The sequence below is a fragment of the Rhinolophus hipposideros genome (genome assembly GCF_964194185.1).
Source record: "Rhinolophus hipposideros genome assembly, chromosome: 10".
NCBI classification, from domain to species: Eukaryota; Metazoa; Chordata; class Mammalia; order Chiroptera; family Rhinolophidae; genus Rhinolophus; species Rhinolophus hipposideros.
Window position 1 is genome coordinate 21,889,971 of NC_138056.1, and position 288,358 is coordinate 22,178,328.

At 42.8% G+C, this 288,358-nt stretch overlaps 2 protein-coding genes across 19 annotated transcripts; one reads left to right on the top strand and one right to left on the bottom strand.

Moving 5' to 3' along the window:
• The first annotated feature begins 9,206 nt into the window (after positions 1-9,206).
• Positions 9,207-140,508, top strand: SLC1A2 (solute carrier family 1 member 2). The gene is made up of 11 exons (XM_081063279.1): positions 9,207-9,869; positions 91,704-91,843; positions 93,663-93,815; positions 95,624-95,874; positions 100,431-100,599; positions 104,505-104,631; positions 112,652-112,885; positions 117,635-117,829; positions 121,561-121,695; positions 134,851-135,082; positions 139,084-140,508. The coding sequence occupies exons 1-11, from the start codon at positions 9,853-9,855 to the stop codon at positions 139,153-139,155; spliced, it is 1,725 nt and encodes a 574-aa protein (XP_080919405.1). The 5' UTR covers positions 9,207-9,852; the 3' UTR covers positions 139,156-140,508.
• A 30,620-nt stretch (positions 140,509-171,128) lies between these two features.
• On the bottom strand, positions 171,129-257,754 carry CD44 (CD44 molecule (IN blood group)). 18 transcript variants are annotated; one of them, XM_081061815.1, is made up of 16 exons: positions 257,071-257,269; positions 222,158-222,323; positions 218,411-218,544; positions 212,594-212,665; positions 210,143-210,382; positions 202,374-202,469; positions 199,713-199,826; positions 199,139-199,255; positions 194,107-194,235; positions 191,090-191,191; positions 189,279-189,368; positions 188,241-188,432; positions 185,003-185,068; positions 179,879-179,947; positions 177,655-177,733; positions 171,129-172,040 (listed from the first exon to the last, which is right to left on the bottom strand). In XM_081061815.1, the coding sequence occupies exons 1-16, from the start codon at positions 257,135-257,137 to the stop codon at positions 171,836-171,838; spliced, it is 1,938 nt and encodes a 645-aa protein (XP_080917941.1). In that variant the 5' UTR covers positions 257,138-257,269; the 3' UTR covers positions 171,129-171,835. The 18 variants fall into 18 exon arrangements, with proteins under 18 accessions (XP_080917941.1, XP_080917940.1, XP_080917930.1 ...); XM_081061814.1 differs by having other exon boundaries at positions 202,374-202,493; XM_081061804.1 differs by having other exon boundaries at positions 202,374-202,523.
• Between the last annotated feature and the right edge of the window lie 30,604 nt (positions 257,755-288,358).

Below are 288,358 nucleotides of genomic sequence, written 5' to 3' on the forward strand. Positions count from 1 at the left end.
AGGGGTGACGGATTTAATCTGGAAGGGGTAAATGGTTTGCCTCCCTGAGGAAGTGAGGGCCGAATTGAGAAGGAGTTGGTGTCTAGATAGAGGGTGGGGAGGGAGGAAGAGCATTCCAGAGAGAAGAACATGTGTAAAGATGTTGAAAGGAGGGCTCCGGGCATATTTGAGGAATGGCCAGGGCTACGCTGTACATATCAAACCCCTTGTACTCCTACAGGTGCACCAGGAATCACTAGTAAGGTCATCAAAGTGTCAGGTATAGCCTTTGGCTTTGACTTTGGATCTTTGTTGTCCTTAAAACCTGGACATGAATGAAGACCTTGAGTCTCATCACGCTGACACAATGGCAAGTGATTCTAACAGAGAACTTTCTTAAGATGAGTTAAAAGAAGAAAGCTGACAGCCAATTCAAGATGCAAAGAAGCGAGACACTTGTGTCTCTTATTTTTTTCTCCTTTCGTATCCTGTGAAATTTTTGGGTGAAATGCTTTGGGTCCCTAGGGCTTGGGGTAGTTTATCTTTTCAGAGCTATTGGAAAGACGAGAACATTTTGGAGTGGTTTGGTAGCAATTTGCGGCCTCTTTGCTTTTCTTGGCAGCAGGACCTGCTTTCCCTGGCAGGGCTCTGCCCGGATGTGCTGCTGACGCCCAGCATTTTAAGAAGCAGCCTCAAAGGCTGAGTTTGTTCTGGCTCACTTCACGTTTGTATTCCAATTCACCAAGTGGCTTGTGGACTAGGTCTGATGGAGAACTTTGTCAACAACAAGGAAAAAAAAAAAGGTAAAAACAAGGAATAGCTTTCTCAGGTGAAAATAATATTAGAAAATAAATTCTCAGGAAAAAACCAGTTTATGTTCTTGAACTTATGAATTCTAGGAAAAGGTAATTCCAAACAGAAGAGAAAAAAAAAGAACATTATTAATCCTTATTTGGAAAGGGGAACAGGGTGTTACAAATGAAGTAGCTAGGTGCTAATAAATGAAACCTCCACGTGAATTGGGATTCTTCTAATTTACTGTCATTAGGCAAAGGCATAATTCAGCCTTTGACTAAAAAAAAAAAAAGAAAAGAAAAGAAAAGAAAAATTTCTGAATCTATAATCTCAATTTCGAGCTAAATTACCTGGAGGATCTCTCTCCCTCTTCCTCTTAGTAAAGATTAAATAATAAGAAAAATCCTTTTGTGATTTGGTACAAAACCTCTCTCAGAATTACAGAGGAAAAATTGATAAAGAAGTGTATAGAGAAACTCAAATAAAAATCACATCACTGGATTTTCTGAGGTCACAAGAGCCTAGCTTGGGCCCTTGATGTGGTCCTTTAGCCAAATCATTTAGTATTTGACCACAATGAGCTGGTGTCAAGCAAAGGAATCCCCCCCACAAAAAAAAATATTTTCTCTCCATCCTATTGCCCATCATAAAGATATCACTACTGAATAATGTCTCAGCAGAACAAAAGGAAAGGAAAGATGCGTAATTGGCATTGTTTGCTATGATTAGAAGAAACTGGGTGTAGAAATTAAAATACCAGCAATCACTCTCAAAAAAGATTTCCACTTTATACAGGATCAAGCTACTAAAAAAGAGACAGTCACTCTAATTCAAAATGTTATAGTTTTCACGGGGTGGGCATGAAGATTTTGCACCACCCCTCCCATTTAGCCTCAAGTCATCCCGTAGTAGAAGACACTGACATACAGCAATGATATACCCAGAACTCACAGTTCATCTTTTTCCATTGTGTCCTTTCCTCTTTCATCTGTACTAAGTAAATGGAATGAATTCACACTCTTACCATTAGAATTCATCCTGCAACGAATGCAGCCCACAAATGTTCTAGTCTTCCCGAGCTCTCTACTTAATGAGACAGTGTCTGCCTGAAGAATGGGTTATATTTAGACCAAGTTCTCAGTCTGAATTGAGATTTCTATGAAGTAACATCTCTTTTCTCATCAGCGTAGAGAGGGAGATAAAAATAGAGCTTCCTTGCTTCTCTTTTGCTCATGTGTATTAACAAGAAAAGAGTGAATGAACTCGACTTGTATCTTCCTGCTCCAAACACCTGAGAGTGGATGGTTCCCTTTATTCTCTGTTCAGTGACCACAATCGGACCAACAGAGCTATAAGCTGGCATCTGCAGCTGTACTGTGTTGTTGGGTACAAAGCGTTACCACTACGATCATTTTTGAGTGATGAGAGCAGCGGCAGCCAAGATGCAGACATAGTAAAGATGATAGTTATCATCTTGTGTGCCAACTGGGTTACGTGACATTGCCTCATCTAGTTCTCATCTGAGCCCAACGCATGGGGTCATTAACATCCCCATCGATGCCCAGAGGGTTAAGTGACTTACTCATGGTCATTCAAAATGGAAAGAGGCAATAATGAACTCAATTTGAAACTTACTGCCCCAAAGATGGTTGAGATGGATGGTTCCAGGTCAGTCTAATTCTGAAGACCATGTTGTAACTTCCACTGCAGCCACTTACCATTCTTAGTACAATGACCTGGGGCTGCCACTGTGAAAATTTTCTTCCCACCAGTTACCACCCTAAACCCCCTTCCCTTTCTAAAACCTTTTCATTTCCAATTTCATTTTAGGCTTCTCCGGTCTCTCTCTCTCAGATGCCTTTGGCTTCAGGGCCAATGCTGTTGAGAATAGTGTCTTTCCTCTGAAATACGAACATTACACAGTAATTTTCATTCATGATTTTAATTCATCCTAAAAGTAGCTCACATTTTTTAAAAAAATTAGCATACTCATTAAAAAAATTAGCATACTCATATTAATTGGATGAAAGGGCCACAACATCTCACCTGTTTTACTTATAGTTTTAAAAACTTTATAGTTTTAATGTGTGGGCCAACATTTTCAAATGTTGGCAGACAGATCCACAGACACAGCTTATGATTCCTTGGTTATTTAGGAGGGTCTGGGACAGGCATTTAATGTGTTCACACTGTGTGGTAGGCCCTGTGAGGTCTGCTTTACAACACAGCAGCTACAGCTGCAAGACTGGTTTGCATTTTGCAGATGAGGAAGTTTAGCCTCGAAAGGATTGGGTGGCCCACCCAATGCCATGTGCTGGGGAGCTGGGATTTGAACACAGTCCTGCTCAACTCCAAAGCCCAGTTGTAGCAGTATCAGAACAGCTACATGGAAACTGAAAGGACACATGTATTCACGGGGCGGTTCTGGCTTTGCAAAGAACCACAGGTGTGAACGTTCCACCTAATGAGCTGGCGGTGGATGGTTTTCTCATTCCTCAGTGCTGCAGAGCAGCAATAACCTTGAAGACAAGGCAGATAAAACGGTCATTGCATTCTGGGGGAAAGAGTCAAATTCATATTTCTCAGACATTACTAAATGACAGTCGCTTTTGGAGAGGGTAACCCCGGGATCACTTTGCTGCTATTTCTCTCTCTAGGTCACTTTCTTCTGATAAACTTTGAGCAGTGAGACGTTTCTCCTCTGTTGTCATCATGAGGGGGAATGGGCTTACTTAACAGCCTTTTATGGGAAAATAGTGTAGGACTTTTTTCCCCCTTTTCTATATTAGAAATCTCCTCCCCCCACTTCCCCTACATGGAGATGCAATAACCAATCTGAAGCAATCTGAAGGAGAACCAAGACAGGGAATGAATTCCTTAGACGAGTACAATGGGAAAAGGGAGAGTCTTTATCTCTTCTTTGATCCAGCTAAGCTCCTATAATGATTGGAGAAGGACATTGAGAATTATAGAATTTTGAACTAGTACATTTGAGACCTCTGGTGACTTCTTCCGTGGTCTAAATATACCATCTCCTAAACGCGAGCAAATTGTCTGGCTGAGTCCCCTCTGCTAGAGATGCTCTCTAGTGGAGAGGGTCCTGCATATCATGGCGGCAACCTGTTCCAATAATGATGACATCATATTCTATAGGTTGCATAGCAGAGAAGTTAAAGCAAGAAGACTTTAACCTCTCTGAGGAAGACTTTGTATCAATGGGCTTTCCTGCCCTCCACCTTCCAGCTTTGGCCAATACGAAGCCCCAGAAGGAAGAGAAGAAAAGGAGGGAAGTTGGGTTGAGTTATTTATTTCCAAGCCCCCTTCCAGCAGGTTGCTGTGGCAACAAAGGTCTCAGTTCCTGTCAGATGGTCTTTTCCATATAGACTCCCCTCTAGATTTTAGTAACCTCCCGTTATTTAGGCTTGGAGTAGGCACTGTTACCAGGCAAGGGGGTCTCCACTCTTCCTAGAGTTTCCTTAGACCCTTCCCATACGTTTCTAAATAGTCCTTTATTAAACTTTGCATAATTTACTTAATTTGAATTTGCCATCTTTTTCTAACTGGGACCTTGACTGATACACCATTCAGTATCTGTGAAACATTGGGTATATTTCTTAACCTCACTTGGCCTCAGTTTTCTCCTCTGTAAAATGGGAGTAATATATCTCCTGTAGACGGTCATCTTAAGACTCAACCAAGGTTATACATATTAAGGTACTTTGAACACACGGTAAGAACTCAGTAAATGTTAGGTTAATATTGCAATTACCACTGGCAATATTACCAATGAATATTACCAATATTCAATTACCAATGAAGCCTCAGCCTAAACACTACTTTAATTCAACTATGGTAAGTCACCTCTCATAATTTGAATTAGGCTTTAATTCGATGATCAAGAAAGCAAAGACAAGAAAAGAAACCCCTTATGGTAAAAATTCACTTTGAATGTCTCTTAAGTCACCTATCAGAGTACAGTAGAATTAATTTTTTGTATTTAGTCCTGCAGAGTAGTTCTTATTCACACTAAGTTTGAGAACTGGGGGGGCTAGACTGACAAAAGGTAAATTTATACGCAAATGTCAGAGAATCTTTCCCTACTGCTTCTGCCATAACCATGAGGAGACTCCCTAGAGGAGACTGAGAGATGCTAGATGGTTCAGAAGTATCCCTGCTAGCTGGTAGGGTTAACCTTTTGCTGTTCTCATATCAGAGTTCCATCAACTTACTGCTTACCTAGGAGACCTGAAGTTTGTGATGAGGATAAAAAGGAGTTAATGAGGTGAGGTCATACTTTAGGTGGCTTTAGGAGAGGCTAAGTTCACAAATGAACTCAGTGGTAAATTAAATTAGGTGCACGATGAACCTTTATTGAATACTGGTGTGCCAGGTTCAGAGCTAAGCATTTCCCACATATTATCCCATTTAGTCTCACCACCACTCTGAGGTGGCCATTATTATGTTTTCTGGGTTCTCTATGAGGAAGCTGAGAACCTGAAGTGCCCAGCCTAAGGTAGCACAGAGGCTAACACACACATTGGGGCAGTGTTTAATGGTGGCCTGCCTGACCCAGAGCTGAGTGGGGATCCAGCCCTGAGGCAGTGCAGTGTAGTTTTAGTGGCTTTACCCTCCACGTTCTGGTGTATACAACCTAAGAAGAAAGTTCTGTTTTTATACTCTTTCACATTAGCTGTCCAGAATAACAAGTGTTTGCTTGGATAAACTTTTTAATTCCTTGTATTTTACAAGTGGAGGATCGGCGTTGTAACATTCTTCCTTGGTTTTGTCTTTCCAAAGGCTAAAGCTGCCGATTTGCTCCAGCTACTTCTGGGGGCTCTCTTTCTGGACCACTCTCCATCTTGTTGAACCCTCCCTCTCTAGTCCAATGGTTCCTGACACTGGCTGCAGAGTAGAATCAGCCACCTGGGAAAGTTTTTAAAAATACCCAAGTCAGAGCCCCACCTCAGACTGATGGAACTGGAATCTCTGGAAGGTGGCCTGAGCACTGTTATTTGCTAACAAGCTCTCTCTGTATATCTCAGCGGGCAGCCAGTGTTGAAAAGCACTACTCCAGTTCACTGTAAAAGGAAAAATTGGTGGGAATGTTGGCCCGGCCCCTCTGGGGTGAGCAACGAGAATCAGTTCCTTTTAGCTAATGAAGATTATCCAGTATTATCTGTGATATAGCCCAAGTGATTTACTAGGCCTTGTCTCCAAGAGCAGCTGAATGCATCTCTCTCAAGCATAGGATGGGAGGTCAAAGTTCTCAGATCTAATCACGGAGAAGGTGGCGAAGTGACATCACTACTCCCATGTAATCTGGCCACGTTGGACAATTCACCTGAATTCTCTTAGGTCCTGAACACTGAAAACATAATTGAGTGATTTTTTTTAAATTTATTTTTATTGAGATATAATTGACATACGACATTGTATACATTTGAGGTATCCAATATGTCAGTTTGATACAATTATATACTACAAAATGATTACCACCATAGCTTTAGCTAACACCTCTATCATGTTACATAATTATCATTTCTTTTTTGTGGAGAGAGCAATTAATATCTAGTCTCTTAACAACTTTGAAGTTTATACTACATTATTGTTGTCCATAATAACTAGGTTGTTATAAGTTTGTACCCTTAAATACCATCTTCCCAATTTCCCCACCCCCCTGCCCCTGGTAACCACCATTCTACTCTGTTTTTATGAGCTCAGCTTTTTTAGATTCCACATCTAAATGATATCATACAGTATTTGACTTATCTCACTTAGCATAATGCCCTAAGAGTATTTTTTAATTGGATGACTTAAAAAGTGAAAACAACTCCATTCCTTTTTCTCTTTCCTTTTACTTACCTGTGCTTCTGTACTACCAGGTGCTTTGCCCTTGGCAATGAGTTCTACTGATTGGTACCCCTGAGCCTGTGTTTGGATCCTGAGGGATTGTGATGGAAGAGTTCCGTCATAATCATCTTAAAGGGGGTTGTGCTAGCACTGCTGGGATCACTAATATCTAGGCCTGGGAAAGATTCCCGTGGCTTTGTTCAGCTGCCACCTCAGCAGAAGGGGAAATCAAATCCGTAACTGTAAAGAGAAAATGCACTTAAAAGGCATATACCTACCCTTGGTAGGACCAAAGAGAAGGCAGGGTCAAGCCTAACATCAAGGGGCAAGGAGGTAGTTTTTCACCTACCGATGATTATTATTTTTTTATTTTTTATTTTTTGGCTTCAACAATGAAATTTTATTCTCTCACATTCTGGAGGCTGGAAGTCCAAGATCAAGGTGTCAGCAGGTTTGGTTTCTCCTCTGGTCTCCTTGGGTTATAGACGACCACCTTTCCGCCATATCCTCATATGGTTTTTCCTCCTACAAATTATTTTTAAATCCATGTAGCAGATTGTGTACATTTAATACAGGTTTATATATTAATTTAATAAGTAAATTTTAAGAAAGAAAATGCAAAACTTGAGGGGTTGTGAGAATCCTAGGATGAATAAGACATAGATCCAGCTAACCTAACAGGGCAGACAGCAAAGAGAGAGGAAAGGGGAGAAATGGGGGAAGATGTTTGGACTCAGAGTTTGGAAAGGGGAGAGTTGAGCAGACATTTATTTTTGTTTAACTTCCATTTATTTCTTTTCTCTTTTCCTTGTTATTTCTCTCATCTGTCTACTCACTTGGATATTGTGCTCAAGAAACAATCCTCCAAGGACCCTTAGATTTAACTGAACATTTTTTGAGGGTTTCCTGGGTTCCAAACTCTAGTTTAAGAGCTCTGCATATCTTTTGCATTTCATTTCCTTCTCCTAGCACTGCAAGGGTGAGGCTGTCATTCCCATTTTGAAGACAGGAGGAAAAGAAGTAGAGGAATGTGCCCCAGGTAACTCCCTTGGAAGATGGCGAAGAATTCAAGCCCTCAGATACTAGCGCCTGGCATTTAACCACTAAGCTGTCCTGCTGGGACTCCAACTCCCCAGGCACTGTCCCCAGGAGGAGCTCCTCCAGTTGCGACCTGGCCAGACGCATTCCGCAATCCGTCTTCTGACCAGGTACAACGGTGGGACTAAGGCGTGCCTCCTCCTGGAAAGATGACTGGGAAGACACCATCAGTTCTGAGACCCCGCCTGGAGGAGCCCAGCAGGCTCCAGGCAACAGGCTTGCACCACCATCTCTCTCAACAGCGCGAGCCTGTTTAATTCTCACCGCAGCTCTGTAAAGCATTTTTAACATTACTTATTTTTTCAGTTACAGGTAATATTCAATATTATTTTATGTTTATTTCAGGTAGTGGTTAGACATTTATATAATTTATGCAATGATCCCCCAGATTAGTCCAGTACCCACCTGGCACTGTACATAGTTGTTGCAACATTATTGCCTATATTCCCTATGCTGTACTTTACATCCCTATGACTATTTTGTAACTACTAATTTGTATTTCTTAATCCCTTCACCTTTTCCACCCACCTCCCCTCTGGCAACCATCTGTTTGTTCTCTCTCTGTGAGTTTGTTTCTCTTTTGTTTGTTCGTTTATTTTGTTTTTGATCCCCTTTCCCAGGCGGGGAAAGTGAGGGTTTCACTCCCCCTCGGTCTCAAGGTCCGCAGGTGACGGAGCTGTAGGTGTCTGCTCTCTCCCTAAAATAATAAAATCTTCACAGATATTATTATTATGCAAAGCCGCAGGGAAGGTTTGGCCTCCCCCTTGCCAGAGCCCATCTGTCTGGGCGCGCCGCCCCCGGGGCTTGGAAGACAACTGGGAGCGGAGCGAATAGGTGGTGACGGGTCCCCTTCCACTAACCTGGGCCACCTCTCCAGCGTCTTGCCCGCCAGGGCCCCGGAGGCAGCTATCCCTTGGCTTAAAAAAACTACGGGCTTCCAGCACCCCTCCCGCCGCCCCAAGGGAACTGCATTAATATTAATTCTGATGAATAATTGAAGACCAGAGATTTATTCGGGCCGGCGGGGGAGGGCGGGCAGCTGGGCTGCATTTCGGCCACGCCACCCGCGTGCTTCCGTCGCTTGTGTTCCTCGGGGCCCAGTACCGGGACGTGGGAGGGTGGGGGTCGGTGTGCTGCCTGTGAGGGTGATCTTGGGAGTGTGAGCCGGCGCTGGTGTGCCGAGGAGTGAGGCGGGGACCCAGTGGCATCCCGAGTCTCCCCGCCAGAGCCCGCGCTTCGCCCCGCGCGGGGTGACCCGGGGCCACGAGGGCTTGAGGGGAAACAATAGCGACTCCAAAACTCCTGGGCTCCTGCCACCGGCTGCCCCGGCCTTCCCGGGCGACCAGCCGGGCCTCTTTTCTTATGTGGCTAATTTATGGAGAGAGACTGGGTGGGGGGGGGGGGAGGGATGCCTGAGGAGGGACCGCGTTTCCAGATTCGGGGGGTGGGGTGAGGAGGCGCCAGTTAAAGGAGCCTCTAGAGGCAGCCGCGCGGGTGATGTCAGCTCCGGACGAAAATAGAGAGGGATCGCCCGCAAATCCCCAGCTCCCGCGGGGCTAAACCTTGCAATCCCTCCCGGGCCGGCGCCCCGCCAGGGCGCAGAGCGGCCTCCACCCCTCCCCCGCGGACACACACCCGCACACGCGCGCACGCTCGCACACACTCTTCGTCCGGCCCTGCCACCACCCTCCGCGCCCGCGCTCCGCCACTCGCAGCACCTGCGAGCCCCGCAACAAACACAGGTGGCGGCGGCGCGCGGTTCCTGCGAGCCCTCCCGCGGCTCCTGCGAGCCCTCCCGCGGCTCCTGCGAGCCCTCCCGCGGCGCGGGGGCGGCGCTCGCTCCGCGAAGCCACCCTCCTCGCCCCCAGAGCTCCCGCCAAGCGCCAGCGGGGAGAGCGGAAGGGAGCGCGGCACCGCGCGGAGGAGAGCGGAGACGCGGCTTAGCGCCAGCAGGAGCCGCCTGCGCCCGCTACGCTAAAGGGCTTACCCTCCGGGGGGGTGAAAGGGCGGGGAGAAGCGCCCCCTTAAATACCACGCTCGGCCTCACTCGCGTGCTCACCCCCGCGCCTGCTCACTCCCTCGCCCGCCGCTGCCGGATTGTGCCGAAGAGGAGGGGGCGTTCCCCACACCATGGCATCCACGGATGGGTGAGGGGGCTTTTCTCTGTCCACGCAGGAAAGCGGGGGGCGCGCGCGGGGTGGTGGCCCCCTAGCCGGGGTGGGGACAGAGAGACAGGGGCGCCGGGTTTCGGAGACGGTGGCGGAGTGGTGGCTGGGGATGGGATGGTGGCGAGGAGATGGATTTTCTTTCGCGAAGCTTGCCGCTTAACCCTTTGAAGATGCGAGCGATGGGGGATTGTTTTATTTTGTTAACAGGGTACAATGGGGGTGGAAAAGTGTGGCGAAAAAAATTCTCTTGAGGTTACTTTTGAGATTTAAAAAACAATAAGGGATTGGGCACGGTGTGAGCTGCAGACGTGGCCCGGAAAGCAGCGCTTGGAGCGCCGCGCAGGCTGCAAGGTGGGGACCCGCTGGGATGAATGAGCCCGGACCCGGGCGGGGCGGGGCGGGGCGAGGACCAGCGCGCGCGGCCTTGAATCTCAGATTTGCAGAGTCGCCGAGTAGATGCCCTGCTTGCTCTGAACGCTCCTTGTCCCCGGATAGCGGAATCTCCCTGGCCAGCTCTAAGGAAGAGTGGAAGAGATTTGGGTGCTTCCCGGGAAGAGGCGGGAAAATAAGTGGAAAATAAGGCACAGGAGTCCCCAGACTCCAGCGGGGAAGCGTTGGCTTCCCCATTCTTCCCGGGGCTGTGGAGTCCTCTCCTGCCTCCCGAGGTTGCAGTTGGATGGACACTGTTCTCAGCGATAAATAAGGACAGCTGTCTTTAGCAAGAGGGCCATGGGTCTGTAAGGGGCAAAAGGATCCCCCCCCAAGAGTCAGACCTCAAAGGAAAGGTCCAGAACAACGTCCCTGGACCAGGATCTCCCAGGAAACTTTTCCAGCTCAGTGGGGCCCGAGTAGGGGAATAAAAGGACTAGTTGGGAAGCTCAGCCCATTGGTTAATTCCCAAAATTGCACGAAACACTTGCAAGCAAGCACTGGATCCATGTTATGTGGAAAGTGAATATCAGCAGCATCTCTGGGCAGAATAGAGCCCTTGATGCTGGTACTTTCCATAGTTTGTCTTTAAAAATTTGACCAACTCCATGGCTTGTTTGGGGGGAATGAGTCTCCCAAGTAGGAGTGAAGAACTGGCTCCAAAATCAGATCTCTCTAGATTCCAACTTCCAACCAACCAAGGGGTGATATTTCTAAAACCGTCTCTGTGTTTAGGAGAAGAATCCATCCTTTTTCTGCCCCTTTCTGGAGTCCTTTCAAAACGGTCTGGCATCTTGTGGTAGCATATTTCTTCTCTTTTTTCATCCTGACAATTCAGCAATGTGGAGCTTTTTGATTATTATTTCTCCAAAAAGATGCTCCAGAAAGACATTATTTACAAGGAGTATGGTATGTTGTGCTAAAACAGAGCTCTAGAATTAAATATAAGAGCCCATATGGCTCAACCTCAGTGCCTTCCCCTATTTAATTAAACAGTCTTTCATATTAGAAAAGATATTAAGGCATTTCTGGTTGCCTTCAGGGCCCATCTAGATTTAGTCCTGCTTGCAAAGGCTGGGTGAGAAAACATCTGTGAAAGACAAGGGTGATGACAGTCTGTCAAATCCTGCTTCGAATTCACTCCTTATTTTGATGACCAGATAGTGAAGAGACAGGTTAAGCAACCCCTAAATTAAGTGTGTTTATCTCACCTTTGTCCTAAATGAGAGTCGCCAAATGATTTGACATTAAAAATAGAGCAGAAGCGATTTTCAGTATTTTTAAAAGACTTACATTCAATTACTACCGTATTAGTGCACTGTGGATAATTAAGAAAAGATTCGGCAAGGGAACTTGTATTTAGGAGATGAAGGAGTTGAGAAAAAGGCTGGGAAATAAATAAATAAATGTAGAAAGACCTAAGACCCATTATCATTTCAGAGTGGTAACTGATAGGCAGGTGACATTGTCAGAAACCCTGGTCTTTACTTCTTCACTTCTTCTCATTGATCTCTTCTTCTGATGCAGTCACTGAGTAATTGTTGGGTAGACCTCACATGCCAGGCTCTCTGAGGGGGTGCAAAGACATTAAGGGTCTGGCTTTTAGAAGGCTGGCTCCTGTCAAGTACTTTGATTAGCAAATTGTTTCTATGGTTTGGTGAGATTCTCTTTCCTCTTCTGATGTCTTGGGTTAATGTATGTCATAAAGGGAAGTTTACGGAGAATTCTCAGGTTGGTCTCCTTTGTTCACCGCTGCCTCCTTATAATGTAGAAATTGTTTTCTTGAAACATACATTGCTAAGAAGGAAGCAAAAATGGCAATAGAGTTATTACGTGCTTTCAATGTATGTATTTTCAGTTCAACTCTGTTTGACCCAGAATGTTTGGGGAATGGGATTGTATGATAATTATTTGGTAATATACTTACGGTCAACAACATGTCGATTACCAATTTTCAAAGACTTATTAGAGGGAATAGTGACATCTTACATGTGTTTAGCACTCCACTTTCAAAGGTCATTTGTGTACCACATCACATTTGATTTTTTTCAGTAACCATGAAGAAGGTAGTACAATGCAAATGGACTTTAAGAATAAATGTCATAGAATGTAATGTCATCTTTCCAGGAAGATTCCAGGACTTGGCAGAACTTTGAGGTTATCATCTGGAAATATTGGTTATCACTGAAGATGATAGGCATGTCTGGTACAGAAAATTACCGGCTTTCTCTCAAAACTTTGGCATGCACACCCTGCAAAATGCCTTTTGGACTATATTCTTGATATCAGCCTGTGCATTTGGTCTTTGCAAAGCATATTCAAACACAATGTGGTATTTGATGCTTCTGATTATTTGGAATTGTCATTATGAGCATCAAGTAGGTGCTGGACTCTGGTAGTTGCCAGGCCCTGAGAGGTATTTTCTTGCAAATCAAGGTCTAATTTGATAGTTGAGCATTCTTTTTTTCTGAATCTGCTGACATGGCTAGAATTACGGATGTAGGTCCCTGACCCAAACTGGAAAGAGATTATAAGTAGTTGGTGGCAGATAGGCTAGTGTTCATTACTGACGGAGTTATACAGTGGAGTGCCCAGATGCTGTAGAGGCAGGCATTTTAGAAATATGTTTTTGGGAGTGGGAGATGGCTAGGTCACCATGTATGTCAGGGACCCAAGGCGACCTGTCTTCCGATCAGCTCCCAGGAGCAAGGGGTCAGGGTGTGAGCCAAGCATGATGGCTTGGGTTTCAGTCTGGCTTAGAAAGCAAGTGAAACAGAAAACTGCTGACAAGAGAAAAACCCTGGCAAAGGAGATCTCTGGATTTATTATTTCAAGCAAACAAAAGCAAAACATAATGATTGCCTTCTCCCTCCTCCTGGGAATGAGGTTTAGGTTAGTTGGAAGAAGAGCTGATAGGGTGGGCTTATTGCAAAGGGAGTGGAAGATATGGGGGATGGGCTCCAGAGGGGTTAGCATATTGCATGCCTCAGGGTTGGCTGCAGGTTTCATTTCTCATTTTCTCATTTTCAAGAATATAAAAATCAGCCTCCTTGGGTAAAATAGCTATTAGTGGAATATGAGAAAGCCATTTCATGTTGACTAAGACAGCCTCTTGTGAGTGATTGAAAGCTTAATTCTGAAGAAATAATTTCCAAATCCAAATGAAGCTTGTGAAGTAGAAAAGCCATGATGTTAAAAACCAAGACAGGTCTGTGCATCAAGTCTCAGTGGCCGCTTCTTATCCTCTTTTAAGCAACACAAGTAAGATGCTGTCTCCTTTGGTCAGATTGAAGGGAATTGTCAGACAAGGAAAAGAGGTGGTTTTTCGGCTACACGAACAAGCAGTATTTAACAGTGAAGTGTGAGATTTCCAGGTCAGCAAGCCGTGAATCCTACAGATCCAGGTTTGCAAAACCTTTTCACAGTTTGGAGCACAACACAGGCTGATTTCCGTGAAAATCTCCCCTCCCCACCTTTCTCCATTGCTATATCACACAATGCCCAGTGTCTGGTTTTACCCCCTTTTCAAGGTAAATTAAATTGTTTTCCAAACTGATTTTGATCCCCATGGGACTGGCTTGCCTCAGAATCAGCTGAATCTACTCTTCATTTCGGTCACCTGATACAATTATTTTAATCAGATAAGACACCGATAATTTAAAATCTCCTAAGCAAGAGGAGACAGAAGAATCATTCTCAAGATAGCATTTTAGTTTGCTTTGCAAGTACTTGGGTCCTCGAAGTCTGAAAAATCTAACAAATGCTGTATTCCGCCTTGCTTGCAGATTTCTCTTCTGTGCCCTTAACAGCTTGTTGGGGGCAAGCAGGATATTTCATAGCAAGGGTTTCAGAATCCAGATTAAGGCAAATCTCTTTACTTAACCAGGATCCTGTGCTTGCTCTCTCCTCCCTCTGCTGGCCCCTCACCCCTCAACACACCCAGCACCAAGTCTTTGGAATAAATTAATTAAAGGACTGTTTAAAAATATCTCTCTGCTCCATCTCCACGTGCTCCATCATTGACTGGAGGCAGATGGGCTGCAGATTTGTCAGTAGGATAGAAAAGGACTAGCCTCTCATTATAAATCTGTCTGGTTGGCTTCAAACAATGGCAGAAAAGACAATGGGCCAGCTGTATCAAAGAAGAATGAAGAAAAGGATAGATCTGTACACTTTTGCAAAGAATAGTTCTCTGTTGTTTTTTTTTTAACTTTTGTTTTTCAATGATGTTGATATGTATTTACTTATCTTTCATTTATGTTTTTATTGAATTTCTCACTTAGACTAGCAGATGCGATGGGTGTCTGTCTGCTGAACTTCCGTCTGGTGTTTTTGGCAATCTCGGCAGCTGCTTTGGATTATAGGCTCATTGAGCAAGGACAGGCCTTTAAAAATGGAATGAAGGGAATGAACTCCATTTTGGCGGCTGGACTTGATCTGTCAATCCTGGCTCCCTATAGGATAGACGATGGTACATGTTAAAGACCTTGAAATGAAGTCCCTGGGGACAAGGAGAGAGACAATTTTCCCCACACCCACACACCCTTGTATATGAGAGGCTTCATTTAAATTGCCAAGAATACTTTTTTTCTGTTACATTTGGTCAAGAGGGCCATCTGTCACTCGCTGTTTGTCATCTGGCACGGGACTTTCCGTCACGTGCTCTTGCCATCCCAGGTTCCCAGCCACTGTGCTGTGTGGGTCACAGAGCTGGTGGCAGAGTTGGAGGTGGGTCTGAGACGTGTTTGCCTCCCAAGCTCTGCTCTTCCCATAGCACTAGACACGAGGCATTGGATGCCTGTGGACTGGATGTGGCCCATAAGCATGTATGTTTTGGCTCACACAGAATTTTGAAAATGTTTGAATTATTTGCTTATGGTTAAAATATTTCACCCCCAAAAAGAAAAATCCTGATTTTGGCTTCCCTCAAAAATTGGCACATCTGATGACAAAGGACCTGCCCTTTGGTCTTGGTACTATTTATTGAGTAATTACAGCCCAGCATTGTTTTAAACACTTAGCCTGTATTAATTAATTTAACCCCCACAACAGTGTGATACACAGGGTCTGTTATCATTCCTATTTTACAGGCATGGAAACTGAGGCACAGATAGATTAAGTAACTTGCCCAAGATTTCATAGCCAGTGAGTGGCAAAGACAGACCTTAAACCCAGGCAGCCTGGCTCTAGGACTCATGCCCTAATCACTAGGCCGGTCACACTGCTTAGTTCCACAGGTCTGGGGTCAGCTAGAGCTGAGGAGGGGCTGCCCCCAACACAGGACATGTGCCTTCCAAGTTGGGCATAGTCATTTCTGAGACCACTCACTCATGGAACCTGCCTGAAGCCTAACTTCTTTATGGCAGCCATTGAGAAAATGAGAGCTCTGGCTTCATCCTCGTAGGATATGCCACTGCCTTGTGGCTATGGATTGGAGGAATTCTTCAAAGTCCCATTTCTGTGCCATGCAAGGTAATTCCAGCTACTTTTGCTTTTTAGCCTCCTAACCACTACCTTCATATTGTTTCCTGGAACTTTGCTCTGCGTTGTTAATGAAGCGTTCTCTTGTAATTATTCGTTGTCTGGCCAGTAGTAGTGCCCTATCCAGACACGGTGCTTTGAAACAGCCCAGGACAGGACATGGGCCCCATGCTTTGGAATATAGAGCTTTGGGCGTGCAATTCTTAGTGGCAAATGTAGCTGAACATTTAGCGGGCCCTGGAATTTATCCTTTCTTAGGTGATTTTCAAGTGTCGCTGTTCAGGGTTGTGACTTACACATTTTCCTAAAACAGCTACTAACTCTTCCCCTTTAGGATCGGGGCTGATGTTGTTGTTGTTGTGTTTTTTTGCAACACATGCAAAAATGATGAGGAGGGATGCCTTTTAAACTGAGGCATTCGTCTTTCAGATGCATTTGTGTATGAATTTTTAAGAGTGGCACAGTTTGCTGATCACCCAATAGGTGGCAGTGTATGTCAGCCCTTTGTCCAGACTGGTGGTTTGACTCCCTTTGGAAACCCCTGAGCTCTTAGGGAATCCCAATACCCGGAGCATTCCATTGTCTTTTGATTAAAAAAAGTGTCTCCATCAAATATGTCATTTGGTATTCATCAGATGATTGTCATGTATCAACAGTGTTCAGAGATAACACCATAAACACATATAAATGGAACCATTCACTTGAGATATTCCAAGTCTGTGTGACTATACATATTTGATTTCATTAAATCCTTGGAAAACTTCAATGACATATGCTTATTTTATAGATGCAGAAACGGAAGCTTCAGGAAATTTTGATTTTATGCTATTATTGGGTGCCTTGCTTTTTTTGTCATCGAATTCTACTGCGTTTTATATTATCCACATTTTGCTATTAATGCACATTTCCTTGAAATTTCACAAGCTGTCTCTTTGTTTATTTGTTTCTTTGTTTTGGTTCCAGTGGGTGTCTCCCATCATTTTGGTGATTGGAAGGAAGCAAGATAGCCAAGTTTCCCTGCCAAAAAAGATGATAAAGAATTTAAGAGGCAATGCACAAAGACAGCAATGATTATAGACAGAAGTTAACTTATCTTTAAGTGGAGACGTGATATTCAAAAGAAAATGCCATCAAAAGAAACAAACAAGAAAAAGGTGGACGTTTAGGCAAGTGAGAACATGGTCAGACCAGCCTAGCATAAAAGCAGAGAATTTCAAATAGAAGCAGTTGCAGTGCAGGAAGGAAGATAAGGTAAAAGAAAACAGATAAGACAAGAAAAGCATTCTTCTCTATCAAGTGTCAGGCAAAAGCCAACTGCTGCAGACCAAACTGTATTTTTGTTTTTATTTAAGTCTTTACTTAAAAGGACAGTTGTGATCTGATAACCAGCTTTGTTAGGAGAGTGGATGGAAGTCAACATGAACAAAGCACAATTAGATAAACTTGTCTAGGAGTGAAATGGATGGATATCAGCTGACAACACTCATCTCAGACACTCTAAAGGGACTAATGGTTCCCCAAGGGACCGGTTCAGTTGTTTTTTATATTTAGACACAGCATATGGTCTAGAAAAAGTGTCAAAAATAAATATGGGACTAATTTCTAAGCATAGAGAGTAATGGAATCATAGACTGGATCTATTCCCCTAGTGTTTTTCTGGGATTCAAAGTCATCCATCAGCAGACATTAGTAAAATCATCACAGGAGAGAAGTGCTGATGGGATCATTGATTTTTCGATCATGATTAATTGCTACCATTTCCAATGAAGGACTAATCATTTGTAGGAGCTTATCTATTATATTAGTCTGAGAATATTCAAATTTGGATTGTTTTCATGACACAGACAGGGTCCAGTGGGTTTGAGGCATTGTTGGTGGCTGGTCCTGGGAAACACTGAGATGGAGATGTGTGCGTGAAGCTTACTGAGGGGAGCTCTCAGCATTAATCCCCGTGGAAGGGAGAAGGAAGCAGAGTGGGCAGAAGGAGAAGTGGAAGCAGTCAGCCCATGTCACAGGAAGCTGTGGTACAGGAATGGCTCTTTAGAATGGTCCAGAACTGAGGAAAGAGGTCTGGCCTTTCTACCACTTCCTCGACCAACCCCTGGATGTGGGCTGTGATGGGGCAGTGGGCATGGCCCTGGGTGAGTAGAGGGCAAGGCTTTGGAGGGAGGCCTAGTTGGTCAGCGCTGTTCATTTATCCATACTCCCTGCATCTGGGGGAATGAATGGCTCAGTCCCTCCGGTGGGGAGATGGGGTCTGGGCAGCATGCTACAGCGTCTATCATTGACTCCAAATTCAAATGTGTGAGAGATAATAAAATGATAGGTGTGATTGCCGTCAAGCTGAATATCCAGGCCTCTACAGCTGTCATCTGCACTAAAATACTATGCCTTAAAATGAACGTGTAATAGAAAAGAAGGGAGGGGGAAATGGATTCTGGTGGGCACGGATGGGGAGAATTAGTAGGCATCACCTTCCTCGGTTTTAGCTGTGACCCACACAGCCCCCAAGGACAAGTGACAGAAGCCCCTCTCTTCACTCCAGACCTTTCAAAGGCATATGTTCCAGCGGGAAGATGGTTATCGGAAATTTCTGACTTAGAAAGGGAAATCAACTTGAATTAATGGAAGGGGCCAGAAGAAGCAACCGATAAATATATTTGGGAAGCAGAGTATAGCTGCTGTTGATTTCCTCAGTGTTCACAGCAGCTCTTTCTATATTCCTACCAATGTTATTTCCCATGGCGTTCTTACCTTGGGAAAGGGTGGGCGGTGAACTGGATAACTCCTTTCTGGAATATCCACTGCATTGTTCTGTTGATTCAAGAAGTCATGTGTTCTGTCAGCCTCGTGTGTTGACATTTTTCTGTTCTATTCCCTCGGGAAATATCAAGCTATGTTCAGAGATGAAAGAACACATTTGTACATAACCCAAGGCCTCGTTGATTGTACCTCTGTGGGTATTTTCTCACAGTAGTTGACTTTTCTTTCTGAGACCAAGATATCTATGATCAATGTGTTTGTGTTTTTATTAGCACAACAGCTTAATATAGACGGTAAAACAAGCCAACATTGAAACTCGCCTTTCTTTCCTTTTCTTACCTGTTTTTCAGTTAACAAATTTGTTATTTACTATGGCAGATAAGATACTGTGCATGTTTCCAGTATTTGGGTAAAGACGACACTGGTTGTATTCAATCTACATTTAGAAAATGCATTTTGCACATAGAATGTAACTATCAGCCAAGTAAAGGGGTATGAAGGATTCGCTATCCACTGTGAAATAAATTATTTTTAACAAAAAATTTTAACTTTTTGTTTTTTGGATCAGTGGTTATTTTCTCATAACAAAAAACATGGCATTATTAAAAGACTAACCCCCCCAAAACCCAACTAAATATTAAAGAATGGCATAAAGTAAAGAAATAAAAGACTGCCTCCCACCCCAAACCCATTCTCTAGAAATACTCATTTTTTTGGTTTATCCTTTGAGGCATTTTTCTACGCCCATGTAAACATCCTATTCTTAATGTGCAAATTATATCATCCTATACAGACAATTCTACAACTTGCTTTTCAATTGATACCTCTATTTATATATACATGTATTATATGTATCGAATAACAGTCCATATAATAATTGATTTAACCAGTCTCTGACTGACAGGCATTTAGGGTATCTCCAAGTTTTTTTTTTTTTTTTTTTTTTTTTAAAGATTTTATTGGGGAAGGGGAACAGGACTTTATTGGGGAACAGTGTGTACTTCCAGGACTTTTTCTTTTTTTTCCCAAGTCAAGTTGTTGCCTTTTCAGTCTTAATTGTGGAGGGTGCCGATCAGCTTCAAGTTGTTGTCCTTTCAATCTTAGTTGTGGAGGGCGCAGCTCAGCTCCAGGTCCAGGTCCAGTTGCCGTTTCTAGTTGCAGGGGGCGCAGCCCACCATCCCTTGCGGGAGTCAAACCAGCAACCTTGTGGTTGAGAGCCCACTGGCCCACGTGGGAATCGAACCGGCAGCCTTTGGAGTTAGGAGCACGGAGCTCTAACCACCTGAGCCACCGGGCCGGCCCCTCCAAGTTTTTGTTATTATAAAAATGTTGGGTATTGGAATATGAATTGCGGGTGGTGGTGGATGAGACCAGTTATGACTTAGGTGGCAGCAGTGATTCAGGTGGGAGATAATAGCCCAAATTAGGGCATAGGAATATATTAATATATGCATTACCAGATTCCAAAGATATTTAGAAGGACTCAGTGACCAAATGCATATAGTGGGTGAGAAGGAGGGTGGCATAAAGTTATCTCTTGGTTTCTGGCCTAAGTAAATGGAGGTGGGGGAGAGTGCAGAAAAGGAATTCAGGAGACAGATGGCAATTTTGAAAGAGAAGGTAATGAATTTGGTTTAGCATACTGGGTTAGAATTTTTTGGTGAGGTATCAGGTAGAGATGGTCACTGAGCATTTAAATACCAGGTACATGAGAGCCTGGGGCCTTTACGAAGTGGTATTTATGATCACAGAAGTAAATGAGATCACCCAGACAGATCATGAAGCTAGGAAAAATTGGGGGCTGAGGGAAGAAACCTCAGGAGCTTTAATGTCTGTAGATGGACAGAAGGAAGTGCTTCAGGGTGCACAGGATGCTGAGAAGTAAGGAGGGGAGTCAGGAGTGGGTGACAGTGCCGCATGCTATAGCAAAGTTAAATAATGTAAAAAGTGGTCATTGAATTAATCGATTTCAAGGTGTATGTCAGAGCCTGGTGAGCTCAGTGGTGGCTACTGTCACCATGCTGGTGTGGGTTGAGAATGGGTGGAGAAAAAAATAAATGTAATTTTTTTTTTTTTTTCCCAGAGTGGCAATTCAGGGGAGGATGGGAACATGAAAGTAGATTCAGGGAGAGCAGATTTACATTTTGGCTTGTTTGTTTTCGTTTTAGGGTGGGTGTGATGTAAGCACGTCCATATGCTAAGGGAAAGGTTCCACTATTGATGGTGAGGTCTTGAATACTCTTTGTGGAAGAAGCTGATGAAAGAATTAGAACCATTGCTTGCTTTGGAGGTTCCTGCAGGGCAGGTTGGGGCAGGGCGGCTCTGGGAGTACTTGGCCAAAGCTTCCCACAGTCTTCCTGTTTGATCTCATAGCATAGGGAAGGACAACTCAGAACAGGGAGGGAAACAAAGGCACCTGCAAGATCCACGCAGTCCACCAGGGTGACCTGTAGAGTGACAGATGGGGCCACCAACTCCTTCTGTAGCTTCATTAGTCAGCCAGCTAGAGTTGGATAGATGTCAGTAGTGGTTGCTGTTTTTTTGATCGGGGTGAGGGGTGGGAATCTACCTTCCACAAGCCTTTTCTGAGTCTTCTAGATGGAATGCTTCTCTTTCTCCCTCTAACGCTTCGTTCGCACTCTCATCTAGCTTGTGACACTTCCTTTTGCCTCTTCATTCTCTTTGGATCACTCCCTGGGCATTTATTTATATACCACATGTATACCGATAGCTCCCAAATGGATATTTCTGTCTCAGCTCTTTTCTCCAAGCTCCAGATTCATATGTCCTACCACCTAATTGCCCTCTCCCTATGTATGACATATTGACATCTCAAAATCACCATGGGGACAGTGGAACTCTTGCTATTTTTTCCCTGCAGACTCATCCCTACTTCCTTGCAAGTATCTCTCATCTCAGTAAGTGGCACTACCATCCATCTAGACATTCAGAGACAGAAATGTAGGTATTACTCCTTTTTTTGTTTCTCTTTTATCAGCCCCAACCCACAAGCTTTCTCAGTTTATCCAATCTCCAAAATGTCCCTTAAGTCTGGTCTTTCCATTGTTATGACCATCATGTCAGCCCAGTCAATTGTCATCGCTCTACTGGCAGCCACGTAACCTCCTAACTTTCAATTCCTTCGATACCCCTTGGTCTTGCCCACCTTCGGACCTATCTCATTCCCTTTGTCTGGACCACTTTTAACCCTCCACGCACTGCCATTCTTCAGACAGCTCGCATCCTCTTATCCTAGAACACCCTTTAGTTCTCAGCTGAAACGCTATTTCCCAGAGAGGTCTCTCATCTCTCCACCAGAAATGGGTCTCCTTAATCTTATCGAATCCTCTTGTTTTCTTCCTTCATGGCATCAGTTACAGTTTTTAAGTATTTTCTTTATTTATCCTCTTGTTGGTATCTCCCTCCATCAGGGATGTAAGCACGCTGAGGGCTGGTTCATCATGACGTCCCACTAGACCCTAACACTGGGCACCCAATAGGTATTTCTTGACTGGACACTCATCTACCTCAGCCTGGGGACATAGAGAAGGCTCTCACAAGACGTGACATTTGAACTGGGCCTCGTCCAGGAAGTTTGTCCCCATTACACTCTGTTCAGACCTGCCTTACAGTACTTCCTTATAACAGAGTGTGCTAAGTGCTTTCTTGTTTGTCTGCTTACAAGGCTGGTATCTCTGAGGATCAGGACTACATTAATTTCTTTGTGTCCCAACTTGTCATTATCACAATGCATTTTAGTGGAATTGTCTACCTTGGGAAAGAGACATGCAAGGGCATAGAGAGCAGAAGGGGATGGTTTTAACTGGGCCAAAGTTGAGAAATCCTGTCCTTTGGTTTGTTGGAATACATCCTCTTTTTAGGGCGCTGGTGGTCAGTTGAACTTCTCTGTGCAGGAATCAGTAACCAGCCTTTTGACCACGAAAGGTTGATGGGATTCAGGTAGGTTACAAGAATAATTAGCTGGGCAGCAGCTCATCTTGTGAAGCCGAAAATGTATTTGTCCTAATGAGTCATGTTCCCATGCTGCTGTCTGGGGAAGATTACAGACTCTAGGGCTGCTGTTATTTTAAAATACAATGAAGTTTAATCAGATGAGACTTTTTGAGCCCACTCTCCATTCTCCACCTCCCACCCCCATCTTTTCCAGGACTTTCTGCCTCTCATAATGATATCATTCTATTTATTTTCCTTGTTCCTTGTGAAGGAAAGCAAGGAGAAGTTAGCATGAAGTTGATATTCGAATACAAAGAAGGATTTCTTAAATCAAAGATGATATTTAAATTGCATCAATGTATAAAATCCAAAGCTCAACAGTTCAACTGCTTGTAAAACTGACTTAGAAAAAGGAAAGTGCTCGGAAACTGAAAGCATTGTTGTCAAATTGATGCTTTTTTTAACTTTTGAAGAGATTCTGAATGTATTTAATCATTCCAAGCAGAGTTCTCTTCTCTGGGTTCCTATTGTGATCAGAAAAAAGAGCCATGCCATAAAAAAGAATGAAATCTTACCATTTTCAACAACATGATGGACCAAGAGGGTTTTATGATAAGTGAAAAAAGATAGACAGAAAATGACAAACACCATATAATTTCATTTATATGTGGAATCTAAAAAAACAAAATAAATGAATAAACAAAACAGAGACAAAGTCATGGATACAGAGGACAAATTGATGGTTTACTACATGGGAGGGGCTTTCGGGGAGTTGGGTGGAAAAGGTGAAGGGATTAAGAAGTACAAATTGGCAATTACAAAAGGGTCACAGGGATGTAAAGTACAGCATAGAGAATATAGTCAATAATATTGTAATAAAAATGCATGATGTCATGTGGTTGCACGACTTATCAGAGGGATCACTTTGTAAGTCACATAAATATCTAAGCACTATGCTATACACCTGAAACTAATATAAAATAATATTGAATGTCAATTGTAATTGAAAAACAAAAAAGAAAAGAAAAGAAAAAAGAGCCATGGACCTAGAAGTAATAAATCTTGTAGTTGGTATGAGTGTTTTCTGATAACCTAAATAAAAATGTTCGGTATTTCTATATTTCCTGAAATGAGGCTCTTTTCTGGAGTTTTCTGGTGGCAGGACATGTTGAGCGGTATTTGTCGTGTGCTGGTGGGACAAGAGAATAAAAACTCTGCCCTGTGTCTTCCTTCTTGACTCTCATTGAGAACTCTGTGATTGGATGAAGGGCCAGTTTGTGGAACCCCCTTCCTGAGCCTTATGGTAGGTCTGAAGCTGAAACCACCCTCATCATCCTTACGGCAGATGCTAGATTCCTCCTAGATTCAGAGCCAGGATATTTAAACTGCTGTTTTTCAGGTGAAAGTAGAATCCAAGTAGAGGAACTGTGTCTTCTAGTTTCCTCTGATATAGAAGTCATTGTTAGTTGGGAGAACCAAGCATACACAGATCGTGTTTTTACTTTAATTGCTTTATCTCTCCCTTGGAAGACTCTCAATGCGTTTCCAGGAAAGTAAACTCCAGTTCTTCACACACACATCCACCCCTGGTGTGTGAGCAATCAGGAATTTGTTCAGCAATCAGAAAGACCAAACCAGTTTTTCCAGAAGGGGGCACTGTAGAGTCTCACAGCCTTGGCAGCAGGGCAAGGGTGATTTTCCTGCTCTTCTGAAGCAGGAGCCAGAGGGCGAATTGCCTCTTTCCCAGGCCAGCTAAAGCTGTTGCCTTGGTTTTTAAGACGGGGATCTCGACCCAATTGATTATTTCTATTCCAAGTAACCTGGAGTTACTAAGTCAACGAGGGGACCAGAGTTCTCTGGAGCCCAAGGCTATACCTGGGACAATCCGGCTAAGGTAGAGAGTTGACAGCAATTGCCATTTACCACCTTGGTCCCTGTCCTCATCCTCCTGGCTTCTCCTTGAGAGTCTTCAACGGGGTTCGAACAAGATTTGCTGGTTCCAGAGCTCGGGTATGTCCAAACTGATTTTCTCTGGTTTATTGACAGACTTTTTAAGGTGAAAGGGCAATGATGGGGAAGAAAAAGAGAGAGGCCTTTGAAGAGAGAGAAAAAGACGCGTGGGTATTGAAAAGTACATTTTGGAAGGGTTGGAAAGGCCCCAGAGTAAACAACATAAGAATGGAAGCATGAAAACAGATATCCCTCTTTACAAGATGTCTAACCAGCCACCCTAGAAGTCTAGCCTGTGCTCCCACCTAGTTGGAAGCAGGCAACAAAATTAAAAGAGGCATGAAAAATGCTATGTTTTTGTTATAGGCACGCTCCCTTGGGAGGTGGCCGTAAGTCCCACAGGGACTTCTCCATGTGTCCATATGTTTGTCTAAAGAGGGCTTTCCTCTTCACCTTTGAGCTAAGCTGCTGAGATAAATATAGTTCTGTGTTTTCAAGGAGCAGGAAATCACAATTCCACACAGCTATGTTTTTCAAGTCTCGTTAAGGAGAATTTTAAATTAACCTTTGAATGTCTCATATATTCACAGGGTATTTGTCAAATAAATAAATGAAAGCAGTTAAAAAGCTCCCTGGATGAATTCCGTACCACAAGAATTTCTGATTCCTCCTTCAAGAGAATCTTAGATTGTTTGAGTATAAATATGGGAACACAGGGAACCAGGACCAGCTTCAGGGCTCTGGCTCAGAAGTGCCCTGTCCTTAGTTTAATGCCCTGCAGTTGCCATCTTGAAATTCTTAATAATAAGGGGCCTTGTGTTTTCATTTTGCGCTGTGCTCCACAAATCATGTGGCTAGTCCTTCAGGGAAGCCACACATTTGTAGGCCTATATGAAATAATATTAATGGTGACAGTGAACATGATAAAGATGATAACCTTGAGACTATCTGATCTCTTGCAGTGCACTAGAATATTCCAATAATGAGATGCTTTGCATAAAGTAGCTTCTGGGAGCCAGTGTTGCAGAGTGGTTAAAAGAATGTGTTTTATATTCAGAAAGACCTAAGCAAAATTTCCCGTTCCGTCACTTACTAGCAGTATAACTTCAGGCAGTTAATTAGCCTCTCTGGGACTCAGTTTATTTAGTAAATAAAAATGGACAATATCACCCACCTGATAGGGTTTTGGAAAAGATTAAGGCAGGACTATGTGAAGTGCTCAGCACAGTACCTGGGACTTGGAGAACACCCTGTAAAGGTAACTGTTGTTCTTTTTCTTGGAATAGCATGACTGTATTACTTTCAGATTGGGTTATCCAGTAGTCTCCTGACCTTGCCAATTAAGTTGCTAACACTTGGTGTGTACCCACAGGTATGTTTGCCGATTCTTTCTCATAGAGCCACAGGTGATAAGATTAGAAAGTAGGTCCCAGGCTTCTTTGATCTTATGAGTTGTAGGAGCAAAGGTTTGTTAGATTTTTCTCTTAGGTTCTTTTAACCCTGGAATTATTTTTACTCACTGCATTTCTTGCTTGAAATGCATGGTGTTTTTTCCCCACTGTGTCTGCAATTCTTTGACACCACTTGGGTGTCCTACAATTCAATTCAATTCTAACACTGTCTATCTGGAATTAGAGTCAGATACCATAAATTAAGGGCTCAGTTCCACGAGACAACCCCCACTTTAGTTGCCAGTTGTACTTCTGACTGACAGGCTATACATTCAGGGGCTATACATACAGGCTATACATACAGTTCCCTCCTTGGGTTTCATAATTCACTAGAAGAACTCACAGAACTCAGGGAAACACGTTACTTACGTTTCCCGGTTTATTAGAAAGGGTACAACTCAGGAAAACCCAATGGAAGAGATTCATCAGGAAAAGTATTGAGGGCAGAGGCACGGTGCCCTCTCTGGGCACCACCCTCCCAGCACGTTGAAGTGTTCACCAACCCAGAAGCTCCCAAAGCCATCGTTTAGGGGGTTCTGTGGAGGTTTCTTTACATAGGCGTGATTAAATCACTGGCCATGGCTTATTAACTCAATGTCTAGCTCCTCTCCCCTCCCCAGAGGTCAAGGGGTGGGGCTGAAAGTTCCGACTCTCTAATCTTGCCTTGATTTTTTTGGTGACAGCCCCCATCATGAAGCAATCAAGGGTCAGCTCCCCCAGCCACCAGTCATCTCATTAACTTACAAAAAATACCTGCCACTCTGGAGAGTTCAATGGTTTTGGGAACTGTATGCCTTCCAGGAACCAGGGACAAAGACCAAATATTTGTTTTTATTATGTCCCCACCCTATAACATCAGGGTCTCTCCAAGCAAGAAGGGTCCTGCTCAAGCTCATTCATCTGTTCTGGAACCGTGTAAAGAAAAGACAGATTGTTTCAGGAGGTGCTGGGCCGAGGGAGAGAGGGCAGAAGGGGTATTCAGACATGGGTCAGATGGCCACCAGGCAGGGGCACCATGGAGGGCAGCCAAGGCTGGGAAGGAGGGAGTGTTGTTTCCTCTAATGACGAGGACCTATAATTTCCTCTCTGTGAAGTTATCCCCATCAACCCCAACAACTGTGGTTCAACATTTCCAACACTTAAACCACCTTAAAGCATCTCAGTGGGTGTTTGATTAGTAACCCCATTGGAGATGGCCAGGAACTTGTGACCGGATATAGAGCTTTACCAGGTGAGCTGGTCTATGGGGTAAAGGGAACCTGTGTGTGCTGTTGATAAGAATGCTTGTAACTTCCAAATAAAACATAAAGAATAATGTACAGCTGGGCACTGAAAGATTTAGATATGATTATTTTAAGGGAAGTCAAATAGTTAGAAAGACTGCGTTTTTTTTCTTTTCTTTTTAATGTTATTTCTGTTAAATTTTCATGGGACTCTGATCAATTTCAGGGATGTACTATATGATTTGTGACAGGAGTAAGCCATGTTAAGGCACCATTCCGGAAGGGTGGAGAGTTTATTTTATAACAAAGCTGTTCATTTTACATGAAAATCCATACTGGTTAGACACAAACAAGATTTTTTTAAAAATTTATTGGGGTGACAATTGTTAATGAAATTACATAATTGCAGGTGTACAATTCTGTATTACATCATCTATAAATCCCATTGTGTGTTCACCACCCAGAGTCAGTTCTCCTTCCATCACCATGTATTTGATCCCCCTTACCCTCATCTCCCTCCCCCCACCCCCTTACCCTCTGGTAACCACTAAACTATTACAAACAAGATTTTTTAAAAAACCCATAACACCTATTATCTCACTAAGCAGAGATAAATATCTCTAACATTGGTATATGTCATTTTGAACTTATGCGTATATACTTGTCAATGCATTTTTAATAATAATGGAAGCATAACCTCCAGATTCTCCTATAAACTAATTTTTCCTATAAAATAATTTTTATACAAAATTATAATTTTTTGACCTGGCAATGTGTTATGAACATCTGTTAATAAGTAAATCTATAACTTTGTTTAGTGGCTATGGTTTTATTTTGTGAGTGTATCATAACTTTTAAAACCAATCTCCTATTGTCAGATATTTATTTATTTTATTATCATTATTATTTTTTAAATTTATTACTTTCAGGTGTACAAGACAAGGTAATACTTAGACGTTCATCATTTATATCCCTCACACTGTGAACCTCCTCTTCCCATCCACTATCCCTCCGTCCCATTGTCAGATATTTAGCTTGTTTCTAATTTTTCGCTATTACAACCATCTTTGTATATATCCACCTGTGCAAACCTGTCTCCCTACTTCCTTAGAGTAGAAATGAAATCACTGGGTCAAATGGTGTATGCATTTATCACTTGGACACATATTTCCCAATTGTGCAGCCTCAGGGGGCAGGAGATGGGAAGGAACAATGCAGTTGTCTTTTTGAGTGTACCTCACTGCAGTGTCTATTAATTGTAGTTGTAATACAGAATGGCTCTGGGGTTAACTTTAATTCCTGGCTAAAACCCGAGCCAGGTTTAGGCTAAGAAATGTCTTTCTCCTAAACGTGGTTAAAAAAATATTTTTTCCCCTGTATTGGCTCTTTATATCTTACTTATCATCTTTCATAAGGACATACTAAAGGTCCATGTGGATGAGGTTCTTTCCAGGCTGGTAGGAACAAATTGAACTGAAAATTTTTATTTTGTAACTTGCAGGCTGATGCAGATCAACTCGTATTAAATGAAGTCTCTTCCTCGAACTGGGTAGTGACCCAGGCATGGGAAGACTCTGTAGGACAAGTGTAGTATCCTACCTTCCCGTTCAGGAGGCTCTGAATGGGCTCTCTCTAAAATGCAAGACAGTCTCATGTCACGTGTTTCACAGCCCCGTGGAGCTGAGCAGGAGGCTAAGCTTCTGTGCTTAGAGTAAGACTACCTTTATTTAGCTCTCTTAAGATTAGCCAACTCACAACACCCCTCTGAGACAGATAGGCAGTCACATTGCTTTCTATTACCTTATAAACTGTGGACCCCAAATCTCTATTTGAGCAGGCTTTACTTAACAAACCATGAAGTTGCGGTAGGGTTAATATCCTTTGGAATAGACTATTCACCATGGATAGCACTTCAAGTTTGTGCTGTGTTTCCTTGGCCAAACTCACATCTTGTTTTTGTTCTATCCCCTTCAAAAGTGGGAGTTATCAATGCATATGGAAGTTGGAAATGAATGCTGAGTAGGCTTCTATGTCATGTTAAGGATAATAGATGTTTCTGCTTGTTGTTATTGTGGACTCAGAATGTTCTGGAACGTTTGGTCCTGTCCCCTCATTGTGCTGAGGCCTACAGGCAAAGCAGGTTGAGAGATCTGGGTTTTGGTCCTTGCTCCGCCATTGGCTTCTGGACCATAAATCTATCCATTATATCTCATAATATGCTCTGTGAGTTTTAAAGACTGGGAGAAAGAAGAAAACAAGGTTCTTCCACATAAAGTCAAAGACTGTGGGTCAGGCGTATTCTGAGCTTTTCCTCTTCCTGCCCAGCATGTGAGCTTTAGAAGACATGTTGCCCGCTTTACCTGTGTTCTTCCCTTCATCTTGGGCCTCTACTCTGTGTATGCTGGCTCTTCTGGGGTTTCTGGCAGATGCCACTCCCTCGGGAAGTCTTGATGGCGCTGTGAAGTGGGGAAAGCGGAGATTCCCTTAGCTGCCCTGTCCCTTAACTCCCCAGAGCCTCTCACATGGGAGTGGGTTGTGAATATACGGTCTTTGTCTTAGATAGGGGAATAGCTAGAGGACATAATGGATTTTTAAGAAGGTAAGCCTAAGAATCACTATTCTCAGGTCTTCAGAGTAAAAATAATCCTCAACTTTTGACAGGAGGTCTCCTGAGAGATTCACTCTTTCCTGGTGCTGGCTCAGATAGAGCGCTCCTCCTTTCGTTCTCCATTCTCCACCAGGCAAATCACCACCGCTGTTTGGAGACACCCACCGCTGCCCACAGGGAACCCGGTGTTGTCCTTGGATCCCCGTGGCCTGCCCTTCTCCAAGACAGCCCATAATTGTTCACCGTGGGGTGTTCCTGAAGTCGGAGTTAATGACCATAAATGGCACAGCCAGAGAGCATTAGCAGGGAGGACTCTCCCCGGCCCCTGTGAGGGCTCACCTCCTCCTGGCTCTCTGGGATCCTTTGAATGATGACAGGCCACAGCCCACGCTTGGGGTGTACTGGCTCCCCTGGACAACAGTGGTCTTCAGGGGCGGTGCACTCTCCATACCTACCTCCCAAAGAGAAATGACCTTTTTCAAGGCCACATACCCTGCAGCCATATCCTCTATTACCACAGACAGCATGTTATGTTCAGTGACTTTAGGGTGCAACAGAAATGGGACTCAGTACTGTGCCTCTCCAAGTCCCAGGGCCATATGGCCCTGACCACTTCCACTAACTAAAACAGAATCTATAGGTTTGGATTTTCCTGGAATTCCATCCCATTTCTGGCTGGAGGAACAGTGACCTTCCAACGGAAAAAGAAGAATGGAAGGTGAGAAAGTAGAATGAACTTTCCAGGGAAAAGAAGACGGGATTGGCCCACCGGGCTGTTCTGGCTTTTTCTGCTGAGTCACTCAGTCATTTTCTACAGACCAAAAGGTCCACGTTCCTTTGACTGAAGTTAAGGAATTTTTGTGTTTAATCAGGAGAGTTAAGTTAGCTGTTTACACGTTCACATATTTGGAAAGTGGCCTTTCGCTTCAGCAGGCTCCAGCTGCTGTGTCTGCTCGCCCCATCCAAGGGTGTGGACATTGCACTATGGCAGGTCTCAGTGATGCCTGAGCAACGAGGTGGAGGCTTTGGGGACCCAACTGATGTGTCTCTGGTCCCTCCACACCTGGCTGAGGGCATGTTCAAGGGTACAGCATAGACCTCAGGACTTAAGTGTGACATTGGGATCAAAGCAGGACACCACCACTGCCTGTAGCTGGGGGTTTGGTGGAAGTATCCCGCCCTGGGGGCTTTATACAAAACAGAGGACTTTACCTTTAGAAACAAGTTAGACCCAGGGATTGAAGTTGGGGTTTGTTTAGGGTCCGGGCTGGAGTTGGTGAGAGAAAGGAAGTGAACTTGCAAATTGCTGAAGGAGGAAGGGCTCCACTGAACAAAGAAGTCTTCTTTTATGGGGGGACTGGAGAATGCTCAGTCATGGTTACAAAGGAGTCTCAAGGGCTGTGGGACCTCTTTAGCCATTCCCATGAGAAGAAAGCCACGGGAAGGAAGAGGAAATATGTGAAAGAAACATACACGATAATAAAAGGGAGTCTCTATTCTCTCCCATCTTTGAAAACCAGACATTGTAGGCAAATGAACCTTATAATAATGCCTTTTAAATATCCACATACCATTTTAAGATGTATGTTTTATTCATATTTATGATGATTTTCGTTTGGTTATTTTGGGTGCTCGGCCTGCTCACCAGTCACTAAATGGAATGCTCAAAGTTCAGAGGAAAAGTGGTTGGTGACTTTTTTTAGATTTGTGAAACCTCCCTCACATTTTTATCTGACTGCCTCTTTCTGGTTACCAAATCCTAATTTGATTAAAGGCTTAGCAGTGGACACCAGTTTTGGAATTATTTTTTGCCATGTCTGCAGGACAATAAGGCAGCAGAAAGAACAGAAGCATGGGCTGTGATGCCATGTGTCACCTGCAGCCATCTCACATTGAAGTGACCAGGGAAGGGACTCCTATATTACCGTGTTTCCCCGAAAATAAGACCTAGCTGGATAATTAGCTCTAATGCATCTTTTGGAGCATTTTTAACATAAGACCAGGTCTTAATATAAGGCTGGGTCTTATATAATATAATAATAATAATAATAATAATAATAATAATAACAACATAATACTGGGTCTTATATTAATTTTTGCTCCAAAAGATTCATTAGAGCTGATGGTCCGGCTAGGTCTTATTTTCGGGGAAACACGGTAACTGTGGGGCAGAGGCCAGATCAGGGGCTTGGTTGGCTTCTGCCTTCAACACGGTGGCTTTAGAAATCAGGGTGTCTCCTCGAATATCACACAGACCCCAGCTTAATTGGCAGTAGAATATGGTGCCATCCATTGATTTAAAAGATGCTTATGGAGTGGCTGATCCTCTGCTAGGTGTTAAGATGCCCTCTGTGAGTCAGAGACAGCCATCTGGTGGAGGCCGGCAGGCTGGTGCCTAAAGGTAATGCATCTTGGTCTTCTGCTACCTGCTATCGGGTCGTGGCCAAAACCTTAGTACAGGACACCTGACACCAAGGAGAGGCTAGAGATGCTTGAATCTAGGACCAGCTACTCTCTGGATGAGTAACTTGGCTTTTGGGAGCTTCAGTTTCCTCTTCTAAGGCTACTATGATGTCGAGATAATAGCATCTACCTTGCAGGGCTGTAATGAAGGTTATCTGTCATTTGACCACTGTTGGAACTAATAGGTACTCTTAAAAAAGTGGTTGTTTCAAAACATTACCATGTCAACACAGTGTACTCATATCCCTCTGGAACACCTACAACTGAGCCTTCAAGATGTAGAAAACCTTCAGAGTATGTTAATGCTACATTTACACACCCCCTTCCAAGCACACAGTGTATCTCGCTGCTGCTGAATCCTGAGCCCCTGAAGATGCCAAGCCTGGGTGGATGCTATGCAGGACTCAGGACGTGGCCTCCAGGTGGCTTTCCCAAGACCCTCCACTGCCCCTGGGAAAAGAGTCGGGGAACCCTGGAAGCCTGCATTTAGATAGTTTAAGTGTTGGGAGCTCGAGCCCTCTCACTTGTCTTGGCTGGCAAGCAGAAGTAGGAATAACCAACTCAATAGCCATAAATAGTCTTTGGCCCTGGGAATACCTAATAGTCTGTATGGGATTGCCCAGCAGGATCCTTGCCCCAAAGCAACTGAGGGAGGCTTTCTGCCCCTGCGGCTGATGACTTCCACACCCTGGACGCCGGGGGGCGCTGCAGCCCCACTTTTCCTCAAAGATGACCCGAGGCCCTCCCCAGGCTTCCTGATTGAGTGAGCTCTGCAAGTTTCCTTTGTACTTGCTAGGTTTCAAATTCTCTGTGCCTTCCTATGTAGAAATCTGTAGGAAGCCGGCAGTGCCCTTGAAAAACAAAACAAAACGTGCATGAGTTTTTCAACTAGGTAACATTTGCAAGCAATACATTTTCATTGTAACAAACACTTAAAAGTACATATAGGCAAAAAGAATTCCACACACCCATTAACAGTAGTGCTCAACACACACACACACACACACACACACACACACACACACACACACGAAATAGGACAGTTACGTGATTTTATGTACCAAAATAGGGCATCACTCTGCAAACTATTTTATTTACTTTTTCACTTAATGATAGCCTCAGTACATTTTTCAGTCTTCCCCACTTATTATTTTTTTTTTCAAAGGTGACTGGGTATATGGGACAATCAAATCTGAGGTTTGAAGCCCTAAGTTAAGGCATTAGGGTTGAAAATGGAAAACAAGGCATCTTAATGAAAAATTGTAATTGAAGTGAAGCGTAAAATGATTACCTTTTGGTCACTAAAAGAGCAGTGACCCCCTTAAATTCCCTGAAGAGAAGCTTTCTTTCTCAAACCTGTCCCCATTTCCTTCTGGACTGGTTGACAGTCAGATGGGCTAGTTGGTTCCCTCAGCTACAAAGATGGAATTTAGTGCTGCATCTAAGTAGGAAGGGGGCTTGTTTGGGGCAGGGGCAGGTATATGTAAGGTAGAAATGATAGCACAGGCTTTGTCGTCAGATTGGCACAGGTTCAAATCCCAGCTCTGGTACTTGCTGCCAGGCTGGGTAACCTTGGGTCAATTACTTAATCGCTCAGAGCCTCATTTGTAAAATTTGGTAATAAAACTCCTCTTGCAGGAATGCCAGGAGAATCAAGTCAAGTAATATACAACCTGGCACGATGGCTGACAGATAATAAGCACCCACTGCTCTATCAGGGATCCACAACCTTTTTCTGCAAAGGCTCCGATGGTAAATATTTTAGGCTTTACCGGCCATTTATTCCGTGTTATAACTACCCAACAATGCATAAATGAGGGAGGGTGGATGGGTTCCCGTAAGAGTTCATTTACGAAAGCAGATCGCAGGGTAGATTTGAACCCCGGGCAGTAGTTTGCTGACCCTGCTGAAGGTCAGTGCTTTCCCATAGAAGTATAATGTGAACCACGTATGTAATGTTAGATTTTCTTGTAGCCACAGGAAAAAAGTAAAGAGAAACAGGTGAAATTAGTTTGGGCAATATATTCAGTGTGTAATCAGTATGAAGAGTCATTAATGAGGTATTTTACTTTTATTTGGGGTACCATTTTTAACACTCTGCTGTGTCTTTTAAACGGGTGGCACCTCTCATTTCATACCAGTCACAGTTCAAGTGCTCAGTACCTGTACTAACCTGTACTAAACAGAACACCTGTGGATAGTGCTGGTCGCAACCATGTAGTGGGTCAAGAAATCCATTTAATAGAACAAACTCAAATTTTAAAAATGGAATAGAGGAGGGTAGAAACTGTGAGAGTACATTGCGTATAGAACCTGGGTTGTTTTCTGTGTGCATGCACGTGTGTGTGTTTGCGTGTGTGTGTGTGTGGGGGGGGGGGGTGGGTGTCGTGCAGGGCGGCTTGCGGGGTCTCTGCTGTCGCTCCCCACACAAGAACACAGGATATGGTGAGGCCAAAAAGGAACACCCATGGAGCCATAGTTAGGGGAGTCATACCACTATATTTTCGCAGGCGGCTGGGTTGGAGACACAGGAGGCAGGAGCCACACGATCTGCAACCCGCCATCCACTTGTCTCTGCCAAACAATCTCACTTGCTAGCAATCCGCTTCTCTGCAATCCACACTCTGCTGCTTGCTAGCTCAGCCACCATCTTCTTGCTAGCCACCATTTTCTGCTAGCGTAGCCACGGCAGTTACATTAGTGGCCAATGGCTCACTGGTTACAGCTGACGGCCAACTAGCCACAGCTGATGGCCAGTCAATCACAGTTGATGGCCATTTACTACCTGAGCCAGCAACTTTGCACGTGAGGCTGAGAGCCTGGAAACTGCACTCCTGGCTCTGTCCCCACAGTGAGTATACTGGGGTCGTGATGAGAAACATAAGACATATTTCTTCTTGTGGGTTGTTGTGAAACATGTTTGTAATTCACCGCTTTACATACTCGAGTCAAGCTTTTCATTTCTTTTTTTAATTAGGCTGGCTGAGGTGTTTCACTTCTTCCTTGTTCAGGCTGTGCTATAGCTGTGCCAAAGGTCTCTATGGGTCACCTGAAACCAGCCAAACCAGTTACTAAATGTCATGCTGACCATTTAAAAAATACACATCAAAATCCCCAACTTTAAACTTTGCTATCTCAGTATTTAGTTTCAAAGAATCCTCGTTTGACAGAGAGCAAGCTGAAACCCAGAAAGGGGAAATGTGTAATCAAGACTCAAAACCTCAGTGGTGGTTTGGGATAGGAATGAGGAAGGCCACGGGCCCAGAGTGAGAACAGCTCCTTCATCATCTGCTGGGGCTCCACCTGTGCACTTGAAAGGGAGACTGGGTCAACGCCTCACCCAGTGATTTAAGTGTTACGAGTCATTTGTTGGGGTTTCTGAATATATGAAACAGAAGTTAAAGAGATGTTGCTTAAAAGTATTTTATTCTCTTCTTGATTCTTTCATTGATTCTTCCACCAATTTTTCTGAACATCCAAAAGCAATGATGTTCAGAAAATAAATGAAGATTCAGGCTCTGGATTCAAACAGCTCACAAAGCTGAGGGGAAGTTATCTCTCTGTAAAAATATGCCTAAGATTATTCAAAGTGAAGTGGAGAAGAGCTTGTTGTGTCTGGTTTATAATCCCCATAAAATATGAAAATAAGGAACTGATAAAACTCACCCCACCACACACACACACTTTTTAGCTATGTAATTGAAAGGCACTTTAAATAATTTTTAGTAAAAATTCTTCAAAGTCTGTTTTCTTGAAACAAATTCTGGGTAAACCCCACTCCCTAATTAGATTCAGTTTTCTTTCTTTCCCACGGGATTGATATGTGGAAATATTAGGTTGGTACAAAAGTAACTGTGGTTTAAAAGGTTAAAAATAATTGCAAAAACTGAAATTACATTTGCACCAACGTAATAACACAGATTCAGGCTGACTTGGGTACAAATCTTGCCTACTTCACTTCTAGGCTGTGGAATTTACGCCATCATCTCAGACTCAGTTTCCTCATCTGTAAAATGGGGGTAATAAGTTTGGCTTCATAAAGTGGCAAAGATTAGATGGGGGAAATATGTTAAGAGAAAAAAGTTTGAGGGTGGAAAAATGCTTTTATATGTGAATTTGTGATATGAATCAGTTTTCATAATAATATAGAGAATTGAGTGTAGAAATTATGTATTTTTTTCACTTCCTCCTTCTTCCAGAAGGGAGCAGTATAAAGCCAAGAAATGCATTTTGTTTCCCTTATTTTAATGTCCTGATATTTAATGATTTACAGACCTATTTTAAAGCTATCGTTTCTCCACCCATTCACATTTCACTCTCACACATAGACAGTTTCTGTCAGGAATTCCATGTTCATGAAAAATGGCCACATTTTCTGGAGACTTTTATTTTTAAAAAAACAAATAAGGACTTTTGTTGCCATGGCAGCCAACAATCTCCTGTCAGTTATTCAGAAGTGAATTATTAGTGAGTTTTGTCCAGAACATGGTCAGTAAACACACCCATTGTCCTCAAGAGGATGGTAATGTGGCCCTGATAGCAAGAGCAGTCACAGCGCTGCCAAGTGGGGGATGTGCTTGCCTTCTCATCCTGTCCATGGGAAAGACTTGAATGAGCCAGCTATTTGCATGGAATCCTATTCAGTGGCCAGAGACTCTATTTTCCTGGCATTTTGGGGTTGTGTAAAAGGCTGGGCCTCTCTCACTTTTCCAGAAGCAGGATGCTTAAACTGTCACTTTCTTTTATTCCCAGAAAGATTTGACCCATTCCTGCTCAGATAATCCTTCCCACAAATTAAGGCCGCCATCTATGGCAGTTGGTTGACCAGGAATAACTTGATGTACCAATTCCATGAGAGAAAACAAGACAGTCAGAAAGGGCATGTTAGCAACTTATTGAGATATAAATGGCTGCCCTCATTTTTATTTAAAAATAAGAAGCACTGCATGTGAGCTGTAGATTAGCTCCTTAGACAAGTTAATTTTAAGATAACTTCACCTTTCTGAGCCTCAGTTTCCACATATGGAAAATGGTTCAATAATAGAACAAAATATTTTAGGGGTAGTTGTGCGAATAAATGCATAGAAAGTTTATGGAGAAGTTCCTGGCCCAGGGTACGTTAGCTGTGATAATTAAAATGGTTGATCTCTAGGTCATGGATCAGTATTTCTCTAATGTTGCCCATCTCCTGAAATCTCTTGGGATATTCAAAATACAACCTTTTAAAACTGACTTTTTCATTTTCAAAAATAAAAGCTGAGTGTTTTCTTTCAAAAGAAAATGCTTAAGATGCCACCCAAATAATAAAAGATTGGTGTCTTTTCCTCAATGTTGAGTTTAGGGTTACACTGACATCTCTCAATTTCATTGCAATGGTGTTTGAGGCTGTCCAAGTCTGACAGTGTCTAGAAAACATATGCATTTTAAGAGACATATTCTTTTTCTGACACAGGAAAAGAGTGAGGCATGAGAGAAGGCAAGATGGGCCTAAGAATTTAGGTTTTCCATTGAAGAGAAACACCTAGTGGTGTGAGAGAAATACAGCAAGAAATATGGTTACGGGCCAGGGAAAATACAAAAATTTAAAGGCTGATTTTGCTCCTTGCTTTCTGTCTCCTCTGTCTAAATTCTTCTAATTCTGATGAGACAAATTCCTGTAGGGCCAAGATTTATATATATAATAAAAAATATAAATATATACATATATATATATCTATATCAGTGAGATATATATATCAGTGAGTTAGCTGGTTGAAAGGTGCTAAGGAGAATCCAGAGAACCAGAGAGCAATGAAACTGAGCTCTGTGTCTTTGAAGGAATACACCTTAGAGAAAGATCAAGTAAGATGGGCTGGCCTGGCACATTGTGGAATTGGTGTTCTGAGATAACTCACAGGTCCCAAGCAGTGTATCTTTAAGATATTATGAAAAGACCATTTTATTGCCAACTGTGCTCTTCTGCAGGATTTTCTGCCTGGGAAGAATGGGAGGAAAGCACTTCAAAACCTTTAGGCTTTAGGAACAAAACAGACTAGCTGTTTGGAACCAAACAGACCTTGGCGAAATTACTTGACCTTTCTGCACTTCAGTTTGCTCATCTGGGGGGAAAAAAAAGGAGGTAATATTTTCCTTGCAAGGTTGTGATGAGGCTGCAATAAGAAACCCTCTGTGATGTACTTGTCATATTATAGGCTCTCAACACCTGTTATTCCCCCGTCTAGGTATTGAAAAAGCTGCCCATTTCCCTAATTCATAAATAGGAGGGTATGAATGGTGTGGTCTGGGAGATTTACTGGGCTTTTTAAGTTACAACTATTTTTAGATATTTCTATTTCACTCTCTGATTAGTTCACTCTGAGACCCAGATATAGAATGACCTTGTCAGTCATTCAGCATGTGGGTAAATTTATCATACTTCTTTAATTTATCCTCCAATAAACTATATATTTCTGGGAAATTTAATCAACTGCCTCTCTATGAATTGTACCATATTCATAGAATTGTACTCTATGAATTGTAACCATAGGTAGATGCTTACCTATTAAGTACACAGTGGTGTACTTAGCAACTGTAGGCTTCCTGGACCTGGCACCTCACGACCTCTCTAGGCTATTTTTTTTCATATGTAAAATAAGAGGATGACAATTAGGTTTCTAAAATCCTTTTCCTTACCCAAATTCTAGAATTCAAATTCTCAGTTCTTTGTGTAATTGTCCAAAGCACAAGCAGATAAGTGGCCAGACTTCTGTGATGATATTTTTCTTCCCCAAAGCTGGTGACTTTTCTGAAGATTCAGAAGTTGGGACACTGGTAAATATGTCACAGTGGCAAGTGGATAGGTAACTCAGCAAACAAGTAAGCTTCAACGGTGAATCCATGTTCTCTAATCCACGGGGTCTAACGCTGAAAGTGTCTGGGACTCATTTAGGATTCTTGGATCTAGTATGTACCTGTCATTTTGAATTATGGCCATATGCTGTGCAGATGGCCTCTGGGTAGGTCTTTCTTATTTGACAAGGAGGAAGGTCATACTCACTTATCTGTACAGTGTTTTTCAAAGACTCTGTGGGATTGAAAGGATGAGGTCAGAACTCAGAAAACCAGGAGCAAGCCACATGAATGAGAATAGTCATCTTCCATATTCCACGTGGGATCTGAGGTCATTCAGAGTTTGGCAAATTAATGTGTTCATAAATTTTTCAGTTAAAATGTTTATAATATTATGGCATCATTAAAAAAAAATTATTCCAACTCTAACCAAATTTGTTGATTAGTCATCCAACCACTGGTCTAAATTGCATTTGACAAGAGTGCGTCTATTATTATTTTGTTTCTTATTCTTTGATTCCATGAGATATCTATACCTAACAATTCCATACTCTCCCCTTTTGTTTGCACTTGAGTACGTTTCTCTTTCAAGCAACTGAAAACGCCCTGACTAGGACAGTGGAGGAAGATGGTAGGCCACTGCCAAACGTTATTATTCAGTGACAATGGTGTCCCAACTGTCGCCTTTCTCCTGTTAACACTCAGGGCTCCAAACATGCCACTAGAACAACTGCTGCTCCTTCAGCACTAAGAAGCCCATGGAGAGGGACTGCAGGGAGATGTCATGCAATATATAGCGTAAGTGAGATGGTGCATTATCATCATCTTCATCTTTGATATCAGTCAGCAGAGGGGATTGTGTGATAAGAGGTCAGTATTTACACACAGTTTCAGAAAATGGAAACCATCAGGGGAGCTGTGCTTTTCTGAGAAAGAACAAATTAAAGCGTGCAATGTGACATCTATGAGAAATAAATGTTACACTTTATTTTTCCTGAAGTACAAAGTAGCACTGGAATTTCCCACCTGCTCTCTAAGACAAGTGAGGGCAGTTTGGGGGCCTAAGCTGAAGGGGCTGGTATCCTCTGCAGCAGCAGGGTGGGTGTGAGTGGATAGGCTCATGGCTGATACTTCAACATTCCTCAGGTGTTTAAAAAAATACCAGGTCTGACAATTAAGTTCCAGAACTTTCTGGCAACGCTGTTGCTAACCTTTTTTGATATCAGAGGGATTATTCATTATGAATCTGTACCAACTGGACAAACAGTTAACCAAGTTTACTATTTGGAAGTGCTGAAAAGGCTGCATGAAAAAGTTAGATGACCTGAACTTTTCACCAATAATTCATGGCTCTTGCATCACGACAATGCACCAGCTCACACGGCACTGTCTGTGAGGGAGTTTTTAGCCAGTAAACAAATAACTGTATTGGAACACCCTCCCTAATCATCTGATCTGGCCCCCAATGACTTCTTTCTTTACCTGAGGATAAAGGAAATATTGAAAGGAAAACATTTTGATGACATTCAGGACATCAAGGGTAATACAATGACAGCTCTGATGGCCATTCTAGAAAAAGTTCCAAAATTTCTTTGAAGGGTGAAGTAGGCACTGGCATCGGTGCACAGCTTCCCAAGGGGAGCACTTCGAAGGTGACCATAGTGATATTCAGCTATGAGGTGTGTAGCACTTATTTTAGGATGAGTTCATGAACTTAATGTTCAGACCTCGTATCTTTAGAGATAGCTCTGTATTAAGATTCTTTTGGGTACTCTTGGTAGAATCCCAAATGAAAGGGAGAAAAGAGGGGTACTTTATTGGCTAAGATAACTGGGCTGTCTAGGGAGTTAGTAGGCTGCAGACAAAGCAGGACCAAAGGCTCAGAAGCCATTATTGAGATCCCTTTCCTCTCCCCATCTCTTGGCAGGGCTTTCCTTGGCTGTCTTGTTTCAGCAACAATGGCTTCTGTCAGGTTAAGGCTTACAGCATCCTCACAATTATGATCTCAGCAATAAAAAGTACCGCTTTTCTGATGTTTCCAGGAAAAGGCCCAGGAAGCAGTCTCATTCACTGGACTTCATTCACCTCTCTTTCTGGTCTGACCATTGTAGGAAGGTCTGATTATCTAGGTCTGGAGCCCACGTTTCACTTCTATGGACCAGAGGGAAAGAGGGTGGCTCCCCAAAGAAATGCTGGGAAGATGAAAAGAAAGAAAAGAATGGAAAAGTAAAGAAGGAAGGAAGAGAGAGAGGGAGGGAGCGAGGGAGAAAGCAAGGAGGAAGAAGGAAGAAAAAAGAAATAGCTATGGCCACTACAGACTCGTAAAAGCCTCATAATTAGGTGACTTGCACTTACGGTCTGCAATGCTTAATTCCCGTTAGTTTATCAAGGACTTTTTTCTTCTCCCTTGTCCACCTTAAGTGAGGGCGGCCTCACATATGTGTGATTTTTAAGTCAAGTGTTGCTATGCATCACAACCAGCCGTTGTGAATCCTGCTTCTTTAAGCTCAAGGTGTCATTAGCAGCATAAGTCACCTGTGCAGCTCAACGTCTCCCTGTAGATTCTAAAAATACCTAGAGCACTGACAACAAACAGCAAGGCACAGACGCTGACAGATCCCCGCTCTCCAAACTGCCTTAGCACTGTCACAGTTAAGAAAGCAACGGACTCACTGAGCTCTTTTCTTTCTTTCTTTCTTTTGTGTTTTTGGTTTTGGCTCGTCTATACCACTATTGATGCAGAGGAGAAAAAGGGGGTTCTTGATGGAGCAGAACTGACTGGAAGAAAGGGAAAGAGAGAAAGAAAGCAAACTTGTACACACTGTCTTTAGAGCTCGCTCTCGACCTGAACTATGATCTGTGAAGAGATCAGACCAGTCCAGGGAGCAGCAGAGGTTAGCTGGGATGTGAAATAAAACTCTTTTAACAAGCGGTCACCTAGAATAACTCAAATATGTATCCATGAAGAGACTCGAGGACCATATTCGGAGAAGGTTAGTGCTCACAAATGACCAGGGCCATCCCTGGGGTTTTTCGAAGGCAAAGCAAACACCAATCCCCTTTGCATGGAATTCTGAGGTGGACGTGAAGCACTCAGGGAATTGAGGTTCCCTTGTTTCAAGGAGGTGTCCCATGTGATGGGGCCGAGGAGCTCAGGATATTGTGTCACGTGCCCTGCGTTTGGGGTTTAGGAACCTGCCGGGTGTTGGTTTACTTATCAAACAAGTGGTTTTTTTGAAACCTGGCCATGGGATTAAATGATAAAATCGGATGGATTCTGAAGCTCTGTGAGTCATTACTGATCTGACCTTCTGTAGCTTGCCTGTGAGAGTCAGATGTCTCCTTAACAAGATAAGGAACCTGAACCCAATGTACGCATGTGAGTAAAGTCTCTTGCTGTTGGTGCTTAACTGGAATCCATTAGATGTCACTCGTGGTGATCATGGAAAGGAGGGAAAAAAGTAAAAAACCACCACAGTGGTTTTGTTACCAACTCTATGGCTGTGTGGACTACATGGAACCTCTGCTTTAGCTGTTGGGAATGACCACCTGAAGAATAGATTGCTCGGGAGTTGCTTTCAGAGCAAACACCTTTCAGTTGGCCAGTTTAGGGCAGGATTCTGGGATTTCAATTAAAACATGAAGTCTTGTCGAGTAAGCATGAGTAAGTTCTTGGGACAGAATGTACTCAGCATTGTTTCCATCCATACGTGAGTGGAGGAAGCGTATGTACCCGGGACATATGCTTCTCATTGGAAAATGCGATCAAATGTCTCTCTGTAGACTGGTTCTCATGGAAAGTCCCTGGCATCTCCTCAAGCCTCAAGGAAAAGCCTCTAAGCTCCCAAATTGCTAGGTGGTCTCTCCCAAGGCACGTGTCAGAGGCAGGGGCACCTCTCTCTTTGTGGGTGGGAGTTTGCTCAGTCAGGATTTCAGGCCTGCCTTCTTTTAAAAATCTGCATTCCTTCTTTAAAGTGAATTGCCTAGATATGGCAAAGGATTTGAATAGTTTTGTGAATCTGGGCACTCATAACCATTTTAGTAATAACAATAGCAGCAGCAGCAGCGACAGCTAACATTTCTGTAGCATTTCCGATATGCCAGACATTCTTGTGTGTGTCACAAATTTTAATGCATTTAACCCACAGACAGTGGGGTTTCAGATTTCTCCCTCCATCTTCTCCTTCTTCCAGAGCTAAAATTAGCCAGATTGTCTATGCACCCTTACCAAGATGGCCAGGTAACTGCCAACTTTTTAACTGCCTCCATACAGACTTGACTTTTAATAGAGTTCAATAGAAGAGCACCGCAGGTTATAGGTATTGTTTGGACACCCTCTTGTCTTTTGCATGCTTTTGTTTTGTGAGCAGGAAGTTCAAAGCACACCATTTATCAATCTAATCGAGACATTCAGTTACAAAGACCCATTTTATTCCCCCTGCTCTTCTTGTTTCTGACACATCGGAAAGTTTCTTATTTTATGCTAAGTAGTTAAATTTCATGAAGAAGCAGGGCAGTGGACTTCTAGAGTTGCTCATAAAGACAAAAATCACTGATGGGAATGGAAAGAGTGAGCTCTTTCGGAGATAAAGATTTCAACAGATCAGTCCAAGTTTGTGACAGTGTTAAACGACTTTCAGATCAGTCTGCCTGGATGTTCTTTTTTTGGCTTTTCCTCTGCATTCTGTGAAAGCTGTGTAATATGCAGCAGTGAGCTGCTCTAAGATTGCTGTCTTCCCAGGAGGCAGGGTCTCCCGAGTGTCTTGTGAATCATCACCTAAACAACATTTCAGCATAATCAATCCCTAAAGTAATACTACTCAAGGGCATCGGTCTACCTCCACTGGAGACTGCGTTTTAGAGTCTGGGGGCTCTGTCTTTTCCTAAATCCACTGACTGCTCTTTCGTTCAGAATGTGGAATCCCAAACTGTGGGATGTGCTTTATGGGTGGAAGACAGTGGTATTGCTGATTTTATTACCAAGTGTGAAACCAATAAACTGGGCTGGGATTTAGGGGAGCTTGTCTGGTTGAGTGTAGCTTTATTTTTATGGCTGAAACTACCAAAGGAACATTCAAATGTAATGCTGGTTCCATTTGCCTTGTGCAAGTGTTTTCACTTAGAAATGCCCATTGTGTGAACGGGACCATGATACTGGATTTCTTAAAAAAAAAAAAAAAAAGAGAGAGAGAGAGAGAAAGAAAAACCCACATTGGAATGAAGAAAAGGGATATTTGAAATTTTCTAAATAATTTAGATCACAGGGTTCTCCAAAATAGGTGATTTAGGCCAAAAACACACAAACAAAAATAAGCAAAACAAACAAGTGAAACAGACAAACAAAAACTACTCTAAGTTGTTTAGCGTCTGAATTAGCTGGATTTAATCAATGTGAAAGCAAAAATCAACCAAATAATGGCAAATCTGCATGAATATGCCTATGCAGGCCTACCTTTGAACGTTACTGTTTCAGGGGTTGTTCAGAGGAGGTTCATTTCTTCTTACCTGCTTGATGACTTTTTTTCACCTTGTGATTTTCCTTGGGAGTAGAATGAATGGAGAGAGCACGGGCTTTGGCCATCAGGCAGATCTGGGCTTGAATTCTGGCGCGGCCACTCCACTATCTGGTTCCTTCATATTCCTGAGCCTTGGTTACCTTATTTGAGTGTGGAGTTGATAACCACTCCCCGTTTGTAATGACCAAGTGTAATGATCAAGAACATCTAGTACATAGTGAGTGTTATGTGACGTTCATCTGGTTCGCTCTGTATCCCACTCTCTGTGTTGAAGACAAACCAGAGGAGGAGCTGATAAGAGACAGCCTGTCTAATATTGGTTGACATAAGAAAGTCAACAGAGAAGAGATGGCTAAAGTCTCTCAAGACACACGGTTTTCTTGCTCTATCCCAATTCTACTTGCTCTGTGACCTTGCTCTTTGACCTTGGGGAGTTACTTTGCCTCTCTGACCTTCTATTTCCTAATCTGTGAAATGGGAATAATAATAATGATTCCTTCCTCCTAGGGTCGTGGTGAGGATTGAATGAGCTAATGCAGGCAGAGTGTTTACCTCAGTGCCTTGCACGTACTCAGGGGGACCCATGCCTCTGTGTCTCCTTTACCCCTCTGGCTGCCAGCCGTGCTGACCCCCGTGAAGACGCGTGCATCTCCCTGGCTTGCCCATCACTCCATATGTACCAAATCTGCTTCATTTCTGGAAGCTCACTCTTGCCTATAAAGTGGTCCTTTAACTTCCCAGTCATCAAGTCCTTTTCTGGGTAGCAGCCATCAACGTGTGGGGGTCGGTTAGATTTGTTGAATAGCAACACTGAGGATGTAAGTCAAAGAAAAGGAAAGATGGCAGTCACATCCTGAAGCGTGACACGTGTAAGTAATTTGTTCTTGTAAAGCAGATCCAGATTTCTAAATCTAAGCATTGCCAGCTTTTCTTGTTGTTGTTATTTAGAATTTAAAACAGATTTAATATCAAATCAAGATGAGTGCTTGCTTGTTCACATACATAGGTGGAAATGATATCATTTCATTACAATTATAAAGATCAACACACCAGTTCATAAAGTGAGCATGTCAGTGGCTTTGATCTTTTTGCCATTTGTATGTTTTTGTATTTTTCAACATTTAATACATTTTTTTAATTTTTAGGTCATTTTAAACTTAAAGAAGAATTGTAAAAATAATAAAGGTGGCTTCCTCATACCCCTCACTCAGCTTCCTAGAATGGTTACATCTTACATAACCATAGAACTCTGATTAAAACTAAGAAATTAACCTTGCTCCAATGCAATTAACGTAGAACCCCCTTGGATTTCCCCAGTTTTTCCACGAAGGTCCTCTCTCTGTTTTAGGATCCAATCCAGGATCTCACGTTGCATTTCCTCCTCATGTCTCCATGTCTCCTATCTGTGACAGTTTGTCAGTCTTTCCTGGTCTTTTACGACCTTGACACTCTTGAAGAGGACTGATCAGTTATTTTATAGAATGCCCCTCACTTTAGGATTATCTCACATTTTCTCCATTTCTAGCTTTTTAGTTGTATATTTTACTGCCAGCGATCTACTGATAAGTAGAGGTTTTAAGGCCCAATATCTTACCTGGTTATTTCAGCCTGGCTGGGTATTTTTAGATCCTGGAGGTTAAGAGTGTGGACTCTGGAGCAGACAGCGTGGGTCCTGTTCCTGGCTCTGTTAGTTGCTTGCTTTGTGACCTTGTGAATGTAACTTGACCTCTCTGTGCCTTAATGTTCTTGTCTACAAAATGGGGATAATGCAGAACAGATTTCTTAGGGTTGTGGTATAGATTAAGTGAGTGAAAGCATGAAGAAGAGTGCCTCGCATGTCGTAATCACACAATATGTTTTAGCTGTTACTATTGCTGTGTCCTCCACAGCTCTCTCCTCTCCCACCTCCCTGAAATCTGTATCCTGCTGTCATTTCTCAGGTCTGCAAGTACAGATGTGGTTCTGACTACAATGATGACTTTACAGCAAAGCCCGGGGGTTCTGGACATGGTCTTTGTGTCCCCTCTAGAAAACCCATTTCAACTGGAGGGTTGTATGTTGGCTGCCAGGACCACATGGCAGTACAGTCTGCAGGGCCTCCTGGCTGTGCTCGGCTCTCAGAATGCACTGGTTGCGTCCACCCCCTTAACCCATGCCAACAGCCCTGGGATCTGCTCAGAACTCTCTCTAGGCCCCGTTGCTCTACTCTGCTTTTCTGTACCTCCTGTTCTGTGTTCTTTGGGGGCCCTCACCTCGGCTCTCTGCTCCTCTGAATGGATGGGAGGTATCAAGGCACAATGGTGATACCCAGCTTCTCTAGGCTAAGTGTGGGAGATCCAGAATCATGCAGACCCAGCTCCATTCTTAGAGCTGTCATGTCAGCTCTAAGAATGTCATGCTTGACCTTTGACAAGGTCAAGTGTCAATTTCCTCATCTATAAAAAGTGAGACCAGTACCACAGTGTTTCCACATCAAGGTGTTGTGCAGAATGGCTTTTCTGGACTGTTCTGCTTGTCCTGGGGCTCCCAACACAGGCTCACGCCTCAGTCAGAGACTATTGAGGTATACTCTGGATGTGACCCAGTGGTGAGTCAAAAGCAGGCTGATCACCATCTCCCACGGTTCTGCAGAGCATTTAGCTTCGGCCTCAAGACCCTTCCCCCCCACCCCCCTGCCCACATCTTTATTTTTGGCAGAATGAGAAATTTTATTATTTGAAATGAAACTGAACCCAGGTTTATCAAATATGTCAAACATATAAATAGAAAACAAATCAGCAATTTTCAGTTCTGGTAATGATTTAACAAAATATGAAAAGATTTCTATATTACCTACAAACGAGTATTGTGATTTTGAGGTACCTACGTACTGCCCTAATCCGCAGGTTCTGTATTGAAACTACCGACATTCATAATTAGAATGAAAAAGCATCTTATTTCACAATGTTTTTGTCTTTGCAATTGGCCTTTGCTTTATATTAGCTACCTTTCATGAATAACCATAAACTAATGTAAAGGCTTCTGTCTTTCTCTATCCAGCCTCCAACATGAGTTTGCTTTCCTGCTCTGCCCATTTGTTTTGCTTCAGACAGGGAGCGGGAGGAAGGCACAAGCCTTCAGATAGGGAACCTTGAAACTTGTAAAGGGATATGAGCTTTGGATGGAGAATGTACAACACAGTCAGAGCTTGTGGGCAGTGCTGAAATATAACTTGTAATTTTTATGCTAAAGGAGCATCTGACTGGCCCCCCAACTCTGTCTTGAGTTTCATGACAAAAGACCCCTTAGTAATACTTTAGTCCATGGAGCCACCAGTCCCTGGGAAGAAAAACTCATTCTGGGGTATGTTATTTCTGCTGCTCCTGCTCTGTCAACTGCAAAGGCGACTTGATGTGGATGTTTTTAGACCAGGAGGGACATGGGAAGGGAAAGTAAGCAATATGTGCAGTACGCTCTCCCTCCCAGACTCGTGCTTTGCTAGAATTTTAAAGTATTCTCAGCAGGTGGTGAGCTGAAGTAGGGCTTAATGAAATCAGGTGAGAAATGTATAAATGGAACATTACGAATGAAAAGGTGCAGGAATGGCAGCATCGTCCACACTCACGATATCGGTGGCAGGGCTCGGCACATACTGACGCATCTCTGAGCAACAGTAGAAGAGGTCTCTGACCTCATGTGCTTTCCTCCATGAAATACTAAATCCCAGGGCAAGGTGGCAAAATTGGGGAGTCAAAGACATAGCGGGACCTTTTGCACTGGGCCTGAATTTGCTCTGACTGACTGCTTATGTCCATGCACCGATGCCCTCTGTATTTTAGTGGGAAGCAACCAAGCAAGCCAACAGAGTTAGGAAAAATAAAATAAAAGAGGATGGGAATAAATACACCTGATTTTAAATAAATAACAACCCTTGCTGCTCTTTAAGGCAGTTGCTTAAAGAGAACTGGGAAAAGCAAGGTTGTGTGACCTTGACAGGTTATTCAACTGGGCCTTACTTTCTTCATCTGTAGAATTCATACAGATTTGATGATGGTAAATAATAATGACAGCCTTAATTCATTAAGCATGACTGTGGGTCAAACTATTTTAAAGGTCTTCACATGATGAGGTAGGGACTATGATTATCCCCATTTTGCAGATGAGGAAACAGAAGCTCAGAGAGGCTTAGTAACTTTGCCAAAGTTGCACAGCTTAGGAAGTGGTAGAGCAGGACTTAAATCTGCACCTGACAGGCTGTAAAATCTGTGCTATTAAGAACTACACCTACTGTTGTAAGGATCCAGGGAAATAATAGAGCATTCCTCAAAGTGTGAAATGGATGACCTGATGAGATGAAAGATGACAGGAGATGACTGGGGACGTACTGATGATGAATTAAGTAACATCGCGTTGCAAGGTGAGAAAATTACTTCCTTTTTAAATGTATTTCGATTTTTCTGGTTACAAGGTTAAAATGTTGCTTAGGGGCTACTGCTATGCCTTTACCACTGTCCTAAAACCTTTTAAACAAAGAGAGAACAGGTGGCAGAGGCTTTCGCAAATAACATCTAGCTAGAAGTCAGTCAAAATGTTTGTTGTCACATTCATTTTCACACGTATTTTCTATTTATGACCAGTGCTACGGGTTTTTCACTGATAGTAGTAATGCAAAAATTCTTCTTAGAATACATTTATTTTTAAGTACAAAGAATCTATCAGTGTGAAGCATTATGTAAATAAGAAAGAGATGGTATTCGGAGATGGCAAAAATAGTGAAGGCCGGATGTGAGTGACTGGAGCATGAAAAGGGCTGTGATAGATGGGGAGTGGTGTTCAGCCTCATGTGTAGCAATGGTTCATATTCGTAAATGTCAAGGACAGGCGGGAGGGAGAATGCAATTCTCTCTTCTGATATGTTAATAGGAGAAATGAACTGTTGGTAAACTGGATGAGACAGTCTTTCCCTTGAGATTTTAGGTCTGAATTTAGCTTGTTCTGAAGGCTGATGGAAAAAGGAGCGAATGGAGAAAATAAAGTTGGTCTTGGTCTTCACTGAACCATGGAGGCTGAGTGCTGGGGATGGAACTTAGGTCTCAGGGTCAGATCTTGCATTACAAATGGGAGACTTCAAATGTGGGGAGGGATTTCCCCCAAGGTCACCCAGGCTGAGAGCAGCCGCAGTGACTGCTGCTTTCATCCGTTTCCCGACCATGCTCTTCATCTTGGGTCGCTTTCCCCAAAATAACTGCCAGACCTGAAATGGTTGCTGGTAAAACCCAGAGATTCAGGGTTCAGTCTACCAGTCTCTAGGCGTTCGTCAGTTCCCGAGCACTGCATAGGGCACTGTACGTTACTGGGAAGCTCCCCACAGGAAAGAAGGTAAAATGATAATCTCCGACTTCAAGGGCCTGACTAGGCTATGCTATATGATTTTGATCTTAGACAAGTATGATTTTGGAGGTAAACAGTCAGGTCTTGTACAGTAGAGTCAGTTAGGAGTGACAAGCCCTGCACTCGTCAGTTTTCACCAGGTTATGCTTCAGTAACAACAACCCCCAAATCTCTATGGCTTACAACCATAGAATTTTGTTGCTCGTGTCAGTTGCATGTTGGTGGCAGGCCAATCAAAAGTGTCTCCATGTCTCCTCCATTTGGGACCCAAGCTGAAGACACAGCCCTCACGTGGGTCATGACTTGTTTGTTGCAGAGGGAAACAGAGCAATGACAGAACCACGTGAACGTTCTTGGAGCTTCTGCCGGGGAGGGACATGTGTTACTTCTATTCTGTGTTGGTTTGGGTTCCCTAGAGCAGAGTCTAGAACAAGGATTCTAGCACAAGTCACTTCTTTGGGGAGTGCAGGAAACACCAGTAGGGAAGTGGGGACATGGAAGGACAGCCAAGAGAGGGTGGGTTATCAAGCCCACTACCACTGTGGGCAACTCCAGTTTAATCCCATGGGGAAGTTTGAGGAGACAGGGCAGATCCTATGTCCTGTTATCCTCTGGAGGACAGAGGGAGCTGGCATATCCCGACCTGCCCGTCATTGGTTGAGGGCTACCCCTGGAGAGTGGGGGATAATTGCCTAATACTTGGGGCCTATATGGGGACAGAGTAACCTTGTAGTATCCAAAGCAACCTGCAAGCAGGGAGATACAGGCACCAGTAGTGGGAAGCTGGCTGCAGGGCATTAGAGTGATGTGGGAAGCGACGGAGGTGAGGCAGCAGGAATGTCTTGTGAAATGCTCTCTGTCTTCAGGGCTGGGGGAGTATAAATTCTCCCACATAGGTGCCGTGATTGTTTGAGGGCCAAAACACCATTTGCAGCAGGCCCTGAGCCCTGATATACGGAGGTCTGACAATTAAGTTTGCGAACTCATCCTAGAAAAAGTGCTACATACCTCATTGCTGAATGTCACTACGGTCACCTTCCAAGTCCTCCCCTTGGGAAGCTGTGCACTGACACCAGCGCCTAGTCCACCCTTCAGAGCAATTTTGGAACTCTTTTTCTTCAATGGCCATCAGAGTTGTCATCATATTACACTTGATGTCCTGAATGTCATCAAAATGTCTTCCTTTCAACATTTTTTTATCTTTGGGTCAAGAAAGAAGTCACTGGGGGCCAGATCAGGTGAGTAGGGAGGGTGTTCCGATACAGCTATTTGTTTACTGGCTAAAAACTCCCTCACAGACAGTGCCGTGTGAGCTGGTGCATTGTCGTGATGCAAGAGCCATGAATTGTTGGTGAAAAGTTCAGGTCATCTAACTTTTTCACGCAGCCTTTTTAGCACTTCCAAATAGTAAACTTGGTTAACTGTTTGTCCAGTTGGTACAAATTCATAATGAATAATCCTTCTGATATCAAAAAAGGTTAGCAACATCGTTGCAACAAGTTTTCGAGCTTAATTGTCAGACCTCGTATGAAGTACAGTGAACGCTTTAGTCAGCATTGTGGGTGATGCTTGATTGAGACCTACCAGCTGGACCAGGTGTTTCAGCCTCGGCATCACTGACATTTTAGACCGGGTAATTCTTTGCATGGAAGGGCTGTCCTGTGCATTGGAGGATGTTTAGCCACATCCCTGGCCTCTAGCCACATGATGCCCGTAGCATTTTCCCACCTCCAATGGTGACAACCAAAGATGTCTCCAGTTTGCCAAGTGTCCCCAAGGGAGCAACATTGCCCCCTGGAGAGCCCTTGATGTAGATCATGCATGCATTTCTAATTGCTAAAGAGTTGAAATAAATAATAGGTACCTGAAGGGGGCAGTTCACAGCCTAATGGAAGCGACAAACAGACATGCAAACTATAATGGCAAGTCACTCTGTGTTGCAGCAATTTGAAATACGTAAAGGAAGCAGAAATAATTCAGAAGTGGGAAATATCAGTTCTGTTGAGGAGTGGTAGTGGTCAGCGGAAGCTGTCCTGCGGCAGAGACAGCTGAGCAAGGTTTTGAAGGATGAAGAGGCGTTTTCTAGTTGAATGATACCATACGTAGAGGTTAAACGTCATCCTTGATGATTGTGGAGACTTGGGAAGGCTGTGATAGTGGATGTTGGAAATGCTGAACTCAGAGCCTCTCAAACTAAGGCCAGGTTGCAGGACTGTAGTTAGATCAGCTTTACCATGTGATCGATCAGATGTAAGGAGCAATGGCAAGGGCTTTTGGGGTTCTTAGAGGAGGAGCCCAAAAGGCGTGGGTACAGCCCACCCTGAGAGACCAGAAATGCCTTTTATTAGTGTATTCCATATCTATATTTTATTTAGCATTATATATTATGTATAAATGCTCTATTATTTTGGTTAAGGAAGAAAGCCAGTTATTTCTATGGTATCCTCAGTATCATTTCCTACCTCGCCCACTTTGATGATTGTCGCATAGTGTTATGCGAAAAAACTGGATGTGGTTCCATCATTTAACCTCTCTGCCTCAGCTTTCTCGCCTGTTAGGCAGAGATCATCAGGCTGTCTCTCTTGCCAGCCTCACAGTCTTGCGCTAAGCAGACAGTGAGAGTACGTACCCTGGGTGTTGAGTTCTGACACATCTGGTTCCCGCTCTGGTTTCTGCCATACATGCACCAGGCGTGGATTTCTTTGGCCCTTTGTTTTCTCATTTGTAAAATGGATATAATGCCCACCTTATGGGGTTGTCTGGAGGACTACGTCATGTTATGTCTGTCAGCTCTCAGCCCTGTGCTTGGCACACAGAGAGGAATAAGTGACAGTTAATCATTACCATAAACATTATGAAATAGGCTGGGTTTGCATGATAATAGCTCATCATTATTATCATATGTTCCAGTGCTTGTCCTGCTCCAGGTGCCATCGTTAGTGTCTGTACGTATTAACCTATATGTACAACAGGCGTTGTGACTATCTCTGTTTTACCTGTGAAGAAACGGAGGCCCAGCGTAATATGTGCTCTTGGTGAGTTGTGTTCAAACGCCGGCAGACTGTCTGAGCACATCATCGCTTTCCTGGATTGTTTAGTACTTAGCGTTTCCGCATCACTTTTGGGAAAGAAACCGAGGTCTTAGTTAAAGAGGTACTTGTACCAAATGATTAGAGCCAGGGTAGCAGCTATCGGCTAAAATAAACTTCCACTGTAGGCGGAAGGTCCTGAATACCCTTACAGAATATTAATAAGAAGATGGATGAGTGGAGACTTATTTTTAACCGGAATATCTGAGCTGGCTTCTCAGTGAGAAGCTACTGTGTAGATAATGAATCAAAACCGACCCCTTCCAGAAATGTCTGTGAGAGCCACACAAAGGGAAACTTTTAGTTGCTCGAATCCCCTCACAGCCCCCACCCCCACCCCGCCCCCAAGCTATTGAAAGAAAATGCTGGGAGTTTGTTTGCCAGCCTACTGGACACCACCTTCAGAACAGCAGGGAGGTTGTCTCCTCTCCCTTTGTGTCGGGACACATATGGTGTTCTCTGAGAGGGAGCAGAATCTGTTCCAAGATTCTTTTTAAATCCAGCCTCTGTATACAGAGTTGTGGTAAGGTCTCAGTGTCCCAGGGACGCCCTCCATCTGCCTGTGCACTTGCTAAGCTCCCATCTTTAGTGGCCTCTCCTTGCAGAAATAGAAAGTATAACTCAGTGAGGGCATGGACCTGGTCTGCCGTGTGCAGCTCTGCGTCCTGGGCCCATCATAGGGACTTTAAGGGAAACAAATCAGTGCACGAAAGGTGCGGATGCTTGTCCTGTTCAAACACCACCTATTGTGGGCAGAGACTACACGTGGGTAGGAGTTTCTCTCATCTTTGGCTCAGGTCCTGACTCCAATCCTTGATGACCACATGTCCTGGGGCAAGTTACTGTCCCTCTCTATGCCTCTTCAGTAAGGTGGAGATAATAATTCTGTGCAGAAGGTTGCTGGAAGAATTCAGACGATAGCACCTGGCTTAGAGCAAGTGTTCTGTTAGTTATGGTGTCGTTTGGAGATGGAGCCAGACCTGTTGGAGAGTCCCTGGGGGAACTGGCATCCTAGAATTCCACAGCATGGGGGGATCTTAAGGCACCCTGTGCTTCTGTATCTCAAATGATATTTGAAACCCTCTGACGAGCCCCTATTTTACAAATGACAGAAATCTTTGGCAACCCAGAAACAGAGGCATCTGTAGCAACTTTGTTCTCATTAGCTGTGACCCAGGCTCTGGCTCGGCCCCCTTCCTTGCTGCCAGGCAGTAAGTAGCCTGCTGTCTGCCTCCTACTCTGACATCCATGGGTCTGAGCAACTCCAGAACATTCTGGGGCAGAATGTGACTGCTGCTTGTGCTGTGCCTGACTAATTGATTAGCTTGCTGTTTTCTTTGCAGGACACCCACACCATCTTTATTCTCCATGCCTCGCCCACACCTACCTCTCCTGCCTTCACTTTCCATCTCTTCTTGCTTATTCATGCCTCACACTGCCCCTTCTTTAGAGAGACAGTAAACCCCTCCAGGGAGAGGCAGGGTGGTGCAATGGTTCTGGGCAGGGACTCAGGAGTCCAACTTTGAGGTTTGGGTCCCAGCTCTGAGGCTGAGCTGCTCTGCGAACTTGGGCAAGTTACTTAGCTCCTCTGTGCCTTCTCCTTGTCTATAAATATGAATAATAGTAGTTCCTCCCGAAGGTTGTCAAAAGATTTAAATAAGCCAAACACATGCCAAACACTTAGAATGTGTCTGGCACAGATGTTTCCAATGAAGGTTAGCTAGTGTCAATAGCCTACGGTGATAAATGTCACCAGAAGAGGATGTAGCTGGGGCAACTAGAACTGAATGTGGTCATGCTGCTAAGGAGATCATAATACCTGAAAATCCAGTTTGCTGTGGATTCGCTGTGGCTTCAGAATTGCTCAAAGGCAGTCAGGGCTCATAGAGGCAATGGCTATTTTGCCTGAAATATTTGTAGAATGAACAAGTAATGATGATAATAATAGTTACTGTGTGTTGCATGCTATCTATGTTCTAGGTTTAATTTTTACAACAATCCTGTAAGATATTATTATTATTATTATTATTATTATTATTAAATTACTATTATCCTTCTTTGTGAATGAGGTATTTGAGGTTCAGAGTTGTTAAGTAACCTCTGCCTTCACATAGCTCATGAGTGGTGGAAGTAGGGTTGAAATCTCAGGTGGAGCTCCAAAAGATGTCTCCTGCATGCTGCATATTTATCTATGTCCTCGACTAGGAAGCAAATAAAATGCAATCCTTTCCTGGATGCAATAGCTCTTGTGAAAATTTCTGATTAGGATTGAAATGGCCCATGACAGGGCTAGAGACATATTTGTGGAAGAGCCACAAATATGGTGTCGGGTGTGTCCTGTGGATTAAAACTCTAGGATATGGGGACCCTGTGAAGACCCCGTCACGAGAGAGCTCTACATCAGGCCACCTGCAAAGCATCTTGGATGTCGCTGTCGGCGGTGGATGACGGCTCAGGTATCCACCTGGCCCTTTCCTCACTGCCGCCCATCCTACTCGAGAGAACGGAGGCTCCATTGTCTGTGCTAAACTGTGGTCAGACTACTAATTCAGTGGTGGCCTGAATCCTACCAGTCTTTGACAAAAAGCCTTTAATTATTCCTCCCTACCACAAAAATGAATCCAACTATGTAGCACAGTTTTAGGCCCCTCTTGGTGTTTACACAGCAGATCATTGTGTCCCAGAGTGTGTTCTTTGGATCACTAAACCTATAATACGTATATAATTCTTACGTAAGAAAAATAAAACAAGCAGAACGTAAAACGTGTTCTGGGTTCCAATTACCTTGGGTACGGCTTGGCTGGGCACGTTTCTTTCCTGCTGAACTTCTCAAAGCCTTTAATACCCTAATACTCGTTGTGAGCCTTCAAGGGTGAGCCTTTCTTTCCAATCTTCTTTGGCCCCTTAACCTCGGCATCCAGGAACCCTTTAGGGAATTAGTGTTCCGAGGGGCACATTCTCAGAAATGGTGCTGTTATCCATGGAAGCCATTGAAGGTGGCATGAGGACGGGTGTTCAAATCCACCTCACAACAATATGTTGATCTTGCACTTTATATGTAATTAGAAAGCAAAACAGAGGTCCCTCAACACAATCCATGAATAATTAAGCTATAGGACATTTAGGATTGAAGCACAGAGAAAGGATTGGAAGGCTGGAACATCTCTGACCTTAAAAGCCAAGGATTTCTTTCATTTACAGTGGGCATTAGAAGTTAAAGACACAGCACTTGATGAGTCCAGGTTAAATGTCTGGGGGCAAGGCTGCCAAGGATAAAATGGTTAATTAATGAGCCCGGGTGGCTGGGAGGATGGTGACAGAGGAATGAAGGTTAAGTGCCAAGGGATGATTGGCGACAGTGACTGGCTCAAAGCTATACCTGTGGGCTGCTGGGACAGCCCAGTGGAAATTCACAAAACTTGGGAAGGAAACAGTGGCGGTTCTTGCTTAAGGAGAGGAAAGGGACATCAAAGGCCTACGATGATCTCATGAGGTCTTTTACTCCTGTAGTTATGCAACGTTCAAACACTGAGTGGCCTTGAACTCTCCAGTCAAATGACAATAGTCAATAGACAGTTTGTTACTTCTTTGACATCAAAACACTGGCTAGGTAAATTTTAAAGCACCTGACAGATTTTCCTCTGAGGTACGACAGGATCGTGATGGAAGACAGCTCATTCCAGCACTACGTGGTGGTCAGTGGGTTCCTGGAGACAAGAGGTCGGTCAGGTCAGAAATCTTGGGTGTGGTGGGGGTGGGCTGTGAGGAGCCATGAGAAGGAAGGAATCACTTTATATTCCTTGAGAAAGAGGAGAAATGAAAATGTGGAACAGTAGATTATTACAAAACACTCAGTAGAGCCTCTTTTGGTATTTGGCAAAGGCACTTGCTGTTTCCGAGGGGCTGAGTAATGTGAGCTTCTTCCTGTGAACCAGGTCTTCCCTGGAAATGTAAAGATTCAGAGACAGAAGAGTAAAAATTGGGAAGCATAATATGTTTATCAGAAAAACGACTGGCTCTGAAACGCCTCAGGATGGTGACTAAAATGTGTAGGTCACCACACACCAGTGCCTGAACAAGGCATGGTAGGCTTTTAAATGAATATGTATTGAATGAATCAATGAATGAGTAAATGATATTCATATCTTTCCATATAGAATTTCCCCCCTTTCAATGATTGCTTAAATAGCACATTAGTAAGACGTTTAGTGATGATTTGGAAAAGCTATACCTCGTACCGAAATGATCATGTGTGATTACATCTTGAAGATCTTAAGCACCCAGGAAGACATGTGAGACATCATTCTTAATGCGTGTGTCTTCTGCATTCAACCCCAGACTCTTTTTAGAAGTTCTAATATTAGTGTCTTCAGCAATCGCTGCTGAAGAAATCGGTCCGGATGAAAATCCATGAATCCCAGCTGTGCCATTTACCTGCTATGTGATAACTATATTAACACTTGGGAGTGCAGGGTGACACAAATGACTTCAATAAGATTGCATTGTCACCCAGTTAACCCTGCTGCAAAAGCTGTTGGGTACAGACTGAGGAGCAAAACTAAGCAATGTTGCACTGGTGCCCGTGCTTGGTGTGGTGGGAAAGCCTCTAGGTTTGGTTTTGTTGGTGGAAAGTTATTTTCTGACATTGCTAAAAGCATGAGGTATTTAGTCCAATGTTCTACTCCAGGGCCCTGTTATTTCTTTCCTCTTGCAACGCACAGTGTAGATGTTACAAAGATCGTTTACTCCCTTCTAATTCCTCCTTTTTATTTTTCCCTCCAGATTGGCAAGAAAGTGGCTAATGTTTATTGAGTCCTTCAATACCATATCTAGAGAGTGTTCACTCTGTTTCAGGTTCAGTTTTAGGGTTTACCAGAATTGGGACAATATTGAAATACTCTGTCCTTTTACATGTTGATTGCTGTTTTCAGAAACTCGAAAAGATGGTAAAAAAATTAAGTCAAGTGAAGCAGAAACTGCTGATAGCAGTAATTCAAGTAATCAGAAAGCATAAATAAAGTGTGGGAAAGCTGGATTTTAAGCAAGGGATTCTTTGTGTGCTTGGCACAATAGATGATACAAAGTTGTAAAAACTCGATTGATTTTCCTTTTATACTATAATACAAATGACTTATTCTGTTCCCATTTTGGCCCATTTCTTCTCACTGTTTAAAACTAATTCCTTAGAGTTCATTTGTTTATATTTTATTTGCTAAACAGGCTATTAATATTATGATCATAAAAGTTCTCCATGCTCATTGGAAATAATTGTTAAAATATTTAAGAGTATAAATAAGGGGCGGGGGGAATCACGTGCAATTCTTTCAACCAGAAATAATCACTATTAAACTACATCTCATTCTAGTCATAATATGTGACAATACATATTTGAGATCATGTTACATACCTCTAGTCTTCTACCGGCTTTTTAGGTTGCCAACCTCCTCCATTTTTCAAGAAAAAGAACTTAAACCATTTTACTATAAATTCGTATTCTAAATTCCTTTCTTATGTCTTCTCTGATGTTGTGTGGGACATGTCTAGGACCTACGTTATGAACATGCGAATGGGAATATGGATAGGAAATTGGATCTTCTAAAGGCTCTATTATGCATTCCTATTGTTGTGGCATCATTTGTTTAACCTTTTTGCAGTGGTTGAACTGGGCTTTTTCCAATTTCCTTATTTATTTATTTATTTTTAAGATTTTATTGGGGAAGGGAAACAGGACTTTTATTGGGGAACAGTGTGTACTTCCAGGACTTTTTTCCAAGTCAAGTTGTTGTCCTTTCAATCTTAGTTGTGGAGGGCGCAGCTCAGCTCCAGGTCCAGTTGCCGTTGTTAGTTGCAGGGAGCGCAGCCCACCATCCCTTGTGGGACTCGATTAGTTGAACTATCAACCTTATGGTTGAGAGCCCGCTGGCCCATGTGGGAATCGAACCGGCAGCCTTCGGAGTTAGGAGCACGGAGCTCCAACCACCTGAGCCACCGGGCCAGCCCCTCGAATTTCCCTATTTTATAAATAGTGCTGCAAATGATGATCTTTGAATTGAATTTATCATTCCATGCATCATATTCATAAGAGGGGGTTACCAGGTCCATGAATATGAACAGATTTATAATAACTGTTATCTATTTCCAGAAAAACTAAATCCAATTGATACTGTCACCGATGATATCCAAATGTACTTGTTTGCATAAAGCCCCACTCCTGTCTGATATAAGTCATTATGTTTATATTTGCTGCCTTAATAGAGATCTAAAACGAAAATAGGTTTGAGTTGACTTTTTAAACTCTATATGTAAGAGATACATGCAATGCTTGCAATGAAAATATGTGAGTTAAATGATTAACAAGTTAATTATTACCAGAATAAACAATAATAATATACAGAACATGTCACTAGAAAATTAGTTTCTACTTACATAATGAAATTACCATAGTGATTTTATACTTGGGAGAAGTTCTGAAAGAACAAGGATTGGTTCCATTTTTATTTCTCCTCATTTTTCTTTAGCTTCTCCCCCAATTGTCAGAAATGTCACATCTCTCAATGCCATTCACCTCCTTCCCCTAAATGTTTCTAGACGAGCCTAAACAAGAGAAAAGTCACATTGTAGACCTTCAGAACCAATTTCTTTTCAAGTGATGGAGAATGGTCCTTGAATTTCATTGCCCTAAGAAAGAAAAGATGCCATTTGTTCTTGACCAAAAGTGGCCATGAGGGATGTACCCTCTGTCTGCCCACATCCCGCTTGCTGGCGTTCTGCTCAGTTCCAAATGAGCCCTGGCGTTGCCCGGAACCTTAGTGATCTTAGCCAGTGCTGATGGCCATAAGTCTTGGCCACAGAAGCACACAAACATTAGTGAATTCTGTCCAGCTGAGCCTTTCTGTGATCCAAGGGCACCATGTCAGGGATCTCGTCCTGGTACATTTCATAGAACAAAGCAACACATGCCCATAATATCCCTGTTAAAAATCAATTTGTGATATTTTATGGGTTGATTATAGGTAAGTGAGGACGAAGTTGGAAAAAAAATCAAGGGCTCCGCCCACTGAGGTGTATTTGATGGCATTCAATCCATTCAGGCTGAGGACAAGGCTATGGGATCTTTAGAATCACTGTGGCTGGATATCTTACAAACTGCTTGGAAGTCCCAACCAACTGTTGGTCAGACCCCGGCAGTTGGCCATGAGCCATGTATTTCGCATGATTATTATATTTCTAACTAAAGAGACGACTCGATTCTGTAGTGGGCAGAACTGTTATTTATCCCCTGCCCCTTTCTGTATGAGAAAACCAAGGCCTGCAGAGTTATCCAGCTTGTCCAAGGAGACAATCAGAGAGGGAGTTGAGTCTGGGTCTGTGACTGGCCTGACTCACTCAGAAGCCTGTGTGTTGACCACTCCCTGCTGATTTGCACCACCCGTGCAGCGAGACAAGATGGTCAGCAGGGGACCCATGGGTGCTTCTCTCTCAGTGAGTCCCAATGTGCCCCTCACGCTAGTCACTGGAAGTGGTGCTAGCTGTGAGAGAGAACAGAGAAAGGGCCCAGGGGATGATTGGGGTGGAGACGTGGGAGGAAGGCTTTGAGGCTCTGGGAGAGGGAGATCGGGCCTCCAGGATGTTGAGGGTTAAATATGAGCGCCCCAGGGTTGGTCTCATCTACAGACCCTCTGGCCATGGTCCTTTTTCATCCTGAGAGTAAAGTCTACCCTTTAAGCTTTGCTACCAACAAGGTGGAGGGGTGTGAACTCACACTGGCCAGAGGAGGCTACACATGGGAGAAATCCTTTAAAGCCTTGTGTTTTTGTCCTTGGAATTCAAGCCAATTTTACATCGCGCTCCTTCCTCTATTTGTGTTTGTTTCTGTATGTTACGTTATTTTTCAAGCTGCCATGTTTCTCTGATTCTAATATGTAATCATTTATGAGTTTTCATTGGCTTTATAAAAGCATTTTGTGGGGGCGAGGGGGCGAAAGCTATATTAAACATGACACATTCCATTTTCAGAAATATTAAAATACAGGGACAACATATATCTTAGAATCAAGACAATTCAGTGAATTCTGAGTCAAACTGCTGCTCCTGTAAGATGTGGCATGTTTCTGGTGGAGCTGGGCCTGTCTTCTGATGTATATTCATATATATGTAGGAGTAAACATGTACCTTAGATATGTTGTGGGGTGGTGGAGAGTGGGGAGTGGACTGTGGTTGGGGTGAGAAGTATGAGGAATTGCCCAGTGCTCATTCTGGGTCCTTTTGCCTTCTCTGACATCTATTAGGGCAGGGTTTCTCCACCGTAACACTATTGACATTTGGGACTAGATAATTCTTTGTTGTGGGAGATGTTTACCAGTATCTCTGTCTCTATCCAGGAGTAGCATTCTGATAGTTTCCTGTCACTCTCTTGTGACAACCAAAAATGTCTGCAGGTATTACAAAATTACCCTGGTTGAGAGCCACTGTGTTAGGGCAAAAGAACAACACCTGAAGAAGTGGGCCAATGCATATCATAGCCTTTGGCCTCACGCTTTTCTTTAATTCTAGGGGGTCTCTTGTCCCAGTAGGCCACCAGTAGGCCACCTCTGTCCTCTAGTAGCTGACTTGTGTCGTTGGCCCTTTATCTACAGAGTGGCCAGACTTTAACGTTTCTAAGGACCCTTCTAGGTGTGGAAATTTTCTCAGTGATTGAGAGGATTATAGGATTTTTAAGAATATTTAATAATAATAATAATAATAATAATAATAAATATTTAATAATAATAACCAAATAACAGAATATTTAATAATAAAATAATAATAATAAAGAATATTTAATAATAACAGATATTAATAATAATATCACTCTTCTAATACCTCTGTTAAAGTCTTCCTTCCTCAAAGTTTACAATATGTATTACCATTGCACTAAACATTGGGGTCATGTGCTCTGTTTAACATCCTTTCAAGTGAGGGTTTGGCTTTAATACATGGGAGTAAGAAGGAGTCACTGGGAGCCAGTAGAACAAAAAGCACAAATAATTATAAAGCCTAAATATTATTTAACATTCAGTGGATTAGATATCAACACGCTCCGGTGATGGTAGAAAGATGGTAAGACTTTCTTTGCTAAAGGACTAGGCTCATGTCCACCCTGTTGTTGGTGAGATTTGCCAAAAATACTTGAAAGGAACTTTTGATTATCTGAAATAGGAACCAATCGTTTGTTTTCTAGCTCAATATTAGAGACTCAAATTTATTCATAAAGCAAAAAATTATTGAAATTCATATTATGCTCTTAATTGGTGATTTAACAGTGAAGGAAAAAAAAAAAAGCCCAATCCTGACCTCCTGGGATGCAGTCTGATGCGGGACATTGGACGTTAACCCATCACACAGACCAATAGAATCAGGCCTCGTCTGGTAGGTCAGGGAGGCTTCCTGGAGGAAGCAGTTTATGAGCCAAGGTCAGAAGGATGAGCAGCAGTGTGCTGTGTGAGGCAGAGGTGGGCATTGCATCTGTGCATTTGGATGAACTGCTGGAGACGTGGAAACCTTAATATAAAGAGAAAAGGGAACAAGAGAATCAATGCAGCTTTATCTGCTTCTGTCACAGGGTTCTTAGGCAGTTGCATTTACTCCATTCTAAATCACCCTTGCTTGTAAGCTGCGCAGACCATTTAATAGTTTTTCAAGTAAAAAGAGCAACACCATAATATATGTATATATCAAATATGAAATGCATCCCAATTTCAGAAATATGAAAATGTTTTTTTTTTAAAAAAGCGCATCTTAAAACCAAGGAAATAAGGTACCAAATTTGTGTCAGTCTTGAAATTTCACAAATCTTCCAGTTTGGTATAGGATCTGATTGTCTTCGATGATTTAAGTGAAATGAACTTGAAGCCCCATCCATCCCACACTCAGAGGGACGGTGAGCATCTCTTTCCATTTCCAGGGATTCCTGGAAGCTTGAATTTCTAAAAGTCACCTTCCATTCGGAGTCCAGCCTCTGTTGAATTACTGCTCTCTATTTGGTCACCTTCTGCTCAGGCTGTTTTCCACCCTGACTTCCCTCCCTGGAAGCCCTTTAAGTCCCCCACTCCCCAAAGTTCCATGGCCTCAAAGGCTGTGGATGTGTCAGATGCTGCTGAGAGTCTGAGCAGCCAAGGAGCTGGGTGCCTTGCCCTGCAGAGCAAAATAGCGAATGGAATACAATGGAACTTTTGGCATTTCTGTCCTTAGAGAAGGACAGTATCGTCAAGTGGTTAAGAACAAAGTTTCTGGGATCGGGATGAGATTTTTTTAAAAGCCAGCTCTGCCACTTCCTGTGTCACTTTGGGCAAAAAATTTTGTCTTGGTGCCTCAGTTTCTTCACCTGTCGAATGGGGATAAGAGTAGTACCTACCCCACAGGATTGCTGTGGAGATAAAGTGCTTGGAAGGAGACCTGTAGTAAGTGCTCTGTAAACGTTAGCTGTCATTACCATCAACGTTATTCTTATTCCTATCATTATAATAGTGATTATTACAGGTCCGGTTGGCCACTCCTACCAGCTGGGAGTCTTCATTGGCCATCATTTCATTTTGCGGCCTCCCTGATGTATTGACAGGACCTCTTGCTCCTTGCTCAGACTGCTCCCTTTTCCTTCCCAGATCACTCACCCCCAGTCCCCTGAATTTCCCGTTTCTTTCTCCTGCAGTGCAGTTTAGTCATAGCTTTAGCTCACTCGCAACCATCTCAGCCTAATCCTCACAGTGAATGTGCCCATTAAGGCGTATTACAAAACAAGGGCCACTCTCTCCCTTGGGTTGGGCACAGCACACTCCGAGACATTTTGCAGTTCTGGCTGAGGGGTGACAATAAGCCTGGCCTGTTCCTTAGGAGGCAGCAGTGGAGTGGCTTCTAGAAAGACTGGCTCGGCAGCAGGGCAGGATGAAAATGCCTCCTTTCTGTGACCTCTGAGGCTCGGTCATGGCACGAGTGGATAAAGAGCTCCCCTGCTCTGCTTGTCAGCCAAAAGTAGGCTGACTGCATCACAGAGCTTTCGCTAATGAAACCTCCCCTCTGTGACTTGGATTGGAAAGGGGCCATGGCCAGGTTAAGGTAATTCACTGCCAACACTGACATTCTTCTCTCAGCGTCAGAGGCAGGCTTGAAAACCTGTAGCGAGCTACCTGGAGGTGGAAATTCATAACCAGGGCACGATGTGTAAATAGCAAGGAAAGGGAACGTGTACCAGTGAGGTTCTTATAGATTAAATCGTTCTTCATCTTCTCTCTGACTAACGTAGACTTTTTATGGTCAGTCAGCTTATTTTTGTTATCATTTTTGTTTCTTATTATAAAGGTTCATTTATGTTTGTTGTAGAAAGTTTGAACATGAATCAAAAACCAGTAAGGAAATAAAAACCATCCATCATCCTAACATTATAAATGGCCACTGAAGGCCTTTTGTGCCTTTCTTTTTTATCTCAATGCAATGTACAATTTTTATAAAATTGTCATTCTATGCAGTTTTCTGTCCTGCATTTTAAAGGTACACACTATTGTACCTCACGAGGTCATTAAGTATTACTTGAAGACCAGACTGGTTTTAGCTTAGTGATGTCCTTGTGCCCAGGGCTGAGGGGGTGGAATGGCTGTCACATATGTCCACATGGGTAGGGAGATGCTCTGGTCTGGAGTGTTCTTTAGACGGATGCCACAGGCCAAGCTGGAACTTTTGTGCCATCCGTGGGAGCGGAGATGCGCTGGTCATTGAGGGAGGTGGAGAAGGAATGGGAGGCCACCCCAGCCTCCCGGGAGAAAGCAGTAGACGGTGAGCAGAGCGTGGGCTCCTAAGGAAAACATCTCTGGTTTGCATTCTGTCTCTGCCACTAACCAAGTGCCTGCCTTTGGTTAACTTCCCCAATACCCAAAACCTCAGTTTCCGATCTATAAAGTGGAACTAATGGTAATATCTATTTCACCGGATCATTGGAGGATCATACCTAAGGACCCAATAAGTGTTCGTGATCATTAGTGTATTATGACGATACATCTCTCAAACAGAAACTGAGTCAGCTGATTCCATTATATGAGGATATTGGGTAGATGCCATTATATGAGGATATTGAGTAGATATTCACTCTGTAAGAAAAATCTCTAAGAAGAAGTAAAAATGTGGATGGGCTCTAGTACGTTCTCTCACAGAGAGAGTGGGTTCAATGTTTAGGGTGATCAAAGAATGGAATCTTAAGGCTCCTTCCACTGGCATTTTCCAGGCTGTGAATTGAGGGTGTCTCCAATGCCTGATAGAGGGTCACCCTCCCCAGGGGCTGGGTCCAAACCAGAGAGACACCCCAGCCCCAGCCAGGCATCTTCCCAATTAGGCTTGATGGGGCAGCTAAGAGTTCTGGAATAAATCATCCAAAGGTTTGTTGCTTCAGCCAAGCTTTTTAGGGCCTCAGATAGAAAAGCTGGGATAAAATCTTATTGCCGTGTGCATTTGTGGGAGGAACCACAGGTGCCTGGGATTCAGGTCTGGCTCAAGTCAGGAGCCAGAAAGAAGCATGAGGTAGTCAGAGACCTGGGCTGGAGTCCCAGCTCTGCAATTTATTAGCTGTAGGACCTCGGGCAAGTTTCACAATTTCAGCCTCTCTTTCTCTTCTCTCCTAATCCACGATAAACCTTTGTACTTTTGGGGGTTTGTAAGGATTACAAGAGATGAAGGCTGTGATGTGTTTAGCACCATGCTGGCGTCAGTGTAATGCTCAGTAAATGCTGATTCCGATCTTCCACGCCTACACCCTGCAAGATAAAACAACGGAGGAGAAAACTGTCTTTTGTAGCCCCGTGGCACTCTTGGGAGTATAATCATTAACGTTGTGAAGATTTTACAGGATATCCGATGGACCCTTGTCTTATCAGGGAGGCCACTTCATGGACAGTGTAGGTGCCTGACCACTGCACTGTACACCTGAAGCTGAAGCTGAATAATAATGTATGTCGATTACAATTGAACATATATGTATACAGTCACAGGATGTGGAGCACAGCATAGAGAATAGAGTCAGTGGAACTCTAACAGCTGCAAATGATGTCAGAAGGGTAGTAGATTGGGGGAGGAAGGTTATCACTTTGTGAGGGGTGTACATGTCTAACTATTACATTATTTTGTACCCCTGAAACTAATAAAAAGAAGAAAAAAACAAGGTAGAAGAAGAGAGTTTCTTGGTCTGTAAAATAAGGAACTGGAACAAGAAACGTTAATGAATTAAGGCTCAGTCAGCTTCCGGATCCTGGGAGATGTCCTCTTGTCGTTTGATTGTCAGTCTGCATTTTCTGAAAATCAGTAATAAGCTTCCAGTATTTCCTGGCATGGCCTGGCAGATAGCTACTGAGTATATACCCTGTGCCAGGTACTGTACTGAGCCCTTGGTATGGGGGAGCCCCTTCGGGGCTTTCCTTTCATAGAGATACACCGAGGCTCGGAGACACTGGGAAACTAACACCAAGTTTCTTCCCTGGAAAGTGGTGGAGCTGGAATTTATACCTAGGTCTCTCTGCTTCTAGAGCCCATGTTCACCACCATCCCAAATATAGGACTTCTGCCCCTGCTGGAAAAAATAGGTACAAATGGACTGGACTGGCATTTTCAACTGCTAAGTTGTAAGACCCCTGAGCCCAAGGACTGCGTGTTGCCCCCTCCATTTCCTCCCAGGCATGCAGCAAATAGGAAATCGTAGAAAAACGTCCTGGAACTCTACGCTTCTGGGCCAGACTTCCTTTAAAATGTAGGTGTCCTATGAGGAACAAGTGCATTAGATACTTTTCTTTGATATGCGAGGGACGAGGACTTTCTCAGGTCCCTGGGTGGCTGCCTGGGGTGAAGAACACTGAAATCGGGAGGGGAGGGCCTTTCTTTCTCTTTATTTTCCCACAAAGGGAAGGAAGGAAAAGGAGGTGAGATGTGGGAGACAGCTTCACAGGTCTCATGAGCTCCAACCATCTGAGTTATTGATTTCCAGGCCCGGGGCATTTGCTGGAGGAGGTTTGGTGATGTGCACGCCATAGAAAGAATCCATGTTTCTAAAGAGTTATGAAAATTTCTACTTAAGCCCTCATTTCCTTTGATTTCTTGTTTCCCGTGGCCTATAGGGCTTTGATTCCCTTTGCACCTTTGACTCCTTCCTGATTCTCCCTCGGTTTTTAATCTCTTTTTATCTGTATAGTCCACACCTGAATTCTGGCCTCCCTGCCGGTGCTCCTGCAATCCCCCCTGATTCATGTTCCTGCTTAGAATCTTGCTCCCAGATTCACCTCTCTTCATATGTCCCGCTTGTTCCTAAACTTTACATTTCCCATCCTGTCTCCACGCTTTTGTCCTCTGTTTCCTCTGCCTGATGTTCCTCTCCCCTTCTCCCCCGCTGTCAGAAGTCTACCTACAGTCTGTAAACCCAGCACACATCCTTCTCCTTTGGGACTCTGTTCCAAACTACTCCATCAATCTCTGCGTCTTCGTAACCCAGTAGCCCTGATGTTTGTCTCCATCACTTCCTTTGGCAATTAATCATGTGCTTCCTCTTATCTCCTTCTAGAGCATTATTTATCTCTTGGACCATACCTTCTCACCTGTTTGCCTTCCTCCCCATGTACTCAGGAATGTCCCTGTCTTATTTACTGAGTATTTGCTACAGATAAGGACTTGCCGAGGGCTGAAGAACAACAAGGAAGCATATTGGGTTTGCTCATCAATAAATACTTCAGGGGAGACTCTCAGAAATTAGACAATCTGCGGGCCCAACCCAATTCTAGACCATTTTTTCACCAGTCCCAGGGGAGGTGAAGCCAGGCATGCCTCTGTGTTTTTGCACATCTTTCTTTGGTAAAAGCAGCTGCCTGAGAAATGCTTCTGTGTTAGCCTGGGTCCACACGCCTGCCCCTGGGGAGGCTCTGTTCATCAATTCCAGAATTCACTAGCTGTGTCGTTAGTCACAACGCCTCCTGCAGGGCAATGCCTGGACACTGTCTGTGTGCTGGGAACTTTCCCTAAACAAGAATGACCTAAGCTGAACCCGGGTGGAGCCCAGACCTGTCACGGGGAGTTTGGCTGTCGGCAGGGTCGGAGTAGGAAGCTGGCTTCGGCGAAAGAGGCCCGTTCTGCCACTTCTGCATTCCTAAAGTTCATAGTATCCAGCTTGTTGGTCTTTATTTTTCTGGGGAACAAATGAGTTTGATTATTCCTTTAACAAACATTGGCTGAGTGCAGTGATCACTGTTTCCCCAGTGCCTACCTAGCACAAGGCTGGCACAAAGGTAAGCATAGTAGTTTCTGCTCTAAATAAGCCCATGTCTGAGAAAGAAAGTGAATGCAAATTACTGAAAGCAAGGATGGCAAATATGGGCACAGTGGTGGCCGCTCCTGAATTTTGTGGGCACGGCAGATAGTGCTAATTAGTCATGGAACTCATTCATTTTGAATCTGGATTCAGGTTCAGAGCCCTTCTCAACACGTTGCTCCACGCAGCCTCTACTCCCAGATTGGACTTTGCCCAGGATGAAATGGGCTTGTGGTCCATTCTTGCCTTGAAGGTGGTCCAAAGGCCACTGACATAGAGGGAAAGGGACTCCGAAGAGCCAGTGTACTGAGCTGCTCCATCTGTCCAGGGTGGGCTAGGAGACCTTTTGCTGTTGGGGAAGCCCCTACGATTGCTCCTTAGGACCCCTTCATGGGTCTCCTTCTCTCTCATGGCTCCTTGCTGTTTGAATTTCGAAGGATTCTTCTTTCTCCTCTTTCCCCAAGAAGTACTTTTTTGCAAGATGCCATTCTCGTCCTTCTTAAGATCTTTTTTCTTGCCTGTTTGCTCACTTGAAGTAGTTAACTCTCAAATCTTTATCTTGGGACAGGTTTTCCCAAAGTCTAACCGCCTTCCTTTGCATTGGGGCACCTGGACGATCTGCCTCTTTATCTTTCCAACTCCTCTGCATTCTCTGCTCTTTGCCTACAGAACCTCTGCTATGAGCACCTGCTCTTCTTCTAGCCTCAGTCCCAGGCATGTGGAGTCAGCCCTGGGGAGCCCTGCCCCCTGTTCCTCGGCGCATCCTCTGCCCCTTCTTTCTGCTTTGGCGGGTCTTACCAAGCCTCCGAGTCTCTGCTGAACTGTCACTTCACCTGGAAAGTTATTCCTGACTTTATTATTTCAGAAGAGAGCAAGTGTCATGGCCCGAGGTTCTGACTATCTTATTCTTTCAGTCATTCACCAAACAGTTCCTGAGCACCTTCTACAAATCTGCAGTGAATACGATATGACCCTGCCCTCATGGAGCCTAGAGTCTGGTCCCATTTCTGTTGTTAGTTGCTCTGGTTTATATGTCACGTCTCTGCTATGAGACCAAACTCCTTGTGGTCAAGGGCTGGGGCCCAGTCGTGGTTTACTCACAGCCCTACTAGATCCATCCAGATGCTCAGCACGTCCTGAATGGACTGCTGGAAACGCTGCTGAACATGTGGTCCTCAGGGACGCTCACCAAGGGTTGGAGGGCTGGCAGGAGAAGGACAAGCCCATGGAGGCTAAGGGAGGGAGACATCTCTGCTCTATGCTAGACTCCAGAGCTGCAGGAGCTGGGAGCTTCGAATGGAAAACAGTCATAGCTGAGTTGCATTAAGAATATGGGTCTGAGTTTGACTTCCATCTCCTCAGCTTAAGAACTATGAGACCTGGGCAGGTTACTGAATTTCTTCGTGCCTTAGTCTTTCCATCTGCAAAATGGGTCTTAAAAGAATGTCACCCCCTATACAATGGTTAAGAGGTTGAAATGAGTAAATGAGTTTAAATGAGTGTGAAGCACTTAAAAACAACGTTTGGTACTAACATTGGCTATTACGTAGACTTTTCTGGCAATGGGATTCTCTGGTGATTTTCACTTTCTTTTTTATATCTTTCTACCAAAGTGCATGTTATTTACATAATCTGCAAAACATACACTAAAACTATTTCTTTTTTTCTAAGAGACAAGGAAGAGTCTGGTGGGTAAGGGCGTCATAGTTTACCCGCCTATCCCCTACCCCTTGTCCTGAGGGTGTATTTCTTGGTGCACTTCCTGTGGGGGATGGAGATGGGGGAACATAACTTTCAGTGCCCCTCTCCCCCCGCCTGTCCTCCTTGGTCCCTCCCAGTCCCAACAGTCTTACAGGGAGGCTCCAACCTTTCTGGATGGTGTCATGATTGGCACCCAGCGAGTCTTGCACTGGGATCAGGGAATGGAATCACCCAGCGGTTCCTCTGTAGAGTGGATGTGATCATTCAACAAGGCAGTAGCCAGCCCCAGGGCAGGGTTTCCTCAGGACTCAGCAGAGAGCTCTGAGAGCTGGAAGGTGCTACGCCTCGCCAAGGGGAAGAAGCAGGGAGGGCCAGACGGTGTTTGCAAAAAACAGGAGCAAAGTCCACACATTTTATGAAGTGTTTTATGGTGAAGCTGTAATTGGAAGCCTGGTATTTAACAAGAATTATTGGGTGTGATGGTCTTAACACAGAGAGTCCTGTGGGGACACGAGTGAAACTGGAATGAGAACCAGGCGCAGTAAGTGTCATGGAGTGTGTGTAGCTTGGATTCGGCATGCTGCTTAAATTGCCCTATTTTTTTTTTTTAATTACCATTATTAATTTTTTGCTCTTGGAGCAAAACTCAACTCAGAGACAAACCCAGAGTACTTGTTCGTTATTTGTTCTCTGTCTGAAAGCGAAGCCTAATGGAATGGGTCAATACGCTGACTATCTCTGGAGATTGAAAGTGCCTCTAGGTCACCTCCAAGTCTGAGCATAGTGGAATCTGATCTAATCAGCGTGCTCAGGAAGATGCTCTTCCTTGTACAGAGAGAGGGCAGTGAGTGGTCCGGAATTGTGCTATTTATCTCCCAGGCTAATTCCCAGTCCCCCAAACTGAAGGCAGGGCCTTCTATTCTTCTGGAAATTGAGAACCAGTCAACTGTGTAGAGAATGGATGTGGTCTCCTCTTTGTCACTCTTTCACCAAGTGAGGGACAGCAGCCAGGACTCAGCCTTTTGGAGCTCTATGCTATGTCAGAAACAACAATCTTCAGTGGCTGGAGTAGAATAGAGGTTCTAAACCAGCGGCCATTGATACAGGGCTTCAGGGATCTGAAGTTGTAAGAGAAAACTTCTGTGTGTGCATTTTTAGGCAGAGGGCCCCTTAATTCCCTCAAGCACTCACAGAATTTTGCCTGTGCATAGTAGTGAGGAGATCCACCTTGCTGTTCCTAGAACTCACCAGCTTGTTCCTGCCTCAGGGCCTTTGCACTCCCTGTTCCTATTTTCAGAATACTTTTCCCGAAGATCCCACATGGTCCCCCGTACTTTCCTCAAGCCACTGATTAAATAGCACTCTCTGGACCATGTTATATAAAATAGTGCCCCATCCCTCTCTACCCCACTCATCATTACATCACTTCATTGTTCTTTACAGTATTTATTACTATATGACATTATTTGTTTACTATATTTCTTCTTTAGTATGTAAGCCTCTATGTAGAAAGTGACAAGCCCAGAGTAGATTCTCAGTAAATATCTACTGAACGGATGAGTACATGGACAAATGAATAACTCTGATCATGTTAATATTTGGGTCTCAGATGTAAAAATATATATTTTTTAAATGATGGAAGATAAAGGGTCTGAGTTCTCAGAGGGGCTACTTCTCAGCCATGTACCTTGAGTCCCAAATGTTTCATCTGCTGTGAAATGATCACCTGGGCACTTCATTGGATGTGTAGGCAGAAGCCTTCTAGGGATTTTACAATGTTGGCACATCTATCATTAAGTTCATCAATCTTTTGAACATACCAGATGTGTGTGTGTGTGTGTGTGTGTGTGTGTGTGTGTGTGAGAAAATGGAGAGGTCAGACCCTGGTGATAATAATAATATTATATCATCATTATTATATTGGTGCACAGATAATGGGTTATCTCCCTTTGAAGATAGGGTATTGACATTATAGACACATCCATGTGGGTTTTTAAAAACATTTTATTGGGGAACATCGGAAACCAGTGAGTTTTTCCAGGGCCCATCAGCTCCAAGTCATTGTCCTTCAACTTAGTTGTGGAGGGCGCAGCTCAGCTCCATGTCCAGTTACTGTTTTCAGTCTTTAGTTGCAGGGGGCACAGCCCACCATCCCATGTGGGAATTGAACCCGCAACCTTGTTGTTGAGAGCTCGTGCTCTAACCACCTGAGCCGTCTGGCTGCCCCTATGTGGGTTTTGTGACTTGTTTGAAATCTCACAATGTGTCAGAGCAGGACAGTGATGGAAGTCCCACTTGCATCCTAGAATTATTATTACATTCTGGAGAAGATGTCCCAGGAGTTGAATTTAGGTGACCAGGATCAGCTTGGGGCTACTGTTTGCTGATGCAAGAAGTCCTGTGTGAGTGGAATGCAACTGCCTCTGTTTCTGATCAAGGAAAAGTAGAATGAAGACTAGAAAACGAGATGCTGCATTTTCATCTACTTTTAAAGGAGAGAGTAAGAGGTACCATACTCTTCTGGGAGGTACATTCCCTCTGAGCAAAATGAACCCTGCTCTCCTCCAGACAGGTTATTTGCTTTGTTTCTTGAGCATAAACCTCAGAATCATTTCGGACAGGTTAACTTTTATCAATATCTGCATTGGGTATGCTTTGAAGGAAATTCAGTACACAGAGCTTATTGCCTCCATGGTAACCTCCTTAAAGAAATGACAGCTTCTTAGTCTTTTCTTTTAAAAAGTTAATATTTTCCTGCATTAAAAAATACTGTTCACTTCCAAACGTTTTAGATGGCTGATTCACCATTCCTCAAAATCAAATTAATTTAATTATACAACATGACCCACGAATATAGCAGTTTAAAAGTCAAAACCTACAAAAAAAGAAAAAACCCTACAAAAATATATTTTTTAAAAAGCCCCTTTACACAGCTTCCTCTAAAACTCTTTTCCATTTTCAGAGTTAATCCTTGCAAAAAATGTTTTGCTTCTCCTTCCAGAGTGTCTCCCCATGCATTATAAACATATGGGTACATGTAGAATTTTTGTATATCTATATCCTGGTCATTGTTCCATGTTAGTCCTCATAGCAATATATCATTCTTTTTAACATTACGAAGATGTTATAACTTAAAAAAACAGTTTTGTCCATTAATTAAATGTGCAGAAATTGTTGCTTTAATTTTCTTTGCCCCGATTTCTAAGGTGGTAGAGAATCTTTTTGTGTATTGCTTGTGATGCTTCATATGTTGGTGGGTTTTTGACATGGTTTCAAATATTTTCATTAATAGGACTATTTAAGAACTAACTGTCTCTCCTCCAGGGCTGATAAGCAGCTGGTAGTTAAAATATTGAAATATTTCATACTTGTTGGTAAAGTGCCCCAGCCCCAAGTCTCAATTTCCCCACTTCTCCCCCTGCGCCTCTGGTCTCTTGCCTTACCTCTCTGGGAGGTGGCAAACGAAGAGGTTAAAATGCAGTGCTACCGGTGACCTTGAAGACCCTGCTCTCTTGCAGTCCCAGCCTCTAGTCAGGTTGTTGGGCACCTAGATGTACCATTTAACATTTTGACAATTTCCTCCCCCACTCTCAACCAAATATACTCATATTTTGTGATGTTTACCAGCTTCTGGTCTCTAAGAGATTCATGTTAACATGCTGCTGGTTTGCTTCTTGAACTGGTCCCTGCTTTGTTTGCTGATTTCCCGGGATTATGCTTATATAATTTCCTTTGACCTTGGTTTGCCCATGGTAATCCGATGCTGGCGGAATAAGGCGACGCTTATGTAACTTGTTACATAAAAGAACAGAGATCTGATTCTCACTGAAGTGTCTGCAGAGTTTTCTAAGAAGTTTGAAAGTTCGTTTGGACAGAGGTTTATATTGTCTTGCAGTCAGTTGAATTCTTCAAAAAAGCATTCCCTTGTTTTTGAAATAGGCGAAAGGGAAAGGGGAAAGAAGAAAGGATAGTACGGCTATTATGTGGAGAGCACTTAGCAGAAGTTATTGCATCCAGTATAATGTTTTCTACAATCCTCTTTCCTTGTGTGGATAAGAAAACTGAGGCTTTCAGGATGAAAGTAAGTTGCTGAGGATCGTACAGCTAGAGGGGTAACGCTCAATAAAGCCAGACCCATATGCTTCCTGTGGAACCTGTGGGGGGTGTGTGTGTGTGTGTGTGTGTGTGTGTGTGTGTGTGTGTCATGGAACGTGGAGTGATTCAGAATTATACTGGACAGTTCTATTTCTTGTCCCATTCTCCTGAAGTTTAAACTTTGCCCACTGACTGGTCTAAAGTCAATAAGAAGCTCAGACCTTTCCGAGGACTTCCAGTGTCTTAGTAGCCAGGCTGAAAGACCAGCTCTTTGATCTCTATGCCAGGAAACAAAACTCTGTCCTGGCCCAGATGGACTGGAGGCTTTGTGGCTGGAATTTTGAATGCCCTAATGCCGCCCTTTCCCCCTTATCTCTGAGCTAGTGCAGACCCAAAAACAACAGGTCTCATGTAATATGTTTGCCTGGCACGAGCTGGGTCCCATTGCTTCTTCTCTCTGCTCAGGGAAGTGACATATGAGTAGAGCTCAAGTCAGGGTAAATTCTGCAATGGCCTATATAGCAAAGAAAAAAGCTTAACCAGGAAGCCTGGAGAAACGGGATTCTGGTCATTTAACTTTTAGGATTATTAGGAAATGAAGTATTTTGGGAATTCCCTCTTATTTTTAATTCTTACATTGAAAAAGTAATCAACACATAGCAAAACATTCAAGCTGTGCTAGAGCGTATGCAAGGAACTGTGTCTCCCCGTCACCTGAGATGCCCATTTACTCATTCTTCTCACAGGCCAGCACTACTGAGTGTCCTGTGATCCTTCCAGAAATATTATCTGTAATCTTTGTAGATACAATTATAAGTGTGTATTTTTTGTGTCTATCATTTATCTTTCCTTCCTTCTTTCCTTCCTTTTTTCCTTCATTCCTTCCTCCTTCCCTCCTTCTTTCCTTCCTTCCTTTCTTCCGTCCATCCATCCATCCATCCATCCATCCATCCATCCATCCATTTCAGCTTTGCTTAACTCTTATGGTTGAAAATGGTTAGAAATTCTTGAATTCGTTCTCTCATCTTGGTTGGGTGTGTTGGGCCCAGAACAGCCCTGACAAAGGGTCTTGCACATTGCTGAAGATTTTTGTCTCATTTACAATGAGGCCCTTTCCTCATTTTAAAGTCTTCCAGCTGGTAAAGGTGTAGCATTGGGCCACACACCAACCAAAGACCTCCCTGAGAGGTTTTAGTCTCCACACCCTGCACTACACTTCTTCTCTTGGAGTCTATCCTTCTGGTCCAAGCGGGATATAGGAAGAAGCCCTGTGGGATGGATGGCTCCAGTTGGGTGAGATGGCACGGAATCTGTGCTTCAGCAATGGCTACCTAACTTATTTCTTGCTGCAGGAGAGTTCTGACCCACAGTCCTGCTCCCTGCATTGAGACTGCCTCTTTTCACGTGTTGCTTGCTGAACAACTGTATGCTCCAATAGAGGGAAGGCAGCTTTCTTCCCAGCAAATTCTTTGCCCACTTAAGTATGGCAAGAGTGAAGGGCTGAAAAGTGGCAATGACACCACTTTCTCTATAACTTCCGCCAAATTACCACATATTCACAAATTACCACAAATTACAAATATTCTGCTGGGCCTTGTCATAGGATAGTCACAAGTAGAAAACAGCATAATCCCCAAAGAACCACCCTCTAAAGAACAGTGATGTGGTTTGCAAGGTTCCCACTTCACAGACAGAAAAATAACCTGCTAGTTCTGTTCCTGGTCCTAATCAGATCTTCTGGAGAGCTCTAGACTCTGGTTCCTTCATCTTGTAGAGCTCCATGTAGACTTGTCCTAGCTTTTGCCACTCACTAGCTATGTGACTTTGGGCAGGTAAGTCTTAGTGGGGAAAATAACTCTATCTGTTTCAAAGGATTGATTTGTTTTTGTTGCAAGAGATAGAAACCTAACTTAAGCTGACTTAGACATACAAGAGAACGTATTGGCTTATTAGCTGAAAAGTCTAGAGATAGCTTCAGGCATAGCTCGATCCAGAGGCTAAAATCTTATCAGAACTCATTTTTTCTCCATCTGTCTTTGTCTTCAAACACAGACAGGTCATTTCCATGCAGGTTCTTGGCAGCTCTGGACTTGCATCTTAGGAGCTCAGAAACCTCAGCATAAAAAGAGCTTTTCCTTCCCACTATTTCCAGCGAAATTCTTAGGACGGAATCTCACATTCCCTCCCCTGAATATTTGTGGTCTTGGGGAGGGAGTATCTTGATTTGCCAAGTCTGAGATGAGCAATGGATTCGCTTTACCCAAACTACAGGGTCAGGAGGGGAGGTGCCCTCAGAGAAGTCAAGAGGCTAGACCCAAAAGAATAGTCAGTGGATACTAGGTAGGTAATAGCAGCAGGTGTGCAGAGTAGGGGCGAAATGAGGTGTCAACAGGTTTTTTTATTGTAAAGAACCAGAAAGCAAGTATTTTAGGGTTTCTGCTACAACTACTCAACTCGGCCCATGTAGTGTACAAGCAACCATAGACAATGGGTAAACGATGGGCCTGGCTATGTTCTAATAAAACTGTATTTACAAAAAACAGGCAGTGCGCAGATTTGGCCCAGGGTCATAGTTTGCTGACCCTTGGCCTAAAAGATAAAACGCACTGGCAGAGCACAGCATTTTATCTATTTTATCCCACATACCCCAGAGACCTCAACAAATGACATCTGGCACATGTACTTATCCAACGCTGGCTATTATTATTATTTATGCTATAAGTAAGCATAATAACAATGATAACACTGATCATTATCATACCACTAATTGGATAATGAGCTATCATGAATTATGAGTAATATGTCAGCCACGTATTCCAGGATTTTTTTCTACACGGTGAGTATAGCATCCACTCCACATGCTCATAGAGCGAGGGGGCACCGCAGAGATATGCCACTGCCTCATTTTACAGATGAATCTTGAGCTCAGGTAAGAGACAACACATGCGCAAGTTCATCAGCCAACTAGTGGCAGCTTTGGAATTTGCATCTGTTTCCTCTAGACCACCTGCAGTCTGGAGACTCTACCTAATGGGCACATGGTATGCCTAGTGTGTCTGAGCACATAGGAGGAGCCAGACAATAAAGATTCATTGATTGTTGGATCTGAACAGGGTTGTGTGGTGACTTAGTTTTGGTAAGAGTCCTGGCACATGGAAAGACCTGATTCTGGACCACCGTGTGTGTTATGATTAGAACTCCCTGCTGCTGGGATGACTCAGAAGTCTGTTTTACATAAAGGTTATGAAGCACCTCTTGCTACGTTTGACAACAATGAATAAAATGAACAATTACTCATCGCCTCTCTTACTACCCTCTTTGTCACTATTTCTATGGGCTCAGCATGCTGGCAGCCATCTAAATGGCTAGTTTTCAGTTTGGCTGCATGCGGTGAAAGGGCTCCCCTCAAATCCCCCATGAACATGGACAGAGAGGCCTGTGGGTACTTTTATCTACACTCAGTGGGTCAGACCACCTGACCAAACTTTTTATGACTGGCAAAACCTTCCCTGAGATTTGGTTAACCAACAGCCCTGCAGTGATCCAGGAGGTGACTATTTAGAACCGCAGTGCTTTAGCTTTTACTTTTTTCCCCCCAAATTTATTGTCAACTGTCATCACTCAGGCCATTTACATAAATCACCGAAAAAAATATTTTCAGGAATGAAAAGGAACCATAGATTCCTCTGGTTGCAAAGAATTCTACAAAGAACTCAGCGAACAGAATAGAGCATTTGGTATTTGGTTGACCATCCCTCTTGCTTAAGAATCAGCAACCTTTTTCTGTATAGGGTCAGGTACTAAATAGTTTAGGCTTTGTGGTCCATCCGCTGGGCCATGATTTGCTGACTCCTGCTCTAAGCTCTGGTTAGTCAGAACAAACAGACCAAGAATGGAGTATTTGAATTGGCTGCTCTGTTCCTTGAATGTAGTTTTTAAAAACTTGGGCTGTGGAGTAGACCAATGTAGGCTTAGCTCTATGGGACGGGGACTGCCAACTCAACAAGAACCAGGCAGGGTGTAAACAAAATTAGGAGATCGTTTACTTTCCTTTTAATTCTTTCAGGAAAACAACAGTGTACACACCGTGACAAATGGTATCTGACACTTGGCCTTTGTGTCAGGGAGCAATTGGGATTGGTGGGGACGGTGGCAGACTGGAAAAACCATGTCTATCTAAAGGATTCTCACTTCTCAGTTCTAGCTGATCGTTGCCACTAAAGAATCCAGATTTGAGGAGAGCTGGATTTTCCAGTACTTTAAGAGATTGGAGAAATCTGGATTTTAATATGAAATCTAGTTCTTAAATGTTACAGTAATTCAAATTTAAAAAATGAACTCTGTGTTATCCCTTGCGTTTGTAAGTACCTATATAGACTGAAAGAGTATATTGGTGGGGGGAAATGAAATTGAGGAGGAAAAATGTGGACTAAACACCTCAAAAATTGTACATAGTACTTATTGCAACACTGTCCAAGTGGAAAAACTTACCTGTATCATTTAAGTTTTGTCACGTTCCTTAGATTCTACTTCCTAAGACAGGAAAATGGACAAACACCTTTAGTGCTTTTCAATAACAAGTTTGAAACAAAGCATCGATGTTTCGTTAAGAAAAATTTAAACGATTGACAATTTACTGAAATTTATCACTGTAAATTTAGCAAGGTTTTAGAATTAATTCCCACTCTTTAACATTGTTAGAGTTACTGCTTACTAAACGTAGCAATAAAGAAAAGGACTCTTTACCTAAAGGGGGTGAATGGATTCTGTGACTACTCTCTATTATTTCTGGCATAACAATATAGGAAAAGTACTTTGTGTCTGAGGAAGAAACTTCAACTCCCTACACAACTTCCTCAATAAGCTGTGTAGGGATGGGGGAGAGACCCGCTACAAGGAGCATGCTAGGTCAACAGCTGGGCAGCTGTTGGACAATCCGCCATACTGTGTTTTGCTCAGTGGGCTAAGGATTTGAGAGTAGGAAATTTTGATGAGTATGAGGGGGAAGATGCTTACTATGAAATTTTGTTCCTTGATTTCTGGGTGGTGTGTGATGCAAAGCCTCCTCCTCTTCTCTCCGTTCTGTACAATAGTGATTTCTCCATAATGGATTGTGGAGTTGCCTCTGTTCTCAAGGAAGGGCTAAATGGGAGCTGAATATGGCCCTGGGGTACACAGGGATGGAATGGATAGAGGAAGGAGGCAAAATTGTTCCTGGCTAAAAAGCCTGTCACATCTGTGTTAACTCAGAACCCTAGGATGTCCCTGGAGTCCATGGAATTCATTTGAAGAAACTGTAGATTTTATCTAACTCCTATTACTGTATTTTGTCCTAGCACTTAATTCGATCTACTCGTTTTTACTGAATGCCTCTATAATTGGACATACCATTATATAGCAATTCCAATGAAGACAAGACATGAGCTTTGTTTTGATGTGATGATGTAAGAGCAAACCAGATAACTCCATGACACAAGAAGAAACCACGCTCAGAAGTAAATGAGAGATTTTACAAGTTGAGCAAGATTAAGCCTTTCTTCCTGAGCACCTAGGATGAAGGGCTCCTCCTCAGTTGCCATAGAGCGAAGGGGGGTTGATTGTCCAACGGCCAGCATACTGGACCACTTCCAGGGATATCAAGGAGAGGTGCTGCTGGAATGACTTCAGGAAGAGCATGACTTCAGGAAGTGACTACCACCTGCGGTAATTAGAAGCCCTGGTTGCTTTTGGCAAGGTCATCAGACGTTAGTTTGACCTTCTAGTAGACTTCTAGGCTAAGACGTTTCATACCTCTTTACCTCCTGCTTTATTTAGGCTCTTCTCCACATCCATCTCCGCAGGAGGAACCTCTTATCCAGTGCCTGAGCTGGGAAGGTTCCTGCCACTTACTGCCAAAGGCGCCTCCCAGACCCTGTAGACTCAGGTTCCCCTGTACCTGTCAGTCACTCGATAAAGTCTTACTGAACACCTAATAAGTATTGGGTTCAGGAGTCTAAAGTCTAGTGGGGAAGACATTCAGACATTAAGGAAACGATAAAGTGTGAGGTTCATAATTCAGAGGCATGAAAAGTAGGTAGGGGGCTCAAGAAAGGATTATTCTACAGAGCTGCATCAAAGAGTCAGTGAAGATCTCAGGTTGTAATAGAAGAAGTAAGGCAGTCCTTGAACACCATGACCTGCAAATGGCTATTACAAAGGGGTTAACGGCTAGTGAAAGACCATGTAGTCCCCGTGGGCTGCCTCATGGGCACAGAGCATGGTGGACTTACTGTCTCAGTAAACTACCAGTGCAAGAAATGCACATTCTTCTCTTAAGAAGGAACTTTCCTGCTGTGATTACCGGCCAGTGATGATTGGATGGCTCAATGTATCGCTTGTAAAATTAACATGTCAAACTAAGACGTGATTGGGCAGTCATTCTTCTGGCATTAGCGGGGACTGAATATTCAGTTGACTGATCAATGGATGCAAATTTAATGGCTCATTAGAAGGAACCAAAGTAAGAAAGGACACAAGTCCTCTGGGAGACCTGCAATGCTTCCTTGGGTGATGGGAATCATTTAGAGACATTGTGGTGACGGGCCAAGGTTACTCGCTAAGGAGAGACAGATGTTGCGTTACCTTAACTATGTTTATCTAGCGCCTCCCTCAAAGCTGAAAGGAGGAAGTCTGGTGCCGAAGAATTCTGCCTGCATCTCAGTAATGGAGGCTGAGAAGCAAGTTTTTGAGCACACTGTGTCTCTGGACAAAGCTCTAGAAGGAGAAGAGCGGGCATTGGTAGGAGTCGCAGTGTCTGCAACCTTGCCTCTTAGGCGCACCGTAAACATCCAATAAGATAATACAGAAACGGAATCCAAGGATTCCATGACGATTGTGTGTAGCATTGCTGGTTCGGGATAGGCATTCATTCGCCTTCTTCTCTCTAGACTTTTCTTCCCCAAAGCAAAATCACTCTTTTGGACGGATGTTCAGTGTCAATGTTTACTAGTAACATAAAATTACCTAATAGAAAAGAGCAACTTTTTCCCAACTGGAGAGAGAGAATGGGCTGACCTGTTCTTCTAAGTTCTTTCTGGGTTCAAATCCAGACTCTGCCACCTACTACCGTGTTTCCCCGAAAACAAGACCTAGCCGGACCATCAGCTCTAATATGTCTTTTGGAGCAAAAGTTAATATAAGACCTGGTCTTATTTTAATATAATATAAGACCGGGTCTTACATAATAAAATATGTAATTTTTTCTCCAAAAAACGCATTAGAGCTGATGGTCCGGCTAGGTCTTATTTTCGGGGAAACACGGTAATTATAACATGGGGCAAATAATTTAACCACTCAATGCCTCAGTTTCACCTTCAGAAAAGGTTGCTAATAATACTATTTTCTTCATGAAGTTGCTGTGAGAATTAAATGAGTTCACACATCTAAAAGGCTTAGAAAAGTGCCTGGTACAGTGAGTGCAAGCTTTGAATCAATGTCAGCTGCTATCATTACAGTTGTTATCATCATTTTTATCCTTATTATTACCAGCTACCAGACATTTGGGTGCCTCAGAGGCGAGGAGTCCTTCCTGGTGAAAACCTGGAGTTAGAGTGAACCCTCGTGGTTATTTCGTACCAGCAAGTGCTGAGTTGGCAGTGACAGGATGACTCCTGCGTGCTCTGGTTGCCTGAGGGGAGGCGTCAGTTCAGTGGGTGCCACTCTCCCAAAGAGTGCATCTGAGGCCCCGGGGGCCGGGGGCATGGATGGTCTGAGGCAGGCAACAAGGTGATGGCTTCCCAGAGCCTGCTTTGCCGTTTCCCTCACCTAGCAGCCTGCTCCTCTGTTTTCCTTCTCCAGTTTCTAGGCTTGCATGTCTCATTAGTTGCTCGTGACTTGGTGGAGATGGAAGTTTTAATGTGCTTGTCACTCTGCAAATAGCCCGGGAAAGGATGTACCCAAAGAATTCTCCACTCTGAGGCAGGGGACAGACAGGATCACTGCCAGCTCCACAATCTTCTGGTTCAAATCCCAGCTCTGCTGCTTCTCAGCTTTGTGAGCTCAGGCAAGTTTCAGAATCTTCTGAAACCTCAGTCTCTTCATTTCTGAGAAGGAATAATTTGCTTCCTTTCCGGGATGTCATGAAGACAAAATACGTTAATGGATGTGGAAACCTTCTGTGAACTATGCAGATGTTATTAACTTACTTGTTAATAAGTTAAACTGATGAAATGTTACTTATTGTTTACCCTTTAAAAGGTGAACACAAGGAGAAGAGCCTTCAGGGACAGTTTCTATAGAAAACAAAGAAGGTTAATGTGTGAGAGTACTTTGCAGTTATAGGCATGGAAAAGTAGAAGGAAGGTCAAGACTACACACTTCTTTTTTGGCCGGTGAGAGCACTCCCTTGTGAAACCTGGGCTATCACCAAGCCCCAGTGTTTCTGTTTCATCCAAAAGAGATTTTTTACATGTCCCCAAACTACAAGTTGTTTTTTGGGCAAAATTAGCACCTGTTCCACCAATATGGGGATCAGCCAAGGAGATCCAAGGCTCGATAAATTATATGTATTTACTTCTAACACCATAATTTAGTTTTCCTAGTTATTTAAGATGCTTTATTCAAGTCTAACATGCTTATAAAAAAAGCACACAAATCTTAAGTGACCAGCTTGGTTAATTTTCACAAATTGAACACTTGTGAAACTAGCATCCAGAGAAGAAGGAAAAAAGAATGTTATTAGTATCAGGAAACCTTCTCGAGGCCAGAGGATTCTAAACACAGTTGACTTTGGAACTGACTGGAGCAATAGCATGCAGTTGGCAGTTTATGTCAAATGTCCTGACTTCCTTTCCTTTAATTTGGCTTCTGAGTGTGGTTCTGGCTAAGATCCACATCCAGGGGTTTCCCCAGCAACTACTATTCCTAGGAAGAAATCTGAGAAGCTCCTTCACACTGGGTGTCAGTGAATGGGTTGCTTTTCTATGGGGTTCTGGCTTTAAGTTGGGGCCCCTGCTGGGATGTGAAGGGACAGGTCTCTCAAGAGGGAATTTCAGGCCCCTTCCAGCCAGAAGTGGGTACCATTGGAAGACCTCTGGAGAAACTTGAAGGGAGTCCTGAAACGTCACCCTTCCAAAGCATAGTGGAGCCTTTTGAATGCCAGCCCTGGGAAATCCTGCCCCTTGCGTAGTTACAATGGATGGTGACTTGTCTTCTTGCTTAGTACTGACGCTGCATTGCAAGGTTGGCTACTTGGTCTAAAAGGAGAGAAAAGGCACACAGACAGATTGCTGTACTCAAGAAGGGAGAGGACTGCACTGAAGAAAAGCAATGTAAGGGGTGACCCAAACACCCAGAAAGTTACAGCTGTTGTACACCTTGTCCAGTTTCTGCTGGTGCCTAGAGGCACTCAGCTACTTAAGACACTTAGACACTATCCCAGCCACTCCCCTGTGTGGGTGACTGGGAACGCTCAGTTTGGGAAGATTCAGGGGCCAGAGGAAGAACCTGTTAGCTCAAAATCAGAATTCCCCCGAGTCCTGGAGAGGCAATGAGTACTCATGCTCTTTGGTAGAAGGACCACATTTTGGAGGGTCCAGATTTAGAGATGTTGATCTTGGCATTTGGGTCCTAAGGTGTCTTCCTGTGTCCTCATCAGTTTCGCCTGAGGGCCTCATTAGCTGAGCCCACATTGGCTCCATCTTCCCATGAGCACTGGGGGCCGCCATGCCTTGGGCTGGGCAGCTGGGTCAAAGCCACCAGCAGGGAAGGGCCAGCCCTGTGTGATTCTGGCCTGCCCCTGCCTGCCACCCACTGGTTTTTCTAATGCAGGTATTTGTGTTTTTGCTCTCATTTCTCACTTGTTTTCAGATTCCCTAGTCTGTCAGAATACTGTCTGCTAAAATTGACTGTCGCACAGAACCTGTGACTATAACGTGTTTTTTGTGTTTTTTAAAAAATCTAACTTGTGACTATCCTGTGTTTTGTTTTGTTTTTTAAATCTATTTGCCCATTCATTCATTTATGTATTCAACATACAATAATTGAGCATCTACTACAGGCAAGGAAGCCTGCTAGATGTGGGGGAGACAGAGTCAAATAAGTCAAGGTCTTGCCCTCAAAGAGTTTATGTTCTGGTGGCGAAACGACAAGTACATTGTAATAAACACCTCAGGTGAGGACAGCACAGGTAACAATACCCTGAGAGAGGTAAGCGCAGGTCAGCTGCAGAGAAGCATCTTAAAAAGCAACCTTGGGAGTCAACAAAAACTTCCCGAGGGTAGTCATACTTGAACTGGGTGGTGAAGAAGTAATAGAAGTTGGTCTAAGAACACGGTTGGAGGGTGGGGTGAGGAGACCATTTTGCCCAGAGGAGACAGGTGAATTGGAACTGGGGCCGAGTTCCCTGCAGCTCAAATGCGGAGTGCACGCCACGTGAATCTCCCCCAGTTCCTTGGCGTGATGTGAAGTTTGCAAATGCATTTTCATGTTGTTCCATGAACCAGAGACAGGCGGGTAGCAGTTACTTCAGAAGTGACATACTCTGGGGACTGGGCTGGCCTGTGTGCTCCTGGTCCGTGGTGTAATCTTTATTTTTAGAAGAGGTCCCCAGTCGGGGAGGATCAGACATCCCACCCCAGTCCGTCACCCAGGCGTGGAGATGTGCTTTTCCTGGGTGTCTTCTTTCTGCTTTGATGGTGAGCCTTTCTGGAAATGTGCTAGTCTGTTGGGTCAAGGCTGGCTTAAGAATCTACCCTAGGGGAGGATTTCACAGAAGTCTAGAAATGTTTTTCTTAAGGCTGTCCTCCCGATGCTCTGTGAGAGGTGGTCCGTTCAGTCACTCCGCAGCGTGGACGCTTACAGCATGGGGAAATTCCCAGACCCCCAGTCACTTGGGCCCTTCTGGGACTTTCTTTTTGTAAAAAAGTACAACTACCATTTATTGCCAAAGCAGTTTACTAAGACTAAACTGTAAATAAACTGTCTTGATGGTCATTTTGCCCCAGTTTAGTCATTTAAGATGAGAAAAGGAAACTAAAATTGAGTATCAATTATATATTAAATACTGTCAGTGCTTTCGTAAGTATTATCTTATTCATGCTCTTACAATGACCCAGCCAGTTGGGTGTTATTGTCCAAGAGGTTGAATAAATGCCTTGTTCCACTCATGCTGGAAGAGGGAGATTTTAACCCAGAAGCTGCTGGCCACGTGATTACGTACTTGTGTTCCACCAAGTTGCCTTCTGGCAGCTGCTAATCAGAGATGGTGTTTTAACTTCTGTTTCTGGGCAAAACAAATGTTGTTTTTATTGATCCCATCACAATTTTGTTTCCTACTGCTTTTTCCTTCCCCATTGGGGTGAAGACGCCCCGAGGCCCCAACTGGCTCTATAGTTGCCTTTCATGTCCTTAGGAAGTGATATGGAGAAAAGACTCCTTTCCTTCAGTTTTTCATCTTGAATGTTTCTGTGACTGCCACCTCTCCATTTCCACAGGAGTTGACTGTGGAAATGGAGTTGCACTAGGTGGCCTCTTGATGAGTTAGTGGGGAATTTAGCAATTGTCTGGTCCCAGTGCCAGTTCACCCGTTTGATTATATTCCCATGGCATTGACCTGCCCGTCTGAGAAATCTAGACTGAGAATTGGCCTAGCGTGGATGGGGGTTAAGAAGATGCCTATGTCTGAGCTGTGTCCTGAATTTGACCCCTAACAATTTTAGTCGTGCTAGATCTTATAGCAGAGATAGGAAAGGTAAAAATGGACGTAAATAAATGGTTAGTATTGTTATCGCAGGTTTGTCTCTGGTCTCTAAGTCACGCATCTGCTTTTCCCTGTGAGGGTTGTGGTGCGATTGGGCGGTGGTCCCCTCATGATTGATGAAATGATTCTTCTCAAGAGGAACTCTAAGCTTATTCAGTCCTGGATAGTATAGAATGGAGGCTGTATCTCTGGAGCTGTGGATTCTTAATACCCCACCCACCCCTGAGAATTAGAGAATCACAGAATTTTAGAACTTGAAAGAATTTCTAATCCAACTCTTGTATTTTACAAATTTAGAGCCTGGGACCTAACAAATAATAAAACCAGCCAAAATTGGTCCCTAAACCCTACTGGTATCTTAGAGTATGAATGCGTTTTTATCATTTCATAGCCCTTATCCTTTTCTCTGTTGATTGTGGTCAAGTAACTTTACATCCATTTTATACTCATACTATTTCTGACACAACCAGTTAGCAGCAGCCCTGGAATTACCACCCAGACCCCCTAACTTTCAGTCTCATGTCGTCCACTAGGTCCAATCCCATCATGACTCAGGACGACTAAACACCATGCTCTTCAGCCAGACCAGCCAATATTCAGGAAGAAGCTATAGAAAGGATGTATCATTTGTGAAGTCTGGAGTGTGCTGACAGGACCTTTCCAGAAAGTTTTTGTGATCGAGGAAATGGACACAGTGGCTGAAAATGAACAAGAAAGGGGACTGAAGGAGATTTGGAGGTTATGAACGTCTAGGTTTTCTTCTCAGAATCTGTGAGGACACAGTAGCTGTCAGAGAGAGATTCTGACTCGTTGGTCAATGAGCGTCCTCGCCGTGGTTCCGCCAGGTCTTACAGGACCTGGTGAGAGTGGAGGCACAGGAGGGATGTAGGAAATGCCCAGCTGTCTTAGAGTTCTAGCCCCTTTTACAACTAGAATGGCATGCGTTAGGGACCTAGGAAAATCCCAGATGTGGGTCAGTCACAGCTGCAACCAACATTTCATAGTGTCCAGTGCCCAGACCTGACACCACTGGTATTTCCAAAATTCTTGTTCAAACACACCAGTCACCTTAGGGGAAAGCCCCTTCAACAAACCTGATTTTTGTTCACGAGGGTCTGACCTAGAATCCCGCACCTGGGCCATTTCTGGACACTTCCCTGTGCCTCCCGCAGGTCCTTGGACAAGGGCAGCAGAAGCTCCGGTGGGTGACGCCCATTGCAGACCTCACACCAGTTGCTTTTGCGTTCCCTGGGGAATTTTCTGTTACCACCTCATTGAATCAGAGAAGGAGAAATAAAGCATTTGGTGGCAGCTAAGGGTACACTGAAATGTGCAGGCAGGATCCGACACGACATCTAATAAGCCTATTATTAGAGGCTCTTGGCAGAGCGAGGAAAATTGAATGTTAATGAAAAGCAGGTTCTGAGAATAGTTTAAAACTTAGCACCGGCCCCATGACACATTCCCTTTCCAGTCACAGAGGATGTTGTAAGCGCATCACTGAAGCAGGACTCAGGGATTTGTGTGAGAAAGAATGGGGCAGCGACTGTAAAATTAACAGCTGTTTAAATAATTCAGTGGAGGAGTTAAGGCTGAAGGAAATTATAGGCTCATTGTTTAGGTTTTTCATTATCCAAACAGCCGTCTCATCACGTGGCCTTACTTTGTTGGGCAATGGAGAGAGATCTGATGGTGTCGGCTTATCGAAACTTCCTAGATTAAGAATTGCATTGCTCAATCTTCCATCCAGAAAGCACTCAAATAGAAATAGAGGTTGCGAACCATGTTGGAAAGCATCAGACTCCTTGGACTTGGCATAACCAAGCCACCCCTGGGCTTTCACATTCCTTAGCGGTATGAAGGGAGTATTAATAAGGGGTAAGTGTGCTCACTTGAAATAACTTCTTATGTTTATCCGGTGGACTTACCCAGACCAGTTCCTGCCCTTTCTGCTCATTGTCAGGGACTCAAACTGCAGGCTACTAGGACCTCCCACTTCCTGCCTGTGTCCATCTCTCAGCTCCCGGAGCCCATTTTTCTCTTGCTGGGAGCTGGGACAGTCATTGAAACTTTATCATATTCATGGTGGTAATAGGGGCCAGCATTACTGATATGATATTCATCTGAATCAGTGCCTGTGCTAAAAACCAACACCTGGACACAAGGGGTTACATCTAGTGGGAGCTTCAGGCTCTGGTTTAAAATACAGATTTCCAAACTGTGTGCATTTCATTTATTTGCTAAGCTCTGGATACAATGCATAATTAATTTAGGAGACCCCTCATTCCCTCTAGGTTCCTGTTCAAGGGCCTTTCCTTGAACAGAAACCTTTCCTGGCCATCTGATGCAAAATAGCTCTGCCTTTTCCCCACGTCACCTTCCTCTTAGCATATATCTCCACTTGAAGTATGTTTATCTATTTATTTGTCCTCCCACTAAAATGTACACCCCAGGAGAGCAAGGGCTTTGTCTGTTTTGTTTATAGTGTTGTCTTTAGCACCTCGAATAGCATGGGGCTTGTAATATGTGCCCAATAGAAGTCTTGTGGAACAAATGCAAGAATGGTAAGAGGTTTGCTGAAATGATACGTTGCCAGTCTTCTGCGGAAGGACCTCATTCCCAGGAAAAAGCAAGGTGTCCATGATAGCTGCTTTTCAACTCTTAATTTCTTTGAGCAGACATTTATCAGGCACTTGGTACCAGGTGTTAGAGATCACAGTTCTTCTCTCCCAGGGATCACAGACCATTGGAGTATGTAGAATTTAAATTAAATCCATCCTTTCAGGTCCCACTCTGGCATCAGCCCCTCCTGGGAACCTTTCTTGAACACTCTTCTTCTTCCCTAAAGCTAGCTGGGTTAGGCACTATTCTTACTATTTCCCATATCATTCTGTGCAGAGTTTTATCATGGCCCGTAGGTAAAGCCGACAAGTACAGTACAATGTGCTTTCTGTTTCCTCCTAAGAGCTCCCTAAGAGGCAGGATTACACCTTACTCATTACTGAGTACAGTGTCTGATACAGATTACTCAATAAGTACCAGTTACCCTGCTATTGCTGGTGTTGCCATGTACGTCCAGTAACCAGCCTTTATACAGCTGTGTATGTGTGCAATCTGATTTTTAAAAATTGTATCTGTTCTTCTGAAGATGCATAAGGCTTAGAAGTAGCTCTCTATTATGTTACGTAATATTATATAACATGATATTCTATAATATTCCCCACTGCGGGCTCTCCTGGTGTTCTGGGGATTCAGTGATCACTTAGATGGGTAGAAAATCCTTACACAGAGTTTTTAGAGGACTCCCTGTGTCCCCAGATGCAAGCTGAGGCCCTGATGTACTTTAAAAAATGATTCTCTATTTTTGTTGTGCAGATGTCAGGAACTCCAATGAGCCTGGAGCATTTGTTTAATTCCAAGAGGGCAAGTCACAGGAATTCTCTCAATAAATACTTGTGGGTGTAGGACATTTTGATGCTGCCACTTTGATGTGGCTGTTTTGATTCAGGGCTTCGGGGACATTTTGTTGTAGCCTAAAATACAAACCATTAAACGTGCAACAATTTTGTGCAACTAGAAACTGTGTACAACAGGCATCCAACCACATTGCTGGATTGGGTGTATACGTTGACCTAATAGTTGTGTGTTTTCACTTTGACATGGGTGCTTTGATGCCTGACTCTTTCGTTACATCATATGGAGCTTGCCAGAATGTGTGCTTTAAACACTTGTTAATCTCACTTAAATATCAACCATGTGTCTGCTTCTAACTTCAGTGGCAGGAAGATTCAAAGGAAACAGAAGGCAGGAGGTGAGAATCTCAAGGAGACTAGAAAGTTTTGCCAAGGGCTGGCTAATGGAATACATTCAGCATTTCAGAACACATAGGACCTCCGTTCTTTGTTGGCCATTTTCTGGTTTAGAGCTTCAGATTACTGGCTAGAGAAATGTTAAAAAATATATAAAAAGATCCCAATGCAAACCTAGAAAAAAGGCCTATCCACGTTGAAAAGATTGTTTTGATCATTTTCCCCTGCTGTGTTGTAATAAGAACTTTTCTGTCTGTTTTGCTTGGTGGTGGGAGGAAGTGGCATTTCTCGCCCACTGATCAGGAAGGTCCTCATCTGCTTGCTGTGAGCAATCATGCCCTATTTTCTTTTTTAGACAGTTTACGTGATCTTTGGCACACACATATGTCAGATAGTCAGAGGTGGCCCCCAAACTAACAAGTGAGTAGAAAATTAGGCCATTAAGGGAGACCCAGAAGCTTCTATTTCGACGAATAATTTCATCTGTGCATTCTACCAGACTATGCAATATTATTTCCCAGGTTAAAGCATTTTGGTACCAAGTATATTAAACAGCCTGTTATGAAAAAGGAAGTGTGTGATTGTACTTGGAGCCCTGGCTCTAATTCCGAGACTGGAGCTAAGCGTGGTGTCTTGTTGACACGGTGGTGCCCCTGGGTGGATCCGCTGAGATACATGTCACCCTTGTCATGAACTTGATGAGCTTTGCGTGTCTCTTCTTCATAATCTCTGGAGAAAGGAACCAGCTGTGTCAGGTGCCATGCCAGCCCACTACCATATGTAATCGTGTTTAATTTCCACAAGATAGGCTCCATGCCCTTCTTTCTACACACCACACAGCTAGCAAATGATGGAGTGAGGATCTGAAATCCGGGTTCCCTGATTCTAAAACCAAAGCTATTTCCATTATAACCAGTGATTCCATACCACTGGTCTGCAGATGGGTGTTGGTTCTCAAGGTCACTTTCTCCAGTCTGTGCTGAGACTATCTGGGTAAGGCTAATACCCCCTTAGAAGGCACTTTTTATTCAGAGACTGTGGCCTGTCTTTCTAGATGTTAAAGACTTTTTTTTTTCTTTCACCACATGATGGTGACTGTAAATGGCAGCTAACAGAAATGTCCTGAGTTGTCAAAGTAAAAATCTGGCATCCCTATGTCAATCCACAAGATGAAATTTGAAATCTCATTGGCCTGGAAATGACAACGCTGGGAAAAGAGGCGGGATGCTCGTTTTCCTGGCAAGGGCTCCGCTGCCGACTCTCCGCCCAGCTTGGGATTGCATGGGGTTTATCTGCCGCCAGGTATGAAGGTGACCATATGCCTCTTAAGTCCATACTTCCCTGATGCTGAGTGGCATCGACTCTTGGGCAGCATAGCAGAGTCTTGATAATGCGAATGATCTTTTAAAAACCACAAAGGATTACCATTTTTTTAAAAACTGGAGAAACCACCTTTTCCAAAAGAGAGACAAAACTTGGGCCAGCGTTTATGATTTTCCTGTGTCCTGATGGGGAAGACTTGAGCTCAGAGGCCTTTTAATTTAGCATGACATAGGTTGTGACTCTATTAGCCTTATTCAACAGCCCCCCTTTTGCTGTTGTTACAGAATGAAAGAGCTCAGGTTTGGGAGCCAGACATATCTGGGATTGATCTCCATTTCTTTGAGCCTTCTGACCCTGGCTAGTTACTTTCTGTCAAATGGGGCAGGGATAGTTTCCTCAGAATCATGGGGCAGGCAACTCTTGGAAAAACCCTACCACTGTCTGTGGCCTTCCTTTTCTTTATTGTGATGATGCAAGATAATAGGGACAAAAGCACCCAGCATGTGGATATTCGGTGTGTTCTAGTGTCCTGCTTATAAGTGAACCGGAATTCACGATACCCTGAGTTGCTTTTTTTGTTTTTATTTTCTTGCCAAGGTTCCAGATTCCCAGCTTGCCTGGGGGAGGCCTGTTTCTCCTCCTACTACTGGAGCCCCTCAAACAGGATAGCGAAGGTGCCCAGCGGTCTCTAACCATGGCTTTCACTTCTGTTTTAGTGCCAACAACATGCCCAAGCAGGTCGAAGTGCGAATGCACGACAGCCACCTCAGCTCGGAAGAGCCAAAGCACCGGAATCTGGGGCTGCGGGTGTGTGACAAGCTGGGGAAGAACCTCCTGCTCACTCTGACGGTGTTTGGTAGGTGACAAGTGCCACCCCACCTGGCCCTCTTCTCTGGGTCTCTCCTGGGTCTGTGGGGAAGCCTGGCTGGCAGCCAACCCTCCCCACATACTCTGCCTAAGGTCAAGTTTACCCAGGCATGGCTGCCTCAATGACATAAACTTCCCCATCACGTGCACTGGCCATGTGTTTTACTCCTTAGGATTCTAGTGGTTCTCAAATTTCAGGATTGCCCGTGAGCGTCAGCATGCGATTCCCAGGGCTGCCTACTGTGGAGCCTTTGCTTTGAGCCTCCTGGAGTGAGGTTCTGGAATCTGCAGCTTAACAAACCTTGGAGATTCCAAAGCAGGTGGCCACTGTACCACCATTAGAGAAATACCTGCATCAAGATAAGGGCAATAGTTGCAAAAACCCCCACTAAGACGGCTCCCAGGGTCTAACCTTCTCTGAACATTGCATTAACTTAGATTAATGTACCCCATTTACTCACTTAGGCTCGGCACACAAGCAGTGAACAGCTAATGAGGACAGTGTGGGAGAGGCTTGTCCCGGGGTCTTAATCAGCTACTAGTCTATTTTGAAAGTCTTATTCCCCGGCTTCAGGCCTCACCCAGGCCATGGTTGTCCTTTGACTGTTGATATAATCTTGGCCTTAGGTTTTCAACCAGAGTTTATTGAAAATGTGGCAAATTGCAGTTTCTTGTAATGATAACCACACCATTTCCTTTCTTGATCCTTCCCTTGTTCTTCAGCACTCACTTAGGCTAGGCACACAAGCAATGAACAGCTCATCCCCCACCCACCCACCCACCCCTCCACGCATACCCGTACCCTTCATTCCACAACTTCTGCTTTGAGTCAGTCATCTGGATGTCAGTGAACTAGGGTCAGCCCTGGGAGCTTGCCACAGCGCATTTCACTTAATAAAAGGAAACCACAGGCATGGTAAGGTTTTTCCAAGGGTTACATTACACTTAAGCGCATTTCATTCATCATAGGTCTTGAAGAAGTATATTTTTCACCTATAGAAGAACAGATCAGGCTTTTGGCCATATTACTCCCTTTGCACCCCTGGAGTTAACCCACCAACCTGGGAATTCCCTCCCTTCCTTCCAGCCCATGGTGCTATGTACTGATTTGTGGTTTCCACAAAGATTGTTTATATTGGATGCCTGTTTGGAGAGATCTGAAATTTTTATTGTGGAATCCCTGAGTATGCAAAATGAAAGGCTCCTGCCAGTATCTCTCCCCAAATTGTTTCCTCCCAAATTATATACTTTTAGAGACCCTCCTTGGTCTTCCATAAGATCAGCAAGTTGAAAGACTATGGTAGAGGATATAGAAGTCAGGGACCAAACTTCTCAAGGATAAGCCATGGGGAAATTATTGGAAGCCAAAGAAAATAGAGGCAAAAAGGACACTCATACCAGCTTGGTCAATCAAATGTTCCAGTTAAAAAAAGGGAAGAAATATATTACACACCATGCCATGTGGCCAGGCCTAGACTGGGAGAAGCACTGTGGATTATCTCTACTGACAATCTCTGACTCTACACGTGGACAATATCCTCAAAAATGGTGGAGTCCAGTCTCCATGTCAGACTTCCCATAAAGCCTTGAGAAGGCTCTCTTTGACCCTTCCGGTTCTGCCTTTTAGAATAGTTGAAAGTACAGAATATTGTCTTACTGGTCACCACCATCATCTTTTGTTACATGTTATTCATTATCTGATAATAAAGAAATATGAGACAGGTCCATGTCACTGAAACAAGTCCCTACAGCTATTCATTTGACTAGGGCAAAAAATAAATCCAGATTTTTCCCCCCCTTCCTTATAGGTGTCATCCTAGGATCAGTATGTGGAGGGCTTCTTCGCTTGGCATCTCCTATTCCTCCTGATGTGGTTATGTTAATAGCCTTCCCAGGGGATATACTCATGAGGATGCTAAAAATGCTCATTCTCCCGCTAATCATCTCCAGTTTAATCACAGGTAAGACCACCTTTCTGGTGCCTGGCCAAAGTGGGTCGTACTCTAGCTCCGGTTTTGGGATTGACCATAGACTCTCAGTTTGGTTGAAGGAATGAATGTGATCATCTGTGTCATTTTACTTCAGAGCCCTGGTTTTCCTGTCTCTAAAATAAGGATAATCAACCCCACCCCCACCAAAAAAAATGTTTGCCACCTATTGGTCAGTCCATCTGTCTGTTTAGCAGCAAAACCCAAGAGGAAAGAGCCTTATGTTTAAAGCGAAGATATGTGTAGTGATTTTAATTTTTAATGTATGCTTTTCTCATTTTTCAATTTATACTTTTTTCAGAAAGGTAATAAATAGAAAAGAAAATTTTTTCTTTACTATTTAATTGGGTGTAGAGGGAAGTATTAAAAATAAATGAAATACTAGCTAATAAAGCTCTTTGACTTTTTAGAAGAAAGTTATCCTTAATGTGTAGATCATGTTCATTTGTTTTTGGCTGAAAGAATTGCTTTGTATGGAAGATTTTTATTTCCCCTCCAGGGTCTCATACTTGTAGTTTCCTCCTTACCAAACAATATTGCTGGAACAGGGTATAAATTGTAGGTTAGAGACTAAGCTCTGAGTTAAGGGTGAGAAACTGAGCTTTGGTCTATATTTGGGTGCCAAGAAGATGGGTGACCTTGAGAAAGTTGTCCCTCTGGACAGTCCACCTTATGAAGGAAGTGAAGCTCTGGTAATTCCAAGAGATTCAGATGCTAAGCCAGGTTGTTCTACAACCTCAGAGCTGGTCGACCAGAGAACCCAGTGATTGGAAATGCTGGGACTCGGTGTCAGGAAAGTCTTATCATTCAGCCTCACTTTAAGGAAGCTGTGCTTTCACCTTAAATGCTTCATTCCAAATCAAATAATATGTGCTCCATGCCTGTTTAACAGATTGTACACTGGCCAACCTGCTAGGGAAACCTGCTTCCATTGGCTAGAATTAAACTTTAGGTTGTAAGGAGAAGTGGCTCATCTCTGGGTCAGCTAAATTCAGAAAAGTTAACACCAATGACTTCCTCCCCCATGCCAAAAAGGGGGTGCAATCTCTCTGTCTTGTAAAAGCAGGAACTGAAACCAGGAAGTAGAAAAACTGAAGAAACAACTGGGAAAAAACCCAAGGAAGGCTGGAGTTTTTGTGACTTGCTTGGAATTTCCTTTAACAATCATAGAACCTCCCACAGTATAGGTAAAGCACCCACCTTTCCTGGGTGCTTTATGCATGTGTTCTTTATTCCTTGCACGTGAAAAGTGAAAGGGCTGCGCTCAATCACTATTCCAGACTCCATTTCAATGACCAGTAATACATTCAAAAGTTTTGAGACTTGACATAGGGCGACCAGCTTCTTATTTTCAAAAATGAGGACATTAAAAGCAACAACAGCAGAGGAAACAAGTAAAAAGCTATCATGTACCAGTGCCATCAACTCATAAAAAAAAGGATATTTTGACCCCAAGTGGGAAGGACATAATCTCAGAACTAAAAATTGAATTTATTCAACTTTATTTTAACTCACTATCGCTGACTAACACAAGGTAGTTGCCGACCAGTTTATAAGCTCTGAACCAGAGGTCTCCAACTCTCCTCAGGTCTCTAGAATCTCAAAAACGTCCCTGTACAATAGAATGGCAAACTGTAGGATTGACCAAATATTCAGTAGGAAGAGGCTTAATTAAGCATTAATGCATTTGAATAATAGGAAGCCAAGTTATAGGTATGCAAAGATGAGTCATTAACAGAAATGTCACAGAGGTAATCCTTCTGGATTTCTTTTCAATCCAGGGTTGTCGGGCTTGGATGCTAAAGCCAGTGGGCGCTTAGGCACGAGAGCCATGGTGTATTACATGTCCACGACCATCATCGCCGCGGTCCTGGGGGTCATCCTGGTCTTGGCTATCCACCCAGGGAACCCCAAACTCAAGAAGCAGCTGGGGCCTGGGATGAAGAATGACGAAGTATCCAGCCTGGATGCCTTTCTGGACCTTATTCGAAATCTCTTCCCGGAAAACCTTGTCCAAGCCTGCTTTCAACAGGTAACGCAGAGTTCTGACATTCTCACCTCTCCAACCTCCTAAGTTATCCAGGTGATAACTTAGAGTCTGTTTCAATGAACCAGCTCTGGGGAGCAAGTTTCTTAATATTTAATTATCTCTGTCTAGGGGTGTAGGAGGTGATGTGGGGCAGGATTTGGGGATTTGAGTTATGTGGGTTTGCTTTTAACCTTTCCCTTTTTTTCAGTTCACTTAATACCTCTTTGCTCTGGGATCCTACTTCTCCTTTATTTTATTTTTTTCTTTTTTCTTTTCTCTTTCCTTCTTGTTTGTTCCTTTCTCTGCATCATCCAAGGGCACATTTTCATTACCTTTGCTCACAACCCTCTAGAGTGCCCAGTGGTTCTTGATCTTGGCAGTAAAGCAAAACCACATGTGATGTGTTTACAAAATACACATGCTCTACAGAATCAAAATCTCCAGGGTAGGCCTGGGGATTGGGTATTAATTAAATTGTGGCAATAATAACATGAGAATTGCAAAAAGTTTAAATAGTGAAATAAAAAGTCAAGTTCCCACTTCCTTCCCCTTGAGCTACTCAGGTTGAAAATTTTGTTTCCTCCCATATACATATCGTCCTTCTGTGCATAATCTTAAAATAAATTCAACCCAGTGGTGCTGCATTATACATATTGTGTTATACCTTGCTTTTTCTTTTAAATCTCTCTCTCTTTCTCTCTCTCTCTCTCTCTCTCTCTCTCTCTCTCTCTCTCTCTCTCTCTCTCTCTCTCTCTCTCCATGATTGCATAGTATTTCTAAAGGGTAAATTCCTAGAAGCTAAAACGTCCTGCCAAAGAGTTTTATATTTGAATTTTCTGGATGTTCCAAAATAGACCTACAAAAGTTTGTAGCAATGTGTACTCCTACCAACTGCGTACAGGCATATCTATTTTTAAAAACTTGTGATTCTTTAAAATAGATGATTGTACTGAGTGGAACCACTGAGATAGCTGCCTGGGGCCCACTCACCAGCCTGTTGTCTGACCCCAAGGCTAGTTTAACTCCCAAATGGGAACTAAACTAGAACCAAGAAACTTCCTTCAGCTCTTGCAGGGAATCAAAGAAGAATGAACTTAGGAAACAGGTCACTTAGAGAAAAAGTGCATTCCCAGCCCCCAAAATGCAGTTGCCAACCACTGCTGAGCCCATTACTTTGGGTTGAGATATGTTCTTCAATCTCCAATGACACTTTTGTAGCCCTTGTAGCAAGGAGCTATATTAGTGGAAGCCATTCCAGGCAGGGGAAGGTGGATGAGGAGTGAATAGAAACAGGACAGGAAAGGAGGTGCGTACGGGCACTCTCTCTGCATAATACGCTTGCCTCACAGCTAGCCTGCTTAGAAGATGAATTTGCTTGCTTTGGGGTGGTAGACACAATTGGGTGCCCAGTCTATTCTTAACATTTTGGAAAGAGCGCTTTGGCACCATAGCTGCTGGCAGCTGAGTGGATAGAAGACTGGGTGGGGGCAGCATGCGAGGGATGGGGGAGGGACAGACTTGGGCCTTCTTCCCGTGCCAGGTCATGGCCATGGTCCACGCAGAGGTCAGTCTCTAAGGTAGGACTGAGCAGCAGGCAGGCACTCGGAGACGTTCTGGTCTTGGGGTGAGTTCTATGGCATCAGTCATGCTCACACTTGGTGACATCTCTGCTCGATGGGCGTTCTCTGCGTACAACTGCCCATGACAAGAGGCCCTGTACGGCACTAGAGTAAGGACTATGCCGTTCCCTGCCCCCACCCCTCTACTGGCAAAATTCTTATGAGGAATGAGCCCTTAGGCTCCCCAGCTATGCCTAGAGTCGTGGTCCCTTTGGGTTAGGACAGTCAGAGGGAAAATCACGTAGAATCTTTGACCTCAGGGTGAGGGATGGTAAAGATTCCTTAAGCCGGACTTCAGGCAGCTGGGAGGAAAGGAATCTTAAACTAGCTGCTATCCCATGCGCTTAGGAGGGCCTTAAAGAGAGTTAGAAGAAAGAGAGCTATTGTAGGGTGATAGCACATTACTGGAGAGAAAGGGTGCTGGAGATATGCCTTTCTGTCCCTGGAGTACAGCTGAATGTGATTTCAAGTCGCATCTCTGGGTGGAGGGGGTTTCATGACTAGTTAGACCAGAGACGTAAAGAAGAAAGTGCGTTGTCCCCAGAGCCGATGCTTCCTTACCTGAGGTGCCAGGGCTTGTGTCTCTGAGAGCAGGAGGCCTCCTACTTGGTGCTTAGGGCTGACTCTGAACCAAGGTGACGTTTCCAAGAGACTAATGGCTGTAAGGTGTGGCCTGACCACATTCAATCATGCCCAGTGACAGGGACCACACAGGGTCTTTTCTTCCTGGGAACTCAGTGATCTGTGTTTGTTCAGCAGAGACTGTGAGCACCTCCTAGGTGCCAAGCTCTCCACTGTGTACAGGACGCCAAGGGAATGAGAGAGTCAGGGTCCCTGCCCTGTGGGTGGGGGGATACTCACATTGGGTGAGAGGGGCATAGACCAGAAAAAACTCCAGGTAAACACACAAAATACTTTAAAATTACATAAATGTGTTCTGAGGGCTAGAGGCGGGATGATGGGCTAGGCAGGAACTGGGAGAGCCATCTGAGCTGAGACATTGAAGGGTCAGAATGAGCTAAGCTGAGAAGAACTGGGAGAAGGGCCTGCCTGGCAGAGGCGCAGGTCTGCAGAGGCTGGAAAGTAGTCAGTGCGTTCAGAGAAGAGAAGGGAGGCCAGTGTGTGGAGTGGAGTGAGTGGAGAAAGTAAAACCCAGCTCAGTCAGGGCCTGGGAGCTGGGCTCAGACTTGGGTTCTTATTTTAAGAGAGTTTTAGGCAGGGAGATGACTGTTTTCCTAATAAACTGGTAGCTATGGGTATAGAAAGAGCTCTAGGTAACCATGCTTACGTGGTGATTGTAGCTAGACAAGAAGAGAAGTGGGAAGGTCACTGAACAGGCTTTTAGATGTTTTCAGGTGAGACCAGGGTGGCTTGGACTCAGGTAGACTGGAGTTGGCACCCAAATAGGGTTGTCCAACCCAAACAGGCGCTGAATCAAGAGCTCGGGCAGAGAACCAGGCTTGTGTTTCAGGATCCCCATCTCCCCCACCTTCAACTTAAGCCACTGGCCTGTGCTATTTGGAAGATGGATTTTGGAGTCAGATATCACTCTTTGTTCCTGAGAGTATGCCTCTGTTGTTCATGGAAGCTTCCCTTCTGATCACTCCTGCCTTCTATCTTTATGCCTATATTGCCCAGACCAAGGGGCCCACCGAACCTGTTATCTCCTCACATACTCAGCCTGGGCTTCCACTCTCCCTGCACAAGTGCACGTGGCCAGGCTAGAACATGGAGCACCCTGCCTCACCTTGAACACTATTCTCCCTTCTCTCCCATTGCGGATAAGTGGTCAGTGAAGCATTGCTTATTCTAGGGCCCAGCTGCAGTAGGATTGGGTCCCTATAGTCTATCATGCAGGGCATGTGGGGGAAAGCATTCAATGATTAGGCCATCTACGTTGAAGTCCCAACTCTGCCAATAAATCTATGTCTGACAAGTCACTTGACTTCTCCCTGCTTCCTCTTCTGTAGCTATTCAGAGTTCAGCCATTTGTTGCCTCCTACATGCCGGCACTGACATTCTAGGATTCCACAAGTGTTCTATTTTAATGCCCCTGGAGGTAGTGTTTCTCTGGGCTCGGATGTGAGTTTTCACAGCACTCTGCATACAGGGTGCCTGGCACCTTTAAAAATAGGACTGCTGCCACAGCTGTCGAGGAATAGCATGAGAGGTTCTTGGGAGGCCATTTGCACAGAGCTGCTCGGGGAACATCGAGTAAGGCTTGGCTTCACTGCCCAGAAGAAGCAGGTGTCTTCCCACCTTACATTTGGATCTGAAATACAAGCTAATGCCCCTGTCTGGTGGCTGCTGGCAGCTGGCACAACTGGCACCTACGTGGAGATTCCCAGCAGAGCCTGGCACTGGTAGGACCCAAATTAGTTGGTCTGTGAAGACTGTCTGATAGGAACCAGGCAGTGAGGAGCAAAACAGGTGAATCATGAAGTGCTGATCTAACCCCCCCCAGCCAAGACCCTGGTCTTCCTATTCCTGACCAGATCCAGGTCCCATCACAACGGGATAGGCGGGCCATCCAGCTGGGTCTTACAGTTATGAAGAACACCCGTCTGATATTACCTCTGAGGCACAGAACTACAATCGTGGGAATAAAAGAAGCAGACGCCCATTCCTCGGTTTGAATCTTGTGTCCGATTACTAGATCATGCTGCTTAGAGTATGTCACAAATGAATGTTATAAATCCCGTAACCATCATGGGAATGAGGACAGTTGTATTCCACTGTATTTGTGCCATAAGACATCGCTTTGTTAAACACAGGCATATACAAAATTTCCTAATTTTCATAATCTTGTTTTAGCATTTCTTAGTTATTTTTAATATAACGGGAAGCTTAAAAATATGTAAGCGGCCAGGCTTTTGGTGACCTTTTAGACCAAACCTCATCTTTATGTGTTTGTTTGTTTGTTTCCCTACATTCCATTAGATTCAAACAGTGACAAAGAAAGTCCTAGAGGCACCTCAGTCAGAAGAGGAGGACAATGTCACCAATTCCGTCATCTCCCTGTTGACAGAGGCTGCCACGGAGGCACCTGAGGAAATGAAGATGGTTATCAAGAAGGGCCTGGAGTTCAAGGATGGCATGAATGTCTTAGGTAGGCAACCCGGTACTCATCTCCCTGGGAGAGGTGCCTTTCCTTTGTGACAGCCTTTCCTACATCTCAGTACCTCCGCGTCCCTCATCGGTCTCTCGGGAAACCAGTCACTCTGCTGTCCTCTCTCTAGATGGGGCAGGAGGCTGTCTGGGGAGTGGCCTGAAGGTCACTGGGACTGATAGCTGAGAGATTAAGGAAGAGTGAGATGGGCAGAAGCAATACCATGAGGGGACATGATGGACATGATAACCAGAGGTCAGATGGGGAAAAGAGGCGGGACTACCTATCCTTGGGCACATTCCCATTCTGTGTGGATTGGCGAGTCACTTTTCTGACTCTTCGTTTCATGAAGTTACATGTTCCATTCTTATATTTCTCAAGCTTTTATTAATTTTGAGCTGCCCTTGTGTACTAGTACTGTGCGAGGTTTTTGGGGTATCCCACTCCAGCTCTCACAGTCTGTAAACAAATGCAGTGCTATCAGAGTGTAAAGTGTTGATGTTGGTGCCAAAAGGAGCTTATCCAAGAGAGATTACCTTGTTTAATTTTCTGGAATTCCAATGAGTCCTTTCTCCTATCCTGGAGCCTTCTTAGCATGCCATCCCAGAGGTTCTTTGGCTCTCTAGATGGGTAGACCAGGTTTGGGTCCCTTATGGACCACTCACTGGTTATTTGATCAGAGGCAAGTTGCCCTACTTCTCGAGCTTCATCTATAAAGTGGGGATGGGATTGGCATTTTTCTTGTAGGTCATTATGAGGATTACATGAGATCATGCATGTGGAACACAATGGTACATGCCATGGGCTTAATTCATGTGAGCTACTGTCATTATTAAAAGTGGGTGGAGAGCTGAGGAGCTCAATAAGAAAATACCTTCCACTGAGGATACAGACTCCCCATCACGTGGGTAACTGCAGTTTGCTGTTTACTCTCCACCCACCCCCTTGTCCACTCCCCATCATAACCCCCATCAAGTATTGGACTGGTGTCCCCAAGACAAGAAAGAGGGACATTTGGCCATAAGCTGGGAAAAATGGGGAGTCTGGGTAGAGGAAGTATGTGATCCATGTAAACAAGATTTCCAAGGATTTGAGTGAGAGTTGTTTCAAAATGGATTAGCTCAGTGGTCCTCCTACTTTGCCATCTACGAGATTGAATACGTTTCATGTCCTTAGTAGGATTATCAGATAAAATACAGAATGCCCAGTTCTGTGAATTTCAGATAAACAACAAGTAATTTTTTAGTGTATGTCCCAAATATTGCATGCGACATACTTATAAAAAAAAATCATTGTTTATCTGCAAATTTTAACTGGGTATTTTGTTTGTTTGTTTTAAGTTTGAAAACCTTACTTCTTACTCATCCAGAACGATCAAAAGAGGTAGAGAAGCAGGATTGCTCAGCTACTGAAAAGCAGAAGCTTCAGTGAAGGACTTTTTTGGCCTGGAAGGAAGTAGGTTAGGGTAAGTGAGAGTGAGGGAGGAGATGAGCCACTAGGTTGCCAGGCAATGGAATATCAATAAACACTGTCTACAATCAGTGTGAAGTAAGAGGAGGAAGGAGAGAGCGGAGAATGGGAGATTTCCTCTGACAGGAAGAGTTTGCAAATATCCTCAGTAGCTGCTCTTGAGTAGCTCTTGTCTCTCACTGCCCAGATATCTGTGATCCTTCAGGATCTTCCCAACTCCCCTTGGTTTCCCAAACCCTGTGGTACAAGTGCCTCCACAGGTATCTCTATACTCTGGAAGAGGTTGAAGCCATGAGTAATGAGGCCAAAGCTTTGGGGTGAATCATTCAGAAGACTTTCAAGGTCGTTTCCCAATTCTTGGTGAATTCTGGGAAGTTATGCGACCTTTGTGTTGGGGAGTTTCAACACAACTCACTCCTCTCTCAACCCCAGTGGCCAAGTCTAAGAGAGCTTTGTTCAAATGAAACACCACTGTTCCAGTGAGTTCAATGAGGCAATATTTACAGAGGGAAATGACAAGCTGGACCTGGGTTTCCAAATTCAGTTTTAGGCTCTGGAAAGCCAAGGGAAGTCAGACTGTTGAGAAACTTCCCATTTACAAATCACAGCTGAAAAAAGGTTCTTTCCATGGTCTTCCAAAGGCAAAGATGGTAGCTTTCTTTGTGTTTTTTTTTTTTGTTTTTGTTTTTGGCTTTGGAAAGTCCCGAGGGTCAAGCGTTGCAATAAGTAAAGATAAAACTCTGGTTCTGGCTTCCCACCTCATTTATTTCTCTCAAGCTTTATTTCTCTCCCAGAAAAGCTCCAGAACATTTCTGGGCTCCACTCTCATCCCAACTGTTTAAATCAACTCCTCTGAGAGATTGCTTCTGTAAACATTTCTCTTTCTCTTGTACTCATTGATATGGCCAATTTCTGCTGACCCTGCAAGGGGCGCTTTTTTTATTCCATTATCAGATTATAATGCTAGGATTTACCTAATACAGCTCAAGACTCCAGGCATAACTGGACACAATAGGAAACTGGACATCCAAGAGAGTGACTGGAAATGAGGCCTGCCAAACTGGGACGGGGGCAGGGGGAAGAGGAGGAGGGAGAGTAAGGGAAGAGAGATTGGCTTATACTGCAATTCAGAGAGGAAAACTCAGATGGGCAGCAAAGTCCTGTAGCCAAGGGGACAGCAATATTGATTTATAGTCAAGCAAGTCCTCAGAATTGGAGACCCAAGGTAATGGGCCTGGAGGGTGGTGGGCACACAGTGACTGGTAATCAGAAATCCAGACAGCCCCTGCGCAGCCCTGGGGACATCTACTAACCAAGTAGTGCACCCAGTCTTCCGGTTGTGTCTGGGTGAGACTCCAAGCCTGGCAGGGGTTTGGTGAGGAGAGAAAAGCCAGGCCTGGGAGGAAGTAAAGGATAGGGTACATTTCCAGGACTAAAAACTCAGGTGCAGGGAATGAGGCCAGAGCCAACACAGAAATATTACAAGACCCAAGGTTGAGTGTTGGAGTTGGTCCAGGACCCACCTCGTGCAATTTGATGCTGACTTCAAGAGATGGGGACAGAGCTCCTCAAATCCTTCTGGCCTGGGGTTAGGGCTGATCCTGGAGGCTAAAGTGGGGCTAGTCTTAGATGGAAGTGGAACGATGTTAAATGAAAGAAGAGGGCTGAGGGGCTAGGAAGTAACCAAGTCTATGTTCTAAGAGCCTAAAAAAAATACAATTGAAAGAAAAAGCATTCTAATCATTTTGACCATGAAAAGAGTTGTGATACATTACTAAATAACAGGTTAAACCCAAATAAACTGGGTCAGTTGGGGTTTCCCAACTGTTTTGGATTTCTCTTTACTTTCCATTGGATTTCTCGAGATTTCTCCTCCTTCTCACATTAGACATGTAGCCACAGAAAAATTATTTTACGTTTAGGATTTTCCTAGAGTGAAACATACCAGTGATGCCCAAATTTGGGATAAACACCAAACCAATATAGACATAACCCTGGCAAAGACTTTACCGGCTAATTGGTCTCTGCTATTCTAATATTGGCTCCAAAGTTCGCATGCTAATCCCCAAGTCCCGACAAGCCTTCTTTCATTTACCTATGTCCTAATAAAATCTGTTTATACATGATGTTCTAAGTGAGGAGGAGGGAGAAGAGGATACTTTTTAGTTTGGAATGAAAATGAGTTCATTTTCTTCAAGGAACGAGCACTGCTGACAGTTCAGCTTGCTCAGGTGGAAAGTGTTAAGGGAAGCCATCATTATGCAGGGGAAAGGTATTTTCAGTGTGACCTCTAATGCTTTTGTTTCTGAATGCCTAATTCCTGGGGCAACAGGTGAGTAGCGTGTGGCTCCACACATCGGGACTGGTGACGAACGAGGGAAAAGACACACATACTTTGTAATTTGTCCTTCTGTGTAATGTGATTCACTCAACAGGTCTGATAGGGTTTTTCATTGCTTTTGGCATCACCATGGGGAAGATGGGAGAGCAGGCCAAGCTGATGGTGGAATTCTTCAACATTCTGAATGAGATAGTCATGAAGTTAGTGATCATGATCATGTGGTAAGTGGGCTTGTTCTTCCTTCTTCGTGGTTAGGGTGTGAGAAGGTCTTGAGGTGCCAAGGAAATGCTGGAGACCTCGTAGCAGGAAAGGGTGGGTGGGTGTGGACCATGCCAATGTCTCTCTGGAAAGGCTTTGAGAAAGGGATAAACATCTCTTTTTTGGAGCTTCCCCGAGAAAATGGACCAGGAAACTGTGGCCCATGGACCAAATACTATCTGCCACTTGTTTTGCATGGCCTGTGAGTTAAGAATGGGTTTTGCGTATTTATGTTTACTGGGGGAAAAAATCTAAAGAGTAATAATATTCCCCAACACACGGAAATTATATGAAATTCACATTCAGTGCCCATAAAGAAAGTTTTACTTGAACACAGCCACACCTATTTATTCCTGTATTGTCTAGGATTGCTTTTGGGTCAAATAGCAGAGTTGAGTAGTTCTGACCAAGACTGTGCAGCCTGTAAAGCCTAAAATATTTACTATTTGGCCCTTTACATAAAGAGTTTGCTGTTCCCTGCCCTGGAAGAAAAAGCAAACAAAACAGAGAGACAAGCTGGAAAAACCAATCAGTCCTCCTGAAGCTGAGCAGCATCAGGAAACACTACGATAAGCCCAAGACACCAGGGGCATGGCATGACCCAGGACGTGTGGAAGAACCACTGCTCCAATATTCTGGTATCCAAAAGCAATGTAGCTTTGACCTGGGTTACTCATGACTCAGGTAGAAGAAAAAAGAGGCAGTTGTCAGACCATGCAAGCAAAAGTATAATCACAGAGAATATATGAGAACTGTAAGTGCTCTTGGGAATCTGGCCCCACCCTCTAGTTTTATAGAAGAGAAAACTGGTCTAGACACACTAAATCTTGATTCTTCAATATCACGATGATCATTATAGCAATAAACGCTATCATTTATTGTTTTTCTTTTATCTTCCAAGAACCATGATTGGTACTTAAAACCTATCAAATGTAGTATCAACAACCCTGCAAAGATGGATTATTATTCCCATCTTACAGAAAAGGCAACCGCGAGGCTCACTGAGGTGAATTAACTTGCCTAAGACTATATAGTTAGGAAGAGGAAGAGCTGGAGTTCATATTGATGTCGAAATCCTTGAGGCGTATATGGAGGTGGGATGGTTTTGTTTGTTTGAATTGTCTAAGCAACATTGTCTCCACTTCATGTCATGAATGTTTATGGTCAGTGGTTCTGAAATGTTGGGTAGCCCAGGGGATCATACGTGTTCACTCCTTCATCAAGGAAGCTGTGCCACCTTCATTCCCTGGAACCTTGTAGTGTCCCATATCTGACAGAAAGATTTTTATGTGCATTTGTTTCAGACCATTTTGATGGTCCAGTATGCCTGCCTAGGAAAAAAACCAAAAAACCAAAAAAACATTATTAGACCAAACCACATCTGTTTTCTATTTGCCACAGGAATTCTGGGTTACAAATTCCCCCTGTCTGTGTGTCCCAGTCCTACCCGCCCCCTTCTTCCCCAATCCCCCTCTGATCCTCTTCCACTTGTATGGGTGCCTTCCCCTGAAATTCTACCTTCGCTCTCGCTTCTTCTTTCCCTTGGCCCCTACTCCTACCTTACAAGGGCAAAACTCTGTTCTTGACTTATTTTTTTTATCTCCACCAAATGGAACACGGTGATGTACCTGCAGTAAATTCTTACTAAAACTTCAGGAATGAGTGGGCTAGCTGAAGGCCCCAGGGTCTCAGATCAAGATGTTCCTCATGAGTTCACGAACCGTATTTAATAGACCTGGCTTGTTCAGATCATTTCTTTATTGTACTTTCAAATCACGGAAAGGATGCTAGTAAAATAATGTGTCCTTTTGGATTATTGCACTGATTCTTCAACTTGTAGGCAAGGCTAGATTTCTGAACGTTTCTTTTGTGTGAAGAGATTTAAAGCCACACACATGTGATGCTGTAAACAGTTTTTAAAGTCTTTCAGACCCATTCTGAGCTTGTTGAGAGTTTAATAAATGATAACACATAAAGTACAATAAGCCTCTTGTTTCCTAGAAATTCTAGCAGAGTGAGCATTGTTGCAGGTCATGTCTCTGTATTATGATGCCAATAATGTGGGCAATGTATGAAAGCTCCCTCCTTCATCTGAACCAACGTCATTTCCACGGAGCCCTTGAAAGAAAGGGAATCTTCTAGGAAATAGATGAGTCATGGGATAAAATGTAGCCTTTCTTCTCAGGGATGGAGGGTGGGCTGGATCAAGAAGTATCCCAGTCACAGAAACCATCACTCCTGAAGATTGCGCATCATATCCCAGGAGATGAAGAGCAATTGTGAGTCAGAAGTCAGCTCTATGGAATGATTTCTGACAGCTGTTCAGTTATCTCATCGAGGCAGGCAGTCAGGAGGAGGGTGTTCCATGACCTAAGATGCCAATCCTACACATTTCTTTCATTCTTTAGCTGCCTTGTTATCAAATGTGTGAAAAAGTTCTGGGTAAAACAAGCAGCCACTCTTTAACTGACCCCCTCAAAGCTTAAAGAGTCAAGAGTCCTTGAGTATTCCCCACTGTGTGGTAGTAAGAATACTAATAATAACAAAATGTAATATTGAGGAGATTACTAGTATTCTAATAATTATTATTAAATTATAACTTAGAGTTATTAAGTTCTTGCTATATGCTCCACACTATTTTGATTACTGTACTGTACTTATTTATTACTGAGAAGGTAATTATTATTATTATTATGACAATCATTAAATCATAACTAAAACTTAGCCACATTCCTGCATTATGCTTAATACTATTCCAGTTACTTCACATGCATTAACTCACATTTATTTTTTACAGTAATACCTAGCAAAAATAGGTACTTTTGTTAGCCCCATTTTCCAGAAGAGCACAGAAGTTAGCTTGCCCAGTGTTGTAAAGCCGAAGTAATGGGGGTCGTATGAAAGTGGTACCTAACTCAACTTCTGTCTGACTTCAGACTGGATTGGATCTAGGATCTCCTATTACTAGCTGTGTGACTTGAGGCAAGTTAGACACACTCTAAACCCCACGTCCTGATCTGTAAAATTGATTGATTACAGAATCCACATCATGGAATTGCTGCGAGAAATAAGTGAAATTGTGACCAACAGGTGTGGAGTATTTCCTCTGTTCTGGGGATTTCTATGTCTGTGTTTCCAAACACTTTGTAGGAACTAGTATTATTGTTGTTAAGTTGTGGTTACCATTACTATCATGAGTAATGATTTCTTTATTGTACTTTCAAATCACGGAAAGGATGCTAGTAAAATAATGTGTCCTTTTTGATTTGTTTCTTTATGTTCATGAATTCTTTAAAGAGCCTGCAAGGCCCTCTAATTTGAAAGAGAGAGAGAGAGAGAGAGAGAGAGAGAGAGAGAGAGAGAGAGAGAGAGAGAGAGAGACTGTTCATTTCAGTGTGATTTTCATATCCTCATTTTCTGCAAAGTTATTTAAAATATTTTTAATCTTAAATACCTAAACAGAAAGTAACACTTATAATATCATCACTATAGAAACATAAAGTGAGAAGTGAAACCTCTGCTCACTCTTTCAATTCTCCCTCCCAGTAAACCCACCATAACCATCCTTCCATCCATCCATCCATCCATCTATCCATCCATCCATCCATCCATTTATTCATTCATCCATTCTTTCACTCCACAAACATTTCTTGAGCATTTCTTTAATGCCAACAACAATTTTTGGCACTGGTGACATAATGGTGAATAAGACCCTTGTGGAGCTTACATTCTACTGAAAGGAGAAAGGAAAAAAGTAAAAGGAAGCAAATAAGAATTCAGATAGTAACCAGTGCTACAAGGTCAATAAACAGGGAAACAGCATAGAGAGTGGTAGGGGGATGGAAGTAAGGAATGAACTCTACCAGGAAGATTCAGGGCGGGCTGTCGGGGAAAGTGACCTTTTTGGTGGGGGTGGCCGGGTGCAATGGCTTTTGATGAAAACCTAAAGCATGAATGGGAGGCAGCTCTATGAAGAACCAAGAGGAGAATTTTCCAGGGGGAGCAAACAGCAAGTGAACGTTTTTTGAGGGTCAGAAGGAAGGTCTGGAGTGGCTGGAAAATGGTTGGGTGGTATGGGGGTGTGGAAAGCGGTGAAGTTGGAGAGGTGGACATGTCCCACAGGGCCCTGTAGGTCACTGTGAAGAGTTGGGGTTTTATTTGCTTGTAAAAGGAAGTCCTTGGAGGGTTAGGAGCCTGGAGGCTCTACAAACTGATTTTTATTCTAGCCTGATGAAAAGTTCTAATCCACATAATATAACTCTCAGCAAAAGTCACTCCTTGGATAGCCAGAATACCTCTTCCAAGATGGATTGGACAAAGTGGGATTTGCGTTACTTCCTAAGCCTGAGTACAGACAGCAACTTTAAGTAACTGGAATGTATCTTTAACTCTTTTTTAGTGGATAGACTCTTCCAATTCTGAGTTCTCTTGGCATCCGTCCCAAACCAGCAGACTGGCGTTGCTATTGGAAATGTATGGGACAGAACCAGGATGGCTTTATGGAAGGACTGAGAAAGTCCCTCCACTGACCTCCACTCCAGGTGTCTGGCCCATCATCGTCCTGTGCCTGGAAGTCCTGAATAAATTACTTTCATGGTTTTAACACCAAAGGCCTTGAATAGATTGGAGCTGAAGGAAATGGTTTCCAAAGGCTAGCCAAGTCATGTCTGCCTTTCGTCAGATGCCGATCAGATTTTAATCCTTAAAACACTGGTTTTCCAAACATGTCAGAATTCCCTGGGGAACGTATTTAAAATATAAATGCCCCACAGCCAACTACTGGAAATTCTAACTTGATAGGTATGTGGTGGGCCCAGGGAATCCATATTGTTACCGGGCATGCCCGCTGATTCTGAAGCAGGTGTCTGAATACATAGAAACACCAGCTGAGGTCTGGGCATGTTAAGTGCTGGGTATGAGTTTGAGTTTGTGGAGTAGAGAACAGACCTAAGAGGGGCATCTTGGTGGGAACCTTAGCGTGACAAACACTGAGGTACAAAGTAGGTGGAGGCAAGAAGAGATGATTCAACAGTACGAAAAAGGGTTGACAGTCCAGCCCTGGGTGAATCAGTGGCTTTGAAAACAGTACAGAGCTGAGGATACGACCAGTCTAAAAGGAACACAGAAGACATTCCCTCCCCCTAACTCTATAGTCCTGTCCTTTTAATTTAAAAACTGGTCCAACAATTGCTGGGCATCATTTGGCTTCAGAACGCTCACTGGAGCCCTGAGCCTCTTCGTGCACTTTGCTTGATGTCTTTGATTGTTTGTTTCAGCTCAGAAGCTTTGAGTGGTGACCTTGGACCCTGTTTAGTTGCCCTTTCTTTTCCATGGAGTGTCATTTTCAATGAGATAATTAAGTGATATGGAAATGCAGGAACTCAGCTTCTGAGTGGAGGCGTAAGTTACTTGTTTTGAAAACAGGTGGAAGAAAGTCATGGCCCTAAAAGACATCATAGAACAAAGACTCTTTCCTCCTCCTGATTAATGCTCATTCTAGTTCCAGAAACAAAGTTGTTTGGGTTAACTAGAGCCCCTGCTTGCCATATTGATTTCCCCTAACACTCTACCTCTGGCCTTTGACTAACCCTCTCCATTAACAGTGGGAACTCAGGTTTCTCCCAGCCAGCTGAGTGCTCTGAGGTAACCTGTTAACCTCTCTCTTATCCATTTGGCTCTGGTTCATATGTGTTCTCCAGAGGAACTTCATAGCTGGTCTTGTTTGGCAAAGAGACTTGGAAACATTTTCTCTCCATTTTACCAATTGCTTGTCCCAAAAGAGCAGGAAAATTGGACGGCACCCCAAACAGCTCTTATTTGTATTTTTCTGGATATCTTGAAAGGGTGATTGGTGCTTCGGAAAGAATTAATCTCTCAGCATATGAAGATAAATGTTTTGTTGGCTTTATCGGAAGCTGCATTCTGCTCAGTTATTTACAATCCCACGGAACAAATTGCTGGTCCCTGAGACTACCCCACTGATCTGTATGACGTGTTGTGACTACAGGCCCACCAGGAAAACGTGAAATGGCGGAAAGCCAAGGGTTTAATGACATGACTCCCTAATGCCTGTGGAAGTAGTCCTTAAGCATCGGCCAGCCTTCGCCCTAGGGAAAGGAGAAGAGGAGTCGACAGACTAGGTACCTCATCAGGATGAGAGCAGCTATGCTAATGTTCTAACTAATTAGTGTCAGTTACAAATCACCCCTTTCAGGAGAAGTTTCTTCTTGAGAAAATATTTTGCAATTGGGTGGCAGCAGCTTGTGAAATGTTTTAGAAAGCCTCATTAACTCAGACTTGACTTCTTAAGCATGGATGATGAGAGGACGTGGGATACATGTATGAAAACAGAACATACAAGGATTCCTTTGTCAGGAGCCAGAGAAGTAATAGTGCTAAGAGGGATGGGGGAAGGATGGCTGACAGTGCATATACATGCTCAAAAATGTAATCCTGGCAGCAACCCCACAAGAATGGGGTTGGCCTCTCTAAGCCTTGATTTGCACATCTGTAAAATGGGAATAAGTCACTAACCAAGGTCATACAGCTGGTAAGTGGCTGGACAATCTCTCTGTCTTATGTAATTGTATATTCAGGACTCTCATATACTCCTCATAGTTTTTTTAGCCTGGGAAGGGCTTGTTTCAGGCACAATTGCAAAACAAAACAACAAAAACAAATCTGGCACAGGTGCCCTCTCCCTTTCCTGACTCCCTTATTCCTCTTGGGAGCCTTATCCTGGGATTTCATTTTCTCCATAGTCATTCTCTGAACTACATTCATAATTCTCAAAAAAGTATCAAGCTTTTCACAAACGTTTTCATTTCAGTCAGAAAGTGTCATAGGCTGAACAAGTTCATGCTCCAACAACACCAGATTGGGCAATAAAAAAGGGATGTTGCCAAACATGCAAAAAATACACTTGAGATGAGAGAGAATGTGGTTAGCTTACTCAAGAGTGAGGACAACAGTAAATTGTTTCCAAGCTCTCTATAAAATAATAATAATATGGAAATATAAAATAAGTTTATATAGGATAAATTGGTATATGTTAAATTGTCTGCTTAGCAACGAAGAGGTGCAATTGCTAATTAAAGGGAAGTGGTTTGCCTTGGTAAGGGAGGAAAAAAAACAGTCATGGAGTTTTACAGTTCTCAGATTGTTCTCCTTTGACTGCTTTTGTCGTCTTGAGCCAGTTATTTAATTTTTTCCCAACCTCAATTTTCTCATTTGCCAAATAGGAATAATGATGCCTAGATTTTAGGATTATGGTAAGAAATAAGGCGATGTGTGGGGAGCTCTTCATTAGAGAGACAGCATTACTGTTAGAGTAAGTATGGAAGGAAATACTTTCAGACTTAGAAGTGATAAAACCACATTTCTCTAAATGTACTCTTTGGCTCGTATGGTTTTCTTATTTTCTTCTCTCTCTCTCTCTCTCTCTCTCTCTCTCTCTCTCTCTCTCTCTCTCTCTCTCTCTCTTTCTCTCTCCTTTTAAATATATTTCCTGTCTTCCAACACGAAAACAAAGCAAGTTTACAAAATACCAGTTCATAGTTTGGTGAAACTCTAATGAGTCTTCTGAAAAACTCAAAATTTGTTCCCAATTTTCAACGAAGGAACTGTGAAAAGACAAAACAAGATTCTCAAAGACTTAACTTGGTGCTTGCCTAAGAGGTGGTAAAGCTTGTGTGCCCTATTCCTAAAAATCCCCGTACAACAAAATTTGCCTTTGGATTTTTTATCAGAGCAGGGGCCACCAGATACCTGGGACAGATCTCGGATAATGCAGTTAGACTGAAGGAAAATGTAGCATCTACTGGATCTGATGGCCATCTTTCAGCAAAACTCTTCGTACAGAAATGCAAAGGGTTTTCATCAGGGTGCAGTAATGTAGTAGGACCCAGATTTAAGTGCTGAATCCCATAATGATTACTTCAATGCTTTTTTCTTTCTTTTTTTTTTTTCTTTTGTGTTTTTCAGGTACTCTCCCCTGGGTATTGCCTGCCTAATCTGTGGGAAGATCATTGCAATCAAGGACTTAGAAGTGGTTGCTCGGCAACTGGGGATGTACATGGTCACAGTGATTGTAGGTCTCATCATCCATGGGGGCATTTTCCTCCCCTTGATTTACTTTCTAGTGACCAGGAAAAACCCTTTCTCCTTTTTTGCTGGCATTTTCCAAGCTTGGATCACGGCTCTGGGGACGGCTTCCAGGTAGAGGACACAAGAAATTACCTTTCTTTCTCTCTGCTTACTCTTTTACTCTCTTTGCCACTTCCTCTTTTTCAAAGTCCTCCAGTCACAAAGTTCAATGAGAACACTTTTCACGTATTATTAAAATATTTTTGAAAAAGGTGAATCCTTTGTGTATTTGGTTCCTTCTAGGAACTTCTGATGTTTCTGATGAACATTTTTGCTGGTACGCAACTGTGTTGGAAATACAATCTCAAATTTACGTGCCTCATTTGCCACATACAGCATTAGTTTAGTTTAGTTTTAAATGTTTTCCAAAATGGTACAACAGGATGTTATCCTATTTAAGAAAGTCTCCTACCGGTGATTTGAAAAGTGCTATGACAAAATAGCAGTCTATTGTAGTAATGTTTCAAAAGTAGGAGAATGAGTTTTACAGGGAAAATGGTATATGAGGTGAGATTTTTCAAGGAAACCAGCAATGAGTCAATCTTTGCATGAACCTCTACTGGAACATTCTGCCTCGTTGATTTGACTTGACATTGATTGGGAGTCAGTTCCTTCTTCACTACCTAGTTCTGGTGCCCCAGAAACCAACAAGGACTCCAGAGATATGCAGAGAAAAACATTTTTTTTTTTTTTGATATTACCTTGGACTGAATGTAGCAAAAACAAACAAACAAAAACAAATACCTAAGCAATGCCCAGCAATTTCTAATTTCAAAGACTAAAAGAGTTTTATTTTTTTCAGCCTGCAATAGTTATTCGTATTTCTGCCCACATACCCTTGAGTCACAGACTAAGACTGAGGTCATCAAGTAGGGAGGCAAGCAGACCCTTAGCTCAGCGTTACCTCTGGAGTCACAGAGCCTGTGACCATGCACTGCCAGCGAGGTAGCTATTCCGTGACGCAGGGTGACTGCTCTTCCAAGGCGACTGAGCAGGCAGTCAGGTTTTGCTTAAGTAACCTAACAGGCAAATAGTGGTGACTGCCTGGGGAAGCCAAATTACATTTCCATCTTGCAAACGATTGAGAATTTGATACTAGTAGAATGTGGGGTTTCAGAAAAAATCTGAAATGTATGCAGTTCTGGGAATCAAGACGCTGCATTCAGTTTCCCAAGGGGAAGAGAAACACTCCAAAATTTGCTTTTTCCTTTTTTGGGCCTATCAATTTCCTATGGCTAAGTATCTCTGTCCACAAAGATCCTCTCTCTATAGCAAAAAAGTAAACCTTTTTTTCCCTCCAAACATAAAAACAATTATGTGTAGTTTTATTTTTGTTTTCTGATTATGAACGTGGTATTTACTCATTGTGAAAAAATTCAGACGGCAAACAAAATTTTGAAGAAGGAAATGAACATCACCTGTTATTCTATCACCCAGTGATAATTGATAGTAACCTTTTAGTTCATCTTTGCAGTTACATATCTGTCCAGTTCTCACTATGTAAAGATATTGTAAACTGCTATTTTTCATGGATCAACATATCATAAAAGTTATATCTGTCAATACAGATCTTTGTATTTTTAAAACTGTATAATACGGCATGTGTACTGCAGTACAACTCCCATCTCCACCCCGTGATGTACATTTAAAAAATGTCTGTGAAGCAGAGCTGTGACAAGCATCCTTGTAAATATGTCTCTGCAAGTTTGTCTGATGGTCCCCTCAGGATACATTTCTAGAAGTGGAATTTCTGAATCCAATGGTAAGCACATTGGCAGTTCTCAAACGCATCACCAGGTTACTATTCAGGAAAGTACATTGGTTTAAGTCCCCACTGTGTGGGTATGAGATGGGCCTTTCACCACCTACTCACCAGCACTGGTTATTATCAGTCACTTTAATACTTTCCAGTCTGAGTGGTGAAAAGTGATCTCACTGAACTTTCATTGCTTTGATTATGAGTGAGTGAAAGCATCCTTTTGTCTTCTTATTGACCATCCTGCCCTTTCCTTCCCCACCCTGTGAACGTGTGTGATCTGAATTTCCTGTCGGGGTGTTCATCCTTTCCTGATTAGTTCTCAGCTTTCTTCATGTATCAAAATATTATCTCATGCATCACATGTTAAAAATAATGTCCCTCTCTACTTCACATTTGTCTTAAACATTTATAATACCTTTTGCCATTAGAGGTTTTTAATTTGTACGTTGTTGAAGCTGTCAGTATTTTCCTTTAGTATTTAGAATTTTGATTTTGCTCAGGAATATCATGAAAGATTATAAAATATTACTTTACATTTTCTTCCAATACCTTTATGGTTTTGATCTTTAAACTATTTCAAAAATATTTTTATTTTCTTTTCTTTGAATAAGTATGTAAGTATCCTAATACCTTTATAGACAAGGTAAATCTTAAAGGCATACAGATGGCCTAAATTCGTGTTTAAATCAGACAAATGCTCGTGTTTTTTGATCAAGGTCACAAATGTTAGGCCCATTTCTCCTCTTTACCCTGTATTTCATTTGAAGAAGAAAAAAAAAGTGGTTTTAATCTTCAGTTAAAATGTGGAATTTTTTTTTTATTAAAAAAGAAAAAAGCTTAAGAAAAAAAGTCAATGTGGCAGGAGTCACGTACTAAGAAATAACTGTGCAATCAAGACTTGAGGGAAAAAATGCAAAGCCCCACGACAGCCAGCTAAATATCCATTCTACCTCCTTTGACCTTGTACTGAATGGGGCTGTGGAGAGGGGTTGACCTCCTTTTCTCAGTAGGCACCAAGGCTGGTGTTAGGGAGGCAAATGAAGGGGAAATAGCCTAGGACACACCTCTCTGCCTCCCTCTGACTTCAGTGCATGCTATTAAAGCTCATCTGGAAAAAAATAAAAAGAATCTCAAGTATCTGGTAGTTATTATTAGCAGCATTTGGAGACGGTCATATGGCCATTGAGGCAGGAGTCAAAAAAAGAACAACGTCAGAATGAGGGAAGGAAAAGAAAGAGTTAAAATGCTGAAGTCCCAGTTTGAATTGGTTGGGTGTATATGGATGTTTAAGACATAAAGCATGGTCAATATAGAAACTGAGGATATTTTCCTGCCTTATCAATTATTTCCCCCAATCTATTTAATTGTTTAAAGACCACTTTGATGACATTTAGGGAAGATGGATACAATAATAAAAATTAACATATTCCAGTCCTCCCAGAGAACTGTCCTTAGCTTCAGACCATGGAGAATCCCGGCCAGAAACTACAAAGGCATGGTGTCCTGGCAACCCTTCAAAGGGCAGGTCCTAGGAAAGGGCAGGGAAGGGCGAGAGGAATAAAGGGACACTAAATTCTCATTGAAAAATCTGGGGCAGCCAGCCAGTTATGACTGCATCCCCGCATACGAAGGAGGCCAGACCCCAACTTCTTCCTTGGGTTTATAAAGTTTTAGTAATGAGAGTTCTCCAGACATTCATTTCTTCAACCAACCTAAGACCAAGGAGGAGGTGTGAGACAGACCCCTGACCTGATAGCACAAAGAATGTTCTGTAAGGTGACTCTGGCTTCCCTAAGGTTGTAGTAGGACCTTTTTGGCCCATTAGCATTTGATAAAATGCAGATTTAGGTGACCCTGATTTTAGAGCTTCCATTTCCTTGGTTCTGCATTTCATTTAATTTCCCTGAAACTGATGGTCCTCTCTTGCTCTCTGAGAACCCAAACCCTGCAGGTGTCTATGTCCAGCTTGGCTGGAGCCCTAATTCTGACTTGTAGAAGGAGAAACTATGACTAAGAATGTAAATGCAAGAGAGAAAAAAATATGCTTTGTTGGTTTGAATAGGAAAAGTAAAAAACAAGAGAATGGACCACAAAGCACTCCCATGACAGTTTGACTGTTCAGCATTGCTTTCCATGTTACTTAAACTTTGAAGCCGATCTACCTACCCTCCCATGCACCTCTACCCACACGGAAATAATATTCTGGCATTCAGTAACCCTTGTCCTTACAGGTCTCCTGTTTTAGAAGATACGTGAACATGTCAGGAGTTCTGACTTTTGAGGCTGGGTCATGTGGTCATGAATTCGCATCCCACATCTGGAGCGAGTGGTGGTGAAGTCACACCATACTGGGTGTTTGATTAGCTACTGCATACATGCTTTTCTGTCTTATGTCGGTGGAGAGACTGTAGAGTTGGCCAATGGCCATTTATCAGGGAGTTAGACTGTCAGTGAGGGTCCCCAGTGAATCGCTAAAAGCTCTGGTTCAGGCGGAGTGGTGCTTAACATGTTTGTCCAGAATTCTCAAAATTAGCAGGCCCAACTCAGGGCAGTTCCCAGGGGCTAGACACAACCCATGTAGTCATCTTGTTGGAAACAGCATTTCTAGCATGGAATTATGGGCCATTCAAAAATTCCTCATTCCATTTCACTGTTGACAGCTGATTCTTTTCTGACACATTTTTTTTTTCTCACAGCCCAATTAATGTGGGCAATTAAATAGGCTTCAATGTTAATCCAAGATGGAAACAGTGACCAAAGGAGAAAGAGAACTTGAAGTACTGAGTAGATCTCAAAAACTAGAACCAACAAAAATATTTTGATGCCTATTAGAATTTTTAAATGATTGAATTTGAGCCTCCAAATTGCTGGTTTTTAATTTGGCTCCAGACACTGCTTTTTTGCATGTCACACTGCTTGATTGGAATGAAAGAACAAAAACTTTGTGGTAGCACTCCAGTTTGTGCTTTGTCTTGTTCCTCTACCACGGACCTAACTCTCTCTCTGCCTCTCTCTCTCTCTCTCTCTCTCTCTCTCTCTCTCTCTCTCTCTCTGTCCCTTAGTGCTGGAACTTTGCCTGTCACCTTCCGTTGCCTGGAAGAAAATCTAGGGATTGATAAACGTGTGACCAGATTTGTCCTCCCAGTCGGAGCAACCATTAACATGGATGGTACAGCCCTTTATGAAGCAGTGGCTGCCATCTTTATTGCCCAAATGAATGGTGTTGTCCTGGATGGAGGCCAGATTGTGACTGTGAGGTGAGTGGAGCGGGTGGGGTGAAGCATTAAAACATCCTTTTAACCTATCCCTTCCACACTCATTCCATTTGACAGGGTCCACTTAAATTTCAGTTCTTCTGGCAGAAAAATGATGAAGTAAATAACAGAGTAGAGGAATCATTGGCAGTGTCAAAGGGAAAAGATTGCAAGCGGAATCATGCTCATGCCTTCTGTTTGTGTTGCCCATATGAAATTGCTTTGGAAACTGCTATTATTTGAATTTGAACAACCCTGTGATATTGCAAGGCAGTTATTTCTATGCCCATTTAATAGATGAGGAAGTGCAGGCTTCAAGGGCTTAGAAGTTCATCCAAGACTAACACCATTAGTAATGAACCAGCGATGCTGTAACTCGGGCCGACGTCATCTGACTCTGGATCTAGTTTTTCTTTCATTAAAATATGCTCCTTTTAGCATTCCAGGGGGGTGATGGCAGAAATGATGCAATACTGGAAGGAAGAGATTCCTCAATACAACATAAAACATTTCATTACAAATAAATAGTATGTATTTCTGTTTTTACTAAAGCTATTTTTACCATATGTATTCATCGTTTTAAAAATTCAAAAAGAACACTTTCCCAAGAAGTCATTAAAAACACATTACTGCTCCATAAACTTAAATATCGCACCTACTTGCATATATTAAGTTATCTAATTCTCACAACCACCCTATGAATTATATACTTGCTTTTGTCAGCTCAGGCTGCTATAACAAAATACCATAGGCTGGATGACTCAACCAGCAGACATTATTTCTCACAGTTCTAGGGGCTGAGAAGTCCAAGAGCAAGGTGCTGGCAAATTTAGCTCCTGATGAATGCCTTCTTCCCAGTTTGCATATCACCTCCTCCTTCTGGCTGTTTGCTCACATGGCCTTTCCTTGACGCATGGAGAGAGAGAGCTCTCTTCTGTCTCCTGTTATAAAGGCATTAATCCCATAATGAGAGCGCCACTCTCCTGACCTAATTACCTCCCAAAGGCCATGTGGAGTGGGGCTTCACCAAGTGAGTTGTGGAGGGACACAACTCAGCCCATAGCAGTACTACAGAGGATCCTCAGTTTCCTCAGCTGTATAATGGGGGCAATAATCACACATTCTAGGGGGGTTGAGAGCATTGTGCCTGCTACACATTCGCATGCCAATAAATGTTAGCTACAAATAGTGCTACTGTTAATAATGCTCAATAAAATACAGTATTCCTAGAACATGAAAGAAAAATGTGACCGTGATGTAGTGAGGGAAAACATGCTTCAGGTCAGAGTATCAAGCCTTCTAAACCATGTCCTTCCTAACAGATTGCCATGTCAGACTGCCAACCTTCCTTGCTTTAAAACTTAAAACTGAAAAAGGCTCCTTAAAGAAGTCCCTTCTTTTGAAGCCAAGCAAAGATAATTTCTGGTCCCTGAATTCTTGGTCTTGAAGGCAACCACACTTCCCATCAAGTTCATACTATTAGATGAGAGCTTAGAGATGGGAAAATGAATCCCAATCACCAGTGACCAAGTGATTGGGATTCACTAATTCATAGAGTTTTCAATGTGGGGAGGAGGGATCAAGGGAAACCAGCAGCCAACATGGTATTGGAATCAAGCTGACAGGTGTTCAAATCCCAGCAGATCATTTTCAAGCTGTGTGACCCTACATGTCTCTACCCATCCGATCTATGGATTCCTCGTGTGGAAAGCAGGTACTACCCTATGAGTCTTGCTGGGCTACCATGAGGTTCTGTGATCACATATGTGCAGTACCTTGCACAGGATCCAAGAACCACCACTAGAGAAGTGAGCCAGGGCAGGAAAGGACATGAAAGGCAGAAAGGGATAAAAGGGTGGAGGGGAAATCACTGCCCACGGAGCTACTGCAGGACTAAGAATTGCACAGATACTCTGCCCTCAAGGGCATGATTGGGGTGGAGGAACCAACTGCCAGGAAGCATTCTCTTTATAGGATTTGTCATACAAACCCAAGAGGTAACCATGCAATGTGGCCACAGTGCAAAGGGTTGTGTAAGAGTGACTCATAACAGAAGCAACTGATGTTGTGAATAAAACGGTTGAGTTCAAGATCGTTGGAATGTGGGAAGTTCCCCTTCCCCGGTGCTCTATCCATGTCAGAGAAATTACTGAGAATTCCTGTCTTCCAGCTCTTGGGGCTTTAGAGTTTTCATTGCAAAGCAGCCTCCCCCTGTGGAGATGTTCTCATAAGAAGAATAATTAACATTGATTAGGGGGTTGCAATGTGCCTGGCCTCTTCTCAGTGTTTTTTATTTATTCGTTCCTGAGGACCCCATGAGTGGTACACAGTTGTTATCTCCTTCATTACAGATAAGGAAATCAAAGCACAAAGAGCTTAAGTTGTCCAAAGTTATGTGGTTAATAAGTGGCAGAGCTGGGATTTGAACCCAGGTCTTTCAACTCCGGAACCTTCAATGATAATCACAGTACATTGCTGTCTCCTATGACCCAGATGGATCCAAGGAAAATAGAGTTCTCTAAACCCTGACATCAGCTTCATATTGGTGGGGTAGAGAAGAACACAGATAGGTTCTGTAGATCCCATCTGGGAGAGGTGTCTTCACTGTAGCAGGCCTAAGTCTGGAAGGATGGCAATATGGAGAAACAATGCAAACCACATAACATCCTGGGGCTTTCCTTTCCTCATGTGACATTAGATAAATTCAGGTTCTTCCCAACTGTAAGACCCCAGCATTCTGTACTTGGTCATACTGATGGTCTGGGCTTAGTTAAACCAGTTTAGGAGCCGGATTCTTAGTTTGGAGCTGGAGGAGCTACTCTTAAAACTAGAATTTTATTACTGCAAAGAAGTCAGCCCCCCTTTTCAATACACAAAAGCAAATTGGGAATCTGTATTTTTCAGAAGCATCCTTCCATTTAGAAATGACAGCTTTTATAAATGGCATCTAGAAAGGAGGAGAAAAACTCACTGCCCTTTGCTGGGCTACGGAGGCCCCTGGTCTCAACAGGGAGCTTGAACCCTAGATTAAACCCTCTTCCAGAGACAACTTCAAAACGGTGCTGTGTGTGCCCTTGATATTGCTTGGAAAGCAAATGGTGAGATTCCTCAAAAAGAAAACCGCCAGTATTTCATTATCATTTCTTGGCACCCTTTGTCTGAGTAGTGGATTTTCCAGGTCCGTGATGAAATGTCCAGGTGTCTGAAGCTTAATGTTATTTGGGATTTGTTGATTTGTTTCCCCGATGTCCACTCAGTTGGGTCTGGATATTTGCTATTTTCAGTTCTCATGTTAATATTGGCTATGGCCTTCTCAGATTCTTGCCACATAGTCCAAAAGTCTTTGGTGCTCACAGAGGCAGAAAGGCGTAAGCAGAAACGAATGCAGTGGTGTTCCCATGGGAGGACTAGGGATGATTTGATTTTCTTCTTTAATATTTCCTTACCTGCTTTTAGAGCCACGTTTACCTTAGTTGAGTCCTGTGATATTTTAGCCTATCTGGATATGATGATGGGGCTAAGGCTCCAATCCATGAAATTATAAGCCTCTATCACAGCTGAGCAGTATCCAGATGGATCCTCATTCCTGGGTCTTGGTTCTCTAGGTTTCTCTATTTCTTGGGAAGGAAAGGGGATTTTGTGACTGCCGGGAAAATTAGAGCTTAACGTTCCCTGAGATGGTTTTGGCAAGGCCTCTTTCTCTTCCCATGACCTGGCTTTCTCTGTTTTCACAGCCTCACAGCCACGCTGGCGAGCGTCGGCGCAGCCAGTATCCCCAGTGCTGGGTTGGTCACCATGCTCCTCATACTGACGGCCGTGGGCCTGCCAACGGAGGACGTCAGCCTGCTGGTGGCTGTGGACTGGCTGCTGTAAGTGCTTACGGATGGGGTTCTGCTGGGGACGTGAGTACTGCCTCCAGGGGTGGACAAGACGCAAGGCTGCAGTCATGATCTTAGCCAATCCTCGTTGCAACTCCCTCACTTCCTCCCTCCCTTCTTCTCTCTAACATTTATTGAGGGCCTACTTGGGAACCAATGGAGGAAAAGATAGAATTTTTGAGGGCCTCACAGTCTAGTGGAGGAATCAGCTAAGTTACAGTAGAGTTAAAAGCCCAGCAATGAGGAACGAACTACTGATGCATGCAAATGACCTCAAACCATTGCGTTGAGGGAATGAAGCACAAAGGAGTATAGAGGGTATGATTCTATTTATCTGACGCTCTAGAAAAACACAACACAGTCTCTAGCAGCAGTGGTGTCCGACCAGGGGTCCAGGTGTGAGGATTAATTGGGAAGTGGTACAAAGGAATCTTTAGGAGTGATGGAAGTGTTCTATCTGCACAGGTACCCCCAGATGCCTACATTTGTCAGAACTCATCGCACCATGCACTTAAAATGGGTACATGTATGTAAATTACTCTTCGATAAAGTACATTAAAAGATAGCACACACATAAAAGGGTCGTGAGAGAGAGAAGTACCATCCCAGTCTAGGATGAGAGGACAGAGTGGAGAAATCAGGAGACAGGGAGAATGGCTACTGAATCTGGGTACTCACTATGTGCCAGCTACTATCCTGAGCACTGTACATTTTCCTGAAAGTTTCGTGTTATAACTCCCATTTTATAGATGAGGAAACTAAGGGTTAGGGAGGTAATGTGACTTGAAAATGAACAGAGATTTGACCCTAGGTCTGCTTGGTTTTGGAGGCCATCACATTCATAATCATGGCCATAGTGAAGCTTCTAAAGGCAGTGATAGTGCAGTTGAATTATAACTGGTAGGTAGAAGTTACCCAGGTCTACCTGGGTGGAGGGGTAAACAGGATACCCAGTCAAGGCCAATCTGCACAAAGGCACTCAGGCAAGCATGCAGGGACCTATGGATGGTTTAGTATTGTTGGAGCACAAAGTGTGGCAGGGAGTGGTGAAAGGTGCGGCAAGACGAATAGCCTGAAATGCCATGCAGAGAAGCTTGAACTTGGCTCTATACATAGCCCAGCTACCTTTTTCCAGTGAAGGACATTTTCTTAGTGTAGGACACTCACTGCCCATTCATAAAGGTGGGCCAGTCTAGTAAGATGGTCCCAATATAGAGGTTGGAAACGATTCTTGCTAAGGAACTATTCGGGCTCTGATGTTCTGTGGGACGGACACCGATGCTTCCTGTCCAGTCTTGGAGCTGAATGGCAGGGGCTGGAGAATTCCACTGACTTCAGCATCAGACGTGCAAAATAAGTGCTGGTACAGAGGTCCAAGGCCAAAGTACCCACACATTTTGTGAAACCGCCCCACATGCCAGTGACATTTTTTTCTGGCATTCATTGGCCCAGATTTTAAGAGCCAGAAGCCACATTTTATGGACTTGAGTTTCCTCGATGCTGAAATAAATTCCTTCCTGCCATATTCACCCTTCCAAAGAGAGAAGCATGCAAGTGGCTGAAGGAAAGAAGGGCATCTGTGAAAGCTAGAAGGAAGCCTGGTCTCTCCATAAAACGTGCCTGCCCTTGAGGTTTAGGTTAGAAATGAGAAGTGGCTCCCTGGATATAATCTCCTCAACTTAGGATTGCTGTGAGGAAAGTCCGCATTCTTCCTGACTTGTTCTTTCATCACCAGAGAAGTGCTCTGGAAATGCCTTTAGTGGGTGGGTGAAGAACACATGAAATAACCTCTTATCTGATCTGCCAGTCTCTCAGCTGGTGCTGGTGGTGGTCCTTTGTGCTAGTCTGGTTGTTTTCTGGGCCCTGTGCTGGCCCCCAAGGGCAGCCTTTCTCATCACGTCTGCAAATAAGGTAGTCTTGAGGCAGCTAAGACTTGCTGGTGGGATGGGGTTGGAAGGATTGGAGGAGAATAGGATGCAGGAGACAGAAGAGTGGGGTAGCCTTTGGTTGGGAAGGAGGACAAAGAGGAAATGAAGACATTGGCAACAGTTAAGGGACAGAGCACACAGTAGGAGCTCAATAAATGCATGTTAACGTTAACTACGGAATTGCTGCATGGTAACCAGGGGCCTTTCCACACAAGAAGAAAGACAGAGGAAGCTGTTGAAATCGCGTCTACTTCTGTGACTTTTGTTTACTGAGTCCCCCACCTCTTTGCCCCTCTGAGCTTCTCATACCTGTGTTGTGATCAAGCACCCTTGCCTGCTGTGACGACATTGCCTAGGTTTTTCTTGGGCTTGTTTCTGAGGCCTGAAATTCACCATTAGAGATTCATCTTGAAAACAAATTATTATAGAGGCTGCCTCTCCCATTATGATGCAAATGCCTTTGAGTGGAAAAATGCAGTAATAGCATGAAGACGAGAAGCTGATATTTGGTGGGGACCACAGTGTTCTTCACAGCTGTTGTTAATTAATCCTAAAGAGCCCTAGTGTGTGCTTCACCGATGAAACCTGGAACCTGAAGGGTTACGTCTCTCCACCTGGGGCCCAGGACAGTTTGTGTGGCTTTCACCCCCACCCCACACAGCTCCCTTGTTAGTACCAAACAGATCTAACAGTGGGGGAAGAGAAGCAGAGAGGCCCAGGGTTGGAAAGGTTGGGAAGACAGAGCCATTAGGGTCACCCCTGGTTCTACATACTAACCAGAGGATTCTTTGTTTGAACTACTTTTTTAACCCCCTCCCAGGATTAAAACAAAACAAAACAAAGAGCCTAAGTGGGGACAAATGGGGTATGATCAACGTCTCAGCCACTCTCAGAATTCAAGTCCTCCAGCCCATTGTGGGCCTGGTCTTCTTGGCTGTCATTTGCTGCCAAGCCTGCTGGATGAGAGTGACATCATGAAACATCCCAGACCCTGCCTACTTCTGACCTAAATGTTAGCGAATGGAATAGGAGGGCTAGGTCCTCCCGGATCACCCCACACAGGTGCTCACATGCTCACACTTGCACGGAGGATGGAGTGTCCTAACTCCGCTGAAACGTGCCAGCAGAAGGGAGTCGGCTGAACAAAGAAAACGATGATACATTGGGATTAACTATATTGAGGACATTGTATATGAGAAAAATTTGATCCCAGGCTGGCGCTGGAAAGGAAGGAGGGAATGAAGAGATATCTTCTAGTTCTGGGGTCTGATCTCAGATGGAGGGAGACTCTGGTCATCGAGGGAAGAGAGGTGAAGAGGCAGGTGCCCTGAGGGTGAGCTCTGCACTTACTCTCTGTAGGACTTCAGGCAGGTTGTTTACTCTCTGGACCTCAGCTGTGTCATGTGTTCAATGGGGACAATAACTTATCAGCTTAAAAGCAGAGTCTAGACACAGTGTCCTTGAGTGCCCTTCTAGTTTTAAGGCCAGGCCTAGGATTCTGCAGGTGATGGATGTTTGTATACAAATAAGCATGAATGTTCCTTTTAAGAAGAAAAGAAAAGGGGAGGGTAGAGGATCCTGGGAAAATGTGCGTAGAGGTCTGTAGCTAGGTCAGATCTGCTTTGAATTAATAATGGTGCCACATTCTTTCCCACCAGCAAGAGGAGTTCTGGAAACGCGCGCTTGGTCATGAGTTCCATGGCTGTTGGGGGCCCTTAGTGTGTGAGTGGGGCAGGGGGATGAGTTGAGATAGGGGTGCAAGGGAAGGCCAATCATTCCCTAGTAAAGGAGTCTATGGAAGAAAAACAGTAAAAGAAAAGGGGTGATGGTGGGATGTTTTTTTCCTCTAGGCAAGATTTGTAAGCTTTCATAACTCTAGCAATTTTTCAATTTAAAACCAAACAAAGCCTGCAGTGACATTTGATGTGCCACGATGTTTGCCAACTGCTGGAGACTAGCCAGCCTCATTACTGCCCGCCAAGCCCTGGATGCTTTTCAAAGGGCAGGCTTAGCTGCTCTGTAAATGTCATGGTGAAAACCAAGATTCTGGGCCCTGAAAAGTGCCTGAGTCCTGAAACACCGGATGGGTGGGGCTGGCAAAACCAGAACCTTCCATGGGGTCCCGGAAGCCCTTTGTGTCAGGAATCCTTGGCAGATATTTATGAGACCTCGCTGACACCCCTTTCTCTCTGAAGGAGATAGGATGGAGTGAAAACTGGGAGCCAGTACCAGGGAGAGGTGCTAAATAACTGGGACTGGCTAGAGGTGTGAAAAGGAAAGCCAAAATAAAGTGAAAGCCAAGTGGATATATGGCCCATTTATCATATGAGCCTGCTGGTGAGATAATTTCTGGGGATGCATTTGCTTGCTAGTTTGAATATAGTTGAGATTGCACTTATAAGGAAGGCCTTAAAGGGCACCCACCCTGCAGGGGGGATTCGGAAGCTCCCCAGTGGAGAGAACAACAATGATTATTAAATTTGAACATGCACCAAAATCTCCTATAAATTCAGGAAGTACAGGGTGGGGACCAAGAGTTGGCACTTCTAACAAGTTCCCAGGTGATGCTGATGAGGCACTCCAAGGACCTCACTTCTAGAAGCAATGGGCTGGAGATAGCGAAGCAGGAGCAGAGTTCTTGATTGTGGGTATTTGAGCGTCTCTATACTTTTCTGAGCCCTAGTCAACAGAGTTGACAGTTCATGCACCCATTCACTGAACATAGATCAAAAGGACACAGCTACTACTTAGCGAATACTCGTGTTACACATTGTTCTAAGCACTTTACATGGACTTGTTTAAAAGTCACAGCAAATTATGGAGCAGCTAATACCGTGTTTCCCCAAAAATAAGACCCAACTGGAAAATAAGTCCTAGCATGATTTTTCAGGACGACATCGCCTGAACATAAGCACTAATGCGTCTTTTGGAGCAAAAATTAATATAAGACCCGGTCTTATTTTCGGGGAAACACGGTAGTATTATTATTATCCCCACTTTACAGTTGAGGAAACTGAGGCTCTGAGAGAAGTAACTTATCCCAATTTAGTGGCTATTAGATGACTGAACTGGGATTCAAACCCAGATAATCTTGTTGTTCCTTGGGGATCCCAAGCCTGGCAATTTGGGTTCCTGTTTCCTTATTTAAGACACACGCATGCATAGAAACACACACACACACACACACACGCACACACACACATACACACACACGTAATTTAATGTTCTTTTTTATGTCTGGTGGAGAAGAAAAGCAATTCCTACACCCACCATATCTCTGAAGATTCCAACGGCTTATGTTGAAGTCATTTGCTTTGATTTCCCACTACCACTGAATTCTTTCCTGTATCTTACCTCATTTCCAGTCTATGTCAACCTCGGCATGGAATGTGACCCTTTTCTACTCAGTCTTCCCCCCACCCACCAAAGTGTCCCAGTGTAATTGCAGGTCATGGGGGTGGGGTGGGAGTGGGGCACTTATTTTGCATAGCAAAATCATTCTTTAATATATCACAACAGAAATATGTGCTCATAGAAAAACAAGGGGAAGGGCAAAGCTCAGGGGAGTGATAAGACGAAAAAGAAAAAGAAAAATCTCCCTTTACCTTCAACTGAATCTTGAAAGGGAGCAGAATAGGCCATCCCAAAATATGCCAGTCGGCATGTGGATTATTTTGAGCCGAAGGCAATCAAGACCTAGCAGACTCAGGAAAAATTTTTTACCTCCATCCTAAGTGCCTGAAAGAATTTAGAGGGGGCCTGTACCAGGAAGAGGGCTATTACCAGACATAACTTTTTCATCTGAGAAACTTGTCTGCATGGCAGAGCAAACATTTGTTTATCAAACATCTGTTCTCATCTCCCTGTGAATTGTCTTCCTTCCCTTTGGAGCCCCAGACCCCTACCTCTTCCTCAGCTCAGGATGTTACCTGAGCCTCAATTGCCTGACTGCTGGGAGTCTCATATTTTTATGGGGCTCCCAAATGTACAGACTTAAATTTGTTTTTCTCCTGTTCCTCTGTCTCATGTTGATTTAATTATTAAACCAGCCAAAGAACCTAGGAAGGAAGAAGGGAACATTTTCCCAACCCCTACAATCGTTAAGTCTTGTTTCTCTGAAGTAATCATTGTTAATAACTTTAGGTAGCACAAAAAGTTCAAGTTTCATATTAGATCTCCCTTTTCTTTAAAAACAAAAAAAAATCCTTCAGTGTTCCCCACCCCCAGGAATCTTCTCTCCTTTCACCTGTTTAGTCTTAGTTTCTCCCCACCTTGCTGGGCTGCTTGCCTTGCATTTCTGTGTCTCTCCCCAGCTCTCAGGACACCTCTCTCATTTTCATAGGCAGCATAATTTGGCTTTCTGTGTCTCCCTCTTCCTCCTTCTAGATCTTTTTGAGTCCTACCTTTTCACCACCAAAACATCCGACCGATGTTTGCTGAACAAAAACCAGTTCTCTTTCTAGAGTTAATATGCCCTCTTAAACTAACGAGCCATCCTCACGCCTCTCCTTCACATACGTGCCTGCCCCCTCCCCCTGATTCTTCTATATCATAAACAGATAAAACACAGGTATTGGCCCTCAGAGAGCTTATGGTCCAGGAAGGGAGACAGACGTGTGGTCAAAAACTCCCAACAGAGTATACTAGGTGTACAAAGCGGAATGTATGAGACTTGATGGAGGAATAAAAGAGGAAGGTATCTCCTCTTTTCACTTGGACTAGTAATAACAATGACGAACAACTACACTGACCACTGAATCTGTGTCAGGCCCCTTATATTCAGAGTTTGGCAAAGGACCGCTCAGATAACAAGCACTCGATACATGTTAGCAGTTACTACCTTCTCAACACTTTTGGAGGTGGGTATTACTTTCTACATTTTACAAATGAGGAAGGTGAGCAGGAAAGGCTAAGTACTTATCGTGCTGGAGCCAGGATTGCAATCCAGGCTCAAATCCAAAGTTCAAACCCAGCCAGTGCTTCTGTGGGCTCTCCTTCCCTTCCCAACCTCATGTGACTTTAGCCCTTGGATGCCCCAGAATTGTGGCAGCCTTCTCAGACTGGGGGCCTCAGGTGCCCCCTCTGCCATACTATGCACCCTGCATTCTGAAAGGCAGACACGATGGCTTGGTTCTATGAATGTTATGTTGAATCATATGACATTTCCAATATTTGATGTTCGGGGACTAATAGAAATGGCAATCTCATATGGTTCAACCCAAGGAACCAGATGAATTCTGGGTGACCTTGCTTCCTCAGCTCTGTTCTTCTGTGAGAACCAGACTTTTAGACAGTCCCACCCTCTCCCTGCTAGAAAATTCAGATCCAGATATAGAAAAGATAGACAGTACCTTGGCTTTTCTTTTAGGGAACCAGACCCTGTGCCTCTGTGAGAACCAGTGTAGTCAAGCACCTCTCTCATTTTGGGTTATCGGTGGCCCCCAAAGCTATGCCATCTGTAGTGAATCCCCTTCCGTTAAACATTCTGTCCCCTTCTCACCTCTGTCCCCATCTCACAGTCCTGACTCATAGCATCCAGACCCAAGGATCACATGAAGCACTCTATAATTCTTTTTACTGTGTTTTTCTGAAAATAGAACCTCGCTGGACCATCAGCTCTAATGCGTCTTTTGGAGCAAAAATTAATATAAGACCTGGTATAATATTATTATTATATTATATTATATTATACCCGGTATTATATCATATCACATCACATCATGTCACATCATATTACATTATATTACATTATATTAAAGACTGGGTCTTATATTATAGTATAAATAAGACCAGGTCTTATATTAATTTTTGCTCCAAAAGACGCAGTAGAGCTAGCTGATTGTACGGCTAGGTCTTATTTTCAGGGAAACCCGGTACCAAGTAGCCTTAAAGCTCCTAAGCTCAACAGGGTTTCCTTAATAGTTGGGGCTCATTGTGAAAGAAAATGAAAGTATTTACCTGTGAAGAAACTTTCCACATGTGAACCATAAACTCCTGCTTTTGGCCAGAGTTGGACTTCCCCAGAGTTGATCAGACATTCCCCTGGTGGCTTTAAAAGCAAACCCAAAATTCTTCTGTCTTCTGTCTCCTTCCATGTACCATTCCCTGTCCTTAGCTTCTCAGTCAATATTCTCGAATAAGTTGATTATATGTAATGTCTCCACTTCCTCACCTCTCATTCAGTTTTCAACCTATGGCGAGCTGACATCTCTCTCTGCCTCTGTATTGAAACTTCCTTTGCCCGGTCAATAATGACCTCTGTGTTGCTACAAGCAAGAGACATTTCTTTTCCTTATGTAACCTGACCTCTAGGCCAAAATGGGCATTGCGCTCCAAACCCTGATTTTTGAAACACTCTTCCCCCAAACTCTTCTACTTTCCTTCCACCTTTGCTGACCCATTCCTTTGCTCATTCCTTAAGTGTTGTTCACCCCCGGGATTCTAGACTAGATTGCCTGCTCTTTTCACTCTTCCTTCTCTGCAAGGATAAACGAAACACGCCTTTGGTGCCCACCCATGGCTTCTCTCGGTGTTCTTACTCTTTATTCACTACCGGCAGCTCAGAAGTTCCTCTTGAACTTTTTAGTCCAAATTCCCAACCTCTGTGGAACATCTCCCTTTTGCTGGGTCACAGCCTTCACACTCAACATGTTCAAGTTGACACCAGAATCTTTCTCCCCCGAACCAGTGATGCCCCATAAATATGGTAGCACTGTCCACCGCTTGCCTGAACCAGAAACCTGAGAGGAATCCTTGACTCTTTTTTATTCTCTATAACCAATCAGTTTTCAAGTCTTATAATTACACCTCCTAAATCTCTCTCAAATTCATCTTTCTCCATACTCACCACCTCTTCACTAAGTCCATCTTGCTCTTTCCGTCTTGTCCATTCTTCACAATGGAACAATCATGCTCTTTCTCTTCAGGGACTCTTCATTACCCTTGGGATAAAGTACTGACTCCTGAACTTGGCCGCTAAGGCCATACATGATTTGGTCAGTTCTTACTTTCTGCCTTTCACTGCACTCATTACCCATCCTGAATACTCCTGAGTGCTCTTACCTCCTAGATGGCACAACTATTACTTTTGTCTTCTTTCTAGCTCATTATCTCAGACTTATCCTTAAGACCTAACTTAAGACACTTCTACTCAAACCATTCCTGGGGCCTAAGTGTGGATAAAATGTCCCACCTACAAAGCCCCATAGCTTCCAACACTTATTCCTATTAGAACATATTTCTCTTACTCTAGTGGGTGACATAGACAAGTAAAGAGGGTGGATTCTTGGGGAAAAGGAAACATAGGGAGTGTCTTTTCTTGTTCTTTAATGCCTGAACACCTGGTATACTGCCCTGCACATACTAAGATGCTCATTATACATCTGTCAAATGAATGAATGGACTAGCAAAGAACTCAGCAAGTATTAGAGCCTAATTCTCTTCTTATTTCCACGTAGCCATTTTCATGCCTATGTGCTCCTGCAATCTTTAATGAGTACTTAAGGCATGCCAAGTGTTCCTCTCATTTCATTTAACCCCTACAAACTCCTGTGAGGTTGGGATTAGACCCATTCCATATTTCATGCTCAAGTGAGAAATGATTTACTCAAGGTAAGAGAATCAGAAGACCTGGGTTAGAGTTTTCACCCTAAGTTCAGGGTCTTTTCCATCTTGATTTTGGTGTCAGACTTCAGTGTGCTTTGATTCTACCCAAATCTGTCTTTCATTTAATCCTGTCCTGATGGCTATTTCCATTGGCCAGAGATCCTTTTCAAATTCAAGGAGATATGACAGTATGGAAGAAATATGAGGAGTGAATGAATTTGGGGAAACCTCACCCAGAAATCCTCTTCCCAAAACTTGGTTCAGTGGCTGCTCAGGATAATAGAGATTTGATATCAAAGAAAGTCAAGGGTTGAGTAAACAAGAGTTTGTAAACTTGTATTACCCATTTGAGTGGGAATGGATATATTAAACTGAAAAATTCATTAACCCTTGAACATAAAATTTTGTGCTTTTGCCCACTTGATGGGATATGAATGATGGTTGTCCCCAAAAGGGTAAGGAACATATAATGAGTATCAACCATGGGTCAGGAACGGGTTTTATCTTCCCCCGATCCTATAAAATAGGTATTTGGGCTGCATGAGAAAAATTATGGTTGAGAAAGTCACCCGGATGACTGAGTAGGTGACTGAGCTAGGTTCAAAATTAGCTGTATGGCACCTAGGTAGTTTGCCTCATGTGGCAGACAGTGAATTCTGCAGTCACACTGCCTGTGTCCACATTTGGTTCTATGACTTCACTAGAATGTGTGACTTCGGGAAGCCACTTAATCTCTCTGGAGCTCAGTGTTTTCATCTCTTAAATCTGGATAATCGTACTGATGGAGTTGTGGTGAGCATTAAATAAGGTAATATCTATAAAGCATATTCCTATCATATTAAATGTGATATAAATATCAGCTACCATCATCATCATTACCACCACCACCTTTGAATGCTCTACTTGCTGATAAGGCAGATTCTTCTAATGCATGAGATAAATGGCTACTTGGAACATTCCTCCTGAAGACTTTAGCACCCGGTAGAATTTAACAATTGGTCAAGGGTGTAGGGTGTGTCACTCATAACACATGCCAGGAGGGACTGAAAGTATAGTTGAAAAAATGAATGAACTAATCAGAAACTTCAGAGACGTAGAGGAAAGACTGAGGGCTGCGAGATGGGCAGGGGTGGGGATAAGAGGGCAGGTGAGGGGATTAGAAAGCACCATCGGTAACCACAAGATTGCCACAGGGATACAAAAGACAGTTTGGGGAATGTAATCAATAATGTTGTAAAGAATTTGTAGGGTATCCAATGGACACTTGTGTTATTAGGGAGACCACCTCAGGAATGATGTAGATGCCTGATCACTGCACTGTACACCTGAAGCTGAAGCTGAACAATAATGAATGTCAACTATAATTTTATATATATACATATATATATATAGTCATATATATGTATATAATTATAGTTGACATTCATATATATATACACATATATATATATGTGTGTGTATATGTATGTATATAGCCACAAAAAGTGGAGTACAACATAAGGAATAGAGACAGTGGAAATGTAATGGCTGTGTGCGATGTCAGAGAGGTAGTAGATTGGGGGAGGGGGTTGTCACTTTGTGAGGGGTATACAAGATCAATGTCTAACTATTACAGTGTTTTGTACACATGAAACTAATAAAAAATAAATAAAAAGAAAAAATGAAACAAAAAAAGAAAGTACAGTAGAAAAGCAGCAAAATAGACTATGGCTATGTATATGGTGGACAAATAACTCAGCTGATGAGTTGGAAGTGCTGCCAGAGGAACTGTTCTATAAACAGAGTTAATGTTTTCAGGGGGAGATAGTAGCTTAACCACGCTAGTTTGGATGTTGTCCCTAGGAGCTGCCAAAAATATATTGGAATTGACTTGATAAAATTCATCGTAATATTAAAAGTATACATCAAGTAATAATGTTTTGTGAGTACTTACTAAATGTCTGGAGCTGCTAGCCCTTTTTTACGTTATTTAAACTTCACAACAACCCTTATGTAGTAGACATTTTTATTATTCCCATTTTATAGATGAGGCAACTAGGCTTACAAATGTTAAGTATGATCAGAGTTATCCCTTTATCCAGGTAAGGGAAAGAGGTGACATTTGAATGGAGATGAGATTGCCTCTAGAGTCCATGCTTTTTCTTAACTATGATCGAGTATTCCTTCCCATACCCTTGGGCTTTCTAGCGACTTTCACCAGTGCCTGATTTTGTGAATGACCTCAAGACCCAGTCTTCATTCAAGTACATCCTGAGGCAGATTCTCCAAAGGAGAAAGAAGGAGAAGAGAATTCTCAGGTGAAGAGATGCCCCTGAGAGTTGAAGTCAGGCTCTGATTTCTATTGTTTTATGAACAGCACCTTCATGGTTGAAACCAGAAGGACAGCTGGCTCACAAGCTCCTTGTAAGGGAGCCAGGGAGTCCAGATGCCTCCTAGCACTGCTTCATTATTGTTATTCTCTAATGAGAAATAGATTTGATAATAGAAACTAGAATTTATTTTAAGCCTTTGTTCCAAGAACCAATTAAGGTTTCTACTTTGAATTGAACTAATTCTAATATCCTTATATATTTTTTAAATTGAAGGCTAGAGTGTCCTGGACTAAGATGTCTCAGCATGATCTTTACCGAAAATCCTTCTGTGTGTGTGTGTGTGTGTGTGTGTGTGTGTGTGTGTGTGTGTGTGTGGTTTTCCAGCATCCTTCTCTTTAGGACTTTGATTATCTCATGAACATGGTCAAAAGGACTCTTGATACTGTTTTGAAAGATGAGAGAACACAGCTTACTTTTAAGAACTTAATTAGTTTTGCTGGTGCTGACCTTCTAACAGGAAGAGTTATCAACCACCCTATTTTTTCAAATCAGAATTTGAAAAACAAGATTTGAGGAAGTATTTTTCTTAACACCTCCTGGTTCAAGAGGCACTCTGGAAAATTTAAATTTTTTGGTTAATAAATAAAGGCAAAATACTTTGCTTTTTCTAGGACACATAGTCACTACACACGTTAGTCAGGGAGAAAATTGTGGCTGGTTTTTACCAACAGTTGCATCATTGTATACATGTATGGGGAATTAGGGTGCAGGGAGAAAGGCAGTATTAGTTTCAATCCTTACAAAAAGATCAATGTTCTATTTTGGGAGAATTCACAGGTAGTTATTCTTTCTTGTAGAATTAATAAATAGAGTGAAGTAATCTTTAAAGTGGAATCTTTGAAGAACAGTTTAAATCAAGAGGAATGGCTGGACACAGCTAGAGCTTAGGTACTAATTCTGAGATCTGGATGCATTGTTTCCCTCAAATTCTTTCTTCCTTCCTCCTTCTTTTTCTTTGCTATTGTTTATGGGGTGCTTACCATTCATCAGACAATTTTCTAAGCTATTCACATGTGTTCTTATTTAATTTTCACACAAGCTTATGAGAGAAGTATGATTGTTATCTCCAATTGACAAACAAGGAATTCAAGGCTCATGAAGGTTAACTAGCTTGCCCCAGATCCGGCAGAGGGAAAGATAGAGCCAGAAGTCAACCTTAAGTCTCTGGTTCTAGACCCGGAACTCTTAGCCACCATCGCATTCTGCTCCCTCACTAAATGTTTTCTGTTCTTTGTCCCCAGGGATAGAATGAGAACTTCAGTCAATGTTGTGGGTGACTCTTTTGGGGCTGGGATTGTCTATCACCTCTCCAAGTCTGAGCTGGATACCATTGACTCCCAGCTTCGAGTGCATGAAGACATTGAAATGACCAAGACTCAGTCCATTTATGATGACATGAAGAACCACAGGGAAAGCAACTCTAATCAATGTGTCTATGCCGCACACAACTCTGTCATAGTAGATGAGTGCAAGGTACCTTTCCCATTCATGGATATTGAGACCTGTATATAATAGTGCATGCTCAGTTTCTTAAAACAAGCACCAAAGCCCTGCATGTATTATTGTCATATTTATTTTTCTGAAGAATCATGTAACCCAAGCTTCTGTGAGTCTCAGTTCATCTAACTCTGTATCTAACATGGCTAGAAATCAAAAGGTCTACCAGTGAAAGAGCCAATCAGTTCTTTCTTTCACCCATATGACGTAAAACAGTCGTTCTGATGCCCCTATCTACCTAGTCCACAAATTTGATTCGTTTTCTTGAATATTTTGCCCAAGAATTCCTGGTCTCTGGGGCTTTGCAGGCATTCAATGTGACTGCAGAATATTCTATCCCTCGAGTGAAACACCAAGAGAAATACCGAGAATCATTTGATTGATACAGAACAAATATTCCTCCTTGCTGTGTTTCTTTCATGTATTGGTCAAAACTGTGCCCACATTACTGTGCAGGTATCCTTATTTTTTGTGGGAAGGTGAGTTTTGACCCATCAGCCACTTTGCTCCAAAACTGGGGAAACAATTTCAAGGAAAGGTTAACTATCCTTCAGGACAATCATCCATAGATGTCTTTTACAAAACACTGAACTTCACACTCTGCCTGGCAGTACCATCTTTCTTGATGCATGGATGTTCTGGACCCTTGCAAGCTGTTGGGTGCTAAGTCTTCAAGCTCCATGGGCTCTGTCTAGCCTTCATTGTAACTAACTTGACATTGTCAAAGACAGTGTGTCATGACCAGAGTGAAGCAAACTTGGAGAAACCCTAGCAGGTGAGCAGAGTTGGGAGTTGGGTTGCTAAAATGGTTCCAGGCACCCACGCAGATTTCGGATATCTTTTTTTGACTCTTGTAGACAAGAGCTCACTTAATAATTGATTTCTTTCTTTCTTATTTCTGGGTCATTTTAAATATACACAACAGTTTCTGCCAGGCAACTAAGGATAACACAGGAGTAATTCTTCATACTGGATTACAGTATAAGTCCAGAAGCCACAGTCTTTTGTCCATCCTCTCTATATCAGGTGTGGGTGAACCAGGGGTCTGATACAAATTAGTGGGGAACCTCACCCATCAAGAGGCAATTACATAAATTAGTTGACTCCATGAAAATGATCCAAATTATAAAAAATTCAGAGGGTGTACTCCATTCTCCTAGAAAGTTAGTGTTTCCCACATCTAAATGAATATGCTGGATTATTCCCCATTAAAATGTTAGTTTGGGTCAACAAGGGTCAATATTCCCAAGAAATGGCTTTATTCTCTATTATATTTAATAAGTGTTTATTGTGTGCCTTGTGAGGTTTAGTTGAGCACATTCATCTCATTCCTATGACCTCCTATATTTTAATCATTCACCAAGTGTTTATTGAGTGGCCATTATCTGTGAAGCCCTGAATTAGGCATGGGAGGAGGGCAATGTGACTGTACGATTTTATAGTGGAGATAAGGCTTGGTCCCAATTTACAAGGAAAACATTGTAGTATGGAACAACATGAAATCACGTTTTTTTTTTTTATTTTGTAATTGTATGTAAGAAGAATCCTCGTGGTTAATTGCCTATGTTGTGGCCCTTCTGGAGTGTCTCAAGAGGATTCTTAAGAGCATCACATGGGACTGGTTTTGAAGAAGAAGGTGTACAGGCATGGAGACATCTTTAGATTTCAGATGTCATGGATTGTTTTTTTCCTTAAAGGATATCAAGCATCTCAGGAGGAAATTTGTTTCATTTTTTAAAGCAGAACAATTCAAACCCTAAAAGGAGATGTTTGTCACTGTTCCTATCTGTAGGAAGTAAGCCCATGAAGAGAGATACCCATTTATCACTGCTGTGTCCTAGCACCTAAGCAGTGTCTGGCATGCAGTAGGCACTCTAGAAATATTTGTTGAATGTATCCTATGCTATCATTCAGGTAATTTTTTTTTCTTTTCTTTTTTCTTTTTTTTTTTGCTGGACAGTTCCATAGAGATAGTGGCTCAGTCTCTTTCTATAATTGACTACCCAACCCACCACCTGCAAACTTGTTGGTGAGTTAGCATTTAGATGGTCAAATGGTGAAACTGAACAGGTCATGGAAATGATGAAATGGCCATATTGGTTTAATAACTATTCCAGCTCTTTGCGTTTTTTTAGTGAAGTGATTGGGTTCAGCTCAGTGAACTTCCGTTGGGCCTCAGCCTTCACTAGATGAGGCAAATGGACTCTTTTCACTCTAGACCAACTAACTGAGGTGACACTGATGTGTAAAGGAAGCAGCCAGAGCTATGGAGATCAATTTGCCCACTTTCCCAGAATATCTGAATCACATTTGTTCATGCCTTGGGACTTCCTTCTGGTTCATTCTTAGTCTCACTGCTTTCTAGAAACTGAGACAGGAGACATCAATGCTTCCTGGCAGTTCCCTCCCCTTTTTGCTTTTTTATTACCAAGGCGGTTGGAGTAGAGAGGGGTAAAATGGATTGGGAAGTCGAGTCCCGGCTTCCTTTAACCCAGCCGAAAAAGGAAATGCAAAAAAAAAAAAAAATGCTGCTCTCCCAACTATATTTGAAACACAGGCCCCAGTAGTACAAAAACAAAAACAAAACAAAACAAAAAAACACAGCAAGCAAGAAAGAAAGAAGGCCCCTATCCCCAAGGGCTGTCTGATTTTCTAAAGGCACCACACCGTGATTTATAATTTTGCACAGCTATTGATCTGGTTCATCACTGAAAGCCAGATAGACACATTCAAGGTCAGAGTGAATAGGCAGCTTTCTCCAGGCAGACAGTTTGTTCCTTCCTGGAAGTCTCTCTTGACAGTTCACTGAATGGGAAACAAATTTGCTGCAGCTCTGGTCAAAATTTTAACTACTTTAAGTATTGTTATGTCACGTTGGTCTCTCTATTTTCAAACCCTTGCCTTGTAAGAGTAGTTTGAAACTTAGGTGATAGCTTTTTTATTTTAATCATAACAACTGCATGTGAAGCGGTCATTTCTCATTGCATGGTCTTTCTAAAACCCTGGGAACCTGATGGGGATTGGAGGAAAGACTAGTTTTTCTTTTCATTGCTTGGTTCATGAAGGGCACTTGGTTTTCTGTTCCTAGCATGTTGTGTGTGTTCGTAACGCATGCGTTTCACTTCAACTTGGGTAAGAAGATCAGATTTCTTTCAAACATTGCTGCGTTTGTCATGTCTTCATATTCTAATGCTTCCATAAATCCAGTCTCTCCATTATGTGGAATATCAATCGTGGGTTTAAGTTTGCACATGACCTTGAGGACAGAGAGGAAGGTAAGCTAGGAAAACTGTGTAGAAGTGGAGGGGAAAAACCTCCCATTATGTGGAAGGGTTCAGTTTGCTTAGAGGCAGGGAAGCGAAATATAGATTGTCTGCTGATTATATTGGATTATTAAATGTCTGCATTGAAGTAATTTCGAGATATAGGTCACTGATCTCAGGCTTTTAATCCCCCTTTAATTTTTAATTTTAAAACCTGGATAGCTTATTTGGTATACAAACCATCATGATTTCTGATTTCAAAGTTGGATATGTATAAAATTCACCTGGCCTCTTTGCAACTGAAACTTTCCTATGCATGAGTAAAACTAGCTGCCTAGTTCTGGTTTTTTTTTCTCTCTGTGGTTGTATGGAGTAGCACACGGGCACTGGTTCTTAAGGACATTATTGTGTGATGGGCCTGTGGGTAGTTAGACACCCCCACAACCCTATAAGCACTGTTGAAGTTATCCCCCAAATTGCAAAGTGCCTCTCTAGTCTCTCACTAACCCGCAAGGCAAATATGTATTTTTTTAATGTTCACAAGTCAGTGTGGAAAACCAAGACCAGCTCCAAATCAATTTGGGAGGAACGACATTAAAATCTAATATTTAAATCGTGCATTATAACCCAGATCTGGTGCTCTCCACATAACCCTCAGGGTGGTATTCTGGTTCATGGCCTTATAAGCTGGATGTTGATGATAATTATTTTCAGGTAACTCTGGCAGCCAACGGGAAGTCGGCAGAGTGCAGTGTTGAAGAAGAACTTTGGAAACGTGAAAAATAAGGATATGACTCTCAGCAAATTCTTGCCTAAACTCCCCAGCACATCTTATGGTAAAAGAGGATATAAACAAGCTTTCTTTAAAAAGGAAAAAAAAATACGTCTTTCTATGTTTACTTACTCAGTTAGCTGAGGCTTAGAGGATCTGTTGTGAGTCAGTGATAGGCATGGTGCTGTGTCTTTGCCAAATAATGCTTCATAACCATCTAATTTTCTCACCTGTATTATTGTCTGAATGGATGCTGCTGGAGGAATCAGTTTGAATTGAAGACACATTCATGCCAGCTTCCCCTTTCTCTCAAAATGCAGAACCGTGGATGCTCTTTTCCCAGGAGGCACGACGAAAGCAGTGTGGTACACTCCAGGGGCGTGGGGTAATGAGCAGGCACTCAGTGCGTTATTGCTTCAAGTGCTCTCCGTGCTTCGCCTTGTTACACACAAAAGATTCTGTTAGAAGCCTCTAGAAGTAATTCTCCTTAAATGTCTCGTAGAGTTTGCCCATTTGTTGATAAAACCAAGTACCTGTCTTCAGGAACTGTGACCATTTATCTTCTGTGTACTCTTTTAGCTAACTGTTTCTAAGGGAGTTGTGGTGGGGGCCACACTCTGAAAGAGCTGATTGTGGAACCCATTGAGCCTCTGCTCGACCCTGTCTAGTCTGTGGAAATTTATTATTGATAATTCAGAGTATGTTTCATAATTGGCTCTAAACTTAATCATGGATTCGAATGTGATTCACTTATAACCACTGTACATATTGACAAATAAGGGTGCACAGTCAACATAAATTTTGACTAGATTCAAATATTCAAATTTGTTTATGTTTGGTTTGCATTCACCCGGCCTCGTGAAATCATGTGAGATTATTTTGATCTCTGCTTCTCGTCTTTTGTTTCATTCATAAAATTCATGTTTGGGTTTCCAACAAAGACATTTTTGATCTCCCAGTTATTTCAATCATATGCTCATCCAACTAGCAGGCCTAACCATTTTACTCTCCTTACACATGGAGAACAGTTGTGTTGGCTGTGCCTCTTTTTAATACTGTTTCTTGATAAAAACAAAAGACTGTCATTTATCTCATATGTAGAAAGCTTTTTGCTATATCATATCAAAGCACAAAAAGCCAATAACAGGACACAGTTTGAAGCAGAGCCAACCTTCCTCCCTAGGCTTCTCTGTGGATAGAACCAGAAAACAAACATGTGCAAAAATCCTGGAAAGGTGACATTCCTATCGCAAGGTCAAGCCAGCCGTGAAACCATGAAGTGGAGACAAAAGATGGCTCTCCACACAGCTCACAGTTGAAAACCGTTCAAGGCTGTGATCATTTAGGGGAATAAATAATAGAATTGGAGTAGCATCACGTGTTTTATGCTGTAGACACCCAACGAATCCCATTTTTCAGTGTCTTTGCTACCATTTTCTATAGAATAATCCACAGGATTTTCCTAAGGTTGTGGGCTTTGGGAGTTTGCTGAGGACTTGAACATGACTCACTGAGAAATAAAGCACATTTGACCCTAAGGAGTATCTAGCACCATGGTCCACGCCTGGGCGTAAGGTGGTCATCTGAGGCCAGCAGGTGGATGCTGAGCTGCTCATGAATAGTCATAGGGCTCAGATTCTCCAAGGAGGGGATGTTTATCAACATCACACACGCTTTACCACCTACTCCTTGAGACTTTTCCAAATCAGACACCTTTGGGACATACAAGATACGTGAGATTCCAATTGTTTTTTGGCTCTTAAAATCCTAGTTATTTTTGGATAAGGATCACTATTGAGCAGTATTAAACAGATTTTTTGCTCTTTTTCAAAAGGGCGTTGTCTTCATTTTCACTAGATGGATAGTTAACGGGGTGACCAGGATGTGCTGCAATGAAGTTGTGCAAAATAAATCCTTCTCACAGAGACTGTGGACCCAGGGGCCAGTTCCTGGATTCAGCTGGGGAACTGCGAAGGGCTGTCTGTCTGTAAGTGGTGCTCCCAAGAGCTTTTTTATGGTGAGGAGAAGGATCTAGGCGAGGCGTGTAGGAGCTTGTGGCTTGGGCTATTTAGGGTTAGCTTAGCACTTGGGCACGCTGACGTGTTTCTTGAAGGAGTGGTGTCAGGATCATCTTTCCAAGACTGCCTAAACGTCTTCGCAGTTCGCTTTGTCTTCAGCTTTATCCTAGTGACTCAGCTTGTAAATATAGAAGGGGACAGTGCATTCAGAAGAAACAAAACTGCACAGCTTAACAAAGCAGGTTTTTCTGGTTTGAGGCTGCAGTAAGTTCCATGTGAATATACTTAGGAGATCACACTTATCTGGATTTAACTGATCGTTATTACAAATAAACACTTTCTCAGATTCAAGACAAGTCTGAAAATCCAGGATGCATGTAGAGCTGACATATGACTCTGTCCTCTCATTTTTTGAGGCCTCATTCTTCTCATGCCGTGCCCATTGGGGCTTTCCTTGCCCAGGATATGTGCCATAAACAGAACAAATAGACCCAGATTATACCTCTAATAACGTTTTCTAAACAGGAGATGTATGATCTGTCAGTTATATGCATAGATTTATATTAATAGGTCCAACACATATGTAAATGCTTGTAATCATCCACTAATATTTGATGATGCATCAATGTTATATTTTTGTAGAGACGTGGCAGGCCAGACACATACACTGCATCCTGTAAAGTCTGAAATTCAAGGCTTTGGCAACACTGTTCTGTTATAGACTCATTCATTCTTTTTAGGAATCCAAATTGTTTCAGAAGAAAACCAACTAGCAGACTTTAGTCCTTCCCTATCTCATTTCGGCCCATTGGAAAACCCAAGTGGAATCATCATTAGATTACCTACTTATAATTCAAGAGATTAAATCCAGTCAGTGAGAAGCATGGCCTGTCTCTCAAGGTGAGGTTTTATCTTAGATCTCTGAGGGTGTGCTTCCCAAGCAAAGAACATCAGAGAATCAAGGCAATCATCTAGGTCACATAGATCCTCTGTATGGGATTCGGGTGATGATATCTGAAGCAGGTAGCTATCAGATTCAATTCTTTACTCCCTATTCACTGTGGAAACGGAGCCTATAACCTCGTTTCCTACAGAAGCTACCGTGTCCTGTATAAGGAAAATGTTTCTCTTTTCTAGCTGCTAGTTAGCCTGGATGTTCATGAAAGCCTAAAGGACACCAAAATGCCTAGCTCCTGGATTTAGACTGCTGGGAAGCTGAGAAAGACTTAGGAAAAATACAGTTCTCGGGCCATGTACTTCTGGTAGGTAATGCCAGGAATCCCATGAGCGCTTGATTAGAGGGTCTCAGGTCATTTCCACCATGCATGGAGAACTATGTCATTTTCAAGTGCATTGAAAGTCAAGAAGCCCTTTCAGAGTTGGGTGACTCAACTGCTGGGTCTCCGAAAGGAAACCCAATCCTGCCATGTTTTTGCAAATACCACGCTTCCCTATGTTCTCAATAGCAGAAGTTATGGTACAGTGTTTCACTTTGATCAGAATCAAGGCTTCTGCCTGTGCCATACTTTCCCATGAAATCCCAATAGGTATGCACAAACTCAGAGAGAGTTCTCCACAGTTCAGACTCTGCTCAACAAGTCTCAGCAGCTTTTGCCTGAGTTGATGACTAAAAGCTCTCAGCAGTTACACCCCATGGAGGTAGGTAGCTCGTCCTACTTCCTGCTCTTAAACTCTCAGGGCCAGGCAGTTGTCTGGGTTGCTGGTTTTGCTTTGCTTATTCCCCAAATGAATTCATTCCAAGACAAGAAAAAGGACCAAATGGGATTTTGCAGTTATTGTAATGCTTGTTCTTTGAATACGAATAGTGGGACCTGGGAGCCTAGGAAGATTAAGTTGAAGCAAAGAGCCGGAAGGGATTCTGAAGTGAGAGTTTTATGAATCTAGTTGTCAGAGAAGATTAGTGGTCTCTGTATCTGTGGTAATTCCTGATAAAACCTAGAAGAAAGGCCACTGAGTGCCAACCTCGGCAGGTTGCACTATCGTCAGATTGCTCTTGGGTGGAGTGAGTTCAAACCTGCTCATGCAACATTTGCTTTATTATTTTCCTGAAAAGGAAAACCCAATTCCCCACTCTTCCTCCTTGTTTCTTTTTATTCCACTTACCAGTGCTGCTGCTTAAGAGACAGTTTTGTAAACGACCATACAAGTTGAGTGCAAGGGTTGGTTTTAGAATAGATGACAGGGAATCTTAATTGAATAGTATCTAATTTCATAGCATAACATGGTTAATTCAGATAATGGCATAGAGATGGTGAGAAATAATGCAATTGGGTAGAGGAAAAATTTAACTTAGACCCTGTCAGTATTTAGCTGTGTAACTTAACTCACTTTATACCCAAGCTTCATTCCTTCCCATATGTAAAGGCAAGGGGTTGGATGAAATGATTAACCCTCCCCCACTTGCAGCCCTAAGAGTCCATGATATTATGATCTCCGCTTTAACTTTTTCTTTCCTAAGAGCCTTACTACTATAAAATATTCCTTTATATTTTTAAGTCAAAAGGGCCCGCAATAATGACTAATCACTTTGGATTTTTCTCATCCCCCTTGGGGGAAATTAAATTCAAGCCTCTGTCTTCATTTGATGTTTAACAACAAGCTTGGAAGATGGCCATGTAAATCCACTGTTTGGTGTCTTGGGACACAGACATACTTATATATACAACTGCTCTTTGCCTCAATTCACTGTCCTAGGAGAAGCAGCGATTCAGCTCAGGGAAAAATGCTGCCAGAGTCACCTGGAGGGGACTGCATGAGTCTACAGCCTTACTCAAGCTCTTGCATCATTCTTGCTATAGCAACACAGCCCACTTCAAATATCCAAAACACACAGTTTTCTCCAAACAGTCCTAATTGCCAACCCAGTATGGGAATCTGGGAGCCTTTGGCAAATAAACCTGAGCACTCTTATGAAATTTGGTGCAAGACTTACACAATAACAGCAGCTGTCTGTAAATACCTTCCCTCTCCGTCTGTACACAGACATGCAGCTCCCCACAGGGTGAGCCCCAGGCCAAGTCCTTTCTCGGGGGAGATATACAGGAATATTTGATTGAATTCATTTTCCCATTTTCCTCTGGGTTTGTTTTCATTGTGGGCATCACATCACAGGTAAAGAGAGAGGCTCTACCAGACGAGAATGGAGTTGTGATGGCTGTTACTGCCTTCTTCAATGCCTGAGGAGTTTCTAGGCTGGATAGAATGCATGGGCTGTCTGCAAGGGGCATGCCACCCGCTGTGGCCTTCGAACAACCTCTTGTACTTTCTGCTACTGCTGCAATGGGCCACTGCATGCATCTTTGCTCTTTGTCCAGACTTCTGATAACTACGGAATGGGTTTGGTATTTATGGTGTCGTGAGTACCTTTACTGCCAGAGAAGACTTCAGCTCTTTAGATTTGGGGGAGCAAGATATAAAGTTAGGACTGAAAGAATGGGGTTGCCTTTTTTTTTTTAATTTTTAGTGCAGAAGACCTGCAAGAGCAGCAAAAAAAGACTGCTTCTTAGCTGACCCATATATGAACCTATAGGAAAGAAGAGAAGACTCCAAGTTTTTATCTCATTCGCTCTAAATAATATCCTGGATAGTTACTGGTCAGTTTTCTTTCCTATGTCTGGCCTTGCTTCACTTTCCTACCTCTGGACCAAGTATCCATTTTGATATTTTAAAAAGTTTTCCTGATTATTTTATGCTTTTGTGCTGAGAATAAAACCTGCCACTGTTTTGCAGAGAATAAAATAGACCCACTGCTTTGCAGAGCCAGCACTTGACCTAGAGCCACAAGTCTCCAGTTCTTCTGGAGACACCCCCAATTCCTGGGTGAGTGTTGGAACGTAATAGCTGACTGCTATCCTTGTCATCATCCCCTGTGGAGATGGAGATGAGGCAGTTAGCACCTTGCTTCATCTGGGCCTCCATTTCTTCTCATGGCAACCACTGAGCCTGCCTCGAAACAGCCTGCTGCATTTGGTAGGAGAGAAATTCACACACTAGCCAAGGAAGTTGATCTAGCATGTCTCTGAGGTTTCTCCCCATGGAATGAACTCTCTGAGATGTAAGATCAGAAAGATTAATGCTTCAGGAGAGTTCTATTCCTTGCTAGGAACTCATCTAGATCTTTCCATGCATCACCTTAACTCCTCTCTCCTCCTGGTAAACCCCAGCATTGTATTTCCCTGTTGCACAGCACAGATCAGATTATCTGGTCACTATAGAGATTTGTATATAAAAAAAAACTACTTTTGTGAGGATTTTTGTATATTGTTTTTCTATTTGTTTTCTACGGCTTGAGGAGAGAGCTGGCCAACTGTGAATCTAATTTGATTTTGCGGCCAGCAGATATATTTTGGCTTCCCGGTAAGAATCTTATGTTCCCAGGGACAATCATTTGCCCTCTGATCAGTATTGTACCCAAGCTCACATATTTCTTCAGCCCAATCTTACATTCTTTTTAAAACAAATCCCTGGGCTTCTTTGCGATTATTTATAAAAAGCACGAGAAAATGTATTTATAGTCCTGGATGTTATATGTTTAATATTGATTTAGCCTTGAATAATGTTATAGGCTTGTATCTATTCTTCATAAATCATAAAGAACTCAGTGTAGACTGATTTACTCTATTTAGTATCTGTAATTTTGCAGACAGATATTTTTCTTACGGTATTTTCTAGATAACCACATACATAGAATTATTACCAATTAGAGCACAAGGCGTTTCTACACTAATTTAGAGCTATCAGTTGTTTCCTGAGCATACAGCCACATTGGAAAAATGTGAGAACCCAGTCCTTTGTGATGCAATGAACAAAATGACCATAAAGAACAAGGAATCACTTAAATTCCCTAGCTGGTTAGGATATATACTTAAGCAATTTGTCTTTTTAACTCAAGGAATGGTGCTGGTTTCTTATTTTTGACACCAGGTCTTGTTTTTCCAGCCAAACATTCTAATTTTGCTTTTCTCCAAGAAGATGAAAAATACGGTGACAATGGTAGGATCCATTTCTATATCAGAATCTCCCATGCCATCCTAATAATTTATGTAAAAATTGGTGGGGAAAACTTGGAATAGCAGAGATTGAGAGAGAGTGCTAGGAAGCAAATCAGAAAAGATTTGTCACAGTTCATTCTTGCCAAGCAAATCGATAGTAAATGTCACATTGTTATATGAATTGAGCACATATTTAAAAAATAAAAACACATTATTAGTACCAGCTATGAAGCAATACTCTACCACTGGGGCTGGAGGTGGGGACTTAACGTCACACTGACATTGTTTAGAAGCAGCCCAGGTAAATTCTGACCTCAGGTGAGTAACAATCTATGTCATTTCCTCAAAAGGCAAATCAATAGCCACCTCAAAGATAAGAGGAGTCCTTCTTCTGCCAAACACACTTTCTGGTATGGTTGTAGGGCTAGTATTTTTGCCATGTTTTAAGACATACTTGGTTACATAAAAAGTGTACTGGAATGTATTTGAACCTTCTCCTCATTAAGCAAGTAAATTAGAAGTTCCCTCAACTGGCAATGATTGTATCTGTGATTTTCAAGTACAGATAGCTGTCAAAGCATGAAGTTCTTGTGTATAAATGGTAACACTTGGTTCACGCATGAAGAACAGTGCCTAAGCACTTGTGTAGCTATGATGTAGGTATCTATGTGTAATTTCAGTGAAATGGTGCATAGATATAATTTAATTTAAATGTTATTTTTGGCTGTTCATCTAAATATAGTAGACTTGTTCATTGGTGTTTTGAAAAACTCTTCTTTTCCTTCTTAGATAGCTAGTAGTGAATCATTTCTCCTCTTTCTTAATGTGATTTGGGGATGTATATCAGTGAAGAACTTACCTATCAATCCTTTGTACTGATGATTGTTTGAAAGTCTGCGTGTGTCCAGTGTCTTTGTAAATATGCAATTCAGAGCAAGGGAGGGTTGGATTTGGGTCATGATTCTCACTGAAAGGTCATTTGACATGGGTATAATGCACGGCAAATGCAACTGTGAAACTTTTGATTGTCTAGGCTTACGTAGGTTTAGAATGAGGACATTTATCGATAGCCCTCCTTGGCGTGGTGGATTGGACTTAGAGAGATAAAAAGTTAATCTGCTTCTCTGCATGTTAGCATCATGTCCTTAGGTAAGTGTCTGCCTCTCTGATTGCCAAATACTGATCATGATGCTCATGACTTGAAGGTTCTGAAGAGTCTTGCCCCACTTGGTTTCTTGAGTCAGGGTACAGGAAAGATGATTGACTAAGTACCATGCAGTCTAAACCCCACAAAAGCACAGTTCTACTAGTAAACTGCACAGGTGTCTGTTGAAAGATAGAGCCTTAGAAGCTCAGGAATGGTCAGTGTACAGCTTTGGGGTTGCTGAAAGGCAACTGATAAAGCACAGATCCCACTTATGTGAAGGGAGTATGAACTCTAACCAATAGGCTCTGTGTGTGTGTTTGGAGTGATTGAAGATGAGATTAACTAATGCAATTACACACTTACCTCCTAAAACACACATTCTGTCTACTGATCACTAAATAGAATGCTGTGGGGTCTATAGTTCCTGTAACCCCTTTCTTCTCTGCAAGGACAGAGAAGAATGGCCATGTGTAGTTGGAAACACTGAGTGCTCCTCTCTTTTCACAAGAGGAGTAAAGCCTAAAGGATCCCCTGAGGGCACAAAGCACATTAATTTTCAGTGGCTTCTCCAATGATTGGATCGAGGGGAGATTATGGTGGGCAGCCACATTTTTCCTTGAAAATATGGCTTCTTCCACTCCTGTCAAATTCAAGGTAGAAACCTTACTGAAATAAAGCTAGCCTGTAGGCAGGATTTTCTTTGAAGATTCTTGTGTGTCCAGAACAAGATACAAGAATAATTGCTTCCTTCACATTCACAGTCCCCATTGGTCTAAAGTCATGTAGCATAGAACATCTATAGTACATAGTGTTTAAAGACTAATGAATGAAAAAAATATAAAAACTACAACTAACTTTTTGGGTTTCTTATGTATGGTACTTGGAAATGCCTTGTTGGCAAAGCATATTTTGGGTAGTTGAGATCTTTTGTTTTCACCTTTAGCTTTCTGAGCTTTCTTACAATGTGGACTGATTACTGTAACATTTTATGTGTAAAATAACTGGATATTCTTTATATACTGGAAATAATCTGTGAATTCAACATTTCACTAAGTGTTTTAACTTTTGTGTATATATCTCTCATCAATAAATGGATTTCAGTTTCTCTTGGTTGTTGCCTTGCCTTCAATTCCCATTTTAAACTAGTACTGGTCACCTAGTAAGAGTCTCCAGTGTTCCTTTTGGAGACTTTTGAGAATTGAAAACTGCAGTGTCCAAATGAATATTTTCTAAGAAGCCTAAATATAGACTGGAGTCACATCCATCCAATGATCTAGTTAGTAAGTTGGACAAATACGGTGTATAATCAAAATTGTCCCTGTGAATCACCCAGTATGGCCTGTCTCCCAAATCTCAGTGTCTTAAAACAACCAAGGTTTATTTCATACTCATGTGACATGTCCATCACAAGTTGACTTGGGGTCTTTACTCCATGCCATCCTCACTGGGAGAGTCTGAGAGAGACTTCATCTCCATGCTTCTGCAGTTGCCAAATACAAGCAAAAGGGAACACAGCAAATCTTATACTGACTCTTAAAGCATCCTCCTGAATGTTACCTCACTTCTGCTCACATTTCAATGACCAGAGCAAATCACATAGTTCAACCTAACTTCAAGTGGGCAGGGAAGTTCAGCCTTATTAGGTGCCCAGGCAGAAAACTGGAAATAGTGGATGAATAGCTCTAATGACTATCAGTCCATAAAAACTCCTTTGATCATTCATAAAGGATAGTATACAAACATTTAGTATTTTAGTAAGTCTAACACCGTAGGTCTTTCTCTAGGATTGGAAAAAATATTGCTACGGAAGTAAGTGGCAAACATTTAACAGTCATCCTGTAGAAATGAAATATATGGTTTTCAAAAATAAGATCACATTCAGCATAATGAGATTCTCAGGAAATGAAATTATACATATATTGCTTTTCTCTTGTTGGAGACAGGGTCTCCATTCCTGTATGTATGTATGAGCTTCCTTATAAGTTACTAATTGCCTTTTCTTGCTGCTTTTAGAATTCTCTCTTTGTCTTTAACCTTTGTCATTTTAATTATGTGTCTTGGTGTAGACCTGTTTGGGTTCACCTTGTTTGGGACTCTCCATGCTTCCTTGATTTGTATGTCTATTTCCTTCACCAGGTTGGGAAAGTTTTCAGTCATCATTTCTTCAAATAGGGTCTCAATCTCTTGCTTTCTCTCTTCTCCTTCTGGTAGCCCTATGATGCGAATATTGTTACACTTAATGTTGTCCCAGAGGTCTCTTGAACTATCCTAATTTTTTTGGATTCTTTTTTTCTTTTTGCTGTTCTGATTGGGTGTTTTCTACTACTTTGTTTTCAAAATTGTTGATTCAAACCTCTGCTTCATCTAGTCTGCAGGTGATTTCTTCTAGTGCATTCTTCATTTCAATTATTCTTCACTTCTGACTGGTTCTTTTTTATGGTTTCTATGTCCTTTTTTATGCTTGCTATCTCTTTGTTGAAATTCTCACTAAGTTCCTTGAGCATCTTTATAACCAGTGTTTTGAACTCTGTTTCTGGTAGGTTGCTTGCCTCTATTTTGTTTAGTTCTTTTTCTGAACTTTTCTCCTGTTCTTTCATTCAGTATTTATTTCTTTGTTTCTCATTTTGGTTGCCTCTCTCTCTGTTTGTTTCTATGTGTAATATTAGGTAGATCTGCTACATCCCTCAGTCTTCGCCTGGGTGATGGGGGGATTTTGTAGAAGGTGCCCTGCAGGGCCCAATGGCACAGTGTCCTGTGTTACCTGCACTGCTCCAGGAGTGTCCCTTGTGTGGGTTGTGTGTGCCCTCCTGTTTTAGTTAAGTCTTGGTTGCTATTGGCACGTTAATGGGTGAGAGTGACCCTTAGGCTGATAGGGTGTGGGGTTATACCACTTCCACAGTTTACAGGCTGCTGTGGGGGGTGGGGAGGTTATCCACTGACTGGGATTTGTCCCAGCAGGCTCTGGTGCCTGTTGAGACAAGTCTTTGGGTATGCTGCTTATGGGTGCTAATTGTGTGGTGCTCTGCTGTGGTCTGAAGCCAACCTCCAAGTATGTTGGTTCTGGAGCCTCCTGTGAGGGGCTCCAGTGCAGGCCAAGGTCACTCACTGCCTGTGACTGGCAGGGGACTACCTGGTAAGAGCTATAAAGCAATCCATGGTTGTTTGCTGCCTGTGCTAACCCTGGAGGTGCGTGGGAGAGGCCACGCTGCAAACCCAGGATGTCTGCCACCAGGACTGAGATAGCTCTGCAAAATGCCAGGTATCCTGCCTGGCATTTTGCCTGCTGCCACCTGCCATCTCCCTTAAGGTTCAGCCTCTGGTAACGCCTCATGCAGTATCCAAGCTGGGTGAGGCAAAGTCTCAGGGAGTCATTAGAGTGGGAAGAGTTGTGGTCTCCAGGTTAATGTAAATTCTGGTTTAGTGCAGTGCTGAGCCTGAAGCTACTCAGCAAAAATCTCAGAGCACACCAAGGCCAGTCGCTGTGTGCCTAGGGCCTGTCAGACTCTGATAGTTTTCCAAGAAAAAGTGCAATGTGGTGGGGCTGGCTGCTCTTGTAGAAAGTGGCTCTGGTGTTGGATGGGGTAGGGTCCCAGTGAGTCAGCAGGGCAGAGCTGCAGAGCTCAACAGACCAGTCAGATTCAGATTTGAGTGTAAGCGTAGTTTGAGGACTCAACACAGGAATGATGGCGCCAGCCAGCTGACTGCACGAGAAAAGGACACCTCACAGGGCAAATGCCAACTGTCCTCCAGCTCTTGTGAAACCACACAACTCAGTCTACCCTCTCATGTCTCCAACAACCCCAACTTACTGTCCCTCTGCTGGAGCCCAAGTTGAGTGCCTGGAAGTGAGAGAGTCTGTGTGAGGGCCCTTTAATAGGACACCTGGGTTTCTCACCACCTTCTGTCCCACCTGGATGGTCAGAATCCCCACTGGTTTTCACAGCCAGATGCTGTAGGGGTTCCTCTTCCTGGCACCAGTACTGAGGGCTGGGGAGGCCCTCTGGGGGCTGGGGTCCCTTTCTCCTCTGGGGGGAACCTACATGGCCAAGATATCCCTCCCGATTCTCATCCACCACATGGAGGTTTGGGGTTAGCCAGTTCTGCATCTCTGCCCCTCTTACCAGTCTGGACATAGCTTCTTCTTTATGTCTTTATTTATAAAACTTCTGTTCAACCACTTTTCAGATGGTTCTCCAGGTTGGTTATTCTATAATTTAGTTGTCATTTTAATGTGTTCATGGAAGGAAGCAGGCACAGTGGTTATCTATTCCGTCATCTTGGATCTCCCTCCAGAGAGTTTATTTTTTTAAATCTTATTATTATAACATAATTCTCAAACATCCAATAGGATATATGTAATGCATATCTAAGTTATAATAGCAGATGATATAGAGGCACACAAGCCCATTACCCAAGGCGAGATCTAGAGCATCACTCATAATTTCCCTTGATCCTTGTTCTCCTCTCTTATCCCATTTATCTGCTTTACTCCCCAGAGGAAGCTGCTACTAGGAATGTGTTTATCATTCTCCTGCTGTAAAAAATAGTTTTATCTCATACGCATGCATGCCGAAACAAGCTCTGCTTATTTTTGAACTTTATAAAAAGGGTATCAGGATGCATGTAGTCTTCTTGAACATGTCTCTTCTATTTAGCATTGTGTTTCTCAGTACATCCATGTTGTTACAAGTAGCTGTGGTTCATTCCTTTTCACTGCTGTATAATAATATAGTATGTAAAATATGCACATTTTGGTTATTAATTTTCCTGCCAATGGACATTTGCCTCATTTCCAGTTGTTTTTCTATGTCAAATGGTGCTGCTATGAACATTCTCGTATATGTCTCCTGGTATATAACTTAGGGAGGCTTTGACATATGTACTCCTAGATACAGTATTTTTAAAAAATGTGTGTGTTTGCACATTAGTGTAACCAGAAAATTTCTATTCAAATTTTTTATTTATTTGTCCATTGCTCCCTCAATGGGCCCACTTGTGGACCACCGTTGGAACCCCTGGGAATCCACACACTGCTGGCTGTTTAATGGAATCCATCTCTCTAATAGGGATACTGAGGCAGGCAAAAGCTGAGCATTTTTAGGAAGGAAATTTACGTTTAAAGCTGAAGACTTCTTTCCTTAGGCTCACATGGTAAGGCCATTGAGCACAGCTCTGATGGCAGCTAGACAGGGTATATGAAGTCTTTAATCTCTTCTTTGAACAACAATGTGTTAGGCCTGGCAAGCTCCACCCAGCTTCAGTGGGTTGTTTGACAGAGGAAATTACAGGAAGTCACCAGAAATCTCTTCATCTACCCCAAGAATCATGGAGTAGCCCCTTCAATTGTACCCCTTTGCCCCACAATGGAAAATTGGAGAATCGTACAGAGCAGTATCTCTGAAAAGGATGAGCTGTGTGGCTGCCACCAAAGGCACTGAACCTTCTGGGCACCTTCCAGGTACAGCGACATAAACAGGAAGCCAGGATTCTGTACTTCAAAGAACCACAGGTGAAAAAAGTTCAGGGAAGCTTTCATGAGGTTCTCTCCACTTGTCACTTCTCGGCCCAGACAGGAAGGCATGGGTGGAGATGCCCACACATTTGACATGAACCACGCAAGAACAGAACACTGGAGTCCCTGGCAAAAATACAAATGTTTTTAGAATAACACTTTACCTCCTGGTAGTTTTTTAAGTTCAGGTAATTCCTCCACCCACTGAGAGGCCATATTTAATTCCCATGTGTTTTTAAGAATAACTGAGCCACAGAGTCAGGCTTCAATTCAGGAGTTTGGGTTGGGTCCATGCCGCTTGTCCCAAAAGAGTATAAAGATGATAAAGCCATCCAATAGAAATACTGTTCTTACTCTCAAATGTTTAAAAACAACGACTTTAGACTCTTACAAATTCCATAAAGCAGACAAATGAAATGTTATTGTGTTCCCCCCCCGCACCCCCCACACACACTCTTTGCTGGGTCAGAATGAATATATAAAACCCCAAGATCTATTTTTGTCCATGGTTTGGAGTAATCAGATTTTAGCCTTCCAGATATTGTTTGGAAAATATCTAATGTTCTCCAGTTAAGGGAAAAAGGCAACTATAGAACTGCAGTCTTTAGTGGTACACTCCTTTTATTGCATGACTTGTCTCTCCTGGAATTCTCCAACAGCTTCTGTCATTTCTCAGATGTTTTCCAGGCTTGAATAACATACTGCTCACAGAGGGAAGGGCCATAGAATTTCCAAATTGCCTTCATCTGAATGAAAAGTTTAGCTGGAACAGAGTCTCTCTTCTCAGTTTCTTACCCTCCTGATCCCAAACTTTCCTCCCATCTTGGTGAAGAGTACAGAGATCACTCAGAGATCTGTGAGTCCAAAAGAAACTCAAAGGGTGAATACTGTGTCTCCCCGAAAATAAGACCCAGCTGGACAATCAGCTCTAAGAGTCTTTTGGCGCAAAAATTAATATAAGACCCTGTGGGAACAGAGTCCCAGAGAGCAGTTTCCAGGCTCTCGGCCTCACGTGGAACGGTGCTGGCTCGGGTAGTAGATGGCCATCAGCTGTAACTGGTTGGTCATCAGCTGTTACCAGTTAGCCATTAGCCACTAATATAACTGCCCTGGCTACACTAGCAAGAGCGGATTGCAGTTAGCGGATTGCAGTTGGCAGAGAGAAGTAGATGGCAGATTGTGGATCATGTGGCTCCTGCTTCCTGTGTCTCCAATCCAGCCACCAGAGAGAATATAGTGGTGTGACTCCCCTATTTATGGCTCCGTTGGTGTTCGTTTTTGGCCTCACCATATCCTGCATTCTTGTGTGGGGAGCAGGACCAGAGAACCTGCATGACAGACCCAGTCTTATTTTAATACAATATAAGACCGGGTCATAATATAATATGATAGGATAGGATAGGATAGGATAGGATAGGATAGGATAGGATAGGATAGGATAGGATAGGATATAATATAATATAATAATATAATGTGATACCGGGTCTAATATAATATAATATAATATAATATAATATAATATAATATAATATAATGTAATATAAGTTGGGTCTCATATTACTTTTTGCTCCAAAAGACACATTAGAGCTGATGGTCTGGCTAGGTCTTATTTCCAGGGAAACACAGTATTTGAAGTTTAGCCATGCCTTTTTGCACATGAGGACATAGATACCTGAATTTAAAATGAATTAGAGATGATGTAATGGCAAACCAAAGTTAAATCCTGGTTCTCTCCATTTCCTAGTAATGGGCCGTTGGATTATACACTTAGGCTCACTTTCCTCATCTGTGGAATGAGACTAGTCATGACTATGATATAGAGGAGTTGATGAGAGAACATCCAAAAAATATTGAGCACAGTACGTGGCATGTAATAAGGGCCCAATCAGTGATAGTTATTCTCTTCACTGCTGCCATCATCATCATCACCAACATCACTGTTATCAGCCTTAGCATTATCAATCGCAACTTCTTCGTGACTAAGCTAGAGAAAGCCATGCTTCCTCTTTCTCACTTCAGCCTATTTCCCAACCATATCACATGGACACAAGCATGTAACCCAGAGCTCAGCTGACCTCACAAAAATCTAACCCATGACCTCTCCTGACCCAGCCTGGAATGACCCTGCCTTTACTCTAGAGAAGCTTCCTGGACATAATGAGCCTGTACTATCTGATGTTCCAGATGCCCATCTACACTTTCTTCTGTTATTTGCCAAGGCTCTGATTCTTGGCATTGAAGGAAAACACTGGATTTCTTCAAGAAAAGGAAGTGAATCTCTGTTTGGCCTAAGTGGACTCTCACCAGGATGGGAGACTGTGCTGGCTCTTCCAATGAGAAACAGGACATCCAGAAATGAAGCAATTCTTTTCTTCACTGGAGAAGTCCCTCGGGGAGTCCCCAGCTCACAGCCTTGCATGTACTAAGAGATAAATGTCATGAGAAAGGCTATTTCTGTGGAATGTGCCCAACCCAGCAGGACCCAGCAGAACTCCCTTGGCTGGGTCTATTTCCAGCAGCTTCCCTTTCTCCTGTGTCCTGTCTTCTTTCACAGATGATACTTGTTTTCTCCCTCAACAGTTTCAAGAACAGAAGTTGGAAGAAGTTTTTTGGAGTGTTTTTTGGAGGAAAGCTCATCCATTGCTATGCTAGTGGTGCCCCTCTAGAGTTTTCAGCAGCTTCAGGGCATAACCACAATCTCTAATGTTTATGATTAATAGTAGCTATTGCCTTACATGTGATTCCTAGAAGCAGAACCTGAGACAGGATTCAAGTTCACATGATTTCTTTGAGGGAGTACTTTTCAAGAAACCCTATACGGACATTAGGGAAGCCGGATAGGGAAGGGAAAGAGCTGAACAAGAAGAGCGTCTCAAGGAAAGTCTAACTTTGTGTTGTCCTTGCTTAAGGAAAGACTTGTCTTTGAGCACGCATACCAGTCAGTCATTAGATGTGGGCTACTTATGGGTGGGGGACATAACTTCCAGGGTAAGGCAGGTCCCATCTTCAGAGAGCAATTCTCTAGAGAAGGGAGGGAGCTAAGCTGTTAGTTGTCAATACATCACTTAGGGGATGGGTGCACCAACCAAGGAAGGGTATCTGGGCAGAGTACCAACAGCATCTACTAAAACTTTCATTCCACACATGCCTACCATGTGGCAAGCTCTTGTGTATGTTAGATCATTTAGTTTTCACAGTTCTATGAGGTAGATGTTATCACCCTCTCTATTTTACAGACAATGAAATTGAGATTCAAAAATATACTCACCTAAGAAGAAGCTGGTCTGGAGGTTTTTCTAGTTTCAATGACTCCTACTATATTGGCTCTGTTTTTCCAAATAACCCAGCAGAATGTATTGCCATATTATCAATTTTTTTTGTGGTGTTTGAACCTCTATGCTGCGTGCAACACTCTTTGATGTCTAATCTTGAAACCCGATTATGCATGAGACTATGGAATTCAAAGAGGTTTGGTCATGCTTGTTATCCCATAAGGTCCTGCATCACTAGCAGCCCTTAGAGTCATGAAACTCGTATTTGGTAAAGAGGAGACCTCAAAGGATATCTGGAATCCCGAAGTGCATACCTGGCACAGCCACTCATCACAGATTATTCTCTTCCCTAAAACATTTGCTAAGTCAACAGGCCAATGAGTGTCATCTTGAATGTCAACTTTGATCACCTGTGAGGGAGATTCTCAGGCACTATCTGGGCTCACTAGGAAAAAAATCACAACTGATTATCAATGACTTGCAAGGGAAAGGGGAAGAGGGAATGATGCATGTTGGTCTTATATCTGCCATCTTTCATTGTATCAGTCAGGATAAGTTATACTGGACTGACAAATAACACCCTCGTCTTGGTGGCCTCAGCAAGATAAGTTTATTATTGGCTCACACCATATGAGTACTTCTACCTCGGGTGTGCAGAGGTTATTCTGCTCATTGTAGTTACTCAGGGACCCTAGATGATAAACCAGCTACTATCTTAAACAGATTTGTTGCCATGCCAGAGGGAAAAGAACTCTAGGAAGTTCCTTGTGGGAGAAGTTAAATGTCACTTCAGCTCACAACTCATTGACCATAACTGGCCACATGGTCCCACCCAGCTTCAAGGGAGAATGAAATGCAATCCTACCATATTCTCAGAATGGAGGAGATCCAGAAACATTTGTTGAACAGGGCTAATAAATTACCCAATCCACTTCTCTGGTCACCTAATATTCAGTGCACTCCATTTTCCACACGCAAAATGTACTCTGCTCCTTCCCCAGGGAGAGCACATCAAGGTGTCATCCAATCATGGCATCAAGCTCAAAGTCCAGGATCTCAGGGTGATGCATGGAAGTTCCTACTTATCGTGCAGATGTGGCTCCTGTTGGCCCAGAAATCAATGAACAGGAAATACAAGTTTTCTGCAGCTTCTCCCTTCTCCTCCATCATCCACACACATGCTCCAAAGGTGAAATAGGACAATTTAGTCACCATAAATACTCCCATCTGGAAAGGAGACAAATGGAAGACTTACAAGTCACTGAACCACAGCATTTTAGAAATCCTGGTGGGCAGATATTAGAGGGCCCCTTACGCACAGCTAAGGGAAATCTCTCTCTGTCTCTCTCTCTCTTTTTATTAGTTTCAGGTGTACATTTCACCCCTCACAAAGTGATAACCCCCCTCCCCAAATCTATTGCCCCTCTGACATCATATATATCGATTACAATTCCATTGACTCTATTCCTTATGCTGTACTACATATCCCATGACTATATATATTAAATTATAGTTGATATACAACGTTATTCAGCTTCAGCTTCAGGTATACAGTGCAGTGGTCAGACATCTATACCATCCGTGAAGTGGTCTCCCTAAAAAGACATGTGCCCATCTGACACCCTACAAAATCTTCACAGCATTATTGATTATATTCCCCAAACTGTCTTTCATATACTCATGGCAATATTGTAGTTACCAATGTGTGCTTTCTAATCCCCTCCCATTCTCTCTCACCCCCACCCGCTCCCATCTAGCAACCTAGGAAGCCTTCCTCAGTCCATCCCTGCTATGGCCCTTTATTCCACCTCTGAGAATGTCATTCCTCTTCCATTATACTCCATTGCTGCATATCTGACAAGAGCATTCAGGCATAAGCTTTCCTAGAGCAACATCTTCTGCTTTAGAAAGTTAGGGTTCAGGACTCCCTTTGAGTCTTAATCAGTCACAAATTTTTCTGTTTCCATGGTTTCTTTGTCATCACAACTCTTAAATCGTTTTTATCTGTTTGACTCTCATCCTCCTCCTATGCCAATAACCACACCCACAGCCCTTCTAGAAACACATCCCTTTCTCTTAATTGCGGGAACCTTGAGCCAATCAGGCATAAGGCAGAGAGCCATGTCCTTAGATAGTTTTCCCCCTCAACCATTTTTTAAAAAAATGAAAGAATATGATGGATGCCACATTAGTTCCTGCAGAGGTTTTAACAATACATATCATGACCTAGTACTTGAATTGATTTTGTTTCTGAGGCTGAGCTGGCTTTTAGTGCATAAAGCATCTATTTTATATTTTCGTGTTGGGGTTGAGAAGTACTTGCCTCTTCTAGCTCTACAAGTGTTCCCATTTCTAGAATCTCTCTTTTCCTCTGGCAGATAATGAAAACATTTGAGATGGCAACTATACCATTCATTAGTCAGGAGCTCTGAACGGCTATGATGACAGAGCCTGCCTGAGATCTGTGACGGGCATGTAGCATGAATGAGCAATAAACCGTTGTTATTTTGGGTCCTGGAGAATTTGTCATGTCCTGCAAACAACCCCTTGATATATTAGGCAAATTTATTTCCTGCTCTGGGTTTTTTAGCTTAAATGTTCCCTCTCTGTTGTAGCCTCATTTGGAAACAAAATTAAACACTTCTTATGAGCCAGTAACTATCCGATGACATATCTGATGGAAATGATACATGTTTAACTGTCCTGGAAGAAAGGGGAAACTCAATCACCAAAGACCTCCAAAGGCCGGTCTGACCTCCAAAGGCAGAGGAGATCAAGGCAGTGGTGGCTGACAGAATGTAAGAGTTGTTTTTCTAAGATTGAGGCTAGAGAGTTTCAGAATCCCAAAAAAATGATTTTTCTTCTGCACCAATTTTAAATTACAAGTGAAAAATTTTACAACAGCTGTGTTGTTGGAAGCTGAAATGAATTGGTTGATTACAAAAAAATAAAATCCCAAATTAATATTACACCTTTATTTCTTCCCACACGGAATGGGTCTCTAGCTGTTGTCTGAAGAGAAGGAAGTCAGGAGGATGGCCTTTTTTCTTTCTCCAGCCGGATTCTTTCTGTGGGGAAATGCTCTTGCTGCCTAATGGGGTACACAGAGAGGGCTAGTGTTTAACATTCCCTGAACATTTATTAGGTGCCAGACATTAATCTATGTATATCTTTATCCATATCCTCACTCTATGGCATAGGTATATTTTATTAACCCCATTCCTGGGGTGAAGATGTTGAAGCCCAAACATAAGGAAGATGTCGTCAGGCATAATGTCCATTCAGTAAGTAATAACCACAGTGGAAAAGATACCCCTCCTTTATTTTTCTCTTGGCTATTGGAGGCTGGGAGGCAGATTCATTTTGCAAGGATGCCGCCATCACAGCTTCCATACATAAGCTCTGTCACTGGACACAGCTGCTCTGTCCCTGTAGCCGTGAAACTCTCTTCCCTTGTTGCTTATCTGTGTGTCATTTGCTCCATATTCATAGCTCTGGGCAGGAGGATCCTTTTGGCCAATTTTGTCTAGCTCCAGCTCAAGCCATGCTTTTATGTTCCTCACTGCCACTCTCTGTCCAGTTGTTGCCTCCGTCATAGGAATCCCCAGGGTTCTGCTGGACCTCTTCTCAGAGACTCATTCTGTACACACTTTGGGTTCTATCTTCCTACACCAGTTAAAGCAGGAAAACTCTACCATTTACTTCCTGTCTTCCAAAATTTGTTGAAATCTCTGTGTCTGCTAAAGTGCCTTCTTCCATTCCTTTTGTATTTTGGGTCTATACTCATTCAGTATGTTTACTATCGTTTGGGTAAGTCCTAGGAAGGAATATACATAAATATGCAAACTGTTGACTTTAACGGTAAGTCTAAGAGGGAATTCCCATTCTCAAATGGAGCAATAGTGAATGTTGTCCCCTGGCAGTGCCCGGCCAATATTTAGCTGCCCCCACACAGCCTTTGCTTATATATACCCAGTAAAAGAGGCTCTTATATACACCATTGCTCTGCTAGCTGGCTAGGTCCACTTTGACATCTTGGTGACATTCTCCTGTTTAGCATCTAGCCTGAGGAATATAGTCCCAGCTTTATTCTAGGTTATGACTTGGATGAGAAGTAACCAGACATCATACCGGTATTCAAATACCCTGGAAAAACCTCCAAATTACAACCAGTGAATTAGGTTTCTCCTTTTCTGCCACATAAGGCGTGTTGCTTGCTATGCATTTGTGCATTTCATCTATGCATTTGTGCATTTATTTGTGCATTTATTCAATATATGTGATTGATCACCTATTGTGTGCCAGGTATTCTTCTAGGTGCAGAAGACACTGCAGGGAACATGAAACTTATTAGGTAGGTTGTATGGCCAGCTACTGATTGTTTGAAAGCCTTACACAATTCTAAGAATGGAGTGGGGAGATGGAGACCAGACTTACTAGACCTGATCTAACTTCCTTATACCCAAACCATACAAGCTGGTGTGTGTGTGTGTGTGTGTGTGTGTGTGTGTGTGTGTGTGTGTGGTGTTTCCTCCTGGAGTAGACAATGTGAGATGTAACTTTGCAAGATTTGCTCTTCATCTCTTTTTGATTCCCATCCCTCATCTCTTCTCCATTAACCCCATCTACCTCTGGTATCCCCACAACCTTTCCTTTTAGTATGTATAAACCCTTCCCACAGAAATAATCAAATCTCTACCTATTTGTGCTCTTTCTGCTTCCCTCAGCTTTTCCAGTCTTCCATGTTGGATGTCAATTGCTTTTCTTCTCCTTCAAGTTATAATTGTTCCACAGAGAATAGTGGCTCTGTCTCTGTGTCCTCTGGATTCCCAGGGATAAGACCTTGTCTCTGGGAATTGGAGGTGTGAGAGGAAAAACTTGGGTGGTGGCTGGGTTTCCCCTGGATTACCTAAAATCAAACATATCTCATCACCTCCAGGATTAATTTCTTTCAGAAACCTCCTGTCCTGACCTCAAAATCAAATGCCATTTTCTTCCACTCATCTTGACGCTTGTCCTCGCAGAATTAATATCATAGACTTAATATGGCAAAAGAGCACTCACACCCATCTTGCTCCCGAGGTAATTTATCAGATACCTTCCTCTCATTGGATAATAAAGAACATTGTCCAAGTCACATTTCCCTAAACCCTGGAGACAGCAGGAATTCTTGGTTCATCCAGTCACACTGATACTATTTTAAATTTAACTCATTTGTGTAACTTGTTTATAAACTTAAAGGGTACTTTTTGGAACAGAAAACATTTCTAGCATAAAACTTCTGGGAATAAAATGACCATAATAATAAGGTACTTTATCTCGCACAGTTGTTCTGAGTCTAATCTGTTTTCTTATTTTAGCACACACTTACGTAGTGGTCTGTGCCACACAGTTCCAAGAGCTTCACGATATTAATTTGTTGGTTTTGATAACTTTATAAGCTAGGTTCTATGATCCATTTAACCAGAGGTTAAGTTAATGGAGTTAATACACACAACACATTTGAAGCAGTGTCTGGTGGATAGCGAACACCCAGCCCATGTTAGCTATCATCGCTAGACGCCCTCCACCTCCCTCTGTCACGACAGGTACTTGCTGCACTCATCTGTGTCCCTCAGACAAGGACGCGTAGCCTAGCACACAGCACAGTGCCCGGTACATAGGAGGGCTTTGACATTATGATTGAGTGGCAACTAATTAATATTTCCTTCTGCTCGAGATTTTTGAATCCGTTTCAAAACACAAGATACTGATTAAAAAAAAAATATGTGCACCATCAGTTGTTCCCTGACCCTTTATCCCACCATATAGGCAACCCAGTTCCAGACCCACTCCACACGAAGCTTTTGGTACAAGGTCACCCACCTTTATCCTGAAGCTTTTGGTACAAGGTCACCCACCTTTATCCTGAAGCTTTTGGTACAAGGGCACCCACCTTTATCCTCTTCTTTCCGGTTTACGGGCGAGGATGCAAGAACTGAAGTCAGGTGGCCAGACTCAATTTCCACAGGGACCTGGGGAGATTTTGAAGTGGCCACTAGTGGGCGCATTATCGACAGGCCAGAGAAGGCCGACAGGATGGTTGTAATAAGCAGGGAAAGGAATGATTTCTGAAAGAATGTGAACTTAGATGGGAAAATTCCCATTGATCTCATCCTCGGCTGGCCAGATGAGCACAGAAGACTTTTCTCAGTTAGCTTTTACACAAAACTCTGGATTTTGCTGAAGGGGAAATGGATCTAAAACAGTCAGGGAGTCTTTGCCTGTTGAGAGAGGTCCCAGCCTGGTGCTGCCCTAAGACATGGAGAGCCCAGCGTCACCAATGACTGTACTCCAGGCCACAGCTTGTGCTTCTGAAGGTGCTGTGCTCCAGGGCCCAGTGTAAGTGGCTTCAGAGGGTGGGAGAGAAGAGAGGCCAAGTGTGGCCAATCCTGTCTTGGAAGAGCAGCCAGCATCACTGAGAATTAGAGGAGAGATGCAGTCCTTTTTGAGACTCTTTTGGGGATTACTTTACACATGTTATGATTTATATATCTGCTATATGCAGAAGGTCCTTAATAAATAAGTTAATTTCTTTCAGAATAGCTGTTCAAGTCTTGCTCTTCTTTGCGTTCCTCTGATTCTAGTTTTATCTGTCTGACAGCTTTTCCTGACATTTTTTTTTTCTTCATTTCTTAATGAGATTTAAAGAATCCTGGGAGGAGGAGAAAATAGAAAGTAAAGTTCTTCCTGAACTCCAGTAACCTCGCCTGGAGTTTGAATTACCCTCAAGCCTTTGGTGCTGAAAACCTGTCTCGCCACTTCTACGTGAAGGAGTTCCCAAGGTGTGGGTCCAGGATCTCTGGAGCTACACTTCTGGAATTCCCACCCCATCTCCTCTCTCTTCCCACCTGGGAGCCACCCTGAAGCTTGGCTCTGGCAGGAGCTTTGTATAGTAAGATGTTGGCAATAATAAGCCTGCATATTCCACCTTTGCCCAGAAAAGAGAGGGGAAACTCTTTTCTTTTCTGATGGCTATTTGAACCTCTCAGGGAAGGAAAGGGGGTGGGTTTTTGGGACCCCGATTCTTAGAAGGGGCTAATTCTTTGGGAGGGGCTCAGAAATTCTTGGAATAGCCCTGACTTCCTCTACATCATGGCTCATCATCTATCTAGGTCCCTACTATGTATTCACACAAGAAAAATATTGAAGATTGGCAGGAAGGAGGAGAGAAACATGTGTACATCTATCATAATCCATGCATTTTATATACACTGTCTTATTTAATCCACCCGCAGTCTTTCTGGTAGTAATTACTATTCCCATTTTATAGATGAGACAACTGAGGCACAAGTCATTTAATCACTTCTTTAAGGTCATACAGGGGGTAAGTGGCAGGGGTTGAATTTGAACTCAGAGTCTTATTTTAAAGGCCACCATTGTCTAACTGAACTTTAGCTGCCTTTCTTGAGGTTCCTGCCATTCCTCTTTAGGGAGTGAGGAGGAAGGAAGGGGTTTGGATAGACTACTGGAAAACAGTAGTCATCACATGATGAACAAGCAGTCTGGAAGCCTGAAGGGGTGGGAGTGAGGAGGCGGGTTATGGGGAGCCCTGACAGGCAAACTGCTAGTGTTGAAGGCCAGATGTTGACAGAGGCAAGGAATAGGGCTGGAGTTTGGGGTGCTGGTAATTGGGAAAGAAGTATGGTTGAGCCAGACTTTCTGCTCCCCTGAACCTTTGCCTGAAGCATCATAGCAAAAATCATATTTACACATGGCCTGCGTCTTCTCTTTCCAATAAACACAGCATCTATGAGGTTGTTTACAGTTTCCTAAATTAATTATATCACCAACATGGCTTTCATGGTACGTGTATCTTTGCTTACTCATCCCCAACCCCTTCCTGTGGTTTCTGGAAGCCTCCTTTGGCCCCAACAGGCACAGAGAACAAGGACACGCTGACCTGGTTTGCAGCATTTAGAGACAGCTCTTAACTTCAACAACTTCAATTTCTCAAACTTCTGACAACACACAATAAAGCACTGTAGGGACAGAGTCCCAGAGAGCAGTTTCCAGGCTCTCGACCTCACTTGGAAAGGTACTGACTCGGGTAGTAGATGGCCGTCAGCTGTGACTAGTTGGCCATCAGCTGTAATCAGTTAGCCCTTAGCCACTAATATAACTGCCGTGGTTAAGGTAGCAAGCGCGGATTGTAGCTAGCTAGTAGGGTTGGTTGGTTGGTTGGCAGAGAAGCGGACAGCAGATTGCGGGTCGTGTGGCTCCTGTTGCCTGTGTCTCCAACCCAGCCACCAGTGAGAATATAATGGTATGTATAGAATATAGAGCCCCTATCTATGGCTCCGTTGATGTTCTTTTTTGGCCTCACCAAATCTTGTGGTCTTGTGCGGGGAGCGGGAGCTGAGACCCTGCATGATAAGCACATTAAGTCAGAGACTTTGGACAGAGCTGAGCACCATCCCAGGTTCCACCACTTTCTAATGAAGCTTGGGGACCATAATTAACTTCTTTGTGTCCCCAGGTGCCTCATCTGTTTAAAATGGGATAAGAATTCTCCTTCCCTCCAAACAGAAAAGGCTCAAAGATATGTAAATGCAGGCATCCACCGAATTCAGTAGATGGCCATCAGCCAATAACTTTTGAAGCTATTATTGATGTTGGATTGTGTGTTGGAGATACAGAACCAAATCTTGCCCTCAAGAGGCTCGCTTGTTTCCTGGAAGAGACAGGCTCCTGGGCAAATTAATGAAATGGCAGAGTAAGACCGGCTTCACTAACACATGAACAAGGCAGAGATGGCACTGAGAGGGAAATGGGCTCAGCATGGGTTGGGATGGAGTGGGACAATGTCCTTGAGGTTATGATCAAAGAAAGCACGGGTGGAGCCCCAACTTTGGGTAATCTGCGGCTGCAGCTTATATGGCCAAGATTTCATCAAGGGACTCCAGCCAATCTGCTTCCTGGGCTCCTTGCTCTTTCCTCTTGCGTTGAAAGCAAAAAGCATTTCTGTTAAAATCAAAGGGCTTTCTCACAAGGAGCCTTGGATTCTGAAATATTCTGGTTCCAGGCACCTTACATCAATAGCAACACACACTTAAAAGCTGGTTGGAGTTCAGGAAGTTGGAAGGGATAGTGAAGGGAGAAGTTTGGTACCTATTGTGTGTATGGGGGAGATAAATTCACATTCAGGTAGGAATTAATCTTTTCGAGGACCTGATATATGCCAGACATTGCCGTATACTTATTACCTCATTTAGTCCTCATAGCGAGCCTATGAAGGTTTCATTGTCCCTCTTTTACAGACGAGAAAACTAAGGCTCCAGGTATTTAAGATGCGTGAGCAGCGTTGCTCAGTTCAGTGATAGCATCAGTATTAAAATCCAGGTTTATCTGATTCCAAAACCCATGCTCTTTCCACTATACCAGATAATCTCCAAAACATATATTTACACAAGGTGCCAATCCTTCCTTTTCCAATAAACATGGCACTTACGAAGTTATTTATGGTTTTCTAAATTAATGCGATTGCCAACATGGCCAAGTGGTGTGTTTATTTTAAGCATAAACATGAACGGTGCCCTGGAGCACAAGAATCTTTCAACACATCTGATGTAGATTGAATAATGGCCCTGATCGTTGGACTCCTTGCAGTCATACTTTTTGTAATGTGACTTTGCAGCGTTTCCCATTAAAAGGTAGAATATATTTCCCATCCTTTAAATCTGGGCTGCTCTTCAGACTTTGACCAACAGTAAATGGTGGAATGACAGAGGGCTTAATTCTGGGCCTATGCCTCAAGAAGCCTTGTGGGCTTTGCTGTCACTTGGATTCCTGCCAGGCCTGGACAGGGCAGCCTAAGGCCTGTGAGGGACACACAGGAAGAGACTTCAGTCATCGCAGTGATCCCAGATGAAGCCATGGTAGATTCTAGTTAACCCGTTTGTTAACGGCAGACACTTGAGTGAGTCTAGTCATGCTCAAATGAGCTCTGCTCAGATCAGCAGAAGTACCCAGTCAATGGGTAGACTCATGAGAAAGAATAAATGCATTTTTTAAAATTTTTATTGGGGAATATTGTGAAACAGTGTTTTTTTAATTGGGGAATATTGGGAACAGTGTGTTTCTCCAGGGCCCCTCAGCTCCAAGTTGTTGTCCTTCAATCTAGTTGTGGAGGGCGCAGCTCAGCTCCAAGTTCAGTACCATCTTCAATCTTAGTTGCAGGGGGCGCAGCCCACCATCCCATGAGGGAATTGAACCGACAACCTTGTTGTTGAGAGCTTGAGCTCTAACCAACTGAGCCATCAGGCTGCCCTTCCGGAAGCTTAGCAACAGCTCATTGTCTTCAATCTAGTTGTGGAGGGCGCAGCTCACTGGCCCATGTGGGAATCCAACCATCAACCCTGTTGCTCAGAGCTTGCGCTCTAACCAACTGAGCCATTCGTCCACCCCAAATGTGTTTTGTTTTAAGCTATTGTATTTTGGAGTGGTTTTTTAACACATCAATAGCTAATTGATATAACCAAAATGTAATTTTCTTTTTAATTAGAGGTCTATGAAGCCAAGACGTTCATTGTTTCATTTATTAGTCAGTACCTCAATTTGGACTGATCGTTTCCTCGATCTGCTGTACAACTGTCATCTTGGGATCTCCCTTTATCATCATTTTAGGAATTCCCTTTACTTTGCTTTCTGAATCACATGTCTTCCCCTTCCTTGGTAACTCCCTTGTTTTGATGGAGTACATCCTTTGGGAGTTGCCTGAGAATGGATGAATGAGTTTGGAGAAAATGTATATTTGAAATGTCTTCACTTTACTCTTTCATCTAATTTGTAGTTTAGCCAAATTAGAGTTCTAGCTTGGAAATATTTTCCTTAGAATTTTGAAGGCACCGTTTCAGGATCTTCTATGTGGCTGTTGAAAAGTCTGATTCTATTCTGATTCTTGATCTTCTACATTACCAATTTTTTTCTGTCTAGAAGCTTATAGAATCATTTCTTTGCCCCAATTGTTACTAATTTTTTAAATGATGTACTTTAGTGTGGCTCTGTTTTCATCCATTGTGCTAAGCACTCGCTTGGTTCTTTTAGTCTGGATATTCATGTTTTTCAATTCTGGAAAATTGTTTTGGATTTATTTCTTGGGTGATTTCTTTCTCTTCATTTTCTCTGTTTTCTTCTTCTGCAACTCCTGTTATTTGTACATTGGATTTCCAAGAATGGTTCTCTACTTTTCTTTTCTCCTCTGTTTCTATTGCTTTGACTTGGCTCTATTTTCTGGATATTTCTTCAACTTTATTTTCCAAACCTTCTATGGAGTTTATTTTTAACTATGTGTTTTCACATTTAAATTTTAAAAAGCTCCCTTTTTTAAGGTGTTTTCTGAATGTTTCCTTTTTACCCTAGCATTATGTTCTTGTTTCATAGATACATTATCTCCTCTAAACTTACTGAGGTTATTAATGGTATTATTATTATTATTAAAAGTGTTCTTCTTTGTGAATCATCTCTGCTTCTCATGTGTAGCAGTGAGCCATAGAAAGCTAAGAGCCTTGTGTGGTTCCAGCAATGCTTGAGATGTGACCTTCACTGTAGTTTGCTTTGCTGGGCCATTTCCTTGGGGAACTATCATATTAGTATCTTTAGGGTTTTCTCTCAGGCTTATCAGGTTCCCCAGAAAGACTGAACTTCTGCCTGGAAGATGCATACATGCTTGGCTGTCGACGTTCTGGAAGCCAAGATAGGGGAGAAGGCTAGCAGTCTCAACATTTCTTATGCATGGTTTTACTTTTCAGTATGGTATTTCTAATGTCAACTGTGTGTGCCTTGTTGCCCTTCAATCAAAGACTCTTTATTTTGCCCTATTCAGAGAATAAACTTCCGGTCATTTGCAGGAGTTTGGAAAGAATAGTGTGACTCGGCTACTTTGAACGGAGAAGGAAATCTGGGGTTCTAGCAGCATCTTCAATAGGCTTCAAACCCATCTTCTGAATTTTAGGCCTACCTTGTCTACCATCTCCAGAGGTACCGTGTTTCCCCAAAATAAGACTGGCTCTTATATTAATTCTTGCTCCAAAAGATGCATTAGGGTTTATGTTCAGAGGATGTCATCCTGAAAAATCATGCTGGGGCTTATTTTCCAGTTAGGTCTTATTTGGGGGGAAACATGGATCTAACACTGCCACTTCCTGAGGTTTTGGGGAGTTCTACACCAATCTGGTTCCTACTCAACTTTCCCCATTGCTGGTTTACGATTTAACTTTTCCAAATTTACTCAGTTACCAATGAACTGTCACTTCCCAGTTTCAAATTTTTGTTACTATTGTCTCTTCTTTCATTCTCTTTGACCTTATTCATTGGTTTTGCCTTTTGGAATATTTATTTATTGTTCTTTTAGAGGCTTATAGGAGGGAATGGTGGTGAGTATGTTTACTCTACTCTCTTTATCTGGAAGACCAAGAGTAGTTCTTGGCTTTTAAAAAACTAACACTTCACGATACCTCATTTAGTTTGAGATACATGGAACATACACCTCCTATGAAAACAAACTTTCTCCAAAGGAAGACTCTCAGGTGATAGAAATCCAGATGGTTTTTCCTTTTAGAAAAAATATGAGTGTGAACTTCAGCCACCTCAGAAACTTTTAACATTGTGCTTCTAAAGTACCCAGATAGCCAAATAACATAGCTCTGCCTCCCCCTTAAATCAGAGACTCAAGTCCATTTCCTTTAGCCTTTTAATAGTAGCCTTTTGATATTTTCCAATAAATGCTTTCAACTGGACGATATACAGATCATGGTTTCCTCATTATTACCGATCCATCAATAAATATACAAAAATCAGAGGAAGGGTGTGCTGTGAAAAATTAAAGTAACAAGGCACGAACAATGAACTAGTCTTTGAACACTCAAAGTGATTTACAAAAGGCATACCTATGACATAAAGGTGTGGGACCATGTTATTCTTATTTTTAAGTCCATTTTACTCTTCTAGAGAAGTCGAAAGTTTCCTGTCTCCTACTCCTATTGTACTAGAATTGAATAAACATTGGCCATGAAATTGGCTCTTCACATCATGGTCTCAATGTAAAACTTTTTGAATAGTTCTGCAGCCTAGAATCTGCAAACAAAATGGATACGAAGGTGTCCATTTTATTTTTCACCCAGTGTTCATTTAAAGGAAGCCCTGAGGAGACACAAAGATTTATGACTGTAGGAAAAATTACAGCTTAAGCTTGCAGCTTTGCAAAGCTCTTAGCTTTGCTCTCTTAGGCTTTCAAAATAATGAAATGCTGGCCCCTTACTTTTACAAACAAGGCCCAGTTTAATGACTTAGCCCAGATCACCTGGCAAGTTAGTGGTAGGAATGACGTATAGTCAAGTTGTGCTTCCTGAGTTATGCCATTATTTCAAATGGGTGAGAATATAACCTATCCCATGTACTTCAGGCAATATTGCAGGGGTAGTGCATCTCGGGGCGGGGGGGAACTCTAGACCTCAACTATTCCTATGTTGAGAACACAGAAACCTATCCAAGTGAGGGACTGCAACAATAATAAAAATAAAGATTGTATTTAATTCCAAAATAAAATAGAAAGCAATCTCCTATCTCAGCCTATTTCTTGGGAATATCTAGAAGGGGTGGAAAACATTCCTTGCTATGAGACTCGTGTGACTATCCATGGTCCCAAGGGGAATCTGGGGACAGGTAGACGCTGGACTAGCCCTCCTGAGCCTGATGATCCCAGAGTGACTTGTTGTATTCATGTGAAATAGCCAGGAAAGCTCCTGGAAGCAGGGAGCACTTAGACACTAGTGGCGATAAAAACAGAGTGGCCAGATGTCCATTTTCTTTTCTTTCAACTTGAAAATAGAAAGAAAACCACACAGCTGATATAGCAGTTGCCAATAATGTTCACAGAAGAAGAGAAAGGAGGTTTACAAAGACCATGGCAGGGAGGGAATAGTGAGGGTGGATAGGGGAGAGTAGAATTTGGGAATGAGTGCAGAAAATGGGCTTCTCTCCTTTACATATCTCCTTCAGCATTTGTATAAGCTCAGTCCTGATTTACGTGGGAGCTTTTTCTTCTTTTTTTCCTCCTCCTTGTCCTCTGTTGCCTACCCCTTCCCATCCCCATCTTTCTTTTTCTTTTTGTGTGTGTGAGAAACATTGCCCATAAAGCATATCAGTTTAGGCAACAGATGACTTTTTATGGGGACCTAAGGAAGGAGGTCTCATTTTATAGAAGCCCTTACTTTATAGATTCAATCTCTTCTATTACAAGTAGCTTTTGGAAGTTCCAGGATGAATGGGGCCTTCTGAACGTAGGAATAAAGATGACAAAGGACTTGCCAAGACAAGGATAAAGCCATTAATCTCTTATTTGGCCATAACTCTGGTATCTGGTGATAAGATTCCAATGGTGGGAAGTCCTGTAACCGTTTGAGGGCTTCCCAGATACTTAACGTATCCTGAGTAACAACTGCATTGGAGACAGACAACTGGCTTGTTAAAGTATAAACAAGTACAGCCATAAAATTGTTCAAACAGGATCTACACTGCTCCCTCTCCCCTTTCCCCAGCCTGTGCCAATCAGTTGGCTACTCTCTATGCTCTCTTTCATTTCCATTGTTTTTCCTCTGATTACAAGAGGTCAAAAGGCACTTCCATATTGTTTTTGGAAATCAGCAATGGGGTCAGTGTCCACGAAATGGGATGCCACAACGGTGAGTCCTGCAGATGTGACTTTTCACAGCCTGGCAGAGGAGAGAAGAGGTGGCCATTAAAACATAAAGCAGCTGAAACCCCTCCTCTCACAATTCTGGTTCTAGGACAGGACAGAAAGCCTTTGGAGCCTCAGAAATAACCTAGTGCTATCTTCCTTGATCTTCTGTGAGATTTGGTTGAGTGAGCCTAGGGGGGCCTTAGCACCTCTGCGATGAAGGCTTTCGGGGTGGACCTTCTCACGTCTTCCTGATGACTTGGGAGTCAGACCTTGCTGGTTGAGAAACCGAAAGATCACAGCACAAAAGTTAAAGTGAAAGAAGTACAGATATTTATTATGAATCAGCATAAACCCCTTTATGCCTCTGACGAAGTAACAAAACAAAACAAAAATCATACTGATCCAAGGACCTCCAGGGTTTCATATTTCAAAAACACAGATAAATAGGTTACTACAGATAAATAGCTTCCTCCTTTGGGCATTTCCAGAAGCATCTGAAAATTTTCCAGGGGGTCTGCAGAAGTGGATGCATAACCAGCACAGCCGGTCTCCTACCCCACTGGAAAGCGATGCCCGGGGATTGGATTGCTGGAGGGGCAATATGGACCCATTCAAATTTCCTCCCAGGAACCAATCCCTCTTAGCCCTGGGGATGTCTTTAGCATGTGGCTGTCACCTCGGAGGTGGGGTGGAAAGAAGGCTGGGATTGGGAAGAGGGATTTGTGGCTTTTGTTAGAAGCTGTCCATAGCACACCCCAGGGAGTGAGAGGCTTCTAGGTGGGAACTGGAACCGTCAAATTCTTGTTGATTGGGCCATCATTTCAGAAAGCAATGCTGGTTTTATAAATTGGACGGACTTTAAAAAACAAAACACAAAAAACAAAAAGGAGTAGAAAATTGTATGCTAAAAAAAAGAACCGAAATGAAATAATCAGTAGCACATTGCATCTGAGGAGTGTCCCAGCTCCCTGTAATGGTGATGTGTCATTTTTTTCCAAGGTCATGGTGTAGGGGTTACACCCCAATCTTCATGTCTACATTCTGCAGGTTCCGGGTCTCATCGGCTGTCATACACTGGTCGGGGGTCTCTGAGGGCTCCTTGTTCACCAAATGCACCATCTCCTGAGACTTGCTGGCCTCCCCGTTGAGTCCACTTGGCTTTCTCTCCTCCACAGCTCCATTTCCATTGTTGATCACCAGCTTTTTCTTCTGCCCACACCTAATCATTTAAAGATCATGAGAAAAGGGTGCAAGGACCAATCATCATCATCATTGTAGTAAACCACCATCATCGTCACCACAGTTCATAATGTCTTAATATGTTTCATCTTAATTGACTCTTAACAACTGGCACTTCTTAAAGTGAGGTCCCTGAGCCAGCAGCAAAAGCATCAGTTGTGAATGCCAGACTTGTTGAATCAGAAAATTCTAGGAGTGGAGCCCAGGATCTGTGGTTTAACGAGTCAACGGGTTTCTGATGCACACTCAAGTTGGAGAACTGGTGGTCACAACTCAGGAAGCCAGTGCTATTATTGTCTCCTAGTACAGGTGAAGAAACCTTGGGACTCAGAAAATTCAGTAACTTGCCCCAGGTTACTCAGCAATTAATTAAAGAATCAGAATTCAAACCCTGGTGGGTCTGATTCCCAAGTTCTAATTCTCTTTCCTACATGCTGTGCAATGGAAATGTTTGCCTCTGATAAGCACTGTAGCAAGTTCTGCAGACTTAGATTAATCATCAACACGATGATTTTAAATCATTCTGATTTGTGTATTCAAGAAAGTCCCATTACTTCCTCTCCCACTCAACACTTTGTTGGCCTTATCAGGGTGATTACTGCATTTACTAAGAAGAATGAAACAACATTTCTCTGGAAACATAAGGCTGTATTGATTTTTTTCCCTAACATTGGTTAACTTCCACATAACCCTGGAGATAGGAGGTTGAACTACACAAGGCAAATAGTTTGTTGTTACTTTAAGGTTTCTTTATATGTAATTTCATGTAATCCTCACAATAGTCTTGCAAAGCAGCTGTTATTTCTATTATACAGCAGTGGAAACTGAGGCCTAGGGAGGTTTAATAGGTAGCTTAGGTCCCATAGCTATTAAGACAGAGAGTCAATATTCAAATCTAGGCATTTATGACCAAAAGCCTGGACTCTGCCCAGCTCTGTTCATGCTGCCAACCATCTGGAGATTTGGAAACTGTATGAAGTCGGAATTGTTCATTTTGCCGCTGGATATTTGGGGTAATATAAACAAAGCCTCTATTATTCATGATCATGGGCCATTCCCACTAGGACTGCCAAGGCCATAAACTTTAATCTCTTGTTTAGGGAAATAGAAATAATACCTCTTCGACAGGAGGTAGATCCTATCTCCTCTGGCAGGCTGCTTGGTGAGGGGCAGAGGGAAGGATGCTTGAGTCCTGCCTCAGATCCATGGGCTGGGAGTATGGACGCCATTCATAGGGACAAGAGTAGGGGCTTGGAAAGCCTGGTTTTGAGATCGTAACTGCTGTGTGACCTCGGGCAACTCACTTGACCTATCTGAGCCTCAGCTTTTTTATGTGTAATAGCAGACTATAACCAGTACCAGTTTCACAAGATTGTGGAAAGGCCTTGAAAAGAGAGCATGGCACTGCATAAATGAGTCTATCCTTGTTGCTCTTAATGAACATTGTGGAGTGAGAAACTAAGGCCGCAGATAAGCTCTTAGAACAGTATCTGGAGCACAGTAAATGTTCAAGAGTCACTGGCTGTAATTGTTCATACAAGAGCCCATATGAAATGGGCTTTGCTTGTGTCTCCTGGCTGCCTCCACCCACCTTGTCCTATTGCCTATGAAGATGACTTAAAAGGCCAAAGGGGGAATGCTGCTGGTGTTATTTTGGATTCTCGGTTAAAGTAATTCCCATTTGCCTACCAAATAGGTACTGGAGAAGTTGAATGAAATATTTTTATAAGCATAAAACAATGTTTGTGCATGGGGGTGAAGTAGGGATTGATGTTAGTAACATAGACAAAGCTCATTTTGAAAGTGGATAACATTCGATTTGTAGGGCTTTGGAATACGGCGCTTGTGTTGTTCTGCCTGCATTTCCCTTTGGATTTGTGTGTCTCTGTTACTGCCTGAGTTCTTTGAGGAGGGTAAGATGATTCTCATAAACAACTCAGTCCATTGCTTAGTACTCCAGGCATTTAAGTAAGTACTTTTAAAAGACAAGTTCTAACTTTCTCATTCTTCTTAGAGGAATTTTAAAAGGAGCATTAGAGACATCAGAGGTCATCTAACCCAAACTTTTCTTTATGTAAATTGGAGACTGAGTCCAAAATGTCAAGGATATTGTCCAAGGCAGGACCTACATCATATCTACAACTTAGATTTTCTGAGTCCAAAGGTCAGAGATCTCCACCAACCTGCATCCTACCTTTATTTCCTTTCCTTTTAAATCTCAGGCATTAGCTGATCGTACAGTGACTACACAATGTGGATGAAGGTAGACTGCAGCCTTGACACAAGAGGGTGCGGTTTAGAAACCAGGTAACGTACATTTAAGGCATGGAGGCATTTCTCTTGAAAGACTCAAGGGGAGGTAACTTAAAAACCGATCTTACGTCTCTTCTACCTGACAATCCTTAAAGATATTTAGAGAGTTCTTTTGCTTCATGCTAGAGCTGTGACATTCAATATGGTAGCGACTAGCCACACGTGGCTATTTAACTTTAAGCTAATGAAAATAAAATTAAATTAAAAATTCCCTTCTTCAGTCCGACTAGCCATATTTTGAGTGCTCAGTAGCCACAGATGGTTAATGGTTGTGTACTGGACAGTGCAGATATAGAAAGAACCTTTCCATCATCGCAAAAAGGTCTAATGGACAACTCTCTTCTAGAGGGCAGAATGAGGTTGGGTGAGCTACATTATGATGAGCTACACCACAGTTTAAGGGAGACGTTTCAAAATCATGGGGCTTTATAGAGGGGACCTACCAAGCAGCAGGTAGATGACTGCCCTCCGGGGTTTACAGAAAAGAAGATTATTCCCATGAGAGTGAAAGCTGGTGAAGGCCTTTTTTGCACAATCAGCATCGAAACATTCTTTAATCATTCCGGTGCTGTGACGCCTTCTCTGGTCAGGCTGTCACATTTTTTTCTCATCTTCCTATAAATCAGGTAAATTCTTTAAGGGAAAAAGGCACCTAACTTCTTCTCTTGGGCCTCATCCAATAGCTACAAAGCCAATTGACACCTAACACCTTTGTTTGCTCTTAAGGAGAGTGAATAAACTACGATTTCCCCTGGAAAGCTGCAACTCAAGGACTCTGGTTACATGAAGAACAGCAAGGTAAGGTGATGTGGGCGACGACAGGGATGGGAAAAGCTGACTAAATAATAGGACCCCTAAATCAGAATCTTTAAGATGACACAGCCCACAGATCACATTGCTGGATGCCTGTGATTAACCCTTGAACATCAACTTCAGCGACTAACACTTTTCTACTTTTGCCTTGTAACCATAATTCATCTAAAAGTGCCTGGCGCAGAGTACGTGCTCCGTCAATATTAGCTGACTCAAATCCAACAGGCCAATATTGCCACACAACCTCAAGATTCTTTTAGGGAAGGGATGGTACCCTTTTCGTTTTCCATCTTCTCTTTCTCCTCACCTGTGCCCACAGTCACAACCTCCCCTCGACAGATGTTTGCCGAATAAATGAATGCCTGTTGTAGATCTCTAGGAGTACTGCCAACCAAACTTTCTTTGGTGAAAATAGGATTCTGTATCTCTCTAAAAGGCAATGCTCAAAGCACAAAGGCCCCTGCCTGTAAGAGGATTAGAAAATGGCTGGCGGCTTTAGAAGCACAGTGCACATTACAGGGCATGTGAAGCCATTAACTACCCTTTAGCAGCGTAGCAAATCTGTTTTCGATTATCAGATCAGGACATAGTAATTTACAACGTCCAGGCAGCTACTTTCCCAGTGAGATAGTTGCTGTGCTGGATCCCGCAGGTCCCTGTTTGCCTGTTGCTAGGGTGACTGCTGGTCTTGGGGAGCTGGGGGGAGCGGGCAGCAGTGGGGCCCCTTTTTACTGCCGACATGATGGGGAGTGGCGGACCTGTGAGCTAACCAGCCACACTGCACACACTCCAGCTGCTCTCCAGGACAGCTGAGATGCGTGTGTGTTGGGGGGGTTCTCCCCCAGGTCACAGCATCAGGGGCCAATGTTGCTATGGTAACGTGCACAGCTCATGGACTGTATGTGTGCGTTCTATGGCCCGAAACAAAAGGAGTGATTTCCAACAATAGGAAATCTGTATTTAACTGAGCAAAAGTAATCTAAGAGAAAACAAGGAAGCTGGGGGAAAGTATAAAGACTCTTTGTAAGGGCTCCCTCAAGTCACATTATTTAAATTCAACTGGAAAAAAAAAAATCTCTTTCCATTTAGTTATAGAAGACTTCTAGGAGGTCTATCAGATTTTTTTCCTAGTTTTTTTTTTTTCCTTATACAATCAGCTATGATGACTAATTTTTTTATTATGCCCTCAAAGGTACAGGTAGCAACACAGCTGTTTGACTTTAACGTAGAGCTTTTATTAACTTGTACCAGTGTAAGACGGCATTATTTGATTTCCTCATATAATTAGAGATACTGCACGAGCTGCACACAACAACGGAATTAGGTATTTGTTGCTTTCCGAAAGCCAACAAATAAGATTCTTTAATTTTCTCCAGGTCTTTTCCTAAACTGAGGGGCATTTTCTTGCCTGTTAAATGATCTAGTAATACAATAAAGGTGGCCCCACTTGGAAATAAGATTCTTCTACCTTATAAGAAGAAATCTCAAGAGACACTTACAAAAGGTTTAATGTTCTTGTACATATGCTCAGAAAAAAAAATGCATTTTTAAAGCACCTTAAGCAGGAAATTTAGACTTACACTTATGGAATAACCCTGTCCAAGTTCATTTTCTCTGTCACTAAAATTACTATTTTCCTTCACTTCACTTTACGTGGTGTTATTTCTGGAGCCTTGTCACCGCTCAACCAGGTACGTGTTATTAAACATAATTCCTGCAACAATAAGCCTTGGTTGAGGTAGGGAAAGAGGGACCTTTGAGGATACAAAAGCAGCTCCCATGCCAGTTCTAGGGAGTTCACTGTCTTTCCTCAGCTTTGTGCAAGGGAAGGTCTTCATTTTTTCATAGACCTCACTGTCAGGGAGCTCTCCCTAGCCGTAATTTGAATCCTTTCAACTGCAGCTTTCAAAAAATAGAAAATAGTGTCCTTACAACACACCAAACAAACACACGAACTCAATGCCTGTTTTAAGTAAGGGTTCTAGAAAGTTCCACGGGCCTCTGAGAGAGGTCCAGTCCCTGGATCTTTATGTGGTGCATTGTGAATGCACCTAATAAATATTTATTTAACTCATCAATTAATTAGTACATACTTTTATGCCTTCCTGGTGAAATATTTCATAACTTTCATAAAAAAAGAGTCTCTGTGGGTTTAACCTCAAAATAATTAAGAACCCCAAGAGAGTCAACCACTATTTAAAAGTGTCGGTCCATATAATCCCAGTGTTTCTTTTCTCTAAAGAACGTGCCAGAACAGGGCTTGCAAAACTGTACCATGCCCATGAATCTCTAAGATCTTGTCAAAACAGACCCGGATACAGGCAATCTGGGGTGAGATTCAGCATTTCTAACAAGCCCCCAGGGTGCCGAAGCTATGGATTCCAGGAGCTACCCTCTGAGCAGCAGGGACCTAGAGCCTAAGTTTAAATGAAGCCCCTTCCAAGTGGAAGGCTCTGAGGAGCCCTTACCTTCTTCTACTGTTGACAGCGATGCAAACGGCGAGAATCAAAGCCAGGGCCAGAAGGGATGCCAAGATGATCAGCCATTCTGGTGTGAGTGAACCAAAAGACACTGTGAACTTGGGAAATACACGTTGTGAAAACAAAAATGCACTTTATGAGCCTGACGTGGTCCAAACACGAACCACCATCAGTACTACGGATGAGTCCAGCCAAATAACCCAGCCAGGACGCAGATAATACTGGAAGAACAATTTTGTTCTAGGTATTTGTCCAACAGGCCTCTTGTTTAAATTTCTCATCATCAGTCAGGATTTCCAAGTCCCTCCAGGAGAAACGTGTCTCCAAAAACATGGAGAATAACCTGTTGAAACTTGTAGATGCCTTTGGTGCAATAGTATTAAGTGGACTAAAGGAAACCTGTGGCTCCCTTGGAGGAAACATTCCTTTCCTATATAAGAACATCCGCCCTATATTTTATTAAGGGACAAAGACGGAGACCACATACAAGTAAATGGGCAAAAGGACACTCCTGTTGAGGGCTGGAACTGTGCATATTCATGGGGGTGGGGGAGGGAGGAGGGAGGTCATTTGGCAAAATTTGTCAAAAGTCTTCACAATGCACAGGCTTCTGATCTAGCAGACCTAGAAGTTATAGGACCTCAGAATTCACAACGAAGATATCTATTACTGTGCTATTTATAATAGTAAAAGTTGGAGACTTGTATCCAACCGTAAGGGAGCAATTGAATAAATTAGGGTACACCCATTGTATTATGTGCAACCATATAGGGGAAAAACATTTAATGTTATTAGAAAGCTGTGGCCAACCAGTTAAGAAGAATAGTTTGCCAAAGAGCATGTATGGTATAATTATATTTTTGTTTATAAATTACATTGAAAAATGATAGGAAGGACATATATGAAAATAGTAACCATGGTATTCCTGGATGGTGAGGTAGATACTAAGTCATTTACATTTTTGTCCTTTTGTTTAGCTGTATTTTCTAAAATGTTTCTGATAATTAATGTGTCATGTAGACTAATAAAATGTTAGACACATGTTTTAAAATCAAGCTTTAATAGGACTAAAATATGACTTGACAACTTGAATAAAGTTCCAAGTGGGTTGTATATCTGTGCAATGAGTAGAGCTTAAGAAACAAGAAAGAGGGGCAGTCTTTCATTGTCTCTCCTCTTTGAGAGTCTTGGTTCTCCTCTGATTTCCTGCTCAGTGCTGCCTTTGCCCGACCTCTGCCTGGTTAGGGAGTTTGGGGAGTGAGGTCAAGTCAGGAGGAAAGGAGGCTAAAGGAGGGAACCATTTCTGTTCTTTCTCAGGTCTCCAGCTCTGAGGTGCCCCATATTCACACTCACTAGGGCTGAGAAACTTCCTGCTGCCTAATTATAGAAAATTACATCCCTCCCACCCCCTTCCTTCCTGGCAGCCCACTCCCTCTCCACATGCTCTGCCTCCAGCTATGCCCAAGCTAGCTGGGGCTGGGGGGCACACACCACATTCTTCTTTTGCCCCATGGGAGACTCAGTTTAAAGGCCTCTGAAAAGGGGAGTGTTAAAAGGATAATTTACAACCCCAGGAAAACCTTTCCTTTTTTGTACTCCCCCTCTACAAATACTCAATTTTGAGCCCTAGTCAAATGAAGAATTTTGCTTCAAATGTCTTAAATCTTGACGTTCAGGGAAGCCACATGTCCCAGGCCCCTCACCACACATGTAATACTTTCTGAAATGTCCTTCTATATAAATTATGAAGACTGTCCCTTGAGAAAAAGTAGTTTGGGGACCAGAAGAATGTTTACACTCCACCAAACATACAGTCTGCAATGTAAGAGAAAAATTATACATTTCACCCCAAACTCCAGAAATAAAGGGGAAACTGGTCTGGGATAGGCAGGATCTGGGGATGACATCGGGTCCCCTGGGAAGGAAGCTTCAGTAATTCTGATGGCACTTCTTTGGGACAGACCAGGGACAAGTCTGAATGTAAACTCAGCCAATCTATGGAACTCAGGAAAAAAAGAATGTTCCATCTTTTCTTATCAAGAGACTGTAATGCTTTCATTTATCTTTGGCTTATAAAGAGCAACAATTAGGTTCGGTGTGGACAATTAGGAGAATGTGGTTGGTTCTTCCTTTCTGGAACATTCAGTGAGACCTGCTTTTAGCATCTTTCTTTTTCTTTTTCTTTTTTTTCCCCCCACATCTTGAAACTCACCTGGAATTTGAGGTTTCCTCATAGGACTAGAGGTCGTGTTGGCCCCACCTTGACTCCCACTTGAGTGTCCTGCGGGGAAAAACAACACCTCTCAACCAAAGTTAGGAATGAGTAACCTGGCTTACAGAGCAGCACCCAGGGCCCTCCTCTGTGTCCTGCAGCATTGGAAAGCTATTTACAGATTCCAGCCCCAGACATATATAAAGTGTTCCAAGTAAGTTATCTCCCTTGAAAAGTTCAGTGTGATTCAGGCTAAGATTTGAAAATGTTATTTTTCATCAGGAACATGAGAATTTTTAGCAGCAGTCACATGTAGGGCTGTAGAGCAGCACAGGGACTGGGTTTCCGTCCCACCTCCGCCTCTGGCTCACAACATCTGTTGGGTCAGGTTGCCCTCTCCACGTCTCGGTTTTCTCACTCGTAAGTGGGGTAATAAAAATCCACTTTATCATGATTTCACAGAGGTTTAAAGAAGTACACAAGAATGGTAATTGCGTGTAGTTAGTTTCCTTTTTTAATTTAAGACCTTGTTTCTCAAAGTGGGGTCCTTGGACCAGCAGCGTAAGCGTCACATGGATGGTTGCTGGGAACAGTCTCAGGTCTCACCTCAAAGCTGCCAAATCAGAATCATCATTGTAATAAGATCCCTGGGGGATTCACATGCTCCAGAAAGTCCAAAGTCAATATAAACAACACATCCAATGTCGTAGTAAAAGGAAACATAAATATAATAAGGGCTTGGTGGGGCCATGGACCTTTCTGCCTATGAAAAGTCACCCTGTTAGAGTCCCTGCTAATATACGGAGGGTGCCAAACAAAATGTGTACACGTGACTTGTATTCATCTTTTGTTTTTAGTATATATTGAATATTACAATTTTAATACAGTTTTTTCCTTTCTTAAAATGTGTATACATGTTTTCGGCACCCTCTGTATTATTGAAACATGCTTTGTTTGTGAAGAATGAACATTTTTCTACTGCTGCAAAACAAAATAAGGAACAAACAAAAAACACATCTCAAGCTGGAAGGAAGCATCACAAGACAAAGAATCCCCAAAGCAGAACAGGCATCTTATCAAAACGAGGGAGGCACTGTGTTTTAAAAGAAACTGCTTAGACATTTTATGAAGAGATTTACCCAAATGAAAGCTGTTTTCTCTTCGTGTTTTTTTTTCAAACTTCCTTTACTGCTTTAAAACAAAACTTGAAAATATCCCACTAAAAGGAACGCATTTATCTCTACCAAATGGGAACCCACTGCAGAATCCCGAAGCCCTCCAAGGGAACAAAAAACAGGGCAGTCTGCTTGGATAACCAACAGAGGAAGATGGCTGGGCCTTAAATGAAAATCTTTCCTAGGAGAGTCCGACTTTAGACTGTGTATGGTGGACATTGAAATCTTGATTACGGTGGTTATTTTGGACAGGATGATTCCTGTTTATGCAATTTAGCATTTTTGTTAAACTCGAAATGGAGCAAAACAGTCTGACATATGCTATCTGGCCATTTCAACGTACCTCGTGCCATTTTGACAGTGGCCTCTCACTTTACAAACCTCAGGAGGAGTCCAAGGCACTTGCTCTGCTTACCAGAGGCCTTGGTCACTGACAGGCCTTCACCTGCACAGGTCATGGGATATTGGCCATCTTAACTGGGGATCTCTGGCCCTGGAAACCACCTCAGATGTACAGTCACTCTCACTGGTCTTTCCCTGATTCACAGCAGCCTTTGATATTTGAAAGAAAGGCTATTCATGGATCATGAAATCTTTATTTTGGTTTTCAAAAAAAGTGCTCCTAGCAAGGAAAGATCTGGGTGTGTGTACAACTAGATGAAACCTCCCATTTGAACAATAGACACCTGCACAGGAGTCAAACAAAAGAGATCACTCCCGCCCACCTGATTCTCACTTCAAGCAAAAGCCAAGAAGATGGATGAGATACAGCAGGTCTTGCCTTGCACCCTAAATGTCTGCAAATCCAGCCAGGGTTGGGCTGGCTGGAAAAGCAAGTTCTGCAAAGAGGGACACTTGACACAGTAGTTGGGAGATGGGATCCAATCGGAGACATGTGCACAGAAATAATTCAGCTGGTTTCAACTGTGAAAAAAAACAGTCCAGGACAGTGCTTCTCAAACTTGAATGCATATGCAGGCCACCTAGTGGGGTGGGAAGGCTTGGTTAAAATGCAAATCTTGATTCAGTAGGTCTGGAATTGATGGGGAGTCTGCATTTCCAACCAGCCCCGAGGTGAAATTCGTGCCTCTGGTTCAAGGCCTACACTTGGACCACCTGGGGTCTCTTGATTTTAGAGAGCATTGTCTTTTGGTAAGAACTCCCTATCATTTTCAAAATACTTTAGTATTCCCAATAGCTCATATTCTTCACAAGAACTCTAGAAGGTAACTGAGGCTGGTGTTCGGATTTCCTTTTTTCTAACAAGGAGACTGAGGCTGAGACAGGGTAAATGCCCTGCTCAAGGTCCCCAGAGAGCCTGGGACTTCTGTCTTGATTTTAGAAGGATGTATAATGAGCCCCCACATCTTTGTTCTGTTACACAAAAGGTTATTACTGAAACCACAATGTAAATATCCATCTTCAACAGCCTCTTCAATAAATGGTGCTGGGAGAATTGGGTAGCCACATGCAAAAGAATGAAACTGGACTGCTATCTGTCACCATGTACCAAAATTAATTCAAAATGGATCAAAGACTTAAGCATGAGACCTGACACAATAAACTGCATAGAAGAAAACATAGGTACTAAACTTATGGACCTTGGGTTCAAAGAGCATTTTATGAATCTGACTCCAAAGGCAATGGAAGTAAAAGCTAAAATAAACGAATGGGACTATATGAAACTTAAAAGCTTTTGCACAGCAAAAGAAACTATTGACAAAATAATGAGGCAACCAACTGAATGCGAGAAGATTTTTGCAAACAGTGCCTCCAATAAGGGGCTAATATCCAAAATATACAAGGAACTTATGAAACTCAATAACAAAAAAAACAAACAACCCAATTGAAAAATGGGCAGAGGACCTGAAGAGACATTTCTCCAAAGAGGACTTACAAATGGCAAATAGACATATGAAAAAATGCTCAACATCACTAATCATCAGAGAAATGCAAATAAAAACCACCATGAGATATCACCTCACCCCAGTTAGAACGGCTATCATCAACAAGACAACTAGTAACAAGTGTTGGAGAGGCTGTGGAGAAAAAGGAACCCTCATACACTGTTGGTGGGAATGAAGACTGGTGCAGCCGCTATGGAAGGCAGTGTGGAGGTTCCTCAAAAAATTACGAATAGAATTACCATATGACCCAGCAATCCCTCTCCTGGGCATCTACCCAAAAAATCTGAAAACATTTATCCATAAAGACACGTGTGCCCCAATGTTCATTGCAGCTTTGTTTATGGTGGCCAAGACATGGAAACAACCAAAATGTCCTTCGATAGATGAATGGATAAAGAAGTTGTGGTATATATACACAATGGAATACTATTTGGCGGTAAGAAAAGATGATAAAGGAACATTTGTGACAACATGGATGGTTCTTGAGAGTATGATGCTAAGCGAAATAAGTCAGACAGAAAAAGTAGAGAACCCTATGATTTCACTGATATGTGGTATCTAAACCAAAAACAACAAAAGAACAAGACAAACAAATGAGAAACAAAAACTCATAGACAAAGACAATAGTTTAGTGGTTACCAGAGGGTAAGGGGAGTGGGGGGTGGGAGATGAGGGTAAGGAGGATCAAATATATGGTGATGGAAGGAGAACTGACTCTGGGTGGTGAACACACAGCGGGATTTATAGATGATGTAATACAGAATTGTACACCTGAAATCTGTGTAATTTCACTAGCAATTGTCACCCCAATAAATTAAAAAAATATATCCATCTTCATTTTGCTTTGAGTGTATGTCCCTTTAAGCCTAGAGGGAACCCAACTTCCAACGTAGGCATGAAGGAGAGGACAGTAGTTAATGTGGATGACCAGGCTTGCATGGAGTCATCCAAACTGGTGATCTCAGTGAGATCACAGTAAGACAACACCAACATAGCCTTTCCATAGTCCTAGCATCTGCGGTCACACGTAAACTCGCCTCATGTCAGAAGTTTGCTGCCTAGAGTAATGTTTCCATGGGTGTGACCTGAGTCACAGCAAACAGGAACCATTTAATAATGCACGCCTGGCGGTAGTTATGGCCATTACAGAGTACTTTCTCCAGACTGTATTCATGGCAGGCCATACGAGACCCCTGGGCTTTAAACCTGACCCCACCCTCAACTCACCAGTCACATCAACTCAGCCAAGTTACTTAGTCTCGCTGAACCTTAGTTTCCTCATCTGTAACACTGGCATAATAATAGTACTCACGTAGGTAGCAGGGTTTGTAGGATGATTAAATGAGTTAATAATTGAAACATGAAATCATTCATATTTATTGACCTAGAGAAATGGCAGTTTCATATGGTCCAGCCTAATACCTGTAAAGTGTTTATTTAGAACAATGCCACTGGCACACAGTAAATTCTAAATGAATGCTAGCTATTACGTCATGTGCTGGGAGTTATGCTAGATGCTTTACTTGTATTCTATCAGTTAGTCTTTAAAATGATGTTCTGCGACAATTATTATTATCCCAATTTTATTGGTTAGGACATTGAGTCTCGGATCCGCTGAGCAACTTCCCCAGCTCGTATGCGGAGGAGCTGGGATCAAACCCAGGCCATTCTGACTCCCAAGCCCTTGTTCTTCGTCACTCTGGTGTACTGCAATGTTCCATTGAGACCCTGCTTGAATTCTTCCCGATCCTTTCAGATGGAGGGATTTTCTCCAAATCAGTAGTTGTCAAAGTACAGTGCTTGTCCCACAGGATCGGCATCACCAGGGAACTTACCAGAAATACGAATGCTCAGGCTCTACCCCAGATCTACAGAATCAGGAACTTGAAGGATGGAGCCCATCGACGTGATTTCATAAGCCCTCCCCATGATGGGGATGCATGCTAAGAAAGTTTGAGAACCACTTTTCTGGTGACACTGACTCCTACTTCATTAACAATCAGCAATGATGACAGTAAATGACGAAAGCAGCTGAAACTTACCAGCTGATTCAGATCCTTGAGTGGTGTGGCCCTTCCCGCTGGGGTCAGAGGATGAGTCTTGGTCTTCTGTAAGGAACAAATAGAGGAGGTTCAGGACTGTGTCTTCCAGTTACACTGCCATCTGCATTTCCTCACGTTTGCATTTCCACGGAAGCCATCACAAAGTGTAGTCTTTTAAAAGTAACCAAAATGACAGCAAAGGAGCCTTGAATGGGCCCACAATATTAATTACTATTCATTGCTTAATCCACCGATGAGTGGGCTAGAACTTTAATCAAAATTAAGGAAACTGGGACAACACAATTAGTCAAGAATAACCATAGGAAGTATGGCTTTGATAGAAACCCAATAATTGCAACACTCTAACAAAAATATTATGATGTCTTCATAGGTCTGAGTTTGGGATTTGATGTTGTATCTTTGAAATAAGGACTGTATGCTTTAGATTATGACAAATGTGATCACTGAGAATGAGTATCTCTGTGGCTTAGGGCATGAGACATTTAAAAGGATTTCTGTTAGGCAGGAAATAGAAAAAGATTTCGGTGTGCAATAAGGGATTTGGGGGTTGAATTATATAAAGATTCTAAGAGAAAAGTCAACTGCTTATTTTGAGAAAGAGAAGCTGAAAATAAGTGAAAAAGAAATGGGGAGATGATAGCTCACATGGGACCAATGTATACCTTGTTATTAGAATACATTTCAAATAGTAATATTTTGGAAAAAATGAAATCTGCATTTTCCACATCAAGAGTTAATATAATCCATCTTCTCAACCATCCAGCACCAAAAGGCTTTATATTGAGACAAGTTCATAAATTGCTAAAGTCTGGATCTACAGGTCAGATCCTGGATTAGCATATGGAAATTCTCGGTCTTCTCCCTCCTCCCCACACGTTTTCCAAAACTATACTGGAATCTTAAAACAAAAGAGGGCAATGGTTTTGTAAAATGGCTATAGTCACCCATTATGAAGGTACATGTAAGAAATATTCAATAATCTGAGCATCACTATTTCCCATAAAGTGGAGGTAGGTGACGTGTAATCTCTCATGTAATTGTATAGAAGAGACAGGTTGCTTTGTTCCTCAGCTGATGGTTAGAATAACAGAAAACAGCATTTGCTGAATTACTAACACCAATACCCCCACTAGCATCACCATCACCACCAGCGCCACCACCAGCACCATCACCACCACCACTGCAATTCCAAATGTTTTAGTTTTTAACATTAGCACAAAGACTGAGAAAAATGTTTGGGGGAGAAATGAGCACTTAACTGAATGTTTTGGAAGAAAACCAAGGATGAGAGTCAGATCACTTACTAATCATTTAAGCCATGGAGAACCATACAAAATCTGTCTGTATCACCATTGTATATGTAAGGAATCAGCTTATATGAGTATCAATTTTGTAGGAAGCATTTTATTTATTAACAAATAGGCTATTGTAACTATTAATATTTCCGTTTAAAATTTAAATTCATTGGGTTGCATAACAGGCCTTATCTTGCCGAGGGACATTAGGCAGTGTTCTAAGATTGATTTCTCCAGAATACTGACAATGCTCCTTGGAATTTTTGATAGCCGAGGGCAGAATCATGTGAATAAAGAACCAAAAGGTGTAAGGGGCTCTGTTGTGCCGATATTGCCAAGGTTAGTATTTTTTAACACTGTTTTCCTTGATGCCCTAGGGTGGGCAGCCAAGAGAAAAGAGGCCACACGTGTGGCATTCTGGGTTTCCTGTCACCACATCAGTCAGCATCGCAGCTGTCATCTCTTTTATATATTGGGTTCTCATAAACCTTATTCTTTTTTGGGCGGGGAGGTAAGGGAAAAAACGTATGCTACAAAAAAAAGTACATATAGTCATCCCTCTTTATCCACAGGAGATATTTTCCACGACCCCCAGTGGATACCAGAAAACTGCAGACAGTACTGAACCCTATATATACTGGTTTTTTCCTATTCATACATACCTATGATAAAGTTTAATTTATAAATTAGGTACAGTAAGAAATTAACAACAATAACTAATAATAAAATAGAACAATTATAACAATATACTATAATAAAAGTTATGGGACTGTGGCATTAAGTAAAATACAGGTAACTTGACTACAAGCACAGAAATACCACGGCCGTCAATCTAATCATCAAAATGACTACTAAGTGACTAAGGGGTGGGTAGCATATATAGATGGATACACTGGATAAAGGGATGATTCATATCCCTGGCAGGACGGAGCCGAATGGCATGAGATTTCATCAAGCTACTACAAATGGCGCACCATTTAAAATGTATAAATTGTTTATTTCTGGAATTTTCCATTTATTATTTTCAGACCACAGTTGACCATGGGTAACTGAAACCATGGAAAGCAAAGCCACAGATAAAGGGGGGACTGCTCTATCTTTAAAATCATTAGTCTTTAATATGCCTCAGTAGGTGAGTGGTAAGAAGTATTTGAATAACTGGCACCAGGAGAGAATCCGATTTTACTTTCTTAGCCAGAGTAGGTATTTTCCAGTTTCCTCTTCTTCAATGTTATTTTCTTAATGCAAATGGAAAAACAAAGAAGAGTAGAAATATTTGAGAAGAAAAGTCTCACTCTCATTCTAGGACCATGTCCAACTTAATCGAGTAAGTCATCTTCAGTCACCTCTTTGCCGTTACAAGAGAAACAGTGCCTATTCATTAGTAGTAGATTACACCGTAAAGTTTTAAGTGTGCATCATAACTAGAGAGGTTCATGCATAAGCCCTTCACCAAAAGTAAAATTCACCAATCCATCACCAATACACGATAATAATTTCAGAGCAAAGATATTAGTATATGGAAATTATTCGCATGCTGGGTAAAACCTTACTAACCAGGCAACATATATTAGATGAAGCAAACGAAATTGCTAATATTTAACTTCTTTGACCTACAAAAATATCACTTTCATATGGCTTAACACAATATATCACAAAATCAGGAATAAGGCAAAGAAAGAAATTCTACCATAACAATCAAATCACAAAAATAAATGAAAATTACACCAGCAAATGAAAGCATTCTTTGTCTAAACTAAATCTTAGTTTACTTGCCCTAGAATGATGACAAGATAAAACTCATTCTCATGTCACACATCAGTCTAACCACAGCCTACACAGAAACTGTCCCCTGTAACATGAAAGTATGTGTTGTTTCTCCACATAGAGAAAGCAAACCAGATAACAAATGGGCAAATTACCTGATAAGGAACTATCAACATTAGAGATGGAATCTCCAACAACAGTAACTTCAGAAACTCCAGGGGACCCAGTGTTAGCAGGAGTCACTGGGATGAGGGTCCTATACTCGTTTGTGTCTGTAGAATGAGGACTATAGCCTTCCACTGAAGCAGTTGAGTCTTCGGGAAGATTTTCATCTTCATCATTCCTATCTGTGTGGAAGTGGAATCAGTGATAAACCCACATTTGTAAGACCACCATCCACCGTGTGCTTGTCTTTAGAACGTGCAATTGCTGCAAAAGCTTTCCACTTGTTATTCACGAACACAGAGCAAAAGACTGTGTGATTTGTTACACTATTGCACAGAATCAATATTTTGCAATTGATACCACCTGGACAACACTCAACGGAAGAGTTTTGATGATCCTAATACCCAGAAGAAGCATTTGCTGTAACACCTGCCTGGGTTATTAAAATAAGGTTTATGCCACTACAACTCTGACCTTGAAGTCAACTCATGTACTGGATAATCTTGAGCTTTTACTCAGTTGGACCCACCTTCGATGAAGTTGAGGAAACATATCATTGAATTGAAAAGTAAAATTATGCTGCCTGTCATTGAAATAGCCAATGCAAAGTTTCAAAGACCTGAGGCTTTATTCTTTCCTTTGCCGGAAGGACACTGCTTCTTACTCACCAGCACCGTAGATTTATGGTCCAGAGTATAAATGGCAAAATAATATTATTAATGCAAGAAAAACAGACAGTAACATAATTCAGACCTTTATACCAATTATAAATCATATATAAGCAATCTAACTCTAGAGTTTAAGAAACCTGACCTTTAAGATTAAGAAATATAGTTTACACTTAATGTAAAATGGCTTCTAAGAGGTCTACAAAGCAGAAAAATCAGAGAACCGTCACCAGCACACCTTCTGATCAGAGGTAACAGCATAACAGCAGCCAACTGATGTACCTCCACCAAAGACACGGCAAAAACACCCATAATTTATTGTTTTCATAGCTGAAGCCACCTGGGCTTTACAATCCTTACTGCCAGATGTTGGAGTAGGAGTCATTGGATGGTCTTTATCTTCTTCCAAGCCTTCATGTGATGTAGGCAACCTTTGAGTATGACTCTGTTCTGTTCAAAGGAGGGATGAATCCAGCATTAATTTGGAGCCACGAAACAAATCCTGTTATCGGCTGACAGGGAGGATCTAACTATACAAGTAGGAGTGTCAGACAGGTAGATGCATAAGAATCCCAAGATGTGTGCACGCCATTGTCTTCTGGTTGATAAAAACGTACAACACAATTCTCTTTTGTCCCTACTTGGCTTCTAAACTACTTTTTTCCCCCAGTGAAATCAACAAAGGAAACGTGCCAATGAGAAGCCGGAGTGAAAAATTTGTCTGCCTTAGATCATCCTGACCCAATTGTAGCATTGCTTCCAGTGGCTCACGAAACCAGAGAACGTGGAGACAGAAAAAGTCATGTGTGACTCCCAGCACTCCTATCAAGAGCACTTAGCTGTGTGTCGAGAAGTGTGACTACTCTAGGGAAAAGCACGTGATAGAGCGAAGTGTACCTGGAACCACAAAAGAGGAGGACGTTCATCTAGGATAACTTGCTCAAGTAACTCAGATCAAGTTTATAAGAGGAAATACTTCAGTCCCTCCTAAAGAACATTAAATTAAAGTTACCATTTTACTTTATTATTAGGTTTTTGATCTTATCTGTGGATGGGATTCTCATCACTGCACTGAAATGCCAGGAAACGCTTGCCTGGGCAAACACAGGGCCCTCACTGACATACATGCAATTTGAGGTTGAACCATTGCCCGTATCTGAAATCACGTTGACAGTTTTGAATTAATTTCTTTTGTGTTCTTCTAAGAAAAGTACTGACCTCTGAGTTACGGGGGCAAGCACTCCATAAGCCACATCCACCACCAAGTGATAAACATTACAACCAGGAGAGAGACATTCACCAAATCCCAAACCCAACATCGGAATGAAAGTCAACAGGGACATGAAGTGGAAATACAAGACCTTCCACTAGCAGGGACCATTCTTCGGCTTATCTGCATCTCCTTTGATGCTTAACATTGTGCTATTTACTGATTTTTGTTTCCCTTTGCTTAAAGGGCTCATGTGAAGAACTCTGTGAAGTGAGACCCTCTTATAATAATTCTGGATTTCTTTCATATTCTGTCAAAAAACTGAATGGCTTTAGGCTGATGTCTAGCATAGCTCTGTACATACGAGTATAATGGACATTAAGCCTGCTAGAAGTTTAGCATTGCTTCTACCAGATGTTTAGTGACATAAAGATGTCCCTGGGCCCTGCCACCTTTGTCAATTGTCAACAACATGCCTTGCCGTCTCCCCTGTGGGCTGATGTGATTTCCCTATTGTCTGTGATTATCCAAACCCCAAATGTCTTACCACTAAACTAGTCTTACCCCTCTTCTGCCTTGATAAAGAAAATATAAGACTCAAAAGGGGGTAATCAGTTAAAACAGAGACATCACTGCCCTAGCCATCATCTTGGGTGTCACTGACATACTACTTAAGGAAGGAAAATCAAATTCAATGGAGGTCCACATCCTATTTTGTTGGTTTTTTAAAAATATAAAAGTCATTGAATCTGGAAAGCACTAAGAATGAAAGCAAAATCAGATGTAAAGAACCCCACCAAGAAAATATAGAAATGAAGACAGCTTTTATACTCTGGGCTGAGCTGAGCCACGAAGCACTAAATGCACCATTCCACCACCAAGCTCTGAATCTGGGCTAATGTGAGCAAGAGCTGAAGCAGGAATGTGAGTCAATAAAGGGGCTGAGTGTCGTTATCCTTACGAGTTGTTATTGAAAGAGGTCCTATCCTGTCCAAGTCTTCCACCAAACCTGTGTTTGGATCTGCAGATGGCTGAAGTGTTGTACTATGGCTGGAGTCCATATCTGAAGGAATTAAATCAGTGTTATTGTTTGATTTCCTAAACCGTTACTTGAGGGGGGTTTATGATCTACAGCCAAATTATTCTTATATTCAAACCGGGATAAGATAAAAGAAAGCACATATTGAGGCATGTCTATAGAATTGAAATAAATTATGGTTTCTTCAAAAGAACATCGCAAGACGTAACTGGCTTTCATTTAAGGGCTGAGTTGTATGAAAGCTACAGTTTTTGTTTACTTCTGCTGAGTCTGATGGGCCTCCCAAAACTTGAAGAGAGAAACATAACTTATGTGTAATTTGCCCCATTTCATACACGTTGCCTTTCTTATAGATATACAGGCTCTAACACACAGAGAAAAGAGAGAGTGTAATGGTTCGGGCACCATTTTGTCACACACCCTCTTAATTGGCCAAAGAAGTTTTTTTTTTTTTTAACAGCCCTTTTTCTTCATTTGGTTTTCTTCCACTTCATAAAGTAAATGTACAAATAAAACATAAGTTCATCATCCAGTAATAACTAGGTGGAGGCCACAGGAAGTACTCAGTGGCAAGAAACAAGAAGTCGTGGATGTCAACAAATCAGCCTTCCTATAAACACAAGTATGATGTATCTTTGGATTTTAACACACATGATATTGAGTGGTAAAGAAATTTCACTGAAATATTTACAAATGCTTTTAAAAAAAAAAAATTATCACCAATCAATTTTGTTGAAATAACACTGAGTGAAATAACGTCAAATCATCCATAAGCACCACCACTATTGCTGGCTCTCCAAAGTCCACCCACTTTGCTGCCTCTGGAGAGATTTAATCAGTTCCAGATGACTCCAGAGGGAAAAACTGAAATTTGGGCACCCATTTCTACACTGCAGCCTTTACATACAAAAAGAAAAGAAAATCAAGATCTTTTTAGGACAAAACGTGGCTGACTGTATTATCCCAGATTTTTAAAAAAAGACGAAAGGCTAGCTAACCCAAATCAAAACCCCAAATGGATACTCCCTCAGAAAGAGTCCTGCCTGTTCTCAGTCTCGAGACACTCTTGTTCATCTTCCCTTTTATAAGTATAATAGACTCCTTCGCGAGGTATCACCCATTCTATGGTTCGAGCCAATTGCATCATCCTTGACATATTCATCAATTTAATGGAATCCCATTTGTTCATCAGTATGGATACTTAATACTGCTTCTGACGTTATTTTACTGGCTTGGTTTTCCACCATGCATGTCATCAGAGCTCCAGCAGCCATGTGCATAAACATATATGCTGGGCGTTCATGTGGCACTTCAGCCTCTCAATGTGATGGCCACAACCTAGCCATTCAAACTCACCTTACTTTATGATGAATGGATCCATTCACTTTGACAAATTCATTCACTGGCTTTCCTTCCTTTATGCCTGTCCTTACATGAGTTTTCTTCCTACAAAAACTTTCCCTGACTTCCTTTCTCTCACTCTCTAATTTTTGTTTCTTTTTCCATTTTTCAAAAACCAGAGCCAATCCACTTTTCTCTGAAGCTCTTTAGAGGGTCCTCTGAATTTTTTTGGTGTTTACTGTTGTGGACATTCATTTGATATCTATTACTTGCTGTCCCATATTGTTAGATATATTTTGATGCTAAATGTTTTCTTCTTGTAGTTAAATTTTAAGTTCCTTAGAAGCATGGACCATGAATTGTACATTGTTGTGTCTCCATAATGGCTAGCATATTTAGGAGATATTTAATACCAGTATAGATTCTAATCATTAATATCTGGTGATATCTAATCACTAATATTTCGGTATGACTTAGGGTATTCTAAAGAAATGAAACCATAGAGACTGTTGGATTCATTTTGGAGATAACTGTTCAATTCACTACCAAGAGGCATCATCATTGTGCTTTCAGCACTCATTTCAGTAAGGTTCATGTTATGCCTCTCCTTGGCAGTGTGGATCCAGATTATATATTCAGTGCCATGAATAAAAATTCACATCTTCATATTAGTTCTTTTGGTTTATCTCCCTTTTTAGAATGTTAAATTTCTATGACCAAGACATCTTGTTAAATAACAAAACGAAACAAAACTTGAGTAACTATTCATGGGTATAATAAGGAACATGGATTCTTCAATTTGTAAAGACTGAGAAAAGAATGGCACTACCTGACACCATCTCTTCCATATTCTCTAAGGAAAGTGGTCGTTTATTCTGATAAAGGAAGAATACTTTGACAAATAAAAATTGGTCAAATAAAATCACAATCTTCCATTCTTGCAGAACTACAACTAATATCTTTTTTTCACTCTCTCTCTCTCATTTAATTCTGTTTTTGAATGCTATAAGTAAATAAGAATGATGTTTAAGAAAACAGAGATTGCAGCCTGTATAAAAATTGCCCATTTATTAAATTCACGAACACTTACTGAGGGCTGAGTTGTGTAAATCTTAAGCCACTGGGTGTCATATTTTTCTCTAAATGTGGCAAGAATAAAAAAAATTTTTTTCTGAGCTTTTAGTTACTTGTTCAGAATGAGTAACTCACCAATTTTTGACCTGTAAGATCTCTCTACCACAGATAAGTTATATCGTTGGGTCTACAATGGAAACAGTCATTGAATCCATCACTCTTTTAAAAACCCTGCACTTAGAAGTAATTGGAAAAGAAGTCTTTGCTCCTTTTTCAGAGGAAATGACTTCCAGTCCTATAATCTTAGGACTAATTCTTCTTTAATCCTCCTGACCAATTCTTCATTCTCAGCCCAAGACTTGAGATGAATGTACAAATCACTCCTTCCAAGAAAACTAATTTTTGAAGAAAAATCAAGGTCCTTAGGAAAGTAGACTGGTCTAAAACCAAGGTCATATTTCTAGGAAAATAGCCATTTGGTGGCTTTCAAAAACATAATATGAAAAAAGCTCAGAGGCTATTACCCATTGTTTTTTCTGTTTGATGACCTCGTCCCATTGGATGTGAGACTGGGTTGAAGAAATAAGTCCAGGAACTGTCCTCTTGACTCTGCGTTGTCATTCTTTGATCTCGATGGTTGTCATGGGGCAAGGCTGTTGTGACCATGCAGTTCAAGCAATTGTCAAAGTGTTAGTTGACATTTGACCAGGGATAAACCGATTTTTTAAAAAGCCTTTTTTTTCTAGACGAGACAATGAAAACATCTTCCTGGCATCAGGGCCAGGAAGTTGCATAAATGCAGAATGTTTTAGCAGATATGGGTTCATTCGTGCTCATTCCCTTAGCAATCAGAATGTGAACTAGAGGACCAAAAGCATTAATGAGTTCTCCAGGGAACAAAAGATGAGCTATACAGATCAAATGAAGATAAAGGAGAAGTAGTTCTTGACCCACACCTTGTTGCCACCATCCACAAAAGGAGGACGTGTCAGAGTCCAAGCACATGATGTCATTCCAAGACAACCACATGCCAGGGAAATGCACATTAGGCTGCGAGTGATTTAGAGAAGGAATCAGGTAACAGCTTCCATGAGAAAGCATGAAAGTAAATGGCATTCATCTCAAAAGCATGGATAGCACTCATTAGAAGCATTACTAACAAAGAGATTTATGGTATAAATGACATATAAGAATGCAGCACATGCTTTTGCTTCATTCTGTGCCAGTGAAGAAGTATAGGTAGTAAAGATTACAGTAGTAGCCCCTTAGCAACAACCAACCACACCACATAGCCAGTCACTGAATCCATTGCTCTGCCAGGAATGCATTCAGAAGTTGCCACACACTGCAAGGACATCATGCATTATATTCTATGCTGCAAATGGAAACATCGGGATAGTTTTCACTGATACCAAGTGAAAAGATGGAATTCACATTCATTTACAAGGCAGGGTGCATTGCAATGTTTCTGTCATGCAGACAGAGGAATCATGCATAGGAACTTGCAGAGTCAAGTTCTTAGAGATGACAAGACTTGAGTCCAATTTCCACAATCCCACAGATTTTTTTTTGTAAATCTAAGAAAAAACCTTGCACATTCAAGGAGAAACCTCGTTAACAGACATGACAAAAGGGACAAATGACATCAGACAGGTATTTTTCTCAAAATGTCTGGCTCCATTTGTTCAAACACTGGGGTTCTCACCAAACACTTTCTAACAAGCCAAGTATATTATAGAACCATGCTGTAAATCCTAGACCCACATCAAAAAGAAAATTCCTTTATAAAACAAAAGGGAGTATTTTATAAGATCAGCATCTCTGCTACAAAATAATCCCCTCACCAGGGGACGCCCAAAAGTAAGTCTGAAAGTGACATGCCCAATGGCATATATATTGTCTGTGTCTCCTTTATGTGCTAATATCCATTTCTGTTCAGGTAATTTGTTATGAGTTATTAAGGCTTGGCTCTGTGTTGACCACAGCATAATTTATTAAGGAAGCTTAACACCTTGCAAAAATTCCTTCAATGTCTTTTTTGTTCAGTATCCTCCATATTCAGTATTTAACCCAAAAGGAAGTTTCCACCCAAGTTTGCTGTTAAACCATCCATTATCAGCTGTCCCTGCTGTTGAATGAGAGTCTTCTTTGGGCGTTTGGGGATATTCCCCATGCCATCCATTCGCAAACCATTGCTCTTTCTGGATAGCTGTTTCTTCTGTTGCACTACTAGGAGTTGAGAAGAATGTCAATTATGAGCCATTCTGGTTCAATTTCCTCACCAACATATACCTTTCTATTTGAAGAGCATATACACGTGGGAGAGAAGGTAGAAAAGAAAAACAGCAAGGAGAGAGAGAGAGAGAGAGAGAGAGAGAGAGAGAGAGAGAGAGGCCACTGATATTCTAAAAGGGATATTAAAAATCAAATGGCCCAATCCTTTAATTATCAGACGAGGAAAATGGGGCCCAAAGAAGTTTTGAATAGTTCAAAATTATATAGCCAGATTGGCAGAGTCAGAACTAGACCGCAGTCTTTGAATTCCCAGTATTGTTCTTATTTTACTTGAGTTTATGGCCTGTTACGTTCTGAGAGAATTGCTCCAAGAATTAACCTTCTTGCTTCAGCGGTTTTGAGGGGAGTAATATATTACATAACCATCATGACAAGATAGCCTAGCAGGAGGTCTTCTGAAATGGTGGTCACGTGACCCATAATCACATGCACTGAAAATGCACCAGCAGCGGATTTGCCCAGCATGGAAGATGTTGGGAAGGCCCGGACTCCACTGACACATTATGATGTTATGCCTATATGGCATCTCAAATGGTCAAAATTACTTTTTAACAAAATTAATTCAGTGGAAGAAAACTATTCTAGCCAGTGTTTGGCATTATATAGACAATATGTATGTGTGACAGGCTTAAAATGTCCACCACAGTGCTGTAATTGTCCAGGATTTGAAAGGACAAAATGAATGGAATAAAATTGTATTAGGGTCCCAATAGGAAACACCAGTAAGCCACTGACATTTTCATCTAAAGCAACTGAGAGCAAATTTTCAGTTCTCAAGACAAAGAGAGGCTACCCATTTGCCAAGCTGAAGTCTAGTTTGCAACCTGTAAAATTGATGTATTTCATTATTTTAGAAAATATGTGTTATTTTATAGTAGCAAAGACATTTAAAAAAATAAAACTTATTGTTATTTTACCCTAACATTGGCCAAAACATTCTGGGGTTAACTTGTTATCAAGTGGGAGGGGCAAAAAAGCCAAAATCTTAAGCTTTACTTCCCAGTAACTAAATAATTGCCTAACAAGTAAAGAGGTTAGAAAACTACTGAGTATAATTACAAAAAAAGAAAAAGAAAAAAGGAAAGTTAACCCTAATATAGACTGCCTTTTCAAAGTTTAAAAAAAAACAGAAAAGTAAAAGAAAAAAAATAATGCACTCACACATATGTACACACACACACACACACACACACTTCTCTATACTCCTTCTATCACTATCTTTATGAACACAATGATCCTTTAAATACCCAGAAACACCCTATTATTTTCAATACATGGGTTAGCAGAGTATAGGATTTCCATTGTAAAATACGAAGGTTGACTTTCTTCTAGAAAGTTATTATTATTTTTAAATAAGCCTTTTTACATTTATTTAACTATATGTAAATTCTTAGAACAAGAATAAATTACATGTTTGGATTTTTTGCATAATTTTTCTAATAAAACTATGACATCCTTACTTCATATTTGAGTTTTGTACTATAATCAAAAAGAGAGTCATTTCTCTATAATATACAAGGACCTTATTAATTTTCCCCAGAACCCTCCCTTAGTCTTATGAGACAGTCACATAATTCTTTGAAGTGTCTGTTATGTTGTAATGTTCTTTTGATAAAGCCCAGAGGTCACCAACCAGAATCTCTTTATGTTTTGGAAGTGCTGATAAGAGAATTGTTGGCGCTGGTGCTGCTTTCCTTCTCTTAGGTTCTGTTATGTCTGGTTTATCAACTACCCATCAGTAATGATACCCCCTACCACCACCTTTAGATAAGAGAGTCATTAATTCCAAGCCTCTTAAGCATCTTTCTGCTTTTTAAGTACAAACTGTCTTAAATAATTTCCGAATTATAGTGTTGGGTCCAAAGAGGACTAGTACAGAATGCCAAGATGCCCAGAAGAAAGAGGGCATTCTGAGGAGACTTATGCTTTGTATTTCTTTCCTGTGTCAGAAGACTATTGTTACCTCAGCCCATAATCCTCATGCGCATAGCAAATTTACCGGGGTAAGTAGTGACATGTAGGCCTGTTGGAATTATTCCGTACAATGCCTAGGACTTATCAACCTATGCCTTAGCTGATATCGCAAATGTTTCTTTTGTGGTCTGAAGACATCCCTCAAACCATGGATTCCCAAATGCCTTTGGGGTCTCCCTTAGGCTTCCATGTGGCTGTTTCTTACATTTTTGCTTTAGGAGTATACAAGACTATGAGAGTGATGGTTGAGCCATAGTTTTAAAATTGCTACAAGTTGTTATCCTAACTTAAAGCTTCTTTTATTCCAAACATGATAGGCATCTCTCTGAGAAATAGATAAAAGGAGAGTATATACTTCTTACTTTTTTTGTCCTAGCCTCCTAGTCCAGCGGTGAGACTTGAGACTATTTTAGAAAACCTGAGATGTTTGCACATAAATAGAAAAAACAGCATCAAAGCCACCCCCAAGCTGTCCTTGGCTTAAAAACAGAAAAAAAAAAAGTCATAGAATTTGCATATAGACAGCTGAGCTATTGACTTTCCTCTAAGGAGTATAAGAGATGCCTTTCTACAATGCAGTGAGAAACAGAATATGAAGAAGAAACTGGATTCATCAAAGATCTTCATAGAAAATGAGGATTCCAAAGATCATTGCACTAGTCAAGCCTTCTTTCCAGATACAACTATCAAGCACCCAAAGAACTTACTCTTCATTATACATTTCCACGAACATTCAAGTGGAACCTCTCTGAATCTTTAACACAAAAACCGTATCTCAGATCTTTTTAAAATTTAACTTTCTAAACATTGTTAAACATTTTGGCTTTTGGGGGCAACCTGACAAGTTAGCTTTTTTTTTTTTTTCCGATTTCTAAAAGTTGTGTGCCACAAATGAGAAACAAAAACTCATAGACACAGACAATAGTTTAGTGGTTACCAGAGGGTAAGGGGGGAGGGGTGTGTTAGATGAGGGTAAGGGGGATCAAATATGTGGTGACGGAAGGAGAACTGACTCTGGGTGGTGAACACACAATGGGATTTATAGATGATGTAATACAGAATTGTACACCTGAAATCTATGTAATTTCACTAACAATTGTCACCCCAATAAATTTAAAAAAAAATTGTGTGCCGATTTGGCAGCTTTTCATGTTCTGGGGATTAAAAAAAAAATTGCTGTGTGAAAATAGAAGATGTGGCCAATGTCTAAAAAAGAGTCTTCCCTATTCTTTGGAAGGACTTCACTAACTCATCTAACCCAGAGCTGCTGACCACCATCCTTCTTACTTGTGCTTGCAGAATGCTGAGTTTCCTCTTCCTCGGGATGCTCGTGGTGAATGAGAGGAGAGTGTGGTTCCTGGGTCCAGCCTTCTTCATAATCGCTGGTGCTACTTCTGTCCACATCTGTTGTGACGATGGGTATATACACTGTGACTTTTAATCAACCAACCTTTGTTGGTTCTGTTCTTCCATTAAAGTATATGCTATTTAGTGGTTCTATGCCTAAATAGTATCTCTGATCATCTGCTCTCAATACTTTTGAGTACCTTCAATAATTCCTCCCGAGAGAAAACCAACAGGCATGGAATTTCTTAGTGACGACCTATTATTCCACTTTCTCAAGGGCAGCACCATAAACCATTTTAACATATTCATTTGTGTAATGATGCAACAAAAAATTCTTGTGCCAAGATGGTATGATTTATAAATGACCGCTAAGTTCAATTGAGTATCCTCACGAAAAGTTTACTAAGAATTTGTGATGAGATATTACCTAAATTTCCCACTGTATCTTGACAATTTGCAGCATCACAGACTTTGAGGGGAAAAATTTTTTAATTAAGAATGCATATCCCATTACCAGTCATCCTTGCAGTTGTCTGAAGTAATATTTCTGGATTTAAACCGTCTGGGCTCCATTGCTGCAAATCCTCATTCGGGCTGGGGTAGTCAAAAACCCGTCGTGTGGTTGAAACTGTGATAATGATGATTGAAGTCATTAGGAAAATGTTATTTCTTGAGCCTTCATCACCTGTTTTGCACATTTTCCCCTTCTTTAGTCTATAGTATAGTAAATCATCTATACTAGGTTGCATAGATGGCTGAGTGGAAGTGGAGGGAAAGCAGAGAGTGCCTTTAGCTGGATTCAGTCATATCAGTAAGCATGTCAGTGTCCTTTGCATTCTGGCATAGAATACGCCGCTGTCAGAACATGAGATCTTCTGGAGAAAGCAGTCAAAGAAGCTGCAGTAGGAGGAAGAACAGCTTTGAAAACACCAGCCCTCCACCGAGGTTAACCAAAGGCGGCCGAGCTTGGCCCATCCATGCAGTCTGTAACAGCCTTGGAACTTGAAAGCGCAAGGAGCTCACATCGCTGGCAAGTGTGCTACTCGTTGATTCGCGGGCTGAAGAGGCAGATACCTGAAAGTTATACCTTGATGATCACTTTATTTCATTACCAGTTTTGATGGGGGAAAGGAGCAGCCCGAGCAGCCAGAGCTTTCCTACAGGTGATTCTAAGAAAGGATATCTACCTATAACAGCCGTATGATTTAGCTATACATTTCTGGATATTATTCAAACACCTAAGGTATTCTCATCAAATACAAAGCATTTCACATGCAAGCCATTTGTAGCCAATGAAAGAAAAACAAGATGCGTACATTCAGTAGGAAAACACCATAGGTAACCAACCACCATCACAGCAGCCCCCAGTGGGGAAAAAAAGAGGCCTACATCTACCAGTGCCCTGATACTGTTACCCAAAATGATAGGGCTAGAATAGGGGACACAACTGACAGAAGGATCATGACAAAATCAGAATCAATGTTTTTTGTGAAAAGGTAATTTGCAAATCCATCCTAATTCTTTAAAACTTTGTTTTGATACCCCCAAAAAACACAAAACTCTTTTTAGAACTACAATACTATCATCTCTATCTTACAAGAAAACCGGGTTTAAAATCATTGACCACATTTGCAATAAGCGTGAAAAAGTGGCAGTTTTTACACCTTTCAGAAGAAAGAGGGCGTCCTGCTGAATTATGTGCATAGCTGCCCACCAGAAAAGTGAACTGAAATTGGAAAATATGCCATGGAGATGAAAAATACCAAGGGAAGTTTTCCCCTGGAGTGTGATCGTACAATTTGTTTTCAAATTGATCTGTTTAGGTTGCCACCCAAGAGAGTTTAGTGTCTCAACTATCAAGACCCCATCCTCATTGACAGCCCCACCTGGAAGAGGGGGTCACATCCTGAACCCAAGAGCCAGTGTAATAATAAAGCTCCAGTGTTTTCAGTTATTTGCTTTTTTTTCAGAAGTTACTAGAAAGAGTTTCCTTTTCTATACATTAAGCTCAGCAGAGGTGTCCAAGCTAAGAAACATACCACTTAGATGTAAAGCATCTAGTTCATCTCAAGTGTTTGTTTTATCAATGCCATATACTTCGCTGCCTTCAAGGCCTAAGCTGTTTTTTTTTTTCATTTCTCCCTCCCTGGGTCCTGTCCATTTGGAGACAATGCTTTGAGGTTTCAACTGAATGGACAGAACACCAGTCACCCAGGAGAGCTCATGTGATACTCCAAAGGCACACCGTCTTTGAGGGAAAACAGAGCTGTGAGGGCATCGGGTTCAGGATTTTCATCTCTGTTCAGCAATATCTTTGATCATCACAGGTATGAATAGGAAACTCAGTCATTTGGTAGAATATTAGACCAATCTCTGCATGTTTTCTTTTTGAGAACATTGTTTTCAGCTCAATTTCCATCTCTGTTCTCAAAAAGTTTTATAGTTGTCACAAGTTTTGATAATATTATGCGATGGTTTCACTATTTGTTTTTAATAATTGGTACTATTTTGTTATATCTCGGCTAACATTTGCCCTTTGCTTCAATGTCTTTCTGTTATATTGGTGCCTGATTTGTTTGTTAAAACTCTAGATTTGTTCCTTGACCTCAACCAGGTTTTGATTAAGACCATTCTTGAGGAGTTCTAGTTCCCATATTTTAAGCCTTTCTAGGGCATTCTAATAATCGATTTAGGATCATCTACTTTTAATTAATATCCTCCCAATCACATCCTCAAGTCCATTGCTTCCATGGGCCGTGAGTCCCTTGAAGGCTAGAGCTCTGGCTTTTTTCATCTTTGTGTTTCCAGCACCTAACGCAATAGGCACACAATGAGTATCTGTTGTGCTGTCTTACTATGGCATCCTCTGACAAAGCTCAGCAGCTCAAAGAGAATCTGTAGCAGCAGACCACAGAAACGGAGAAAACAGGAAGATTATGAGGCATTCAGAATTTTATAAAAGATACCTTTCCCATTTCTTCTGCAAATGTTTTGGCTCCCATTAAAACAAAACCTATTTCTTCCTTCAGAATCTCATCAAGGTATATAACTAAGGTATGATCATAGGCTTGTGCTCATTTTTCATATTATTTCCCAAGATAAATACTATTGGGCGTCACTCTGATAAATTGGCAAGCCTTGCATAAATGGCTCTACTGTATTCGATTATTCTTACTGGTGCTGGAGATAAAATCCTCATCATCATCAATGCCTGATCCAGAATGAATGGGGCGTTTGTCTCTTTCATCTTCTTCAGTTGACTCCCAGCCTGCTGAGATGAGACTTGAATCCATACCTGTTGTGGTGACTTGCGTTAGTAGCTGAGCTGGATGCCAAGCAACCCATTTGACATAGGAAGAAAACCAGGAACAGAATGTATAATGGAATTCCCAAGGTTATGAGAAGAAAGTGAAATATTTGATGTGTACGCCCCAATTCTTGTATCTTGGTCTCTGAAGCTACTTTGTAAATCTAAAAACAATTGGCTGTGATCTTTGCAACTGAACAATTCCTTTAAGGAAGTTAAAAGAATTAATATAGACATAATCCAAGTAGAAAAGTAAAAGAAAAAAAGATCAGTAAACACATCTCCATACTTTTAGATATACTTATTAACTTAATTAAGCATATGCCATTAAAGCTAGGACAACTAGAATAGAATGGAAAGTTTTCACATGTGCCTATTTGTTTTGTCAAGCTACCCTCAGAAAAATCTTGGAACCTAAATACGTGTCAGTCATTTTTACAATTTCCTAGTTGTAGTCACAATTTGCTAATTCATTTTTTGATCTTCTTTGGTATCAGATTGCTATCTATTGTGTGAATGCAAATGAAAGCTACACTGCAGTTCTCAACAATATTAATACTTTAGCATACACCACAAAAAAATTAATCAATAAACAGAGAAGTCATGCCTGGCACTTATTAGTCAACTCTTTTGGTTAACTAAAGTGGGCTGCAGCCAAGATTAGGAGAAAGTCTCACTTCTTCCATTTTTGATGCAATCACAAGAAAGGAGGAAACTCTCCAGCTCTTCTCAATGGTTACTGTGGAAGACATCTCTTTACTGAAAAGACATTTCCTACATTTTGAATGAAATTCATGCTACCTTCTGGAATGACCATCTGTCTTTTCATGTTATTAGTATCTATCCCTGGAATAGTTCCACTGAGAGAGTTTGTAAATTTTGTTAGCTCCCTCTATGCTATTTTATTTTCTCATGAAAAGTTAAAAATTTCATATGACTTTGGTCATTTTAGAATACCTTTCAGAGTCAAAATTTTGTTCTGTGATCATGAAAGACCTGGCCCCTTTTCACAATCCCCTTATTAGCCTCCTCCCAGGCTATAGTCATTCTATAGAGTAGGAAGAAGAAATATGTTTAATGGTGCTATCAAATGAAACAGATAGATCTCAGACTTCATGATCTTTCAGAAGTCATCAAACATATTTGTGAAACCAGAATGGCCTTTAGACTTTGACAGTATCCCCAAGGTCAATGAGAATTATTGAAGACTGTCAAGAAAACATATGACACGAGATAATAGTAACTCATTACCAGCCATTATTGTTATGTGAAGAAGGTTCTTGACCTCTGATGATTCAATCAACCATGAAAACCAATCCTGAGATTCTCTCCTCTTGCTCGCTGTTTTGGGAATTGTATCACTAGTGCTCATCAAAGCCATTGTAACCACAATTGAATTGATTGTTGATAGATTAATAATCAGTTCTGAAGAAATAACGTTGTATATGCTTTTACTGTTTTACTACTCAAGAGAGTCATCTATACTGGATATAGATGGCATAAGGAAAGGGGAAAAGGGCAGAAGTTCCAATTCTTTCGGAGGCCCAAACTGGAGTTCGTAGAATGTCAGAGATGGAAAGACCTTAAATATCATTTGGTTCATGCTGCTTACCTTAAACATAAAACCATTGTGCTGGAACTTGCCGGGTCTGAAGTCAGAAGGCTAAACAATAGAGAGGTCGCAAAGGGAGCATGAGAACTGTCTTTGAACTTTGAAAGAGTATAATGTAAAAGAGGAATTAGATTTGTGTACTCCCAAAAGGCCAAACTGGAGCCTGTAGTGAGAATTTCAGGGAGATGACTTATTTTTCCAAATGTTGGATTATAAAGGTAATAACCCGAACTATCCAACAACGAGCTTCTTCATAAAGTATTGTATTCTCCACCATCAGAAATATCACTTAGGATGAAAGTCGTGTAAGAGATTAAATGATTAAGAGTTTGAAATGAACTAGACCATTGAGGATCCTCTCCAAATTGAGAGTCCATGATAATAAAACCCAGTTCTTCAGAGTCCTAGCCCTTCATCTTCTACACACTCTATCTTGGCCAACCAATATCATCAAGAATTTAGGGTATGATATTTCTGCAAGCAGTCCAAGACACATAATCCCAGCAATCCCAAACATAAGAAGAACAACACATGACATGAAACGTGGAAACAAATGCCTTTCCACTTTTTTCCATTTAGAGTCCAAATCCTCCACCAGCCTTTCCCACGGTCACTTTTTAGATCAACACTGTATTTTACAAAGCAGAATAGGACATTTTGAGTTCCAGCTTTTGAAAATAGAATAAGCAATCAGGAAAGACAGGCCAAGGTAAAGTTACCCAATGATCTCACTAATAAGACCAAAAGCAAGAGTCCTGTTTTGAAAACTTCTAAAGATGGCCATTTCTGTAACCAAGATGTGCATCAGAAGAATATCGGATAACAGACGAAAAACTGAAAAAAGTTCAAGCAGAGAGACCAATATCCTCATTAAACTCCAAAATACAAAAGTATGGTGAATTAGATTCCTTTTTTCCAGCTATCAAGAAAGCCCCGAAATGACCCAAGATGAAACACTGACAAGATTATTTCTTTGACAATGTTTGTTCTATGAAGATAAACATTGCAAACATTTAAAAACAGCATATTCTTTATTCTGCAGTATCTCTTTCCCTCCCTTCCTCCCTCCATCCCTTCATCCCACCTTCCTTCCTTATCTTCCTTCCTCTCTCTCTGTCTCTCTGCAGAATTATCTTAATCACTATGATATGGAATCATAACATCAGCACTATTTTCCTTACTTGAGTATTTGTTGAAATAAAGAATATAGTTTATTCAATGTCTTACAAGCAAAGCAAATGTAACGGACCATTTTAGTACTCTTCTTCTGCCAAAAACATGCCTAATTATTTTGAAAAATGACCATATCCTTCATCAACGAAAGTTAATAAATGAAGATACTCGTATGCTTGTAATCCGCCATTGTTATAGACTGAATCTTTTCCCACAAAAGCTCTCAAGTCAAAAGATTTTGCAGGAATTCAGGGTTAATGGTCAAAGATCCAGGGAGCTTGTTAGAGGCCTAGACTCTGATGTAAAGCAATAGCTCACTTCCTACACTTTGTAGTTCAGGTTTCAGATGTCCAAACAAGTGTCCAGGGCCTACATTTTCCATCTGTAAATCAATATTTCCCTCCATTATTATTGACTGTAATAATTAGCAGAAAGAATAGGAGCATGCATTTTTCCAATAGACTTCTTTCCAGAGGACTTGTTCTGACTGAATCTCCTAAAGGAAGCCCCTAAAGGAAAAAAAATATTTCTGATTCTAGCATGTTTCTAAAAGGAAAACAAGTAGGACATTTAGGAGTATCCAGTTGTATCCCCAGATCCATAGGCCTCTCTGATAAATGAAGTGGTACCAGAGCCTGTTCTCATTAACAGTGCTGACAGAGCATGAGTAGAAAATGATGATGGATGTCCTTTTCCTGAACACTGAAAGACTTGGCATAGGACAACAAAGAAGCAGAAGACATAACAGTTTACCTGTGGTTGCTATTGTGCAATCCTGAGTTCTAGGCTGTGAATTATCAGACCAGGACCATATCCAATTAATTTGTTCCTGAGCTGCTGCATGGCTGTTTGAGTGCACAGTTGAAGTAATTGAATCAATTAGGAAAATATTGTTTAGTGAGATCTTTCTACAAAACCTTTATACTCAGTACTGTCTATATAGAATGTCCGTATCTATTATAGAATGAAGATTAGAAAAGAAGGATTGAGGCCTGGTTTTATCTTTCCATGCTCCTAAAGTCTCTTAGAATCTTAGGATAACATCAGAAGTGCAAATTCTGTATGGGTATCAATTCAGTGCTGCTCATTCTTCAAACAGGATCCCCTGAACACAAGGTTCAGAGCAAACTTAAGTAGCAACTTAATGACCTATGATGGGAAGCGATTTTATATTTACGCAACTGGGTGACTTAGCTATGAACTGAAGGTCTTTAGCACAGCATTTCATTAAGTTGTTTTCACTCATCTATTTTGAGGTAACTTTAGAGGTACTTGCCTGTATCTTCTGGGTCTATCATTTTATCCAGGTAGCTTGTGACAAAAACTGGCATTTCAAATCTCCACTCACACTTATTACCCTCAAGTCAAGCTTTATACTTAAACAGGAACTTTGCAAAGGGTGTGTGTTCAACATGTTGAAATCAGGTAAAGCTTTCTCAAGTACCCATCTATCACTTTCTGTCACTTTTAATTCTAATTCAGAATGTGTTTCTGGAAAAGAAACAAAACTGCTCAAGTTAGAGAAGTTCTGGACTCTGTTCAAATTAGAGAAAGGATAATCAGTAATATTTTACAATTTGAAATCTCTCATTTGACTCTCGAGTTGGACTGAGTCCAGAATGTTTCCCTGTAGAAGAAGAATGGTCATCAGGATAAACATCAAAAGCACTTGTGAGTTTTAAAAATCATTCTGAGTCACACATCCCTTTGAAAATCTGATAAAAGTTATGGCATCTCCTCAAAAATGGATCCTTCACATACACATTCTCAAAATTTTGCATATTTTTTTCAGGTGGTCTTGTATACCTTATGACCTGTCATTGAACCTACTGGAAGTCCACAAAGTCTGGCTTAACAACTTGGACACTGTATACACCAGACATCAACCACCTGCACAATATGTTTTGTGCTACAAAGGACGCATTTGCTCAGAATTAGAGAGTTGAGAGATAGGAGCCAATTTCACCAGTGATGCCCTGAGATAAACCTGAGCATTCACTGGAAAATTCGCAGACACGCCATTCGAACCTCAGAAACTTATTAAAGATGCATCGCTCCTGCCATCCTCCCCTATGACGCACCAGAAAGAGACCAATAAGAAGTCAACATATAAGAACAAGATAGAAATTGGCAGTATTTCTGTCTTCCCTAAAGGAGTTGCATGAGATTTTGGGAAAATGGAAAAAGCTATGGCCTAGCCAGCAGAGTTTCCAATTTTCCCCACCCAAGTAGACCATGCCAGACAGAAAAGACACACACCATAAAAACAAAAACCAGTTTCTTAGACACCCAGAACACAAGGAAATAGTGTGTTCCCAGGCAGGAGCTGCTTCCTGAATTAGTTTAGGTTTCTGGATTCCAGAAAATTTTAGAGCACAGAGTCTGAGACACGCCTCCAGGAGGGATCTTCCAAAAATAACACTTAAAATAAAAAGCCTGCTGGAAGTCAAAACTTCCTCAGATGGTTCTTATTGGCTCTCCCCATTGCCACCCACTAAGGACCCTTAAGAAAGGAACAAGCCACCGAAGCCAAAGAGCAATTTTTGGTACTTAGCCAGTTTTCCTCTTGACCTCTGCCCTCCCACATGCATTAGGGAGGATTTTCAATCACTCCCTCTCACCAAGTCCCAACTCTCAGTCCAATAGCCACGAGGTTTTGAGAATCTGCTCACTGGGTTAGAAAATATGCTCTGTTCAAAAACTTACCAGTGCTAACTTTTTCTAGTACACCACACGCTACTTTCAAGTTTCCACCTGATTGCTTCCTTTGACACCCTTCTTTGCATGCACTGATTTATTTGGAGCTGCAGTTGGCCTAATTGGATCCTATAGTACTTCAATATCTCTCGGGTTAGCCCTGGACTCACTCTAGGGGACAAACAAGTCTCTCTCTTCCTTAGCTACTAGAAGAAATTTAGCTAAGTCCTCTGGAAAGAGGACTCAGTTCTTTTCTCAACCCAAATCCCGAACTGTGTTTCAATGAAACCTCATAACACTCCTCTTCCTTGATTTCTGTACAATGTCTAGACTCCGTGAAGGTAGACCCAACTCTGAGCCCTTAGTATCTAGAGCAACATCTGTCACAGAGAAGACCTCAAATATCAGTTGGATGAATGACTAGCTTCCTAATCCTTACCTCTCTTCAATATCACTTTTTAATGGTGCTTACTAGTGGATCCTAAGCATTAGAATAGTCCTAGTATGTGGTCGATCTCAAAATATGTTTGCTGACTAACTAACAGGCAGGCAAGGTGCAGTCCTTAAAAGAGGTGCTATAAATGTACATAAAATGTGCTATTTGTCCTTTCTAAAGCATATGTGAAACATTGTTTTATACAAGCTATTAGCAGCTTCTATGTTAACGTCATGATTTTCTTGTTTGGTGGGAAATAGTACTTTAGGGTAGATCTGATCTGCTTCCCACTGAGACAACTATTATTGTCTGCCAACGTCTGACAAAATTGCATGCCCTGATGATAAGCATCTTCAACATACTACTTTTAAAAGGCAGGGTACTCAAGAAGCAACACGTAGCCAACAACACTGCCAGCCTGGTTTGCAGAAGCGTCTCTCAAGAAGGATTGTCCGTGGGATTACAGACAATAAAGTTATAAGTAGTTGGCTCTAGAGAGGCAATGATCGGGAAAGCATGGGCAATGTGATAGTATCTGCTTTTTGAAATGCTTCAAAGCACCTGCAGAGAATGACCAGAACTCCGAGCCTATCTGTACCATCCCCTTGGCAAACTGCTAATAAAAAAAATTAAACCACTGATTAGCAAGTAACCTTATATGAAATCATCAAGCTCAAGGGGTTTCCTTGGCTTCTGGGTGACGAGGAATATAAAAGGTTCCGCTCTTGAGCTTTCACAAACTGGTCAGTTTCTGCCACACTCTTCGGAGAGCACAGTCCCACCCCCCAGAGCCATAGCCAGCAAAAGCACAAGTCCACACCACACCAGGAAAGCCGCACAAGTGGCAGATGCCCTCTTTGAGTTTGAACAATCCTCCACAGAAGGAACACAGACAATCTGGAAACATGTTTTAAAACAAACCATGGAGAAAAAGCAAAGAGGGAAACAAAAGAGACAAGACAGAGATGTAATCATTTTCCAATGAAAGGGAAGCCAAAACCCAAAGAAATCGAAGGTGACGTTTACATATTTCCACTCTTGCTGTCCCAAGGTAATGAATGACCCTCATAAGCCAAGCAAGTATTAAGAGCCTTCCCCTACAGGCTGGAATATAAAATTCTTAAGCAGATTTAATTTGATCAGATAATTCCTTCGGGTATGCTTCCTTAGACAAAAAACAAAGGAATTGTTCAATACATCATGGGTAATGAATATGACTGAATATTATATAATCAATACCATGAGGATAAATCAGGTTAAAATATAAAAATATAAAATTAAGTGATAAAAAGGAGCAGATAGAATGGTCTGCATCTGCCGTGATCCCAACTTATGAAAACAATCTTATCCAGAGGTAGAGAAGAGCCAGAAGGAAACATGCAAAAATGAAAATAGCTTCAGTATTAGGTTTGAATGGTCACCATGTCCCTGAGACGAGAGAACAAGATAAGTTCGAAAAATCTTTCGATATGTCACTTCTTATCCCAAGGTAAGAAAAACAGGGTTGCAGATGAAAACAAAACACACACAAAAAAACCCATTGGCTCTCACTCTATGCACACAGGGCATTGACAACCACACAGCCCACCTCCCGAAATGATGTCACCAACTTCCAGAGACAGGAGACCACCGACACATGCGTGCGTAACACTCAAGAAGATCAGACATGTTTTTGCAAAAGAATCGCGATTGGAAAGCACAGTGATTCATTCTCCTTACTGGTAGTGGGGGTTTTCTCTGGGTTGCCGGATACCCAGGGATGGTCTTTTTCTTGGGTCGGGTATGCAGTTGTAAGGTCGGTGTGGAAGATGTAATCTATCGAAGGGCTTTTCTCACTGGAGTAGCCGCTGCTCGTGTCATCCTCAGTAGAGTTAGTGTAGTTGCTGGAGTTGATGTCTGCAGGATTAGTCCTGTATTCTCCTTTCTGGACGTATCTGCTGCCATCACGGTTAACAATACCTGGGGGAAAGAGGAAAGGCACCTTCAGAACTTGACAGCTGATATTTTCTGAGTATACGAAAGAACAGGGATTATCGCAGAAGACAGTGATTTCAAAGCTATTTTTCTTTTCTTTTTTAAGAAAAGTAACACCTAACTATGAAGCTAGTGGGGAGATAAGTGGCTGAAGAACTGAGAAAAGTGCGCTTTGCTGCCCCCACACACACTTTGGAAATGGGGAGGGGAAAAGAAGGAGTGTTTGGGGAATCTCTGTGTTTGAATTCCAGTTCTGTGTGGCTCTAGACAAGGTAAGTGATTCTCTGAGCTTCAGTTTTGTCATTTGTAAAATGGGGATAATGCTACCTTGTGTTATGAGCACTATATGATATTGCAGGTAAAGTGCGAGCAGAGTATTCCAAAGATAGACAGTACTCAATAAATGATAAATCTCCCTCCTGGACCCTGCTCTCCCTTCTCAAGAACATGTAAACTTTGTTGCTATTAATTCAGATAGGATTTGAAGTAGGAAACAAAATGCTGCTAGACACAGCAGGGAATATACGTATATTTGTAAATCCATGAAGAATTGGATTTTTCTTCCCATGAGCCAAATTTTGTCAGTTTAAGTGAACCTCTCCTCCTGGCTAAGAAATTAGCATACCTAAATATTGACAGAGCCTCTGGCAGCCTCTCTGAAATTCAACCTTGAAATTAAGAAGCACAGATGTATATAAAGATTGAAATCTTTGGTTTAAACAAACAAATGATTAGAATGGACAGGAGAAAAAGTAAGGATGAATTCATTCATTGTTCTTCCCTAAAAGTATTTGCTTCCTTCAAGTCTGGGCCCCTCACTGAACAAGTGTTTTTTAAGCTGAAATGATTTTATGCATTGCATTTGTAGGACTCAAGAGTCCTTTTGTCCACCTATCTAGCTTGCCCAAGTAGAACTATTAATAAAATACGAATTTAAAATCATTCTGAAGTCTCTATCACCTCCTGATAATCTCTGCAGATAAGGATCTGGTAAGGAAATATGACCAAACTTGCACAGGTCTAGACTTTAGAAGAGATCTGTGGGGACCAAGAAAGTGGAACATTTACTGACCATCTACTATGTGTGCCAGGCATGCATTAGACATTATCTTTCTTAGTTTTCGTGACACATCTCATATGTTGTTCCATTCACCAAATGAGAAAACTGAGGCTCAGAAAGAGTAAGTCGTTCCTCTAAGATTATCCAGATGCTAAGGAACTAGGATTTCAAACCAGGCCTGACTGAGACCGCGTACCTTACGTTGTAGACCTCCACTTCCTTTTGCAAAGCACAGACCAGGGCCGATGCCCTACCTACCTGTGGGGGGCGGGGTTTATATGGTCCAGGAAAAGTCTCATCCCCTGGCCACCAAACCGCTGTCCCTATGCACACTGAGGGCTCTGGCTCTTAGGAGACAGAAATCAGGCCTCCTCAACACTGCGATACTTCTCAAAGAAATGAGGTTCAGAGGTAATAATATCAGAGTTAATAGGTTGACCTATTTGAAAGTTTTGGTTGAGAGATTCTGTTTGCGCCAGTGCTGATGCCTACTTTTGGGGATAATCAAAATGATTTTAGGTGGACATGGTATAAATAATGTTGAATCACATATCGGGAAGTTTATAAAGTTTGTAATTATCTTTCAATACTCCAGTTAAATTAAACACAACATCTGGGGGACTGGAATGCCCCTTCCCTTACCACTTATTCCTCCCCCTCTATAAGAGAGAACACAGCTCAGAGCCTTCAGCAGGTACCATTTAAGGACATTATTTCATTTTCCCTGCCTTTAAATTTATTTTTAACGTTCCCTTCTAATTGTGACCAGGGATGCTGGCTTTCTCATTTGAAGTTTTTAAAAAGAATAAATGTATTTTAAGTAGAAAAGAAGGGGATAATTAAATTAAAAATATCAATAATAGTGCTGTGTACACAGAAATGCCAAAAAGTGAAATCAGTTTTCAAACGACTGAAGTTTGAGGAACAGTGTATTGGGGTAAACCAGGTAGCCATCTCAAGCCATCGCAGGAAAAGAAGAAGGGACACAGAATCATGGCCAAAGTGCCTAGCCTTAGGGACATTTGTGTTAGGGAAATGAGTGCTATTCTATTCAAGTATAAAACATCGAAGTGCACCTGATCCTTTCCCCAAGAATGCTTCTAATCCTTTCAATCAAGATTAGAAGAGATACGTACTTATGGTAATTGGTCCATCAAAGGCATTGGGCAGGTCTGTGATTGATGTACAGTCTTCTTCTTTGGCCTGTGCTATGGGGTAGAAAAGAAAAAAGACATGAGAACTCAAACAAATAGGAGCAAAATTGATTCCCATCTCTATTAGTTAATTAGGATGGAGTTTTATTGTAACTTATCCCAAATAATTTTCTTTTTCTGAAGCTCAGTTAGGTCTCCTGGGAACTTCTCTGACCTTTGTGATGCATTTTTCATTTTTATTTAGCTTCCTACATGTTTGGAAACTTACTTCTTCCTCTTTCCACCCCAACAAAATTCAGCCATTAACAAATACAGATGTTCTAGATCAGGTGCCGTGGAAGGCCAGGGGTACAATGGTGAGTAAGATACACAGGGTCCTCCTCTAATGAAACACACATTAGAAATTTATTTTTTAACTTATTATAAAAGTAATGTGGGAACATTGCAAAAAAATTTTAAAGAAATGTCTGACTATAATGAGAAAATCATGTGTAATCCCCATAATCTACATAATGTTGAAAAAACAGGCAAATGCAATAAAATGTTTGTCAACACGAACAGCACGAGAATCTGAAGATTAAAATAATCAACAAAGAATTGACTTGACAGGATAACTTTAAAACAAACTCATATTTAGTCTTTTTGTTAATGTGTTAATGTTTTATTAATTTGACTGACTTCCTTAAGCAACTGCTCTATATAGAATGCTTCTCGGCATGTAGTTTCTGGGGTTGTCTACCTTTGGCCTAGGTGCCTAGAATAGTTCCTCAGGCTACTGGTTTAGCATATCTCACTGTGGGTATCTCTGGCTTCTTTTTCTCTTGTCCTCCATTTATCATCTACTTCTCCATCCCCTTCCTCAGGAATAAATGTTTCTGACTGTACCTTGGGCCTGTCTGACCACCCACATATGTTACTAGTAGCCCCATGAGAAGTACTGTGTAAAGCCCTGTGAAAACAGGCCCTGAAAGTTCCATGTTCATGCCATCCCTTGAGTCCTAAAAGACGACTGCAGAATGTCTCAACCAACTGTTCCATTCATGTCCAAATTCTCTATTTGGTAACTAGACCTGTGTTGAGATCTAAAAACTCAGAGAGCTTAAAATTGGATTTGCTATTATAGGAAAGTTGGATCCATTTGTGCATTACAGCTTTTATACTCGTGTGTGTGTGTGTGTGTGTTTGTGTGCCACTTTAATGTAAAATGGCAACTTATTTGTTAGATTGGTTTCTCCCAAAGTTGCTCCTTGGCAAAAAAGAAGGAAGAAAGGGATGCATGGACAAATGGATGGATGGATGGATGCAGACAGACTGTTATCCCAAGGAAGTCTATTTATCACAAGTATTTTAAGTGTCTCGCCATAAACCACTGAGTATTCATAACATTGGACAAAAATACAGGTTGAACAAAATAGGGTTTGGCTGCTGCTTCCCAGTTCTTAGGAGCATATTTTCCTACAGATAAAGGGGATGCCCTTTACTTGTCAATTTCTTTGGCCTCCTAGTGAAACTAAATGGCAGCTTTATATATTCAATTGGAGAAGAGCAGGTTTCAGGAAAAGCCATTCTTACAAAGGCTGAGAAAAAGATTTCTTAGACGAGAGACCCTTCAAAGAGAAAGTCGCCTCCTTGGTAAGGCCATTCCTCAGCTTCCAATCTAAACCAGCCTCTCACCACTCCCCCACACCCATCAGCATCATATATTATCTGCTCTCATTTCTTCCTCAGGCTTACCACTATCCAAAATGATCTTCATTTTACCTGATGGCTGTTCATGACACACCTCCCAACCCCTACCCTCTGCTACCCACCCACCTCCATAGCAATACATAATTTCCACAAGAGGAGTAGGAACCTTATCTGTCTTAGCCAGGACATTTATGTGTGATGGGGACAGAGAGGCACTGAATAAATATTTGCTAAATGAATGAAAAAGGGAGAAAAAAGTTCCACTCTTCTAGAAAAAGAAAACACCCGAAGATGTTAACCCCCAAAATGGTCTGCAAATATCAACAGGTCAAACAACATTTAGATAAACCCTAAATGGCAATGCCATAAGAAATTATTAAAGGAAGATTCAGATATATCATTTTAAGGATTTACTCAATACATAAGACAGATCACATAATGCAAAAGAAGCAAAAATTGGACATGTTGCTGTCCCTGCTTTTGAGGAATTCATAACGTCCTGGGGGACAACAATAATTAATATTTCTTTAGATTTTTACAGTTTTCCCAAAATTTTCCCAATGGATCCCTCATTTGAATATCAAAGCAAATAGCCAACATGGGCAATCTTAAAGAGTATCTGTTTTGGGGACACCACCAGAACCTGGCCTGCTTTGTGACATGCTTCTGATATTGTCCTGTTGCATATACCCAGAAACAGGCTTTGGAGGATGACTTCCCAATGGCAGCAATGGAAGAATCTCCCCCAAATTCAAACACAACTGCAGGAAACAGTAGTGCACTGGAAATTTCTAGAAGTTAAGCTGCAATAGAAGGGGGTGTGATGTCAAAAACGTTAAGACAGTGTTGTAAATGATTAGAGCATTTGTTGAAATGGGCCCCCTTCATGCTCTAATTCACCTTAACTTTTATAAAGAACATCAAATCTGCATGCATACTAAGATGGATGATGGCCCAAATGTGCTATGAATACATTCATGCTCCCATGTCAGAGAACAGGGCTTCATGAGACAGCCTGTCATTCTGTTTAATGAGAATTGCTCTACTGTGAGAGTCAGGCCTGGTACGGTTTCCCTGAACCCCAAGATTTGTTAGAAAACTCAGAAGTAAGCTTCCTGACGGGCTGCATCTCACACCTTGCATTCACTGTACCAAAATCGCCAAGAAAAATGTGAATGATTCAGTCTAGCTCGGGGGAGGGGGTTATCACTTTGTGAAGGGTGTAAATGTCTAACTATTATGTTGGTTTGTGCATCTGAACCTAATAATAATAATAATAATAATAATAATAATAATAATAGTAAAAAGAGAGAACGAAACATGTTATTCAAAGCAATCTTAAAAAATGAACTAATTCGAGTCAGTTCTTGTGTTAACACAGAAGACACCAGGCTCAGGCTGGGCCTTCCCGCTGAGAGATGAGGCAATAAAAAGCACAAAGGCTTTCCAGGGTCTGCCTTATTTTTGTTGGCAAGCCACAGGCTGTGTTTGAAAAAAACATTGCTAAAATTGTAAGCATACAGAAGCTATCTGCTAAGATTGAGCTGGCTTTGGTCCCTGTAATCAGTTTGTGGGGGGATCCTATCACTGGGTCCTGCTGGAAGTTCTCTGGCTACATTGGATTCATGGATCTTTCCAATGAGATCTTTTGCATGGAGTACAAGGTTGACAAGATGTGTTGCTCACCTAAAACCCTTATCATCTGAATCTAAACCGAGATATTTAGAATTGATTTATCCTTAAACATTCTTCTCAAGCTCCTTCACTTTTTGTCTTGATACTTCAACAAGATTAACTCCCCAAATAAGAAATATGGCCCTCGGTTCTTTCTCACCCTACTCTGCCCAGCATAGTACTGAGCACATATATCTGATCAATAAATATGCTTGTTAAAACTTAAAGAAAAACTGATAAAAGCAGCCTATCCATAGTGAGTAAATCTGGAAAAGAGAAAGAAAAAAAACGTCACTTCAAACTTCACTATTTTAATACAACCATTTTGGTATACAATACAACCCCAGAACTTCTCAAGCTTTTCAACTGAACTATCCCTCCCAAAGAAGAGAAAAGCTAATCAGTACTGTTCACTCCCTTCTCTGAGGATAGGCCCAAACTCATGGGCAAAAATAAGGGCAGGGAGGAAAGTCTCAGTAGTAGCTTGCCTAGATGGCTTCATTTCCAGGTAACAAAAGTGTGAGCTTCTACCTTTTTGAGTAAAGGTTCTTCCCAGCCAGTGATTCCAACAGGTAAAACAGGTGAGACAATGGTAATACACAACAACATAATTTATTGCACACATTCACTAGACAAAATTCAGTGGGAGACCCAGCAAGCAGTACTCAGAGACATTGAAAGGTAGGCAGTTCGTTGGTAGCTCTTTTCCAGATGACCAACACCTTCATCTAAAGCACCAAGTCTTCCCAAATTTTCCATGAGTTCGGGCACTAAGACAAGCTAGCTAGACCACATGTAGCACTGTGCCTATTTCCTGTTTACTTGCATGTGGTTTTTCTTATTATCATGTCATTAGAATGGACATTTTGGGTACAGCTGTGGGAACTGGATAAGGGTGTAGGCTCAGTTGGACTCTCCTCCTTTTGGTCAAACTCCATTTGTGTTCTTCATTCATAAGACAGGGAGCAGTAAACATTCTACAGTTTTCCCCTTATTCTCCTTATTTTGAGTGGCCCTTCATGGATTTAGTGACCTGCATACATTTGACATAATTTACTGGCTTCACACACACTCCATTTTTAACTAACGAGCCCTGATACTTTCTCTTTTTCCTAAACCCTCTGAATTCCCACTCTGAAAACTGTTGCTGACTAGCGTAGCCTAAAACTACTGATGTAATCTCACAATTTCTTTGATGTCCCTACCTTAAAGTACCTTAAAAACATCCATGCAGATTTTATATTCTACTATCACATATAATATCTATGTTTGTCTTACACAGAAAATAACGTAAGTCACTTTCCAGCTAATTTAACATCCCCTTCCTGTCTTTCAGGAAAACTGACATGCCAGGAAGACATGTCAAGTTTACCACACGGCTTCATGTTTCCCTTCATACAATCTCAAACCTTTAAGGGGAACAGAAGACCCGGTTTGAGAAGTGGGACATTTGATTGTTGGCATTCAAAAAATTGACATTTAAGGGTTTGACCCTTCTCCAAAAACCCTGAAGATTTAATGATGCATAGAATTCTTCAGTTTTGCTGGGGCCTAAATTAGATTTATAAGCATGTGTTTCTAGGCTAATAGTTGGAAGTAACTCCCTTAGACAGGGAGGGGGCCTGGCTAACAGCCCCAGCACGTAAATCTTAACTTGGCTTCCTTATTCTCTAGCTGTCAAGCTCTCAGTTGTTGGGTAAGGACACTCAACAAGGTCAAAGACCTACCATATATCCTCCCAGCCTTCTCTCTAGCCCTAACATATAATAAATACCTCTGAGCTAAGCCATTTGGCTTGTACTCCAATGCTAACATTAGATTCATGTCATTTCCCTATTCAAAATCCTGCAATGACTTCCCATCACACTGAGAACAAAATCCAAACTGTGGTCTCCAAGGCCTTATGTGATCTGGCGCCTGCGTACCTCTCTAACTTCATTCCTTGGCATTCTCCTCTCTGATCACTGGGCTTTATCCACACCAGCCTCCCTGCTATGCCTGAAACAGGCCACGATGCTCCCACGGGTCTGGAGCGGCACTGGCTGTTTACTCTGCCCGTGGCTTTCCTCTCTCACTTCACTCAGGGCTCTCGCAGACACGCCTCCTCAGAGACTCTTTCCCTGACCACCTTCTCTGAAAAAAAAGCATCCCTAACACTCTGAAGCCTTTTGCTCTGCATTCTTTTTTTGTGGCTCTTCGTACTCTCTGACTTCATATAAGGCGTTGAACATTCATTTGTTTACTATTGGCTTTCTCAACTTAGCAAGTAAGCACCCTGGAGACAGGGATCTCATCTCTGCTGCAGAGATATTCAGTGAGCATCTAGAAGCTACGTGCATGCCCTCTTGGCAGGGCTTGAACTGATATTGGCCACAATGCCACGGCCTGCTTACCCAAAGCCATCCAAAACGCAAAGACAATCCCCTTGGAACCAACCTGAAGCATTGAAGCAATATGTGTCATATTGGGAGGTGTTGGAGGCGAGAATGTACACCCCTGTGTTGTTTGCAGCACAGATGGAGTTGGGGTGGATCCGAGGAATCACCACATGCCCTTCTATAAACCCGTACCTGCAAGAGAAGCACCAGCAGTTACCCACCTGCAAGGTTACCCACCTACAAGCCTGTGATGGGTATTTTATCATATCCCATCGAATGCCATGCCATGCAGTGCAATGCTTCATTCAGCTCACCCCGAGGGGCGCTAGAGGTTTCAGCAACTGAGTTATGTGAAATAACAGCAAAAATAACAAAAATAACAGCAGAGGGAGAGGGAAAGGGATCAACACAACTCATGGCAACCAAGCTCTATCAGAGCTTTTTAAAAAAAAAGTCTCATGAATGAAAATGTTAGCTTCAAATAAAATTTGTGGTCAGCAGTGTCGAGTCAGTGTGAACAAGCAGAGGAAGCCCGAGTCACAAAAGAGGAAAGAATGACCATTTTATGATGTGAGGTTCACACTGGCTCTCCACTACCCTCATATTTTTCGGAAAATACATAAAATGACTAGCTCCCATAAGATAGGATTCTACGGCTCTTCATTTCAGTGCCCAAATGTCCAACCTGCCTTATTTCCTATCCCCTACATGTCTCTCCCTGCCTCACCTTTTCCTGGGACTCCCTCATTCCACACTCCAATACCCTAAACATGAAGCCTGTTCATGTCACATACTAGAGCGTTTTGCCTCATGAGTATCCCGGGCATAATTTCACTGCCAGTGGAAGTAAACGGACCATCCTTAAGGTGGGAGTAATAGTGACTAAGTAAGTAGATATCAGTGCCTCATTTAGCTCAGGAATTTTCCAGAAGCAGCACAGCCAGAGAAGTGCTTAAACCCCTCTGCCACCACCAAGGTGCTTCTGGGAACATGTTGGACTGGAGCCCCTTTCCGTGATAACACACAGCACTCAGCCTCTTCCAGCATCATCATGGTGGCTAAATACTCACTGTACAATTTCTCCCGAATATCAAATGCCGCAAAAAATGAGATATGGGCTTAGAAAAATACCATTTGCCACGGAAGAGGTGATGGCAGGGGAATGGCAGAGAGGGAGAAGTAAATCCAGCAGGTTTTTGAAAATGCAATGCTGGCTAACATGCATAGCCTAGATCCTTTTAAACTTTCCTGCTAGGTGCATTGCCCTGCAAGACCCACGGAAATGGCTGAGTTTCCAAGCACACAGAACTCATTATGTCTATTGCAGCTCTCATGACTAATTCCTCATCTAAACTGACAGACTGGTTTCTCCAAAGACTTTTTAGCTTGGTGGGGGGAGGAGTTGCAATTAAATGTTAATAAGTTTCCATATATCTGAGAATTGCTACTAATCAGGGTGGGGCAGACAGGAGAGTATCTGCTCAAATTTTATCATAGCCTGAGACTCTGCCCTCTGTCCTATAGCTGATTCATAGCTACCTGAGTAAAATTAGGGAAACGAGTTTTGCAACACTTATACCAGCTATGTGTGGAACAATAGAGTTCTTTGGCATAGTTTTTCTTTTCTTGTTTTAAATTATGATACTCCTTGGTGAGCCTACCCTCATCCCACCCCATCATATTCCTATGTACCACGTCTGTGTAACACCAACTTTCTAGACTCTGCATTCCCTTTGCTAAGTTATTCCTGAGTTTTTGCCACATTATGCCAACTGCCAGTTTTATGGGTCGCACTGCACATCCGTTGGAGATATTGAAATTCATATGTGTGTATATTGCATGAGTAGGTTGCCGTTCACAGGCAGGAAAGGAATACTCAGCAAATCCACACAGCAAACTTCCATCTCTTTTTTCCTCTCAATTCTTCTGGAGGGCTTGGTCATTAAAACCTTGCCCTGGGCTCAAATGAAGCAGGACCTGAATCTGGACTCCTTGCCATGCCAGTGATGTGGCCCGAGGTGAGCTGGGGGATTTCTCTCAGCTTCAGTTGCTTCATCCATCAGTGTGGTAATACTATCAACCACAGTACAGTCTGAGTCTGTGAGGTTGTGGGAAGTGGATAGTAGGGCACAGCACCTAAATGCTCGATCATTGGCCAGTGGGAACAGTAAGAACTTTCCTCTTTTTTGGCAAATGAGAACATTTCTGTATTTTGTAAGTATACCTTGTCTGCATTACACAATCAAAATTCAGCTTACTAAATTCACTTTATTAGGCTACTGACCTAGTCAGGGCCATATTGAAATAAGTCGCATTGTGAATAGAACAAATGTGTCTGCTAATTGGCCTTTCTTCATTGCAGCCTGCAGCTCAGGGTGAGCAGCTACCAGCTGCTCTCAGCTCCCTTTTATGTTCTCCCAGACCCAGCTCTGAACACATACAGATATCCGTACAAAGCTGCTCTTTGGTTTAGAGAAATGCTACTCTGTAGAACGTTCTGTGATAATGGAAATATTCTATAATCTGTGTTGTCCCATACTGTAGCCACGAGCCATTTGTGGCTAGCTGAGCACTTGAACTATAGCTAGCACCGCTCTAGAATGAAGATTTCGATTTTATTTAATTTTAGTTAGGTGTAAACTGCCACCTGTGGCAAGTGGTTACCATATTAGACGGTGCAATTTTAAAGTAAAGATTTCCCTTTTCCTTTTCAGCAAGTGTCTCAGCTACTGCTTATAAAGTGGGTGCATTACTCTGCAACCAAGGATAGAGGAAAGGTGTATTCAACTTACATTTACCGGCTTTTATAAAGAGTTACGCTGGACTTTTAAAAACCAGTCTGTGTTTATACATGGGTGCACTGAAGAAAAAGGGGAACCACGTTACCTAATGATATTACATTGCAAAAGCACAGAGCCGGTAGAGACAGGCTGGGGTGGAAACTTTGGAGCGGTTGTGCAGAAAACCCACAGTTTAGTGAAAACAAACCAAACTAAAACACTTAACTGTGGTCGTCACCACTGCTTGCTCGTTAAGTGCACCACTCACCACAGGGTCAGCAGAAACTCAAAAATACAAAAAAAAAATAGAAATTTTTTTTAAAAAAGTCCATTACCGGCTGTGATTGTCCTGGAGCAGGAAGGAAGGAAGGAGGGCTTGAGAAAGGCTCCGTGGAGCCCTTGATAACCATAGAAGCCTCTCAGGTCTTCATAGGTCCCTCTGATCGCTTCCTAGTCACTTGTAACATATCTTAATAATTTTCATGCTTTTTTTTTTAACCCTCTCATACTAGAGCAACATAGAAAAGAATGAGAGAGAGAGAGAGAGAGAGAGAGAGAGAGAGAGAGAGAGAGAGAGAGAGAGAGAGAGAGAGAGAGATCTGCTTTGAGCCAAGTCTGCAGGGCCAAGATTGGGGCCTGCAGTGAGCCAAGTCTCCACCAGGCACATATTTATTTTAAACACTGTTATTTGGTTTACGTTTTCTTGTGGTTCCGACAATGATATTGCACAGTTCTTCAAAGCCGGTCGAGCGCTGTGGAAGCACTTCAGGCAAGAGGATTACAGTGGATGACCCTTAATGGCCTCCTCTGGGCAACGCGGCTATGATTCACAAAGGAGTCTTTAGAGGGCTTTAAATTTCAGTTGTCATGCAGGTTCCAGATTGACTTGGCCCAAATTAATAGGTGGGCAGACCCTTCAGGCAGTCATCCAATCAGCTTCTGGGAGCCTTCGCAGTTCTAAACCCCGCCCCTTGGACCCTGGCTGTCAGCTTTCCGCAGCGGGCAGGTACTGACTGGTCTCTTACCTGCAGGTCTCAAACCCTGCTTTCCGGGCCTTCTCCATCTGGGCCATGGTGGGCAGGGTGCAATTGAAAGCCTTGCAGAGGTCAGCAGCCTCCGTCCGTGAGATGCTGTAGCGACCATTTTTCTCCACATGGAATACACCTGCATATCGGCAGGTTACATTCAATTCTAAGGAATGAAACAGAAATGTTAGATTCTTTTACATAAGTAACTTGGAAAATGTAAGTTTGTTTTTTGAACAAAAAAGCCAAATAAACTTCTTTACTGGCCAGAGCCTTCAATATTCACTCCATCCAAAATACCATACATTAAACTCAAATCCGAGATAAGACACAGTAAAGCAGCATCACTTACTTTCTCTCCACAACAAAGTTTTAAACAAATATATGATTGGGAGCCTGCCTAACTGCTTTGGGTTTGGCACTGTGTGATTGGAATCGGTTTTTGCTCAAATAAACTTAAAAATTTTAATATGCCTCAGTTCATCTTTTAATGCTGGTGACATTGCAAAATGGTACAGTCACTTTGGAAGGCCGTTCGATGGTTTCTTACAAAACTAAACATTGTCTTGTAAAATCCAGCTATCACACTCCTGGTATTTACCCAAAGGAGCTGAGAACTTACGTCCACTCAAAAACCTACACATGGGTGTTTATAGTAGCTTTATTCATAATTGCCAACATTTAGAAGCAACCAAGATATCCCTTGATAGGTGAATAGATAAATAAGAAAAAAAATAACAAAAGAATCACATAATTTTTTTCTGATCATTAAAGTAAGACAAACTTGTAGAAAACTTAAAAAAATTCAGGAAACTAATGAAGGAAAAGCAAGTCCATTACTACTGTGTTTCCCCAAAAATAAGACCTAGCCAGACAATCAGCTCTAATACGTCTTTTGGGGCAAAAATTAATATAAAACCAGTCTTATTTTACTTATTTTACTTATTTTATGAGACCAGGTCTTATGTATATAAGACTGGGTATAATACAATATAATATAATACCAGGTCTTACATTAATTTTTGCTCTAAAAGACGCATTAGAGCGGATTGTCTGGCTAGGTCTTATTTTTGGGGAAACAGGGTAAGAAAACTACAGCTTAACATTTTAACATTTTAAATATTTTGCTGTATTTTCTGTCAGTTTGTTTCCTGAATATGTGTATATATTTCCAGTTAAAATTATACTAAATATACAGTTTTAGATTTGGGAGCCTTTTTTTCCACTTATTGTTTATACTATGAGCATTTTCCCACAATCATGTAGTGTCATTCCCTTGCTTATCATCTCTAATGTCTTCTGGTTGCACCCAGAATAAATTTCCTCATCATGGCTGACAAGATCCACATGTCCTGGCTCCTAGCTCCTTCTCTAACCTGTAAGTAGTTCACTCTGCTCCAGGTACAAAGCTTTCCTTCAGTTCCTTTGGGCATCCTGAGCTCTTTTCCACCTTAGAACATTTACATCTGCCTTTCCCTCTGCCTGGAATCTTCTGTTCTCAGATGATCACATTGTTGTTTTTCAACTCCACGTCACCTCATCTTTGAGCCCTTCCCTGAACACCCTCATCCAACTTGCAGAGTCTCCCTCACCTCACTTTGCTTTTGTGTCTTCACAGCAACTTGTTTATTTGTATGTGCATTTAGTTATTATCCATCTGCCCTTTCTGTAATGGAAGTTCCAAAACAGCAAGGGCCTTTTACTGATTACAGCTGTTTTCCTAATGCTCACAGCAGTATCTGACAGAGGGGAGATGCTCATTAAATGTTGAATGAATGAATGACTCATTGAAATTTCCTCAAAAATACCATTGAACATCCTGACAGATAGATCCAAGACCTGTGGTTTGCTCTCAAGAGTTAATAGCATTTCACCTGAGGCCTAACTGCTATCCACTGGTTAAAGAGTGATTCAATCCAAGGACTTCTGTGAGTTCTGCAGACGTTAATCTGAATAAGGAACTGAAAAATCCTCTGGTTCTACAGAATCCTCTGTAAGGATCTCAAAAGACTTCAAAGACCTTCATTGAAAACTGATTATTTTGGAGGGACTGGCATTAGCTTCCGAGAACCCTAAGAGGTGAGTTTAATGTATGTATGTACACATTATTTATAGGTGGAAAAAACTGAAGCTCAGAAAAATTAAATGAGGTCCCAAGGTTGTCCAGCTATTAAGTGGCAGAACTAGAATTCTACCTCAGGTCTGTTTAATGCCAAACCCATGTTCCAAACTGCTTTGCTGTTTGCCCTAGGATCCTTTCGTATCATTAGAGCAAGCCCTCGCTCTAAAGGAGAGAGGTACACCTAAATAATTGTTACCCAAGAACAAAGAGAGGGTCAGTATTATTGAGTTTTAAAAGCTACAACGGCTTTCTCCTTTCTGAGCAGGAAGCAGGTTCCAACCGCTAGAAAACAGTGTCTGACAAATGCAAATGGCTATAACTGTTAAATTTCTGTCTGATCTTTCTTGACTCTGAAAATAGTGAAAGAAGAAATGAGAAATGAAGCTTTGAAAAGACATAAGCCAATATCAATTGGTTTTCTTTTGTTTGCATCATTAGCATGAGGTGCTTTAAAAAAAAACATCAGAACTAGGTGAAATGGCGAAAATGCATTTCTGTGTGATTAATTCCTTTTTGAGTGTAATGGTGTCTGTCCTTCTGAAGGCAGTCACACAGCGCTTGGCTGATGAAGCAAGGGGAGCCCAGAGAAGGGAAATGCACAAGGCCCTTTTGAAGTACTGTTTGTTTTTAACTGACATTTTCAGCTTTGCCCTCGGTCTGCCAATCGTAGCAAAGGGAAATTGTCATGCTGGGTGACAGCTCTTCCTGGGGCTCTTCTGTCTAGCCTACAAAAGAAAAACAAAGCCTTCTAATCATCTTCTCGGAGGTTAGGCTGATAGCAGAGACTTCAGCAGATGGCAAGAAAGGCTAACTGCTTGTCAGTGCTCAGCCAGGTGGCTGCTGTCACTCCCAGGTTAAAAACAAAGTCTGAGGCATGGATAGTCGTTTGGCGCTCAATGGCAGTTTCTGTCTTATTGAAATTAATTCCAGTTTTGCCACCTGGCACATGATATGAAAACGCAATAGCAACCATTTCAGGCTGAGATTTTTGAATAAAATCCTTTGTGCCACAGCCAATATAACTTTATAGACAATACACGCATGCATTGTGTAAATATGTCTGTATGTGTGTATGAAAATAATAAGTGTGTAGTTGTGTAGGCTCTGGTTAGCCGAGACAAGAAGAAACAGATAAACTCCAATTTCAGCCATCCTAGACTGAGGCTTAAACATTCCTGACATATAGTAGTATCAGCCAAGGACTGCCAAATGAGTAAAGAAATCCTATGCAATGCGAGAATTCCACAATATACATTTATCTTAATCTCATGAAAAAAGGGCCAACTCCTAACCCTGATGGCATTTAGCCATCTAGGAACTGCAATGATGGTGCCCAAAACTTCATTTCAGGTCAACTATCCTATGAGTGTTCACAGTTCCTCCCCTCTCGGTCCCTCATACCTTAAATGGGACTAAGCCTTCAGGGCTGTGTACCCTGCAAGTTCTGATAATTTATGATGAGTTTCCAACAGGCTTCCTTAACACTTACGTAAACCGAAATTATTACCCCAAAGCGTATTAATAATACCAACAACAATAATAGCAGCTAATATAGCGGGGGTGCCAAAAAAATCATCTTTGGTTATCGGTACATATTGACTATTACAGTTTTAATACAGTTTTTTTTACTTTCTTAAAATGTGGATACATTTTTTTAGCACCCTCTGCATATTGTGCTCTTATGTGTATGCCAGGCACTCTTCTAAACACTTTACAATTACTAACTCATTTTATCCTTAAACAATCCTATGAAATGGGTAATATTATACCCACTTCCCAGATACAGAAACTGAGGCACAGAGGAGGGAAGAAACATATCCAGGTTCACAGGGCTAGTAAGGTTCAAATCCAGCCAGTCTGGTAGCAAGAGTCCACAAGCTTAATTAACCTAGGAGTAGGCTACTAGGCTATTACTCCTAACTCTGATTTAAGTAACGTTTCATGACCTCAACTTCCCAAAGTATAGCTATGAATATTCCCAAGGTTTAAGTGAAGTTAGGGTAAGGCTGAGGCGTGAGTAATTATAGACTACAGATCACAGGATAGTCACCAGTGTTCGTGGCAATGGCACTGGCCAAGCTGCAAACCCCTGCAGAGAGGCAGGACTCCCAAGATATCTGTCTGTCCATCTCTCCTGAGAAACAGAGACCTCTGGTTCAGGATCCGCTGTTGACTCAAGAGGCTAATATTAAATGGCTGGTAACAACTCTCAAACAAGCCTTTCCAACTGGAAATAAATCAAAAATGTTTTCCGTTGAGCCCTCTGGTCGCCAATAAATCTCCTGTGTCATGTAATAAATGAACTGTCCCAAGTTCCTCCCTCTGAAATACCCGAAGGGCAACATTGTTTGAGGCCACTTTTAAATTTGGAGTAGAGCCTCCCTGGAGGGAGAAATGCTTCCCGGACTGTCGGACTGTCGGGGGCACGGAGGCTCGTTACTATAGGGTCATCAGGAGGGTGGAGGGGTCACAGGGCTTAGCATCAGGGGATTTCATCACCTACATGGGAAGAGGTCTCCCAGGGTGACTTATTAGGAAGAGTTTTAAAAAGGAGCTCTCCGGGAGAGTGTCCTCATTGTTTAACTTACTCTCTGTCACCAAACTCACATGAAAATCTGTGGTTCAGGGTTCTAACCTCTGTATGATGCTGCCAGTTATGGAGGGTTCTGGGAAAATTCATTCTTATTTGAATAAATAGCTGATCTATAACATCATTAATTTTAACTACATTTTCCACTAAGCCTCAAATCAAGGAAAATAGATCTCTCTAGTAAAATCACCCCAGCACATTTCAAAATTTTGCCAAGTTTGCAGGGCCTGAAACAAATAGTTTCTTAGTTTGCCCCAGTCATTTCCTGAGTGGTAGAAAATCACAAGATCTCCTGAGGGTAGAGCACTGTGTAATTTTCGTTCAACTTGCCATTATCTACATCTTCACGAACTTTCCTGAGAGGTGGGTGGGAGTGGGGGTGGAGTGTCACACAGCTGGCTAGCAGTGGAACTGGATGACAAGAGATTTTCAACATGGAATCCATGAGTGGGTCTTCAGGGGACCTATAAACCTGTGAAATTGTGTACGATTTTGTGTGTACATAGATACGTGCGTGCATTCCTCTGTGTGTGTGTGTGTGTGTATGTGTGTGTGTGTGTGTGTGTGTAGGTATTTGGGTGAGAACAGCAACCTTGGGTTTCATTTGTTTCTCAAAGAAATCGGTGACACAAACATGTAAAGAAATGATTATCTCCACATTCTCTTTAGTAATCAAATTCCAGGATTCTGGAATTTTGCAACATCCCTATGGGCTTCCTAATAGCAGAGGCCATGTCTCTCCCTCACCATTGTGTCCCCAATACCCAGCACAGTGCTGCACAGAGTAGGCACACATCAAACAAATGAATGAATGAGTGAATGAGTGAATGAACATTCTCTTTCTCCCCTCACCCTAACAGGACAAGCAGACTTATGAGGTACGAAAACAACACCTCTCAGGTCCATTTCCCACATCACGTTTGTAACTGGCTTTGTCCATCTGACAGCGATGGGCATGGCCTTTTTGCAGCCTGTCACAGGGCCATTTCTGAGGTGAGATCTCCTGAGAGAGGACACCAGACACAGTGAAGACCACCATAAGACGACCTACAATCATGCTGCGCCCCGAGACTCGCGTCTCCAACCAGACTTCTCCAGAGTCCAAAATGAATTAATTTTTCTAACACAAGACCCTGGGACGTAGACGAATTAGATTTTTTTTTCCTACTGATTTGGTCCCAGCATAGGCTATCTGTCTGAGGAAGTTGGTTTTTCTTGAAGACGTGAAAAAAAGCCAGTTCCTGCAACTCAGTGACTTGTGCGATTCCCCCAGCCATGATAACAATGGGAGTACTCACCCAGCGCTTACTCTGGGCCATACGAGTTTTCCAACACTGTACACCTAAGAATTCATTTAATTTTCACAACAACTCTATGTGGTAGGCTCTTTTATCATGCCCATTTCATGCAGGAAGTAAGTGATTCATTGAGAAGACATGAGTAACCTCAGCTAGTAAGCAGTGGACCCGGGTTTTAGACTGGGCAGTCCAGCTGATCGCATCGCAGTGTTAAATGGCGCATGGGCCAGGTGCTAAAACTACAGGAAACCCACTTATTCTCCATGTGGTTTTTTAAATGTGCAGAGGTGAGCATTAAAAGAGAGCTCTGGAGAGAGAAATTTGAGCGTATTGAATATCGTTTTAAGACTAGAGCTCTCTTGATTCCAGACCATAAGTCTTAAAAGGACAGGGCCCTTTGCCCAAGAACTTGGTAAGTCTTCAGTCGGAAAATCCTCACGAACAGAACTTCTACCTTCTCTCCCAGGAGAAGATTCTGAGGTCTCCATGTTCACTGGCTTTCCCCAACAGTGGACTGGTTACCTCGCTCTGATTCTACCTGTGCTCTGCCCATGATCCCTTGGGAATTGAGGATCCAGCCTGAGCTGCAGCCTCAGCCTTCCTCTGTCCTTTATGGCAGAGTCAGGTCAGGCAGCATGAATGGAGGACCCTAAGACTCAAGATTTGCCAAGGGAGGGGATGCGGGTCCACAGGCTGTCCTGGTGACATTTTGAGATGTCTGCTGCCCAACCCAAAATCTCAACAGACCAAGCTAAGGTGCCAGGCTGATTGAGCTGGAGCACGGTCCTCTATGCGGATTGCATCCGACTCCAGCGAACTCCTGGGAGTCTGTCCCACATAAACCTCTTGAGCAGTGGCAGCCAAAAGCACTGGTGAGCTCCCCACATTTCTTACGGTTATAGTGTTTATCATGAAACAGCTAGGATTCAGTTTCTGTCTTCTGATTTGCTGAGCTCATGTCTGAAAAACATTATACAACTCACAAACCCAACCGAACTGATTGTCATCAAAAGTAGGAAAAGGCAAGAGCAATTTTTAAAAATCAAAGCGTTATTGCTAATTAGATCATCTGTGTCTAAAGCCATGAGGGACACAAGACATCTTCTAATCAAATTCTCCTGTGACATAAGAGAAAATACAATCCAGAATGACTGAGCATGGCTCCCCCAGCCAGGTATGAGAAAGCAGGACCTCAGAGGTCCATAACTGCTAGATTCCTGACCCTTTGGCTACTTCTCTTATTACCGAAGTGCTTATAAAAATAAAGGTTCTGAGCAAGCCATTCCCAGTAAAGTCATAATCCACTTCTTAATGAGACATAAAAAAGACATCCTGTTCTTCATTTCTCTGATTGTTTGATGCCCGAAGCCCAGAAGTTTCCATCTGGGAGTCCTCCTAGCTGTTATAGCCCCTGCTGCCACCCAGGTCTGCCAGTCCAGAAGGCTGGCAGCCTTCCTGCTGCCCCCACGTCACTCACCCCCATCCCCTGATGCCCATGTGATGAGCGTCCAGTGAAAGGGTCTATTGTTCAGCATCCACTTCCGAATGAGGCCAAAATCACACTCAGTGGCTGGATTGCCCTTGGCTGCCCAGTGCAGACCATGAGTCTTGAGTGACTCAGTCTCTCCCGGAATTGCCCGGGAGGCGGGTGAGGGTTTAATGAGCAGAGAAAAGAGTCATACACCATCATACCCAGAGAATGTCCTCCAGAATGTATCCGGGGTGGTTTTCAACTGTACTACTCATTTCTTGGCACTTAGAAAGGAAATGCACCCCAACGTCTTGGCGCCTGGCTGTGTCCCTGACCTCTCAGCCTTTTGTCCAAGAGCATGGAGCCTGTCACAGCGGCCAACACTAAACCAACAGGCGCCCATCACGTTTACTCTGTCAGAGGCGAGTCCAAAGGGACTCTCAGCACTCCTCTGGCCCTTCAGTCAAGGCCTCCAAACTACTAAACCCGTGAAGTTCTTGGGTTGTTTACACAGTGTGGAGAGCTCCCACTCCTGCCTCCTAGTGAGATGATGGGAACTGGGGGGAGGGTAGAGGGGAGGTGGAGCCTGTTCAGGCTCCTGGGTCCAACCGTGTGTCCCAGAACTGTTACTTCCATGCGCAATTCTGAAAGGCCAAGTGGTCTTTGGTGAGCGAGGGCCCAGGAAGATGGCTGAGGGAGAGCAACCCCAGGGTATACCCCTGTGTGCTGCCATCGAGATCAGGAAATGCTGGGCTCTAGCCTTGCAACCTTTGTTTTCTTCTCTTTTGGATCATATCGTTTAGCATATTGACTAGCAGCAACACAGGATGTGGTAAATGAAATTAAAAAGCATCTCAGGGGCCCATGCAGGGTTTTTCCTATTGCAAGTAGGAAAAAGAAGGAGGGTGCCACTTTGTTTCGTAACTAGATTTTTTTTTTCCTGGGGTAGTTACAATTACGGCTACATCACCTAATTCATGTACAGCTTTTGCTGAGGTCTGTAACCAGCATTTTGAGGAACTAGTTAACTTTTACAGATGAAGAAACTAAGGAACAAGAGATTCAGGGACTCCAAGTCTTACAAAATTTGAGTAAAATCCAGACTTTAGCTCAGATTTCCTAGGTAGAATTTTCTCCATTTTCTATAGAGCTGCCCTTTCCATCCTGGTTTGCCAACAGGTAAAGGAGAAAGTGGCCGCATTCAGAGAGAATCGTGATGGTGTTCAGACTTTTCTCACCACCAGTACCCTTCCCCCTCCCCCCCCACACACACCGCCCATGACGTCTCAGGCAGAATCACAATACTTAGGATGGGTGAAAGCAGAGCTGCCCCAGCGGAAGCTGGAGTGAGAGACAGACCCCAGACCCTCCATCCACCTGTTGCTCGGTCTTGCCTAGCCCCCACTCCACCAATGGTCCTGACACCTGCCACAATGCTCTAGAAGGTTCAGTGGAACACTGTGGAAACCACTACAGTAGGGGCCTATCAATGCACCACTTAGCAAGACCTGCGTAGTACTGTAGTGCTGGGGCACCAAAGCATTAGTCACCCCATGGGAGAGCTGTGGAAAAAGAGGGTCAGAGCATTCAGTAATTAACACCGGGCTCTGCAGCTCAAAGGCTGCTGCTGAGATGAAATGCACTGTGTAAAAATGCTTTACCAGTGATTCAGGCTTGCTATTATTATTTTTGTGTTTTTTGCCCTTGGTCTCAAGAATAAAAGCACCTTGGAATTTAAAGTTCTCCATAAAGGTTATCCCTGGTTCATACTGTAAGAAGGAGACAGCAAAGTCTGAATTTCTAGTCCTGTTCTACTGGGGATGGGTAAGAGCGGGCTTGACAGGATTTATTGAACTGGAAATGGAGGCGAAGTTGCTGTCCTTCCAGAGACAGCCATGCAGATGGAGGGATGTCAAGGGCCACCGCCAATTCCCACAGAGCCCAACTTCACCACACAGCCTTTGGGTAGCTCCAACGTTAATTGTATTTCCTCTTGTCTATCTCTTTTAGCATCTTTTCAAGTGAGAAAGAAGATCGTGGGATGTATGAGGCTCTATTCTGTGTGGGACAGTAGTCTAGATGCTGTACCAGATGTTACACGATACAATCGCCACGGCAGATTTGAGAGGTCAAATTATCATCCCCATTTTGCAGATGAAATAAGTGAGGTTCAGAACACAACTGGCCCAGCATCCTACTGTGAAAGTGGCAGAGCTGGGAGTCAAACCCTAGGATGATACCTGGTCTCTGACATACGTTAGCCAAGACTCAATTTACCACAGCCACACCTCTCGCTTACGGCAGGCAAGCTCTCCCACTGGGGGCTTGAAATGCAAGAGCACTGTGGGATAAAGGATGTGGTTGAGACACCCAAGCTCCTACATATCCTATAGAAGAGTCCTTGGCTGGGCTCCCTAGTGATATCAACACTAATATAGCAGCACCTACTGTGTGCGGAAGTCTGAGCTGGGTACTTCACACTAATTATCTCACTTAATCCCCACAATAATCAGATAAGTGCTGTCTTATCATCAAATCTGTTTATAGATAAGAAAACTGAGGTTTAGAGAGGTGAAGATACCTGTCTAAGACTATACAGTTGGGAGTCAGGCAGCCTGGCCCCTTCTCTCTTAGCTGCCACACACAAATGCTTCTCTCATTGCTTAACTTCAGGAGATTCCAGTTGAGTTGCAGAATCTTGCCAGATAATTTGAGTACCACTGGGTTAATATTTGCTAGTGGATGGCAGCTGGTTACTATTCTCTCCTCCCAGGGGGTAACTAACAGACCAAATGAGATGGGGAGAATGCCACAGAAAACTTAGTCCGGCAGTGGGACTTAAGAAGCTGGTGCCCTCGGCAGGGCTGACCATCTTGGGACCCTGTAAGAGGAAAAACTTGCTGAATGGACAAGATTCCTGCCGAGCTGTGATGGTAGGCAGGTCACTACCTCTGCTCTTCCCATGGTGTGCGGTATCTGGTCAGACATTCCCTTAGATTAATAACATTTAACTTCCTCCCACAGAGTCACTTCAAGTCACAGGAGGGACATGCTACTCTGATGGGCACCAGGAACCTTGAGATCCTCAGTGGCCTCCTGCCCTGTCACTCAAAAGAAATCTTATCTGAATGTAAGTGAGTGAGCATGCAAGCTTTTCTAGTAATAGGCATGAGTGTGATAAGTTTATAAGAAAAGAAAGTCATTTATAAGCTGTGGTACTTGGTTGCCAGTAACCCTGTACTTAAAATTCATCTACCACCAATCCTGACCCACAGGTGGGTTGAGAGAACAATGCCTTTAGGTTACCCCTTTCCTCTTCAAATACATCTGCAGAGAAGTGATGTACTACAAAGTATTTATTTGCAACAGTAAATATTGCAAGTGACTGAGGAGAATTCTACATTTTCACTGGTTCTGAATTTGTTAGGCTCAAAAATCATCAGGTCATATTTTAATAACTCAATCTCTATCTTTTCTTATTCTTCCTCCCTCTCTCAATCAGATGCTAAAGTGTAGAAGTGTGAGTGTGAGTGTGTGTGTGTGCGTGTGTGTGTGTGTGTGTGTGTGTATGCAAAAGGCAGGCTCTCCTTCCCAGTCCCAAAACCTACCATTATTCATGCTTTAGATGTTTTTAAAAGCAATGCAAACGTCTCAAGGCAGAAGCCCAACAGAGGGAGAGGCTGGTTGTGGAGAAATTTTTAAAAATCTGGGCCAAAAGATTTCCAGGATCAGTACAGTTCCAATTGCCCTGTGAGCTAATAGCTTGTAATTCACACTTCTTCCTGAGCTTTCAATCTGTGAAATCTCATCTGTAACCACAGATGCCAGTCTCAAATGCCAGGCTCCAGAGAACTCATTTCTGACAAGCTTTTAAATCCGACTCAAGCCACAGGGTTTGGACCAAAATCTTTACCATTTCATTTTCATCTGGAGTGGGCCAAACATAACTTCCTGCTTTTAAGGAACAAGGCCCACGCATGCAGAGGTACAGGAGGTTTAAAAGTGGAGGAAGTGGTTACCATTACAAATGGCCCTGTTGTGAAGTTGTCAAAAACAATAAGGTCTTGATTTTCCTTCAGATCAGTGGCCATCAAACATGGCAAGAGACCACACCGGGTGAAGGCCCAAGCTCTTTTCACCACGACATTTGAGAGGTGCTCTGGAAACATCAGAGTGAGGACAACTGGGTCTCTTCCTGTGAAATCTGTGTCTCCCAAATTGCCATTAGTCCCCCTAGGGCATGGGGCAGACATCAATTCAAAGCACCTTCTAGAAGATACAGATGTTATATGTCAGACTTGATTCTGGCTGCTGGGGAGACATACAAGGTCCTTGTCCCCAAAGAGCTTACATTCTAGTGTGGGGAGGCAGACAATATACAGGTAAATGATTAAATGTAAATAAGGTGATTTCAGGTAGTGATAGTGCCATGCAGAAAATAAAGGGATGCTGTAACAGAGAATGAGAGGGGGCTGCCTTGTCAGGCAGAGTGTGTGGTCTGACGCTCACTCTTCTACGAACTTATGGGCATAGTTTACTTATTATGCAGCTTTTTTTGAGATCAGATCAGACACCCTGTGGAAGGACCCCCCACCCCTCCACACACACACATCCACACATATAGATTAAATCAGATTTGGAATTCATTTTTGCTTTCCAGCGTCCATAAAGGGATGTCTCCAGAACTTGGACTTAGTAAGAGAAACAAGAGAGACTTGAAAGGCAAAGCCTATGGCAACTGAATAACCTGGTTTCTAGGATGAGTTCCATTTGAGTCGTAAGCTGGGTACAGAGTTGATGGAAGTGGGGTGTGTCTGCCCCTTCCAGGTCTTAGCCTGAACTTCAAGGAGACAACTCAGAAGGAGTGACACAGAAGCCCCTCAGAGCGCTACTGTGATGCCCGCTCACAAGCCCTCTGCAGGCTCACAAGAATCTCCTGGCCATCTGGAGATTTATTAGCATCCTTAATCTTACAGTTACTGGAGTGATCTGCCCCCACGCTATTGTAAGATGATGTAGTGGTCATGCTCACCGCCCCAGCTTGGCTCTTGTAGAATGTTAGGCATGCCATGTTTTCTTAACATTTAAGCCTCCGTTTCTTTATTAATAAAGTGAAGGTAAGGCCTACCTCATAAGGTACTTGTAAGGATTAAATGAGGACATGCACCTGAAACACTTAGCAAAGGGCAAGTATTGATCAATATGAGTGAGGCACCTCAAAGATGAAAGCGCATTTAAGGCAGCTTAAATACAAAGTGCCTCATACTGTGACTTAATTCTTAAGTAACTGGTCAGCCACTTGCTATATCATTGCTAACAGCCACTCAAGACCTCCAATTAGGAGCCAGGAGACTAATTATCCAGATACATGAGCTCTTACTCTACATAATATGTGTTCTTACTAGATAGATAGATAGATAGATAGATAGATAGATAGATAGATAGATAGATATAGATAGACAGACAGACTATCTAGAAAACATCATTCTAGGAAGAAACCTGTCTCAAGAGATATTAATCTGTATAATCAAAGTGGGTTCCGTTGGGACCAGGCCTTATTCATCTTCACACCCCCAGTGTCTGATACATAGTATGGTGCCCAATAGATGTTCCTTTGGTTTAGTGGGAAAAGCGTTAGGCTGAGTCCAGTGACCTGGGGTCTAGTGCTGGACTTCTCATAGATTAGCTGTTAGTGCTTGGAGAAGTCACTAACTTCTTCATCAGACCAGGAAGAAGTTGGATTTGATGATACCTAGATCCCAGCCAACCCAGCCCTCTCCCTCTAGAAGGAGAAATCTGCATTTCTTTGTGACTTGCTCTCTGAACACTCCAGAAACCTGAGTGACTCCCTCTTGCCTGCAGGGTTGCGGCATTTCACTCTGCAATCAAGGCAGTGGTGGTGTGATGAATGCATTAAGCAGGATGGACTTGCCAGCAAAAAGAAACAATAGACAAAACACGAGTGTTACCAGCATCCTGCTCTCAGATTACACCAAATAAAGGCCTCCAGCACGCAGAGACAAGAACCTGCCCAGGGAAGCAGGAGGGAAAGAATGGTTTCAATTAAGAGGGGAAAAAAATGGCAGAATCGCTGATTTCCTTAGAGAGACTTCTCCTAAATTACTACAAGCAGTCCCAGTTGCTCCCTGCAGTGAATTTCCCCATCGCGGCCAATTCAAACCATTCTTTAGCTGTGAGACAATTCTCAAGCGAGGAGCTGCTAAGCAGCCCCCACCTGCACAATTGGGAGTCCAGACACCCACCCCCAATTGGCTCCCTTGATCTTTGGTGGTCTTGGAGGCCTCACTACCCCTGTGAAGAGGAGACAGGGACGTTCCCACCTCCTCCCTTCCTGAAGATAACTCCCAGTAGTTCTAAATTGTTTCAAGACCCTTGATTTTCAAGGAGCCAGAAAAATCTATTTTCTTAGGTAAAGGAGATGCCTTGAATTTTCAAGGCCTCCAGCTCTGGGGATGGAAGAATAGGGTTAACCCCATAAAGCTGAATGGGAACTCGCAATGTTCAAAGAAGAGGGGAGATCAGAATTGCATTGCAACCCCACCACATAGGAGTTGAGCCATTCTTAGGCAAGGTACTTCATCTTTATGAGACTTAGTATCTCAGCCTGTAAAATAGCTCTGAGGAAATTCAGTCATTCATTTATTCAATGGGTATTTGGGGAGTACATCAAAGAGAAGTTTATGGGAGTTAGATAATAAATATAGGTAAAGCACCAACCTTGAGTTGGGTTCAAAACAGGTGCTTTTAAAATGTCAATCCTTTTCCTTCTCCCACGGGAAGATAAAACCTTGATGAGTGGCCACCGCTCCCTAATACAGATGGTAACGCTAGTTTCTAGTTTACAATGTCGTTACACCAGGAAAAATCATTTGTGCTTTGATAATCATCGATTTCAGCCTGAACAACACAGTCCACCACAGCCACACTCTCATGAAATTAAAAGCAAAATGAGAACCTGACACAAAGTCAAACACTCCTGTTCAAAGGTGTAAAAGTGTTAGTCACTACTGAGGTGTGGCGGGGAGTGCCCAGAGCTTCCTTTCTTGAGAAGAGAGCAGAACTAAGCAGTTTAAGGCAATTAAAGGTATTTGGGGAGATGAAAGAATTGAACACCCCAACGATGGATGGGTGGGCACTTTATGGCCTCAGAAGCTGGTCCCCCATTCATAACCAGGAAATTCCAAGCTGGGGCTTCTGGGGAGGAAGTGTACTCTGGGAAACTCCCAAGTTTCCAGAATGAGAAGGAAGCTACTGTATTAAACTGCCCCTAAGGGCCCTTCTAGATTCTGAGGCCAAGGAAAAGCACTGTAAAGGAACACGTCACCTTAAAGGGAGGAAAATACCATCTCCTCCTCTGGCCCCACCACCAAGTGCCAGGACTGAAGGCAGGAAGGAGCTGATCCTGCTGAGACAAGCAGCCTGGGAGATTGACTGTCATTGTGCAAGTAAAGACAGGACCTGGAATGCATTTCCCCATTCGCTTTCACCAGCTACTGCAATAGCCAAGGTTTCCGGAACAACTCATGCTGCTTTATCTGCTCAGCAACAGTTGTTCCAGTAAGCACACGTGGGTGTCAGCACGCTGGTGCACCCTCCCTGTCAAATCAAATGAGATTTTGTTGGCTAATGTTTTGCCCAGAAATGGAATGAACATATTCCAAAGACAGCTGGAAGCATTTCTCAAGTGCAGCAGGAACAAAGTTAGGGCTGGCTGGTGAAGCGAGAGGTCCCAGGTCTAATAATGACAGTGATCACAATGAAATAGATGAATGCTTGCTCCATGCCAGGCATTCTGTCATGCACCTGACCACATCAGTCCTTACACAACCCTTTACATAGATATTAGGTATTACTCGATTTTAAAGATGAGAAAATTGAGGCTCGGGGAAGTTAATTGCTTAAAGCCACGTAATTGACGAGGGGACTCAAACCCAGGACTCACTCTAGGACACACACTGCTTTCCGAGGGCCCGCGGCACTAAAGTCAACCCCCCTTTGTGCATCCCTGGCAGCCTGGCTTGGTCCAGAGACTCAACTGTGTGGGCTTGAGTGAACATTCTCAAATCTAGCCTTTAGAAGAAGAAAGGAAACCTGACTTTGGGAGACAGGCTTCCCTCCTGGCCTGTTTGAAGTGAGGCCTGTTTCTAAATGTGTTTCGGGGGATGTGGAAAGCTCATTTGGAGAAGAAACCAAATGAGTTTCCCAAAGGTTTTAACAATGCAAACAATGCAGAATACAAGAGCAGCTGTTGACTTTAGCCTCCCAAACAATATACAGAACAGGAAGCTCAAACAGATAATAGGGTACCTTTCCTATATCCTGAGAAACAATCCTTAACCCTTTTGCTACCGCGGTTGGATATATCCAAATGAAGATATCCTAAATTTTTATGCATCAAAGTAATGTCATTTATATACAAAGCAGCTCAAATAGTTATTATTAAATGCAGAAAATAGTCTAACCATCAACTTTTTGGTTTTTGTGAGTTTCTGACACACTTTGGGAAAAAAAATTGAAATCCATTAATGCAGGAAAGAGTTAAATGCTTGTTTGAAAGAAGAGCTGCCTCAGGAATGTCCCAGAAGGAAGCCACAAGGAGCCCCTCCCTCTGCCCCCAGCAAGAAGAGTCGGAAGTAGGTAAGGCTTGCCCCTCCAAACCTTGTCCCATCTTTCCTACCCCCAAATGGAAAGGTTTCCTCCTTGTTTTTTCACATCCATTTGGAGTGGTGAGACACTATACATATTCAGCTTCCCTTGGTGCCCTTGCAAGAAACCACAGAAGAGACCGTTTCTTAGGAGATGCCAGCCGAGGAAAAGGGTGGGAATTGGGGTGGAGCACAACCAGAAAGAGGAAGGAGAGAATGAGAGAAGATATGGCCTGCTTGCTGACACTCAGTTGCTTTTTTAGCACTTATCCTTTATTCCAGTAGATAGATAGGTAGATAGATAGATAGATGATAGATAGATAGATAGATAGATAGATAGATAGATAGATAGATAGATGATGGATAGATAGATAGATAGATAGATGATAGATGATAGACAGATGATAGACGGATAGATGGATGGATGGATGGATGGATGGATGGATGGATGGATGGATGGATGGATGGATGGCAGGATAGCAGATAGATAGATAGACAGATAGGTAGATAGATAGATAAATAGATAGATAGATAGAATTTTTTTAAGTTGAATTTGGAGATCACATTCTGAATTCACTATGGAAGTCATAATCTCACAAAACCCATCCAACATTCAAATGGATACAGGACTTCAGAAAAGATAATCCCAGTCGCAAATTCATTCACTCAATAAGGTTTCATTCAGGGCCACCACGTGTTGTGTACTGTTCTGGGCGCAGGGATCAGGCAAGGTCTTTATCCGAATGAAGGTTATGCCTGGGGCAGAGGATAGACATTCAGCAAGTCAACTGCACAGCATGTGATGGAGCACAAGGTGCTGAGCACCTCGTTTGAGGGGAAGCCTTTTTCCCCAGGGCTTTTGCTGTCCCCAGGAGATAGCTCCCCGAGGCAATGCCATTTCAGCTGAGACCTGAAGGGATGGATTGGGGACCAGCAGGTCAGTCTACTGCTCAGCAAGCCTCACGGTCAGGAAATTCACCCTCAAAATAAATCATTTTGGTTTAACAGAATCCATTTCCTCTAGCTTTCATCATTCGATTCTGAAAAGAGGCAGCCCCCTTCCTGTGTAAGAAACAATCATATCCTTGAGGTCCACATTAAACATCCCTTGGGCTCCTCTTCCCTGACTGCAGTCGTGATAAATCTTTTAATGGTATTTAGGATAAAAAAAAAAAAAAGGAATGGAAAACAAACAAAAGAATCCTAATGTTGCCCCCCAGTGCTGTTAGATTGATTGCTTAGCTGACCACTCAGAGACAGGGGACTGGCCCAGGAATCCCTCCTATTCATCTTGGGGTTTATTAAAGTGTTAAAATGTTGGACACGAGTTTCAGACTCAAAGAAACTATTAGGAAGAAGTTTGCCTGCTTCTAAAAGAAAATTGTCCCTATAAAATCCAATAGTTCATTCTAGATTCCTTGTAAGCAAGTCCGGTCCACTGGAAACCAACGTGGTGTGGAGACATGCACATCATCTCTGAGGGTAGAAAGCTAGGGTTCAAATCCCGAACCTGCACTAATTAGCTATACGGCCTTGCGAAAGTCATTACATTTCTCTCTTGTACAGGAGAATAATGCTAATCACAAAGTTAATGTGAGGGCTGGATTAGATAATGGAGCTGCAAACACTACCCACACGTTAAAACACGCGAGGAGTAGTTATAGAAAAAAGAAGCTGGCTATCTCCCTTGGAGGTCATCATCTCGTAATTTACAGGAAGAGATGCTTGTCCAAGGTCATCATTTTTCAAATGGATCCCTGCAGATTAGTGTTCCTTCTGCCTGGTACGTCTCCAGCAGGGCTGAGATGGTTGCAACAAGGAGTTTCTAATAATAAAGGGCTCAAGTGTGCACAAGGTTGTCTATGTCCTATAAATTATAACAGATTTAAGGTTATCCCCTGATATTCTTCTGTTGGGAAGAGAAAAAGATGGCGTTATAGCTATTATGATGGAGGATAACCACAGACCATCTGCGCCTCGTCTAAGCAGCCTGTCCCCCAGGTGAACTCGATCCATGAGGTGTGTCTTCTCAGAAGGTGGAGGGTGTGGCTTAGGAACACAAAAACTTAGCTTTGCCTTTTTTTCTTCTTTAGACTGTAGAGCATCTCAAATCACAACTCTGCCAGGTGGGTGGACACCCTTTGGAGCCTTAGTCATTGTAGCACACATTGTTACCAACGCAACAAAGATCTAATTGAACCCTGATTTTGTTTAAAATCCCGAACTTGTGTTTCATGGGAGCTGAGGCCCCAAATCCCAGCAACCGTGTGTGGATCGTGACTGGTCTAAGGCAAGCACCTTGCTCAGAGTCCTTGCCAATGATTGGTTCAGTCTGGGCATTTCATGGAATGTGACCCCTTTCTTCCAATGAGGAATAAAGGGAAGTCAATTCAGGACTTTGGGAAAAGCTATTCCTCCCTTTTTCAGAAGAGATGTTTATGAATAACCATTCCTTTTTCTGGTGCTGGAAACTGATTTTTTTCGTTCGTTTGTTTTTCATAGGATGCCTGGAACTGTGAGAGTCAGTTTCAGACCATGAAGGGGGCTAAACTGTAGGAAGACACTGGGAGTGGCAGAAAACTGGGTCTTTGATGAGATCATTGAGTTCCTGAAATTGTTCTACCTCCATCCTTCTTGTTGTAGGAGATATTATTTTATGACTGTTGATTACTCTGTTACTTGCAGAGATATTCAGCTGGCATGCATTGATATGGGTATACCAAAACACGCGTGACAGACAACAATTACATCGGGGACACATCACGGCTTGATGCATAGATGGGTTGTAACTTAAGTTCAACCATGATAGCTATAACCCCGTCCCTCTCTCTCCTACCCAAGAAAGCACATCTAAATAGAAGTGAAAGAATGTTATATCATCATCGGGGGGACAACCTTGAATCTATTCTCATTTATAAGACACAGTTGTTTATAACTGACCATTTGGATTAGCTGGTGCTTCTACCAATTGATAAATATTGTTACTATTATTTATGCTTTCATTTGAAAGCATGTTAAGTGATGGTTTTTGTTTTCTCACCACATCTGTCCCACTCTCCTCATAGAGTCCACTCTGGTCGTCTCCAATTACCACAACAAAGAAGACAAAGGAGTGAGGTCCTTGTAACCAAGTGGTTGGACATCCATAGCCTAGGATTCTCGCCTGTAGCTGCTGACTAGACCCAATAGATGTGCCTGCATGACTTTTGGAAGCCCTCCTGAAAACCAGCCCCTACACACAGACTCTAATCTAAGCTCCAGCCACCAAAGCACTCAAAACAAGATCAAGAACCTTCCAATGAAATGGATGAGATATGACCCTAAACCAAGGCTTTCCTGCTAAAGATGCCTAAGTAAATGATGGATTTCCCTGCATGGCTTAAAATAATTCCGTCATATGACAACTATAATTCCCCAGAGTCTGGGTTCCTTTGTGGCCCCAGCACGTGTTCCTAAAAGTCTGAGTGAGCTTGGAGGTTGTAAGCGTTCCCTTCCCACCACTATCATACGACAGACATGATAAACCAGTTGCTTTCAGAATTCTGAGGAGTAGCTTTCTTTTCTTGCTCTCTTACTCAGACGACCTGAGTGTAAGGCAGCCAGAAGAGTGGCTGCCTTGGCTCCATTTGCGTGAAGAGCTTTGAACCCCATCCACTGGACTGTCCCCTGATCCTGAGAGCTGGTAGGGTTGAGGCACCCAACAAGCAGGCCCTCCAATGAACTGTGGGGATCCAGCAAACATAGGTACTGCTGTTACATTCCTATATGTCTAGAGAAGCCTTCTCTGACGCGCTAGATCAGGTGAGGTCTCCTGGTTAGATGCTCTCACAAGACCCCGTGCTTCTCCTTCCCAGCATTTACTTCAAGTATAATCAAATAAGGGCATAATTAGTTGTTTACTGCCTGTCTCCCCAGACTGTAAGTTCCATGAGAGCAGAAACTGTGCCTCTCTTGTTTAAAGCTGTATTCCCAATGCCTAGCAGAACACCTGGCACATGGTATTCAGTACATAGGTGTTGAGTGAACACGTGAATCCTTTGAAAACCATTGATTGCTGACTTGACTTACAGAATTGTTCAGAGAGGCTGGGGAAACACCAGGCCAGGATATGCTGGGCCTTCTCATTTCAAAATGCTGATTAAGTCAAAAAGGATCAAAACAAAGGCCACATATGGACGTACAAGATACTGCACAGGAAACCAGATCCAAGTGCCATGGAGACTCCAGTGTAGTGTACACGATGGACGCTACACCCACACTATGTCCCATGGTGCTACCAGTCCCCTTGTATCGTCCTTGCTTTGTCATTCCAAGTCTTCTTGCCTTGGTCAGCCCATTGTCTTCTTTGGTTTAATGCCCTGTCCTCCATCATCTCAAAGGGTGAAATGGAAAGCGCACTGGACTGAGTCAAAAGACCACGGTTTTGACTCTACGGTAACTGGTTGCGTCCTCTTGGGCAAGTCACTTGCAGGCTTTGAGACAACCTGCTTTTATCTGTCCCACAAGGAAGCTATATAACTTATAGTCCCCTGTCATGCAGGGTCTCAGCTCCCGCTCCCTGCACAAGAACACAGGATATGGCGAGGCCCAAAGGGAACATCCACGAAGCCGTAGATAGGGGAGTCATATCTCTATATTTTTGCTGGCGGCTGGGTTGGAGACACAGGAAGCAGGAGCCACACGATCCGCAACCTGCCATCTGCTTCTCTGCCAACCAACCAACCAACCTGCCGGCCTAGCCATGGCAGTTATTTTAGTGGCTAATGGCTAACTGGTTATAGCTGATGGCCATCTACTACCCGAGCCAGCACCTTTCCACGTGAGGTTCGAGAGCCCGAAAACTGCTCTCTGGGACTCTGTCCCCACATACTCTTTCCCGTTCTGATATGCCATCATCTCTGGCTTTTTGTCACCAGCCCATGATAACTTCTCACTTAGGGTCTCTTTTCTCTTTCTCCTCTTCTGCCTGTTTGGATCCATACTTTGGTGCTGCTGTAGGAAGCCACCTCAGCCCGCACCTTCTAAGCCCTAGCAAAGCATTTAAAAACCCTCCCTCGCATCCTTGCCTCTAGCACTTTTATTGAATTACCCCAGCAAGGGCATTGCCACTCAACTTGGCAGGGCACCCAGGTCCCCTGCCAGCCCGACAGCATCTGTATGCCTCAGGAAATGGCAGAACCAAGAAGCCCAAGCACATACCAAGTCCTCCTAGATAAGCACTGCCCAGGAGGGGATGGCAGCTGGGAGGAGATTGGTGAGCATTCCAAAGAATACAGTTTCAATGATTGGGGTCAACCAGCAACAGGAGACAGAGATAAAGGCAAAAGCTACCTCAGGTAATAATAGGACCTTGTAGTTCCACGTCACGTGCTTCTGCCGACCAGCACAAAACACTTTCACAGGAGCAGGCAAAGGTGGAGAGGTCTAGGGAAGGCAGAGGGATTATTTCCCAGGTGTTTCACAGTGTATTGAAGCATTAGACAGATAAAGCCAGTAGCCCAAGGTCACACAATTAGGCTTTGACAGGGTGGGAATTAGAGCAGAGTGTCCTAATCTCACCTGGGGGCTATTTCTAGTCAACACTTGATGGAGCCTTTTGTTTATACCTGGGTTCTACCTTATCTTACCTGCCCAGGTAGTGGACTTACTTTTTCCCTTGGGGATGAGTAGTGGGAAACTTGAGCAGTCCACAGTGGGCTAGCCAGTCTGAGTTCAGAATCCAGCCTTCTTGATTTGGATGCTACCAGCAGGACCCAGAGGGGCCAGTCTGTGGAATGCCGCTGCTGTCTGCTTTTGGGAGGCACAGAAGAGCCCTGGAGTGGCAGCTGAGAATGCAGAGGCTCCAGGGCTGATAAAAGTTGTAATTAACGTGCACATACAACCCTTTCATCTTCAAAGGCTTTACTCACATTAGCTAGTAATTCCTCCTATCACCCCAATGGGTGAGGCATCATTTTTGTCTTCTCAGTTTGCAGATGGAGAAGCTGATGTGGAGAAGGGGCCCTTTGCCAAGAAGTCTGGCCCTGTTCACACGGAGCAGATTCCTGGCTCCCAACATCTAACTTCAACTGGGGTGATGGGAAAACACAGTGGTAGTGAATTATAAGACAAGACTCAAGCAACTAAACTCCTTTGTGTAAGAAACTGCATTTATACTGTTTTGGAAGGAGGTGGAGTCTATGGTATGGCTAGCTGACTAGATTCAAGTGGTTAAACTCTCAGAATTGCGCATAACTATCAGAAGCATAAACTAGAAAAATCTGCTGCTCTACTGTGGTGATCTTCATGTAATACATGGGAGTCAAATCCTCCGTTTTGTGCCCATTGCAGACATCACTAATAGATCACAGAACTCTCTGTAGCTGAGTCAAGGTTTGGCTTCTTAGCACAGCCCTCCAGGCAGCTTCTAGTATTGTTTCCCCAAAAATAAGACCTAATCAGACAATCAGCTCTAATGCATCTTTTGGAGCAAAAATTACTATAAGACCGGTCTTATTTTACTATAAGACTGGGTAATATAATATAATATAATATAATATAAAATATCAGGTCTTATATTAATTTTTGTTCCAAAAGATGCATTAGAGCTAATTGTCTGGCTAGATCTTATTTTTGAGGAAACATGGTAATCAATGGGAAATGTTATATGGGCTGAAATCTATTTGTTGTTTCTGCTATAGGTCTTGTTTGGGATTCTCTTAAAGCGCTGGTCTCCAACTCAGGCAAAGTTGCCCAAGTTCTATCTCAAACAATGTTGGAGCTGGTCTGCTTCTGATGTCAGTCTAGCATTGTCTGAAGAGGATGTAATGAGAACGTCTCTGGGGCAAGAGAATTGGACCTTGTAAGATGGAGCCAGTGTTACTTGATCACCTGGATTCTGTCCAACAACATCCTTCACTGTTTTTCAACACGGAGGCTCTTATTCAGATAGGCTGAGCCTTCTCCTGACTTCAATCAAGCCATTCATATTTTCTCCACTTTAAACTTTTCAGCTCTTGCTTTATTTATACTTCTGTGGGTTGCTCTCCTTTCTCCTGTTTCTGCCCATCTTCTTTCCCATACTCATCTCATCCTCAAATTCCATCCTTCCATGAAACTGTCTCATACATTTATCACTCATGGAGACACCGTGTTTCCCCAAAAATAAGCCCTACCCCAAGTTAAGATCTCAGCCAGACGGACGCATTTAGTACATTATGACGATGTTCCAGAAGAAGACGACATGACTGTATTTGAATAAATGTAGATTGTTGTACATGAAAAAAATAAGACATTCCCTGAAAATAAGCCCTAGTGGAGCAAAGATTAAGATCCGATCTTATTTTCGGAGAAACACGGTACCTGCTTTCCCTCATCTTGGCACCTGATGATACATAATCTTGCATAGTTCTTTCATGTATTCAGTTTTTCTCCCACCAAACTGTGAGCTCTCTAAGGACAGAGCCTAGATCTTCTACTTCCTTCACTTCTTTCCACAGAGCCAGGCACACAGTACTGTTTAATGAATTGAGTTGGTAAGTTCATCACCATTTTGTAACTGGGGAAACAGAGGCAATCAATAAGGGAAGAATCTTGCCCACAATCATGCTGTGACTGAGACAGAGAAATGCAAAATAAACCTCTGTGGGTTCTCACTTCTCCTGGAAGGATATGTCTGCGGGACTGGCCTGAGATACAGATGACTGAACCATATCTAGCAACAATTGAGAGCATTGCATATGACATGAGAACTGAACCCATCTGATATTTTCTTACAACTTCTGGTCAGTGGTTTCAGAAGGATATGAAATGGGCACACCCAGGATGGACTATCATCCGACTAAGGACTTTTGGTGACTGATAGAAGGTCAGAAGCCCAACAGGGGATTTAGTCCCTGACCAACTTTGGCAAACTCCTAAGTAATACGCAGTCTTTATGACTTCCTTTTTATTTATTTTTTCCTGAGCAAGAGCTTCTCTGGTTTCATGGAAAAGAAAGACATATCTCAGTGGGAGTCTGGAAGGTTCTGAGTAGAAGCAAGGTTTGCCTTGCTCAGTGCCCCAGTGTGTGTGTGTGTGTGTGTGTGTGTGTATTTGTTCTGCTTATTTTTAGATTCCCATGGCCCCCCTAGTTATTTTCCATAGGTTAGTAGCACTCACCCTCTAAGCACTGGTTTGGATGAATATTGTGGTTCATTTTGCACTAAAATGTTGTAGAGTTACCAAGATGCTTATGGAGTTTTGAAAGTGAAGGATACCATCTTTTCTCTTCTTCAGGGGCTGGTTTTTCTGGCCATGTGATGCAATGTTTTGTAAAGCAGTTTAAAGTAAAACATATTGCTAGGGTTTCCAGGTGGGAATATCCGCCGGTTCTCAGGAATTTTTTTCACTTTCCCGTTCCCAAATCCCGAGACATAAACTGTTTTCTGTTCTCCACGATGAATCGTTTCCACAAAGTGACAGCCGATACCACCAACCACTTGGGTTCAAGGAGCCGATTTTCCCGATTTCCCAACCAAGTTTTCTCGGGATTCGGGAACGGGAAAGCAAAACAATTTCCTGAGAACACGAGGGAATTCCTGCCTGGAAACCGTACATACTGCCTTCTGATCCTTCAGGTAACCCCCGAACTGGCTTCCTGCAGTTTTAGCTGTGTGACTGAGAGATGTTGCTAACTTCTCTGGCCTGAGCTTCTTTATCTGCCCACTTCCAAATGGTTGAGAGGATTTGGTGGAGTCCCCTGAGCGAAGTACCTACGAGTCATTCTTGGCCACTGGAGTTTAGGAGGTAACTGGGTCCACACGCTGGTTTCTGACTTGGATTAATAATTCACTCTGACAGTTAATACAAACCAGGCGTCATTTTTTTGGGCAGTGCATTATAGTCATGTTATTGTTTCCTTTAAGTCTTATGAGGCTTAGGTGATCGTGGGCCCACAGATTGGTGGATTTATAGAACACGAGGCCTGGAAAGGACTTTACAGATCAACTGGAATCCAATTCTCTCATTTTACACGTGGAAAATTGGAGGCAAATAGCAGTGAAATGATTTGCTGAGTATCACACAGTGCATCAGTAATAGAGAGGAACTAATAATAGCCGTTTCTATTCTCAAGACACCGTCTATGTGCTAGACACTTAGCTCCATGTGCTAAACGTTGTTCTAGAACCTAATGTGTGCAACTGTCTGAGCTCATGCAGCTCTTAAGCGAAAGAGAGGGTACTCGGCTTGAAGTCTGTCCTGTTTCACTGCCCTTTCTCCTTCTACACAACCCTCTTCCAAAGCCAAACCTCCTCATGCCCATTCCACCACACTACACACCTGGTTTGGCACAGGTGCTCTTTGGTATGGAAGGTTTTTAAACCATTGAAACAACTTCCCTCTTTTTTTTTTTCTTTTAACATAATGATCACAAAGCCGATATCTTTTCTCTGAGTGTCATGATATGAGGGGTGGAGTTTTTTATACATGAGGCCAGATTTGAAAGTAAGTGCTGGCACAGAGAGGCAGACAGATCCATAGGAAATCAAGATTCCCGTTCTACTGGACAAAACCTAATGAGCCCTAAACTTTCCCTGCCTTGCACGACATGTCAAACCTCAAGAAAGGTACATGATACACTCACATTGGAGAGAGTGCAGAGAAAAGAAATGTCTAGGAGATTTGAGGATCACTGCAAGAGGTACTCAAAAATATTAAAATTACAAGGTTTTTATGGACCAGGAAAGTTTTTAAAGGATGAAAAGGAATAAGTCAGAACCTTTAAATCACAAAAGGTAAATGGTACAGATGGGTTTGCTAGCCAAATCTAGAAACTTCATTCATTGTCGGCCATCAAAATATTTATTGAGCATCTACTATAAGTGGGTGACTGTTGACAGGCGGGGGCTGGGGTGATACAGAAATGTACATACCGCACGGGCTTTTCTCTAGGGAGCGTTTACGTTCATGGGCAAAAGAGAACAGATGGCCATAACATAGCTCAGAGGAATCCCTTGAACTTCTTTTTAGATGGAGATATGCTTGTGGGGTGTTTATGAATTGTCAGGGAGAAATAACTAGGAAACAACAGGGAAAATGAAAGTCACTCAGGGAAGATGACAGGGACATACCTGATCTCTAAGGCTGACCTTGGGAAGTCCCACTACAGAGAATCCACTGCAAGGACAAACTTGTGGGCAGGAGATTTGGTGGCAGCAATCACTTCCCTCTCTAAACTCTTGTCTGCATCTGTGTGACTAGCACTCTTTAGGGTACTTGCACCTTTGTCCACCATGCAGGGAAGTGGACCCTGTGGGGCTAACTCTGTGACATCAATTGGTTTCTGCAGGCTGCAAGATGGTGCTCAGCTCTGCTGGATTGTGCTTCTCGAACTAGACAGACTCAGTGAAGGCAACAGTTGTGACTGGTAGAGTAGATGCTTATTTAATATTTTTGGAGTGTACAAAGACTGGGGCCAGGGTCCTGAGCAGAAACGACCATCTAGGCTGTGGGCAGAAGACCAGGTATTGACTGCATGGCATTGCTGGTTTCTACCTGGCATCGCAATTTGCATGATGGTGAACATGTATGAGGAAGCTTTATCGTCATCATTCTAATATCTTAGCGGGTTCTCTTTGACAGAGGAAATAGAAAAAATGGCTGCCTAGAGCCATGACTATTATGTGGGTTCTTCTAGCAGGCACTGTAGACCTGCTTAAGTGCAAAGACATGCCCTGAAATTGAAATAGATGGGAAATCTGTGATGACTCTCTGTCTGCAGGCCAAAGGCCTGGGACCCTTTCTGCAGACTAACTCAAATATCCCCCGGGAGCTTTGCCTCCTCCTTTCCTGGGTGGTTTGTTTCTCAGCCAGGGACACCCAGAGGAAACACATCCCCTCCCCTTTTCCGACCTCCCCAGGCAATGGTGACCTGGGCCATACAAAAGCGAGATCATCTGGTTTGGGCCAGGACTGGGAAAAGGGGCTATAGCACACTTCCAGCTTTAGGTCAATTCTTTGTGCCTGGTGAGTGTAGCCTGATTCCTGACAGCCTTCTCCCTGTTTCCCTCCCTCTCTCATCAATGCGAGCTGGTGGAGAGAAGAGCCTGGTACCAAGAACCCTTAAGCTGAAGGCAAACATTTTACTCCTATTTGGTTGGTTCATTTCTCAGCTTTGTCCAATCAAGAGCCGAAGTCCTAGACTATGGAGAAATATCAATCAACAACCTTCTCCTTTCATCCAGGTGACAAGTAATGATGTGATAATCAACAAATAACTCAATTCACCATCCCTTTCAGTCCCAGCCCCTCCCCAACTTCCCATCACATAGAAGAGAGCAGACCATCTCTCCAGGGATTGGAACAAATGAGCCACTCATAATATGAATGGGAAGAAGTTTCCATTACAACTTCTTTTTTATTTTTGCAGTCCCAGGCCCCTCCTCGAACATCACATGTGAAAAAGCAGGGCAAAACCAGATCTGTAAACTTTAGGACTCTACCCACACCTGATTTCCAAATGGGGTTTATGAAAACAACCAGAGTGCTACCAGGGATCATCATTGGAGTTTCTGGGGCTGCCCTGACATCTTGCTATAGTAAGGAAGAACACCAATGTAACTAAGAGCATGTTACATTGTTACATTATATAAGACCCGGTCTTATATTATAGTAAAATAAGAGCTGATTGTCCGACTAGGTCTTCTTTTTGGGGAAACACGGTACAACTAGCTGAAAGAAGCAAGCGCAAAAGGTGCAAGAGTTCTAAGTCTCGAGAAAGGTTGTGGGGAAGAAAGATGCATTTCAGGCACTGCCAAATGAGCCTGGCAATGACATCCCAGCAAATGCTCACAGTTGCCCATCTGTGTGAATGATCTCTCTCCCTACTGGAGTTTTCCAATTAGCCTCTACTCTCAAAAGCTGAAGACTCAAGGAAGATTTTGGGGGCTTGAGTTTTACAGATCACCTCCTTGATGACTCAGCCCCTCTCCACCCACCTGGGACCTGTCTGGCCACACTTGTACTTAGGAGGACACACCCAGGCAGCCAGTGCACCCCAAACTCGGGGATACCCGGTGTCAGGAGGTTCTGTTCCCCCACAACAGCCATGCCCTCTTTCTGTGCTTCACTCCCTGTCTCCGAGTCTCACTGAGCAGATGATCCATGGGTGTGCAAGACCTGCCCCCATGCTAGGCTACTTCAGATTTGGCAAGCTTTGTGGAACGGAGACATGTTTTGTCATTGCCAATGTGGCTCCCCGTCAGATGTCAGGCTTCCCTGGAGACTTCCCCCTTTAGTAGCTGCAGGAGATGCACAGAGAAGGCAAGAATTCTCTGTGAAGCTTTTCTGCTTCTCTCCCAGCTGCCACCGCCTTCCAGAAGCAGGCATGGATGGGTTCCAGGTTGGATGGGTGTGAGCCTCTCACCCAAGGAGTCCAAACTCAGATCAGCAGCTCGAAAATAACCAGACCCCTAAGCAGGCAGCTGCTGGGGAGTGTTTTATTTTGAGGTTTAAATTTCAGGGTTGGTGTCATCATCCTTCCTGGCTCCCACTCCCTTCTCAGCTTAGGAATCTAGTAACCCTGTCCTTAGACATCCCAGCCACAGTAAGCAGCCACCAAAGCCACAAACAGATGGGTGATCTCCATCTTTGGGCAGACCAAACACGAGTCCTGTGATGGGCAGCTGGCCAGCCAAGCGCCCTCCTCAGACCTGCCCAGAGCAAGACAGCCATCACGACTGTTATATACACATAAACGTATTTACATCTTAGGTGTGATATTCCATATATGTGTATAGAGTTATTTCTGTATTCCAGACATTCATTTCAGTTCAACAGTTACTGATAACAGCCATGGGCCAGCACTGGGATCTGGGACCACAAAAATGAGTGAGATACCAATGCTTGATGTCATGGGGTTCCCCCAGCGCTGCAGTAAGACAGATAAAAGATATGTCATGCTTAGTTTTCCCCCTTTGAGAAGTGTGAAAGTTATTTGCACCCCGGGGCCCCCAAAGATAAAAAAGGCATTCTTGCATCATTTTACTCTGAAGGTTTAAGACTAATTAACTGGTGACTTATGGAAACCACACACCTCATTGTAAGAGATGAGGTTACCAGGGTGGCCGCCATCCTGTTACACCAGGGATTCCCAGGTGGGGGCCACTTTAACCATCCCACCACCCACCAATCTGGCAATGTCTGGAGGCATCTTTTGTTGTCACAATGGGGATGGGGGATGTACTAACCAGAATCTAGCATGTGGAAGCCAGAATGCACAGTCAGCCATTATCCAGGAAACCTTATGCTGGACTGTGAGCTACACAGGGGCAAGGACAGTGACCCCCTGACAATGACCTCTCCGGTGCCTAGCTACCTGGTGCACTGAACAGGCAGTGCATAAACATTTGTGGACTGTACTGTCTAGTTAATTCATTGACTTATTTGAGGGTGGGAAAATCAATAGCAGGATGACAGAAATATACACACCCCTTTCTCATTCCCTCTTGTTCATATATTCAAATCCTATCTTGTCCCCATTGGTCCCTCCTCTCCGTCACTGATTCCTCCAGCCCTCCTTGCTGCACCTCAGCTTGGCAATGCCATTAGCCTGATCATCTAAACTGGCCAGGCTGTCATTCCACTGTACTGTGTTACACGCAGGTTGGGCCATCAGCTTCTTGAACGCAAGGCCTACATCTCATACGTCTGATTCCCCACAGTACTGAACACAGTGTGGGACCCACAGCAAACACCTTATAAACGCTTAGCGACTGACTAGCAAGACCCACGTTATGTGTGGACACATGCGTTCGGGTGCATACAGACTTACAGCACACCCATGTATGTAGCAAGCAAGGATCAAATATGTGGCTTTTCCTGGTACTTCATATATTGTGGTGATCGAGAAATGGAGAACAGAGGAATACTAAATATTTCTCTCCAAAATACACATTTTCTCAACCAAACATCATTTAATCCGACACTAGACTGACTGAGGAGTTGTAAAGATGTGAATTTATTTATGTAACAAGTCAAATTTTTGACTTCTAATTACATGAAGACATGCATTTATTTGTAGAAAAATATATAAAGATGTAGTCAAAATATATACTATGGGTCAGTTGGTAGAGTATTTGCATATTCAAAATCCTGATTCTCCTGGAAAGTCTGGAATGCACAATCACTGTAACCAGGCCAGATCCACAACCAAACTGTAGAAAGCATCCCTTCCTTACACTGGCAAATTGGGCTGGCTTCTGACACCTTTGTTGGCCTGCTTAGGGGGAGCACACTTTTTAAAGAAAGATTTCAATTTGCTGAGTGAAAAGTGGGGTTTAAATTTAAGGTGGGAGGCATTAGCCTACCCTGGTAATTCTAAAGAACACTTGTGTGCTTCCCATTCAAGCAAAGACACAAAGGAAATTGAGTCATCATCAGCTTCTTGCTGTGCAAACCCCCAGAATTTTTCTTTGAGGCAGAAAAGATCCCCTTTGAGAACTATGCATTGTCTGGCACCTGCTTTGGTCATTCTCTTACAAGAGCCACTTCCCTTTCAGGCTCTGGGTGGAGTCAGTTAAAAGGGAGGTGCGGGGGAAACACAGCCCTGTCCCAGCCCCAGTCAGGCCCCGTTTCCCTCCCACTACCTCCACTCTGTCTGGGGACCTCAGCCTGGAACCATCTAACTTGGCAGGCTGATCTGAAATCTCACTGGGTGGCCACGTGTCACCTGCAACTCCACATGGGCTTAGATCCTTGACTTTTGTAGAGAACTGTGTTAACCCACCGCCTGGGTCCTCAAGACTCCCTCCAGGAGGTACATAACAATCTGCTAAATGCTGAGGGTTTCCAGTGAGCATGTGACAAGGAGGCTTTCTGGGTCAATGCATCTAATTGCTTGCAGGTTCAGTGGGAGAGACAGTGAAGGGCCTCTATCTTAATTTTCAGGCAGAGGGCATTGCCTTAACTTGTCTATTAGGCAAGGAACAGCCTCTCCCTTTTTTCCAAGCCTGCAAATGAGAGCATGTCTAGAAGGGCAGCTGGACTCTGATAAGGCAAGGGACTTATTTTAGTAACAAATAACTAGGTTGGCATCTCTTGACAGCTGTGGCCAAACCTGGGGAGAGACAGGCCAGGGCAGAGTAGGGCAGGGCAGCCAAAAGTCCACAGCCTGCCAAGGAGAGAGAAGACACTCAAACCAGGCTTCATGTTAGCTGGCCGTAAGGGAGGGGAGGGTGGGGGTGGGGGAGAACCACACACAGTTTCCAAAGTCTGCCAGAGGCAAAGAAATGAATCAAAGGAACACAGACATTGGAGTCTAACGTGGGGGATGTGAGACAGTGGGAGACCCCAACTCCACTACTTATTAGCTGTGTGTCCTTAAAAGTCGTACCATACCATCTCCCCCCCTCAGTTTCTTTGTCTAGCAAATGTAGTTAAGGGAGTGCTGAGTGTATATCGGGCTGTTGTGAGGCTTCTGGAAGATAACCGAAGCTAATCTCTCGCATAGAGTCCGTGCTCAGTACACAATATTTTCTGGGGGACTTAGGACGCTGCTTTGAACAGAAGCATACGGCACAGTAGCAGAGTGTCAAGCTTTTAAAACTCGGTGCTTCTAACTCTGAGGGATCCAGCGTTGGTCCAGGAGGCCCTGGAAGCCGCAGGACAGTACAGAGATTCTTCTTTGAGCATCAACTTTGCTTTATGGTAAGACATATGCATATCGTTATTCTTATATTAAACTCCAACAGGATATATTGTGGAGTAAAGTAAAAAAAAAAATTGTCATGTGTGTTTAAGATAGTATTAAGGCACGAAATACCAGTAGACCACATCTTGCCCATCCTTGCAGAGGACAGACGCAGATGGAACTCATTCCAGTTGTTGATGACATTGATATTTCAGAAATCTAATGTATGGGAAGTGTCCTGCCTTAACGGTCTGTCGGAGAGAGGGGAAGCCATGCCTCCCTCCCTTTCAGGGTCTGTTTCCTTCTAGGGAATAAAAGCGTTGGGCTTTTTTTTTTTTTTTTTGAATAATCTTTGGAATCCCCGTCTCTGAGTCTATGACCATGAGTCAAGAAATATTTCTTGAATGAATGGAAGGGAGGTCTGCCATAAACTAAGAATTTCAGGCTACCCAGTATCCCCTCCCATGTGGGGCAATTTGGAAGAAAATGGAAACTTTTCCTACTGGCTGCCAGCTTCAAACATGCCTACCTGGCACGCAGCCTTTGCAGGAAGTAGATGTCCCATGTGTATCTGGGGAATAACCGAATTAACTGATGCTGCCTCAGCAGTGATGGGCGTTTGCTTCCTTGCTGCTTCACATGGGAAAAACAGCCAAAGCTCTAATGCCCAGCAAGAGGGGTCTCTAATGCTCAGAGAGAACAGAAGGACACATGCCACCCCCAAACCACAGAGCTCTCAGACACACCCCAGGGCGTGATTCCCTAGCCATGACCTCTGGCCCACGGAGGAAAGGAGGGGATGTGTGCAAGAGAGCTCATCCCACCCTCCACCCAGGGCTACTTTCTTCCTCCCACATAAGACAACTAGTTCAACATATCTGTTCTCCAACTCAGGGTTTCTGGATCCAATGTTGTTTAACTACATTTGGCCTTTCTCTACTTTTTGCTTTCCAATATGAACATTGGATCTTTCTTCCTCCTCAAAGCCTTGCCCCTTTCCAAAGTTTCCTCACTGTCTTCCAGAGCCCACCATCCCCTGGAAAGGGGCAAGGACAAGTGCCTTTTCTTCCCCCCTCGTCTTTCTTCTTCCCCTCTCTGTCTGCCCACTCTGAGACCACTGTTAAGTCATGTCTCCTTTCCAAGTCTTAGTTCCTTCCAAACAACTTTACAAGCACATGAAAGCCAGGGCCCAGGCAGTTATTGCTAATGGCAGTTTCTGTGCTTCCTCCAAGAGACACTGCCCAAAGTGACCATGGAAACGTGGGGTAGGGGTGAGCCTGCTGGTCTCTGGGAGAACCTCGAGGGTCAGGAGAGAGCCAAATATCTGGAAATGGGGTCCTTCAGAAGAATCAGGCAGACAAATTGGGAGGAGTTGGGTGTCAGAATCCTCAGAAAGCAGAAGATGTCACTGGACGGTGACATACAGATCAACTTCCCCAGAGGCCTCTCTTCTCTGAGGCCAGGTCCAGGGCTCTCCCTACACTTAATTTTCCCTCTTCTCTCCCATTCCATGTATTTCTGCCTTTTAAGAGCCATTGGATCTCCAGCCCCTCTCTCTTCTAAGGCCTCTGGTCCACTACAACCCCTCCTTCCCCGAAATCGTTTTCGATTTTGTCCATGCCACACATACAGTGTAACATATTCTGACTAAGCATAGGCGAATGGGCCTGGGTTCACATGAGAACCAGTCCTCTGGCTGTGTGAACACTGGCAAGTCACTTAATGTCTCTGAGCCTCAGTTTGTTTTCCTCCTGTAAAACAGAGCTAATAGCAGGGCATGTATCACTGGACCACCATGAGGGTAAAACGATATAACACATGTAAAGAATTTTACAGTGCCTGGCATAGCGAACGTGTGCAATACATGGTGGCTAGTGCTGTCATGCCAATTATTATTATTATTATTATTATTATTATATTATTATTACAAATAATGATAAAATAATAATAATAATAATTATTATTATTATTATTTGTGTTTCAGGAATTCAAATCCTGGTTCCCCACTTATTCTCAGTTTCACGTACCCAGGTAGGACTTTTACGTTCTTGGTATCCCCAGAGCTAGGTTTAATAAACACTTGCTGGGTAGAATTAACCATAGGCTGAGTGGTTTTAATGACCCAGCTGGCACTTCTTAAAAGAAAAATTAATTTTGCTAGCGATAAGCAAATCAGCCATGTAATTATCTGTACATATATAGACAAAGAAAAGGAACGCTTGGAGTTCAGCCTCGCCAGAATACCTCACACACAGCCACCCCCTCCACAACCACTGAAAGTCACAGACCCTGTCTGGATGAGCTTTGGGCAGCCCCAGCTCCAGGGTCCCAGATGCAACCTTGGTGCCCAGGCTTCTGTCCCTGTGCCAAGACTGCCAGGCGGGAATATGAGCCACATTACTGTCTGGATTTCCCCTAACTGATTGGCAGAAGCAGAAGTTTACAAGGAATGAGCACCTTGCCCAGTCATTGCCTTTTCGACTCACACTCCCTGCCCCAGGCTGGCACCTCACGGAGACCCAGAACCTCACCACAGAGCTGGTGCAAGTTCCCACAAGCGCTAAGTAAGATAGTCAGTGACTGGAGCCAACTGTAAGAGCTTTGGCACCCAGGCGTAGTGGAGAGCTGTAGGAAGCCAGGACCCCTTCCTGGAAAGCTCATCGCCACCAGCTCTCACACATGAAACGGTGCCTACCACTATGGCCACGTCGCTCCCATCCCGTGCCCTGCCCCTGCCCTGCCCAGCGCTGCCCTGACAAGCCACAGCCCAGTCCGGCTTGGGGCACCCTTGGGCACAAGAGCCTGCTGGTCCAGAAACCGGCTGTGCGCATCCAGGAGTACAGTTACTTTCTGAGGACCGGGCGCCCTCGCCCCAAACGGCGCGCCGGCAGCTCGCCCCGCAAACTTGCTTCTCTTTCTCTTTTCCTTTTAACAAAACGGCACTTCACACCAACACACTCTCCAACAGCCCAGCGCAAATGCTAGCCCTCCTTCACCAACTCCAAGTCGCTCGCCGCCCCCTTCCCTCCGGTCCCCAGGGCCAACGCAGCCTGCGCGGCTGTCGGTCTGTCCTGGCCACTCCTGTCACTCCCTCCCGCTGCCCCGGCGGGCACTCACCGATCTGCGCCAGGCTCAGCGGCACGAGACAGAGTCCCCAGACTGCGCGCCACCAAAACTTGTCCATGGTGTCGGAGCGGACAGAGAGCGAGCGAGCGAGCGGAGCTGGAGGGTCCCGGCGCGCTGGGCAGCGGACGGGCGGAGGACAGGGCGTGGAGCGCGGCCCGAACCTGGTAGAGGCTGGGGTACCGATGGCAGTGAGGGCGCCTCGGAAGTTGGCTGCCGCTTTTATTCGAGTGGAGTGACCTAAGAGGAGGGAGGGAGCGCGCAAAGGACACACCCAAGCGAGGGGGGCTGTGACTAAGCAGCGGGCAGAGGTTTAAAGACGTACCAGCCCTCCTCTGCGCGGGCCCAGGCGCCCCCGACCCTTTCTCTATAGAAATTGTGATTCGGGGCTGCCTGGGCGGCAGCCGGGAGAGCCGTGGGGCGCCGGTGAGCCCGGGGACGCACCGGCTGTCTTCTCCCACCGCTGGCCCGTCAGCTGGGAGTGCAGCCTCAGGAGGGAAGATGATTTGCGTCCTGAAACCTCACCCCACTGGGTTCAGCCTCAGGCCCTCCGCTGTTTCTCTTTGAACCGGGCCGGGCATAATTCTCTCTGGGTTGCACAGGCAGCTGGATGTTCTCGGAGAGGAGCTGGGAAAGTGGCGAGGAGGAATGGAGAGTGATTCTTCCCAGGGGAGAGAGGAAGAGCTCATTCTTCTTCCCTAAATGAGCAGTCAAGGCCACATGGCTCGGTGGATTTTTGCGTCGTATCAGAACTGCTCGAGAAGGATGATGATGGCCAGCCATGGGGCTGGCATTTGGCTCCACTAACCCATGTGTCATCCTCCAGTCTCAGGCTGGCACCTGGCTTCATCCACCCAGTCATTCATCCACTCACCCACACTCTCATTCATCCTCCCAAACATTCCATCCACCCATTCATCTATCTACCCATCTTTCCTTACATCCCTTCGGGGTTCATACATCTATCCATCCTCCTGTCCGTTCATCGATCCAACCACCCTGCCATACAACTTCTTATCCATCTTTCCATACACTTTTGTTCACATTTCTTCATAAACCCATACCCACCCATACACTGTCTTCTCCTCTGTCCATCCACCCATGTGTTTGTTCATCTCTGTGTCCATCCAGGTACGTACCCACTCATCATTTTATCCATATTCTCATCTACACACACACCCATCCATTCTTTCTTGATCACATTTTTACTCTGATCTGTGCAAATAGTAATCCGCTTTCCCCCATCTATCTTACCCAACAAATCTCAAAAAAAGGGTTGGGGGAGATTGTCATATTTTCAGGGAGGCATTCTGAGTTTGAAAAATCATATCTGCATTATAATTTCATATCTACCTCTAATATCCTGTGCTTTCACATTTGGAAATCAAAAGCAGTATTTATTGTAAATGTGAACTACTGAAAGTAAATCTGAGTGGGCTTCTTGTGTGGTGAGATACACAGGAAATGATGGCGGTTATCAGTGACTGTGGCCCAATCCTGAGGGAGCCTTGCCAAAATTTCTGAGGGAAAGTAATTGCCTTTTGATTTTGTTATTTATTGACAGAAATTGAGAGAAAGGGCACTCAGCCATCTTTAATTCATTAAATGTGTAGTGAGTGCTCAAAGGTTCAGGAAAAATAAGACCTGCTCTGTCTTCAGGGGCCTCACACTTTGGTAGGGAATCAGACTCAGGAGCAGGCTATTACTGCACAATGTGTGTGTGTGTGTGTGTGTGTGTGTGTGTGTGCAGAGTGCTGTTGATCCTACAGAAAAGAGCTGCATCCTCTCCTGGGGAATGCCTGAGAGGTGAGGGTGGGGAGGGACAAGGGCTTCACAGTGGAGTTGATATTTGAACCAAGAATTCTTCGGAAGAAACTGCAGGGACAAAGCATCCACAGGAAGTACTCTGTAGTGATCAACAGCAAGGATTCAGGAGCCAGAATGCCTGGGTTCACACCTTGCCTTGGCTGCTTACTAGTTGTGTGAACTTGAATAAGTCAATTAGACTCAATTTCCTCAAGTTTAACAGTATCTACTTCATAGAGTTTGTGAGGATTAAATGAATCAAAAGTCCTGCATGTAGTAAGCACTAGATATGTGTGTGTGTATATGCATATAATAAGCACTATATATAAATGTTTCCTATTATTACTAAAAGCAAAATGGTGAGTGAAGATGGAAAAGTGAGAGAACATGGCTTGTTCAGGCAATGGAGAGCAGTTTGGAATGACTTGAATTTTTGATCCCATGAAGAGTTTAAGGGGGAAAACAAGACATAGGCTAGAGAGGGACGTGGGGTCAGGTCGTAAACTGTACCAGGAAGTTTGAACTTGATCCCTAGGAAATAGGGAGCCAATGCAAGTTTTATTATTGATGTTGTTGCTGTTATTATTGTTGTGCTAAAATACATATCACCTAAAATTTACCATTTTAACTCTTCAGTAGCATTTAGTATATTAACAAAATTGTGCAGCCATCACCACTATCTTAATCAGTTCAGGCTGTTATAACAGAATGCCATAGACTGGGTGGCTTAAACAATAGAAATGTATTTCTCACAACTCAGGAGACTGGGAAGTTTGAGATTAGGGTGCCCACATAATTGTGTTCGTAGTTTGCAGATGGCTGTCATCTCCTATCCTCACATAAGGGTGGGAGTGAGGGAGAGAGAGAGAGAGAGAGAGAGAGAGTCTTTTGTGTGTCTTTTTTTATAAAGGCACTAATCCCGTTCTTGAGGGCTCTACCTTCATGACCTAATCACGTCCCAAAGGCTCCACCTCCTAATACCATCACATTGGGGTTTAGGATTTCAACATATTAATTTTTTTAAAGACTTTATTGGGGAAGGGGAACAGGACTTTATTGGGGAACAGTGTGTACTTCCAGGATTTTTTTCCAAGTCAAGTTATTGTCCTTTCAATCTTAGTTGTGGAAGGCACAGCTCAGCTCCAGGTCCAGTTGCTGTTGTTAGTTGCAGGGGGCACAGCCCACCATCCCTTGCGGGACTTGAGGAGTTGAACCGGCAACCTTGTGGTTGAGAGCCCACTGGCCCATGTGGGAATAGAACCGGCAGCCTTCAGAGTTAGGAGCACGGAGCTCTAACCGCCTGAGCCACCAGGCCGGCCCCAGCATATTAATTTTGGAGGGAAACACACATTCACGCAATAACAACCACTATCTAGTTTAATGTAAAGTTCTGAGTTGGGGAGAGCTTGCATGCTAATAGACTGCTCCTCTTGCATTTTCAGCGTGTTTCAGGCTGTAACATCACTGGGCCTACTCTCCAATCACTCTGTGGCTGGCACCCATAACTCAGGGGTGGCCTCTCTGAAATGAAGACAGTGTCTCTGAGCCCCACTTGAAGAGCAGGCACCCTGCTGCTGTCGGTGACCAAGAGGACACTTCCCTGAAACACAGAGGGAGGGGGGGGGAAACGGGCTCCAAAGTAAATCTTCAGAAATTAACCCTCTGAAAACCTGCCCTGGTGAATTCCAGGGAACGTATACTAGACAAAGAGCGGCCTTGGACATCTCATGTTACTTCCAGGGCATTCAGCTTTCTTATCTTTTCTTTCTCTTTTGTTTTTCATTTTTTATTTTGGAGGAGAGGAGGGAAGCAGGATGGGTATTTACTAGAAACACGTTTATCCTACTGTGTTTTATGGCACTCGGAGGCTGCTTGGAGACCCCTCAGAAATAGACCCAGAGGTCAAAGCAAAGGCTTCAGCATAGGCTGTGCCTTCCCCATCCCAACCACAGAACTTCCACTCACGTCAATTTTATACACTAGACTACCATGTGAGATTTCATTTTGACAAAGGATTTTACTTTTTAAAAAATATGTTGAGGGATATAAATGATGAACGTCTAAGTATTACCTTGTTTTGTACACCTGAAACTAATAAATAAATTAATTAATTAAAAAAAAAATATGTTGAAATCACTAGACAAGGTGATCTTGGACGCTGGTCCCTTCTGCATTTGTGCAGTGAACAGTCAGCAAATGAAGAAATGGATATGAAAGTACTTTGCAAACTGTAGAGGGGCATGCAAATGCTAGGGATTGTAATTAGGATTCTTCTCCCACGGGGGAGTATTTGGCCTGCCTGCTTCCTGAAGGTTTAGGGAGAGACTGAGGTTGTTTGCCCCATGCCACCACTGACTCATTTCCAACTGACCTGGTGACTTACTGAGTCAGGGGAAAACTTTGGGAATTCCTGGATCACCTCTCCGAGCTCCTCTCTCACTCACCCTTGTTCCACCCACACCGCTGGTCTCACAAAGACTTTCCCAGGCTCTTCTCTGAGCTTCCATAAAGATTAAATCCTTAAAGCACTAATTTTAGATGTTCAATATCTGTTGCATGTTGCACCAGATACCTTTCTAAGCCAAACCATGAGATGTGGGAAACTGAAAAAGAGCTTGAATTGATATGGATTGACATGAGATCACATATTTGGAAAGAATCCAGGATGTCATCAGCAGCTTCGGATTAAGAACGCCCATGTCTGAGCACCCGCTCTCCCTCTTATCAGCTGATGACTTTACTCAGGTCACTTAACCTCTGGGAGTTTTGCTTATCCCATCTACAAAATAAAGTTAATAAGAACTTTCTCACAGTTTGTTATGAGTAGTGAGTAAAAGAAGGCATCAAGACCCTTTGCTGGAGTGCCTGCCTTATTCATGGTGGGACTCAGGGACCCGCCCACCTACCTAAGGTGGTCTGTCTTAGTCACCAGGACACACTCAGCTCTCAGTGCCTGACAATCCTGCATCTCTGGCATATGTACTGTGCTCAGTAAATACATATTACTTAAATGCATGAGTGATTCTTGTGCTTTTTCTTCCAAGCACACTTCACAGAGTGGCTTCAGAAACCACATGAGCCGAGAGGTAGAAGCATTTAGACTACTTGACATTTTCTAGACAAATGAAAGCAGCAGTGTCCTATCTGGGTGACCTCTTTCAGAAGACCCAGTAGAGCCAGAGCATGGTTCATTCTGGCAGACTAGGGTTTGTGTATTTATTTTTTTTCTAAAATATCGGGCCTGCCGGCTTCTGACTAGTAATAAATCTTGTCCTTTTTAAGCAAATAAAAGTCAAATATAAACCAAATGTGAGCAGGACTGTGTGGAGAAAGGATGGGAAATGCAAGGCTGAATCATGGATTTGAGGATTATAAACACAGCATACCACCAGACTCTTTTAAAGGGACAACATTCAATTCTGTGTCCCAAGAAAGAAAGAAAAAAATGTGCCATTCCAGTTAAACTTTAACTCAAAAAAAAAAAAAAAAATCCAGTGTGAATTCTACACATGCAAATGAGTAGTGGTTATAAAGCTCTTGTGAAATACTTATTTATGAAGTCTAAATAAACTGGTAATTTGGGAAGCAATTTTCATGATAAATAAATGATGTTGAATGACTAATTAGTCTCGAGCTAACCAAGGGCGATTATGGAGCTGAAGCCTTAGGATTACTACTAGGATTTTCAAATTACAGCAAATAAAATAGTCGGTATGGGTGCTGCACCCGGACATTCAAAGGGGACAAGTGCCTCTAGAGTCTAAATATGTTCGTGTCAGTTGCAAAATGGGTTTTGCACAGATCTGTGGATGTTAAAATAGTATGTCAATAAGACCAAATCCATAATTAGATGGCAACCAATTTTTTATGTTGCCACATAAATGTGTATTTTTGAAGACAGAATTTGAATGAATAATGTGTGACTTTATGTAGAAAGCTGATTGGGAGGAAGACAAATGAAAGAGTATATCGTATGCCCTTTTAGGTACATGTAATAACTAAAATTCATATTTAGTCATCTTCTCTCCACTCCAAATGATTTGTTAGTTAAACATCTTCTCAAAGGCTTTAAAAGATCTGCATTAATTAACTGGTAAGCATAATTTCTTTTGGTCACATCTGTGGCTAACATATAAATGGTGATTAATATCCTTGGAGTTGTCTGAAAATTGTTTTTTCTATTCACTATGTGATTACCATGTGCCGAGAAAAATGTAAGCATTCTTGATTCTGTCATAATTAATCATCATGATATTCCACCACTGCTGTTATCACCATCATCACCAACACCACCACCATCACCACCAACACCAACAACACAACCATTATTGTCGTCAACATTGCAGCTAATTACCAGTACTTAGTACACGTCAAATCTAAGGACATTTCATTCTCACAACAATCCTATGAAAAGCTCATTCCTATTTTACAGATAAGGAAATCAAGGCTTAGAGAGGTTAGGTGACTTATCCAAAGTCACATCTTTATTGTACTTAAAGGTAATCATTTTGCTATTAAGAGATGTAGAAATAGAAAATTTTCACCTCTTCCTGATTATTGATCTAGTACAAACGCCAAGTCAATGGAGTCTTAATTAATTAGTTTTCACTGAATTTTACTCCAGTCAGTTTCTTTTAAGAGTAAAGATCTCTCTCGGAAGCTCTTGTTCAAGTTGAGGAGGTGAAGAGGAAGTTGCTAAGGTCAAGGGTAGAGAATGCTTTTCTCATTGAAAAATTAGACTCCTACAATAAGGTGACTTTAAATGCATAGACTCAGACCTTGATTACTTACTCAGAAATTTGAGATTTGCAGAAGACTGTGACTTTTATCCTTATAGCGTCATTGTGAGATAGCTGTATGTCCTGCCTAGAATTGAATGCTGTGCTTTGTTTATAGTACCTGAGAATTTATTCAGAGACTATGCTCCTCACAAGACACGTTCTGGATTGCTGGCCCAGCCCACATCTTGTAGATCCTTCTCTGAATATTGCATCCAGATGCTTAATGTAGCCTTCTGGCAGCCATAATTTTAATACGTGACCTCTACCTCCCATGTCTATGACTGATTGGACAGCTGATACAAGTCAGGCCAATCAGAGTCTTTGCTCTAGAAATTTTGAATTGGACTGTGGCTGAACCTGTCAGACACAAACTTGGAACCTATGGAGTACCTATATACCTCCCTATGAACGGAGAAACAGGAAAAAGAAGAATAAGGCAGAAGCTCAGAGAAAAGCAGAAAAACTTGAGCTCTGATACTTTTCAGGTTACTCATTCCAGTCCATTCTTGACACCTGACTCAGTTCTTGCCCCTCACTTCTGTGATGCACCCCGCTGTCCTTCAATAAACCCTTTTTATTTTCCTTGTGGTAGCTTAAACTGATTTCTGTTGCAACCAAAAAGATTGGATGAATATAGGAAGGCGTCACTCTGTTTTACAATGAAGTAGACAGAGGCTCAAATGAATGGAGGATGTGCCTACATTTGGGTCTTGAATTCAGACTTCTGACTCTAAATCTCAGGTCTTTTGAATTTAAGTCCCTTTGCTGTTTTCACTACCTGGCCTCTCCTACAACCCCTCCCCTATATCATCCAGTTATACCCCCAAAATGCAATCATTTCTCCTTCACTGTTATAGAAACTACACATCTCTGATGACGATTTGCCCACAGTTGCATGGCAATCCAAATGAGTGGCAGGTCTTCTGAATTCTGTCTTCCCAGGACTTCTCCAGAAAACCCCTTTCTGTCTGAACATGCCTTACAGTCTATTTCAAAGGCAAAACTTTTAAGCTGGCGGATAGTAACAGCTGCTTCTCTTCCAAACATCCAAAGAGTAAAACTTCTAGGTTCCAATGTACAGGTACGAGGCTCTAGGCAAGTCCTGAGGGGGCTTAGCATCAACTCCTGCAGAAAAGGGAATAGGTGCTAAATTTGGATGTGAGGCCAAGTCGGAACCCATTTTATTGCGGGATACTGTTCCTCAGCAGCAGTAGACTGCTGCTTTAGAAGGCATTGCACGGGTGAGAAAGAGACATGAACTGAACTTAATTAGGAGAGGATGTGCGGAGGGAGGGGGAAGAAAAGAGAAAAGAAGACACATCTTGAGAGAGCATATGAAAGGTGGAAGAAAGACAAAAGGAACAGACCAGAAACCATTATGACATGAAGGAAAATAAAAGTCTTCTAACCATCAATCAGGAATTTAATGAACATCTACTGTATGTACAGCATGAACTAAGCACTCAGGGAAAAACAAAGATGAACTGGACCTGCCCTCTCTCTTCAAAATATTATGGTCTAGGTCAGGGTTGGCAGATCAGTTGCCTTCATTATTCCCAGAAATATTTAGTAAGCACCTCTCTGCACCAGGCACGCATCTAAGTACCAGGGATGTAACAGCAAAAGAAAAGACAGAACTGTATTTTATTATCAATGAGGAGGTGAGTGGAGGTAATGGGATGGATAGAAAAGTCTGTCTGAAGAGGTGACATTTGAGCCAAACTTGCAAAAATATGAGAAAAGCTTTCAAAAAAGAGAGCACAGCAAATATAATGGCTTGAGATGGGAATATTGCTGGTTTGGGGAAAAGGAAAGGCCAGTGTGGCTGGAGCAGAGTAAAAGAGAAAGTTAGTGGTAGGAAATAAAATTATGGAGGAGGATAAGGTCCAGCTCTTGTGTGGCCTTTCAGGCCACGGTAAGAAGTTTGCATTTTATGCTGTTAGCAATGAGGTGATTTTGGTGGGTTTCTCTTTGTTTCCCAGCTCCAGTTATTAGTCATGGTTGCTTATGTCATTGTGATGAGAAAGACTCTGAGGCCTTACAGCTCAATTGGTAAGAATTCAGTGATGGATTAATAGTATATATCACATCTGCAGGAGGGTGCAATGATAACATGAATAATCAAGACTTGCCATCTCTGATCAGGATGAAATATTAATCCTGTTGTATTCGTCAAGATAGTCCAGCAACAACATCACTAAAATCTCAGTGGCTTAACACAATCACTCAAGTGACTTCTGGCCATGCTAAGTCTGCTGTGAGTGCAGGCAATTCTTTAAGACAGCTGTCTTCCATGCAGTAACTCAGTGATTCCGGGTATTTTGATTTTATGACACTTTCATTTTAACACACTTGTTGAAATCAGGGAAAGAGAACAGTAGAAGACCTCATACCAGTGATTAAATGCTTTGGCTCAGAAATAATATATACTGTTACAGCTCACAACCCATTGGCTAGACCTAGTCATATGACCCCATCTAATTGCAAGGAGGCTGGGGAAGGGTAATCCTCCATTAACTAAATGTGCCTAAAGATAGAGAAGAGCCGAATGTAATCAAGTAATAAAAATCTAGCATATAAGTCAACTTTGAAGAAAGTCTAGTGACCCACCAAGGCAGTTTGTAATGAGCTGGATGAGGAGTAGTAAGTCATGGAGTTTAAAGAGTAGTGAGGGAGATTGGTATAGTTCAGAAAGGCTCTAGAAAGGAGTTCTGAGAGAGATCTTGATGGGTAGTTTTGTTAGATGGTCACCTCAAGCCCCTTAAACTCTTCTCATTCCATGATCCACCACCATCCATCATCCTACAATGGTTCTCTGCACTTATCTGGTTCTTTAGACTTATTATTTTGAATGCAATATCATGTGATGCTGAAGAGCATTATTTATTTTCTGTGTAACCTTGGGCAATTCATTCAACTCCTTAGAGCTTAAGCTTAAGTTCCTCATTTAATGTTTTACATAATTATATTTGAAAGTTAAAGTATATAATCTAACAGTATATCTATTTAGTTTAACATAGAATTTGGAATATAGTGGAGTCCAAAAACTTACAATTATTATTTTTTTAAAGAAAGACTTCATTGTTTTATTAATGAAATATACAGAGAAAGGTAGTTCCATGGTTGGTTAACTAGCTCAAGCAGAGTGTCAGGCACAAAATCTGTTCATTCTTCTGTATTACTCTTAGTCTGTCAGTTTTCATTCTCATGCTGTTTGCCTCATGTCACAAAATAGTTGCCACAGATCCAGGCATAAAATCCTTACACAGCAATGTCTAAAACTGAAGAAAGGAGGTAGGCAGGAAGAAAAGGGTCTTTCATCATATGGTTCTCTCCTGTAATCAAAAGAGAAAAATTATTCTCAGAAGCTTACCAACCCCCAGTCAACATTTTCACATCTCAAGTTCTAGTTATTCATATCCAGATGCAGTTACTCATATTGTTGATTCATTCTTCCTCTAAATTCTATATTCTCTTGGCTTTATGGACACTGCACTAGCCCATCTTTTATCCTACCTTAGTGTATTTGTGCTCTAATTTGAGCTATTAATACATTAACTCAACAATATATAATGGCTCAAACACATAGAAATTTATTTTTAGGTTATCTAACACTCATAAGGGTTTCTGGGTAAATAGGATGGTGAGGAGGAATGGAGGCTCAGGCTGATGGAGGCTGTGAGGCTGTGAAATTCTCAACACATAACTTCCAGATTCCCTGGGGTCATTTCCATTCAGTTGGAAGGAAAAAGAACATGGAGGAGCGCTGTGGGTGAGGTTTTGTATGAGTCAAGCCTGCTATGGGACCACCACTCCCACTCACATTCCACTGGATTCTACTAGCCACACCTGACCTGACAGGGAAGCTGGGAAATGGAGTCCAGCTGGGAGTCCAGGGACAAAAGGAGAACATGAAGTTTAATTAGCTGTTGTCTTTGCCACAATTCTCTCTCCATTCCTGGCTCCTCCTCTGAGTCCTTTCCACAATTTCTTCTCCTGATGTAGAAGTTCTTCAAGTAGATTGTCTCTTCTGTATTTGTTTCTTTACTTTTCCCCTAGGCTTACTCTACCTACAATGATAAAAAAGGAGACACTAAGCTAATGTTCCCTCACTGAGCATGCCTACATCTTCTGAGTTCCTATCACTTTCCTTCTCCATCCTCCACCTTAACTCTGGGTAAGTCCAACTGCAGACACTGAGAGAAGGAGTGGGGCAAAAAGAAAGAGAATGGGGTGTCAGCATGGGTTTGATTCTAAGATCAGCCAGGACCTTCTACACAGTTTACAGGTAAGGAAATTGTCCATGTAGTCCTAGACTATAAACCTGCGCCTTTCTCTGCCAACTTACTGTGACCTTGTGAGACCAGTGTTAATACTATTTATTAAATGCTTTGAGACCATTTCCCAAAAATATTAATTTCAAGGGATGTTACTATAGGGTGTTCCTCAATAAAAGGCTTACATAGACAAATATATTTGGGAAATATAATTGGGAAACCGTGGATTAAATATAAGTTAACAGGTTTCCTTGCTGAAGATCCATCCTTTGTTTTTTTTAGCCATCAACCACTTATTGAGTGTTTGCTAGTGGCAGGCCCTGTACTAGGCACTGCAGGTCGGTGATGAACACGTCCTGTATTCCCTAGTCTTCAGTAGTGTTTAATCCACTGCTAACACAGATTGTACATTTCCAAGAGGGTGCCATGGTATGCAGTTTTGTCCTGAATTGCTTAACTACAGACACTCCCTCCTTTTTTTCTTGTCTTATTTTTTTTTTTTTTTAGAAATTTCTCAAAAAAATTAGTGCAAAGCATAATTTTGAAATCCCTCAGAGTGTGCAAAATGTTAATGTTGACCAAATAAATAACGTCTTATTTTCAACTCATCATTATAAATCCCAATAGAGTACAATTTTTCTCTATGTATATCTATGTATAGAAAAAGGACTGGAAGAATATAGGGTGGGAGTATCGGTGATTTTTTTTCCCAAAGAAGTATATGAAGGTTTAATGGGAGGATACAGATGGTACAAAAAGAAGATAAAAATCTTCAATTTTTTTTTAATTATGGAAATTTTTAATCATAAATATAGACATACAGGTAGTGAGAAAAGTATAAGAATTTCCTATGTATTCATCACCCCGCTTCGACAATTAGCAACTCATGGCTCATTGTATCTATCTGCACTTCCTACTTCCTTCCTCACCACTGGATTATTTTGAAACAAATCCCAGACGTCCTTTCTTTTTATCTGTAAATATTTTTAAATGTTATCTCTGAAAGTGTTCTTTCATATAACCACAATACTATTATTACATTATTGGTGATTTTAAGCTTTTTCCACTAGAGGTTTGTACATGTATTATAATACATATATATACACGTATATATGTATATATGTTTACATATATACATATATATAAACTTTTTAATCAAACCACAGTCTTATTTTTAAAAACATTAAGACACAGTGAATATAGCTGGTATATTCAGGTATGCATGTGCACGCACACACTCTTGTTAAGTGGCTCTGACATTATCTCAGGGAAATGCCCTGGTCCTGAGGGCAGTCTTCCCCACACGTGGGTAACCTATTCTGCCGACAGCAGAAATGGGAAGGAAGTCCCACCCATCCTCATCCCAGTTCTGTGAGAAATGGGACGGGGGATCTGGCTGAGTCGTACAGGTGCTGTGAAGTGGCCTTGTCAGGTGGCCTCTGAAAAGTGATGCAGGCAGGGTAGGATGACAAACCCAGGAAGCAGGACGCAGGGCCACCATGTGATGTCCTTCAGAGGAGGTTCTATTAGCCCCTTTTCTGCCAGCCAGCTGATGTCCCAATATCTACCATCTGAACTTTTAAAGCTTCATTGGTCACTTTAGCCTCTGGGTCAATGAGTTTAGAAGAGTATGTCTCACCAGCAAGATTGGCAACGGCATGAAAACTTTGAATACTCCGGAAAAACCAGAGGGGAAACCCAGAGAGAGAGAGGTTACCTAAGACATATTTGGCTTTTGTTCCAGTGGTACCTAATCTGGCCTTCTCAGAAGGAAGTACTGTCCCCCTTCCCAGTCCAGATGGGGCTATGACAATAATGATTGGCACTGTTGAAGTCATGGCTCGCCCTTGTTCAAGGATGGGAAGCTTTCTTTATTCTGGCCTAGCCCTGTGGGCAGGAGGACCCCCTGGACAGATCTCCACAGACAAATCAACCAACAATGGCATCTCCATTGTCTCATTTTGTGGAGAAACAGCCCCATGTCCAGTGACCAGTGCCAGCTGCCCTCACCCTTGTATTCATCATGCACCTATGCTGGGCATGAGTGGATGCAGAGGGATGGTGGGAGTTCTATCAGTTTCTCAGATACTTTTCGTCTTTCTCACTCCCCATTCTTTCTATCTTCTTTTAACTTCTCTTTTCCTCCTGACTTGTTTCCTTTTCTCTTTTCCCCTGCCTTCCTCACATCCTCATTGCTCATCCTCTACCCATTTCCCTTTATTCCTATCTCTTGACTGGCTTCCCCTCCCGCCAGCCACATATATGCTCTTTAAAACTTCACACTCTGTTCCCCCACCTTGGTCTGCCTTTCTGCCACCTCCTTAGCCTGGGTTTGTCCCTTTATCTTTCCCCACCCACAGAGCATTAGTCCCTGGCGGCCTGATTCAGGCCTTTCTGTGTTTCCATTCTTATCACACGACATCTGGAAACTCATCCTCTGAGCAGTAGGATGGCTCTGAGGCGCAGTCTGAGTCACACCTTTCCCTTCCCTCAGGAAGCAGTGACAGGCTTCTCTGATGTCTTGCTGGAAACATAGACTGACAGGGAGTTATCCCATGGGGTGGGTATGGAGGGCACAAGAAACGCTTTGCTGTCTTGGTGGTTACGGAGATTCCCATCTACGTGGAGAGCGAAAGGGAGGACAACAAAAGCACCATTTATGTTATTGGAGGGCGCTGGTAGAAAGGCTTTCTCAGGATCAGGGCAGCCTGATCTCGTTATTGCCACTTCTACAGATAAAGCATGTGAGGATCAGAGAGGCTTACCCACAGTGACACAGCCAGGAAGCAGTGGAGCCAGAGATGGAACCTGGTCTCAAGCCAAAGCTCTTATTCATTCCCCTGCAATGAGAGCAGCTAAGACTGAGAAAACTGGCTGCATGAACTGCCTTTTTCTGTCTTAACCATCCAAGAAAGTCTCTCACCACCACCAACACCTCAGCCTTTGTTTCTTTCTTTTCTGCCCTTTACTCATTTGCATGTTGTTTCCTCTAGAAGAGTTGATGATGTGTAGGTCTTCACCTCCTTGAGTCCTGCCCCATGTGCTTCTCCTCCTCCGTCTCAGTGATGTCACCAGCTGTCTGGAGTCAGGGCCCAAGTCTCCCTCCTCTGTAGGATGCTTATAGGAACCTGCCCTCAGGACTTCAGTGTCTGCCTCAAGTTACATGAGATCTGGGATCAGGAAAGGAGGAGAATGTGACCTGATTGTCATCTTCTCAAGCTCAGGCTAAAGGCTGCTGGCCGGGTGGAGGAGGGGCTGCAGGAAGCTTCCCCCTATTATGCCCAGAGGCACCTCCCCCCACCAATGAGCTAGCTAATCCTGCCTACAGCCCAGTAACACCCCACACAGATCTCTTCTGCTTTTGTTGACAAGGTAGTGCCGCTGTAATGTTGAAACAATTTGGAAAAAAAATAAGAAATCGCCTATATCCTACTTGTTAGTACAAGTTATTTTTGCTTTTGCTTATGTGCTTTCGGTTTTTTATCACATTGGGCAGATTCTTCCTTTTTACACACATGCCGTCATAGGGTACACACCATTTTCTTTTCTGCTTTGTTCCCTTAGCATTGTAGTCTAAAGTGCTCATTTTCAATGCAAGTTCCAGACTTACTATTTTTAAAATTACGTCTAGCATTCCATTGATTAGATGTAACAGAATGTGTTAAAATATTTCCCTGCTGATATACCTTTACTTTGCTTCCTCTGGTCACAATTCTAGAAGACATTCTAATGGAAATTTTTAATGCATGTGAGTTTTTACTTGTATTGAATTATTTCCTCAGAAAAATTATCAGGAATGGGAGAACAGTGTGAGTACAATATGGAGTTAGTATTAAGAGTGGAGTCCCAATGACCTGGTTAAAAACCTGGGTTTGGCACTTGCTAGCTGTGGGACCTGGGACAAACTACTTAATCTGTCTCAATTTCCTCAAATGTAAAACAAAGCTCATATGTAATGTGTAATCCATAAGGTTGTAGTGAGGAATGAATAAAATAATTGAATTAAATAACTTATATTCCGTATATCTTAGCTATTACTAGTACTGCTATGACTACTGTTAACACTACCAAGATTTTTCTGTTCCTTTAGACTAAGCTGAGTCAACACCATGTGGCTGAAACTCAAAATGTTTTCTAGATGCAAAAACAGGCCGGTGTGCAATCACCCAACAGGTCCAATTTTTTTAGAACCTCTCACTCCACTCATAACCCTCAACTGTGTCACCTGCTCCTTTCACAAATCTACTGTCCGTCCGGAATATGAGTTTAGCCAAATCTCAGTCCTTACCTGAGCTCTTCAAAGGTTCTTTAAAGGCCTTGGTGGGACCCTGGCCCTCTTAATTTTGGAAACCATACTTCAGATTACATCAGACGTATTAAACCACCCCCACCCCCACCTACAGGAGATATAATTATATAAGTGGGAGCAGTGGAGGAGTAGATGTAATGTGATGTTTTGTGTTAAAGAAAATACTTACTAATTTTGATTTTGTTGTTTGGGTTAAGGTTTAGGGGTTCAATGAATAACCTTTGGGTTAAGGTTTAGGGGTTCCTCTTCCTTTCTGAGTTCAAAACCAAATAAGAAATATATTCAGAAGTCAGAGAGATGGAGATTAAGACATCAGCCTCATTACTAGGAAAAGCTGAAGAAAAGAATATGGCTCAATTTTGCAGCCACAGGGAACTTTCTAATACTGCCCCCCTGAAATGAACCTGAAGCACATCCCCCCATAAAACCCTTTGGGCTTCCCCCACTTGCCACAGGGTAGATGGCAGCCCAGATATGCTGCAGGCCGGCATATCTGAAACAGAGGGAGTGGGAATTGCCATGGGGAGGATGTTCAGTTTTTCTCCAAACTTACTGTCAGAAAAGAGAGGGTCAAGGATGATGTAATGCAGGGTGTCAGCTCCTGCTCCCCGCGCAAGAATGCAGGATATAGTGAGGCCAAAACGGAACAACAATGGGGCCATCGATAGGGGGTTCATACCACGATAGTCTCACTGGCGGCTGGGTTGAAGATATAGGAAGCAGGATCCACACGATCCACAATCTGCCATCCACTTCCTTGCCAACCAACCCCACTTCCTACCTGCAATCCACCCTGCTAGGCCAGCCATGGCAGTTATATTAGTGGCTAATGGCTAGCTGGTTATAGCTGATGGCCATCTACTACCTGACCCAGCATCTTTCCACGTGAGGTCGAGAGCCTGGAAACTGCTCTCCTGTCTCTGTCCCCACAGATGATCAAATAGGCCAGGAATGTTTTTTCAGATGCAATTTCTCCACATGAAAATATCAGGCCAGGGAATGAGATGTTTCTTTCTGGACCCAGTCTGCTCTCATGCTGACCTGCTGGACATGATAACAGCAGGTTCAGTCTCACCATTAGGACCTTGTTATCTCACAGCCATGGCTATACCCACTCTCTCCTTCCCTATAACCCTCAGTCAGTTCCTGTCCCTGGGACTGTGTTGGCCTACAGCTGTCACTCCCAAGACAGGGATGCAGGGCTCTTGAATCATGTTTTCACACTGCTTTCCTGTCAATTTATAATTCTATCCATCATACAAAAGCATTATGATGGTAGAAAACAAAAACAAACAAACAAAAAACCACCAAACAAAAATCCAAATTCAAATGGTCCCAAGCAATAAGGAAAAGTATCATTTCACATCTCAAGAAGGGAAGATCCTAACGTGGTATTATCAGAGTCCGTGATACTGAATCCAGGTTCTTTCTATCTTTCTGCTCTGTCAAGTGCCCCTTGGCTTTCTCCTAAGACTGCTCCCACTTGTGGTCTTAAAATAGATGTCACAATTCCAAGCATCCCATCCAGGAACCACCTCCTCCAGAAAAAGAAAAGGGGCCATGATGTTTCTGTTCTACCTTTTTTAAAATGAAGAAATCTTCACTAAAATCCCCCTGATACTGTATTGGCCCCTACTCAATCAATCTCTGTAAGCAAGAGGATGGACTGCTATTGTCTTAGAACTATTCATGGAGTTATGACTAGATACGGTGAAAACCCTCACAAAACCAGGGCTCTGACAGAAAGAAAAGGGGAGAACAGATGTTGGCCGCCAGCCACATCTATAATGCACCACTAGGCGTTTTTTCAGTGGTTTTGATTTTAAAGAACCAATTTCCTTCAATTTCTGTGTTCTCATCTCTGAACCTCAATTTCCTCATCCTCCTTCCGCACCTTGCAAAGTTGTTATGGTGATCAAGTGAGATAATATGTAAACTACAAAGTCCTGTGTAAACATTGCCTCTGACGGGCATGAGGATCAGAACGTGAGCTTTTCCTACCACCGCCACCGTGAAACGCATTCCTGACTTGAGCAGTTGTTTGCAGTCCTTGTAAGACAGGAAAGTGGAAGCATCTCATCATTGGGATAGCGTTCCTCTTTCATCTGTAACTATAATGAAAAATGTAAATAAAAAATTAAAGTGGATTAAACCAACAGACATGAAAAGATGCTCAATGTCACTAATCATTAGGGAAATGCAAATGAAAACCGTAGTGAGCTATCACTTCACACCCATGAGGATGGTTTCTGTAACGTATCTTGGCAAGAATGTGGAGACATTGCAAACTTTGTGCACTGTTGGTAGGAAGGTAACATGGTGCAGCCATTATGAAAAGCAGTATGGTGGTTCCTAAAAAATACCACATAGAATTACTATAGGATCTATCAATTCCACTTTTGGGTATATAGACAAAAGAATTGAAAGCAGGATCTTAAAGAGATATTTGCACAGCCATGTTCATAGCAGGATTATTCACAATAGCTAAAAGGGAGCGGCCCGGTGTTTATTGGTGGATGAATGGCTAAGCAAAATCAATTAAGATCGTGAACTCATCCTAGAAAAAGTGCTACATCCCTCATTGCTGAGTATCACTACGGTCACCTTCGAAGTACTCCCCTTGGGAAGCTATGCTCTGACGCCAGCGCCTAGTCCACCCTTCAAAGCAATTCTGGAACTCTTTTTCTGGATTGGCCATCAGAGCTGTCATCATATTACTCTTGATGACCTGAATGTCATCAAAATGTCTTCCTTTCAGTATTTCCTTTATCTTCAGGTAAAGAAAGAAGTCACTGGGGACCAGGTCAGGTGAGTAGGGAGGGTGTTCCAATACAGTTATTTGTTTACTGGCTAAAAACTCCCTCACAGACAGTGCTGTGTGAACTGGTGCATTGTCATGATGCAAGAGCCATGAATTGCTGGGAAAAAGTTCAGGTCGTCTAACTTTTCATGCAGCCTTTTCAGCACTTCCAAATAGTAAACTTGGTTAACTGGTTGTCCAGTTGGTATAAATTCATAATGAAGAATCCTTCTGATATCAAAAAAAGTTAGCAACACCGTGGCAACCAGTTCACGAACGTAATTGTCAGTCCTCATATGATACCAGGGGGAATGGAAAGGAGAGTTTTGATGGAAGACACATTCCAGACAGGACTTACAGGATGATTGTAGAAGGGGAAAGAAAATTAAAAATGATTCCGACGTGGATGACTTAAACGAATAGTGCTATGAATAGAGACATGGTCATCGAGGAGAATCAGTGAGGTGATTTTGAATCCATAGTAATGACTATTAGTAATGGTAATAATAATAAAATGAGGCTAATAACGAAGTAATAATAATGAATAATAAAATTTAGTATATATTGAGCAGTTAATGTGTGTCTTTACCAAGATACTTATTGTTATTCTGATACATATGTATGCATTCAGTTACTCCTTACAGCAATCCTATTATTATCCCCATTTTGCAAATGAGGAAACTGAGGCACAAAATGGTAAAAGTAAACAATCCAAAGTCATGTAACTGGTACGTAGATAAGGTAGAATCAAACTGAGGCTGTCTGACTCAGGACCCTATTCTTTCAGTCATTATAGCAATAGCTAATATTTATTAAGCACCTACCACGTGACAGTACTTTATATCCATTCTCTTTAATGCTTAAGAGTCAACATATACAATGGATAGTATTACCCCTGTTTTATAGGTAAGAAACCTGAGGCCAGGAAGCATATGAGACTTGCCCAGAGCCACACGGCTTTTACGTGGGAGAGGTGCGATTTACCTTGCAGTCGGCACAGCTCTATAACATTCACTGTTTCCATGATGCTGTGAGAAAGATAAATGCATCCTAGGAACACAGGACCTAGCTCCCGTGTCTCATCAATGCAATTTGAAACTTCTAGCGTGAGGACCAACTCTTACACATTTGGGGCACACGCTTGGTGAGGACAAGACCTTGCTTGGAGATGCCTAGAACCAACAGAGTTGTGAATTCTCTGGGAATCTCTGCATGGAGGAAAACGGACACTACAGTGGGGGGATCCTGACCAACTGAGGCATGAAAATCGAGAGGATAGGAGTGCGAGAACAAGCTCGGGGGTCAGGCGGTCCTGAGTCCAGTGGCAGTCTGCAGTTCCTTAGCTGGGGGCCTTGTTCAACTGTTTAACCTCTGAGTTTCAATGTCCTCACCTGTAAAATGGGGAGAGTAATAGCTGGACCTCACTCCAGGGAGTTGTCTAATTAGGACTGAATAAGACGGAACAAGTGAAACACTTGGCTCATTGCCTAACATATAGCAAATATGTCTCACATGGTAGTGATATTGCTATCGTGGTTGTTGTTATTATTATTTCTACAAGAGAATGTGGAAGGCAAACAGCCCAAGCCTCTAGGAGAGGGATTCTACTAGTTGTATTTTATAATGTTCCTGCCCCTGGGAAGCCTCTGAACGGCAGCTGCCTTGGCTTCCAAGTTTCCAGGCAGGATCTCTTCAAACCAGATAGTCTGGAGCCAGCGATTGCTCCAGAAGCAAAGGAGGAAAAGGAGAAGGGGTGGGGCAGGGCGGTGACAGGAGGAGTGAGGTGGAGAAAGTCTGCTCACCCAAGGAGGCTTCTCCTGGGCCCTTCCCAGATCCCACGAGTTCTGCAGTGTGGCCCCAGCCCTGGCCCAGGCCATGCTTTCTGCCCAGTCACGTGGTTTGCAACTCAGACTGTAACCGGCAGCTGTTGGCAGCTGGTTCCGGCTATTAATACCATGCCTGAGAAGCGGAGGAGCTGTGAGGTCAGCTTGGCATTGGAACAGCTGCTTCCCTCTCCACACGGGTGGGGAACAGGAAGATGGAGAGAACCCAGAGGCCCGGGGAGCCCTGAGATCATAGCACAGGGCACTGGCTACTCCAGAGGGGGATTTCAGATCTTTCATACACCCCCACACCCCCGGCTTGGCTAGCTTAGAGCAAGGGGAGAAGCAACTTCCCATCAACAGCAAACGTTTCCCAGATGCTTCTGGAAACCCATGAGTTACAAGTGCTTAGTCATGGAACATTAGAGTTGACAAAGCCCTTAATCCAATCATCCCATTTTATAGGTGAAGAAACTGAGACCCAGAGGGGGTGAAGTGACTAAGATGGCCCCATGAGTAAGAGTGGGGCTGGGACAAGAACTCTTGTAGCAAACGGCGAGCCTGGGGCTTTTCCACTAGTCAGAACCGCAGTGCCTACCGCAGCACATTAATCTACAAAGAGCTGGGTCCTGTGACCCTGGTGGGACCTGCAACCCCAATCCAAGGGCGCACATGTTAGAAAGAGGACTTGCCAAGAAAAGATGATGGGCAAAAATGATGTCAAAGAAAAATGTATTTTGACACAGGAATGTGCTCAACCTACATGTGGAATGAAGAAACAGTTTATTTGAATGATCCTGGGGTCCCATTTGAATAAGGAGTGCTCATACATGCACACACAGAAAAAAGACTGGAAGGAAAAGTAAAACAAACTTACTTTGGGGAGACAGGATTTGGGGTGGGTTTTCTCTTCCTTTGTGTTATCCATATTTTCTAAATTTTCTACTTTGAGAGTGTTTATTTCTGTAGCTACTATGTTAAAAGGATATAAAATAAATAGACAAACGTCACGGTCCCTAGTTACCTTCCCTCAGTCAGGTTTGGCCTGCCCAAGCTCCCAGGACAGACTGCACCCAGTGCACAAGGCGGAGGCGTTTTCCTTTCCGGTGAAGCTGAAACAAGCTCAGACCTGAGGGCAGGCAGCCACAACTGTGCTTTTTCTGCCATCTGGGAGCAGCTGCCCAGGCTCAGGCACTCCTGGGTCTCCAATACACACCGGGACAAAAGGCCCGACGCCAGACCCCAGCCTCAAAGCTGGCTCAGCTGAGCCTGTGTCTGGGGCCTCAGGCAGAGGCCAGCCTGAGATCTGGCGTGTGGAGAGTGGGGAAGACCAAGATCATGGCCAGATGGTGCTACTGGGAACTCTCCCAACCCCAGGCCACACCTTCTAGGAAACCTCATGGCTCAGTTTTATTTCAGACACGCACATCTCACTCACATGTTGTTGCCACTTGCCCATTTTGATGCCAATGTCCCTGAGACGTCGTCACCTTTCTGAGTTATTTCCTGAGGGCTGTCTGCCATGTGGACCTCCTAACCTTCCAGCTGAGCACAGCTTGGGAATGGTGGGTTTCATAACCCGTGCCGCGGGGCTCAGCGAGGGTTTGTTTAGATAGAACCATTGTCCTATGCCACATATCAAGTCAGGATGCTGGTACCTGCCCACTGTCCTGCCTGAGACCTGCTGCTTCTTGGAGCAACCTGTCTAAACATCGGATGATTGACACTGCTTCCCCAAAGGGGAAGGAGAAGAAATACCATTCACACACTGAAGGGGCACCTCCATGAGGACAGCTTCTCCTGTCCCATAAGGATGGGTTTCACAATGTTTTCACACAGTGGTGACAAATGCAGAGGGAACCAAGCAGCCAGGTCCGAGGGCATCATGAAGCAGATGGGCAGAGAGAGGAACTGAATCCCAGCTCGGCTCTCTACTACCCTGTCTCCAGAGGGAGTTATGGAACCCCTGCCAGTTTCAGTTTCCTCAGGAGTGTCAGCAGTGCTGGCAGGATTAATTAACTCAAAACCTCTACATCTGAGCTCTGCAAATTACCACCCTGGGGTCCCTGGCATGCAGCTTGGTTTTGTATGGCCCTCAAGCCAAGGAAGATTTTTTACATTTTTAAATGGCTGACCAAAAAAAAAAACAACGTACATTTCACAACACATAAAAATTATATGAAATGCAAATGTCAGTGTCCATAAATAAAAAGTTTTATGAAACAGCTATGTCTTTTATTTGCATATTCCCTATGGCTGCCTTTGTGCTAAGCACCAGAGTGGAATGGTTGCAACAGAGACCAGATGGCCCATGAAGACTAAAATATTTACTATCTGGCCCTTTACAGAGAAAAGTCTGCCGAGCCTTGATCTGAATGGCCTGGCACATGGCGGAATGTCAACAAGCATGACTCTCCCTTCTCTTCATCTTTTTAATCCTCTCCACCAGGTGCCTTTTTGTCCTGTCTAGAAGACAAGGAGCACTGCTGTTTGGGAAGGATGGTGAATGGGGGGCTCCCTCCTCACTGTGGATCATCAGGCATGGAGTTGGAAGGTCAATTACAAGACTGGATCTTCATTCTGCCACCAACTGGTTGTGTGACCTGGGGAAGGTTACTTCACTTCTCTGAACCTCAGTTTCCTTCCCCTATAAAATGGGAGAACAGTAACAGCTAAAGCTCACGTATCACTTGCCACATGCCAGACACTGTCCTAATCATACCAGTCACTTATTTAATCATAACAGCTCTATGAGGTACGGCACCATCACCCCGTTTATGGACAGAGAAAGCTGAGGCAATGGGAGGGTAAATGAGTTGCCCAGGGTATCGTAGTTGGTCAGAAGTGATCCAAACAGCCTCATCACGTGGGCGCTTAAACAACTGCGTTATAGGGCCCTGATGTACTGGGAGACTCAACTGACGTAAGGAAGCTGACTACTTTTAGCCGACGTGTCAAGTTCTGTGACAATGTAAACTCTTTATGTCTTGAAAAAAAGAGGAAGAGATAACAACGTTTCCAAATCTCTCACTAATGGTGGCATTTCAGAGAGCGTGGCGGCACCTGAACGGAGAGGAGATATTTGTGGTTGACAGCAGGCCCTGCCTGGATGGTTTCTATTTCCTAGCTCTCTCAGAGAAGGAGAGAAACAACCCTCCCTAGTCCAAATGCCAGAGCAGTGTCTTATTAAGACCTGTTCTCATCCAACTCTAGATTGATAAGCAGGAGTCACTTTTCTCCTCAGGTGGCTGGGAAGCTGGTGGCAGCGCTCCCACCTTGGCTCCTGGTCCTATCTTAGCAGGATCGCTGAGGAACAGCCCACGTTTCTCGCCCAGGAGTGCTGGACTTGCTCCTCTGTGCCCTCCCAGGCTGATGAGGACACACCTTTTCCACCGAAGTCTTTCCCAGCTCTCCCTCCTGTCTCGGCCTTCTTCTCCGCCTCTCACCCCACATTGGCATTTGGACAAGGAGTGAGTGTTAAGGGTTGGGGCAGGCAGTGTCTTGCCTTTTTGTCTAATTAATCTCCATGACGATGTCTTGCCCATGCCACGTATGGACGGACAAGGGAGTGTGGGAAGCTGGTCCTAAAGATGAAACATGCATGGGAGAGAATTCATAACCTGAGCCCTGCAGTTGAAATTCCTCCACTACTTTCTAGTTGTGGGACCTTGAGCAAGTAACTTAGCCTTTGTGGGCCTCTGTTTTCAAATGAGCAAAATGGAGAGAGCACATAACTCGTAAGGTTGTTGTGAGGATTCAGTGAGATAACACAATGCAAAAGCCTCTAATAGCACCCGATATATATTAAGGGCTCAACATACAATGGCTGTTATTACTTGTCGCCCTCTCAGCCCCTACTTCAGCTTAAGGTACCTCACGAATGCTACACAAGCTTTTCCCACATGCTTCTATAGTGTTCCACACCACAGTGCATCCTTTATTCACCCAATATGTGTTGAGGGCCTACTAAGTGCACTATTTCAGACCTGGAGAACTCAAACATCTCATAGTCAAGGGGAGGGAGGAGAAAGACATAGAAGCAGACACGTATGCGGGAGCCAGGGGGTGAGTGCTTTGAGACCTGTGGACGGTGCAGAGGGACCCACCCAACTGTGCTGGAGGGGCCAGGGGCCAAGGGAGATAAATGAGAATCCCTTCATGAGCCTCTGTGAAGACCCAGCTTGGTGCTTGAGCTCAGTGCCGCGGCATTGGTCCATGCAGGAAGCATGGAAGTTCCTTTTAGCCTCTAATATTGAGGCCATTGCTGCCCGACTGGGCAGGAGGGGGGAAACTCTGTGAATGCTGCAGCTGGGAGGGAATGAAAGAAAAGTGAAAGTGCTGGGGCCACGGCCAGGAACGCTCCTCCCCAAGGGTGGTTCCGAGCGACTCCACCCTGAATCAAGTGAACACCCTACTGATGGCCAAGGAGGCCAGCAGGCATCAAGAGCAAGAAGGGACGGTAGTAAGGCTGACTTTCCCAAGCTTTGCTGGGAAAGAAAGGAAGCAGCTGAGGCTGACTGGGAGAAAAGAATGAACCAGTCCAGGGAGGTGCCATCCCAGCAGGCTAGGACAGGCCTCTGATTGTGGGAAAACCACCAGTCTTTCCCTTTGCAAGAACTGGATGAGAGCAGGGCAGTGGGACAAATCAGACCTCTGGTTGGGGAGCAAGACTGGCTGCTCCAAAGCCTGTAACATAGCACATCCTCCTTCCCAATCCCCCCTCCACCCGAGGCTGGCTTTCAGCTCAGTCTTGCTCAACACAGGCAGCTTTGGCTATCCACACCGGGGAAGGACATGGTCCTGGAGAGGGGAAAGCTCTGGAGGGGAAACAGCAGCCCCCAATCCTAGTCCAGTCTTTGCCCTTAACCAGCACTGTGGCCTTGGTCAAGTATCAGCCCTCTTTGCGCTCCTGTTTCCTTATCCATATAATGAGACCCCATGCTTGCTCTCCCTTACAGTTCACTCAGAGGAGATAATACGAAGTGGGGGGAAATGATTTTAGGCTTCAGTATGTCCCTCTTCCCTGCTCCAGCCTGTGATCACCTGTGACTGTCACAGTGAAACTCGGTCAAGAGCTACTAAAGGAATCACTGGGGCAATGTGCTCACATCCTCCATCTTCCCTAAGTCCTGGGACCAACTGTTGTAACTGTTTCCCCAGTAGCCACTTGGCCTTCTTTCTGCTTAACAGAAGTCTAAGTTGGCAAAGTTTAGAGCCAGGAGCTACATTTCTCACCATCCTGGCATCTAGCGTAGCCATGAGACACTGTTGTGGCCAAAAGAGATAAGAAGGCATTGAATGAGATTCTGGAAAACTTTCAATAGGTTCATCTGGCCTTCTGCTATCTGCTCTTCCTCTTCTTACTGCCTGGAATACAGACTTGATGGCTGGAATTTTAAAAGCCACTTTGCAACCATTAGGACAAGATCCACATGCTAAGAATGACTGAGCAAAGGCCTTGATGGTATCCTTGAGCTGTCACGTAACCAGGGACTACCTACTTCTGGAAATCTAAACTTCATAGCTGTTAAAGCCACTATTTCTCCCTCCTACCCAGGGAATGGTGGTGGATGCTGCTACTTGTAGACAAGCACAATTATGACAAATACACCCTTTGCCCCAAGGAGGAAGCCAATGCCATCTTGGACTTCCTCTAAGATCTCAGAGGACTTAGGACACTGCATCGTAAGAGCCAGTTACTACTCAGCTCTCACCAGACTGCTATTTCAGCAAAGGTAGGATCTGCACATTCTGCGTTGATCATTAGTGTGTCCCCAGATTGTGACAGTTTCTGGCAAACATTCACTTTTCCATATGCTTTCCTTCCATCAACGATAAAGGAACACTTTGAGCTATGATTCTAGATGTAGCTAACCTGCCTTAGATCTAGGAACCATCATCTCTGGCCAACTTTGAAACCTCTGTTTACACATTTTTGGAACAGTAAGCTTTTAAAATTGGTTTGCCTAAAATACCCAAAGCCATAGTGCATGAGCTTTGTAAATAACTCTCCTGGCCTCTCACAGAAGCTCTGCCTTTTCCTAACCACCCACAGCCTATCATGGCTGCCCTCAACTTGCCATTACATGACTCAGAAGGCAACACACACAAACTTTCTGGCAGATTCTGGTGCCAAGTGATTTTCATAGCTGAGATATAGCATATCTGACAACATATGGAGGGTTTGACAGAATATATTACATAAATGTGGATATGGAAACATTCACAGACATATTTATCAGATTGTTTTCCTATCTTAAACATCTCAGTTATATTTAGATTCGTAAAACTACTTTCTCCATGGCTTCCTGAAGGTTCTAACAATTTCCTCCTCCTCCCCTTTCCTTTATTGTGACTTTCTCCTCAAAACCTGCTGTTTTCGCTCTGTCCTGGAAAAAGTTATGCTTTTTCTGTATCCAAGCTATCCAAATCGGATATCCAACTATATAACTCCTTCATTTAACTTCCTTTTTAAAACTATAGAAAGTCCATACACACATTGCTAATGAGAACGCTAAGTCCATCTATTTCCAACAAACTTGGAGTTCATTTGTCCAAGATGTTTATCCACAGTCACTTGGAGAAAATCACAGGTAATGCATCAGGGCTGCCCGCTAAAGCCCTTTCAGTGTCTTCTTCCCTGGGTTCACACCTTGCCCTGAAGTTCAAGGGGGCCACATGACCTGGGCTACTTACTGTCTTTCCTCACCCACTGGCTGAATGGGGAAGACTCCAAGGAGTTAGGGGAAGGTGGAGCCACAAGATAGAAGACGCGTGGGTGTCTTGAGTGGCTGCATGAAGCCGAGACCTGAGCAAGAAAGAAATTTTATGGTACCAAACCAGTGCTTTGGGAGTTGATCTGTCGTGGCAGCTGGCATGATTTACAGATTACTCCTTAGTGATCCATAGCAGTTTTTTAGTGTCTCTATTCTAAAAGGCTGTCACAATTTGCTTTGTGTTATGGCTGCTGACATCCCTGACTATACTGAAGGTGTTTAGATGGATGAGTCTCAACCTTGGCTCTCAACAGATAGCTCACTGGGGAGTTTTGAAAAACTCCTACTGCTTGGGTCTCCACCTCAGAGATTGTAATTCAATTGGTTGTTGGTGGGACCCAGCCTTTGTTATTTGAAACTAGTGTCCCAGGAGATTCTAAAAGGCAGCCAGGGTTAAGAGCCATGGGTCTAGATCAGGGGTTCTCAAGCTTGAGTGTATATCAGAACACTTGAGAGACTTGTTCAAACACACATTTCTTGACCCCACCCCCAGAGTTTCTGATTCAGGAGGCTTGGGGTGTAGCCTGAGAATTTCCATTTCTAATCATCTCCCAAATGGGGCTGATGATAATGGTTTGGGGACCATACTCTGAAAACCATTGGTCCAGACCTATACAACCTCCTCAGTAATAACAATCACTAGTGTCACACTGAGAAAACACTAGTCACTCAACAATTGAGTGTATAATTGAACTGAAAATGAAGCCATGCAGGCCTTTAAAAAGCATCCAAGCTTTGCTTTGTAGTGAGCTGTTATAGAGGCAGCACACACCCCGGGCAGTGACAATGACCCCGCCACACTCCTTCCCTGGGAACTACGCTCAGCATCTCAGCACCAAGGACCATAGCTTCGAGCTGTGCCTGTGAGCACCTGTGCTTTCTCTTCACTTTTTTTGCACGTCCGTTAGCAAGATGCGTCCTAAGGTATCACAGAAGCCGCAGAGAGCTTGTAAGGGTTTGAGCATAAAACTGGACGTAATTAAGCATATTTGGTACGATTTGGTAGGTTATTTGGGGGATCTGGAAAGGCTCAAAAGCCTTTCCATATAAAGTAATGGTAATTGCTTCTTTGCCTTATGTTATTTCAGCTTACAAAATGTTTTATAGACACCTTCTACTTTTAGATAGCAGAGGGTTAACCTGTACTCAACTCTGCTGTCGTAACACACAGGCAGTCACAGGCAATATGCAAGTAAATACATGTGAACAGATTTGACCCCTGGCCATAACTGGCCAAGCTCTGGAATAGGACAAGTGGCTGGGGATGGGGAGGATGTCCAGCAAGCCCCCCCGGGGACCTGAATGACGAGCAGAGGCCAATCGCAGGTCATCTGGGAGAACAACACTCCAGATAGGATAATCTGCACTGGAAAAGCCTTAGGGTAAAGACGAGAGTACATTCCAGGGACAGGATGAAGGTTGCATCGAGAGTATTAAGCAAGAATGAATGAAGTATAAAAGGAAGTCACTGAGGTAGGACGCCACTGAGTCTGCCTGGAGTTTTCTAAGTATGATAGGAAGCCCCTGGAGGGTTATAAACAGAATGGTGGTCAGAGATGTCTGTTTCTGTTCAGAGAGAGGAAAGAATATCGCATTTCCTTATTTACAGTGCACCTGGCCAGTGCTTACCACATAGAGGTCACTGGTAAATTCTTGAGTATTGTTGATAAGGCCTCTAAAGGCTCATCGAATCCAGGAATAGAAAAGACTACAGAAATGAGCTAGCACATCTCCCATGCTTTCAAGACACATAAATTGCAACCAAGAGAGGTTAAATGCTTTGCCCGAGGTCATTCGGCAAGTGAGCAGCAGAGCTGGGACTGGAAACCTAAGGAGGAAGAGAGAATGTCATCAGAGAAGCTTGGCCTGATTACAAAGCTTTTGTTATGGGACGGGCAGGATGATTCTGGATCCAGTATGGTGATGTTACTTGGTTACCTCAGTGAGCCCAGCCACAGATGGTCTCAAGGTGAGAGCTCTGGGGAGAGACAAGCTGTGAAAAAAACCTGAGCAGCCAAATGTCTAGGTGCTCTGGAGTTGCGTGGTGGCCTGGAGTTCAGAGAGGAAGTCCTGGGCATGAGCCTTCTAGTGGCTGTTGGCTGAAGAATCATGGACATGAGAGTCCCTGGAAGAGGCCAGAGGAGGACAAGAAGACAATGGCAGTCATCCAATAGAAATAACAAGGCTTGTTTATAAGCCCATTTGAAATACCCTCAAGAAAGTTAAAAAATACTTGAGTGACACTTTTTCTTTTAAAAAAAAAAAAAAAAACAACACAACAATTTATTTTCTCACACTCTGGAGGCTAGAAGTACAAGACCCAGGTGATGGTAAGTTTGGTTTCGCCTGAGGCTTCTCTCTCGAGGATGGCTGTCTTCTCACCATGTCCTCACATGGCCTTTCTGCTGTGGGCTTGCACCCCTGGTGTCCTTGAGTGTCGCTTTGAGAAGAGCTGGAGTATATAACCGCAGGTGAGCCCAGTGAAACATTCTATTGCTGTCAACTGCATCCCATTTGTGCCATCCTGTCTGGTGCACTCTCGGAACACACAAGTCACATCTCAAATTCCTGGGAGAATATTCAGATCTGTATCTTTGTCCTTTCAGCAAATATGCCTGCACCATCTTAAGTATCTATCTACAGGCTCTTCCAACACATTGTTTTCTCTTGGAGCTAGTGCACAGAGTATTAATGACCCCAGACCTGTGCCCAAAGCAAGCTTTGGTGGCTTAGCACCCTGGTCGTGGCAGGATGGTGAGAGGTACAATGCAGTAGAGCTGGGCAGCAGAGGGGGATCATGCTCAGGGTCTTGAAGTCAGGTCTCAGGAGATGGGGCTCCTCCCCCTCCCCTATAGGGAAGTCCGTCTCACCAGGTTAAGACCCTGCTGGCCTGTCAGCCAGGGCAGCCTTCCTCTCCTTCTTGGGCTAGGGCCCCAAGTCTTGCCTCTTGCACAGCAAAGCTCCTTTTCTATTTTTAGGGGGAAAAAACTGCTATGAAATGTACTTTCCAATTTTAGGCCTCTTGCCTGGGCTCTATTTCTAGTGACCGACTGGAAAAATATCTCTCAGTCTGTGTGTACATATTTGAAATCTGGCCCGCGGTTTTAGAGTCCGCTCCCTGGAGAGGTTTTGTAAGACACAATTGGTTCCAAACAATGACAAGGCTATGCTTTTAGGAGAATGTCAGCCTGCATCTTGCAGAGAACATGTTAACGTTCATGGGCGCCAAACCTACTACGTTCAGCCACGGGGAAATTTGAATCATGTTTTGTTTCTCTCAAATATTCAACCATGGCCTTGGGGCTTTCTGCTGATGAACAGGATTAAACTTCAGGTCAACGTTCCAAGAAAAGAGTGCTTTTCGTGACTTTCTTCCAATGGGATGCTTTACTGCAAGCAAAACCGGATATGGAATATGCTGAGTGGGCTCTGAGTTACCTTCACTAGACAGGGTCTAAGCCTGCAAGGGAATGGGTGGATGGAAGGAAGCCATGGAAACTGACATGAATTGGAACATTCGGAGATGATCTTCACAGTAGGAATGGTGACTAATGGAGATGGTGGAGAGGGGCCAGTCAGCTCCATTGGCCCAATACGACAGCTATGGAGCTGGCATTACTCAAACTGTGTCGATGCTGCTTCCACTCCTAGGAGATGGAAACTTGCTCTTTCTGAGGATGATGACTCACCTCTTTACAGATATGGAAGTTGAGGGTGCACAGAGAGACTTTGGGACTTGCCTGAGAATATGCAGGTGGAAGGCAGCAGAGGCAAGTGGTGAAGGTGAGCTGTGTGTATCCAATCCTATGCTTTTCCACTCTCACATAATGGGTCATGTTTTCTCATCTTGTTTTCCTGAAGAGGAAAGGAAACTGAAGCCTAGAGAACAAGAATCAGAGGGCATCTTCCCTACCTCCTTATCCAATGTCACTTCCCTTTAAAACTTTTCCCCACAACCCTGTCCACGCCAGGTGGCCCAGCGAGACAGTGTGAGCTGCTGAGAAAATAGCATATCCTTTTGGAAACATAAGCACCCCCACATGGCCTGTGTTCACAGGATGGCGTGAGGGAGGGCTAGGGAAAAGAGGGCAGGGGAGGCTAGGCCCACAGGGGGCCTGTGCCCAGAGCTTCTGGCCACAAGGAGCTAGAGCCCAATACTGCTTATAAGTAGAAAGGAGAGGTGCCAAGGGGATGGGGGTTGGGGAATGCACCAAAAGATTCTAAGGACTTAATTGCTAATAATTATGGCTACCTTTTTATTTTTATTTTATTTTATTTTTAAGAAGAGCACAGTTCACAGTGGCCCATGTAGACATCAAACTGGCAACCTTGGTGTTATTAGCATCACGCTCTAACCAACTGAGCTAACCAGCCACCCCTGGCTACTTTTTATGGAGTACTTCCTCTGGGCCAGACTTCCCGTTGAGCACTTTACATATTCATTCTATCTTCACAAAAACCCTGAGGTCAGCACTACTATTATCCCTATTTTTCAGATGAAGACCCTGAGGGTTAAATCATTTGCCCAACGTTATAATGGCAGAGATCTGAGAACAGATCTTCCAGATGACAAAAATCCATATTTGATTAAGTCATTATTACGTAGTCAGCCCTTTGCAGTCTAGACGGTTCACACAACTAACAGACCTTCTGGAACAGGGTATTACAGTGAATTTTCAATCTTTTGTCTCCCTACAGTCATCTGAGTAT

What these genes read in the sequence shown, in the direction of transcription:
- SLC1A2 (XM_081063279.1), top strand. An exon ending in GCTCACTCTGACGGTGTTTG is followed by an intron (nt 91,844 to 93,662) that starts GTAGGTGACAAG and finishes CCTTCCTTATAG; the next exon opens with GTGTCATCCTAGGATCAGTA. An exon ending in TTAGTGATCATGATCATGTG is followed by an intron (nt 104,632 to 112,651) that starts GTAAGTGGGCTT and finishes TGTGTTTTTCAG; the next exon opens with GTACTCTCCCCTGGGTATTG.
- CD44 (XM_081061804.1), bottom strand. Translation starts at nt 257,137, where the DNA reads ATGGACAAGTTTTGGTGGCGCGCAGTCTGGGGACTCTGTCTCGTGCCG. An exon ending in TCCTACTCCAACATCTGGCA is followed by an intron (nt 188,433 to 189,278) that starts GTAAGGATTGTA and finishes ACTTCCACACAG; the next exon opens with ATAGGAATGATGAAGATGAA. An exon ending in TGTTGATAGTTCCTTATCAG is followed by an intron (nt 185,069 to 188,240) that starts GTAATTTGCCCA and finishes TGTTCCTTACAG; the next exon opens with AAGACCAAGACTCATCCTCT.